This window comes from Oscarella lobularis, chromosome 1 (genome assembly GCF_947507565.1).
Source record: "Oscarella lobularis chromosome 1, ooOscLobu1.1, whole genome shotgun sequence".
NCBI lineage: Eukaryota > Metazoa > Porifera > Homoscleromorpha > Homosclerophorida > Oscarellidae > Oscarella > Oscarella lobularis.
The window spans coordinates 5014291-5275849 of record NC_089175.1 but is presented as its reverse complement, the minus strand read 5'-3'; the positions used below and the strand labels follow the sequence as shown (position 1 = coordinate 5275849).

Here is a 261559-nt window from a genome sequence, read left to right as displayed (position 1 = left end):
TCTCTGAATTGTGTGCCTTTAAAGGAGGGGCCAGTAGACACACGCTGCGCCTTATTTTGCACCGCAATAACGTGCAAGTATCGCGCAATAACGTTTGAGCCATTCGCCAAAACCCTAGAGCGTATGACGTAATCTAAATGTGAGGTTTTTGAAAATGCAAGCTATGTAGGCTAAATAAGAGAGATCAAGGCCTCATCTTTGACTCTTAGGGTCTCTGATCACAGGGTATCTGTGAACACAGGGGTAGATGTACAGGATCACAGGGGCATCTGTGATCTTTGGGGTACCTGCGTTATCACAGGGTAACCACGGATTGTAGAATCTAACTGTGATAACTGTGATCACCGGGTAACTGAAATCACAGGGCATCTCTGATCATAGGGTATCTGTGATCACTGTGATCACAGGCGTATAACAGGATCACAGGGTTTCTGTGATCACATGTTAACTGTGATTACAGGGGTATCTGTGACCACAGGGTAACTGTAATCACAGGGGCATCTGTGAACACAGGGTAACTGTGATCACAGGGGTATCTGTGATTACAGATCACAGGGTAACTCACAAGGGTGTATCTGTGATCACAGATCACAGGGTAACTGTGATCACAGGATAACTTTAAATATCTGTGATCACAGAAAATCTGTCATCACAAAATAATCTGTGATCACAAGGGCGTCTGTGATCAAAAGGGTATCTGTGATGACAGGGAAAATGTGATCACAGGGAAATTGTGATCACAAGGAAAATGTGATCACAGAAAAATTGTGATCACACGGAAAATGTGATCACAGGAAAATCGTGATCACACGGAAATTGTGATCACACGGAGATTGTGTAACTTCGATCGCAGGGTAACTATAATACCAGGGTATCTGTGATCACAGGGTAACTGTGATTACAAGGTAACTGGAATAACGAGGTATCTGTGATCACAGGGTAGCTGTGATCAGAGTGTAACTGTAATCACCGGTTATGTGTGATGACAGGGTATCTTTGATCACAGGGTAACTGTGATCACCGGTTATGTTGCAAGGGTAGGTATCTGTTATAGATAATATGGGACTATCAATACGTGTACGACACTGCGGTGGCTATTCCCCGTGCGAAGCACGGGCACCTTATGCGGACTTATGGGGTGCACAATCCCTGGTGCTTTTGTCTTCATTATGACGTCATACGGCACCACGCACTCTGAATTGTGTGCCCTAAAAGGGAGGTTGGTTGACATACACTACGCCTTATTTTTCACCGCAAGAGCGTGGAAATATCGCGTATCAACGATTGAGCCATTCGCTATAAAACTTCACGGCGTATGACGTAATCTATACGTGAGCCCAAAAACCTGAACTGGAGGGCAGGCGCGCTATGTACCCTCAATTGCCTTACACTGGCTTGCTCGCAAGCTATATACCGTACTCGCGCGATTAGAGCCACTGGGACTCTATTGTTTCAACTCGAGCTTGGGGCTATAATTGAGACTGGGGCTCTAATCGAAATGGGGCTTTATGATTTCATTCAGTATACGCTGACAAGCTACATTACCTACGACAAGCTTGCAATTTCAATTGGAAAGCACACTATTCATTGTCTGTATCGCTGCTGTCTGTCTCCGACGTATCTTCTGTAACCTCAAATACAGCCCCGGGGCTGTATTCGAGATGGGGCTTTAATTTTTCAACTCATCGAGAAAGGGGGGCACTATACGAGAGGGGCTCCAATCGAGAGTGGGGCTCTAATCGCGCGAGTACGGTATACGCAACTTGCTTTCTTGCTTTACAACGAGCATTCTGCTCGCGATCAGCTTACGTCTGCTTATCTTTACTCACATGTACACATGTGAGCAAGCCCGGAAAAGTGTACTAAGCACGTCACCATAGAGCTTATCGCGGGCGCCCCCACCATAGATAATGTACACATATACGGTAGGACGATCAACACTCGGCATGTAGCTAGAGTACATGTATCTATTTCCCCGTGCATGTGCATGTGCATTTAGAGTACATGTAACTATTTCCCCGGCACCGACCCTGGTGCGTTTTTCTTCATTATGTCACCACGCGCTCTGAATTGTGTGCCTTAATTAAAAGGGAGGCCAGTTGACACACGCTACGGCCTCCTTTGTACCACAATAACGTGCAAAAGATCGGGCGACAAATGAGCCATTCTCCAGAAACCTCACGGCGTATGACGTACTCTATAAGTGGGCCCAAAAACCTCGCATATGGAGTCGAGCATTCCGTTTACACAGTACCATTCATGCTTTATACGTCAGTCACTTCTCTAATCTCTTGAACGGTGGAACTTTTGGTCATGCGGAACGTATCTCAATAGACCCTATCCTGTTGCGTTGACCCAGCCATGGCGGGTCTATAGAATATGGTCTATTGGGAAATAGAGTAGGACCTCGGCTTTCGGACATTCTGCGATTTCGGACGCTCGCACAGCAAATCTAGGGAACCGATTCTGGCTTCCTATGGCGCATTTGAAAGCCCAATCCCTGCCAGGAAGATGTGCCAGAGCGCGAAGCAATAGACCAAACCCTCATGATTTTATGAGAAGATTAGCGCGCGCAGGTCAAATCCTCCGCTTTCGGACAGCAGTATCGCTTTCGGACACGTATGCGTAGCTCATTCAAATTTTAATGTTTCGCCTAGAATTTTTTTCACAAAATCCTCTATTATAGAGCTTTCGAACGCAGTAAAGCTTTAGCCAAATGGTCTAGTCTATCGCAGTGGCGTAGCCAGGGGGGGTGCTTTGGGTGCTCGAGCACCCCCCTCAAGTTTGCTGAAAATAATTAAACTAGATAATGATGGCCCGTTGTTAGCCATCATGTGATCCCCGAACACCCTAAGCACGGTGTCCGATCTCTGTTAGTGCCTACAGCATGTGCATTATGGGAATCACATTGCCTAACCACACCTTAATCTGCCCGGAAATATGTCCTTTCTGTAAAAATGGGAATAGGGCACCTGGTGGCTATGCCTTTACACCACAGATTTTAGGTGTTCTGATTACATGTATATATCAAAAGAGCGATTCACCTGTCGAGTAAAGGTGGCACAGAGTTACCCTTCCCTGCATGGCCCCCTCGGGTGCATGATCAAGTGACACGTTTTCAGCTCGCAGTTGGGTTTGCGTGCTGCGAGCGAAGACAAACCCAACGTGCTCATTTACTGCGTTCCTTCGATGAGCGTTAATAATTAAGCTCAAATGTTATGTGCCAGTTATGCTATGTAATATGCCTACATATGTACTCGTTCCAGAAAGCTTTGTACACAATCCGAAGTTACTATCTCTGTTGTGTTACTTTGGGCCTACGCACTGTTTTTCGTTAGAGGCCTTAAATAGCCAAATAGAAAAGGGGCGTGGTCCAAAAATTTTCGCGCGCGAAGCGCGCGAACTTCAGCACCTACCTCCGCTTAATCCTGGCTACGCCACTGTATCGCATGCTAAAAATCGACGAATACACCGACATCGCACCTCGGTGTTCGGACACCAGTTATTCCGTTTGCAAAGCCCAAATCCGTTTCTAAAAGGACATTCTAAATTTTCTGTAAGGTATTTGATACGATTTTCAAAAGCAGCTTGAAAAAGAGTAACTTTGCTAAGCAATTGGGCTGTTTAGTGCATGAAAATGCATTTCTTGAGTTTGCTTTAGTAGCCATAAAACTAAATATAGCAATGAAAATACCCAAACTGGCACAGAAGCAAGCGGTGCGAAGAAAAAGTCACCCTAAAACTTCGTATTAATGAAAAATTCTGCCGCATACAGTACTTTACGCCAAATGCATTTTTCGTGCTGATTTTTATCGCGACGTCAGAAACATTACATAAAAGTACGCCTTTTTACAGTATCTGTCTCTGGAGTGCTCTTCCATAAGTAGAGCAAGTACATTTTTAGCAGCATCGAGTTTCATGAAGATATCACAGCCAGAGTGTGATACCAAGAATCTGAAATTCGATCTTTATATAAGAGCACTCAAACTGAAATTCTTAGAACGCAATAGATAAATTAATAAACGCAGATGGTCAGCTTGACGTAGCCTGAGCTCTTGGCAATATAGCATAAACAGTACAAACACTATGATAAAGTTTGAACAAACTGCATTTTGCGTAACGTCCTGTACTGGTATGTGACAGAATTTTTCAATAATATGAAGTTTTAGGGTGACTTTTTCTTCGCACCGCTTGCTTCTATGCCAGTTTGGGTATTTTCGTTGCTATATTTAGTTTTATGGCTACTAAAGCAAACTCAAGAAATGCATTTTCATGCACTAAACAGCCCAATTGCTTAGCAAAGTTACTCTTTTTCAAGCTGCTTTTGAAAATCGTATCAAATACCTTACAGAAAATTTAGAATGTCCTTTTAGAAACGGATTTGGGCTTTGCAAACGGAATAACTGGTGTCCGAACACCGAGGTGCGATGTCGGTGTATTCGTCGATTTTTAGCATGCGATAGACTAGACCATTTGGCTAAAGCTTTACTGCGTTCGAAAGCTCTATGATAGAGGATTTTGTGAAAAAAAATTCTAGGCGAAACACTAAAATTTGAATGAGCTACGCATACGTGTCCGAAAGCGATACTGCTGTCCGAAAGCGGAGGATTTGACCTGCGCGCGCTAATCTTCTCATAAAATCATGAGGGTTTGGTCTATTGCTTCGCGCTCTGGCACATCTTCCTGGCAGGGATTGGGCTTTCAAATGCGCCATAGGAAGCCAGAATCGGTTCCCTAGATTTGCTGTGCGAGCGTCCGAAATCGCAGAATGTCCGAAAGCCGAGGTCCTACTCTACTTCCGCTGTTGGTGCTCTCTTATGCGATGTGTTTCCGCTTATTAATTAAATCTATTGTGACGTGCTTGCTTTCATTTCGTACACTGGCTTGCTCGAAAGCTAAATACGCATTTTGCTAAACATTAGAAATTGATATTAGGACCTTAAGAATCAATCTCTAATATTTAGGATCCTAAGAATGAAAGATGGGGTTTCGATCTTTGATTCTTATGGTCCAAAATACGATCTGCTTGCGTCTGCCTATCTTTACTCAAATACACATGCCAATAAGCCCGGGAAAGTGAACTAAACACACAATAGAGCTCATCGCGAGCACCGCCACCAGAGATATTATGAGGCCACCAACACTCACACTACATATAGCAGTATCTCTTTGCCCGTGCTTCGCCACCAACACACACACTATGCTGTGGTATCTATTTTCCCGTGCGAAGCACGGGCACCAAAACTAGTGTACAGTATATGGGTGGGTATGTACGCGTGTACGGGTAACAGGAAATATGACCCGTACACTTCCCGTACACATGCATAGGTCCTCCTCAAATACAGAGCACATTATCAAATACAGTACAGTGCGTGCCAGCATAAATGGCCAAACGGGACTTTTAGTAGCGCGCGAGGAATTCAGAGCGTAGTTTACATTGGGCGTAGTTTTGACGTTTGATCGTCACATCAAGGATTTCCAATGAAGTCTAGCATTTCTATTTACGTCTATTTTGTAAGAAAACGGTTTTTATTTCACCGCAGACAACGTTTCTATACGTTTTGCTAAGACACAGAAAAGTTCGTTTTTTTTCCAGTTTCAAACAACATATGACGGCTTTCATAAACTCATCTGTCACTTTATACCATTTTCTAAAACTTCATTATCTTTGATTTTCAATACAGTAATTCGGTGGAAAGAAACGGATGTCACGTGACGTAAATAGAAATGCATTTTTTCCGTTAGGGATCAAGTTAGAAAGAAACTCACTCTATAAATGGCTTCTCACGTGCATTGTTTAGAAATTTATTATCGGCGAATTTGAAAATGTTCTTTCCTTTACAAAATTTGCCATTTCAGAAACTTTTTATTAGCACGCGCTAAACTTGCAAAAAATTTAAATCTTTGGGAGTGTACGTCCCACAAAATCAAACTGACATCCCTGTTTAAAATAGGCATTAGAGTGATTTTCGTTGACACACAGTGACACTCTATGTCTTGCAGCGAGTGATCTACAGTGATCTTAGCGCGCATTTTGTGGCCATTTATGCTGGCGCGCACTGTACTGTACGTCAGAAAAGCGCCTAATTAGGAAAACACAGCAATCATGCAAGTACTGTATTTACAGTATGTAGGTAGGACTGAGCTGTACTATTAGTAGCTAACGGCTGTAATGACAACGTGAATATGTGACAGCATAAAAACTATGACGTCACACTATGTTATGCACTCGCGTACGGTAAGCGGTGGGAGGCTCTGCATGATGGCAACACGGCGAACACCGGGCCATCATTCTCTAGTTATATACATAGGAAACAATCCAACGCCGTCTTTCCACCGATGTCATTATTTACAGTATGTAGGTAGGACTGAGCTGTAGTAGCTAACGGCTGTAATAACCACGTCAATATGCGACAACATTAAAAATTATGACGTCACACTATGTAATGCACTCGCGTACGGTAAGCGGTGGGAGGCTCTGCATGATGGCGAACACCGGGCCATCATTCTCTAGTCTACTATGATAGTTCGTACAGGAGCTATCATTCTAGAACATCCATCTCTTTAGAACAACAAAATGCACAGTTGTGATGCACCGTTCATTTACATGACAGAAAAATATATTGGAGCCGACCACCGCAGTTGTACGGGTGGAGCCCGTATAACGGCGGAGGGAGGCTCTCTCAAACGTGATCTTAGGGCCGGAAGTGTATGTATGTCCGTCTGTCTGTCTGTCTGTCTGTCTGTCTGTATGTATGTCTGTTCGTCACGCCCAGTATTGTGACGTAAATGAAAAACCCGTTTTTTCGTACAGCGCATGCGCAACATAGGGCCCAAAATGGTGCCCCAAAAAAAGGCTATTTACGGCGCGAATAAAGCGTTTTCTCTTTAATAAACGGAAAAAATGCTTAGAAACCCCTGTTTCAAATTGATCTGTGCTATTTTCCGTGTTATAAATGCGCTGAGAAACCGAAACAAGAGTTTTGATTGTCACGCTCTGACGTCACAATCAAAAGTATCCACTCATGAGCAGAGAAGACAAACACTGCGCATGCTCGCCCGCTAGTGAGGTAACAATAGGGGTTAGCCAATCAGTACTCAATTAAAGACGCGTTCTTCAAAATATATTTGGCTGGGCCAAGGTCTAGAATCCCTAGGAACATGTGAACAGCGAAGGACCTCACGTGTACAGTCAGACATCACGGGCGTGAAGCATCATAATTGTGTTTCTTTTTCCTGTGCCCCAAATCAGACCGCGTGAGCCCTTCCTTTGTTCGTCCACGGCAGCGTACAGTCAATGCCGAACATGCTGTGTGAGTCTCGCCGCCAAGAGAGGCGAACTGTTGGCGTCAGCTGCGGAGAACGGGAACCCGCGAAAATGGGATTTCGAGCATATTTCGCTAAATTTTCTCGCAAATCAGATGAGAGGCTGATAGTAAACATTCTCCTAAGCGTACGTGAAATTTCAGCTATTATTCGCAAAATTGGAGGCCCAAGTTCTCTAGCTACAGGCGGGTTTTAGTCTTTCTGGCCGATTATCTGCTAATCCGCAGCGTAAATGAAAAACTCGTCGAGGCTCAAATAAAAGTTTTTTCGTGCCCCGTGCGATAATGTGACATTCACATGTTCCTAGGGATTCTAGACTTTGGCCCAGCCAAATATATTTTGAAGAACGCGTCTTTGAGTACTGATTGGCTAACCCCTATTTTTACCTCACTAGCGGGCGAGCATGCGCAGTGTTTGTCCGCTCTGCTCCACTCATGTACAGTTTGTACGTGGGTATGTATGTACGCGTGTACGGGTAACAGGAAATATGACCCGTACACATGCATACATACTGTATGTCTTCAAATACAGAGAAAACTAGATAATGATGGCTTTTGTGAGCCATCATGTGATCCCCGAACACCCTCAGCACGCTATCTAATTCTATTTACTCTAATTTTAGAAAAGCCTATGTGCATCACACTGCCTAACCACGTTAGTTGGCATGCCTTATTTTCCGCAAAAACCTACAATTAATTTGACCTCTTATGTGACCCAGAGCTACTCCTCCCCACCGCAACCTCTGCCCCTTCGTTCACGAGGCCCATTATCAGCTCGCAGTTGGGTTTGCGTACTGCGAGCTTCGCTCGCAGCACGACAAACCCAACGTGCTCCTTTACTGCATCTCCTTGATAAAGCTATCTGTTACGTGCCCGTTAAGTTTATTTATCTTGGTGGCAATCATAGATTTAACATCTATTGAACATAATCCGGGGTTACTATCTACTGTGACGTCACCTTTTTGCTAGCAATTGTGTTCAAAATACGGGAGAGTATGACATCACAATGACTGTGATGTCATAAAGGTACCTGTGTGTGTATTGGCCTAAATGCGATTGTGACGTGAGCGTGACCGACAGAACCACACTTTGAGATTTTGCCCGATCACGTTTGAGAGCCCCTCCCACCAGGGCGCGCGCCCTGGTGGGTGGGGAATTATGAAATACAATACGTCCGAAAAGCGCCTAATTAGAAAACATTTGCAATTATGTAGGTCCGCCCACAACAACCGCAATTTGTAAGAGCCACTGTTCCGATTTCAGACTGCGTGCAGCAACCGCAGAATAGCCGGTGTAATCGGCAAGCGTTGAGGACGGCGAGCAGCCACCGCAGGGCCCGAGCGCCGATATCCATGTAGCACCAGGCTCAGACGCGGCATCTCCTTCTGAAAAGGGTTCGCAAACCCCGAGGTAATATGCAACTGGCGAACCGCAGACGGGTAAACTTTTATAGTCGCGAAGGAGACTCCCGACGCGGCCAGCCATGCAACAAACAGACATAAAATACTCTCGCGAGACGGCAGCGGAGCCAACCGAGCTCGCGAGCAAAATGAAAAATACGACTTCTGACCGGAAGCATACGTGCGACAAGTCGACGACGCTAATTCGGTTCTCCAGGAAGGCAGCAAAGCTCTCCAATTATATGAGGTCCACTGGGGCTCTTCTAGCCAGCGAAGAAGGCCGGGCTTCCAAAGAGCGGGCGCCGGGTCGAGCTGCAGCGAATGCAAAAATTCAGCGGAAAGCACCAAGCGAGATAAGGCGTCGGCCGTCGAATTAGTAGAGCCCGCAATATGAGACGCAACAATGAAGAAACCATGACGAGCAGCCAGAAACTGCAGAACCCGCGCGAGGTGCATAACCAACGGATCCCGGCATGATCCCGACGAGATAGCGCACACGACAGTGGCGTTATCGGACTCCACACGAACACACTGGTTGTGCCACAAATCACCCCAGACCGCCGCCGCCAGAACCACCGCCAAAGCCTCCTTAGGAGCGATAGACCGAGCAGCCCATGTTTCGTCCCATTGCCACTGTAGCCAGCGCCGACCAGCAAACGCGCCGCAACCCCAAGACCCCGACGCGTCGGATCGTAAAACCACCGACGGCGCACGGAGCCCTAAGGAATCAAACCACGAACAGCCTTTCCAGTCGGCGGCCACAGCGTGCCACCACAAAATATCATCCCGAGCGCTTCTATTCAAACGCAGAGGCCGATCGAGAAGCCGCACCGAGGCCGACAAAGCAATCAGCCGCCGAACGAACGACCAACCAGGGCGAATGACCGCCCTCGCGTGATGAAGAAGACCAATCAGCGATAACAGCCGCCGCTTAGTTGTCACCTTGCAAGCCAGCCAATCCGAGCAAACCGACCTCAGACGGAGCAACTTCTCAGCGGAAAGACGCAGCTCGCGCTTTAGTGTGTCGATTTCAATGCCCAAAAATGTTAGTTAAAATGACGCGCCGACGGTCTTTTGATGGGCCACCGGAAAGCCTAACGACTCGCACGTCGAGAGCGCACACGCGAGATTGCGCCCGCACTGATCCGGATCCTCCGAGCCAAAGAAAAGAAAATCATCCAGGTAGTGCATCGCCGCCGAAACGCCGTTCTGCAGCATTATCCACAGGAGAGCGTCAGCCAAGGCCAAGAAAATCTTAGGCGCTGAGCGCAAACCAAAAGGCAGAACCGAATCCAGAAATATCTCGCCCCTCCAGCACGTTGCAAGGAGCGGCACTTCGTCCGAATGGACCGGGATAATGCGATAAGCATCCCTAAGGTCGATCTTTGCCAAGCGAACGGGACAGCTAAAGCGCAAAAGGAAGCGCACAGCATCATCGATTCGAGCATACCGAACCGAGGCGAGCGCGGCCGAAATTCTATCATTAACACTGGCATCATGGGGGGACCACAAATCCACGATCAGTCGCCAACGACCCGGAGGGCCCGACTTTGGGATCACGCCAAACGGGCTGACGTAGATCCCCAGCGCAGAAGGCCGACCACGGATCGGCCCGCACAACCGACGATGGTGTAACGAACGACTCGAGAGCGATTTAGGAGTCCACCACGGCTGCGTGCTCGCGCGCCAAAGAGAGATTGCGCCGCGCCTGCGATAATCTCGCCGACGAGTAGTCAAAACCGACGCGAAAACCAACGCGAAAACCAGACAAGATGTAGTCGGCGAAAGACCGATCTGGAAATCGCTGGAAGGCCCGAGCAAACTCGACAACGCGCACCGGAGAAGACCGTGGCACTACGAAAGAAGTCGGCGTCGCGGTTAGAGGACGGCAGGCGTCGAGCGCGAGGAGATCCGCCGTGTAAGCATGCCCCGCGGCCGAAAGATTGCACGCCACGGCCAAATCAAACGAGGGCGCTACAGCCAAAAAAAAAGAAAAATAAACCAAGCAGCAGATCTATTAACATCGGCAGCATCAAATGCGCGCCCCGCTAAACCATGCCACGACACAAGCTAAATGCAAGAACCACGACCCCCATGCAACACAGACATAACAGCAGTCCCGCAGCAAACGACGAACGCTGCCACTCAAGAGGGGCGCGGCGACTGAGGCGGCCCCTCCTGAGGCTTGCGACTGGGGCAATCAAGCGCTTTATGCTGCCTCTGACAAGCTGAACACACGTGCCGAAAACGGCAGTTCTGCACCCGACACCCCGGGTGCGGAAAGGTGTTGAATGAGCGACAAATAGGAAAATCCTTCTCACGAGACGACGGCTTCGGTCTCGCCTCGACAGTTTGCAGCGCAAGCTGCGTCTTGACGTCGCGCGACTGCGCCAGAGCACAGTCGCTAGTGCGGTGATAGGTGCCGAGACACAGGTGACAGTGCGACTGATCGGCGACGGTGATGTTGAATAGGTCGGCATTAAGCGAGTCCCAACGCAATGAAAGATCAACCGCCGCTTGCTGGCGAAAAAACGAATCATAGGTGAGTCAGCCCATCCCGCCGTGACGAGACGCCTCGCGCAGAAGAAGGCGCATGTATGCTAGCATGCCCGACACCCTTTCGGGCGCCGACTGCGAAACAATTGCGACGTATGTCGCGAAACACTGCACCCAAGACGATAGATATCGATGAAATCTGACGCAGCTTAACTTTCGAATCTTTCGATGGAAACGGGTTGATCGATTCGCGACGCAGGAGCTCCAAATTGTCGGGCAATAGCTCCGCCATGTCAACGAATGCGCCGTCTACGATGCGCTGGACAAGACGCCCCGGAACGGGCGAAATGCCGACGCCGTGAAAAAAGTGATCGGTCTCACGCTTCTTCGCAGGCGGCTGCAGCGCTCCAGCGTCGTCGGGCCCAGCAGAAGCGAGCGAATTGGATGCGAGCAACTCGGCGAGCGTCCCCAGATTCGCGAGCAACGGCATCGCGCCGAGTGGATCCGCGCCACCGCTAGACGCTGCGAAAACAAAGCGAAATGCAGCGCACGATAAGCACACAAAGCAGCAAGCCACCAAACGCTAGACACAAAAGCGCGCAGCGAACGCGTTCCTGACAGAAAAAATTCCAGCGGCCACACGAACGACAAAGTACCCGCTCAACTCGCGCGGGGCGCTTGGAAAATGACCTAGGGGACAGCTAACATACTTACGAGGAGCCGTCAACGACGAAAAACGAGTCAACAATTCAGTCACGATATTTTGGACGGCCGAAACGTCTTCACGAAGCGTCTCGACAGAGTTTTGCAATGAAGCCGAATGATCCGACGCCGAATCCATTGAGAAACCACGGAGGAAAAACGAAAAAGAAAAAACAACGCAGCGACAACCAGAGACCGACGCAAGCAGCGAGCGTGAAAGAGACGACGTCACAAAGGCCGCGGGCCAATTAGATACAAAAGGTCTCAGCCAATCATATCATAGCGGGCACGCGTTCCTCCCATGAGTGTTGGCGAACGTAGCGCGCGCAGATCCCACACCAGCGCAGTTAACGCTGGTTAAACTAGTCTAACCAATCATAAAAAATGGACTATTTCATGTGTCATGTGAAGGTGACACAGAGCTGCCCAACACCTCAGCCCCTTCGAGTAATTGTGTCAGGGAAAATTTATCAGCTGCATGATCTGCTGGTTATCCCTTCGGGTTATTGTGTCATGAGGCACATTATCAGCTCTCAGCACGACAAACCCAACATTCTCCTATACTGTTAGTGCCCCGTTATATGTACTCTTTAGTTTTAATATTTATCCGCGGTGATGTGGGTAATGAATGCATAAAGTGCCTGTTCTTTCTTGAAATCGAGATCCGGGTTCCCATCTACTGTGACGTCACCTTTTATGTACATTTTGTTCAAAATACGGGAGAGTATGACATCACAATGACTGTGATGTCATAAAGGCACCTGTGTGTTTGATTGGCCTAAGTGCGATTGTGACGTCTGGGTATGGCGAAGCCCGCGCGCGCCCTGGTGTTCGGGGAAAAATTTATGACGTCACACTATGTATGCACTCGCGTACAGTAAGCGGTGGGAGACTCTGCATGATGGCAACACGGTGAACACCGGGCCATCATTCTCTAGTTATATTTTATTTATTTAAGGGCACAATTACATGAATTTTTCAATAAAGTCATTATCAAACATCTTTCATTTCTCTTACATTCTCAACGTAACAAACTCAATAATCAAAATGCAGAATGTTTCTCTTAATTCGCTATGATAAAGAAAACTTGAATGAAGTAACACAACGGAACGCAACGCATACAACACATCGATTGAACCAGTTTCTTTCCTTCTTACCTAAAAGCAAAATTTAGTTTGTCTTTTTCTATATTTGCAATAAGCATAAGCACAACGGCTACGTAGTAACTAATTCTGGGTTTTCTTTCGAGAGTTTCTTCCATGTGTAATTCTCCAGTAATCACCTGATCTTTCATCAAGGAGCTGATCCAGTTCGCGTTTGAGCTTTTTCATTTCGTCTTTGACATGCTCTATGTCAACGTAGATGCACCAGCCGAGGCGTAGGGTTTCTTGCAAAGACCAAAGCAAGACGATGTCGATAAGGTGAAGTACCTACAGGACGGCTGCTCTATTCCATCGTATTCGATCCACTTGTTCTCGTCAACGTGAAAGATAGCCCAAAAATGACCGCTTTCTGTGATCTGGGCCGACACCATCAAAAGAACGTAGCTTTTTTGCAAAGTAAAATTAATGGCGGGTTAGACTTGTTTAACTTCGCCGGAATATGGGGCGCGCTAGGAAACCACACACGCACTCTCTTTGGCTAACAGGGGGTGTTTCCAATTGGACCGCGGCCTTTGTGACGTCGCCTTTCTCTCATGCTTGCTGCGATCGGTGGTTTGTTCTTTTCTCATCCTTCTCGTGTTTTTTCGTTGTCGTTTGACATGGAATCGTCCGAACAAGCGTCGAACGACGCACCGTCTCTTGAGCATTCAGTTCAAACTCTTCGTGAGGACGTTGTCGGCGTTGCAAAGCATTGTGACGGACATATCGACGCGGTTCTCCGTCCTCCGACTGGAGAGCGTTGCCGCTTCTCTCCTGGAGAACGGTTTAGCTTCATCGACTTGCCGCGCTTACTCCTCTGGTCAGACTTAGTATTTATCCTTTTGCTCGCTGGCGCGGATGGCTCCGCTGCCGTCCAGCGAGAATATTCTGTCTTTTTGCTGCATGGCTTGCTTCAGCGGGCTTGTCTCACGCGACCATAAAAGTGTATCTCGCAGCGGTGCGCCAGTTACATATTTCGGCGGGACGGGCTAATCCATTTCTCAGCAACATGCCCAGGCTGAATCTTGTGCTGCGAGGAGACCGGCGCTCAGAGTCTGCTCGCGTCGCCCTTCGTCCGCAGCGTTTGCCGGTTACGCCGGCTATTCTCCGGGCATTGCACAGAGTTTGGAGCAAGGAGAGTCAGTCGTACGACTCGGTTCTGTGGTGGGCGGCGTGTCTGACTGATTTTTTCGGTTTCCTTTGTTCTGGCGAATTTACGGTTGCTTCGGGGGCAGGTTCATCTGGCATTGGGTGATCTGTCCTTTGATAAAGGCCTTACCCAATCCGTCGATGGCGTTACTGCGGATCAAGCAGTCGAAGACTGATCCTTTCCGGCGGGGACATAAGGTGGTTCTGGGAAGGTCGCATTCAGATGCCGGTTGCGTCGTTGCTGAGTTATCTAGTGATCCGGAGAATGAGGCCGGGGCCGTTATTTTGAAAGGCAGACGGCTCGCGCCAAACGCGTTCGGACTTAGTGGGCGCAGTTCAGACGGCTCTTGCTGAGGCAGGGGTCGCGATGAAGAATTATGCTGGTCATATCTTTTGCATCGGTGCGGCGACTACGGCGGCGGCGGTGGGATTGGAAGACTCGGTCATTCGCTTGTTGGGGCGCTGGCGCAGCTCGTATTATAATCGCTACGTCCAGCTGCCGGCAGCCGAACTTGCCGTTTTTAGCCGACTGTTGTCACACTCATCCCGGTAGAGGTGTTAGTGGTTCGTGTGTATTTATCTAAGTGTGTACTATCAGCAATGGTTGGGAGGTCAAGCTCGTGTACAAGCGTGTATTTGGACAGGTTGCCCGGATACTCCGGTTACCATGACAACCATTGCGGTCATGGCTGGCTGGCAACATCCGGGACCTGTACCAGCGTTGGCCACCAGGCTTTAGGAAGCCTGGTGTGTTCCCTGTGTTAGGTCCTTTCGGCGAGCGGTGTTAAGGGAGTGGCCCATGGATGGCCTCCTGACGGACAAGGGCCTGGCTGCCCCTTCCCCTTCATGGAGGTAAGAAGTTAATTAGAATTACACAATTTTAAACGCAATTACCGAATGCCTTTGGGATGATCAGGCGAACAATCAAAACCTTATCCACATCTTGAAAACTTATAGTCAAGCCAGCACTACAGAAAATGTATAAAAGTAACTGCAGAGGAGACCGCAAACAAAGCTACCAACCCAAGTACGTCGACAACAAGCAAAGGGCCCCATGATTCCATTGTCCTTGCGACGATTCTTTTATATCCGCAATTAGCAAAAAGCGAATTCGCAGCATGTATAAGCGCAGGAACAATGATTTCTGCGACATTTTGAAGCGCTGATGAGTGTTCTAAAATGATAGCGATGGCTGTGGGTGGGCCGCGGATGATCGCACGTGACGACCCGTGCGTTAGAAGTTGACGTCACTGTTCTCTTTTGATAGCGTTAATGACGAGTCGCTCGCTCTGCCGAATTGCGGTGCGAGGGCGTGACCGCATCACGTGACGTGTTCGGTTGTGTCACGAAGCGCCCCTTGCCTGGCGTTGCAGACAGCGCCGAGGCAGGGAGGTGTCCAAGTGCAGGCCACGCAGAACAAGATCCATCAATAGTTGAAACGTTGCGGGTCGTTGGTAAGGCTACCGTTTGTAGAAAAAGCGGTTTTAGCACGGTCTTCAAGGGCCACTACCACCTGCCAATAGCCAGACGCAAGGTCCAACGTACTGAAACACTTTGTGCCGTAGAGGCCATCGAGAGTCTCGTCGATACGTGGTATAGGGTAGGCATCTTTCACTGTCAGCTCATTGACACTGACGAAAATCCACACAGAAGCAAAATTATCCATTTTTTTGGGAACCAACAGAACTGGCGAAGACCATGGACTGGAGCTAGGTGTGATAACACCCATTTCGAGCATCTCTGCGACTTGACGATCAATCTCAGGGCGTAGATAAAAGGGCTCGCGGTAGGGCGGCGAATGAACGGGGACGTCTTCTGTAGTGACAATGCGGTGCTGGGTCACGTTGGTGCGCACGAGGTCAGCGTAGGTTCTACTGAAGATATCGCGGAACTCGCCGAGAAGCCGGTTTAGCGCGGCGCGCTCGGAAGGTGACAATTCCGGCGTAGGGCCAAGAGGCGGGGTTCAGCTATCATCGGTGGGAACAGCGTCGAGAACTGAGGTGGTTAGCTGCTCTTGATCAATCACATCAGCCGTTCCAAGACGTTTGCCTTTGAAAAAGTTTGCGTTTTCCTGCCGTGTTGTAAAGTCGTACCGGGATTATGCCGGTAGCGTTGATCGCAAGCGACGCTTGAGCTAGGAGATCCGATTTGCTGTCCAAATTCTCCAGATAACAACGGACCAGATGAAGAACGACACGGATCTTTCGTAAGAGCGTCAATGACCAACCCAGCGACGATCATCTCACGTTGATCCGCAGCGAAAACAACCGACTCGAAAAGAACAATTGAATACACCGGCTGCGTCGCTGAAGAAGGCGACGTCGCGGACGGTGGTGTAGGAGGCGACGGCGCGGGGGTGAGAAGCGGCCACTTGGCACCGAAAGGAAGCTGCAGTTGGCGAGCGCGGACAGCAATGTCAAGGCCATGACCAACAATAAAATCGGCACCAAGAATGGGATTCGTCGCGATATCCGCAACACAAAAACAATGTAGTCCAAGAAGTTCGATCATACCAGCAACAGGCACAGTGTGACCGCTCGCCATCGCAAGGCGCTCAGTGCAAGGCAACACAGGGAATAACGCGAAAGACGACGGAACGATGGAAATCGCCGCGCCAGTGTCAATGAGACAACAGGACGACACGCCGTTCAGTGTCGCAGCGACTTGAAAATGGAGTCGGAGGATAAGGGGGACGCCTGGAGGGCGGCGACGTAATGAACGACGAGCGTACGTTCGCGCGAATGCTCAGAGACACACTGTGCGGAGTTTTCATGTTTCCCCCAAAACTTCGGACAATTAACACGAATACGGCCAAACTGGACGAAATGCCAACAGCGACGCTGAGAAACAGGAACAGGCGCTTGAACAGTGCTGGGAAATCCCGAGGGTTCCAACACAGAGGTGAGAAGAGCGGTCTGCGTTTCGACGGCTTTCATCAAGGACGAGACAGGCGTGGCCGTCGCGACGAGTGAAGGTGACGACGTTGTAGAATCGCCGGTAATGGATGATTCTTGAGACACGACGGCGGCTGTCTGCCGTTTCGGCGGCGTGAGCTTCGAGCGCAAGGCAAACCGCGTCCTTCAAACTGGTCGGGGCGCCGTATCGAACGCGAAGACAAAGATTTGGGTCGAGTAGCCCAACCAGAAACTGGTCGCGCGCCAGCAGATCGCGCTGAGTCAAGTCCATTGCTGGAAATGCTTTCGCGGATAGGCCACCAGTGGACCGCGTTTCCGAAATCCAATAGAGACTCGGCGGGGCCTTGACGGCGAAGGCGGAACGTCGATCGCTTAACCTCCAAGCGATGCGCAGGTAGAAAACGGGTGCGCAGCGCGGCGACGAGGGAGGAAAACTTCGACTTTGTGTCGGATGAAAGAGCACGAAGGGCGTCGCGAGCAGGACCCTACAGACGCATAGCCAAAATGTGGCAGCGAGTGGCGTCGTCCCAGGCGTTGAGAGTGGCGCAAGCTCTAAAATCCTCCTCCCAGTCGTCCCACGATTGATCGCTGCTGTCACGGAACGGAGGGGGAGGCAGGGCGCTGTAACGGAGGTTGACGGCAGCACCAACAGGGTCAGTTGGAGGTTTGACGTCGACGGGAGCCGGGGGCTGACCGCCGTGGTTGGTGGAATCCGACGAACACATGGTACTCCTGTCACCAGTGTAATAACGCGATCCTCGCCTACTCGAGTAAGAACCAAGACTGATCTATATTCTTTTTACACGCCCATACCAGAGATAGAGAAGGAGAGGGATAGGTAACTCGCGCTATCACGTGACATTTCTCTGACGCCAGGTTTGAAGCCAAATAATCCCGTATGTAGTGGCCGTAAGCGACCGACACTTCATATTTTACGATCTTTTCGTGGTGTGAGGGAGAAAACTTTCCTTAAGGTATTCACTATTGTCAAACCGTTACAGAATTGTAGAGTTCGGAAGCCCGTTTCGATCGCCACGTGACACGCGGACTTTTGCTCCCTCCCACGCGTACGTCGATGACTCTAGAAGCCTTTCGATGGGTGAATAAGAAGCACAATTCATTGGTTTAGCGCTTTGGTTTATTCTTACGGCCAAGGCAGCTGCTGTTCCGAAGCTACGGGGGAATACGTCACATTATGGGCGTGTTCAGCACCTAATGTTATGCTCCCTCTGACGGTTTTTTGCTGGGGCTACTGCAATAACAGCGACGCTTGTATGATAGTACATAGACGTAGTGCGTGAGGCTATTCTGAAGAGACTAGCTTGCCCTAGAGAGAGAATAGAGCTAGTTTCCGTCACGACCTCACGTGACTAATCCTTGTTTCCTTGATAGAGGGCTATGCCGCCGAAAGCGCGCTTAACACATCGAAAGGGTGAAAGAAGGGTTGGGGATTCCTCCAATAAATTTGAATCAGTCGATATCTCGGAAAGAGCTGAACTGTTAGTGCCTTTTGTTACTTCCGAGTTAGTGTTTTAATTTCATTTATTCACTGCTAGATCACTCGAAAATTGGCACCAGACAGTAGTTGGCAACAAGTTATGCTTATCCAAGATTGTATACTTCGACTCGGAGTCAGGCAATGCGCCTTCGACACATCAAACGCATAGCCTAGAGATCAACGAAAGCGGGCTCGTTAATCTATTTGTTGCCGGCAGAAAAGTGTTCCTCGACAACATATCGAGTCGCCTCGTAAAAGATTTCGACATATCGCTTTCTGACGTGAACTATACCAATTTTCCACGCCTGCTTGAAGCTCTCGAACATTTCAAAATCTGCATTGGCAACCCAGACGAAGCGTCTACCACTATAAACGACAGAACTTGTTATCGACTCAAGGACAGATCGGGAAACAACGCAGTTCTTCGTCATGCCTTTCCTGTTCGGCACAACAACTGCGTGCACGAGTCAACAATTCGATCGACCAAATGTCATCTTCTTCTAAGCCAAGGAACAGCGAGATGCCACGAGTGCATCCGGAGCAGAAAAGCCTGTTTTCAATATTTGAGGCGATCACAACAATCTCTTGGCAATAAGTTCACAAAGAATTCTCTACTGACGACACCCCAGCGGCTAAGCAAATTTTCATCACTGGCACGTAAAGCAAAGATACAGAAGCGAGCCATTGACAGACTGAAGAGACAAATTCAGCAAAGAGCTGAGAAAGAGAGCATCACCGTGCAGGAAGAGCTCTGCGATGAGGTAGGGAGAATTTTGGAAGAACACTCTGACGAGGTCTATAGCACTTTCAAGCCAGGCAGTTTTCAAAGGCTCTTCTGGGAGCAACAGAGAACCATGGCCAAATGCAAAGGTCCAACTGGGAGACGGTGGCACCCTCTCCTTATCCGGTGGGCAATGAGTCTCAAATTGCAGTCTTCAGCTGCATACCGAGCTCTGAGAAATTCCGGATTTATTCTAATGCCGTCAGAAAGAACACTCCAAGATTACATTCATTTTCACGACTCTCGTGCTGGATTTCATAGCGACTTGAACGACGGACTTTTATCTCAGGCTATGCCGAAAATGTTACGAGAAGCCGACAAATACGTTGCCCTTTCCTTCGACGAAATGCGAGTTAAAGAGAACCTTGTCTACGACAAGAATTCCTGTTCAGTTGTCGGATTCGTCAGTCTAGGTGAGGTCAGTGAGTGATCAGCTGCTGGAATTTGAGGAGGACGCAAAGAAACATCGTCAGAAAGTCACACTTGCTAGCAACTCACATGCTGGTATTTATGGTCCGCGGTGTGGTCAACAATCTAAGCTATCCCTATGCTCATTTTCCAACAAAAGAAGTGACTGCAGAACTGTTGTTTGGCATTGTCTGGGAAGAGGTTCGACAAATTGAAATTCTTGGGCTTAGAGTGCTTACTATCACGTGCGACGGTGCAGCTGTTAACCGCAAATTTTTTCGTATGGATCACATAGGAAGCGACACCGACAGCAAAGTCCCTTTGTACAAGACAAGGAATCCGTACAGCGATGATGAGCGTGAGATTTATTTCATTTGCGATGTGCCGCACTTACTGAAAACAACGCGCAACTGTTGGAGCCATTCCTATCATGGAAGTACTCGACGGTGTATGGCCGTAAGAATTAAACTGCGCATCATATGCCTAACTTCTTCTCATAGTTCATTTTTTGCAGATTCATGACAAGTTCATTACTTGGGATCACATACGAGCTCTGTACAGTAAACATCAATGCGTAACAGCTCCTGCTGGCCTCTTTCTGCTCATCTGGACTCTTTCTCGCGCATGAGAGTCGACTTGGCCGCTCAGGTATTTATATAATGAGATTGCCCACTCATTTTTACTTGAAGATAATATTGAGGTTTTGAGTCAAACGGCTGCTAAAGGAATGCAGTACTTTAAAATTGAGGGAGCCGAAGAAACCATCCTCTTTATTAAAATGTTTGATCGAGCATTCGACTGTCTGAATGTCAGAAGTCTGGAATCTTCCAAGCCAGATTGTCGAGGATACAAAAGTCCTGACGATGAGCGTATAAAAGTAAGCTCACGAATTTCAAAATTTTTCCAATCCTAAACTATTTCTGCAACTGCCCTCATAGTGGTTGGAAGAAGACTTCCTTGGTTATCTGAATGAATGGGAGGAATGGATCGATGGCCACAAAGAATTGTCAAAAGGAGACAAAGCAAAAATGTTTCTCAGTCGCGAAACTGTAACCGGATGGAGGATAACAGGTGGGGCAATCCTTTTATACCTACAGTTTTTCAATAATACCGCTTTGTAGTACGATCCTTCATTGAACTGACGAGGCACCTGTTTGAGCTTCCAGATACCGAAAATTTGTTCATCGTAAGTGAGAGATTCTCCCAAGACAGCCTAGAGAACTACTTTGGCACGATAAGAACAAAGGGAGGCCGAAATACGAATCCGTCAGTGAAAGAGATGCTCGACAGGTCTGCCTCGGTTAGAGTACAAGGATCCCTTGTCAATCATCCAGTTCGTGGCAACAGTAGCAGGCGAAGGCGATTGTTTGCTGAAGATTCTGTCGACGACACACCTGTACCTAAAAGAGCCCGTACACACAGTCGAAATGCGTAATTTATAAAATACATTCTTGAACAACGAAATCAACCTGATGTCTGTACGCGTTCTAATCGTGTCCAACGACAGATTTCCTTAAACTTTTGGCTTTCTTTGTTGTCTTCTGCTTCGTCTGCTTGTACATCTCCAGCCAAGCGGAGCATATCGCAAATCCTCGCATAGTTACCCAGAGACAAATAATCTCACTTAATCACTAGTGACGTGGACAACTCTTCTATGTCAATGTCTGCTGACAGGCAGTCCCACTGCTTCTTGACGTCGTTGTCATTCATTACAGCACTGACAATTTCATCTTTTGTAGATGACTGAGACTTCAGATGGGAAGGTAAAACGCTCTGAACTTTAATTTCAATGTAGTAAAAAAACTTAAATGACATGTCTGACAGCTTAAACAATGCCCCACGGTCTATCATCTCTAACCATGAAGCGGTGTAGTCAGAGAACGAATAATGATGGTCAGATCGAATGTGACCGACTACTTGCAGTAGCTCCTCTTCGTCGGGAACTTCCATCGCTCGAAGGCAACTGCAAAACGCCAGCGCCTTTTCAGATGAATCTTGTTGATACCGTTTAAGCAACTTAAACGGTATATATCCAGCAGCATATCGAACGGCATTCTGCTCGTCAATGCTCATAGTGTCAGAAACTGATTCAATTGCTCTACTAGGCTGGAGTTCCGAACGAACTTTATTGATTTTCTTTAGTAGGACGTCATCAAAGAGTTTTTGCATCAGCGACAGACTAAAGAGAGAATCAGATACTGTGACGCCCGTTGTTTGAAGAAAACGAAAACACAGAGGCGGCAGGACTGTGATCCTCCTGAAGTGAAAAGTTGATTGCGCTTTGTCCACAGAATTTGAAGCGGACCGTCTAAAATCCGCAGGAAAACAGTCTTCAATAGCGGACACAAAAGCTGTAGCCGCGCTGACGTCGAATTTGGCCGAACAGGCCAGCAGAACCTTCTCAGCGGCGATTCTCATGTTGCGATGTCGTAACGACGGAGTGGAGCTGCATTTCTCGTTGAGCAGTTTTTCTAGGGCTGCGCAAACTTGTTCCATGGACCGGCTTCAAACCTGGCGTCAGAGAAATGTCACGTGATAGCGCGAGTTACCTATCCCTCTCCTTCTCTATCTCTGCCCATACTACCCTCCCTTCTAGAGAGTCCCGTATCTCGCTTTACCACATACGGGACGGGTATGAAACCCGGATAGCCGCGAGAGAAAAAGTCTCTCGCTGTTTCACAAGATAGGAAACGTCGGGAAAAAATACAGCCATTGTTGTTCCTGACTGTAGCGATTGAGTGCGTCGGTGTTCCTCTTTACGTCACTCTCATGAAGCCGATAAAAGCTCCTGTTGCTCGCCGCGCTGTCGCATGTTACTGACAATACCACAAACCCGCAGGCTTTTAACTGACGAACGGCTTCCCAAAATATGTGGAACAGAAAACTGGCCGAGACTCCGGTTGTGGGGAAATTTGCGTACGGGAAGCGGAGACTGGTGACAAGCCCGCGCACATAGAGTACAAGCATGTGTGTAGCAACATGAAGCGGAGCTGACGCTTTTCTGGATTTTCTGAGAGATACCTCAATGTCGGACAAGCGGTTATTGACGTCGTCAACATTTACGACGCCCACCAAGTGTCCAGAAGTTTATCATAGACGAGGTCCTCTTGGATCTTCATCTCGTCTAATGATAAAACGATTTTCTTTGGAACTTGGTAAGCGTTTCAATCTTTGCCTCGGTCATCAGCTGCCTGTTGGTGGCAGAGTTGAATCCAGAGACTGACGAGAAGACGTGAAGTAGTCGCCCAAAGTACGTTCGCTTGGCATCGTCATAAAGCCGGCAGAGCGAACGGCGTGGTACGCTGCAGACGACAGCATGCGAGCCTACTTTATCATCATCGAATGCCATCGCATCTCTGTCGTGCCTTTCGCTACGGCTTCTTTTTGTTGCTGCTTCCAAAGCAAACGTCTAATATGAGAACAATTGTGTATGGCTATTGAAGTGGCCTTTGTCAGTACTACACTACCTGACTCGATGTCTTGCGTTTTCTCTTCGACAACCTTGAAAAGTTTGGTGTGTAACTCGGCACCGACAGAGATTCCTTCGAGAGATGCAGATTCCGAGCTTGATGCGAGTGGTCAGACGTGAAATGCGAGCGGAAGTGACTTTTTCGACGTCGCAAGGAGACGAAGCTTTAATTTTCGCTGAGGCGTAGTCAAGCTATGATGAGGAGCGTACTTCGACCGGAACTTAGCAACTACAGCCGCCTGTCGCCGATTGCATTGCCGACGGAGACACTCCCTGTGGCGGTGGGCAGGCCACGCATTTCCCGGATGACTGCAACAGCAAGGCGCAGGAAGTACTCAGGATAGTTTGCCCGCAATGTTGTAAGGGAATGGAGTCGTCTACAATTGCGGCCGTGCTTGCTGGATCCATCCTTGCCAAGAAACTTTCCTGATTTTGACAGGGCGACAAATCGTTCGTCGTGGTTTCTTTTCAAGAAGACGGTAGTTTGGGTCATTTAATTACTGCAGAATTAATAACCGGGGGCAAACGTAGATCTAGCTTTTCCATTGCGTCAATGATAGCATCTGTGTTATGCACCGGCACGGAAGAGAGCATTACACATGGCGCCGTCAACTTTGTGACGCCTATCGTAGACAGTAATTGCTGCTTGCTAATTCTCTTTTTTGATACCGTAAAGCAGCCTTGTGGGAGGACACAACGTCGAAGATCGTAGAAAGACTATATTAGAGAGCTGAACCTCTTCTGCTTGTTTTTTAAGGATGCAACCGCCTATATTAGAGAGCTGGGCCCCTCCTTTTTGTTTCTTAGGGATGCAACCGTCTATATTAGAGAGCTGGGCCCCTCCTTTTTGTTTCTTAGGGATGCAACCGTCTATATTAGAGAGCTGGGCCCCTTCTCTTTGTTTCTTAGGGATGCAACAGCCTATATTAGAGAGTTGGGCCCCTTCTCTTTGTTTCTTAGTCTTGCAACCGCCTATATTAGAAGGCTGGGCCCCTTCTCTTTGTTTCTTAAGAATGCAACCGCCAGTATTAGAGATCTGGGCCTCTTCTGCTTGTTTTTTAAGGATGCAACCGCCTATATTAGAGAGCTGGGTTCCCTCCTTTTTGTTTCTTAGGAATGCAACCGTCTATATTAGAGACTGGCGCGTCGTTTTTCAACGTTTCGTAGAGTCGCTGCTGAATGGGCGACGATTTCAGAAACAGAACGTACTCTTTCTTGGGAGAAAGAGCACTCTTATGAATTTTATGCCTTCGCCTAGGCAAACGACCACCCGCTTTTTTCTATAGATATTCTGCGGTTCGCGTTTACCTTTGATGCAGTAAGCCATTATGTTTGTCTACTGGTGTAGCCTCGCATTTAAGCACTTCTTGCTCGCCAATACGCTGTCCCTATCCTAGTTCATATGTCTAGTTATCGTCAATATTAGTGCCCCGCGTGTCTTTTGAAGTCAAGGTTAAATAGCTCACCGTACTGTAGACGTGCACACCCCGAAGTCAATAAATCAGAGTATAGGTCTGTATTTTGAAATATATGTTAGATACAGGTAGCTTATGCAAATATCGTTCGCATGAGCGCACGGTAGAACTCGAATAGACAGAGGAGCAAATCCTGAATTTGACTTTGCTTCGTCGACTGAGATTGTAGCGTTGACTTGATGGGGGTTAGTCGGTCGGTCTGCCACGGTAGAATCGGTAGCATCGGTGGCATCAGTAGCATCAATAGCAAAGCTTTGATCTTTTACGTTAATTTCATCTGACGACGGTAGGATAGCAGTGACAGCGAGGGCAATGTCAGTAGGTTGAACCTCGGGGTACGTAGTTACTTGAGGCGGAAAGGCTGAGTTGCCTTCAATGCCTTGAATCACGATGTAGTGGGTCCTGCCGCCGATTGGGTTGACGTACAGATCAGGCACGAGTGTCGTTGAGGTTTGAGGGTCGCTCATGCTGTCGAAAACCTGAAAATATGTATAAACAATGGCACCACTGTGTGTGCGCTCATATAGCTTGCTTGCCTTTAAAACATAGGACCGATTTGCGATGACGGTAGTTTCTCTCATGCTATCGAATTGTAAACTTTGTGTAATGTACGTAGGCGCACCAAGGATATTTTCAAAATGGCTGTGCCTGTCTAAAGGAATAGTCACAACGTCTACAACAACGGTTGTTTTAAATAGACTTTCTCAATGCAAGCTTAGTATTTGCAAACCGATTCTAGACGCGTGATCGTAGAAAAAATTGTAGATTCGTAGCCGAGCGGTGTCATTGCCGATTGAACTATTCGACTGGTCGCAATAGAGATGAGGTTGATCGACGGCACTTCGATCATGAGCTTCGGGCCTTAGGATAGCAACGCACTCGCTTGCTATAATTATATGCAACGCTTTCTTTCACTTGAAAATCGTAGCTGTCTGTGCAAATTCGAAGTATAGTTTTTCGCGGTTCGGTAAAGGGTCGCTTTTTTTAGCGCGTACCTTCTCCTAGCGTAACGGAAACGACGGATCCACGTGCTATATAGAATGATCCCATTTGAGTTTGTCCAAAATGGAGTTCCGGGTAGTCGAATTCTTCAAACATAACCTGCCCAAACGAATAAACCCGTCGGTATACGAATTAATTCTCTAAGCACCGTGGCACTATTGACACTTGGAATCGCATTGACGACGTAAACGTTAGTAACCGGCATGTCTGGTCGGTTAATTTGCTTCAGCGGCGGCACGCTGACGACTTTCGGCGCGTAATCATCCGGATCATAAGTCAGGCCAATGACAGTCACGAGGGCGCTTTCTACGGAACCTACGACGTCGATCCTAAAAGCGAAACATACAGTAAGAAAAAAAGAGGTTCATTTTTTCATTTAACATTATCTTATTATTGCAGATTTGTTGTATTTCGAGATTCACTGGTTCAAGCGTCCAGGAGAGAATTCGTGGTCGTTGCAGAGCACTCTTATAACTAGCAAAGTTCATCCCTACCTAATGCTATACAACCGAGCAGACAGCGTTCGCCTCAGCAACGGCGGCTATCCGTGGGATGGGCGCGGCCTTCTCGTTCGTCCGGCGCGTTCGCCGAGTTTTCGAATACAGGTCAATTTGACCGTGATGAATTGCACGTCAACGGGAGCTCAATTTTACATGCCCGAGATGGGCGGATGTTGGAAGAATGATGCGAAAGATTGCGACGGCGATTTGGCGACCGACGTCACGCGTTACATTTGCTTTATTATCAATCCAGGCGTTGTTGAGCGGAAGGGATGTCGGGTCAATAGTCAAAGCCGATGCCCTCCGTTTCATACGTTTGCCAATGGGACAAAAGCGTATCGAAACGAGACGACTCGTTTTCCCTATGAATGCTATCACCTCTGGTGCGCTCCACCTAATGATGCGACAGCGCCGCCTGGTGAGACGTGCGATCCGTACAGCTCACAGGAACTGATGCAATTGTTGCCGTGTAAAGAATGGGGTTTGTACGATTTTCCAAGCCAGCCGGGCGAGGCGTGGATTGGTCACGGTCAAGTGTGGAATTTAAAAGCCGGTGCATATGCCGAGAAGGTCTACTTCAGCGGCAAAGATCCTCCCAACGGTCGCTACTGGCTTAGTACGGAAATAGGGCCAGAAGTATTTGAGAGCGAGTCGTTTACGAAGGGCTTTTCTTTTAGTTTTGACCGCTACGTCCGTGCTATTGAGTTCGTTTGAGTATAAACACAGCCGAGAAGAGACCGGGAGGGCAAAAAGGCGTTTTGCGAGAACATGAGTGTCGGATCACGAGTTCATTCGGCACTACGTTGTTTGTAAGTAATTTGCCTCCCCAGAGGAGCCAAGTGCATTGTTTTCTGTGTAAAGGCATTGTTGTCGTGTCGACGAACCACTCGAATCCCATCGACGAATTCATTCGAATGCTTCAGAAGCAGATGACCAAAATGAAGGAGGAAAAGTATTCAAAATACATTCCGCCAAATCACGTCTTCTTCTATCTTCTTCTTCACGACGTTCTGGACGGAAACAAGACGAGGTACGGACACCCAAAGAGACGAGAGCGTTCAAAAGACAATTGTTCTACATATTGCAGACGCTCCAAAACGATTTGCTGACAAAATACGGGTCCGGTCACTCGCACACTCTCAAAATCAATTCTTGCAGTGCAATCGACGAATATCCGGCTCACGTTGATCCGTGGAGCCAGTACATGATCGCAGACCACGAAAACGTAGGCACACAAACGAAAAGATATATATATATATATATTATACCCCAATGACGTCGCTGTCTTTCAGGATCTAATGATGGAATTGATCGACGAAGGAAACGAAGACAACAGCGGCGAATTGCCCGGCGAACCGAACGGGCTTCCAGACCTAATAAAGAGCATCACTCCTCCATTGGAAGCCCAACTGGACAAGCTCATCAAAAAGAAAGATCCCCTCGAAAACAAATCGATCAAAGATCCTCTCACGGGAGATCCTCTCACCGAGGCGAGCGATCCTCTCACGAAAGGCCTGCGCGAGTCGTTGCTGACGACGACGGGGACGAACGCGGGCGTCGGCGAGACGACGAATCGCGTTAGATGGAATCACATCCGGTTCGCTTATTCCTAAGCCGTTTTCATTCGTTTTTTACTGCAAACGGTTAGTTTGACTCTCAATCGACTGCAATTGTCTTATTACACCATAGCACGGCAAAAACATAGGAAAATTTGCAACCGCGTTGATTGCGGTTTACCTTTGTTTCAACCGTGCCATTGTGTAATAGAACAGTTGCAGTCGATTCAGTCAATTGAGAGTCAAACAAACCCACCGCGTCTTGCCCAAGTGGGGTGGTAGTTTATCACTCATACCACTGGAGTAGGGAATTGAATCCTCTGCGTTTGAGCCACGTTTAACCTCTCTGGCTCAAGAGTTGGGACCAGTTTTATTTAGTCACCTCGGGGCCCAGAGGTGAATGACGATATCGGAACGAAGACTTCAAGAGCTACACAGGGTTAGAAACGACCAGAATAAACGTTACGTTATATGAGTGTCCTTTCTCAGAGAACATATTGAACACCTCACCTTTTCAATGAGGACTGAATATATTTAGGCCATCTGACTTCCTCTACTAAATTATTCAAATTAATAATTAAATACGATTACCACAGGTCATCTATATCTGTCGTTGCTTGGCCATGAATCCTTTTTTCCATTTAGATAGCTGTTCGGTTGTCTTCTCAGACTACTCTAACATGTTCAACTTCCTTTCATCGAGGACAGATCTTTTCAAATAATTTGCTCTCCTCTCAAAACTAAATAACGCGTTGAGAAGACTACAAGGACAGCGTCCGTTTCGCTGTTTTACCTGCTAGATGATCACTGCTTACATTGACAACGTGACTAATTCTAAATCCATAAAAACGATTTCGCTTTGAGCATGCTCACAATTGCCCTGGTATAGTTTTCTAAGCGCATTTGTTGAATAGAGAAGAAGATGATCTAGATGATTTTTACGCACTGACCCTAGTGATTGACAAAGAATAGGATTCGATTTTTTCCCCGTCTTCGTCAGACCAATGTATCTCAAAACTAGCTGAAAAAATTGAATTTCGTTTCAAATAAGTCACATCTCTTGCCTAGAAGAAACGAAACTCTTTCGAGTCCCAAGCCTTCCAGCTGCTTTAGCTTCTAAAAAATTCGTCCTGTACCAGCATAATCTTTGAAAAAAAAGGAGATAGATCGAGACTGGCCAGATTTCTTCCTATAGGTACCAGCGCTATTCCAACAGCTAGCCCACGCAGTATCTTCTCGTGCTGCGTTTCCTTGCTGTGCTCCACCATTTTGTCGATAGCGCGCGGATCACTGGAGCCCACCATCACTAAACCCATGACCAATCCGGCCGCCTCCCCTTTAAAAAATGCGTCGCCAATCAAAGGAAAAATATGCATCCGTCTAGATACCAGTCACAGCATCGTCCATATATAAATTCATTCTCAGCTGGTCATAAATTTCTGATGGTAAGGCAATTATTCCACAAAACAAATTGCTTCTAAAGATATACTACTAACCTGGTTCAGCCGTTTCCTTTGCTGTAAGTCCTAATCCCACAGCTTCCATAACGAACAGCCTACGCGCACACATGAAAAACGTCGACTTGAAGGAAGGACGTAGTACTACCGTTTTGCTTGATTGGCACTAACAGACAACATTCTGCTCAACCACTTGTAAGTGACCTAGATGCAAGCGCGTCTGCAATTCGATTCCTCGCAGGGGGCCTCGCTCCTACCACTTTGTCTTCATTATTCACATAGTCATCTATGTTCTCAGAATACAGGCGAGTCGTCGTCTGTTCAGCCATGGACACTGCGACGCTCCCAGAGCACCTGTTTCCTCGCGCGCAAGATAGAGTCCCGTATCAATAGTCGGACAACATCAAATCCCGGACAGCTTCACGCGTTCCCTGCTTGACAGGGCCAACCGCGCGTCAGTTATTTTGGAAGCTTAGGTGATTAGCATCTCTTGTACACAGCAGCTGCGGAGCGATCAAGTCGCACATAAGAGCAAGAGAGGTTTGTTTGTTTTTTTTCGGGTAATCTAATCTCGGACGGACATCATCATATCCGGACAACGCGATTTTCTCGTCAACCGTACACTTTGAGAACAAAATCCGCATATCGATCGAAATCTCTATCGTTCCTCTATCTAATCCCGTTTAGAGTACGCCGATCCAACCTTTGGTTGCTAAGAAAATCGAGTTTGAAAAGAGGCACTTCTGTATCAAAAGTCGGACACCCTTTTTTCTTCTAAACCGGATTCTCTTCGACAAGCGCATGTCTGCCAAACACGTTGAGAAAACCAACGTCTAAAGTAAGAAGAAACACGCAAAAGTATCCGCATTAGAGTAGTTTTTGTGCAAAAATTGAACAAAAGTACTCTCGTTCGACTAACCAACTTAGTTTTTCCATCGCGAGACACCAATCCGAGCTCTGCGGGTGTTCTTAACAATATTTTCTGTTTGCTTGCGCCACTTTTAGCGTTTTTATTATTTTTCAATTCCAATTTCTGAAAATGAGAAAACCCGCTAAAATGTGTCTAAGCGACCAGAAATCCTTGTTAAAAACTGCGAAGAGCCTTTACAATATTTTCTGCTTGCTTGTGCCATTTTTAGCGGGTTTTTTCAATTTTCAATTTTGGAAAATGAAAGCCCGCTAAAATGTGTCTAAGCGACAAGAAATCCTTGTTAAAAACTGCGAAGAGCCTTAATCGGTGCTATGCGATCTACGAAAGTGAGTTAGAATCTCAGTAACGACGGTTGCAAGTACGATTTCCGTGAAAAAGTCTATATTTTAGCACCTTTTGCTTGTTTTATTTTAATACGGCCGTTAGTATCTTTATATAATTCCACTTACATGCGCTTGTCGAAGAGAATACGGTTTAGAAGAAAAAAGAGTGTCCGAATTTTGATCCAGAAGTGTCTCTTTTCAAACTCGATTTTCTTAGCAACCGCAGGTCGGATCGGCGTACTCTAAACGGGATTAGATAGAGGAACGATAGAGCTTTCGATCGATATGCGGCTTTTGTTTCCAAAGTGTACGCGGTTGACGAAAAGTTCGCGTTGTCCGGATATGATGATGTCCGTCCGAGATTAGATTACCCGAAAAAAAACAAACAACCCTCTCTTGCTCTTATTTGCGCTCCGCAACTGCTGTGTGCAAGAGATGCTAATCACCTAAGCTTCCAAAATAACTGACGCGCGGTTGGCCCTGTCAAGCAGGAAACGCGTGAAGCTGTCCGGGATTTGATGTTGTCCGACTATTGATACGGGACTCTACGACCATACCTTTTGAAAGCAACATGTTAGCGAAGCAAGTTTACAGCATCCGTAGTCTACGTTTCTTCCTCTCTCAACTGCGACAGCGACCGTAAATAATTCAGAACGACGACATCGATATACGGGCTCTTTTGTTCATTGTTCATTAGCCAGTCTTCCACGCGACATAGAGGGCGTATACACACTGACGTGTCTATTGTCCATTCTTCCCGAAGTCATGTCGTTGTGCTGCATCTGCCTCTCAGATGTTCCGATGAACGGCGCCAACAGGGTTCGCGTTTGCACTCAGTGCGGAATCTATATGCATCGCGCGTGCATGCTGGGCGCAGTTCAGAGAGAAGACAGGTGCGCTCTCGTGCCCAAATTGTCGAGAACGAATCGGTATGAACAAAATGTGATGTGATTCTCGGGCACGCCTTTTTGAGCAGATCCTAACACCGTCCAAGTGCCGCCGTTGGAGATTCTGGCGGCGTACACCACGTATGGCGCGCCCGGAAGCGACAATACAATGGACGTGATCGTCAACAGCGCGAATCAAGACGACATCGTCTTCGGACATACGCGTCTGCTATACCAGCTGCGCCTGTCGGTAGCGCGTCTGCGCGAAGAGATTGGTCGCATAGAGGAGGACGCTGGCCACAGTCAATTTCGCGTGGACCAATTAGAAGAGTTGTTGGGTTTTTTTCGTTAATAGCCTGGTTCGCTTGGTACGTCTTTAGTTGGCTGTTGTGTTGCGTTTAAAAAATAAAAGTCGTGTATTGAAGAAGGGGTAGGCGTGGGCGGCGCGTTCGTCCTACATCGATTGGCGTCGTGAGCCGGCCGACAATTAGGTATCGATGCAGCTGATTTTTCTAGCGTCAGAAACGGGACAGAATACATGTTCGTAGTAGTCCAGACGTTTGCCGTTCGACACATACGCTGGCGTGGGAAGCTCTATACATAGGAGTCTATGCGTGGGCGGGGGATCTATGTACCCTACTGGGATATTTGGCGGCGTGATGTGGACAAATGTGTCTTCACGATCGCCGGCAGAAGAGAGGCAGGTCGATAGTGGAAATGGATTTGCTCGTGTCAGGCTGTTGGCGTGGATACCTTCCCACGCTCGCCTACATATGGGCGGGTACAGACGCCGACAAATTGAGTGTCTTTGTTTCGAGCACTCATTCAATCACTGGACGCTCATACGAAATGGTGGAGGAAAAGGCAGATTTCGCACGGCTCTCAATTTCCGAAATAAGAGCAAGAGCAGAAGCGGCATTTTCACGCCGCTTTACGATTGATATGCTATCGGACGTGCGTCCGGTACAGGTTTCTGTAACGGCCCCGGACGCCGCTTCTCGAAAGGACGTGGACCCAAGCGCGACGATCCCGTGCGACACAGACGCGAAGATCGGTTAGAGGCTCTACCTGACAATTTTACTCGAAAAGGAGCGCGAGTATCAAGAGCTCGTCCAACGACGCCTCGAGGCAGCGCGAAAACAACTGAAACAGCAGGAAGAGGCGTTGCGGGATGCGCGACGCATGACCGCTTTCGAACAGGCGAAATTGCTGGTTTCCGAAGGCGCCGAAGTGCGTTCAAACGGCATATAGTGTAGCGCGTGCCTTTGTTCCAAGTCGTTTTTGCTTTTGGTGTAGTTTTGCCGTGATTATTTGCGTTAATAAAATTAAACACGTCAAGATCGATCATGTTTGAAGCGCTGTAGACCACCATCGCGATGATCGAGTGGCGGCGTCCGAACAACTCAAGATGGCGGCTCACGGAAAGGGAGCCCCGATGCATATATGACGCACGTTTTGTTGTGGGTACAAGCGCTCGTCGAACTCAATCCTCACCGTCGCGCCTACGTCGACGTTGGCGGACGAGACGGCGACGCCGATTGATGCCAACGACCCCTCCGCAGGTGGGTAAAATGCCAATTAGATCTGAATAGCAGAAAAGGAGAAAATGAAGCGCGCGTCCAGAGCCATTCATCGCGATATCTCCGAAACAAAGCGTAGGGCGGGCTCGTCGAAGATATCGGTGAAGTGCATGCCAATGGTCCTCATTTCAATCGAGGAACTATAAGCGTAGCAGGTGTAGTTCGCGAGTAATCGGCCATTTGCTGTAGCGTGTACGGGAGTCATCGGTTCGACTGTGACGTCGACGGTGACGTCGACGGTGACGTCACGTGCAAGTGGTCTATTGCAGTTGGTATCATCACGGATACTAGAGGAGAGGGATAGGAAACGCAATACATTGTGACGCAATATGCGTGTCACGGCCACGCCTTCCCTTCTAGTTGGGACTTTGCTCAATTAACGTCCGATTTCTCCAAAACCGAAAGCTCTTCAGCCTTTGCGGCAGCTTGAGAAGGTTAGGAAATGCCTTCGTAATGCTACCGATAGTCGTTTCAAGCAAGCGATGCTTTCCTAAAGATGATTTCAGCCCATTTCTTTTCAGCACGTGATCAACGTAACTTTGTGCAATTTTTTACGACCGTTTTACAGGCTTTTAGAATCCCAACGTACATTTAAATGGTAGACTATAAACGTCGAAGTGCAACTGTCTTACTCAAGATCATCTGCGATTTCCAATAGCCAAAAAGGAGACGATTTTGACCTGCTAAGAGTGGAGCATGCTGCAAAATCGTCTCGCTTTTGATAATGACGCGAGAGCCGACTGTGAGCTGAAGTTTTTCAGTCAAACCGGCGGTGTCGTTTACTTTGTAAGGTTTAAGATGAGAAATTTCGTCTGGCGTCAGTCTGTCTGGTGCCTGAACCACTACGTCCTTCGCAATAATTTTATATAACTTTGAGTAGCGCATCTGTGATTGTAAACACATCAAATTGTGCTTTTCGACGTCAGCTTTTCGTGGAAAGATGCGGAGAGCATTGCAGAAGGGTGGTTTTGTGAGATCGACCTTCTGCCGCTGAAGCAACTCAGCACAGTCACTCTCTGAATGCCAACCGAGGCGAATACGGTTTAATAGACTAGCCCAATTTCTGTCTTCGGCCTGCCGATGATTGTACGTCAATATGCTCACATCGAAGTTGCGCCACATATAACTTTCTGGTCGGCTTGAATCGAAAATGGCCCATTACTGGCCGGAGTTGAAATAAATCGCCGAAAACCAAAATGTTCAAACCGCCAAACAAAGTTGTAGCGTCTGCTAAGGTGCCTTTGATCTCAGACAATCTCTTATGTATAATGCAAAATGTTTGACATGAAACTATTGAAATTTCGTCAATAATGACGTAATTTAGTGTAGCAAAACGTTGTCGCAACGCAGCTAATTTATCAGGCCGCAAGGGCAAATATTCACAGTTGCGACCATGTTCAATGGGCAGAGAAAACGCCGTATGCAGCGTGAGTCCACCAATATTGTACTGTCAATATCACGTTTAGATGTAAACGCAAAAGCATTTCCCGAATTAACTGTATCAGAAAACTTTTGCCCGTTCCTGCTCCACCTTTAACAAAGAGACGAAGCGGTCTATAACTTTCAGAGCTTTTGATTTGAGCTTGAGCAGAAGCAAAAATCATTTCAATAGTGTTACGTTGATCAGGAGATAGTCTCTCCAACGCAAGAACGTATTCGTTGTCTGTCATAGTTGCTGCAAGAAGATCGTCCGTTTTCTATGTTGATGACTGATCGTCGGTGTTGCGCTCTGGCTTTTTATTTTCATCACTTGGAACCAGATCATTTATCAATCCAGCGTTTTTTGGAGCCACTCAAAGTCCAAAGGCAACTGACCGTCATCGCCCGAAGTTATATTAGGTGCAACCTTCGCTGCTATGTCTATGGAACTTTCAGCTTCCCACAGAACGACACGAGTAAACGCTTTATCAACTTCTTCTGCAAACCTTAGTCGTTCTATACTTTGCGGACAAAATTGACTTCGAAGCCTACGGTAAGCATCTCGCGGATGCTCGTCTGGAAGAAGCAGTTCGGTCTCGTTTCGATATGGAACGAATAATATAAGAAATCTGTAGTAATATTCGTTCGTGTCGATGCCTGCAAACTTCGACAAACGCAGACAAGCTGGTTTTCGACGAGCATGAATGTACTTGTCAAATTCAGATATGAAAGCAGCTGACCTATTTTTGATGTTGTCCAGACGGTAATTGGTAGCAAATGTTGCTAATGACATTTTTTCCCAAAACGGATTTGATGGCCTTGCTTGGTAGTATTGATGCAATCCTAGGACATAAATATCAGTTTAGCCTTTTTCAAGATTTCGTAGGTGCGCTTTGGGCTTTAGCAGACGTAGGCGATTTTCTGGAAAACGACAGTTTACCGTCACCGTTCCTCGACTTGATCGAATAAAAGGAAAACCGCCAGGTCGGTAAACAGTCTCGAAGACTAATTTGACGGTGAGTTAGAACTGTTCCTCCAATCATAGATAAGCGTTTTCGTAGACTTGCTTTATGTGGAATCTTTTCTGTAACTTTGTGCAGCGCTTCTTTTAATCGTTCCGGTTCTGCCTTGGAGACGTACATACACACGTACATAGCGGCACCAAGGTGACTTCCAACCACCTGTATATCCATATTACCTTTCCATAGTTTCAAAATTTGGGGATTGTAGGCATTTATCCATTGATCGTTGGGACCACGCTTTGTAAAATAAAAACGACTTGGAGAACCTCCGTCGGCGTCAGTCTTTAGTCTCGTCTCACGGCATGGTATATAAGGAAAATCGAAGCGACATTTCTGCCTCGTCTTCTTATAGCACGTACTAGTGTGCTTATGACATTGCAATTGCTCCACTAACTGTCTTAAATATTCGTCATTCTCAGGTAGTTGAGTTGAAATGTACTTATCAATGAACGCAGGCAATGACCGTTTCCCTTCAACAGTAGCTGCACTTGGAGCATCTTTGATCCACCAAAAAGAATGTACATGAGGGCTTCCTCTTGATTGGAATTCTATTCGTATCCAATAATCATCTACTTCACCTATTGGCTTGTCTTTACTTCTTGTCACTTTCGCCAAAAAATATCCAATCTTCGCTCAAAGAACATGACAGCTTGCACAGGATGTGTCTTAAGCAGATATTGTTTTTGAGAAGACGATAGAGCCTTTATGTCTTCGATAGACATTTGAGGAAGTATGCACTGATAAAATTTGTACCAGTTGCGATCGTTTGCTGTCAATGTCATAAAGAAAGTGGGTGGTCCAAGAGTGTTCATTTTTGCAACAAGATTACTCAACTCGTTTTTCCAATAAGCCGCCGTACCTCTGATATTTTTTACAAACATATAGGAGTTGTTCACAAAGTCATCAGAACAGTCCGCAACTTCTTTTGCTGTTATACACTTCTGCATTCGAGACACTATTGATATTTCACTTTGCAGTTTCCGCAATTCATACACATTCAAAGCCATACCGGATTTTGTCTCCAGCGATCATCAGCATGGAACAAACGATGCTTGAAATATTGTAAATCGGTAAGTCCATGATTCTCGCTCCAACCTCCTTTGCCACGAGGATAGAGCACAGGAAAGCACACTTCCTCGAGCCGTCTGTTACCAAATATTGTTAATGGAGTATCACGCATTGTAGGAAATGGCAGAGCTTCATCAAATGTGACAGACAGCTTAGACAGCAGCTGTTGATGCGTGATATTTGGTAAGCTGTAATTAGCTGGTATAGCACCAAACTCGGGAAACTTTGCACACACGTCGGAATCATCGCTGTCACCATTCTCCTGTTCTGAGTCAGATACCGTCAAATCCTCTTCACTGTCAGTGTGAATGTTCTTGTACAAAACGTTCTTTTTTTGAAGCCATCTTAGCGCTTTAAGAATGCGTGTTTTATCAACTTTCATCAAAATCTTCTCCAGTTTTTTAATATCAGATACATCTTCACATGAGACATTGGTGGGTCGCCTAAACACTCACCACCGTACCAGTCAAAATAAGCAAACCGCCTCTCTACCGAACTGTAGTCAAAAGAACTCATTCGCCATTCAGAGTCAGCTACTCACGCATGCTGTACTGCTTATCATAGCCCCTGCTGCAGAAATGAACGCGCTGAAATGCACCAAACCACGGGGGTCTCTTTCTCGTGACAATTGAATACTTCACTTTCCCCGTAAGAGCGACTGAAAATGAACCTCTCAGCTTCAATTGGCGCCTAATCTAAGCAGGCTTTCATACGACCAAACTAAGCGTTCACGATTCCGAGAAAGAAGGCTGAAACGTATGCACCACCCACATCAAGAAGCCCGGTAACTAAATGCAAACGAGCATTCCAAACTTCTCTGACAAAGCGGAAACGTATCCACCCCCCACAACAAGAAGCCTGCTAATTAGATGCAAACTAGATGCAAACGAGCATTCCAAACTTCTGAGACGTCACATCCTGTTTCACAAAAGGACCGAAATTTCGCCAAAACGAAAAGACAAGGACCCTAACAAATACCCAGGTGCACAACTACAATGTATCGGACACCTGACGGACGCAGTCGCGACAATGTACCACCAACCACTTTTCCGGTACGCTACGAAAAAAATTTTTACACCCCGAAAACTATGTCTCGGTACTCAGGTACCGAGACAAAAAGTAATTAGGTTTGTATCAGTAACTGTCTAGGAGAAAGTCGGCGCTTCATGGACCTATGGGATGTCCAGTAGACCAAATTACTGACAAGTTCGGGATGAGAATATCCCTGTCTACCTTCTAAACGATTCGTTGGATTTAATTGAAACTTTATTTAAGTTTGTGGCGCAACTCCCACTGATTATAAAGAAGTAAAGAAGTTGATATCAATTACGATCTATAAGAAAATCGGATTTACAGTAGACCAAAATACCGACAAGTTGCAGTTGAGAATTTTCTTGTCTACTATAGCTACGTTTTTGATTGAAACTTAATGTTAAGTTTCGGACGCCTCTCACCCTCATTTTGAAAATGTAATTGAGGTTTGTATCAGTAACTGTCTAGGAGAAAATCGGCGCTTAATGGACCCATGTGATTTACAAGAGAGAGAATTCCTGGTAAGTTCGAGTTGAGAATATCCCTGTCTACCTCCTAAACAACTCGTTGGAATTAATTGATACTTTATGTTTAGTAGATTAAAGCGCCTCTTCCCCTCATTTTCAAAACGTAGTTTGTATCAGTAACTGTCTAGGAGAAAATCTGCGCTTCTTGGACCTATGTGATGTCCAGCAGACCAAATTCAAGACAAGATCGAGTTGAGAATATCCCTGTCTACTTCCTAAACGATGAGTTGGATTTAATTGAAACTTTATGTTCAGATTGGGGAGCCCATTCCTCGTCATTTTGTAAACGTAATTAAGATTGAATCTGTAACTGTCTAGGAGAAAATCGACGCTTCATGGACCCATGCGATTTAAAGGAGACCAATTTCCTGACAAGTTCGAGTTGAGAATATCCCTGGCTACCTCCTTAAGGATTCGTTGAAATTAGTTGAAACTTTATGTTAAGATTGGGGGGCCCTTCCCCCTCATTGTGAAAACGTAATTGAGTTTGTATCAGTAGCTGTCTAGGAGAAAATCGGCCCTACATGGACCTATGTGATGTTCTAGGATTAGACCAATTTCCCCAAGTTCGAGTTGAGAATTTCCCTGTCTACCTCCTAAACAACTATTTGGATTTAATTGAAACTTTATATTGAGTTTGGGGCGCAACTCCCCTCATTATAAAGAAGTAAAGAAGTTGATATCAATTACAATCTAGGAGAAAATCGGCGATTCATGGACCCATGCGATTTACAGGAGACAAATTTCCTGACAAGTTCGAGTTGAGAATATCCCTGCCAACCTCCTAAACGATTCGTTGGAATTAATTGAAACTATATGTTAAGTTTGGGGTGCCTGATTTTAAAATAGCAATTATTATTGTATCAGTAACTGTATAGGAGAAACTCGGCGCTTCATGGACCCATGTGATTTACAGTAGACCAAAATCCTGACAAGTTGGAGTTGAGAATTTTCCTGTCTACCTCCCAAACGACTCTTTGGATTTAATTGAAACTTAATGTTAAGTTCGGGGCGCCTCTCCCCCTCATTTTGAAAACGTAATTGAGTTTGTATCAGTAACTGTCTAGGAGAAAATCGGCGCTTAAAGGACCCATGTCATTTACAAGAGGGAGAATTCCAGACAAGTTGGAGTTGAGAATATTCCGTCTACCTCCTAAACGACTCGTTGGAATTAATTGAAACTTTATCTTTAGATTAAAGCGCCTCTTCCCCTCATTTTCAAAACGTAATTACGTTTTTATCAGTACCTGTCTAGGAGAAAATCGGCGCTTCATGGACCTATGTGATGTCCAGCAGATCAAATTCCTGACAGGTTCGAGTTTAGAATAACCCTGTCTACCTCCTCAACGATTCGTTCGATTTAATCGAAAGTAAACTTTATGTTAAGTTTGGGGCTCTCCTCCTCCTCATTTATATAACGGAATTAAGTTTGTATCAGTATCTGTGTAGGAGAAAATGTGAGCTTCATGGACCTATGGGAGGTACAGTAGACAAATTCCTGACAAGTTCGGGTTGAGAATATCCCTGTGTACCTTCTAAACGGTTTTTGGATTTAATTGATACTTTATTTTAGGTTTGGGGTGCCCCTCCGCCTCATTGTGAAAAAGTAATTAGGTTTGTATCAGTAGCTGTAGCAGTACCTATGTGATGTCCTTGGATTAGACCAATTTCCCCACATGTTCGAGTTGAGAATTTCCTTGCCTACCTCCTAAACGACTCTTTGGAATTAATTGAAACTTTATATTGAGTTTAGGGCGAAACTCCCCCTCATTAGAAAGAAATAAAGAAGTTGATATCAATTACAATCTAGGAGAAAATCGGCGATTCATGGACCCATGCGATTTACAGGAGACCCATTTCCTGACAAGTTCGAGTTGAGAATATCCCTGTCTACCTCCTAAACGACTCGTCGGATTTAATTGAAACTCTATGTTTAGATTAAAACGCCCCTTCCCCTCATTTTGAATATGTAATTAAGTTTGTATCAGTAGTTTAACTGTCTACGAGAAAATCGGCGCTTCATGGACCCATGCTATTTAGAGGAGACCAATTTCCTGACAAGTTCGAGTTGAGTATATCCCTGTCTACCTCTTAATTAACGACTCGTTGGATTTAATCAAAACTTTATGTTGAGTTTGGGGCTCCACTCATCCTCGTTTTTAAAAAGTAGTAAAGTTTGTATCAGTAACTGTCTAGGAGAAAATCGGCGACTCATGGACCAATGTGATTTACAGGAGACCAATTTCCTGACAAGTTCGAGTTAAGAATGTCCATGTCTACCTCCTTAACGATTCTTTGGATTTCGTTGAAACGTTATGTTAAGTTTGGAGGGCCCTTCCCCCTCATTTTAGAATAGCAATTATTATTGTATAAGTAACTGTATGGGAGAAAATCGGCGCTTCATGGACACATGTGATTTACAGTAGACCAAAATCCTGACAAGTTGGAGTTAAGAATTTTCTTTCATACCTCCCAAACGACTCTTTGGATTTAATTGAAACTTAATGTTAAGTTTGGTACGCCTCTCCCTTTCATTTTGAAAATGTAATTGAGTTTGTATCAATAACTGGCTAAGAGAAAATCGGCGCTAACCATACCTGTGATTTACAAGAGAGAAAATTCCTGACAAGTTCGAGTTGAGAATATCCCTGTCTACCTCCTAAACGACATGTTGGAAGTAATTGAAACTTTATGTTTAGATTAAAGCGCCTCTTCCCCTCATTTTGAAAACGTAATTAAGTTTGTATTAGTAACTAGTTGTCTAGGAGAAAATGGGCGCTTCCTGGACCTATGGGATGTACAGTAGACAAATTCCTGACAAGTTTGGGTTGAGAATATTCCTGTGTACCTTCTAAACGATTCGTTGGATTTAATTGAAACTTTATGTTAGGTTTGGGGTGCCCCTCCGCCTCATTGTGAAAAAGTAATTAGGTTTGTATCAGTAGCTGCCTAGGAGAAAATCGGAACAACACGGACCCATGTGTTGTCCTTGCATGAGACCAATTTCCTCGCAAGTTCAAGTTGAGAATTTGCCTCTCTAAATCCTAAACGATGAGTAGGATTCAATTGAAACTTTTTTAGATTGGGGAGCCCCTTCCTCGTCATTTTGAAAACGTAATTAAGTTTGAATCTGTAACTGTCTAGGAGAAAATCGCTCTTTAGAGAAGCAAGGCAAGTAGTACTAATAATCTATATCCAAACTAGTGATTTAGTAAGAAAAAAGGAGTGATGCCATTGTAGTCTTAGTTTTGCTCATAAAAAATATTTTATTGAGTAAAAAACAAACGGAAGAAAATGGTGTTGATGTTGAACCAGATACCCACAAAGAGCTCCATCAGATTATGAAAACAAGAACATCGGAAGTGAGGAATTAAACCGAAGAAGGAACATTTCGACGTAGTTTTGGGAACAACAACTCCAAGCACTTCAAGTAAAAAATCCGAGCCAAATTCGATGGCACGAGGCAGACTTGGTGAAATTCCCTCCACAGCTTCTCTCTGCTAATCTCTCTAGCTCCATGCGATCTCACAGAAGCAACACAGCATATTCTAAAAACTTGAAAGATCCTTGTCAAAATTTCTCTTGAGCTGAATGAATTCCGGCGTCGATAGCTTTTCCAGGACAGCGTCGGCTTGTTTACGACAATTGCAGCTACGCTCTGACGACGAAGCAAACGACGAGTTATTTAGAACGTCTCCTATCATGTCTGAGGCAGCGCGGATGTCTACGCCAACACTGGCCAATGCACTGGCGGGAATTACTGGCACGTGACCGTGTCGCGCATCTAACCCACTAGCGCACTGGCGTTTCTAATCCCTCTATTTTATTATCCGTGTCTTCTTTGCCATGCAACAAATTTTGTGAGGAAGAAGCAAGCTTGTAGTCTCTATATGTGTAGACGGAATCGCCGCGCACTTTTTTTTCAGCGAGTTATGGCCTCTTCTTTGACGTCAGTTTGTGGCTTTTAAAAAAGCCGGGGTTTTGGTCCTCCACCCGCTCCCACCACCGATTTACCCACCACCCACCCTCCACCGATATACCCACCACCCACCCTCCACCACAGATATACTGACCACCCACCATCCACCGCAGAAATATATCTTTGCCTGCACACAATTAGCCGCCGCCTCTCCGCCACATCTCCGCCACCACGACTTGCTGTCTAACGAAACTTAGAAGTTTAGTGACTTTTGAACGACGTCGGGCGAATGATGGACGTAGTAGTACCTGACTACCAGTTTGAGTTTTTCCAAAGGATAGAGCTCTATTTGACAGAATTTAGTGGTGGTATAGAGCACTTGCGTTTGACGTCACGATTTGCGTTTCCGTAATCTTCCGTGTGGCAAGGCTCCTGGGATGGTTCGCACCTGCTACGCCATCGGCTGCACAGCGCGAGACCTCCCAGCTACAAGAGCACTAGGGCTTAAGTTCTATCGCTTTCCGCAAAACAAAGAACGTCGGGCAAAGTCGACTTTGGCCCTGCGTCGGAAAGATTTCGCGCCGAATGACCACAGCACTATTTGCAGCCAGCACTTCGTCGGCGGTAGGCTAAATAATCAATTCACCAAGGTTCTAATAGTGTTTTCAGGAGCGAAAAGCGGGGATCGCTTGTCTCCAGCGTACGTGCCGTCGATTTTTTCTTTCACGTCGTCGCCTCGGAAGCGGTCGATCTGTGCCAGCGTTGCGCGGTTCGATCGAGCTAAATCCGGCCAAAAGCGGCATTCCATCGCGCCGAGACGACGACAGGAATACGACGATGACTGGGACAGTACAGCTGGTGTCGCAGAGCAAGGCTCGAAAACAACGACGTCCGCCCAAACTGACGTCTCCTTTATGGAAGTAGTCGAGCGTGACATATCACCGCTTGAAATAGTGTCGGAAATGGGACGTGGGCATCCAGCAGAGGAGCAAATGCGTGAAGACGACAGCGTCGTTCGCCATTTCACCAGCTTACCATCGTTAGCTTTGTTTCAGATCATTCTGAATCTTGCCCTGCCCGTACTGCGCAAGGCCCCGCATAAAAAGATGAGCTCCTTTAATGCGCTGTTGGCTTGCATGATGAAACTTCATTTGGCATGCTCGAATTACGACCTAGGATTTCGATTTGTGGTGCACGAGAGTACCATTGGGCGCCTTTTTCGGAAATGGATAGATATTTTGAGAGTGCGCTTGTCGTTTCTCGTTTTGTGGCCCGATCGCGAGCTTCTCCAGAAAACAATGCCGCTCAGTGTGCAAAGACACTACGGAAAGAAGGTAGTGGCGATTATTGATTGCTTTGAATTGTTCATAGAGACTCCAAGAAACAGCCTAAAGAAGAGCTGCACTTGGTCGCAATACAAGCATCATAATAAGGCAAAATACCTCATTAGCATCGCTCTCCAAGGTGTAGTAACATTTATATCAAAGGGGTGGGGAGGTCGCGTCTCCGATAAGCATATAGTCGAAAATTCTGGTTTTTTGAAAAATCTCTTACCTGGAGATGTCCTCGCCGACAGAGGGTTTACCGTTGCGGATAGTGTGGCTTCATATGGTGCCGTTTTAAATATACTGCCCTTTACTCGAGGACGCGAGCAACTGTCACCTAAGAGGTGAAAAATACAAGAAAATTAGCAAACGTCAGAATTCACGTAGAGCGTGTTATTGGAGCTATGCGACAACGCTTCGCAATCCTCTCCGCGACAGGAGAACTTCAAAAGGACCTAATGTCTAAAACAAACTCTGGTGAGGTGACTTTAGACTGCATTGTGTCAGTATGTTGTGCTCTTCATAACATGTGTGAAGGAATTGTTCCATTCTAATAAACAAGTACTCGCATGTTTGCGCACGTTCAACATAGTCCTCTATCTTCTTCTCTTCTTACTAGCTGACTTACTCTTATTTGCTTTGCAGCTAGAGCAGAGCCACGTCTTTCTCTCACCCTCAGTCATATGCCTCTAAAACGTCGGTTTTAGGGCCGGCCACCATTGCGTCATCTAAATAACTGACGACGAATCCGTGTTTGCATTTTTTTGCTGCCGCTTTAAGACAAGGGTGGAGAGCGAGGGAAAAGAGAAACGGGCCTAACGGGTCGCCTTGTTGAACTCCTTCTGCTGATGGAATGCAATCCACGCCATTCGGTGACAAGAGACAGAGAGAAGGCGGACGAAGATTGCTAGCAGCTCTCGACGAAAGGGTAAATTGACGGAAAAGATTCCGCCATACCTTCGAGGAAAGCTTGGCGTGAGATGGAATTAAATGCATTTCTGGCGTCCGTCTTCAAAACGATCCAGTCGGGGTGTTGGGCCAGCGTAAGTTGTAGCAGACGCGTGAGATGCTCAGTTCCACATGGCGTTGCGACACCAAATTGAAAAGGAGCAAAAAAGCAGACATCTCCGACTTCAGGACGTGACATGCTGTTTTAGCGACGAGTCGACGGAAAACACTTCCGATGGCGATCGGGCGGACATCAGATTGAGTGCTATAAGCCGTGCTCCAGCAAACGCCAACGCCGCTCCCGCTGGGATCTCTCCGGATAAGAAAAGATTACAGCAGCGCGTTAGTAACTCCACGACCTCATCATCCTGAAGAAGGACCCGAAAATGCTCAAGTTGGGGTTACGTTATGACTCAGCCGGTCGAGTTACGCTACATCCGACGAGAAGAAGAGCGAACGCAAATAATGCGTTCCTGCCACGTGCACCCTACGTCTGCCCACAAGGGTGTGAAGAAAACGTTTGCACGAGTAGCCGAGAGATTTTATTGGAAAGGAATGTACGATGACGTTGCCATTATGGTAAATGTCATTTAGCCATTATCTTTAGCTACGTCATTTTTTGTGAAGGTTTACCATTTTGAAACTTGTCAACGGAATAACAGGGCACAACAGCTGACAGCTCCCGAGATGCAACCTGTCAAAGTGACGTCGCCGTGGGATCACATAGGGATTGTTTTTGTCTCCATCAGTCCCACGTCCCAGAATGGGAATCGATAGAGTGCCAATCAGCATAAACTTCCAAAACAACCCCCGTGCGCTAAAACTCGCGAAATTTCAAATTTCAAAATATTTTTTACTTCTTACTTCAATTTTCGAATAAAATACACATTGACCTTCTTAAGCCAAAAAACGCGACGAAATTCTTTCATGAACGTTCAGAAATCCACTTTACGCTACGATTTCACTTGTTAGACGTCTTATCGTTTTTCTCTTTCATTCGGCGATCGCTTGACGAGCTACTTGCTTCATCGAATACCTTATAAAAATATCTAAAAATTGATAATAGCGATTTTCGATTAGATCTACCGTTTTCGCTTAAGATCGAAATTCGTGAAAGGTGGTCCGGATTTCTTCGATTTTCTCGCTTCACCGATCGATCCCAACCGCAGTTATTTCGACAAACCTAGAGAAAAAGAGTTTGTCTAACTTTTCATAATAGCGATTTGCTGAATTCGACTTCGTTTTCGAGAACGAAGTGGTGAAATTTTACGATTTTTTTATCTAACATGCGCATCACTTCCGGAATGGAATCTTTCTTGTTTTCGGCGATAGTGAAAGGTGTTCGCTTCTACGATGTCTACGACAGCATCGCAGAGGGTCGAAGAGTCGTCTGTCAATGGGACAGTGGAAATCGCCACGACGCGAACGCCGTCAGCGTCTATTCGTTGCTCCAAGGGCGAAAGGTCATGGCAGGACACCTCGAACGCGACGTCGCTGCTTTCGTTGGGCCTCTCCTTAGGCAAAATCGCGTGATAGTGAAACCAAAAAAACCAGTTAGACACGCCGCCCACCACAGAACCGAGTCGTACGAATGACTCTCCTTGCTCCAAACTCTGTGCAATGCCCGGAGAATAGCCGGCGTAACCGGCAAACGTTCCGGACGAAGGGCGACGCGAGCAGACTCTGAGCGCCGGTACCCTCGCAGCACAAGATTCAGCCTGGGCATGTCGCAGAGAAAAGGATTAGCCCGTCCCGCCGAAATATGTAACTGGCGCACCGCTGCGAGATACACTTTTATGGTCGCGTGAGACAAGCCCGCTGAAGCAAGCCATGCAGCAAAAAGACAGAATATTCTCGCTGGTTGGCAGTGGAGCCATCCGCCCCAGCGAGCAAAAGGATAAATACGAAGTCTGACCAGAGGAATGAGTGCGGCGAGTCGATGAAGCTAAACCGTTCTCCAGGAGAGAAGCGGCAACGCTCTCCAGTTGGAGGACGTCCACTGGGGGTCGTCTAGCCAACGAAGGAGGCCCGGCTTCCAACGGGTAGGAGACTCGTTGAGCTGAACAGAACATAGAAATTCTCTCGAAGGCACCCCGCGAGACAGAGCATCGGCCGTGGAATTGTCCGTGCCGCGAATATGTGCAGCAGAGACAAAGAAGCCGTGACGGGCCGCGAGGAATTGCAGCACTCGGATCAAATGCATGACAGCAACGTCTCTGCAGGAGCCCGTCGCGAGGCGCACACCATGGTCGCGTTATCCGACTCCACCCGAACAGCTTCATTGCGCTACAAATCGCTCCACAGAGCTGCTGCAATGACCACAGCCAGCGCTTCCTTAGGTGCAATTGAACGTGCCGTCCAGACGTCGTCCCAACGCCACTGAAACCAATAACGCTCAAAAAAGGCGCCTCAGCCCCAAGCCCCGGACGCATCATAACGAAGAACTAGCGATGGAGCGCGCAAACCCAACGAGTCAAACCAGGAACACCCGTTCCAGTCGGCGGCCACAGCATGCCACCACAAAATGTCATCTCGCGCACACCGATTCAGACGCAAGGGGCGGTCGAGAGCCCGCACGGATGTCGACAAATCAATCAGGCGCCGCACGAATGACCTACCCGGGCGAATCATCGTACTCGCATGGTGCAACAAACCCACTAGTGAAAGCAGCTCCCGTTTCGTTGTCACTCTCCGTGCTAGCCACTGGGCACACAACGCTCGTAAGCGCAGCAACTTATCGGTGGGCAAGCGAAGCACACGCTCACGCGAATCAATTTCAATGCCAAGAAACGTCAGAGAAAATGAAGCCGGTACTGTCTTATGGTGAGCCACCGGAACTCCACGAGCTTCACACGTCGCGAGAGCAATTTCCAAATTCTGCTCACACTGGCCGGCGGTCTCCGAGCCAAAAGAGAGAAAATCGTCCTGATAATGCATGGCCGCTGACACCCCCTTCTGCAACATTATCCAAAAGAGCGCGTCTGCCACCGCCGAGAAGATCTTTGGCGCCGAGCGCAAGCCAAAAGGCAAAACCAAATCAAAAAATACCTCGCCGCGCCAGCGCATCCCTAACAAGGGGACGTCATCCGGATGAACCGGGAGGATGCGATATGCATTCCTTGAGGTCGATCTTCGCCAACGGAAGGGGAGAACTGAACCGCAACAAGAAGCGCACGGCGTCATCAATTCGTGCATAACGCACCGACGTCAGGATTCCGAGATACGTTTATTGACGCTTGCATTCGACGGCGATGATAGGCCCACGATCATCCGCCAACGACAAGGGGAACCCGACTTAGGGATAATCCCAAACGGGCTTACGTGCAGCCCGGCCCGCGCAGAGAGACCGCGAACTGGCCCAACCAACCGGCGCTGCACAACACATTCCTATCGAATGTAGCCGTCGACCACGTCGGCGTGCTCGCGAGGAGACGAAAGATTACGCCGCGCCGATGACAGTGAGGCTGAAGCGTAATCGAAGCCAATGCGAAAACCGTTAGAGATGCCCGCCACAATATAGCTCGCAAAAAGCTTATCGGGAAACTCACGCAACTCCCAGTCCCAACTAAAGAGGCGACGACGACCGAGGCACGGGCCAGGGCAAAGGCGCCGCTGACAGAGAGCGGCAGGCGTCCAAGGCGAGAAGATCAGCGGTATACGCGTGACCCGACGCTGACAAATTGCATGCAACGGACAGATCAAATGCAGGTGCTAGCGAACAAGAAAGAACAGGAAAAACAATGAGCCAGAGTCACGCACCAAGCCCATCACAGTACGCCCTAAGAATAGGCAAGCGAACCAAAAACATCCAGACAACCATGCACCAAGCTAAGAACAAAACACACAAGACGAGACTAGTCCAGTCGCAGCGCCGTTGCAACCGAAAGGTTACACCACGCGTGCCGCTTGCGCCGCTTGCGCCGCTTGCACAACATCTGGCGGCTTCCAGTTCACGCACTCAGCGCCTTGGTTGTTTTAAGCACACCGTGCACACGTGGCGGAATCGATTATGATCCGCATTTATAACCGCCACACAATTTGGCGAATGCTTTAGACAATTTAGATTAAATTCTGCCACATCTTCACGGCGTGAAAATAGCCGAACAGCGTCAGCAAACTGCTTTGCGACGCTGTTCGTTTGCTGGCCTTTTGCGTAACTGCGGGACATGTACAAATCATGCCAGTCTTCGTAAGACTGCTGTCCTTTACGAAGTCGAAGCAACGCTTCGCGAAACTTTACTTGCGAAGCGCTGTTTCCGGACTGGCGCATGATCTGTCGAAGTTGTATGACGATGTCAAATGTCAAATACAACTGTCGGCCTCGATTGGTATCGATCCCTTTACAAGCCGTGCCGCTGTTCAGAAGTGATTCGCCAATCGGAGGTAATTGACCCATGTCCCCAAATAGCATTACGGAGATTCCACCGAACGACATGTGAGCTCGGGCGGGAAACGCCTGACATAGTCGTCGGTGAATAAGTGAAAGTTGTTGCCGTCCAACCATTGACATTTCGTCAATGATGAGATAGCGAACCATATTGAATTTCTCTTGCAATTGCTGCAGAGACGGTCCGCTAAGATCGGCAAATTTGCTCTTTTGCAATGGCAATCGCAAAAGTGAGTGAAGCGTTTGCCCACCCAATGTTAAAAGCTGCTACTCCGGTCGGAGCAGAAAGCAAACACTGAGAGCCAAGTAGATCACACAGACACTTAATAAGGAATGACTTTCCGGTTCCTGCTGAACCGCAAACTATCATTCTAAGTGGTCTGCATGAGTCGTCCGCTTTTCGAGGAGAAAAGCGGTGGTGAGTACGAACGATGTCGTACGCTAACTTTTGCTCACCTTTTAGCCGTTGAAAGTCGTCTCTCCCCGGCGCCGGCTCTTGTTGCGGCGGCAGGCCCTTTTCAGCAGCCTGCGTATTTTCAGCCAGTGAGTCTTCTTTTCGGCTGTCAGAGACGAACTTTGGTGCTTCTGAAAGTGGCGGGAACAGAGAAGAACTTGCAGACCAATTGTAGTCCGCATAGTCTTTTCCATTAGCGTTCAACTTTTCCATGGTTAGATCTTCGTTGAGGGCAGAATTTTTTTCTTTCTTCTTTTTGCCCTCGTCGTCACTTTCCTCCGACGCTTCATCAAAAGGCGTTGTAAGTACTGCGTCGATGTCGTTCGTTATTTCAATTTTGTTCCGCAAACTTTTACCGACAGTAATCAGAAATCGCTTATAAGAGTCGGTAGCAGACAGAACCTCTCCGTCGGTTGCCGTTGTCAAATCGCTTAGCTGACAAAATGGCTTGTATACACTTCGTCAGCTGGTAGTAGCAGTATTGTTCGCATTTTTCGGCATTCTTCGGATCGCGAGGTATTCGTGGAACAACGCGAACAACTAACGATTTGCCTCTTTTCCTCAGCTGTCCTTTTGAATTGTAAGTGAACCTAATCCATGAGGCACAAATTTTGTGCCTCTGCGCTTCGCTTCATGTATTCTTCGACAGCTGTTGGAACGGTCGCACTTGCTTTCGACGAACGCGCACCCAGGTCAATTTCTCGCTTGTTTTCAAAGTGCAACATCTTAAATTCGCGGGAAGCAGTGACCAGTTTGTCACCCATAATAAGATGACACGTTTCGTGAGCCAAATAATCCCGTTCACCAATTGATTTCATTAGCAACTTAGACACAGCTTTTCGAGAAGGATCGCGCTTGTCAAGACAATAACCTCTGATCGTTAACCACAAATTAATGATGTCTTCCAAGAGTAGCCGAGAATTTTCAAAGTCGACTTTATCTGTCAGAGAGGCCCAACAGCCTCTGACAAACGCATCTTCGCAGGCTGTGTGAACTATGGCGTTCATCTTGCTTCCCTTACCATCCGCAGATGACAGCAAAGCAGAAGTCAACAAATCTCGCGTTGACATCTCCTTTACCTGGAAAAGACCGCCTCTATTAGTTCTCTGAACCCAGTCCTTTGTATAATCAAGAAAGGACGACTCAGGTCCTTCAACACTCATGGCGTCAAGCAACTCTATGCAATTGGCTGCAAATGTTGCCTGTGACTTTTGGTATTTCTTCTTCAGGGAAAATGGAACATATCCCAATGCATAGCGAATGACTTCCTCTTCCTCACTGAGAGAATCCACTTGACATTCCAGAGTAGAAGAAGATGACCATATTCTCGAGCATTTTTTCAATAACGTCCTGCTGAACAATACGGTCAAGTGAGAGGCAAATCTTACTGAAAAATTCATCCCAAACTCTGGCAAGTCGATCCGTCCGTATAGAATGTCATCGCTGAAAAATAGACGCTCTCTTTCTAGGCGTCAGAATAGCTGCTCCCTGCGCTCCTCCTGTTGCCAGCTTCACGCTCCGGACAATTTCGTTTGCAAGGGTATCGAATTCATTCACATGCATTCATGAATCGTAGGCCGCCAGCAATGATCCGTTTTTACGCCGCGAACTGATCAAGAGCAATCTCAAATCGTAATCCAAAGGGCATTCGGGTGAAACCCGATGTCTAACGAAGGTCAGGATAACGCGTTCGAGCCGCGAAAACGCTCCATGGAGAAGAAAAAGGTACATTAGTGTCAGCGGTCCTTCGTCGCGTATTATTGGCAATTACACGCATAAGGAGACTACCTCTGTACCGCGATTCTCTTACAGTAGATTTAAGGCGAATGAAGAGAGGGTTTGCGGTCACCGGCAAACTGTTTTATGGTGAAAAAAGGCGAAAACAGCCGAAGTATACGAGAAAGAGCCCGAGTCAACCCTTGCTTCAACAAAAGCGATCACGTGACCGGGAGTTTCCAATCCCTCTTTCTTACATCTATGGTTATATTTACCCTCACAGCCTACAGAGACGTTAAGAAGCTGCGTCTCGAGAGTGGCATAACAGGTTGGGCAGCATTGACTGGATCGCGAACGAGCGGATCGCGTCAGATTGCCGTGCTCGTTCCCGCCACGAAGACAGAAGTTTCTACCGTTGAGGTAAACAACATCGCGCAAGAGTGCGAGGGAGTCCCCCACGTCAATGACACCTTTTGCCCACATCAAAAACGTTCCGCAGACCGACAAAATCGTCATCTTTAAAGAAATCAACGGGGCGCGGATTTCTCACAACTCTCTGCAAAGCGCAGAGCAGGCCGTGGAGTGTACTGGCCGCATAATCCTCTCCCGTTGTCGATCGAACTTCGACAAGGAATTTGGAGATCCATTCATTTAGTTGCTCCCTGTTACGAGAACGTTCATCCAGCTGTCCAGTTTCGCGGGCGCCTTGGCAACCGCCGCCTCAGCAAGAACAGCAACCGCCGCCCCAGCAACAACAGCAACCGCCGCCTCAGCAACAACAGCAACCGTTGCACCAGCTGCCTCAACAGCAGCCGCAGCCACAGCTAGGGAACCTGCCGCGGTCTGTCCTTCTTCAAGTGGAGCATGAGGTTCCGCCGGCAAATCCTGCTGTGCTGCTCGAGCCGCTTACCCGGCGAGGTTTTAGGCGCTAATGCCGCTTGCAAAAAAACACGCATTGTTGCGCCGCGGTTCTAGAGAAACTCCTTCGGGGTGGTCCCAGGGGGAGTCGTCGCAAAAATCTCGGCGCGTGAGTTCGTCGATCTTTCCGAATTGCTTCCCGACGACGCAGAAATGCTGCGGCGCGAGGGAGAGAGAGTCCCTCGCCCGCGTCGGGTCCTCCGAGTGTGCGTGCCGCATCACTTCCATTGCGCAATGGGTTCAAGCCTTCGCGGCTTTCGCAGCGGTGAAAGTGTCAGGGCGCCCAAGTCGGGCGTTAGGCTACATCAGACTGGTTGTGCGCAAGGGGGGGAGGGGAGGGGGGGAAAGAAATGCCGCCCGCGAGAGTCTCTGGGGTTTCTCAGCTACGACACGTTCTTCAAAAGGCGGCAGCGGAGCAACACTTGTTGAGATATTACGACAAATTTATAATGAAATCGCAGCAATTTTTAAAGGGGCACTCCGGCGTTTTTTAAACTTATACTACTATTAAAGTTCTTACGTTTGCTAATCGTTTCGCGCCGGTTTCGCTGGCATTGTTTGATTCGGCTACAAGAACGAGGCGTTTTAACTCTGTAATCACGTGCGTTCTGTGACGTACCTGGTGCCACACAGTTGCCCGGATACAAAAAATGAATCGGCGTTTATGTCAAAGGCGTCACCTGCCGAGAAAGTTTGAGAGAAATTTAGATCGTAAGGACTGAAACCGTTCAGTACTGACATGCATTCGCTAACTACAAGCGGAAACGAGATATAGCCTGAAACGCGCTTTCGCGCGTCATGTATTCGATGCTGTCTTCCGTGCTTTTCCGTACGTATGTCTGTAAACCTGTAATTGCACGACGTGGGACCTTTGCACATGATAAATTAGGTGAGAAAATAAGCGGAAAGGCAGTACAGAATGGTTTCAGTCCTTACGATCTAAACCATTTTTTCTCAAACTTTCTCGGCAGGTGACGCCTTCGACATAAACGCCGATTCATTTTTTGCATCCGGGTAGCTGTGTGGCACTAGTTACGTCACAGAACGCACGTGATTACAGAGTTAAAACGCTTCGTTCTCGTAGCCGAAGCAAACAACGCCAGCGAAACCGGTGCGAAACGTAATATTAGAAAACGTAAGAACGTTAATAGTGTTGTGACTCTTATAATTCGAATAAGTCTGCGCCCTCGCCATCAAGTCACTTGGTTGTTCACAAAAAACCTCAAAGCAATCTTTGATGCAAACGCATTTTCTAAAATGGGGTAGAAAAACTGCGGGCATGGTCTTCCTCAGCTGCTCCCTGGATGGCCACTTAATCAGCGGCTTCAAGCGTGAGTACATCATTCCTTAAAATAAAGTCGCTCCCAACGCCAAGAAAGATATCTCTCACAGCTTTGAAATTCATGATACGGGTCTGTCTCTCACATGACCATGGCAGGGATAAAACAGGGTAGCGTGCTTCGTTTCCAATCCATTCCTTGCTGCCAGTGACGATGTTTTGGACCCTGACGCCTCCTCGCGTGAAAGCGACGACTGGATTTCGCAGTGGTTCGACGACACCGAAAGTAGCCTATCATCAGCCAATTCCGGGGAAGCGGAGGACGCAGACGTTGTTAGGCCTTACCGCTTCGAACCTGAAGTCACTCCTCCTCCTGAGGACGCTTCTTCGGACTCGAGCAAAGGGGACTGAAGCTCAGAGGTCAAGAGGCTGGGGTCACTTCAATGGTGATATTTTATTTATACTAGACACTAAAAAATCAATAAGACTATATAATAATAATAGGCGTACTTGTGGAAATTGCCAAATTATGCAAACGGAGAACGTATGCACCTGCTGCCAAGAAATGGGACTCTTTTGGAACAAAATGGACGAAGTCGACCCAGCAATGCAGTGCATCATCAAGCATCCAACAAGCAATAGGGAAGCGCAAGATAGGCCCGGGATGAGTGGGGACTGGTTAGTTGTTAAACGGGTCTGGCCAGCTCGTTGCACCGGGGCTGCGGGTCGACTATGTCGGCGACAGCCTGGAAGCCGGAAGTTGTGCCCGAGTGTTGATTACTCGGTGAATGAACCAGCACCACGTCGCCGCGAGTGGCAGCGAGAGGTCGTCGGCTCGAGAGGCGGAGGTAGATATACGCGTAGCGAGTGGTATACGAGGAACCGTTTCCGATCGGGAGAACGGCTGAGGTCGTCGATTGTTTCGGTGGGCGTAACAGGTGGGCGTATCGGTGGGGACTTAGTGTAGCCTATGTCGGGGCCCTAATCGCGGATGTGGATTGCATGGTTGTTGAGGCGTCGTCCTCGACGTGTCCTATCACTTGTTTTGTTTGGGTTTGGACGTGATCTGACCCTGGGAATGGGGTGGATCGGAATGAGAAGACGGCGGTGAGAAGGCGCGAGGAGATCGCGACTAGACGAGACGCCCAAAGAATGTCTATCCCTTGCGACTTGAGGTTCGAAATTGATCGCGGTGTTTGAATGTTTCCGTGGAGAGCTTTGTTCTCTCCTGGGAACGATTGCATATTCCCGCGAAGCCGAGAAAGCGTTCACGGGAATGCTTCGTGTTGGCGCGAGGCGTCCCCGCGAAAAGTTACGTGTTTCGGGGTTCGCGAGCGAAGGCGTTATGGGGCGTTCTCGCGACGAGCGGCGTGATCGATGGTCGCGAAGTCAGATATAAAAGCGCTACCCGATTCTAGGTGAATCAGTTACGATCGAGAGTCGGGACGAAAAGCAGAAGAAGAAGAAGAGAGAAAGAGAAACTGGAAGCAGTTATCGCAGCGATGAGGCGCCGGAATCGCCGCAATCCGCCGCAACAAGCGAACGCCGCAGCTGCACCTAAACCGGCAGAAGCTGCTGCTCCTGCTAATCACGCACGAGCACAAGGCGACGAACGAGACTCACTAACAGTTGAGAAGTACTGGGGTGACGGCTGGCTCTTCCATGTGCAAACGGTCTCGGAGGTGAAAGTTTGGGACGAAAAGTGCAAGCTACAACGAGCTGTCGTTGCTCTGTCGCGTCGAGCTCGAACAGAGTTCCAATCCTCAATATGAATCACCCCAATAACCCGATTACTTGGGCTCAGTTTGAAGAGTTCATGCGTCGTGAGTTCGGACCCAGTGATTCCATTGACTATTACACCAGGAAACTAAACACTATAAAGCAGGGATCTCAGGAAACTATATCCGAATATTTGGTCTATTGTAAATGTAAAAACACATGGGTCCATGTAGGCCCGATTTTCTCCTAGACAGCAACTGATACAATCTTAATTGCTACCTTTTAAAATGACGGGGAGGTACTCCCCAATCTAAAAAATTAAATCCAAATAATCGTTTAGGAGGTAGGGAGGGAAATTCTCAACTCAAACTTGTAGGAATTTCGTCTACTGAACATTAAGTTTCAATTAAATCCAGAGTCGTTTGAATGACAGAAAATATAATCTCAACGTCAACTTGTCGGTAATTTGGTCTACTGAAAATCAGAATGGCCGATTTTCTCATATATCGTGATTGATATCAACTTCTTTACTTCTTTATATTGAGGGGCAGTTGCGCCCCAAACTTAAAATAAAGTTTCAATTAAATCCAAAGAGTCGTTTAGGAGGCAGGCAGGGTAACTTTCAACTCGAACTTGTGAGGAAATTGGTCTAATCCTAGGACATCACATAGTTCCTTGTAAGGCCGATATTCTCCTAGACAGCTACTCATAAAAGCCTAATTATTTTTCAAAATGAGGCGGAGGGGCACCCCCAACCTAACATATACAGTACCGGTCAAAAGTATTAGGCCACCCTCTATAAAATTGATATTTAGTAGTTTTCTTCCAAACGCTCTATGCTTATAGGGCTAAAACTACTAATAATAACAACCTACGAGTTAGTTCTATTTTTTAGAGTTTATTAATATCGCGTGTGACAGCCTTTGGCTTTAACAACGGCAGCAACTCTTTCGGGCATGTTGCCAACAAGCCGTTTTGTGACGTCTACCGATATCTGTCCCAAACCTGATAAACCGCTTCTTCTAACTCTCGAACGTTTTTTGGTGAAAAGCTACTTAGTTTAGCTTTTAATATCTGCCACAAATGTTCGATGGGGTTGAGGTCGGGCTACTGGGCTGGCCATGGCATGAGATCAACAGCTGATCTGTGGATCATGGCGACGGTTGATCGAGCTGTGTGGCAGGGAGCTAGCCTCGCGTTCGCGAGGTCCTTCTCCCTGCTCTCCCGTATGAACACGGGAGGGGAGAAGGGCCTGGTATCTGGAAAATCACGTGGTGCCCCCCTTTTGGGGGTGCGGTCGGTAGGATGTGACGCCTCTCTAATAAGTGCTAATAAAGTCGACCTTTTCAAACGATCCCGCGCGTCTCTAACATGGCTGAAAGCGTATCGCGTAAAGCATTACGGAAGTCTTCGGTCTCCAGTCGTTTCGCGAAGGACAGCTAGACCGAAGACTTCCCTAAGAAGCCGTAATGCTTTACGCGATACGTGTTAGAGACGCGCGGGATCGTTTGAAAAGGTCAACTTTATTAGCACTTATCAGAGAGGCGTCACATCTTACCGACCGCACCCCCAAAAGGGGGCACCACGTGATTTTCCAGATACCAGGCCCTTCTCCCTCCCGTGTTCATACGGGAGAGCAGGGAGAAGGGCCTGGCGAACGCGAGGCTAGCAGGGAGCGCCGTCCTGCTAAAATGTAAATCTTTGGCCGATGAGTTTTCTGCCATCTGGCTCTAGATATTCGCGCAGGAAGGCTTGGTACCGTTCGGCGTTGAGTCTATCAGTGATGACTTTGATAGACCCAACGCCAGAGGCGGCCATTGTTCCCCAAATCATGATCTTCCCACCCCCAAATTTGACGGTCGGAACGCAGTCCGACAAAAATCGCTCCCCTGGTCGCCTTCTGACAAATGTTCGTCTGCCACAACTCGATCGAAAATTCGTCAGACCAGAGGGCGTTTGACCTGTCACCAGAAAAGTGGTCCCCCGAAAAGTGGTCCCCCGGACCACTTTTCTTACTTGAGAAAAGTGGTCCGGCCTACCGAAAAGTGGTCCGGCCTACCGAAAGCTTACAATAATAATACATTTACCCACCGACGTCTTTCTTGCGATGTCGATCGTCACTAATAGATCGACGAATGTACCAATGCACTGCTCATGCGCATCCGCTCCAACAACAAGAAAACAACGCGTACGTGTCCGACACAACATCTTCGATGCAAGGTTTCCTTCCCACGCTTATTTATGCAAATGAGCACGAGTCGATCCGATGGAAATGAGCCATGAAGCAACGTAATTGGCCCCTTTTTGTCGTATTTAGACATTTCCTCTTCCGAGTCCTCTTCCGATGAGTCCCAGCACGACAAAATCGACTTTGTTTGCTCTGCCTATAACTATTTGCACCGGAAAGAATATCCTGCTGGCTGCTCTTACGGCGTCAAACGGTCGATTCGACGAAAAGCGTCGAAATTCATTGTAAGGGACGGGGTGTTGTACGTCAATAAGAAAAAGAAGTCTGGAGTAAGAGGAGATACTGAAATGTATTTATTGAAGATTAGTCACGTTGTTTAATTCATTAAGTACGTCGAATTGCGCTATATATTCGAAAAAGACGAGCGGAAGAAAATTTTGGAGGCGTGTCACAGCCATCCTATGGCTGGCCACTTTGGGATTGAAAAAACGCTGTGCAAAATTACTGAGAGCTTCTCTTGGGAAGGCGTTGTTGCTGACGTCAAAAGTTATGTAGGTTTTTGACATTACATTTTTTATACCTTGTTATATACCACCCTGTCTTAGGTCCGCTCGTGTGACAAGTGCCAAAGGGTCAACCGGAAGCAAGAGATCGAAAAACCTGCTCTACATCCAGTTTCCGTAAAGTTCCCGTGGCATAAAGTTGGTATCGACTTCGTCACAGTTCCTGAAACATCTAAAATGGGAAATAAGTACATCCTAACAGTCGTCGATTACTTCACGAAATTTGCTCAAGCGCGACCCGTGAAAGACAAAAAAGCGGACACGGTCGCGAAGTGTCTTTACAAGGTAAGCGCTATATAAATATATTATATGGATATAGATACATAGATACATACGTACACATCCTATGACTGCATGTAGATATTCTTGATCTTCGGCATACCACACGTTCTCGTGTCGGACAACGGCACAGAGTTTCGGAATTCTCTCATGAAGGAGTTGACAGAAGCACTCCAGATCGAACGAATTTTTACCAGTCCGTATCATCCTCAGGTTAGTACCTGAAATGCGGGATTGCAATGTCAATAATGCGCGTTGTGCAAACAGGGAAATGGGTTGGTGGAACGATACAACCAGACACTGCAGAACACTATTTTGAAAATGCTCGACGGCGAAAAGGATATGTGGGACAACTGCGTACCAATGGCGGTGTATGCTTACAACACGGCAAAACATGCCTCGACCCTCACCACACCGTTCGAATTGATGTACGGCCGCCCTGCAAAAACACCTGCTGACCTTCAGATGGAGTTTGAATCCCTGTTGGACATTTCTCAAGTAATGTGTTTCAAAAATACGCGCGATCTTCGTTTATTAAGTTATTGTTAAATGTAGGCATTTGACGATCGCGACGACGAAGAGTGCACGTCTGTCATCGCGGAAAAGCGTCGCGTTGACAGGGAGCAGGCCAAAGCAAACATTGAGACGGCGCAGCAGAAACAGAAAGAAGCATTCGATCGTCGCTTTGTCAATCCTACGGGTTTTGCGGTCGGTGATGAGGTGCTCGTAAAGGACGTGCTGAGGAGAAAGCGACGAGGCGGAAAACTTCAAAACAAATTTCTGGGGCCGTACGTCGTGCAGAGGTGCGTAGGCAAAAATACCTACGTAGTAGAAGGTGACAGCGGACGGGAAAGAAAGGTGAAAGGAGCATTCATGAAATACTACGTGAGAAGGACACAAGAGGTATGCACTATATGCAGTTCATATTTCATTTTGCAAGAGTTGTTTTATTCAAGAACGTTCCTTCCGCTGACGACAGCGACAGCAAAGACAGCGACAGCGAAGACAGCGACAGCGAAGACAGCGACAGCGAAGACAGCGACAGCGAAAAAAATCACGGCGTTGCAAAAAGACGGGTATACAGAAGCATCCTATTGCTGACTTCTTGCGCGTAACATTAGCTCCTTTTAGAAGGTAAAGTCGCGCATTATATTATCGTCTTCAGAAAGTGACGACAAATCTGACGGTAGTGTACCACCAATTAGTGTTACATTTACGTTTCTGACCTTTTTGTTTTCAAGATGTGTCGAGCTCACCCAGACAGGAAAAGGGGAAACCTGGAGACTCCGTAGCCAATCCAATCGTCCTGCCCACTGACGGATCTCCGCCATCACCGGATGAGAACGCCACCGAGCGAGCTATTCTTGGACTGAAGCTAAATGACGACGAGAAAAGACCCACAGGAAGACAGTGGCTCAACGACAAGACGATGACGGCGTTTCAGAACTTGCTTCAACAGACCTTTCCTCACATGGAAGGTCTGCAGGACGTCCTTCGACAGCGAGTGAGAAGCGGATATCACTGCGTGCCGTCTTCGTCTGCATTTGTTCAAGTCTTGCACGTTGGAGAATGCCACTGGGTCACGGTTTCGAATGTGGATTGCTCGGAAGGAGTCGTACGCTGGTACGACGGCCTTCATGGAAACCCTAGCAACGCCGACGTCAACCACATCGCCGCAATGCTAAATTGCAGTGGCAATAAGTTGCAGGTGGAAATAATGAATGTCCAGAGGCAAAGAGGAGCGAATGACTGCGGTCTTTCTCATTGGCCTTTGCGACGTCTATCTGCCACGGAGACGACCCGACGTCCTGCACGTACGATCAATTATCGTTGAGAAGTCATATAGCATCGTGCTTTACAAATTTATGTCCCATGCCGTTTCCTGTGGTCAAAGACACGCAAAGAAGGAAGAAGTGTCTGCGCGTGACAACGTACGAACTGTACTGCACCTGCCACCGAACCGACACGGGCAAGCCAATGACTCTGTGCCAAACGTGCCAACAGTGGTACCACATGGATTGCGTGGGAGTAAGCCTAAAAAGGTCGAAGCGCTTGCCGTGGTTTTGCGAAAATTGCGCTAAATAACTAGTTTTGTGTTGAACGAGACGGAATCTCGCGATTGATAATGATGCTAATGGGACGTTTAGTTGGCTTTACGTAATGGTATCAGTTACATTTAATCTAGATGTGCCATGATTAAAAAAGAAATGGAAAGGCGTCCAAGACTACTTTGTCTAGCATAAAAATTGGCGCTGGGGACTACTTTTTATAGCATAAAAATTGGCCGGGGGACTACTTTTTATAGCATAAAAATGGGTCCGGAGGACTACTTTTTCTACACTGTACCATAAAAAGTGGTCCGGGACCTAATTATTGCGTGCATGGTGTCTTAGATGCTTTCAAGAATGACATTGGTGCTGAAGAACTCGTCGCAATGAGGTATAATGACTATGGCTCAAGAAGCTGGTCGTAATTGAGGTAGGACCTCTTTTTCGGCCCCCGGACCACTTTTTATGTTAGAAAAAGTGGCCCCGGACCACTTTTCTGCCATAAAAAGTGGTCCGGGGCCACTTTTCATGCTATAAAGTGGCCCCGGACCACTTTTTCGGGGGGACCACTTTTTTCATGACAGACCATTGGGCCTCGGTCCAATGGCGCCTTTCTACTGCCCAAGAGAGCCTGGCTTTCCTTTCGGTTAGCAAAGGACATCTTCAATCCTCAATAGTCCTGCGTCTGCTCTTACTAATCCTTCGTCATCGAGGAATAGCATAAGCGTAGTCGCACTTTCTTTCCTGGTGCCAGCGTAAGCACCACACTGCCATGTTTGTAGTCAAGCACGACTTTGAAATGGCGTAAGAAATCGTCACCCAGCAGCACCGTCGGTTGGAAGTCCTTGACGACTTCAAAGGTGTATTGAAAAGTCAAAGTCCCCGAGTGCTAGCTTCAACGAAAGGCTTCCCAATACAGGAAGATTGCCTCCGTTAGCTGCAGTCAGATTTCTTTGGTTTGCGAGAGAGTTTTCCCGCTCGTCCAGCGAAGAGATCAGATATGATAGATGCAACCGATCCCTCAAGGATACAAGTGAGGGCTTCAATTCCCTCGATCGTCAATTCGCAGAAATGCAACCCGTTTTCTCTTTCTGCCGTGCCACACGGACCTCGGACCACGTTTATAGTCCTTCCGGTCGAAGGTCCGTGCTCTTGTGGCTTTGATCGTGTAAATTCTTGCGGTTGCCCACTTGTGGAATTCCGTCTCATGTCCGCTTTTCTCTTGAAACATGCGGACATGCGATGTCCTTGCTTCTTGCAATAGTAACAGCTTCCTCCAAAAAGTTAGTCTTTCCTTTGCCAAAGCCGGTTTGAGCCATCGGTTTCTCGGCCGCTTGGGTCTGATTTTTCTGTTGTTCCAAGACTAGTTCTATTGTCTTCTGGTTATTGCGATCATCTCTGCGTTTCGGCCAACTAGATCTTTCAGTTCTTTTACCAAGGGGTCATCGTCCCTAGCTGGCTTCTTTGCGGGTGGTTCACCGGTGTCTTCAGTGGGCTTTTCAGAGGTGACAGCATAGACACCTGCCGAAAGTCTGGGAAACATCTGTCTCCTCCAAACCCTTTTTGCTTTTTCGGCACTTCGATAGGTTGCCGTCCGTGTAATCGGCGCATCGCGTTCTACTTCCGTTTGAAATTCAGTGCGGAGTCCGTCGACGAAGTAGAGGACCAAAGCTCGTCGCGGATAGGGATCCGGTTGAACGTTTTGTAGCTTTGACAGCAAGTCACGGAATTTCGAGTTGTATCCTGACAAGTTGGAGTTGAGAATTTTCCTGTCTTCCTCCCAAACGACTCTTTGGATTTAATTGGAACTTAATGTTAAGTTTGGGGCGCCACTCCCTCTCATTTTGAAAAGGTAGTTGAGTTTGTATCAGGAAATGCCTAGAAGAAAATCGGCACTTAAAGGACCCATGTGATTTACAAGAAAGAGAATTCCTGACAAGTTGAAGTTGAGAATATCCCTTTCAACCTCCTGAACGACTAGTTGGATTTAATTAAAACATTGTTTGGGGTGCCCCTCCGCCTCATTTTGAAAAAGTAATTAGGTTTGTATCAGTAGCTGTCAAGGAGAAAATCGGCGCTACATGGACCTATGTTATGTCAAGTAAACCAAATTCCTGACAACTTCTAGTTGAGAATATCCCAGTCTACCTCCTAAACTATGAGTTGGATTTAATTGAAACTTTATGTTTAAATTGGGGAGCCCCTTCCTCGTCATTTTGAAAACGTAACTAGATAATGATTGCCTGGATAGCCATCGTGAGGAGCCTCCCACCGCTGTTACCGTTTTAAATAAATAAATAAAACACGTGCTTACACTTTTCATTATTACGTCACACATAGATATCTATTTTCAGAAAGCGCGAAACAATGTCGGCAGCTGAAAAAGGAACGGACGGCGCCGGTCGTGCCCGCGGTAGCGGCAAAGACAACGTCGACCGCGGTTGCGGCCCTGGCCGTGGCCAAGGTCGACGTGGTCGCAATCGCCGCGGAAGCGGTCGCGGTCGGCGTCGTCGCCCCGAGAAGTAAGACTTCGCGATCACTCGCGAAAGAATTAATTTAATACTTTATTTCTTCTTTAGTGACTTCGTTATGCGATCCAGCGGCCTTGGTGGATCACTCGAAGTAGTGATCGCACCATGGCGGTTCCTCCGCCCGAGCGGCGGAGGTGAAGAAATGCTGGCCGCCGCCCTCAACGTCATTCGGGGCGGTGGCCGGCGCAAGCAAATGGAGCCACCGAAGAAGGAAAATAAGGAGGAGGAGGAGGAAAAAAAGAAGGAGGAGGAATAGAAGAAGGAAGAGGAAAAGAAAGCTGATTCATTAACATCGTTCATGCTACCTTCGCGGCGTCGTTTTCGATCGAGGCGAGCGTTGGCTTCAAAATCACTTGGTTTCCTTTCCTTGAGAATTGACTGTATTTGCGTACGCCCTCACTTGAATACCTCCGCGATCTTCCGGGAGCCAGTTTCTGGGTTCCTTTGGGCGTACTCGATGACTTCTACTCGTTGCTTGAGGGTAAGCTCTTGTCGCTTTCCTTTCGACATTTCGGATCGAGCGTTAGCGCGCTTACCTGTAATGAAGGAACAGCCACGTGTCTTTCAGTTGCGTTCGTTTGTTCGAGGTCATCATGCTTATTTAGCTGAATGGACACCGGATTTAGGAGAAATTCTGCAGGTACACATAGAGCCAGGCAATGTGTACGATTGAGATGCAGTGGCAGTGAAGAAAGATGGGATCGTGGTTGAACACCTTCCTCGACAAATTAGGCAAACTGCCTATTACGTTCTACAGTACGAAAGGAACTCAATTGAGTGTAAAATCGTCAGTCAAAGGGTAAACCGTGGACGTGGACTTGGACTCGAAGTGCCATGCCTCTACAAATTCATCGGAAGAAAGGATTTTGTAGAGAAATTTCCTAGTTTGATTGGTAGAGATGACTAGATGGCCGTAATAAAGAGGACTTCAGGCAAGGGTTTGGTTCAAATTTGGTGGCCGCTATATGTAATGAACAGGTGGCCGTATTATCCAGAAAAAAATGGCTGTACTCAATGTTGCGTTTAGCCGGGACCAAGCAAAAATGGCCGGATAAAGTAGGTGACCATTTAAGTCAGGTAACCCAATAGTAGGTTTCACTGTATGCATAGCTGCAAGCAAGGCACAGTGTTTCTAAACAGCTACAGTGAGGCGGCGATCGAGTGAGCTGATGTTCGATTGATCCCACTCTTTGCTCGCTCTTTTCAAAGAGCGATCGTGATCGAGGATAGCGATCGGTCCATTGATGTTCCGTGTGCTTTTTGTCTCGCAGTTACTCGTCACAGTTATATACGCGGAGGTACGCTTATAATTGTGACGTCAGAGCGTGACAATCAAAAACTGGACTTCTAGGCGTGAATATAAAAAAATGGCACCGAGAAGTTTGAAATAAGGTTTCCTATTCATGTTTTCTGTCTTTGAAAGAAAAAATGTCTTGCTTGCGCCGTAAATCGCCTTTTTCGGATCACCGTTTCAGACACCATGTTGCTCATGCGCTTTAAAAAGTAAGTGTTTTCCTAAGTGACGTCACAATACCGAGCGTGACGAACAGACGTACATACATACAGACAGACAGACAGACACTTTCGGACCTAAGACTAGAAAATGATGGCCCGGTGTTCACCGTGCCCACCCACATGAGTGGATACTTTTGATTGTGACGTCAGAGCGTGACAACCATCCACAAGGCGATGGCCTGGTCGAAAGGTTTAACCGCTCCCTCCTCGACATCCTCAGGAAGTACTGCGGGGATCGCCCTCTTGACTGGGATCTGTGGCTACCGTCAGCGCTCCACGCTTACCGCGTTTCAAGGCAAACCTCGACAGGAGCATCCTCCTTTGAGCTTCTATACGGCAGGAAACCTCGACTATCAACCGACGCCGCGTGCAGTCGCGCGCCCCGCCGCCAACGGATACGTCAGAGTATCTTCGACGGTTGTCCACGGAGATCGTTAGAGCGCGAGAGTTAGTGGATGCCAATTTGTCGGCGGCCCAGGAGCGTCAACGTCAGGGCGTGACACCCCACGTACGTTTGTACTCGCCCGGCGACCTCGTCTATCTGCATGATCCAGGCCGACTTCGGGGAAAAGCCTACAAGTTACTTTCGGTGTGGGACGGCCCATTTAAAATCCTGCGAAAGCAGGGAGAGAATGACGTTTACCAAATTCAACATTCACGCAAAGGAGGGCGACGCAGATGGGTACATCACGACCGCTTACGCCCGTGCTATCAACCCAACGATGCGACGGACGATGACACATCCAGCACGACAGCGACGGACGCCGCAAACAACGGACAAACACTCGCATCCCCCTCGACAGCTAATCAATCACAACCACAGCCAGGAACCGGAGCGAACGAAAGAGCAACGAAACCTCACACCGTACGGACTTCGGAGATGCCACAACGGACGTCATATCCTGGGTCCCGAGCGTCCCTGTAATCGACACACCTCCACCAATCGAGGGTCCAGTAGCACCGACACCAATTCCACCTGTTAACGTGCAACCGCAACCGATCGCAAGTCCTGTAGCCCAGCCTCGTGGCAACGCTCAACTCCAGCAACCACCCCTACTTACGCCAGAAATGCTCGAAAGGGAGGACGAACCGCTCGAACGACCACGCCGGATCCCGCGACTTCCGGTGCGTTTTGAAGACTACGTTATGGATGATACGTCAGACAGCGATGAACACAGCTCGTAGGCGCCGTAGTAGTGTAGTAAGGCCTAATCCGGGATAGCGGGAGGCGAGGATAGGTAATTGGTAGTTGGAGAGATAATAAATCAGTCTAGTCTGGAGTCTCGTGGGAGTCACTACATATAGAAAAGGGGCGGGGAAGATGACGTAGCTACTGTCAGGGATGATACTGTACATAAGGAATGACGTAACAATAAGACGTACATTCATTCATTTGGATTTGCAATTGCAAAGACAATGAGCGTCTTCTCCTCAAGCGATTCCCAAGTAAGTTCTTTTTTTAGTGAAAAAGAGCTGATGCGCCCGTTTGTCAGCGACGGGACAATATCGCCTTGCGCCCGATTCACCTTGAGTCGGTTGATGCATCTAAGCTTTCAGATGTAGGCAGCAGCAATGTAAAAAGTACCTGGGCCCCTTAAGAGGTAAATAGATCCTACCGTGGTGGAATCGCCGTCGTCAAGAAAAAGGCGACTACATCGCGAAAAGATGCACCGATATCGTTCTAAACGCTCTAAAAAAGAAACCGAAAATGCTAAGAAGCACGATCGGCAGAGGCATAAGGAAAAGAGAGCTATGGAAAGCGCGTCGGAGCGAAGCAAGAGGCGCAGATGTGATACTTTGCGTCATTCCGAAGCGATACAACGCGAAACTGCAGACGAAAGAGAGCGTCGCAATGGCAATAACGCGGCGTGTATGAAAAATTCTCGCGAAAAGAAACGCGCCTCTGAAGTTGAAGCAAAAGGAAACGCAACGAAAAAGAAAAATTTGGCTAGCGAAAGCCAAAATTAGAAAACCACGTGCCTTTTTGGAAGCAAAAGCTCCGTCTGAGTTTGAAGAGTTTGGACAAAATTGCCTCGACTAAAGTAATGTCAAAATTAGAATTTAAAACATGCACATCTTGCGATGAATCTTGGCCTACATTGCGAATGAAGGCTAACACCAAGATGTGCTGGCAGTGCTCTACTGATCACGGAAGTGATCAAGCGGGCCTTCTTACCTCAGAAAATAATATGAATCCTGGCAGCGTTCCACCGCTGCTTAGGGATTTATCTACTGTAGCTCATAGCGCAAATAGCTCCTATGATGAACGTATTCAGGTTGCCGTCTGGAAGGCAGTATGGCTACAGCGGTCACGTTCTAAATTTGCCACAAGACGTGCAATCCGTTGTTAACAGCCTGCCTCGAACTGCGAGCAACTTGGGTACAGTAGTTGTACGTCGAAAGCGAAATTCCGGGAATGTCATGGAATTTCGCGTTCGACGAGATCGAGTTTATGCAGCACTTGTGTTTCTAAAGCGAAACAACAAGTACTACAGTAACATTAAAATAGATTCGGTAGAGCTAGAGGCTCTTCCTGAAGACGGAGAACTTAAAGAACTTCAAACCATTGAAATTGACGACGATTGGATAGAGGATGTAGCTAAAGACATTTCTCCGGTTGGTGCCAATGTACCTGAAGCGGACGCGTGCAAAACAACTGAAGAAAACCATGACAATATCGAATTTTCCCACTCTGTTTTGCCGTCGACGTCATTGGGACTGACAGAAACGGAGAAAATACGCAAAGTCAGTAGCAAAATAGGTGAAAAACCTTGGTATAAGCTACAATCGTCTAAAAAATCGTCACCTTCGGACGAGTAGATGAAAGCTCAGCTTTCATGAAATGGCCTACATGTGGTAGTACTACTATAAGTGAGTTTACCACCGAAGGCTACTGGACGCAGGCATTTCAACGCTTTTTCCAACTGGAGCAGGTGACTTCAGGAGTCCACGAGTTCGATCGGTGACTCTTGCAGATTATCTAAAGCATTTGATGCGCTACAAAGACGAGCGATTTGCTCAGCATCCCTCGCTTTAGATACTTGCACTGAACACTTTGATGCGTTGGCGAGCGTTGGAAACTTCGCGTGTGTTTATCAAACAGAATCCGGAAGAAGCAAAATTAACTGTCGAAGAGTTGCAAGAGATGTCGAAGACTTCTGCAACTCCCGATTTTGCATCCAAAGTATTTCACTTTGGAAAAAGTTTACACGGCTCAAAGCAATATTGGTTAATGCAAAGACGCAATTTGTTTGCTATGCAGGAAAAACTCCGTCAGCCCAGCTGCTTCTTTACTCTTAGTGCAGCTGATTTGCACTGGCCCGAGCTCTTTGATCTTGCACAGCACTACAGTAAAGATAGCACGTCCGAGGAGTTGTATCGTAGCTATCGAAGACGAAACGAAACGTTGAATGCAAATGCAATGTTAGCAGATTGGTTTTTCACGCGACGAGCGTTTGAATTTTTGAAAACATTTTTGGTACCAGTCCTTGGTTTTGAGGACTTGAGTATCAACACCGAGGAAGTGCTCACTTGCACGGTCTTGGTTGGATACGAGATGCTCCCGACTTCCAAACGATAATGAAACGTATAAAAGAGTATCCTGAAATGAATTTGAAGTCTAACGATAAAGCGAACTGGAAAGCGGTTGAACGCATTTGTGCGACAGAAGGAGAAGACAGTCAAATTTACACATTGTCTAATGTCAACAGTTAATCCTTCTTTCGACGATGCAGGTGATGGTCAAATGCCCAAGGTGCATCCGAGTGATCATCCATGCCATCAGAGGTGGCACGATGTGGATGATCACGAAACGGATTACGAGAGGCTCATTGCCACTGTTCAAAGGCATACAGAGTGCAAAGCTTGCTTGAAAGATCTGGGCGATGGCACGAAAGTATGCCGCTTTTTTTCCAAAAGCTTTGCAGAAGGAGACAAAGTTCAAAGTATGTCCGTATAACCTAATAGAGCCTACGGTCGATACAAAAACAAAACGACCTACGAATCAACACTCACAATCCTTTACAACTTCAGGGTTGGAGAGCTAACGTTGATATGCAAGTTTGCGTAAGTGCTTTTGGACTTGCCGAGTACGTCGTAAAGTACGCAACCAAGAGTGAGCCACAATCTAAAACGCTTGCACAAACATTCCAGTGATTGTGGACGGTATGTACGTGCGCGATGCTTCTCGAAAAGCGGTGTCCAAGTTGCTCATGAAATCAATTGGTGAACGGGATTATTCGGCTCAGGAAACGTGTCATCTTATTATGGGTGACAAACTGGTCACTGCTTCCCGCGAATTTAAGACGTTGCACTTGGAAAACAAGCAAGACATTGACCTGAGTGCGCGTTCGTCAAAAGCAAGTGCGACCGTTCTGATACGTTGGCGTACATGCGATTGCTTGTTCGCGAGGCTGCTCGCCATGGCGGCACCGGTTGGCTAGCTTATAATTCGTTTTTGCGTCAGCAAGCCTCTGCGGACCCGTCAATTATGGGATTCACTCAACGCCGACTTATTTAACGTCACGGTGTCGGACGCCGCCCCTTGCCGCCTTTGCTTGGGCACTGATCATAGGACGTCGGATTGTGCGCTCGCGCAGTCGCGTGACCAAAAAACCCTTCTCGCTCTTCAGCTCGTCGATGACCCCAAACCGAAATTTCGAAGCTCTTGTCCAGGTTGGATAAGAAAATGCCTATTTGCCTTTCCTACAACTCCTTCTCGCAGCCCGGCTGCCGCGTGCAGAATTGCCGCCACGAAGATTCAACGGCAAACGAAGAAATTGCTGGCGGTCTACATTCGCGCCTTCATCTTTGCGAAGGCGCGCGTGTAATGCTGACGTCAAACCTGTGGACCGAAAAAGGTTTAGTCAATGGTGCAATGGGAACGATAGTGGCCATTCTGTATAAGACTGGTTGCAAGCCGCCCTCACTGCCAGAGGCCGTCGTTATTCGAATGGACAAATACGACGGCCCAACTTGGAGACGAGAGCGATGCGTTCCTATGAGTCCCATTGAACGAACATGGCCAAGCTCAAACCTAAAGAGTAACGCAACAACTTGCAAACGGCGGCAGCTTCCGCTTCACTTGGCGTGGGCTATAACCGTTCACAAGTCACAAGGGCTTACTCTTGACAAGGCCGTAATCGATATAAGGCAGCGAGATTTTGCACCGGGAATTACGTACGTTGCGTTATCTCGAGTGCGTAAATTTAGACGACTGCCTAATTCAAAGCTTTGACTTTGAGCGTATTGCTCATTTAAACAAGTCAAAAAGTTATAAACTACGTTCAAGAGAAGATCGACGCTTGGCGAAACTAGCCAAGCGTACGGAGTCAATCTTTTCAGCAAACGACACAATGGTTTACGATTTTTTCACCAAGTCAGAAGAAGAGCAGCAGGAGCTGCCAAAGCTGTTGGATAGTAATGATAACTCCGACGCTTCTGACTTGGAGGAAAACATTAGCCCTATTACATTCAAAGGGAATAAACGTAGTTGTAAACAAAGCAATACTGCGAACGGTAGTTTGAAGCCGCCAACTACAGCAGAGCGTGCTGCGTCTCCTCCTCGGCCTCCTCTTCGAAAACCTCGTCGAAAAGTGCAGAGAAAAGTTGGAAACGCAGTACAGGAACCCACGTCTCCGATTTCTCTTCTTCGCAAACTTGGTCGAAAAAGGGAGAAAATAATCGGAGACGGAAACTGTTATTTTCGCTGTCTATCTCAAGCAGCAGTTGGCAAACCAGATTTGCATCAGAAGTTTCGGACTAAAATTGCAGACATCATGTCGGAGTTCAAATATGCGTTTGAGATCTTTTCTCCAGATGGTAGAACGTACGAAGATCACGTAAGCGCGATTAGAAATCCAGGTGCTTGGGCAACGCAGGCAGAAATATATGCTACCGCAACTCGGTATCAAATTGATATCTGCGTTTATACATGGTTTGGTAGAAATTGGAATTGTGCTATATACAAGCCACGATTTCAACTAAATGTTTTAGAAAAAGAAAAACTGCCTTTTCAAAGGATTGAAATACTTTCGAGCTGATCGTGCCACTCGATCCAGGTGTAAAATTAACTGCACCAGGTGTCTCGCAAGCAAGGACGGCTGAAGAGTCAGTACGTTACTTTTCCGACTGGAAGTAGACTACGAGACGTCATGGAGGAGTTCTTGGAACAATTCGGGGTCCCTCAGTGTGCGGGCACAATCGACGGGAGTCACATTCCTGTGACACCCCGGCACTGAATCACACGGACTACTACAATTGGAAGGGGTGGTACTCAATGATTCTACAGGCGGTGGTTGATCACAATTATCTTTTCCGGGATATTTGTACTGGTTGCCAGGAAGTGTTCACGACGCAAGAGTTTTTGGAAATTCAAGTCTTTACCGATTGGCTGAAGCGGGAGTCATTCTGGGTAAAGAAGACCCACGTGATATTGAATGCTGCAGAATCTCTCCATACCGTATTTAATTGGTGACTCCGCCTATCCACTGCTTTCGTGGTTAATGAAACCATTTGTGCACGGATCTGAAATGTCAGACTCTCAGAAAATGTTTAGCAATGGGCTGTCAAGCGCATGAATCGTCGTTGAAAATGCCTTTGGGAGGCTGAAAGCACGCTGGCGTCGACTTAGAAAACTGTGAACGTCACTACCTGCAACGCACCGTCAATCATCGCTGCCTGCTGCGTACTACACAATATCTGTGAGATTCACGGCGAAGGACTGGACGAGGCATGGCAGAACGAGCTGTACGAGTCGACGGCGCTTGTGCAGCCAGCAGGACAGCTCAACGGAGAGATAGGGCTGGAAGGTGCTGCTTCAATTCGCGCTGCCTTAGCAAGGTATTTTGTAAATAATCATCAGGTTTTTATTATAAATTATATGTATTTACTTACATATATACACATACGTATATGTGTATATAACTAACATATATAATTGTATAATATTACCAACGGTATATTATATAAACCTAACATCTCCCTAAACTTGCACGTCTTTCTCCCTCTTCCTGTTTCGCCATTCTTATCCTTCACCTTTCGATAGTCCCCTTTAGCTTCTTCATCTTTATCCTGCACTGGTCTGCCGTCTTCTCATACCCCCTTTCCCTCATCCTTCTCGCAATCCCTTCATACACTTGCCGATTTCGCTTAAAACCTTCTAACTGCCTCTGGACCTCTGCTTCTCCCCACACTCAAATTAAAAACTTGACTTCTTTGTCTACGAAAGACATTTCAGTGACCATTAATGCTAGCTTACCGGAGAAATGAGTGAGTTCCATCTTCATTGTGACGTAAGCTGTTCCTTGATAATGACAATGAACCAACCGTCGTAAAAACGTCGAGTTTCGAAGGACAGAAACGGTAGAAAACTCTATTTTTTATAACAGTACCATCAACCGAACCGTATCTGGTACGGCAGCTCAAGGTGGTACGGTTTGGGTACGGTTCCGTTGAGTACAGTTCTCGTTCAGAAACAAAAATAACCGTACCGTATCGAAACGGTTCGGTACGGTACGGTTGTTTTGCCTCAGTGTGAACGCACTATAGCAGTGCAGACGTTTACGGTACGGTTGTTTTGCCTCAGTGTGAACGCACTATAGCAGTGCAGACGTTTACCCGTTTTGGAAGTGGAAGCTATTCATTTGGAAGAGATGTTCATGCATCTAACCAAAATTTCCTTCGATTTTCACTGGCTTTTATGACGCAATAGATTATTGCTGTAACATGGGAGCATGCTTTGCCAAGTCTATGCAGCAACCGTAATTGTTGAACATTTAAAACAGAGGCAAAAATACCCACCTTTGCATGTGCAATAAGCACACTAAACTCGTCGCTCTCTTTACAAATGAACCAGGGCTTCAGTGGAGGATCGAACATCCTTTGCGACTGCCATACCTATATATTCACCACGTAGCTTCTTCCTTTCTGGTGCAACTGCAGCTGATGCACCCAGCCCGAGCAAAAAAAGTTCTCCCCATCGATCATGCCTTTCTTAGCCTTAATTACAAGAGCAAGAGTGAATACGTACGTCGTATATAAAACAGACAAGATATGCCATTAATTCCTTTTGCGTAACGGGCCTGAGCGTCAGGACCATGTATGCGACGAAGCTAAACGTTGACACATACGGAAGCTATTCAGGACAAGTTTTACAGGGTCAATTAGGTACGGGTCGCATTGCTAACCCGCCTTAACGATCTTCTCTTTAACGCCCTCTTTCTTTAGCTGAGAGCTCATTTGCATAAGGTGACAAAGAAAAAGCCGATGACATTGTGACAGCCTTAGCGCGCAGTAACATCATCCGTCATTGTCGGGCCTCTCGAGCAAAACTTAGCCACATTTGAGATCACTCGAAACCGGCGCATGGTAGACAAGGAATGTATATACGTATCATGGTGCAAATGCCAAGAACATTGGAAGAGCGGTTCATGTAGGAGAGCGTCGCAAGTTATGCTAATTAGTATAAGCTGCGTATGGAAATGACGCTGGTTCAAAGCGAAAACGTTATCTATTATTATCTTCCTTAGGGAATTGGCCAAAATACGTCGCGACACGATGCAAGAAAATTTGCATTAAAAAGTATCTTCGTTTCGAAGAAAATGCGCTTTTTCTCGTAGTTAACGCGCGCCTTGCCCACTGAGTTCTTTTGTGGATGCTACTGATGTAATGTGCATGAGCCCTATTCAAATACAAACATCGAGCGCAGCAGAACTTCACGTCTATCCTGTGTGCATCGCTCTATTCAGATACAAAACGTTTATCAAGCAACGCACGCAGCAGCACCGTTCCTTAGAATGACTATTAGCGACGATTGAATAATTGAATATTTTACTTTTGCGGTAAGTACGACTGAAAATGGACCTAATTCCTATCATCTGTACTACTAATTGCGAATTTGGAGAACTGGAGGCGAAGCCTCCAGAATAACGGGGGTTCAGAAAGCTCCGCCCCTGACATTTAACAGTATATCTCTTTTTAAAATTTTATAATTAGTATTACTAATTGCAAAATCGGAAAACTAAAGCGAAGCCTCTAGATTAAAGGGGGTTCAGAGAGCAGACTCCCCTGATATTTAACAGTGTGACCCTTTTTAAAATTCTTTTAATTTCCCCTCCCACCAGGGCGCGAGGGTCTCTCAAACGTGATCGCCCAAAAAACCAAAGTGTCTGTCTGTCTGTCTGTCGGTAACGCTCACGTCACAATCGCTCTTAGGCCAATCACACCCACAGGTGCCTTTATGACATCACAATCATTGTGATGTCATAATCTTCCGTATTTCGAAGAAATGCACCGAAAAAGGTGACGTCACAGTAAATAGGAACCCCGGATTGTGTTCAAAACATTTCAGGAACAAGCAGGCATATTATACAGACTACATTATCGAGGATAAATACTATTAAAAATAACGGGCACATAGAAATAGCTTTGTCAGTAACGTTCATAAAGGGAACGCAGTAAAGGAGCACGTTGGGTTTGTCGAGCTGCGAGTGCAGCTCGCAGCACGCAAACCCAACTGCGAGCTAATAATGGGCCTCGTGACACGATCATCCAAAGGGGCAGAGGTTAGGGTGAGGAGAGCTATAGCTCTGTGTCAAGGTTACATAAGAGGCCAAATTGTAGGCTTTTGTGGAAAATAAAGCATGCCAACTCACGTGGTTAGGCAGTGCGATGCAAATTATGCAAAAGGGTTTACAAAAATTAGAGTAATAAGAATGTGCTGGGGGTGTTCGGATCCCATGATGGCTCACGAAAGGCCATCATTATCTAGTCAGTATTAAAAATCGGAGAACTGGAGGCAAAGCCTCCAGATTAAAGGGGGTTCCGAGAGCAAAGCCCCCTGTGATTTAAATATAAAATTCTGTTTAATATGTTGAGAAAGCAAAGCCTCCAGAATGACGGGGGTTTGCCCCCAGCTGTTTGTTTGTAAGCAGAAGCGGTTGGGCCTCATGATGACAACTGACGTCATTCTCTAGTGCAACAAAAAAGCGCTCAAGTCTTTTGAGACACAGGTTTTCCGCTCGTATGAAGCGTAAATGAGTGGAACTGGCTTGAGTCCCTCTTCCAAACACTGTTGTAAAAATGCGAAAACCACTTAGCTTCAAGATACTCCTCCTCAAGAGTCTGTTGCCATGGAAGCAATGAACAATGGACGACGATGTAAAAATTCGTTTCACTTTGTGCCTAACTACCTGATAGTTATCAAATACAGTTGTCAGACTGCAGCAGACGAGTTCACAGATGGAGTCTGTCGTTAGGGTTTAGCTATCTGTTGCACGGTTTCTTTTCCACTAGGTCAATCCTGAACACGTCGAGATCTCGTGAAAGTTTTCTTTAGGTTAGCATTAAAACTATTAGCTCTTAAGAACAGTATATACGTGTTCGCCCATAAGTTTACTTAAGAGTGATCCAAAAAAGGCGATTAACGGTGCGAATAAAGCGTTTATTCTTTTATAAACGGAAAAAAGCTTAGAAAACCCTCTTTCAAATTGATCTGCAGCATTTTCCGTTTTATAAATGCGCCGAGAAGTCAAAACGACAGTGTTGATTGTCACGCTCTGACGTCACAATCAAACGTATTGCCGCGTGTGTAGGCAAATGTACGTGCAGTACAACAGACGCCCGTAAAAAGCAAGCGTCCGCCCAAAGCCAGGGTCCAAAGCAGTACAAGTACAGTAACGGATCGATCGGCGATTGCACAAAGAGCGATCAAAGATCGCTTAGAGAGCAATTGAAGATCGATCGAGGATCGATCAAAGATCAAATTTGGAAGTAGCTTTAGGTTACTACAAACATCAGATTTCTCAAATACTGTTGTCAAAGTGGAAGTAGCTACGCGTTACAATACTTTTGCGGTCTTCAGAAAGAAGTGACACAGTAGTTTTAGAGACAAGAGTCGATCTGTTCGTTTTCGGGGATTACGAGTTTTTGTCCAAACTTTACGGAATTTCGGGGCTTGTGGTACGACTACAGTTGCAAACGAATCTGTTGTTTAATTAAGGCTTGCGACCATGTCTTTGGTGCCTTTGTACAAAGCAAAAAGCACAAGATCCCCTGGAAAAAAAGAGGCAGAAGCGAAGCTCGTTCCCCAGAGTCAATGAAACGCGACTACAACTCATTCTTGGAAAGTGGAGCAAACCTAAAGAGGGCAAAGCTTTACACAACGTAATCACCCTACCACTGTTTGATATTGAAGTCGAGGTCCACGTAAAAAATGTCTTCATTGAGTGACTAAATTTCATGAGTTCTTTAACAGGTAGCTATTCCTATTCTACATGTGAGTTTAGGAATTTTTTTGCCGGCTTTTCAATTTATTCGAAAGTGCTTGCCGCGCTCTCGACAGCAAAATCGAAGCCCGAGCTGAAGAAAACTACGCTGAGCAGCGTGAAGCAGTGGAAAAGGCGGAAGAATTAGAAGAAAGAGCGGCACTCTTTCTTCAGCATCTTGCGTGGTCGTGCCTTTCGGATCCCGAGGAGTGCCGGGAATCCGTCAGAGAGATGCAAAAAGAAGCAGCGCTACTTCAGCTAAAAGCTAATAAAATTGTAGGGATCAATTACACCCGAAATACCCCCCCCCCCCCCCCCCCCCCCCCCTGCCCTTCATCGTATTAACGCATTTAAAAGCAAAATGTTGGATCAATCTCGCCACCAGAAAAAGGGGCTGAAGTTTGCATCAGAGCTCTTGACGCTGCACTGTCTAAATGCAAGATTGACAGACAAGTTTATTTTGGCGTAACGTTTATAGGAAATCATGCCCAGAAGGCTCTAACGGTATCGTTTCTGTTTTCCGCGTCAGTATAACATTACTAGTACCTGTTTTAACAGGAAAGAAACATCGACATCATATGCAATTCCGTCAGTCAGCTCTGCTTTGAGGACAGGGAAGTCGCATCTGAAGCGGAAGCTCTGACGTCGAGGTTCAAGTCCGCGTTCACCCTTTTTCGTCGTTTCCATGCTATTTACAGCCTTTGCCGAAAGGTTTACTGATGACGAAATTGGTAAGAACAGCGTTTCTGAAAGCAAAGAAATTTGGCAGTGAGGTTTATAGATTTATCCGTTAAAGCCTTTATGGAATTTTATTGCCAAACGTTTTCCTCGTCTTTTATCCCGAAAATGCACTTTCTGGAGGATCACGTTGTGCCCTGGATGAAAAAGTGGAAAGTCGGACTATCCTTTCACGGGAAACAGGGCGCAGAATCAATCCACGCTGCTTTTAAATCTTCGACCGAAGTTTGCTTCAATAAAGTAAGTCCTGAATGGGTAAATGAGTTAACTATAGAGCTCTTGCGTTTAAGCTCCGATTCCCAGTTCCCGTATAATCCGCGTGGCAGAAACATGGCGGGTCTACAGTACGGATCGCATTACTACTCTCTCACCGAAGATATGAAAAGGCGCTATGTGGGAAAGCTTTCACTGATTGACGGGATAGACCCCTACGCACGAAAAAGGGGCGAATACTCAAGGGATCGATCGCTATTGCCTCGAATTACGTATACCGGAAGTAGTGCTTAGCAACCCGCTTTTGACTTTTTTTACTGTTTCTAGCTATGCAGATGTTGTTACCTACCTTCTCTACACGGTGAGGTTCGTCACTCTGGACGAAGCAAAAAATTACAAGTCCCTCTCAAAGCTACGAGTTGTTTACCAGCGGTTGGGTCCTGGAAACAGAATGAAAAATTTTTGGCAATTTTGTTGCTATTGGCGGCAAGGTGCGGCACAGCTACTCTACAGGGAAGCCCCCTTTAGACGTGTGGTTTATTGTTCGATCAAGTGGGTCAGTGGAAGTTGGTCATTGCACATGCATGGCCGGGTTAGCGGAGACGTGTTCGCACGTCGGAGCTCTTCTCTTCTGGATTGAAGCCGCCGCTCGCAGCTTTAGCGATACATCGTCCACATCTGGCGCCAACGAGTGGATCGTTCCCAATCCCGTGCGAGAAACGCCGTATCTCACCCTAGGAGACATTCTCGCTGCCAATTCGTCTAAAGTGAAAGCAGCTGCGCCGCACTAGTTTGTGGTCCCACTGACGATGAGAAAAAGCACACTTTTGAACAGTTGTTGAAGACTACCAATAAACCTATTATACTGTCTCTGGTTCCAGGCTTCACACACAGCTTCGAAACGAGTGAAGAAACTCTCCCTCCTGATTTATCTGCACTGTATAAGCCAGAAAACTGCAGCTTGGATGTTCCCGCCTTGTTCAAGCAAGCAAATGAATTTGAAGTGAAACAGCTTCAAACGAGTCAAGTCGAACAGTCGCAGTTACGCGACTGGTATTCGAGCAGGCAGAATCACTGCCTCGAAACTTCATGCAGTGGTGCACACTCGAATCGAAAGTCCGTCTGTGTCGCTACTAAATGATGTATGCTATCCAGAGAGAAGTCGCCAAATTCATTGCAAGGCCATTAAGTGGGGAAGAGATCACGAGCGCGATGCCGTGAAGGCCTACAATGAAAAGAGAAGGCCACACCGGCTTTACAAGTGAAAGGCACAGGTTTTCATGTCAAACAATGCTTGCCGTTTCTGGGCGCGTCGCATTAGCCGAGTGCAGCTGCTGTGGTCTAGGCGTAGTTGAAGCGAAGTGTCCACTATCAGCAGAAGATTCGTCGCTAGATGAAGCAATACAGAAGTCGTCGTTCTGTCTGGAGAAGAGCGGTGATTCATTCTTGCTGAAGAAAAATCACCCATATTACTATTAATGCCACTTGCAAATGTACGTTCTAGTACCATACCTCGACATTATTGTCTGGACGACGACAGAGATTCATGTTGAGAGAATTTTGGAGGATGGCGATCTAAAAGATCTTTTACCTGTTCTTCAGTAATTTTTCCGAAAATGCATTCTACCAGAACTGATGGGAAAATATTTTACAAGGCCTTCCGTTTAGAGTGCAGAGTCCGCTGACGTAGAGGAGCCCGACGGTGGTAATTGGTGCGCATGTGGTGAGGACGAAGGAGGAAGAATGATTCGCTGCGACGGCCGCTCCTGTGGGAAATGGTTCCACGTGGAATGCGCTGGTGTTTCTGTTTGCAATGCGATATGAGAGAAATTGGTCTACACATTCGTCTGGATAAATGCGAAGCTCTAAGTGCTGTTCCTGCACCAGACTGGCCACTACCCGTTCCTTTCACTTCTGAGGGAATGCAAGTCCTTGGCTGTCCTATTGTATTTACTCGAAAGCGTTTACCATTTCTACAGAAGCTCTGCTGTATGAAAAATTTACAATCGGCTATGCTTCTGTTACGATACTGCGGGGTTCCGACTATCACGCATCTTCTAAGGTCGGTTACACCCCAGAACGTAGCAGATGCTGCCAAACAGCACGATGGGGACATTCAAAACACCTTTCAAGCTATCGTCGGTCTCAGTGCGTCAGTGCAACAGAAAAACCAAGTCAGCCTTCCCATCTCGCTCGGAGGATTCGGTTTAGCTTCGGCCTCATTGGTTTCCCCTTGCGCCTTTTTGGGTTCTTGGGCGTCGACACTGGCTTTTTTGCCAGAGCGCTTGCTGCAGTTTCCGTCTGCTCTTCTGGATGTTGCGGTGTCTCCTACGGATTGCGTCCGGCAGTGTCTAGAATCGCTACAGAAGTCTTGCGGTAAAGTTTCAGAAATCTTACCATCGGTTGAAGCTCTGCCGGACGAAGCCAAGAAATTACAATCACGCCTAACACGCTGCTATGCCGACCAGGAATTCGACCGTCTCATCTCAGTCAGCGACCAACGATCCAAAGCCCGTCTCCGGAGCGCTGCGTGTTCAGAGACTGGAGCATGGCTAGATGCCCTTCCCTCGTCTAGAGAGCTATCTTTCACATCTGCAGAATTTCAAACGGCAGCCCTTCTTCGGCTCGAGGGGGTTATTCCGATGCTCCGGCGAATTCGTCGCTGCAACTGTGGAGCAGAAGTCGACGAGCTGGGTTATCACATCATCACCTGCACAGTAGGCTCCGGAGCAACGCGCCGTCACAATGCCATTCAATTCAACTGGCTAAAGATGCTCCAATCTGTCAATTACGTTTGTGACCTAGAAAAGGAACATCAGTTCGAGGGTAGCAACAAGCGGCCGGACATCGGAGTTTTCAACTTCGACGAAGGAAAAAAGCTGCTTCTGGACGTCAGCATTGCGCACCCCCAGGCGTCGACGGTCTTACCTCAGGGCGCGAAGACTGCCGGGCATGCTGCGTCGGAAAGAGACGAGTTTAAGATCAGGAAGTTCAGAGAAGAAGCGAACTATCTCTTTGAACCGCTTGTCATAGAAGTCTTTGGCCGTTGGAGCCCGATTGCGTTGTGCATTCTTCGACATGTGGCGGAACGCCCGTCCATCGACTTCTTCAACGACAAGAATGCTTTCCACGAATATTGGCGTCGTTGCATGTCTGTCTGTCTCCAGCGCGAAAATGCGCGCATTATTCTTCGTAAAGTTAAATGTCTCATTCCCCATTCCCCTGTCTGTGTATCTGCCAGTTCTGCTGACACTACTGTCCGTAGCCTAGATGCTGTTCAAAAAAAAAAGAAGCACCCCAAATTCTTACCATGCACTACTGCATAGGGGACAGACACAATCGCCTTCGACGTTTCCTAGACAATAATGCATACTGTCGATCGACCAACTCCAAAAAGGTGAGCTATTGTCCGGTATTCGGCCGTCGTCGCTAAAAACCACAGCGTCACTCCAACTCTTTTTCGACGCTAAGGGCCTGTCGCATGCGAGTATTTTGCCGGCCAATTGATCCCCTCAGCTAATTCAATTTTTGCATACAACGCAGTTTAGTATAAATAGAATTACACAATTTTAAACGCAATTACCGAATGCCTTTGGGATGATCAGGCGGAGCAATCAAAACCTTATCCACATCTTGAAAACTGATAGTCAAGCCAGCACTACAGAAAATGTATAAAAGTAACTGCAGAGGAGACCGCAAACAAAGCTACCAACCCAAGTACGTCGACAACAAGCAAAGGACCCCATGATTCCATTGTCCTTGCGACGATTCTTTTATCTCCGCAATTAGCCCATGTTTCTGAAGAAAAGCGAAAAAACTGCCGCAGTCGACCGTCAATTAAATTAACTGCCTCAGAGCCACTACAAAAAAGATCGATTAATATGACGTCGTTAAATGCATATAATAACATTACAACAAAGAAACTGTTTTGCGTTTCTTGACAATTGTTCTCTTGACACAGGTTTGGTTGGCCACAGGTTGATACAACGCTACCTGCTACTTCTGCCAAAGCTGACCGCTGTAAATGCTCAAAAAACCGTACTCCTTCGGAGCCCAAACAATTCACTCGTTGTCGGTTTCTTTGCTGTGGACGCATCTACTTGGCGCGTTTCAACTAGCCATTTCAACTTGCATTCGCCCCATTTTTCTTTACTGCACAGGGAAACAACTAGCATCAGTAGCGTCACAATTTCATCAAAGTTTCCCAGTACATGTAATAGCCGACCAATGCTTTTAACAATCTTTACAAGCATCGTGAAGAAAGTAAGAGGACCATCCAAGGGACATGAGTTTGATAATATCGGTCCATGTTTGCAGCTTTTCCCCACGTTGCTGTCTGTTGCAGCTGTGATTGACGTGCCGCTTCTGGCTGCTGTGGATTCTCGCATAATTCGTTTATTTCCTCGTCAAAATCGGTTACGGAAACAAAATGGTGTTGCCCCCACGTGGCAGAGAAATACCTGTGGAGTGTTCTCATCCGGAGAGTCAGGTTATACAAGGGTGACGTCGCTGTGACTGCCGGACTCAACAACAACAAACTCTACATTGAGTGCATTAGCCAAAGCATGGACATCGACATGATCAGCTCATACACCCTGCTGAGAAATTTGTTGCACATACTCTTCCACAGTTTGGTACGGTATGAAATGGGAGTACCTTCTCCCCGTTAGGGTAGTAAGAAATTTTAAAAAATCAAAATGCTTGGCATTTTCTAATAAGGTGATGAAGATCTTGCTGATTGCGGGTTTACTTTTAAAGATTACACAAGAATTGTCATGGCAAAATAAAACGCCAGCTTCTACTAAAGGAAAAGGCCAGCTGGAAAAAGTCGACGTCGACATAAGCAGGGAGCTTTCTACAGGTAATTGGATCACTGAAGAATAAGTTCACAATTTTAAGTGGAGTAATTCCCATAAGTATGGTGGAATGCGCTGAAGATGAAGATGCCGTTGTTGACCAGCTCGTCAGAGTTTGCTGTGCCCTGGTTAACTTATGCCCATTTTTGATTCGCTTAGAATAACATATAATTATATATGTTAGTTTTAACTTTATCAAGTTAGACTTCGATAGAGGCCCTTTTCTTTCCTTTTTCCTGCTGTTTTTCGACGACAAGAGGGCAGTACCATTTTCATTTCACCGCAGATACAACGCCAACGCAGGGGAAATGAATCGCACAGGCCTTGTCGTCGTAATGAATCACGTCGCCGAATTTCTCTTCTTGCAATAGCACAATACACCATCACTTTGATCTTCGCCAGACATCGAGACGTCTGAGACGGCGGCAACATCACCCGAGTGACGGCTGCGGACCCGTCCCTTATCATCAGCTACTGACGCTCAAGAATACTACCTTCCAACAATTTAATGCAGTTGACAAAAATATGCTGCATGTTTTTGATTAATAATATTTGTGTTTTATGTCTAGAGACCAACTTCTGTTGTTTTCAATCATACAAGACCTCTTTATTATCGTCAAGAACGTCGTCTTTTCGGCAAAATGGACATTTGTCTTAACGGCGCCGGAGCCGCAACAAGAACTCCTAACTAAGCCGTCTGGAGTCACTCCGAGAAAAGGATGCTCCGTACTTCAGCATAGGCCGACGCTTTTGATCACGAGGTTGCTGTGTTTTGCTTTTATATAAGACTCGTATTTATCTCTCTGACTCGTACGAGCTCATGCCACAAACAAAAGGCGGTGTTTACTTCGGAATGCTTATATTGAGATGTGCTGTCAACTTTGTTGTAGCTGTGGTAAATTTGAACGCTTTCGGATGACAAATGCGCTGGGTTAGGCTTTGAGACTGCATGTTCAAATTTCTCAAGTAAACGGCTTTACAATTTGACGCAGTTATTTCTCCAGCTTGGTAAAAACCAGCATTTGTCGGCTGACTGCCTTCGACTGCTTTCATCGAAGGCTTTTGCCGTAATCTTTATATATGAAACAAACACTTCATATAGTCTTCATAATATTAACCTCAAGTGTGTCAAAACGACTTTCGTACTTTTTTAACAGCTTTTTATGATTGAACTTCAGCGTTTTGGGATCGAAAAGGTCGGTCAGTGGAGACGGCAATACATAGGACAGCGACTTTGGAACAAAATCTTTTGCGTACTCAGGCACAACTTTAAGGAGAGCAGCCGGTTCCTTGCTCTACAACCAGAAAGTTAAATGCCGGTATAGCTTTCTTTCACTTGGTACTAACCAGTGACAGCTTGCGATTAAACTTTGCCTATTCCTCATTTGTGGCAACAGGCGTCCTTGCTTTTGATTTCGCCGGTGTGTGTGCCGATGGTGAAGCGTTCGCTCTTAGCTGTTTTCTTCTTTGAATCCCAATCTCACTAACAAACTTTTCTGCTTTTTCCTTACAAAGAAAATCAACAATTCGCACTCTAAGATAGCAGTGCAGACGTTCGCTAACTGTACCGTACCGTACCGTACTCGGTACGGCACGGTACTGTACGGTTACTGCGCTCTCCGTTCACACACGTTGCTTTTACCGATTGGCCAATTTATTTTCTTTATCGTTTTCTGTCTTTTTTACAAAAATGGGCCTCTTTTTTGCAGCACATTGTTACCCTGTAATAACACATGAAAGAAATTGAAGTTAGCATTAGTTCATTCATTCGCGACTATCGTCTTTTTCTTCATGGATTTGCAAACGTTCTTTGCCTTCTTCTGTTCGGAGCGCTTTCCAACGAACAATCAGCCGGTGTGATGCGAATAGAAGGCGCCTTCGAGCTTTTGTTCTATTCGCTTCATCACTAGCGAACATTCTTTCCCTCTTCTCGTCGCAGTTACGAAGGAGACGGGCATGGACGTTGCCGAGGTGCGTGTTTTTTTGGTCTAGCTCTCTTTCTGGCTAAATTTCAACCGCCCAGACCTCCTTCTTTCTGGAACTACGTGTGCTGGGAGACGTTCGACAACGACGCGTGAAAACGGAATTTTAGGATGAGTCGGGAGACTTTTCTTTACGTCTGCAATCAGGTAAAATAAATTCTAATTAACTTCTTACCTCCATGAAGGAGAAGGGGCAGCCAGGCCCTTGCCCGTCAGGAGGCCATCCATGGGCCACTCCCTTAACACCGCTCGCCGAAAGGACCTAACACAGGGAACACACCAGGCTTCCTAAAGCCTGGTGGCCAACGCTGGTACAGGTCCCGGATGTTGCCAGCCAGCCATGACCGCAATGGTTGTCATGGTAACCGGAGTATCCGGGCAACCTGTCCAAATACACGCTTGTACACGAGCTTGACCTCCCAACCATTGCTGATAGTACACACTTAGATAAATACACACGAACCACTAACACCTCTACCGGGATGAGTGTGACAACAGTCGCCTAAAAACGGCAAGTTCGGCTGCCGGCAGCTGGACGTAGCGATTATCACACGAGCTGCGCCAGCGCCCCAACGAGCGAATGACCGAGTCTTCCAATCCCACCGCCGCCGCCGTAGTCGCCGCACCGATGCGAAAGCTATGACCAGCATAATTCTTCGTCGCGACCCCTGCCTGAGCAAGAGCCGTCTGAACTGCGCCCACTAAGTCCGAACGCGTTCGGGGCGAGCCGTCTGCCTTTCAAAATAACGGCCCCGGCCTCCGGATCACTAGATAACTCAGCAACGACGCCATCGGGCATAAATCCGAATGCGACCTCCCAGAACCACCTTATGTCCCCGCCGGAAAGGATCAGTCTTCGACTGCTTGATCCGCAGTAACGCCATCGACGGATTGGGTAAGGTATCAAAGGACAGATCACCCAATGCCAGATGAGCCTCGGGGTCCAACCGAGCCCCCGACGCAACCGTAAATTCGCAAGAACGAAGGAATGGGTGAGTGAAATTAATTCGAGATAGACATGTAATTATCATAATTCTATTAGCATTTTTACCTCCTCTCCCTACCCGAACGGATCAAACTCATATCGATGCCGTGATACCGACGTCCGCCTGACAGTGAGGGGCGACAAAAGAGCGATATCACAAGTGGAGGATAACTGTAAAGACATGTAGATTTTTCTTGTTTTTAATTTACCAGCGCCAATATAAATAAAACTATGCAACCCTAACACCAAAACTACTCTTAAAAATTTTGTAGCTCTATTGAAAATGATTTTCTAGCACAGATATATGATATAGGTTAAAAACTATCTGTTGCTCTAATTCTTCTGTGGGACTTGTACTGCTTCACTTGATCTTCCAACTCTCTCCCTCCTAAATAAAAATGATTTATTAAGTATTATGTGTTCCAATATCATTCGTAATAATTTACCTATTTTTCCAGACATGTATGCTTGGTGATATTCTCTTGTTTTCCTGAAGAATTTCTTGATGGTATCTAAAGAAACAAGACCAAGTGCTTCTGGGAGGAGATTTCTCAAAGACTTGAGGCTATAGTTGCACTTAGCTCTTGCGTGCCTCTTCGCTTCAGCCCAAACACGTTCGATGGGACTAAGAAAAAATCTATATTCTTGATGTATCTTTTTTGTATTCTTACTTCAATTCACAACGGAATTTAGGAAGAAATAGCGCGTGATGTCCTCTTCCTTCAATAAGCTGTTGATAAGCAACTATTTTGACATTGCTTGTTTACCTTGGGCTTCAAAGCAGTTTGATCTGGCTGAGCCCACATGAGCGACTGGTCATCATTAGATGAGACGGTGCTCTCGTCGTGATAAATGGTCACCAGGACCTTGCCTTCGTCAAACCCTGCAACAGTTACTGCAGAAGTTCTAACATGCATGCCGAAAATATGTACCAATTGTGCTGCCGACATCCTCTTTGTTGTCCAATGGCAGTGGAGGGCACTTGTGCGTTGACTGAAGGGCGAACATCGTATCCAGAAATTGTTTTCTGTACGCGACCACGTCAGGTCTGCAAAAGGATAAACGTTAGCATTTTTGTCAGCAACAAGTGTAACATTTTAGCAAACCTCTCATGACCGTCAAGGTAAACCGACTTCCGGTTCGCGCTGACTTTTGAGAAACCTAAAGAATGCAAAAAGCGGCCAGCAGTAGGCACAGAAACGGACGTAGGGAAATGAGGGGGAAGAACAAGAGAGGGCAGGAGATCGTCGTTTAGGTAACGCGCGAAGTCCACCACGGTCATATTTGGCTTGCCACGCACACACGAGTTCAGGCGCACCCACTTCGCGGCTTTTACGTGACAATCCTCGTGGTCAATTATGGAATCGCGAGCATATCTACCGCGCATAGAATCAGGGAACTCGCCTGCGTTGGTGATGAACTTCGAACGCCAGTCGCGGATTGTTCTTCCCGATTTTCCCCACAATTGATCCCACCTTCTCCGAAATGGCGACCTTCCCGACTTGCGTTTCCTGCCTATAAATCTCGAAAATCAGCAGAGAAAGCATACGTGAGACGTCAGCTGAGCACGACTCTGCCCACTCGCAGACGCTCGTCCAAATGTCGTTCTCTGCGTAGGGTGGTCCTGCAGGTTCGTCGCTGATATCGCAGTCGGAAGGCGCAGCAGGAAGGCCCGAGGGCGGATCTAACGTAATCGATCACGCGTCAATTAGCATTTGGACGCGTCATCAACTACAATTAGCTAACCAGGTAAAGAAGAGCGCTTAGCCAGCATATGCTGCGCTCGAGCATGAAAAATACGCTTGATAGAACGTTTAGAAGCCATCGCAATCGAAAGAACACCGAGATGTGATAACGCGCGTTCACTGTTGCCATGAAACGGAAAACACGTACGGGAAACTATACCTTTTGTGACGACACTTCATGTGATCAAACATCCGATCGTCATTGGCCGACTCCCTAACTACAGAACGCCGCGTTCTAGAACTCCGGGACCTCAATGGAAAAAAAAGTCAGTCTTTCCCGGATCGAACGATGTCTTCGGGGACCCCGTACGATCTACGTGCTCTGCGCAATCGCGCTAAAGATTTTGGAAGTTTATGCTGATTGGCACTGTACGTGTTAACAATATGTGATTACATGACAAAGTTTGTGCAAGCTGTAGCTTTGCCAACAAAAGAAGCTCCTGCCGTCGCAGCGGCTCTTTACAAGGTGACGGAATCGAATGTCGCGTTGGCGATATTTCAAAGTATTCTTTTGTATGCCAGATCTTTATGACGATTGGTCTTCCTCGAGTCATAACGTGAGACAATGGAAAAGAGTTTCGCAACGCCCTTGACACAGAGCTATCCACTAGGCTGAGCATTAAGCGCATTTTCACAGCACCATATCATCCACAGGTTACTGTGCCCCTCGCGATGAGATTTTACTATCAATTGTTTTATTTAACTTTTCAGGCGAACGGGCTTGTGGAGAGATTCAATCAGACACTCCAAAATATACTGTCCAAGGTTAGCAACGCTGAGAAACATCTTTGGGACGAATTTCTCGACAGCTCCGTCTATGCGTACAACACCACGAGTCAACCCAGTATTCTCCCTTTCAATTGATGTTTGGTCGACAAGGACTACTTCCTATTGATCTCGATGGCGGAGAACCGACACTTTCGGACATGGAGGAGACACGTACCACCGATGTCGATAATCTGCAGTGCCTAGCTGTTATCGCCGAGCAAAGGCAACAGAACCTGGTAGCAGCAAAGCAAAATATTTTGCAAGCGCAGCAAAAACAAAAATCCGTTTATGACCGCCGTCATGGTACAGGAAATAAAATTCAAGTTGATGATCTTGTTTTCGGAAGGACTTTAAAAGAAAGAAAAGAGCAGGAGGGAAACTTGATCCAAGATTCCTGGGGCCATTTCTGGTCGTTGGCAAATATGGGATGTCAACTCTGCTGCTCGAAGAAAATGGCGGGAATGTTAGGAAAGTGAACTCCAGACATGTCAAGAAATTTGTTACTGAAGACGCAGGCAATGAAAAGGTTGGCGCATTATGAATAACCAGGACAAATGTTAATGTGTCATTTTGTAATGTCATAGAACGACGATGATTCAGCTGATGGCAGTGATGCGCTTGAAAGCGATTCGAATGCAAGCGATCCGGATACAGTTTCTTTTCAGATTGACACTTTCGAAAATGCGACAAAAACCAAGGCATGTAAAATACCTACATTTGCGCTATTTTCTACAGCTCTTTTCTCCTTTACAGCCATTACGTGCCACAACATCATCGGCAGAGTCTAGTGCCACGGTATGCTACTGCCGCAATTTATGTGCAAGAAAGATTTGTATTTGCCGAAAAAACGGACTCAAGTGCACCGAACGCTGTCATCCCGGAAAGCCTCAATGCGTCAACAAAGATGTCGACCCCGACGATATCATTGTCCTAAACAGCGATTCCGCTTCCGACGACAGTCATGCCACTATCTGGAGCTCCACCTGTGAAACTGTTGTCACCAGTTAACAGACAGATGATACTATCTGGAGGCTGGCTAAATGACACGATAGTGACCAACGGGGAAATGCTTTTGACGCAAGAATTCCCTGACATGGGGGGGCTGCAGGACCATCAAGTCAAATAGCGTGTTTGGATTTGACGTCGAACGCGGTACTTACGTGCAAGTTTTGCACGTACCTGGCCACTGGATTACCGTGTCCAACCTAGGGTGCACAGCAAGGAATGTCGTCAATATTTATGATAGCTTACACGGCTATCCATCTTCGTCTCTGCAAGAAATGATTGCAGACATTATTCAAGTTCAAGAAAAGTCAATCGTTTTTCAAGTTATGAATGTTCAGAGACAACGCGGAGGAAGTGACTGCGACCTTTTTGCGCTGGCCCATGCGACGTCCCTGTGCAACGGTTCAGACCCTACAGAAATTTCTTACGATCAAAGCAAAATGAGAAAGCATTTAGTTGCAGCTTTCGACGAATGCCGACTCAGAGAATTTCCGCGTTCAAGAGATAGGGTCGTAAGGACCGCCATCATTTGCAAGATATCAACAAAAGTTTACTGCCCCTGCCGAAAGCCGAAGAGAGGGCTGATGGTTGCTTGCGACGGCAAAAAATGCCCGAAAAAGGACGAGTGGTATCACCCTGACTGCGTTGGATTGGGCAAAATACCTCATACGTGGCTGTGCCCTGAATGCCGCTAAATGAAAGCGTTGTGTTGGCACTCAAAGTGTCATGTGAACGTTGTTTTGATGAAAGAGTATATTGCAATATTCAGTTGTGTTAATTACTAGATGACGAAATTTTGGTTTTTTATCATCACGTGGTTTGATGAAAGAGTGTTGATTCAGTTGTGTTGACGATAAATAAATAAATGGACGAAATGATGGTTTTTAATCGTCACGTGACTAACCAACCAAACCGTGTCGTAGCTTAGCGTGACGATTTCGACTGCAGAACGTCGCCAAAGTCGTTAGCTTCGTTGACAAAGAAGGCTGTTTAGTGTTTACAGAATGGGCTGACGGATCTAACCATCAGCGCGTGAAAAACCAGGCTTGTACTACCTAAGCGGCAGTTTCGACCGCAGAACGGAAGCGAAGAACGCCAAGTAGTCTGCTTCGTCGACAAAGAAGGCTATAGAGAGTTTTGAGAGGGTTAGAGAAGGAGCTGACGGGTCTAAGAACCCGGTCCTTATGCAGCGATATCGGTCCAACTACCGCTGCTGCTTGTGAACCTCCCGGATCTTCTACGCAGCCGTACATGCACCCCCGGTCCACTCGTCGCCCGGTCCATTTGCGTCGTGACAGGCCTTCCCCCTCATTTTGAAATTGCAATTAAGTTTGTATCAGTAACTGTCTAGGAGAAAATCGACGCTTCATGGAACTATGTGACATCCAGTAGACCAAATTTCGACAATTTTGAGTTAAGATTAACCCTTTCTACCTCCTCAACGATTCGTTGGATTTAATCAAAACTTTATGTTGAGTTTTGGGCTCGCTTCTCCTTATTTTTACATAGTAATTAAGTTTGTATCAGTAACTGTCTAGGAGAAAATCGGCGCTTCATAAAAATATGGGATGTACAGTACAGCAAATACCTGACAAGTTCAAAGTTGAGAATATCCCTGTCTCCCTCCTAAACGACTCGTTGGATTTAATTGAAAGTTTATGTTTAGATCGGGGCACTCCTCCCCTCATTTTGAAAGCGTAAGTTTGTATCAGTAACTGTCTAGGAGAAAATCGGCAATTCATGGCCATACCCATGCGACCAATTTCCTGACAAGTTCGAGTTGAGAATATAGCTGTCTACCTCCTTAACGATTCGTTTGATTTAGTTGAGACCTTATGTTAAGTTTGGGGGGCCCTTCCCCCTCATTGTGAAAAAGTAATTAGGTTTGTATCAGTAACTGTCTAGGAGAAAATCGACGCTTCATGAACCAATTTGTTATCCAGTAAAATTACGACCAGTTCGAGTTGAGATTAACCTTTTCTACCTCCTCAACGATTCTTTGGATTTAATCGAAATTTTATGCTTAGATTGGGGCACCCCTCTCCACCACGGCCGCGCCGCCCGTTCCTTGCTCAGCTGTCGACTACATTCCGCGCTGTGTATGTGTGACATAACGATGAAAAGTGTGAGCACGTGTTTTATTTATTTCTTTAAAACGGTAACAGCTGTGGGGAGGCTCCTCATGATGGCTATCCAAGCCATCATTATCTAGTTACACCAGCCCTGAATTGTTTGAATCTTTGTACTACTGCGATATTTACGCCACTGGAACCGCTCGCCCTTCTTGCAAAGGATATCCGGATCAGCTGAAGAAATCACTCCGTATAAATCCAACACCGCGAAGAGTTGAACGAGGATATTACCGTCACCTGTCAAAAGGCCCGATGACGGCGGGTCTTTGGTACGACCGCAGCTACGTTAATTTTTTGTCAACTGCCTCTCCTCCTCCTGCTGAGCCGGGAGAACCGCAACCAACCATATCTCGCAGAGAGGGAGCGGAAAGAATTCCGGTGCCGTGCCTTCCTTACCTTCCAGGGTATATTGAGTACCGCTATATGCGGGGAGTGGACCGAGGAGACCAGATAATACAACAGCGGAAGGAAGTCAAAAAAGCATGGAAAAGAATATTTTTCTACCTTCTTGAATGCACCAGGAAGTCAAAAAAGCATGGAAAAGAATTTTTTCTACCTTTTTGAATGCTCTATTTCGAACGCTTTCATTATAGAGTCTTCAACGAATACTAGGCACACAATGCTGGGTCGACAAAAGCGGAACGTAAAAGAATTTCCAACTGAACTTGCGACGTAATTGATTTACGAATAGAATCTACAGAAGAGGGCTATCTTGTGATAGCCGCGAAGACGAGCATTCAAACGTAAGATTGAACAGCACTTTGCCGCATTTGCCCCTCCCAGTAGATGGAAAGTACCAAAGGTGCAAAGCATGCTACATGCGCAACAAAAAGCGCAGCGTGACAAACTACATTTGTAGTGTTTGCAATGTGTATCTTTGTACCTCAGCAGAACAAAGACGTTGTTTCTATATGAAAGAAAAGTTGTAAACACTTGAAAACATAATGCTTAAAAAATAATTTTTTTGTTTTAATTTCAGATGCGACTGGGCATGAGGAGCTTCTCTTTAGCCTCGGCGTGGCTTGAGAAATACAAAATTGCGAAGAATTTATGTACAAAAAAGAAAAAGGGATTGCGAAATTCCATTGCTCCAGCCAAGGACTCGTAGCTCAAGTGAACGTTTCTATTTTGTTTCGCTGATTGAATGTGTTTTATTTGCCTGATTTACGTCGCCAAACAGGTAGGGGAGTATCGTCTATAATTTCAGTGAGGAAGAGCAAACGCTTTCTACTGCATGTGAATGTCACATTATCGCACGGGGGCACGAAAAAAACTTTTATTTGAGCCTCGACGGGTTTTTCATTTACGCTGCGGATTAGCAGATAATCGGCCAGAAAGACAAACACCCGCCTGTAGCTAGCTAGAGAACTTGCGTTCGGATCGTCGAATCCTCCAGACCGCGCGCTGTTGCTGTCGACGCCGCGCCAATCAGAAAGCTGTGACCCCAGAAGGATCTCGCCCACCCTCCTTGCGATGTCAGCGCCTGGCGAATGCGTAGAACCAACGTCGTCCTCGATAGTGGACGCTCATCGCGATGGCGAAATAGCGGGCCCGACTTTCAGCCGTGACGCACCAGTTACAAAAGAATCGCTACCACACTGCATAGGTCCCAGTCCATGCGTCCTCCACCCCTCGCCGGAATGGATCCGTTTGGAGGCTGGCACCGGCGTCACTCCCAGATGCCGGCAGAAACGGGCAAACTGGTTTTCCCCGGCGCGATATTCCTAGCGCAGCTTAGCCAGAAACCGCGCTCTCCAGCCGTGTGACAACCAGTTAACCCGGCTGGGCTCGAGCAAGCAAGTCCCAGATCTCCGCCGGCACCGACGACAGCTTGGACGCCATCTGCGGGGAATACATACGGATATCAGCTAGCGGTCAGTTTCTTGACAAGCCGTCCGCCACAACGTTCAGCGCGCTAGGTATGTGTCGCGCCCGCAGCGAAAAGGCACACGTTGCCTTCACAAATTGCAACGACCGCAGCAACGGCATCAGCTACGCGTCCCGGCTTGAACCCGAGTTGACTGCCGCCACCACGGTCGAATTATCCTACTCTGAGCACCAACGAGCCCTTCCAGTCGCGGCTCCTCACCGCCGCGGCCACCACCACCGGCGCCAATTCTTTCGCCGCGATCTTTTCCAAGGGCCAATCGGGCGACTATTGCTGGTTGAACCAGACGCTTCCCGCGATTGCTCCGCCGCCCCATAAATCCTCGGGTCCTCTAGTTTCTGCACTGCTACGGGAACCCCTAGTTCCGCGCAGGTCTCCAACGCGACCCTTCGATTGCGCTAGCCTGCCGCCGTTGCCGGGGAGCCCAGAAATAAGTAATCGTCGAGATAATGGACTTCGTCCTGGATGCCCCGGTCCAACATTATCCACAGCAATGCGTCGGCCACCGCCGAAAAGATCACCGGGGCAGAGCGAATGCCAAACGGCAGCGCCGTGTCCACAAGCACGTAAGTGCCGATTGGCCGGATGGACCGGCACAATACGTTACGCGCTTTTGATGTCTAATTTGACCAGCGACGTCCTTTTGCCAAGCCCCGCGCATCAGCAAACTGCCTCGTTCAGACGCACGTATTGGATCCACCAAGCAGGCTGCTGGGGAAATGCCGTTGTTAACACTCCCGCCTGTCGGCGACGACGACAGATTCACAATTAGCCGCCACCTGCCCGGTGGGCGCAATTTGGGGATGACGCCAAACGGGATCACATGTACCGCCTCGGGATGCTGCATTGGACCGCCTATGGCGCCTGATGCCCGCTCCTCGTCTAGGTAACGCTGCACCACGTGCTCCCCGGCTCATGATGCTAGTTGGTCCCATCCTGCGCACGTGCGAGCTCTCGTGCCCGATCCGAAAACCTTCCGCCAGGCCCGCTACGATGAACTGCGCGAACGCCCTAATTGGGGTGCTTTGCCAGCGCTGTCCGCCATGCCCCCAGGCGCACCGGCGAGGACGACGCGCCGGCCCACTCCCGCGGGGAGGGCCGGGAACCCTGATGCTTCCGCCGTTTCAAGAGATTGCAACCGGGGCAGTAAAACTTGGTGCCCGTTGACCAAGCCACACGCATCTAAGCGAGAGACAGGCCCATCACGCGCATACACACTGGTTGTTATTTACTAACGTGTCCTAACCGCAGCAAAGCACAACAGACGGCTTAACGGACCCTGCCCCATGCCATTCCCCGAAAACAAAGCAAACGCTCAAACGCAGTGGGCGCAACACAGCGCCATTATCCAATGTCCGTAACCCAACGCAGAAAATGCCCTCTCCTGGCCAGCTGGCTATTTCCCATGCGCCACTGCGGGCAGCTTGCAGGTTGCCGGTTTGTGCCCCTCGGCTCCGCACATTGCGCACACGTGTGCAACCACACAGTCAGCCCCGTAGTTGCACCCCTCTTTGCAGAAATTGAACTGTCGGCAAAACTTCGCGGCTGATGACACGACACTTTGGATTTAATAGAAACTTTATTTTAAGTTTGGGGGCCCTAACCCCTCATTTTGAAATAGCAATTAAGATTGTATCAGTAACTGTCTAGGAGAAAATCGGCGCTTCATGGATTTACAGTAGACCAAAATCCTGATAGTTGGAGTTGAGAATTTTCCTGTCTACCTCCCAAACGACTCTTTGGATTTAATTGAAACTTAATGTTAAGTTTGGGGCGCCCCTTCCCCTCATTTTCAAAACGTAATTAAGTTTGTATCAGTAACTAGATATCTGGAAAAGGGTATGCCTATAGACTACTCAGAGACACAGATTTCAGGTGTTCCATTCAGATATCAAATGAGCGAAATCGTATACAGCTCCGGCCATTAATGTTACCTGTCATGTAAATGTGACACTGCTAAGAGCTACCCTTCCCTGACCCTAAACCTCTGCTCCCTCCGGTGGCTCCCTCGGGTGCATGATCGTGTCAAGAGGCACGTTATCAGCTCGCAGTTGGGCGTGCGTGCTGCGAGCTTTTCTCGCAGCACGACAAACCCAACAGGCTCCTTTACTGTGTTCCTTCGATGCCTCCTGGAGTCCATGAAAGTTACTAATAAAGCTCACAATGTTATGTGCTCGTTACGTTTAATGAACACAATCCGGGTTAGTATACTGTGACGTCACCTTTTCGCTAGCAATTGCGTTCAAAATACGGGAGAGTATGAAATCACAATGAATGTGATGTCATAAAGGCACTTGTGTGCGTGATTGGTTTAGGAGCGATTGTGACGTCAGGGTTACCGACAGACAGTCAAACACTTTGAGTTTTTGCCCCATCACGTTCGAGGGGCGCGCGCGGGCTTCGCCCGCGCCCGCCCTGGTATTCAGGGAATAAGTCGAAGTAGCTCTTATTTAATGCAGAAATTGCTGCCTTTGCCTTTGAATAAACGAAATTTTTATGGCCCGGTTCCTAATGGGGCCCCATTTTTTTCTATAAAACTAATCACTCGTTTTTTGCATTGAATCAGTCGAAGTAGCTCTAATTTGATGCAGAAAAACGCTTTCATTGCTGCCTTTGCCCTTAAATAAACGAAATTTTCGTGACCCGGTTCCTAATGGGTCCTCATTTTTATCCAAAAATTAATCGTATATTTTGCGCTAAATCAGTCGAAGTAGCTCAATTGCTGCCTTTGACTTTGAATAAACGAAATTTTCATGGCCCGGTAGGATCCTAATGAGCCTCTTTTTTATCAAAAAATTATTCGCATGTTTTACGCTATAAATCAGTCGAAGTAGCTTTTATTTAATGCATAAATTGCTGCCTTTGCCTTTTAGCTCTAATTTGATGCAGAAATTGCCGCATTTACCTCTAAATAAAAGAATTTTGCGGCCCGGTTCCTATTGGGGCGCCATTTTTATCTATAAAACTAATCGCTCGTCAGTCGAAGTACAGAGCACGCCACCATAAATTTCCAATTTTTCAAAGTCCCCTACCCCTTTACAAAAAGGCCCTGCAAACGTAACTAAAACGCCATTAAATAGTTTAGGAAGTAATATAAATGTGATTGTGAAACTCTTCCGCCTAAACGAAGAATTTGTGCTATCAGCCAATCACGGACCAGTGTTCGTTCACATGATCTTCGCGCAATTTTTGTAAAATGGGTCAAGTGATTGTTACGTCACAGTCATACTATCGTGGTAAAAGAAAATATTTCTATGTTGCTAACCGTACGCGCGTTAGGGGTAGTATCGCGCTAATCAAAGCCAAATTCGAGACGAAATACTTTCGCAAAAAAGCATTTCTTCGTCAATGTCTATCAATGAGATTTTAAAATTGCCTTTGAGTGACCCCCTAAAATGTTGAAAAGAAAAATTCATAGTGCCGTTACCGAGAAAAACGCACGTAAAGGAGCGTAGGTACGTAACTTAGAAACGGCCGTTTTTAAGAAAACAAAAAAATTTCGGAAAAATTTTATTCAATGAAAAGTTTTGAAATTTTCTCCAGTACATCAGCAGTCTGAAGCGATTTTTACCGGACACGCGAATAGTCATCAAAACGCGGGTTTGGGCGTGGCATCGCGAAAGTAATTTTTTCTCTAAACCGGCGGCTTCAGTAGACCCGAATGAACAAACGCTGTTAGGAGAAACATGTTATCTCCTAAACTCATAGTAGCGCGAAAAGTGCCGCCGATGGCGAGACCTTCATTTCGCGAGGAAAAACGTGCGCTAGTTGCTAAGTGGAAATTCATGGTGGCGTGCGGCAGGACGGAGTTTCAAACACGCATGCGTCGTAGTTAGGGTTACTCCCCGCTTTCAAATGTTCTCCGAAAGCGCTGAATTTACCCTATCTAGCCTCTGACAAGTGCATTTTCTCTGACGAAAATGCACAAATATGACAATGCTTCACTGAAACAAACACGCATCGAGCGGGGGACCTCGTACGAATAGTATCGTCTACAAGTTCTCATTTTTGTCGCCGAGCTTCCCTAAAACGGCAGTAGTATAAATAATTAAAGCAGCATTCTTTGGCTTTGACTCTAAAAGGAAGCTGTTTTTACTTAACATATTTTAGCAAAATTCGAAACACCGTGGGTCGTTAGGCGCGATTGAGGCGCGACTCCGCTATTTTTCAAGCGAATTTACAAATTTAATCCCTACACTCTCGTAAATTTTAGAAGCTATTTATAGTAAAAACGTGCGGTTCCTAGTGCGTTCGGCGGTCCTAAAACAGCAAAAGCAGCGGAGGCAGACGACGTAAAGTGGATTCCTCGACCTGCAGCTTGGGAAGAGCGTGCGTCACTATCGGAGACATCGACGAAGCCCGAGGGTTTTCGGCTCATCGACTTGGAGCACCTCTTCGACGTCATTCAGTCAGCTTTCGTGTGCAAGCATTGTCTGAAGGGGCCGATTACGTTTGGAGAGAAGGCGGAAGCGCGAAAAGGATGGTGCAGTTCTCTGCGCTTCTACTGCAAAAGCTGCCGAACGACGACGGAATTTTACACATCGAGAAGAACTGAGGAGCAAGGTCAGGGCCAGAGTTATGAAGTCAATCGAAGAGCATGTGTCGCGGCGTCTCTGGCTGGCTCAAGGTAAGAATAAAAGCAAGATTAGAAATTGGAAATGTTTTTCATATATTTGCACTTATTTATCAGTCGACAAGATCTTGTGAAATTTTCTTTGGCGTTCAACATGCCCCCGCCTTCTCTCCGCGACAGCTGGGATCTCCACATCGCACGACTAAATTCCGCGATGACCGGAGTGCGTGTCCTTCATTACTGAAATGAAGCGTATCACTTTTTCTTTAGGTATTCAATGAGTCTGCCTTAGCTGCTGTTTCTCACTATAGAAACAAGCACGATTTAGCAGCAGAAGAAATTGCGGACGTGAGGGTTTCATTTGATGGAACTTGGGCAAAGAGAGGCCATTCATCCCACTACGGCTTGCAAGCCGTTATTTTGCATGACGTGGGTGGCGTTATTGATTTTAACACATTCTCAACGTTGTGCAAGTCGTGCGAGCGCCTTGAGAAAGAGTATCCGGACAAAACCTCGATAGAGTACACAACTGCATCAGAGACGCACGAGCCAAACTGTCAAAAAAATTTTGACGAGTCATCCAATGCGATGGAATCAAGAGGCGCTCTTGTCTTGTGGCAAAGATCACTGCCCAAGCATAATCTGCGGTAACAATAATTTTTTATCTCAAAAATTTTAATTTTATTTTGTTCCTGTAGATACACGAAATTCATAGGCGACGGTGACTCCAAATCGTTTGCCATTGTCTCGAATCCCCAAGTACAAAAATAATAATGAAGTACATATAATAAGATGGTAAATGACTTTTAGACCTATGGAGAAGAGCATCCGGTGGAAAAGGAGGATTGCATAGGGCACGTGCAGAAAAGAATTGGCAGTGCTTTGCGCAAGTGGAAGAAGGAAAATAGTCGGTTCGTGTGTGAAGACGGGAAAAAGGTAGGAGGGCACAATCGCTTGACAGATGAGACAATCGACAGGTAAAGCGCACATTGATTCTGATAGCAGAAAACTGTATACCTGTTTTCAGGATTCAAAACTTTTATGGCCGCGCTATCAGAAGAAACGTTGGCGACGTAGAGGCCATGTCGAAGGCAACGAGAGCAATCCTCTGGCACATGTTCCCACCGTGCACCAGAGAAGAAGTCGCTTCTTGGGCGGAGAAAGCAGAAGGTCTTCTTGGCGAGGGAAGAGACGTTCTCCATTATCAGCATAGCGATTGCCCTAAGAGCGAAAAAGAGAGGCATCAATTCTGTCCGCTTGGAGCGCAATCTTGGTGCAAATGGAGGCAAGACGAGGCCAGACAGAACGATCCTGATTACGAACCGGTCTACGACGCCAAAGCAAGCTCCAGACTACCCCACGTCTTTTTCCATGCACTTGGAGAAATTTTCAATAAAATGGCGGATGAGACATTGCTGAGCCGATGTGAGAACGGATTTACGCAAAACGCGGTAAAGCACAAGCAAATAATGAATTTCGTATTAACCTATTTTCCTATTCTAGAACGAGGCTTTTCATGGCGTGCTGTGGACCTTTTCACCAAAGGTGAAAAACAGAGGACATGTTTTGCTGCTATTGGCAGCAAAACTAGCAGCAGCCTATTTTAACCATGGTGCTGCGGCATTCGAAAGGCTTTTGAGCGTGAGCGGCGTTTCGGTCGGCCGGCACACTCATAAAATTGCACGTTCCTTAGATGAGGTATGGTCATCTGTTCAACGATTTCACAGGAATAGAAAGAATAATTTAGGAAAGAGAAGACTTCGCGTCACGAAAATCGAAAAAGGAATTGAAGATTCGGCGAGTGGTACGAAGGCACAAAAGAACGCTAGTAAAGAGAGGGCGCGAACGAAAGGAAGGTGTGATGTACGAGCCAGGAGCGTTCGGTATCAGTGAAGAGACAGTGGTCGGAACGTCGAACGAAATTGAAGCAGAACTGCAGGACGAAGGTGAAGGCGATATGGTGGTTACACGTGCGAGCGATAGCGAAGACGATGGAGGAGACGACGGAGACGATGTAGGAGATCGTATCATGCCGACTAGGCCAGCCAGAGTATCAGCGTCGAGGGCGAGAGAATGGTTCACTCAAATGGAGGAAGATGAGTACGTCGTCTACCAAGAATCCTACGACGAAGAGAGCAGCTATTACTTATAATAATCCAATTACCCCCGGCTTTTCTAAAAGCCAAACCCCGGCTTTTCTAAAAGCCAAAACCCCCGGCTTTTTTAAAAGCCACAGAGTGATCAAAAATATCTTCCCTTAGGGTTTACAACAGGGTCCCCAATACACTTTCTTTAGTACATACCACTAAATGCAGAGCTATAAATAAATATTTATTTATAGCTCTGGCTAAATGTACCCATTTTGGTAGCTCTGCAGCACGACATCTACACTAAGCCCACAATAACAAAACGTTCAGGGACAAAACGTGAAAAAAAAATATTTACCGTGATTGCGAAATTTGAATTTACCAAAATAATGGGGTATCAAATTTCAAGCGAATTTATATCAGTTTCGATATGGAGCCTAGCAGATAGACAAAACAGCTCACATCGAAGATTTTACGCTAGCGATGTATCCCTAACGAGTCCTTTCTTTGAAGAATTACGAATTTCTTGTAGTTTCACGAAGCCGTTTTTGAGATCTCGCGAAAGTCGTGAAGATATTGAGCAAAAAACGCCGTGAACCGAGACAAACAGAAGAAAAGTACCCGAAACTCCGTAAAAACTTCATTCGAGCAAAAACGGCTTCGTGAAACTACGGGAAAACGGTTTCCGATCGTGAACTTCCGCGCGATCGAAACTATCGCATAGTCGACCGATACGATAAATTTAGAAATCCCTTTCGCGCACCCACGTTACCTCGAAATGACGAATATCGCTCAGTTTTATGATAAGACGGGCCTGTTTTGAGCGAAGAGTTAGTTTGTTTTGATATGAACGCGTGACGCTTTCGATACTCGTCATCGAACACGCCCTATACGTCACAGCGACGTTTTCTTTCATCCACTGCGCATGCCAATGACGTACCCCCGCTGCGACCTTAAACCGCTTTTTCTCGATTGACGTCCCCCTCAACTAAAAATACATCAGGGCTAAAATCAAAGCTTATTCATTGAAGCTTCGATTTGCGAAGTCTCAAGCTTAGACAATTCGAACTCGTCTTAGACGAGCCGTTTTTCTTTCACGGGGTCTCCATAGAACGATAAATGTTTACTTCGTTGGCTGATTTAAGGCGCGTGCGCGACAACGGCTACGTCATTGGCTCTCCGCCCATTGTTACGCACTACTACTCGTACATGCGCGTTTGAAACTCCGTCCTGCAGGCCGTGGCGTGCACTGTAGCTCTAATTTGATGCAGAAAAACTTTTTCATTGCTGTGTTTGCGTTTAAATAAACGATATTTTTGCGGCCCGGTTCCTATTGTGGCCTCATTTAATTAATCGCTCGTTTTTTGCTATAAATCAGTCAAAGTAGCTCAATTTGATGCAGAAAAACGGTTTCTTTGCTGTCTTTGCCTTTAATAAACGAAATTTTTGCGGCCCGGTTTCTATTGGGGCCTCATTTTTTCCCAAAAAATTAATGGCAGGTTAAAGCTACGGTTTAACCGTCGTTAACGTCTGATCGAAAGGGCACGCGCGCGCTTGGAGCTCGCCGGGCCTCATTGGTCGTTGGTGAATGTTTCCAATTAGCTCGTGATTGGTCAGTGGCTCTCAGGTTTTCATTCATCGCCTTTATTGCTTGCTTTCGGCATCGCTCTCGCTTGTGTCTCTTCGCTTTCTTGTTCTCATGGCTTCCGACGAAATTCGCGACGGCGACTCGGTTCACACAGCTGTATCGGATCTACGAAGCGACGTGACGGCCATTCAAGATATGTTAACGGACATCCTCGCGCGGACGTCGGCTCCGTCGGCGTCGATTCCATCCGCCCCGATCGTTTCGAGTAAGTTTCCCGTGTGCTTGTTGTTTGTTGGGCGCGCGGGCGCGCCGCGCAGGTTTCTTTCATGCCACTGTTTTGGCGTTGGGGCGCGTTCGCGGAGCGAAGCGTCTCTTGGGTGTTATGAGCCGTTGGGTTTTCGCGGCTTCCGCGGCCCTATTGCGCCTTTTTTGCGCTCGGTTGCCACCGATTGCTGGTCGGGTCGCGGTCAGCGCTCCCGTACCCCTCCCATGCGTTGGCACGCGTCGCTATTGTTTTTCTCGTTTTTCCTTTTTGCTCGCGCCGCCTCTGTTCTTGTTGCAGCGCTCATTCGCGCGGCTCTTCAGCTGGCGTTTACTTGTTTGTGCTTTCGTTGCGCTGGGGCGATGTAGCCTTTTGCTTAGCCGGCTTCTCTCTCTTCAGACGCCGTCGTTCCTCCACTGGGCTCGATGCCCGAAGTGATTTCGATTGCGCAGCCAGTGCCTGCTGACGAAGAGTCGGTTTCGCCTCCGCCGAAGAAGCGCGCCGTTCCTGTTTTTGTCCACGGCCTTGGGATTCCGCCAGTGCCGGGGCGCCTGGTGGAGAAAATCCTAGACGGGCAGTTCGTCGATATGGCCGAACTGTTGCCGGACAATATCGAACTGCTTCGTCGAGAGGCCGCGGTGCCGCGCTTATCGTCCGATTCTAAAGCTCGTCTTCGTCAAATCTCATCGATCACCACCTGGGCTCAGTGCTTCGCGACGTTCGTCGCGATTCGCGCGCAAGCTGCACCAGCCACGGTGCCGGCATTGCTTGCTTATAAGCGCCTTTTGATTCGAGAGGCGGCGCGTCACCCGGGCCTCGGTTGGCTGTCGTAGGACTCCTTCTTTCGCCAACAAGCAGCCGCCGATCCTTCCCTTCGCTGGGATTCGCTGCACTCGGATTTGTTCGCCATTACCGTCGCCGATGCCGCTGTCTCGTCCGGCCGCGCCCGTCCGCTATGCCGTTTGTGCCTTGAACCGGACCATGCCGCCTTGGATTGTGCTCTCGCGCAGGGTCTCGACTAGCGTTCGCTGCTAGCAATACAGTTGGCTCGTGCACGACAGGAAACCGAAGGCGTTCGGCTCAGGAAAGGAGGCTCCAGTGTGCCGCTCGTTCAATTCGACGCCGCTGCCGGGCTTCAGGGTGAACGGTTGTTGCTTCCGACACGTGCGCTTTACCTGCGGCGCGCCGCACAAGCAACCTGACTGCCCGTCTCGCAAGGCGCAAGCGGCGGCCAAGAGCGAGGCCCAGTTGGCGAGCGGCACGTAGAGCTCCGGTTGTTGTGGTTGCGCGCGGTTGCCAGGACTGAACTTCTTTGTGTTGTGCGTTCCTTTCTGTTGTCTCCTTTAGTGGTTCTGTTGTTGTAGCATTAAAGAGTCTTGCATGGTTTTTTTTTGGTCTCTCTAGCAGTTCCTTGTTTTGACGCGAGCGCAGCGTGCAACCTTTTGCCGTCGGGGTATTGTTACACTGCGGACATGCTGGCCTTAGACGCGTGCAAGCCTCTTGGTCCTCCGCTCGCGCCGTTGGCGGCACCCGTGTCGCCTTTTCGCGTGGACCAATGGGAAGAGGAGTTGGCTGCTTTTCCGGATCGCGCCTTTGCCGGCTATATCGGGACCGGTCTGCGAGAAGGCTTCCGAATCGGCTTCGACTACGGCGCGGCTCGGCTCCTTTCGGCTAAGCGCAAGCTTTCGTCCGCCTCGTCTCATGCCGCCGTGATTGACAAATATCTAGCCAAGGAGAGCGCGTGTGGTCGCCTTGTGGGCCCTATTCGTCCGGAAGCGCGCTCTCGGGTGCACCTCAGCCCGTTCGGGGTCATTCCGAAGAGCAATCAACCGGGTCGGTGGCGCTTGATTGTGGATTTGTCGTCCCCTCGCAGTCAAAGCGTGAACGATGGCATCTCGCCGGCGCTGGCCTCACTGCGTTATAGCAGAATTGACGATGCCGTGAAGTTTTTTGTCCGCCTTCAGGGGTCCTGTCAACCTTGCGAAGATCGACCTGGAGAGTGCGTATAGGATGATTCCCGTTCACCCCGTCGATTTGGCGCTACTAGGGGTGCGTTGGCATGAGGACGTGTTTGTCGATGCTGCGCTCCCGTTTGGCTTGCGTTCGGCTCCGAAAATCTCCTCGGCAGTGGCGGACGCGTCGTTGTGGGTGATGCTTCGCAGCGGAGTCTCGGCGGCAATTCACTATCTGGATGATTTCCTGTTTATGGGCTCGGAGAACCCTCGGCAGTGCGCCGAGAATTTGCAGCAGGCTTTAGCCGTGTGCGAGCGGCTTAGCGTTCCGGTCGCCAATGCAAAGACCGCTGGTCCTTCGCCTGTGATCGTCTTTCTCGGAATCGAGATTGACACTGTCTCGCGCTCGCTTCGCCTGCCACCGGAGAAGCTGTCGCGTCTCCACTCTTTGTGCGAGGGGTGGCTTTCTCGGAAAGTTTGCTCGAAACGGGAGCTGCTCTTGCTTATCGGTGTGCTTCATCACGCCAGCACGGTTATTCGCCCGGGCCGCTCCTTCGTGCGTCGGTTGATTGATCTCTCGACGTCGGTGCGTCTCTTGGATCGCCCGCTGCGTCTGAACTGCAGCGCTCGCGAAGACATTGCATGGTGGCATGCTATGGCGGCGGATTGGAATGGTGTTGGTTGGTTCGATGCTCTCTGTCTCCGCTCGCCGTCTGTTTTCCTGCAGTCCGACGCGTCTGGCTCTTGGGGGTGCGGCGTGCGCTGGGGCGATCGCTGGTTTTAGTGGCAGTGGTGCAAGCGGTGGGAGCCTCGTCCGATTGCCCCCAAGGAAGCGCTTCCGGTTGTTCTGGCGGCTGCAGTCTGGGGCCCTCAGTGGCGAGGGCTGGCGGTCCTGGTGGAGAGCGATAATTCAACGGTGGTTGCGGCGGTGAAGTCGGGTAGCTCGAAGGACTCCCAAGTCATGCGATTGACACGCGTGCTGCAGTTTTTGGCCGCGAAAAATGGCTTTGTGATCTCGGCTCGTCACGTTCCGGGGAAGGCCAACTCCGTGGCCGACACTCTCTCACGTGAGAAACCGTCTGACGAATTTCTTTCTTCCGTGCAGTTGCGTCTCGAACCGGATCGCTTGCCTCCGGAGCTCGTCGCTTGGATCGACGCTCCGCAGTGGACGTCGGTCGCCTGGAGAAAGTTGCAGCAAAGCTATTGGACAACGGTTTAGCGTCGTCAACGCGTCGCTCGTACTCCTCAGGCCAGAGGGCCTTTCTATCGTTCTGTGCGCAGGCTCGGCGCTCGCCCCTTCCGGCGGGCGAGAATGATTTGTGTTTATTCGTGGCATGGTTAGTGGATAACGGTCTGGTGTACTCTACGATTAAGTGTTACCTGGCGGCCGTGCGTCAGCTGCACATCGCCGCGGGGCTCGCCAATCCTTTCCTCACTGATATGCCTAGGCTCGCGTTGACGCTTCGGGGTCATCGGCGCTCGGGCCGTACTCCTGGGTCTTCGCGGCCACAACGGTTACCGATTACCCCAAACGTGCTGCGGGCTCTCTACAATGTCTGGAACCGCGCACCGGGAGCTTATTTGTCGAAGCTCCTTTGGGCGGCTTGCTGCACTGGTTTCTTTGGTTTCCTGCGAGCGGGTGAGTTCACCGTCGACTCTGCGGCAGCCTTTGACCCGGAGGCGCACCTCACGCCTGGCGACGTCACTTTCGACTCTCTGCAGGCCCCATCGCTCGTGGCTATTCGCATCAAGCAGTCTAAGATGGACCCTTCCGTGAGGGAGCTTCGGTGGTGCTCGGGCGTACGGGTTGTTGGCTATGCCCGGTAGCTGCGCTGGCGGCCTACTTGGCGGTGAGAAGTTGGTCGGTGGGCCCTCTCTTCCGTTTCGAGAGCGGCGCCCCTCTCTCTCGCTCTGCCTTGGTAATATTCGTGCGTGCGGCTCTCCGGCAGGCCGGCCTTCCAGCGGCCTCCTACTCCGGCCACAGTTTCCGCATCGGGGCGCAACCACGGCGGCTTCGTTGGGTGTGGAGGACTCCGCGGTTCGGGCGCTCGGTCGCTGGCGCAGTTCGGCGTTTTATCGGTATATTCGTCATCCTCCGCCGGCAGTCGCGGATTTTTCTCGCCGTTTGGCGTCGTCGGCGAAGGACCTTGTGTAACCGCTGTTTGGTGTCTTGTGTTTTTGGGTTGGGCTAGTTGAGCTTGTGTGTTTATTATGTGGAGACGTTGTTTTCTGTGTGTAGGTTGGTGTCTTTCTCGTTTTTGGTTGGAGGAGTTACCGCTCGCTTGCGAGCGGTAATTCTTCAGGGGGGGGTATCTCACCCAAGTGCGCTAAGCACACGCCAACAACAACAAAATCGCCTCTTTTTGGAAAGTTATCGTCCCTAGCTGCATGCATTAGGTATAATCACGTAGGTTCTATTAAAAACTTTCTATAGTGTTCCTAAAATTCATGTAAACTGGGTAAAGAAGAGCATTTAGAGTAGGCCGCGCCCAACCCGGTGCCATTCTTATGAACGGCTCGTGAGTACATACGGTTCGATATTATCGTGAGGCTCTACAAACAACGTTTGTAGGCCACACTTGTGTCACTCGATAGAACTAACCCTTTGCCAAAGAAATGGCCTCAAATACTTACCGTTCAAATGCGGCTTCCGATGCCACTTCTGCGCGCCCCAAACATCAGCGCTAACTCCTTAGTTCTAGCGGACTGACTCCTCAGGGCAAAAATTGCAATCGCAGCCGTTATTGTCTCCCGCCTCGGCAGAAGCTCTCCAGCCCCGGGAGTTATTCTCTGAGAATGAAAGAATGACTGTTCGAACCGGGAAGCCTGGAACGACGTACTTAGTGCCATTTTACACAATTTGCATCAAAATGGCCTTTGCTGTGAGCACACGTTCTTGAAGATCGGACATGTTTTCCGAAAATCAACTATATCGCCGACAAGACACGGTGTATAGACCGACACAAGTCAAATATCAGTTTAGCACCACATACGCTTAAGTATCAGTAACAGCAGTTGGAGAGGAAACTTTTGGAGAGGCGGACTTAGGGTTGCAAAGGCGGGGCAAGTGAATTGGACCAAAGAAGACGTTTATTATAAAAGTAAAAATATGAGTGGAAACTTTAGGTGTTTATCTTCCGCTAGACGGCAGTTAACGCACATAACAGTTTACTGTCGGCGAAAAAACGCTGATTCTAAAATGGGCGAGTGCTTAGCGCACTTGGGTGAGATACCCCCCCTGGTAATTCTTTGGTTTGGGTAGGTGCCCGGATACTCCGGTTACCATGGTGACCAAAAGCGAGCTACGTCACCGCGCGGGGACTCGGATATCCGGGCCGCAGCAGACCCCTCGTCCCCCCTCCATATTTTTAGGTTAATATGGTTCTTCTGGTAGTGGACGGCTGGAAACGGTCTAGGTAGGCGGGGTCGGGCTCGGGGTTAGGGTCGGCCCTATCCTGGAGAGTTCAAGAGGGTAATCGCATATTTTACGCTACTTTGACTGATTTATAGCAAAAAACAAGCGATTAGTTTTATTGAAAAATGGGGCCCCAATAGGAACCGGGCCGCAAAACTTTTATTTAAAGGTAAAGGCTGCAATTTCGGAATCAAATTAGAGCTACTTCGACTCATTTATAGCGTAAATTATGCGATTAATTTTTTGGATAAAGGTGAGGCCCCATTGGGAACAGGAACACAAAAATTTTGTTTATTTAAAGGAATAGGCAGCAATGAAACCGTTTTTCTGCATCAAATTGAGCTACTTTGACTGTTTTATAGCAGAAAACGAGCGATTAATAATATAGATAAAATTAGGCCCCAATAGGAACCGGACCACGAAAATTTCGTTTACTAATCACTCGTTTTTTGCTTTAAATCAGTCGAAGTAGCTCTAAATTGACGCAGAAAAACGTTTTTTGCTGTCTTTGCCTTTAATAAACCAAATGTTTGCGGCCCGTCTCATATTGGAGCCTCATTTTTATCTCTATAATTAATCGCTCGTTTTTTCTATAAATCAGTTTGCTGCCTTTCCTTTAAATAAACGACATTTTCGTCGTCCGGTTCCTAATGGGGCCTCTCCTTTATCCAAAAAATTAATCTCATATTTTACGCTATAAATCAGTCGAAGTAGCTCTTATTTAATGCAGAAATTGCTGCCTTTTGTCTTTCAATAAACGAAATTTTTCGGACCGGTTCCTATTGGGGCCCCATTTTATCTATAAAACTAGTTGCTCGTGTTTCGCTATAATTCAGTCGAAGTAGCTCTAACTTGATGGAGAAAAACGTTTTTTTGCTGCTTTTGCCTTTAATAAACAAAATTTTTGCGGCCCGGTTCCTATTGGGGCACCATCTTATCTATAAATCTAATCGTTCGTTTTTTTCTTTAAATCAGTCGACGTAGCTCTAATTTGATGCAGAAAAACTTTTTTGCTGCCTTTGCCTTTAATAAATGAAATTTTTTCGGCTCGGTTTCTATTGGGGCCTCATTTTTATCTACATAATTAATCGCTTGTTTTTGCTATAAATTAGTCAAAGTAGCACAACCAGCCTTAACTATTAAAGCAATAGGGCATCAATGGTACTGATCTTACGAATACTCAGACTATCCAACAGACACTTTAGAGTTTGACTCATATATGGTTCCTACATCAGGTTTAGAAAGTGGGGATTTAAGATTATTAGAGGTGGATAATAGACTAGTCGTAATTTGATGCAGAAAAACGGTTTCATTGCTGTTTTTGCCTTTTAATAAACGAAATTTTCGTGGTCCGGTTCCTATTGTGGCTTCATTTTTATCTATATATAATTAATCATTTGTTTTTTGCTATAAATCAGTGAAACTACGTAGCGTAAAATATGCGATTAATTTTTGCTTAAAAATGAGGCCCCATTAGGAACCGGCCCACGAAAATTTCGTTTATTTAAAGGCAAAGGCTGCAATGAAATCGTTTTTCTCCATCAAATAATTGCTACTTCGACTGATTTATAGCAAAAAACGAGCGATTCATTTTAAAATAAAAATGAGGCCCCAATAGGAACCGGGCCGCAAAAATTTCGTTTATTTAATGGCAAAGACAGCAATTTCTGCATTAAATAAGAGCTAGTTCGACTGATTTATAGCGTAAAATATGCGATTAATTTTTTGGATAAAAGTGAGGCCCCATTAGGAACCGGACAACAAAAATTTCCTTTACTAATCGCTCGTTTTTTGCTTTAAATCAGTCGAAGTAGCTCGCATGCAGAAAAACGTTTTTTGCTGCCCTTCTTCGACATCTTGTTGTGATCACGTGATTGTAAGAACGCGGGGCTAAAAAGCTTAGATTATTTCAAAGTGCTGTCTTCGCGAAGAAAACACAAAACATACCTTGTGTTTAGGACGAAGTTTCCTCTCCACATATATATACAGTACCTTGTTGTTTTTGGAGATATGGCTTTTATCCGCATACCCAAACAGTAAATATGAACGCACATGTGATAAAACAAAAGTGAACAAAAAGAGTAGGACAGTATAAATTAGGTTGAAAGGTTACTGCACAAACTCACGACTTCTTCTTGTATGCGGCTTCAATTTTGTCTCTGTGAACACCGCAATCTTTACAAGCTTGAATAAGAGCATTTTCCGTCGCCTCTTGACCGCGTTCTTCAGCCCAATCCTCTATGATCATCATTGCCCGAACGAGATTCTCATCAGACTTTTCTTTGTACTGCGATATGGCACTGGTTTTTCGTTCCAGAAAAACCGCGAGCTTCTGCCACTTTGCTTCTACTAGGGTCGCGACAACCCGAATGAGGGAACTGTTGACTCCCTTAGGAAGCGTATCTGCAGAATGAAACAGACATGATAATGCCAAAAAGCAATTCTGTTTCTTACCTTGAGGTGAAACATTGATGAGTTGGTGCCCAAACCAACAGTTAATTCTAAGAAACTCTTCTGGCTTGACAGTCAGAGGTTCATCAAATGGATTATAGAGCCTGGGATTTTCTGGTGAATAACCCCCCTCCGCATTGAGTATCACACAAAGACTTCCGGGATCAACGCCAAACTCCTTGTCCACACAAACGGCTTTATTTGTTTGACAGCATATGTTATACTTGAAGCCTCTCATTCCTTGCCGACAAACATTCTCCATATGTTGACACAACTCCTTCTTGATTGAAGCCAAGAACTCTTCGCTTATCTTTCTTGGGTCCTCTTCATTGACGAAACGAATAGTCAGAGAGACCCATTTACCCCTACTGTGATACAGCAATTCAACTTCAACTGTAACAGAATAATACAAGGTACATGTATAGTAGTCGCTTTGAGATAATATAATAGACGTTGTGCGTACCTTCTACTGTCGAGAATTCATCTTGAGCCAGAAAGATGCACTGATGACGTGAAAGTCGCGGTTTACTTGGATAGGCTTTGAGAAAGCGAGTAATAAGACGGAAGAAAAGGCATTCCGGAATGAATTTTAATTTTGTCGGAAGGACAATGAGCGGAGCTGGGAGACCACAATAAGTAGAAGGCTCCGAGCTGGATAGATTTTCCCAATGAGTAGGAGAATACAGAAAAGACGTCGTCAGCATCGACGGAACATAGAATTCAATTTGGGGCAATCCTTCAACCGGCGTGATGACGTCAAGAAGTTCCAGAAGTCGTACAATTAGTCTATTTTCGTCTTCAATTTGCTCCTGATCGGTGACTTTCAAATCGCTAGAGAGGGCATTTCGCATTTGTTTGAGACGATACTTCATCAAGTCATTAGACATTACTCCTTTCCTTTTTAGAATTATCCACTTCGGCTCCATTAATGGGCCCGGATTTGCAGCTGTAACAAACGCTGACAGTGCTTTGATCACCCATTCAGGGCTTGTGAATACAACGTCTTTCAAATCGTCCACTTCCGGATAATAGAGAATTGCTCCAACGTTTGCTAGATATTTCAGCGCCACTTTGACTTCGTCACGACTTGAAATGTTGCAGATAGTTGGATGCTGAGCGAGCTCGGCTACTTCATCAACTTTAGCTACAACCGTTTTCATGACTTTGCTCCAACGGAAAAGAAGAATTTCAAGGTAAACCCAGAATAGAGGCTGTTTTTTCCTGCCTTTCCAATACGTTGTCGTCATGCGATCCACTCGGTCTCGAATTTCATTCACACCTTTACAAGGAGACCCCGATCCGGACACGGAATTGTCTACAAGAAAAATTCTCTTGACGAAATGATCCATTTCGCGGAAGTCTTTATCAGCTTCCCTGACTCCGCGTTTCTTTGGTAAAACAATGTGTTTCATGAAGTCGCTGTCGCTAAGAAGTTGCTCAAAGAGTCTTCCTTGTTCACTCAGCCATTTTTCTGTAGACGCCGAATCAGGAAACCTTTCTTTGTCAATGTCCAAGACGTCTCGGTGAGAACCAATTGCAAAGACAGGAGGAGGAGCCACCTCCTCGTCCCTGCCGAGCCAGTGGTAACCGTTATCTATAGTCGTCTCTTCGTGGGCCACTGTGATTGAGCCAAACCAGTACAAAGGGAAGTCTCCATTTGCGCAAATCCAGCCCAATTCGTTTGTCTGGTCTATTACTTCGCCATCCAAAAATGACTGTGCTCTATCGGACAGGGATTTTGAGATATCCATTACAATCATGTACATAGACAACCCAAACATTTTGCTGTCGGGCATGAGAGCCGAATGAGTGGCGAGGTAAACTTCTTGTCCGCCTAAATCCCATATATCGCGAAGGCCCAAGCTTTGTTTGCTAAGATCTTCTTCACTTGGCTTATTCTTGAGAAAACTGTTCACCAGTTGTTGCTGATTAGCTGTAAGCGTTTTTGCCTCTGTGCCAACCGCTTTCAAATCATCTTCTAATACTTTGACCACACGTGATGATTCCACTTCTACTGTAGAAGTGTGATGCTCGGCTTCTTCTGCTACTTCTAATTTAGAGTCAAAGTCTTCTGATTGCCGTTTGACAAAATGAGATGGCTCAGACGAATTTTCTTGCGATGTCAACTGCTGCTTCATGCGATAAACACCCTGTGCAATGAGCGGATCTAGGTGGTCCTTGCTGTCTGTAGCTACCCAGCCGCTAGCGGCTGTGTGCGTCATTGCCACGGCCGCTCCTTCCGTGCTCGCTTTCTCTCTCTCTCGAATGGTCTGTTCAAAAGAGAATCAACAAGACACGACTTGCCAGCTCTGTCTTGACCAACAACGGTTATATGAGTTCGATTCACTGTTACGGAGCCGCGTTTGAGAGCCTCGTTATAAATTTCTTGAAAATGGTCTTCTTTCTCTTGATGCGAGGAGACGTCTTTGTCGGAAGTGAGATCAACCTTATTGGTGGTGGTGAGTTTTCCTTCGTTAGAAGTTTCGTTGCTGTCATTGACCTACAATAAACAAACAATTAACAAAGCCTGCTACTGGATCAGTATTACGGTTTTGTCATTTGCTGCCCAATGAATTTTGGCTTAGGGGACACACCTCTTGTTGGTTACCCCCGTTTGCGCCTCTTTCAAATGTAATTTGACTGCCAAGAATCCGCACAAGAGCTGCGACGACATTGAATTGCTCAAAGAGATTAGCTTCAAGAAGAGGTGTTCTATCAAACTATTAGCCACGTCAAAAATTGGAACTATGCTGAAAAACAAATCACTACTCTGTTTTTTGCTTCCATATCGGCTCCAGCTGAAATCAGATATTCAGCTGTTTCTTCATGTCCTTCGCGACACGCCCAATGAAGTGAAGTTAAGCCATCCTGAACATTTACAAATGACGAGTCTTCAAATCTGTCACGTTCTAATACCTGATCAGGATCATTGACACTGAGTCCCATTCTAACAAGTTGTTTTGCAATATCCAAATGACCTTTTCGACTCGCAAGTGCCAGAGCTCCTTCGCCATTCTACTTTAAATCATTGATTATTAACAAAACGATAGCTACTGCTACTCACAATGCTTTTAGCAGAAATGATGCAGCCACGTGCAATAAGAACATCGATGACTCTTAACTGTCCATCAAGAACGGCGCAAAGAAAAGGCGTGAGTCCCGTCTGATGTCAAACCGTGAGAGAAAATACTGCTAATTAATCAATACCTTATGCAAAGCTTCAACATTAGCTCCAGCTGAAATCAAATAGTCAGCGGTGTCAGCTTGTGTTGTCTGACACGCCCAATGAAGTGAAGTAGAGCCATCCTGAATATTCATAATGACGAGTTTTCAAATCTGTAAACGTCCTAAAACCTGATCAGCTTCATTGACGCTGAGTCCCATTGCAACGAGTTGCTTCACAATAGCCAGATAACCCCCTCCACTGGCGAGTGCCAGAGCTCCATCTCCATCCTATATTCCATTATTGATTACTAAGAAACTGCTAACTGTTATGACATACGCTGGTTTTTGCAGAAATGTTGCAGCCACGTCCAATAAGAACATTTATTACTTTCGAATTTCCACTGAGAACAGCAAGAAGAAAAGGCGTGAATCCCCACTGACGCCAACCCGTGAGAAAATAACACCCAATGTTAATTAATCAAGACCTTATCCAAAGATTCCAAATTAGCACCAGCTGAAATCAGATATTCTGCGGTTTCAGCATGTCCTTTCACACACGCCCAATGAAGTGAAGTATAGCCATACTAAACATTCATAAATTACGAGTCTTCAAATCTGTCACCTCCTAATACCTGATTAGGTTCACTGGCACTGAGTCCCATTTCAACGAGTTGTTTCGCAATATTCAAATGACCGTGCTTACTCGCAAGTGCCAGACCTCCATTACCATCCTACCTTGTATTATTGATTATTATACAAATAACTGTTATTACTTACGTTGGTTTTTGCAAAAATGTTGCAGCAACGTTCAATAAGAACACCCACGACTCCTGATTTTCCATTGACAACGGCAAGAAGAAAAGGCGTACATCCTGACTGGTGTTAAACCGTGAAAAATAATATACCAAATTTCTTATTAGTCAAGACCTGATCCAAAGATTCCACATTAGCTCCAGCTGAAATCAGATAGTCGGTGATTTCAACATGACCTTTCTGACACGCCCAATGAAGTGAAGTATAGCCACCCTGAACATTCATAAATGACGGGTCTTCAAATCTGTCACGTTCTAACCTGATGAGGTTCATTCACACAGAGCCCCATTCTCACCAGTTGTTTCACAATATCCACATAACCATTCATACTCGCAAGCGCTAGAGCCCCATTTCCATTCTGCATTCTATTACTGATTATAGAAAAAGTGCTAACTGTTATTAGTTACTTTGATTTTTGCAGAAATGTTGCAGCCATGTCCAATAAGAACATCCACGACTACTAATTTTCCATTGCAAGTGGCTTGAAGAAAAGGCGTGAATCCCCACTGATGCCAAACCGTGAGAAAAGAATACGCAATTGCTAATTAATGAGTAATTAAGACCTTATCCAAAGCTTCCATATTAGCTCCAGCCGAAATCAGGCATTCGGCTATTTCAGCATCCGGAGCGAGATGAAGTGAAGTTTGTCCGTCCTACATCAGAAAGAAGCATTGAATAGTTTGAAATGTAAAAGCATTCGTTGTACAATGGTCGTCGTTTCCTTCCACTTTTCCGGGTAGCTACGGATGAACTGTGATACGAAATTCGTGTTTCCCTTGGCAATAGCGGCGAAGAACTCTACAAAAACGAACGATTATTGACAAATTAACAATAGCGGCGGATCTTCCCAAATGCGCAGGGCAGCCATTTTTCGGAGAGGCAGTCACAAAACAAAACGCGGTGTTTCGCGAGCGAATGAACGGTCGAGATTAGGTCTAGAGCTACTCGACGCAAGAATTCGAAAACAAAAACAAACCGTCTTCTTCCATGAAAAGCTCTTCGAGAGACGTCTATAGGGGAGTGTCGGATAAATCCGGGAAAAAAAAGGGAGTCGGGACAAGTTTCGGGCTGTTTCTTGGCTGGCGAAACCCTTTTCGCCGACACGTTCAGTAGGGAGCTGCGAGCGTGCGTCACCCGCAGGCGATCGTGTGATCGGAAATGGGCGCGGGCGATCAATGTCGGTCAAATCCGCTGGTTCTAACTTCGTCATTTTCAAGGAAGTACAGTAAGGCGAGATGGCTCGTAGATAATTTAGTCTCGATATTGAGAACTAAAGTGCAAATTCTGGCCTAAAGGCTGCATGCACTGACTATATACTACAGTAGTATACCATGTACTGAAAAAAAGTACGGTCCTTGTCGCGAAACGTCTTGGAGCCGCAGTCATCGAAGAGGATGACGGGATCGAGTTTGACGTAACGGCTGGTGGTCTGCTTAAAATACGACGTTTTTTGCCCAAAGAAACTTCGAAGACACACGTACTTTCGGAGAGAAGAAAAGCTCGAAACCGCAAGCTGAGGCTTTGTTGAGAGGGTGAATACCGGTATGCTTCAAGTTGACAGCGGATGAACTGCTCCAAAGAGCAAAAGACATGATGCGGAACGAAAAAACGCTCGAAACCACAAAAAGTCAAAGCAGAATTGCCGGTAAATCAATTAAAGAGGGAGACTTGATCGAGTGTGACGTATGCAACGGCTGGTGCACTAAGTAACGCAGACAAAAACTCTCCCTTTACCCTTCTGCTTTCTTTCAGTTTGCTTTGGGCTTGCTTGGTGCATGCCGTGTTTGCCGGATGAAATCAGTGGTCATTCTGCCACAGAATTATTGACGAGGAGAAGTCGTCTAGAAGGCGATTTTTCGACGCTTCATCACGCAGGTCCACTTTTCGGAGGTGCTTGGGGAAGCATGCAGAACGCTTTTGCGAGGTGCGCGAGCGCTTACCGAGCTCGATCCGTGGCGCGTGAAAATGCAACGCCAAGCACTTACCAGCAATTTGATTCAAAATGGCAAATGAGAGACTCAGAAGGCCCAAAGTCAACGGCTTTTGAGTAGGGAGGAGACTGATTGATCACGTGATAGTAAGCGCAGCTAAAAACTTATTTTCAAAAGGACAGCACCGCTGCCTTCGTTAAACAAACATAAAAAAGAAAAGTTACCGTGTTGCTACTCGACTTTTTGAACTACTCTCTGCGGAGAACAACAAAACAAGTAAGTACACGAATGAATACATAAGCTAGATCAATATTTACCCTTTCATTGATTTTCTGAGCCATTTTTATCCACTCTGGCGCTGACACTTCCTTGCTGTTGCTACCGGATTTCTCGTGAATGACCATAGCTTTTGGTTTGGGTTTAGCCTGTGACTCGGCGCGTTCGTTGAATGATACAAGACTCTCCTTGCTTGTCCTTTTCTTTGCAGCCATCGCTACTAAAGCTGCTGTAGAACCAATGATGGGCTGACTGGTTTTCTTCTTATAAGGAAGAGTAGCACTGCTGCCTATGCCCTCAGACTTGATAGATTGTCTCTTCTGCAGCTCCTGCAGCCTAAAAAACAAACGTCAATCAGAACAGCAGTCAATTAGATAACTTGTAGAATTCCTATCACTACAAGAACAGAGATTGAACCACCGTGAAACCTCTGAATAATGGTCCCACTGAAAGAGATTACTACTGGTAATAGAAATCCCGTCTAACTGCCTGCAACTGCCCCTCACTTCAAAATTAGAAATACCATCTGCTTTCTTACCAACTGGATTGCTGTGGTAGCTCCTTTTCTTTAGGACTCTCTCTAGGTGCTTCTTGCTTCGTGAGACTCACTGGTATGGACTGGTCCTAAAGAACAGAGTAAAGACAATTAAATGAGAAAACAATTACGGTCTCTTGTTCCTCAGCAACCGCTCTTTCTGGACTAGCAAACAGCGGGTTTCCACTTTCATGCGACGGCGGAGAGGAAAGTCGGATCGATGGGGGTCGTCTCTTGTGCTTTCGCGATACGTTTCGTTTCATATGGCCAGCGGAGAGTCCAAGACTAGGCTGCAGCTGAGGAATAGCCGTCAAATCTAAACAGACAAGCTGACATTCGGAAGATACGTCTCATTCAATCATTTGCTTTATCACCTGCTGTATATTCTGAATAAATTTTCGTTTTGCTCTTCTCCTTGATCGGTGCCGGCGACACTTCTGCGGTTTCCTCAGCTGACGGCAACACCGAAAATCGCGGCGTGTCGCTCTTTCTTCTGCCAACTACGACGCCTGATTTGCGAACTTTGACGTCCGACAAAATTTCATCCATTTCGGTTTGGTCGACTTCTTTGTCGTCCAATCGCTCGCGCGTCTCCAAAGACGCCGGATCGCTGAATAGCGAGACGTGCTTCGATTGTATCTCGTCCCAAAGACCCTCTTCTCCTTCCTAGTAAAAAAGAGCATTAATTCAACTGTCCAAAGGCGAAGAGATAACCGCACAAGAAAACCCGGTGAGGCAATGGTGTGTCGTTTCTTCATTCTTGATTGTCTAGACTCTCGTAGTTTCTAAAAAGCAAATTCTAAACGAACCGTTCAAACGCTCGTGGACCTACCAGAGATTGCTGCCGAACGAGTTCATTGAACTTGCTCGGAGTCTTCTCTTCATCCTCCTCTTTCTTTGACGCGATTTCGTCGCGCTTCTCGACTCTATCTTGAACTTCAACTTCGGCGGCGAAGAATTCGTGCTCTTCGATGTTTTGAACGTCTTGTTCGTCGACCTTTTGTTCGACGCCGTCGTCACCAACGTCGTCATCTTCATCATCGTCGTCATCGTCATCGTCGTTACCCTCCTTTGCGCAGTCTGTAAAGAATTCGTGCTCTTCTAATTTCTCTTCCTCCTCCTCCTCTTTTCCTTTGATTTTTTCTTTGTTGAGCTTGTCTTCTGCCTCCTTTACATAGCTTTGTCTCTTCGCCAAAGTCTCAGCTGCCAACTTCTGCTTCATTTTCTCCTCTTCTTCTTTTCTAGCCAAAGCAGCCCGGACTTGTGCCGCGCTTGATACGACGGCAACGGGAGACAATGTCTCTTCGGACTTGGCTATCGTCAGAACTTCTGTTAGTTCCACGGAAGGAGATCTCGATTCCCTTTGCTTCATAGTGGAAATTTCTTTCTCAACCAATGCACTGTCGTCCACTTTAGAAAACATTCTCTCCTGAGCTGCCTTAACCTTTTGCCATTCTTCGTCTGTAACATCGAATTTCTACAAGAAAAGCGAGAAACGTGAGGCAACAGTCAAGATAATCTAAGTACACTGCAACGGTCGTCCTCCGCCCAAGTAAATTAATATATACTGAGACCGCCGTTCTCCACCGTACTATATAATTCAAGCGGGCACTTTCATTAGCAAGGGTACCGCTCTCTATCTTTATGTCGCACGGCCCTCTTTGAAATCAAACGAAAGAGTGCCGCTCTCTATCTTTACGTCGTACGACCCTTTGGAATCAAGGCAAAGGGTGCCGCTCTCTATCTTTACGTCGTATGGCACTTAGGAATCAAACGAAAGGGTGCCGCTCTCTCTCTTTACGTCTTACGACCCTTTGGAATCAAGGGAAAGGATGCCGCTCTCTATCTTTACGTCTTACGACTCTTTGGAACCATTGCAAAGGGTGCCAATCTTTCTGCCCGAGGGTATAAATAGCCCAAAGAGCGAACCTCCGCTTTTGTACGAGTTTCTTCCTCATAGCTGTGCCTGTGAACAGGAGGAGTCTAAAGGAAGAACGCGGAGTGCTACACGTGATGCGCCGTAATAATTATTCTTACTCTTGATGAAATCGCAGCGCCAGCATCAACCTTCAGAAAGCTCCCATCGCTAAACAAGGCCTCCTGTTTGGCCTTCACCTGAGCCCACACATCATCCTAAAGCAAAACCACAATGCAGACGAACGAGTCGAAAGACTGCAGCGGCATTACAGCAACGTGCACGGTCACAGGTCGCTTCCGAAACGTCGGCATCAAAGAAGGGGAAGATCTATACGGAGTCATTCTAGCAACAGCTACAGGGGAAAAAAAGTAGACGCAATAAAAAATAAGAGTGCGAGTATTGGAACATTACGATCGTCCACAGGAGAGTCGTCCGTCTCAGGCAAAGTTCCCAAAGCGGGCGTCGGCGACATCTCCCGATCGGTCGAGCTGTTGTCACTGGTCACCAATTTCACTGCCGTCGGCTCCGAACGCGATCGCCTCATCGCTTCCCTTTCCTTTTGCTTCTGACTCTTTCCGGGGAAAAGTCTCTTGAACCAGCTCTTCTTCCGTTCGCCTCTCGTCGCCTCGGCAACCGGCGGCGACGAGGTCGCGTGAGCGCCCTTGTCCGGTTCGGGAGACGGCGACTTGCTCGTCGCGTCATCCCCCGGCATTTCGTCTATGTGCATAGATGCAATAGATACGATTGCATCTACATGTATAATGAGACATATGGTCTCAAGGCTTCGCCGTGCCACTTAGACGCAGAGACTCGACTTATGCATGCGCTAACTAAGTTTTCTGTTCGTCGAAGGAACTGTTTTTATTTGGAAGGGAGGGCTAATTGACCGTTTACAGATAATTGACCGTTTACAGAACCTGTCACGTTGACTCCGCCTCCTGCGCGGATGGAGCTGGTAGAACTCGGTACTGGAGCGTGCATTGCGTTTTCCTTTTGGGCGAACGGATTTTGCTAATCAAAGGATTCTTACCTTGAGCGGTTTTGTGCTTCGACGATCGCTTCTTGACCATCGCTACTCTTTCGCGCCTCCAAGCGAGATCTCGACTTCGAGAACTGTATTCGACGAGGTTGGAATCGATTTTTCGTGTAGCTAGGCGGTTCTTCAGCGGAGAAAAAGACCGTCCGTCGACGGCCCGAACGGGAATTGCTTTAGCGTGCGGTAAAATCAACGAATCAAACATGGCGTCTGGGTAAGATGGCAAGAGAGTCTCTTTCGTCTCAACTAGAGCTTTTCCCTTATTCACAGATCCAAGGTATCCTTCAAGATCACCTTGACGTCCGATCCGAAGCTTCCATACAAAGTGTAAGCCTTCGAATAGGCGCGATCTCACTTCCACTGTACGTACCTCCGGTCTTCCCAGCCTCAGCGTGCCTGAAAACACGCCGTTTACAGCCGTATTAAAATTTGCTGCAGAAGAGGTAAGCGTACGCACCACGAAGCCACCGCAAGAACCAGTTTTAGTAACGGTGTGTGCTATTTTGCAGTTCAAAGTGCCATCCGCCACGAGTGCCATTATTACGAACGATGGAATCGGTATAAATCCCTCCCAATCGGCAGGTAGGCCATACAAAGTCGCCTTTCACTCGAGAGAACGATTTCTCTCTTTTTCTCCCCAATGACTAGGAAACGTATTTTTGAAACACGGATCCGAGCTACGCCTCATTCCGCGAGATAGGGTCGGACAAACGACGTAGATCATATGCGCGGGTAGAGTTTTTGTTTTGCGCGGTTGTGAGGCTACGCGACTGGGAAAATAAATAAATAAATCGGAAATAGAAACGAACCTCATGACGTAACCGCGGTGCACCCAACTGACGCACATCGAAGAGGCGTGGACGCGGGCGTAGCGACATTCTTTCCGCACGTGTACACACCCAAAAGCCGAGGGCAACGTTGCCCTCTGTTCATTCTCATCGCTTAGCTCCTCCCGAAGCCATGACAACGATCGCGTCCACAAATCGCTTCTCCTCGTCGTCCGATCCGTGCACGGACGAATCGGACGACGGCGATCTCGTCGCCGACTTGCCGGCGTTCATGACGTCCTCCTCGTCGTCGTCGAAACGCGAAATACGAAGCAAACGCGGCACGGTGCGCGGTTTTGAGAACAAGGTCTCGACGTCGCTGGCGGCGCTCCAAAAACGCGCGACGGACGAAACGCAGAGCAGTCGCGTCCTTCGACTGATGGAGGTCGGTTAGAGGCAGAAACTCGACGAGGGCCTTCATTGCGTATTGTTGTCTTAGGAGGAAAGAGCCGACGCCGACGGGCGCGGCGGAAAGATCGTTGTTTACATGACGAGCCTTTCGGCTGTACGGGAGACCTACCAGCAGTGCCGGGTGGTCCTGTTGACGTTTCGCACGCATCGTGTGCGCGTTCAGCAGAAGGACATCATGCTCCACGACGAGTATCACGACGAGTTGAAGGAGCGTCTGGGACGCGACGACGTCGTCGTGCCGCAGGTGTTCGTCAACGGCCATCACGTCGGGGTGGGCGAGATGTTTAATTGAATTAGTTAATGATCTAATGATTTGCTTTTTGCCCGCAGGGTCAGACGGAGGTACTGGCGTTGAATGAGGCGGGTGCGCTCGCTGAACTTTTGTCTTCGTTCGATGTGAGTGAGCCGCTTTCGATGCCGTAGCAACCGATTTTTGAATATATTTATATTGGCTTGTAGAAAATACTTGAGACGGATTGTCGTGCGTGCGGCGCCAAGGGCTTTGTTCCGTGCATGTGGTGCAACGGGAGTAAGAAGAGTATAAGGAATCGATACGGAAGTCTTCGATGCACCGTCTGCAACGAGAACGGTCTCCAGTTGTGTCCAGAATGCGGCTGAAACTAATAATTAATCATAAAGTACATTAATCGATATTTTTAGTTTCGAATACTTCTTCTATTTAGTTGCCCCCCTTCGTCGTCTCTCCATTCTGTTTTTTTTTCATACATGTATTATTCACGAGTGATATGACAAAACGATACAGCGCAGTTTATTTCTTTCTTTCGAGTGTTCGCTTCACATCTTCCCAACGGGTTTGATGCCGAGCAGATAAAAACCCTGGGCCATGACCATGGCCGTCGCTTCGCACAGCAAAAGTCGACTCGTATCGATTTTCACTATTTTACCCGTTTCCCTGTCCTTTTGAATGCAATAGCAGGCGTCGTAGAACTCCGTGAACGTCGTCGCCAAGTCGTAGAGATAGTCGCAGACGTAGTGGGGATAGAGTTCGTTCGCCGCTCGAGCGACGACTTCCGGGAATTGGACTATGCATTTGCCCAGCTTCAGCTCCTTGGCATGATCCAAACAGATAGGAATACGAGCGGCTTCCTTTCGCAGCGCCTCCCTATCGATCTTTCCCAGACGATAGATGGCACTAGAAAGCAAGACGTCGAATCAACAGATAGAAATAGCAAATCCCACACCTAAGCCCACATCCCGGTTAGGCGGAAGCCTATCTCTCCTCTAATGCATTACTCAACCGCGAGAAACGACGTTGCAGTTTTGAAGGGTTTCGCAATTACCCGCAAAAGGGACCGCGCGTAGAATAAGAGGGGGAAAAAACGCAATAGACTCACTTGGCTCTGGTGTAGGCGTAGAGCAAATAGACGGCCGTATTTCCTCTATCATCCAACATCTGGAGAAAAGCGCATAAGGCCTTATATAGAAGAGCGACGCGGCGGTGCGCGGGCTCACCTTGTCGAACGAGAAGACGTAGTCGTTGATTCGACAGTGCAACAAGTCGGCGTATTTGATGCATCCGTAGGCCACCGCTTGCTGAGCCGCTTCCATCTCCTCCGCAGTCAATTCCTACATAATCAAAAATTTCCTTCACTACGACTAGAGAACCAGAGACCTAATAATTCACCTTATCTCTGCCCTTGTCCAACAATTTCTGCCTGGCTCGTCTCAAACCCTCGTCGAGCAAATCGACGAGACGTACGGTGTCGCCAGATCGAGTCTTGAATTTTTTTCTATCGGAAATCACGTGGTCAGAAAACATAATTATTCATTGACTACTGCACTGCTACTGCACTCACTTGTCTTCGCCGAGCACGACGCCAAATCCAACGTGATCGATCCGAGTGAGTTCCGGGTTGTAATAGCCGGCAACTCGTGCGGCGGAGAATATCAGGCGAAAATGATGCCCCTGTATAGACTAGAGTATAGAAAAAAATCTTTCTCTAAACCCTCTCTCTTTCGAACCTGGCCAGAATCGACGACGTAGATGAGCCAGTCGCCCTTTTCTTCGTGAACGCGCTGTCTCAACGCCGCCATATCCGACGTGTCGTACGTGAATCCGCCGTCTGATTTTGCAATCGTCAACGGAACGGTGTCTTCGGGAACAAACAGCACCGTTCTTCCATCTTCGACAACGGCAATACCTAGAACGCCCAAATGGTATACATATAATAATCGTTGGACTTTTTGAACCTTTATCTTTGAGTTCTTTCACTATTCCGGGCATCATTGGCTGATAGAACGATTCGCCGCGCTCCTTGATCTTCACGTCTAGCCTTTCGTATATGAGAGCAAACTCTGCATATGAGAAAGAATCGTTGAACGAAATGTCTTCGTTTAGTAATATGAACCTTTTCGCGATACGTCACAGATCAAATTCCACGCTTTCTTCACGTCCGCGTCGCCCTTCTGCAGCAAGACTACGTCTGCATAAGCTCTCTTCTTGAATTCCTCGTCATCGTCAAAGCGTTTTTTTGACTCCTATACGGAAACATTGTGATCCTCAAATTTATCAGGAGGCTTCCGTCAGAAATGCCTTGTAGAATTTTTGTAGATCTCCAATTGGCGGCGAAACCGTCGCGTAGTTGGGAAACTGGTCTTTCAGGTGAGCAATCAGCATTCCAAATTGAGTCCCCCAATCGCCAACATGATTCAACCTGAAACAATCAATCAATCAATCAATGTATTTTGCTATGGCAACGCATAATGACAAAAACCTCAGCACGTCGTGACCGAGATACTCAAGCATTCGACAGATGGATTCGCCAATGATCGTCGATCGCAGATGCCCGACGTGCATCTCCTTGGCAATGTTCGGCGACGAGAAGTCGACGACGGCGCGGAGTTTTCTCTCAACGGGCGGCGGTTCGACGCCGTTCTGAATAAGCTGCGAGACTCGGCCGGAAACGAACGACTTGCAAACGTGAAGATTGATGAAACCGGGACCGCGAATCGACGTCTTAGAGAAAAACATATACCGTAGGGTAGGACGATGTATACTTGACATCGGTTCTCTTACGCTTTCAATCACGTCGTTTGAAGGAAGACAGTCGACTATTTGATTAGCAATGTCTTTGGGAGAGAGATCTCTTCCAAAGCCTCGAAGCATCTAAAGGGAGAAAGAGTAAGACTAATCCTTTCCCCCTTCCCTTACTTTGCTCATTCCCATTGCGCTGTTGCACTGATAGTCGGCGTCCTTTTTCGCAATGACGACCGACACGGGCGCCTTTGCCAGCGTCGGATAGGCCGTTCGAATTGCCGTGCGAAAGAGCGACGTCACGCACGAGAGGACCGTTTCCGTGCGACCCATGCCGCGAGCTTTCTCTTCAGCTATGCTCTAAGGAAGAGAAAGCTAAGACACCCCATAATAAAAGGACTACTACTACTATAGCAACGATCTCTGCTTCGTATGTTTGAAATTCAGATTAGATGCATGCTATTGGAAGTACACCATCTGTTGACTTCTGATTCACTGTTCAGAGACTCACTGTGACAATTAGACGAATTCCTTTTCCTTAATTCGTTTTACAACAGATAGAAAGGATGTGAGTGTGTGCGTGTGTATGTGTGGGCGTTGGGGGGACCCGGCTTGCTCTATTTTCTTTTACCCCCTACTACTGTTGTTGTAGTTCAGCAAAATAGCTCCTCCCCTTCTCCCATTTTTCGTACCCTTTTCAGATGCTGCCTTTGGTATTTGAGCTTGGCGTTGCGTGTGCGAAGTTCGTCGATCGTTTGGGACGACGGCGTTTGACCGTCGAGCGCCCTTTCGATCTCTTCGATTTGCGAGCGAAGTTGGCGAACGATTCTCTTCTAAAACCCAAGACCGTTTGTCGGTAGGAGAACGTTAGAAGGGTCTCACGGCTTCTTCGGCGCGTTCGATGAAGGGAGCGAGATCGGTAGCCATACGAACGGAAGAAAGAACGAAGAACACGAGGCGAGTCTCACCCGGATTGAGAGACAACACCCGTACGTGGTGGTATATATGTGCTTATATATATATAAGAACTTCCTTTTAGAATACTGTACGCTTGAATGAATAGCCGAAATGTTGCACCACTGCTTTTGGCTGTTAGATAGATAATCAGTTTACAAAGCACGTCGCTAAAAAATAAAACTAGTATGTCAAATAGTTATTGAAAAATCGTCTGCGTGCATATTCTCCTTCTTCTTCCCCTTTTGGCTTATAATGCGTCACTGAATAACGTAAATTTTAGCACATACAATCAATTTCACATTCATACCTTCTTTCTGAAAAAACTGACGTATCACCACCACCAGATAAAGCATAAAGGGCGCGTGGATCGATGCCACTCGAACGATTCCCATCCGCTGTAACAGCTGAATCCAATGCAACGTTGCTTCCAATCTGATGTTCGGAGCCAAGATTTTCTGAAAAAGACCAAACTCCATCAGCTACGGTTTGAATAACCCTCTTTTCGTTTTCTAGCAAGTTCCGGAACTACGGCTCAAATAATCAGAAAATCATTTAGGTTTCGATACTGTGCGTGTGCGTGCCCACAAAACACACCCGGCACGGTTGATGAGCTAGGAGGAATGACGGCTCCCGTTTGAGAATCGTCTGAACATTGAACAGGAGCCGAACGTTTCTCATCGGCAATTACACCCAACTCCTTCAATCCTACACAAACACATTCGAAATTTCCATCAACAGTATCGACCTATTTCAAACACTACTGTTCTTGACGGCACGACACGCTCTCTTGATTTCCGTTTGGATCCCGCGGGAGCTCAGAACTAAAGGTGGCACCGTACTCTCCACGACGAATGTGTCATTGAAATCGTCCTTATTGACGCCGTACAGTAAGGGAAAGACGCGTTGGCTGCCCTTATTGGCAAACTGCGTGAAGAGAACGTCGAGAACGGTGGCGGAGTGATCGACGCCGGTGTCGGTGCCGTCGGTCGTTTGTGCTAAAGTAAGGAAGCTCGGCGTGACCAGCCAAACGCAGCAGTCCGCCGATTTCATCAGCGTATTCCTTTGCGCTAATCCCCAACCCGGTTTGGAGTAAGAGGTCACTTCAGCGAAGAGTTCAAGCTGCTCGAGTAGATAGGATGCCGCCTCTGCCTGATCGTCCTTGGCGTCCTTGCCGCTGTGCAGTAGGAAAACTTTTGTTAATCCTGTTTAAAGTCGGTTTCGAGTGGGCAACACCGTCGTTCGGCAGTTGCTTTACCTGACATTGTGGAAACACTGGAAAGAAGTTGTTATACCTTCCCGTATGTAGGATGCACACAGCAGCCATCATCTTTAGCAAGCTAGTTGATAGAAATAACGTTCATTTCACAAAACGTAATAATGTCTGTTGTTTTGCCACTCGCTGCTATGCAGTGAGACAGCGGAAAGTCGACATCCATGCAGGTGTCCAGATAATTGCAAATCCACAGAAAATTTTTGTCGCATCTAAGAGGATAGTTTCCACGAGACAAATACCTGCACACGAACGATTATTCAGAAAATTGCGCACAGAAAACGACTGACACTGTCACTCTTTTCCCCGACGTCTTGGCATTTTCACAAGCTACGCTTATTCCAGAGAAAATGTCAATGGCTTGTAATTGACAAAAGTTAAGATTGCTAGAAATGAGATTTGAGTTAATTAACAGTCAAATATGTTGCAAGCAAAACTGCAGATGCTCACATGAAAATAAGATCTCCACTGTTGACTTCAAGACTAAATTGCTCCAAGGATCTAAGTTCTTCATTCTCCGACAAGTCCCTAGAAAATTGGTACCACAATGCATGGAGAGAAAGAACCAATACTGTACAGGTATCGAAGGCGTCGCATTATTGAAAACCTTTTGATTCCCAAACCACTGGAGCTAATTGAATTGTTCCTAAATTCTCTATCGTAAACAAAGCAAAACAATCAGTCGCAGTGAGCCTTGAAGTAGAACTAACACGCTTGTTAATTCTACACAACTAGAAATTCCAGAAGGAATCTCTTTCAGTCCATTGCTTTGCATTGACCTAAAAAGTTTAGTAATAATTTTATAAAGAAACTTAAAAAAATATTGTGAGCATAAATATTTTAAACGTCTCACAGAACAGAAAGTAAAGGAATTTTGCAGACATCCGAAAAGTAAGAGATACTCGATATCTCGTTATTCTCGATGATTCTACAGAACATTGTTTCAAGTCAGCATATGCTAGACAAGTACCCATAACGGCGTACAAGTTAGTCAATGCTCTGAGGTAAGAAAGTGAGGTCACCGAAAAATCGATATCTCCCAAGTAGCTGTCGCGAATGACTCTACAACAACATAGTTAAATTGCAAATTGATCTTGAAATTGAGAGCTTACAGAATCCGAAACCTTTCGATTAGGCTATTGTTCACAAAAGATCGAAAATCGGGAACCTTCGTAAGCTGACTGCAGAAGATTTGGCTGTAATCTTCGTCCATAGAGCATCCTCCCAATAATCGTGCAATATAGCACGAGAAAACGACTACAAAAAGAACGATCTTTGTCATGAAGGAATCACATGCGCACTTTTTCTAGCACGTGAGCGTGGTAGACTACATTTAGTGCACAGGAACAGTATGAACAGTCGAAGTCACATAAAAACAAAAACACAGAATAAAAATGTAGGTACAGTACTAAAAATTGATTTCATAATTAATTAAATTATTTACTGGCATTGTCCGATCTACTGCCGTAATCGCTAATAATTTTTTTATGATCCACAATTGAACTCGTTTCTGAAGCTCGCCTTGTTTTCCATATCCAAAAAAGGAATGGTATTAACGCCAGAACACCCAGCGAAATACCTATACCTAACCCTAACTGTAATCCAAGGTCTACGTAAAAGATAAGATGTAACATCATGATACTGTGTATAAACTACTTACTTTTACTGCAGTTGTCATTTTTGCAATAATCTGAGACTGCCTTGCTATCACTTGAGCACACGAAGCCGTTTGATTGCACACATGAACCAATGTAATCACAAATCCAAAACAAACTGCAGTCGCAGAAAATATTATTCCCGACCGACAGACAACTGCCAAAAGAGAGAAATGTTACTATAATTGAGCATATTTATACGTGTATTACAATGATGGCGGCGAGGAAATATCTGCGTGACATGCGTCACTGATGCCCGAATCAGAGTCAATTCGCCGAATTCCATTGTTTTCCAAATTCCTATATGCATGTAAAAGGATAAATAATTTGGAAAATTGGTTTAACGTACACAGCCTTAAGAACCCCACTACCAAACTTCAGAGATTCCGCAGGAATAATTGACAAATTTCGATTTTCCGACAAGTCTCTGTTGGACTACCGGTTTATAATAATTAAGCTCATTAGATTCTGTCTTACAAGTACGCAAGGCGTCCCATGTGAGCAAACTTGTTCGATCCCAAACCGGGTGAAGAAATGTTGTTGCAACCAAGACAGCTGTAACGTAGAGTCTGCTTCACTGCATTTCATTTACGCGACGTTGGCTTTACATTTCAGAGAGGAAAGTGCAATGTTCCAAGCCACTTGGTACAGAAGTCAGTCTGTTTCTTTGCAGGTCTCTACAGCCACGCGTCAAAGGCAAACCGAACGGCGCTTATAACTGTAATTACGTACAGACGATCCAGACTTCGTCGACCGCTTTTACACAAGTCATAGAACACGTCAGGAGCGATGTTCGTCAAGCCACTGCTTCTGATCTCTCTAAATATGGAGATATACGTAGGCGTTGGCCATTTCCTATCTATCTGAACGCACAAAGTTCCCAACTGCGTTAGTGGTAAAAAGGAAGCCGGCGATGTGATACGATTTATCTGACTGTTCGTGATTCTCCTAGATACAGAGACAAGGAGAATGAGACCTATAAATAGATACGATGTACTTTTCCTCACAGGGTTTTGTACGAGGATTGGCCAGTTCCTCGAAATTCGGCACATAGGTCAAGTTCGTGCAATAAATCGAGGCCAATTTTACGCTGCAATTGCAGTTCGCCAGCTGAGGACAGTCGTCGACTTCTTCCATCGTCCAATAAACAGCGCTGGCCGAACACACTTCGACTCCCGATGACCAGCAAGAATTGAGACATTGAGCGGTCTGCGTGAGAAATGCAAAAACAAGAAAGAACAGCGCCATCGTCTAGTGTTATGCGCGCACACGTAGGCTCAGCAGCACCTGATGGGCCCACCTGATGTCGCCTGATGCCGGCCTTCGCCCACACAACGGCTAGTAAGAGCCCGACTATAATAAACTGATGACATCATACACACAATTCAAGTGGAATTAAAATAATTAAAAAGCCTTACCACATAAATATGTAAAATCCTTTCATCAATTATATTTGGGAAGGTTTTGGCACAAAGACGGAGAAACTAGAAGAGAGCTCAGCTAAAAGAACTGTAATTCTGGGTGCTCCTCAGACAAAAAAAAGATAACAATTTCAATGGACCTACCAAACTTATTTGAGCCTCTTTCTCGCCATGTCAGAACCCAGTCTCAACGCCTTCAAAAGATTCTCGCAATTCGCTATTCCTCGACCAGCTATGTCTGTGGACAACCACGAAATGTTAGCGTGCATATGAGTCAAGCCAGCTTACCAAAAGCGGTTCCGTGATCAACCGACGTTCTTATGATGGGAAGACCCAACGTCACATTGACCGTGTCTTCAAAACCGATCAGCTTAGCCGGAATGTGACCCTGATCGTGATACATAGCCACCTGCGAGAAACGTCAATAATTAAAACGTTAATTCTGTCCCTAGTCTTCTCTTACCACAACATCGTAGTCCCCTCGGACGACTTTACCAAATAGGGTATCAGCCGGAAATGGCCCGGTAACATTCCATCCCTTGGCACGACACTCGGCGACAGCTGGCTCAATCACTCTTGGCTCTTCGTCACCGAAAAGACCACCGTCTCCCGCATGCGGATTGAGACCGGCGACGGCTATCTTAGGATCAGCCACGTCACTGGCAACGAAGAAGTCACGAGACAGCTCGATCGTCTCAATAATTCGCTCTTTGGTGAGCTTCTTGGGCACGTCTTTGTAGCTGCAATGACCCGTTGCATGAACCACCTAAGAAAAAACCCTTAACATAGCAGCACCAAGACTGATCGCGCTTCGCACATCGTACCTTAAAGTTACCGGAAGCAAGCATTAGTCGCGACGTCTTAGCACCCGAGTACTTTGCCTATGTAGGTTCAGGCTACTACATAAGTGACTGCATATAACTAAGGCTTACCAGTAGTTCCGTGTGACCAGCAAACTTGTATCCCCCTAGATTCATTGCCTCCTTATTCAAGGGTGCGGTCACTATAGCGTCGACGACGCCGGCCATGGCCAGTTGTACGGCAAATATGACACATTCTGCAGCAAAGCGACCGGCTTCCGGCATAACCTTTAGACAGAGAACGTTAGAATTTAAATTGGGACTTTTCTCTCTTTACTTCTCCTAGCGTGAACGTCGTCTCGCCTTCAACCTGAAGCGGATTCCACACGAGAACTGACGACTTGTTCTCTGGCCAATTCAGTCGCGGCCACTTCTTTCCGTCTTTTTCGTACGTCTCTGCGACGACGATCGTAATCTCGGATAGTCCACTGCAGAACGTCGCGGCCTTTTTCAGCGAGTCCGGATCGCCCAGAACGAGAATGCGACACCAGTTCGAGACGCGAGGCAACGCTAAGGCCTTGACTATGATCTCTGGTCCGATTCCGCACGGATCGCCCATCGTCAGTGCAACGACAGGCTTTGACGAAAGCTGACGGTCTCTCAGCACAGACATTGACGTAGACAAGACCGATTCCGAGCACAGTCCCCCAGGTTTAATGACAATGGGAAAAGAATCCAATTCACCTCTTCAGGGGAAAGGTTATTGGCTTACAATTTGTGCTAGCAACTCAGCCTCTCACTTACCCTGTCACTCGACAAAGAGCTGCGTATGGTTCAATGTACTCTTCGAATCGAAGCAAGTCGACCGAGAGAGATCGAAGCAGAGACGCTGCAGTCGATCCGCCAGTTACAATCAACCCTATGAAAATACATTATTGATAACTGGTCGTCTCTGTACAGTTTCTCTGCATGCCTGAAGGTTGAAAAGCCTCAAAGACTGTTCTCGCTGCCTGAACTAGAGTGTCCAAAACCTGCATGGCACATAATAGAGTGCTTGACGTTTCTCTAACATGCTCCCTAAGTGCACGTACTTCTTCTCTTGTTTCGACTTTCAACGACAGCAAAATAACCGCTGGTTTTTGAGTACTGTCTGGAACGTTTAGTAATCCCTATTAAATATTAATTATGTACGTAACTGTATTTGGGATTTGATTGACCTTCACTGGATCCAATTTCACACTTAGAACGCTTCTTTCAGTTTTGAGCAGATGATCAATTTGACGTTCAGTAACAGAATGCCGACTTCCCTGTACAATTAATATACTGTTGCTCGACGCCAAACGAGCAGACGCGTTCTGCGATGATGGTTGTTGCTGCAGAGTAGATGAACGGAGAGAAAACGCTCTAGGAACTTCTCTAGCAAGTCCCTACCAAAAATATATAGATAAAAGCTAAAAAACGTAACGGCACTCACAGCAGAACCACAAAGGAGGACACTCGTCGAGTTTTCTTGCATCTTGGCTGCAGTCTGCGCAATTGTATACAGCTGCTTCTGCGACGTAGCATCACACGCGTAGACCGTCTTCCTCTTTTCGTCAAGTGACTTTGTGACGTGATCGAGGATGGACTAAAGCAAAGTGTGAGCAGACGACAAAGAAAGACAACACTTGATGGAAACCTCCATTCCCTGCATCACTTTCTCTAGTGGAATGTGCTCGATCTTCCATCCAGATTGGCATCCAAGTAGCTCAAGAACAGAAGTCGACTTCACATCAATATTGCAAAGAGATACAGGGACCTAATAGAACATATTCAAGGAAAGTCAATGACATAGAGCCCCTCTAAGAGTCTCACTCCGTTTAGAAGGTGATAGCCACCAACGGTAATTCTTCCAGCCTATACAATCGTTTGATTGAATATTTAGAAAATTTATTAGTTAATTAATTAAAAGTTATACTTCCGGTAGGGCTGGAGCAAAGAAGCATACGTCAAAATTACGGCCGTTCATCAGACACTCCAATTCCTAAAAGTATTTCGACGACAAGAACAAGACAACGGCATCGTATTTGAACGTACTAGAGCGACGTTGCCTCGCAACGTGGAATCGATCTTCTTGTAGCAGACGTTCGCATCGACGTTCGACGTGAGTTCGATCGCCTTTCGAAGACGCGCGATCGCTTCCTGTTTGTCGGCCGTTCGAGAGTCGGTGTCGAGAACTAGAGCGTTATTGCACGTCGAATCGAGCTCCTGGCGTTCGTTCGACTGGAGAACGATCTCGGTGCAGAGACCTCGACGAAAGAACTCGGCGCCGGAGTCGGATGCGCCGCTCAGGTCGTCTGCAAACATCAAAATCGCGCATTGTTTCATTTCGGATGTCCGGGGAAGCTCGCACACAACAGGAGCCCGTAAACTGCTTGTAAACACTAAAATTTCTCTCTTTCTCTCTCTCTAAAGACAAAAGAAGCGACATGCAAAATCTGAACTGGTGCTGAAGTGATGAAACCGGGTGTGCAATGACATAAAAAGGCGATCAACATCGGGCAAAACAAATCGTAGTACAAAATGTACACAGTAGACAGCATCTTCCTCTACGCGCATTTCGTGTACCTACCACCGCCACCCTTGACAGGCTCGAGATAATCATCCTGAGAGGCCGCCGGCCCTCCATTGGCTCCACTCGGCGCAGCATCGTAGGTAGGATTGGCCAGAGAGACAGCACCCCCATTTTCCGTCGCCGCGGCAGGGGGAGCGGCACCCGCGCCCGTGTCCGTCTCGGCGCCCGCGTGCTCCCCGCCACTCGCGTTATTCGTGTACGGAATCGTCGACCCGTAACCCGGGTTGGGCGCACGATATCGCCACGCCGTGCCGGACATGTCCTCATACGCATGCGACGACGACGACGACGGCGGCGGCAGAGGCATGGCGGATCGCGAACCGTCGCCGATGACGTCATAAAAAGGTTCGTCGTCGATGTTTTTCATTTTGGCGGCGACGTGTTCTTCGTCGACCGCCACTTGGCACGCCGACATCGACATCGACATCGCCATCGACGACGAATTGTTATTTTGAGTTGCCGGCGGCGGTACTATGATGATCGATCCCTGTTTCGATCGACGACGCAGGAAGACGAGTAGGACTATTATGATGATGATGAGGAGAACGAATCCGGCGGCGACCCCGATGTACAGACTGAGATTTGAACTATTCTTTTCGTCTGTGCTGCTCGCAGAATCTAAATGGAAAATGTATAGATTGCTGTGGTTGGGCTCTCCTGCCTCTACCTCCAACGCAGTCGCCTAAACATCCCTCCGTCGCCTTTGGCTCGGACGTTTGCGTCGGTTCCGCCGTCTCACAACTGTGCGATCCCACCGTATTATGGCATACTTCACCCGAACCGCACGGCGATTCTTCCTGCTCACATTCGTCGATATCTTAACGAGGGCCGGAGAAGAAACGTATTTATTGCGTCTTTGCTTTCGTTATTGAACTCACCGCTGCACACGTTTTTTTCTACCTCTTTGTCCCATACCCCGTTTTCAAGACAACTTAGGATTATAGGACTTGTCGGCTGCATACTATATCCGTCTTGACAGGTGATCTGCGCCGTCGTGCCAACCCATCGGCCATCATTCGAAAAAGACACTTTCGTCGAACTGGGCAAATAGTCAAGGTGACTGCACTGAATCAGACTGCATGGGTGACCGTCGCCGGCGTTTGTATAGCCGGGTTTACACGAACACAAGTAACCGCCTGAGGTATTATTGCACACCGTATTGACACCGCAGTCGTTTAGATCTGCACACTCGTCGATGTCTAAAAAATTATATATACACATACATACATACATATACATGTAATAAATTGGTCAACATGACTTGCCTGTATCGCAGAGATCGCCCGTGTATCCGGATTGACACGTGCAGGAGAAGGAATTTACGAAATCAGAGCAATGCCCATTATTAAGACAAGGATCACTTGAACACTCGTCGATATCTTTATAGACAAAAACAAATTTAACTTATACACTCATTGTATTATACGCAATTTCTCGCCTGTAGAGCAAAACTGTCCGGCGTAGCCAGACGGACAATTGCACGTAAATCCGTTAGCATGATTGTCACATGTGGCACCGTTCAAACAAGGATTGCTTCGACACTGATTCATATCTACGAAATCAATATTCATTTATTGAGTGAGAGAAATCTGAAGCAATAGTCTCTCTCATACCAACGTTGCAAGTCGATCCGATGAAGTCCGACGGACATGCGCAGCGGAAGCTGTTCGGTTTTACAGAACACGTCCCCCCATTCTGACAAGGATGATCGTTGCATCCCAACCCACCTGAGCAAAAGGATTTATAATTATAGCAATGGACTAATAGCATCACTAATTCACTTTGGTCGCACAGAGGTCCCAACCAATGCGACTGGCAAATGCAGTCGTTCCCGTTAGAGCAATCACCGTGTTCTATAAGAAGAAACGAACAACCATGTCAACAGAGAGTGCAAAGAGTAATAATGAACGCGCTCACTGCATCCGCTCTTCTTCACGCAATCCGAACACGTATTCCCTTTCCAACCAGGATCACAACTAGCAAAGGCATCATTACTCACAAGATAACTTCACCAATAGACAGACGTCTTACGTGCATTGCCCAGGCTTCGTACAAGAGCCGTGTAGCTTACTACAACCGGTCTTGCAAATAGCTATAAGAATAGAAAAAAAAGTAGTTTTTTCTCATAAGACGGAAGAAGGATATCAATACGAGTTTTGCATTGAGGAGCTCCCGTCCATCCGCTCATGCATTTCCGCTGGCCCGTCGTACGATCGCACGTATAGTGCCCAGTCGCGTCGGAGTCTTGCGGCACGCAGAGCACCGAACAGTCGCCGTAGTAATTCGCGTCGCACTGAACGCGCCATTTCAGCGAGAGCGTCTTGCTATACTTTCCCTTTATCGTCAACGAGCTCCAGGCGCTCGAGACGCCCGCGTGGGCAATGCCCGGTCGCAAGACGTCGACAAGATCGTCCTTGTTAATCGAATCGTCGTCCCATATAGTTAATTTTAAACTAAACGAATTCTAAAAATTCATAAATAAATTCATTAATTATTGAAATTTTTCTCGCGTGTTTACCTTCCAGGCTCCGCTAAAACCGAACGAAAATGGATTATCGAGATTATTTTTGAGTGCGTTTTTTCCAGTTGAGAAGGTAACGCTGTCGTCGAACTTGCCCGTCGTGCGCGTCCCAATGCACGTATTGTCATTGCTCGGATTATAGTCGCGATAGCAGACGATGACAAAGTTATCGCAGTCGTTGCTACAGCCCCACGAGAGGAACGAATCGCAACATAGCCCTTTGAAGTCTTTGCTCGCCGAATGTCTGTATTGGTTGAATTGAATTTCTAGCGTGCCGTCGCCCTGAAAAAGATATAATAAAGTCGCGTGACCGCTTTCTTGGAGCCGCGCCAATTTGCGCTCGTGGAAAATCACATCCGGTTCTGTATCATGCGTTGTGTGGCTGAGAGTGGGAGACGCGGAGATAAAGGGGCTTCTGTTTTCAACTTTTGAGAGCTACTACTACAATGTATGTGGCTTTACGCGATCCACGGGCGATCGATCGCGAGGATGGGACTTAGGACGGACTTGCGTGTCCGATTCCGTTCTTTCTTTTGTCTCACCCGCGCGGTGTGGAAGAACGACGACAACAGGAGGATGACCGCGACGACAAGCATTGTCTTTTCCTCGAGCAGCGAAGAAATTCCGAAGAGCAAGCGCCAAGATCACGCTCCGTAACCAAGCGTCGGATGACCCCTAATGAACTTACGTCGCTACAAGGAATCATAGATATGAAGGAATGAACGTAAAGTAGCTACGCCCATGCGGAAGGCGCGCGTTACTACTGGTTCTACCCTGGCAATTCTGGCCAATTCTACCACGGATACTAGAGGAAACCAATTTTACCGTGGACGCTAGAAGAGAATCTCCTCTAGGATCGATGATTTGACGTGCAGTGAGCGAAAGCAGATGAAGGTAAGAGCAAGTCGTGACTGCACTCTCAGCAGAACCACAAAAATGGGCGCTGCTCCTGTGAAAGAAAGACAACACGAAGTGAAAACCTCATCATCACTCGACCTTCCATCCAGATCTAAAGAACAAGCATTGGAGAACAATTTCGATGCAGAGACTCAGACAAAAAAACGACGTGCAAATTCTGAACTGAAAACTGCGTGGGCTGACGTGATCAACATTGCGCAAACAGTAAAATGTACTACACCGGTAGACCATCTTCCTCTAATCGCATTTCGTGTACCTTCATAAACGAGCGTACGACCAACGTACGTTAGACGAGCTGGACATCAACGCCGCCGCCACCCTTGACGTCAGGCTCGAGATAGTGATTCTGAGAGGCCGGCCGATCCTTTTCCGCAGCGGCGACGCCCGTTTCAGGCAGCGAATGCTCCGCTCCGTTCGCGTTATTGGCGGACAGAACAGACCAATAAGCCAAATTGCGAGCGTTGAAGGCCACGGCCGACATATCCTCGTACTTGGGGGGTCGCGAACCGTCACCGATGACGTCATAAAAGGGTTCATTTTTCATTTTGGCGGCGTCGTGTTCTTTGTCGACCGCCGCTTGGCACGCCGACATCGACATCGCCATCGACGACGACGACTTGTCATATTGAGTTGGCGGGCGCGGTACTATGGTGATCGATTCCCGTTTCGATCGGCGACGTAGGACGAGGAGGATGACTATTATGATGACGATGAGGAGGAGGACTCCGACGGCGACTCCGATGTACAGACCGATATTATTCTTTTTTTTTTCGTCGATGATGCGTTCAGGAGTCCCTAAATAAAAGAACTTAGGGTTAGGGTTAGATGGCTAGGTCGGGTTGTCTTGCCTATAGCATCCGTGTTTTCTTCATCGCATTCCGAACATGGAGAAATCGTCGTCGGCGCTTTCGTCTCGGGCGTTTGCGTCCGTTCCGTCGTCGGCGCTTTCGTCTCGGGCGTTTGGGTTGGTTCCGTCGTCGGCGCTTTCGTCTCGGGCGTTTGGGTTGGTTTCGTCGTCGGCGCTTTCGTCTCGGGAGTTTGCGTCTGTTCCCCCGTCTCGCATATGTACGATCCCACCGTATTATGGCACACTTCACCCGAACGGCACGGCGATTGTGCTACCTGACATTCGTCAATATCTTACCGAGGAGAAAAAGAGTATTTGCTACGTCTTTGTTTTTTGTTATTAATTAAACTCACCGCTGCATATGTTTGCTTTGACCTCTCCGTCCCATTCCCCGTCGTCAAGACAACGTAGGCTAGAAAGGCTTCCGGGCTGCATTTTATATCCGCCTAGACAGGCGATCTGCGCCGTCGTGCCAACCCATCGGTTATCGTTCGAAAAAGTCACTCTTGCCGCGGAAGCACCGAGCGAACTGTCGAGGTTCTTGCACTGAATCCGGGTGCACGAGCGACCGTCGCCTGCGTCTGCATAGCCGGGTTTGCATGGACACAAGTATCCACCTACTGTATTATTGCACAACGTATTGGCACCGCAGTTGTTTAGACCAGATGCACACTCGTCAAAGTCTGAAAATTGGCACATGTACATAAAATAAATCGGTCTATATGACTTGCCTGCATCGCAGCGACGGCCCGTAAATCCGGAATGGCACTGGCAGGAAAAGGCATTTACGAGATCAGAGCAACTTCCAAAAACGCAAGGATTACTCAGACACTCGTTGATCTCTTTATGAACAAAAAAACAAATTTAACTTATACACTCGTTGTGTGTTTTTTTGTCTTGCCTGCAGAGCAAAACTGTCCGGTGTAGCCCGGCCGACAATTGCACGCAAATCTGTTGGGCAGATTTTGACATGTGGCACCGTGCATACAAGGATTGCTTCGACACAGATTCATATCTATTTATTTACTATACTTCAGATTGAGATACTAAATTGTTTCTCGCTCATACCAACATCACAAGTCGTTCCGGTGAAGTCCGACGGACATGCGCAGTTGAAGCCGTTTGGAATGACGGAGCACGTTCCTCCATTCTGACAAGGATGACTGTTGCATGCCGACCCATCTGAACAGGGATATTCATCCTACATGTAGCAAGAAAAGCACCACTAATTCTCACCTTGGTCGCACAGGGGTCCTAACCAGGGTGACTGGCATATGCAGTCGTTCCCGCTTTGACAAACGCCGTGTTCTATAAGAAAAACTCTATCAAAGGAGAATGCAAACGTAATAATGACGCTCACTGCATCCGCTCTTCGGCACGCAAATTGAACATGTACTCCCTGTCCAACCAGGGTCACAACTGGCAAAAGCAGCATCATTACACGAGAGAGAAACTTCAGTAATAGACGTCTTACTTGCATTCTCCAGGCCTTGTACAAGAGCCGTGTAGCTTACTACACCCCGTCTTGCAAATAGCTATAAGGAGGAGCAGAATATCGTTTTTCACTTGTAAGACGGAAGAGGGATATCAATAACATATCATACCAACATCACAAGTCGTTCCGGTGAAGTCCGACAGACATGCGCAGTTGAAGCCGTTTGGAATGACGGAGCACGTTCCTCCATTCTGACAAGGATGATTGTTGCATCCCGACCCATCTAAATAGAAATATTCATCGTAGCAAGAGAAGCACGACTAATTCTCACCTTGGTCGCACAGGGGTCCGAACCAGGGTGGCTGGCAAATGCAATCACTCCCGTCAAGGCAAACGCCGTGTTCTGTAAGAAAACTCTGTCAACAGAGAATACAAAAAGTGATAATGACGCTCACTGCATCCGCTCTTTGGCACGCAAATTGAACATGTACTCCCTGTCCAACCAGGGTCACAACTGGCAAAGGTAGCATCATTACACAAGAGAGAAACTTCAGTAATAGACGTCTTACATGCATTCTCCAGGCCTTGTACAAGAGCCGTGTAGCTTACTACAGTTTGTCTTGCAAACAGCTATAAGGAGAGCAGAAAAAAACCCGTTTTCTTTTGTAATACGGAAGAGGAATTATCAATACGAGTTCTGCACTGAGGAGCTCCCGTCCATCCGACCAAGCACAAATGCTGTCCTGTCTGAAGATCGCAGGTGTAGTGGTCCCGAGGAAGTGGATTGCAGTACTTCGAACAGTTGCCGTAGTAAAACGGGTTGCACCGAACGCGCCATTGAAGCGAGAGAGTCTTGCCGTATTTTCCATTTAGCAACTTGCTCCCGTTGCTCGGGACGCTCGCGTGAGGAATTCCCCATCGCAACATGTCGACAAGTTCGTCCTTAAAGGGCCAATCGTAGTCCCAGATGGTAATTTTCAAACTAAAGGAATTCTACAAATTCGCAAATTAATTATTGAAAATATGGAGAAGTTTTTCTCGTTTACTTTCCAGGCATCAAAACCGAACGAAAAAGGATTGTTGAGATGTGACTTTGGGAAGATATAATGTCGTCGTTGTCATTGAACTTGTCCGTCTCGCGCGTCCCATTCGTGCACGCATTGTCATCACTCGGATTATAGTCGCGATAGCAGACGACAAAATAGTTATCGCATTTGGGATATAGTGACGGAAAACCATCGCAAATGGACCCTTGGTAGTTTTTGCTCTCCGGATTTATGTATTGGATGAATTTGATTTCCAGCGTACCACCCTGTAAAAAATAAAGTCAAGTGCATGACCTTTTTTTTCGAGCAGCGCCAATCCGATTTTGCATGGAACGCACTATCATGCGGTGTCCGTGTGTGTATAGGGCGGATGAGACTGGGAGACGTATAGAGACAAAGAGTCTATCTAGTTCGGGCGAGGTTGGGTGTCTGATTCCCTTGTTCTTTTTTGTCTCACCTTCGGGAAGAGCAACGACAGCGCCGCGTGGAAGAGCGACGACAACAGGAGGATGACAGCGACGACGAGCATTGTCTTTTCCCCGAGCAGTGAAGAAATTCTGAAGAGCAAGCGCCAGATAACGTTCCGACTTCCGTACTAGTCCGTCGCCAAGCGTCGGACGACCTATTATATCCCTGACTTAATTAATTAATGAACTTACATAACTACGCCCATGCATTACCAAATTTGCCACCAGGAAAAATGTTTTAGAGAATGTGGCTTCTAAAACACGGTTTTCCGGAAGCGTGCGTGGCTTCCAATTAACGGCTTTCCTTGATTTGTTATCAGCAACGTGGCGTGATAGTGAGCAAGTACGTAAGCAAAGCTCTAGCAGAGCGACTCGCTCAAAAGCAAAGTGGTCTGGTTTGAACGTAGCAGCATGGCACTGAGCTAAACAAAGCAGCGGCGACAGCATAGAAGCATTCTATTTTGACATGTCTTCGGTTCTAATACGTTTTCATTATTTCGAACAATCCTATCGCGATCGACGACATCTACACTGGCAGACGTTAATCTGCTGACGCGACCCGGGGTCTCCGCCAGCGCGGCGACGTTCTTGGCCGACATTTACATCTATAGTCATAAGAAACGATCAAGCAATAATAATTCGCCTGCTAACGTTACGACCTCTCCAACTTGGCCAACTTGTGGATTGCTAACTACAGGAATGTGCACGACAGACTGGCGTGGCTGCCAGAGGAACTGCTACGTCAATCTAACTTGACAAACAGGTACTCCTTGGAAATTCGTCGTGTTACCTGATGGAAATGGCTCTTTGTGAGATCGCACGTTCCCCACTTTGATCCAGAAGCTCGTCCATCGCGTCTTACGTCCCCTTTTCTGTTCTTTTCGAGCGGTTCTGGGCCTCCAACGGGAAAGGACGTCGGGGAAGAGAGACTCGTCCAGAACGACGCCTGGATTGACGCCGAGCGCAGAGAGAATCGAAATGGCAACCACTACTAGGCGTAAAGATTCCGTCCGCTTTAGCTGAATCACAGGGCAGGACGGAGTTTCAAACGCGCATGCGTCGTAGTTAGGGTTACTGGTTACTCCCTTCGAATGTTTTCCGAAAGCGCTGATTTTACCTTATCTAGCCTCTGACAAGCGCATTTTCTTTGGCGAAAATGCGCAAATGTGGCATTGCTTCACTGAAACAAACGCGCATCGGGCGGGGACCCTCGTACAAATTATCGTCTACAACTTCCCATTTTTGTCGCCGAGCTTTCCAAAAACGCCAGTAGTATAAATAAAAGGCAGTATTCTTTATCTTTGAAGCTAAAAAGACGCTGTTTTTACCTAACATATTTCGGCAAAATTCGAAACATCGTGGGTCGTTAGGCGCGATTGAGGCACGATTCAGCGCATTTTCGAGCGCATTTACAAATCCCTACGATTTTTTAAATTTTTGAAGCTATTTATAGAGAAAACGTGCGGTTCCTAGTGCGTTCAGCGATCCTAAAACTTTCAAACCGCTTTTTCTCGATTGACGTACCCCTCAACTAAAAATACGTCAGGGCTAAAATCAAAGCTTATTCATTGAAGCTTCGATCTGCCAATTCTCAAGCTTAGACAATTCGAACTCATCTTAGACGAGCCATTTTTCTTTCACGGGGTCTCGATAGAACGATAAATGTTTACTTCATTGGCTGATTTAAGGCGACAAGGCTACGTCATTGGCTCTCCGCCCATTGTTACGCCAGAGATATAAAGAGTTACTCTTTTATATCTCTGGTTACGCACTAGTATTCGTACATGCGCGTTTGAAACTCCGTCCTGCCGAATCACAGTCGCAGCACGTTAGGCCTGATGGTTGGCGGGAAAGGAAAAGGGCCTATCGTTTCTACGAGCAGTGCAAGGCGATCTGAACTTTCTACAATAGCGGCTCGTGCGTTTGAGTCGATTATGAACGATTCTCGCTCGTCTTTCAGTTGCGAATGTCTAGTCTAGTCGAGGGCTTCGCTAACAGGCAGAGAAATCGTCTGCAAACGTTCGCTTAGCTAACAAAAATCCATTCGAGGGCCGGCAGCGATCTTGCTTGAATTTTGCTGACCAAGCATACCGACTTGCGTCACTAAAAAGCTACAGACGCATACGTCTACTGGCATACGTTCGTTTTTTAGCGTGAAATATGAGACGAAACGATCTAGAATAGCAAAGAATTCACTCTGTGACCTATTCCGTGCCTTTTCTTGTCGTAAAACGAGGCATTTCGCAGCGCTTTGCGTGTCCTTACATGATGTCTACGACCCGGAGAAAAGATGGAGAGAGGCGTTGTTAGACTCCTGCATTTATTCAAAAAACGCAACAAAATAAATACACAAGTTTTATTTAAACATCTTCACGACGAAGCGGCCTCTTTCGAAGTGCGCGGGTGGCATCTATCTCAATTTCTTTTCGATCTAGCACACAGTCTTCTTCGCAACCGAAAACAGCGCCAGGAACAATAGTCGGCCCTTCCGATTTGCGCCATTTACGATCACGCAATTTCGAATGAAATGAAAAAGATGCTGACTCGGTACTTTCGAAATTGAAAATAGCAACAAACTGAGAGCCCAGCTTGAGAAACTCATCACACCTCTCTTTCGCTTTCTCGAACAACTCGGAGACAGATACTTCAATCGCAATGCACGGGAATTTCTCTTCCTCCTCTTCAAAATGAGCGCACACGTCTGGTCGGTAAACTGCCTCACAGGACAACTCGACATCTTTATTGAGTGCAACGATGATGGGCAACTTCTTATCTTTTATCCAGTTTCCTAGCTGACGAATAATTTCCGCTAAAGCTGCTGGACGAACACGTCCTGGGATGCTTGTGACAACAAGACACTGATTGACGTATTCCACTTTAAGACCTCGCAATTCATCGCTGGCAACTTCATGGAAATCAAGAGGAGCTGGTATTGTGGTGACTTTGGGCTGGCTACCGCTGGAATACAATTCCTCTCGATTGTCAAGTATCGCAAAATAATCCTCAGCCTCTGAAAAGACAACCCAATTATGAATGCAACAGAGGTCATGGTCACGTGCATCTTCTACTATTTAATTAAAATTAATCTCTACTGGAGCTATATAGACACGTGGCCGGCAAAATCACGAGATCAAGTGACCAGAGCCGTATATAAAGATTTCTTCTTTATATACGGCTCTGCAAGTGACGATTGCGTGACGTCACGGTCAGCGGCCGCCACGCGAAACTGTACAGTACAACGAACGGTAATTGTAGCGCTTCGACCGAATGTGCAAATCGCAAAATGAAGTTCTACGTCGACGCAGTTAGAGCGAAACGCCCGAAGCGAATTGCCGAAGAGCGAATAGCAAAGGCGCGAATACAGCCACTCACCAGGAGACGACGGAAAAGTTTCGGTGCTCTCTGAGCGATGCAGCGGAACGCACTCAACGCAATGGACTTCGACAGCCGACATGGCGATTCTTTGAGCGCGCGCGATTCTTTGAGCGTGCGCACTGAGCAGAGACACTGTACATGACGTAGGCATGACGTAAAGCATCTATGCGTAACTTCCAATGATGTCACCAGATGTCAGCAGAGATAAATAGGACATTCGAAACCCAGATCTGAAACGGTTTCCTGAGTTTGGCAAGGTTGCGCGGATGGAGTATACAATTCACGCGGGCGACGTTCTCTTCATGCCAGCGTTTTGGTGGCACGAAGTCCAATCGACGCCCGATCAGAAGGAGCATAGAAACATGGCAGTGAACTACTGGTGATTTCACTTGCCGTTTTGTTGGCTACTGATATTCTGTCTTTTTCTCTTAGGTATGAACCCTTAGAATTCCCTTGTCAGGAATGTGAGCTGGATATCAATAGTGAATACGTTCATTTGCTGGACAATTTTCCTACATAAAATAATGCTTTAGAGTAGAGAGAGATATGATACAGGCATGCACTAGACTTAGTAAGCTCGCTCACTCAAAAGAATTGATTTACCTGAATAAAAAACATATGCGGATATCCGAATCGAACGCGCGTTTGATCTATGGAGAAGGGAGGACCGTTGTTCGAAAATCCGGTCGCCTATTGCGACCGATACTACTCTTTCAAAGAGGACTCAGATGTGAGCTCTCATCAGGTCCTCCAGCAACGTCTCGTGATTTTTGACGAGTTGTACAAGCGAGCGAATCTCGCAAATGCGCGCATTATCGAATTCGGCGGTGGTCCAACCATTTGGTCGCTTATCAGTGCCGTCAGGTACGCGGAAACGATCACGTTCACCGACTTCGGCCAGCAAAACGTCGACTTCTTGAAAACCTGGAAAGCCGGCGGCTCCGAATCGTACGACTTCTCGTCGCTGATTCGCTACGCCGTCGCCGACGTGGAAGGCGATCGTTCGGAGTCGGCGGCAAGCGAGAGACAGGATGCGCTTCGGTCTAAGATGGCGGCGATACTAAAAGCTGACGTCACGGCGGCAGATCCCGTCGACGCGTCGTTGGTCGGTCATTTCGACGTTGTGTCGCTGCATTATTGCCTATTGCACGCCGTCAAGACGCACGACGATTACGCGCCCTGTTTAGCGAATTTGGGAAGCCGAATGGTCTGCTGATGCTGAGTGATAGGCTTGGGTGCTTTCACGCGCAACGCCAGTTTGAGAAAGAGAAGAAAGAGGATGATGAAAAGAAGGAGGAGGAACATCACGGTCATGATCACCATGGGGACCAGCATGATGGTCACCATCATCATCATCATCATCATCACGGCCACGATCATGTGGAAAGAAGCAAACAGTTCATATTCGACAGTGTGAAGGCTGCCGGGTTTGATGTGATCGAGCACAGGCTGATTGCCAGAGAAGCGCCTGTTATGGATGTCCCAGGCGCCAGAGATGCCAGTTCGTGGACAACTGTTGCCATTATGGCAAGAAAAATATGAGCAGAACATTTGAACAGAATGATTTCAGTGGATTGAGTTGTTCTTGATGTCAATGTAGTATTTGCATATACAGCATTGTATATACATCACACTCATGTGTTTCAGTGAACAGTGATAAAATGTCTGCATTAGACTCCACCAGGGTTTTCTCTCTTTCGTCAACGCTATGCCAGTCTTTGGCCATTCTCACTCCCGTTATTTCCGGAATCCAGTTTCGGTCGTTACTATGCGCGTAGGAACGGGTTCAGACCATTCAGCAGTCTCAGAAACGAACACGCTTCTCTAAGGAACGAAGTCAGAAAAGTACAAGAGCGAAAAACTACTTAGAGCACTTGAACGTAGTGAACAGGTGTCTTCCCTAAATCCTTCACCTACGGTAGTCCACTCGATACGAACAAACAAGACGTTGCAAATTTCCTAACTAAGCTTAGTTTTGCATTTGCCCATCACGTTATCTTCGTTGCTGATTCGCTTGCTGCTATTAAGCCAGGAGTCTTCAGGTTAATTGTGAGCTGCTCAATTGTACTGAACTTTTCCCTTGACCTTTCTTGAGGTCAAAATGCTACTCTTACGTGGCGGGTAAGTCCCTTGGCTTTGTGCCCACAGCTACGATTCACAAATAGAATGGCATGCACAACATTCAAACGTTTTTTAATTGCGGCACTCCTCATCAGTGTACCGCACGCGTCTTGACCACGCCCCATCGTAAAGGTTTACCTAATTTCGTAAACCTTTGACGCAGATTTCGCGCAGTCGCGGGCAACTTTACCCTTTGGAGCGAAATCACAACAATAGATCTAAACTTAGTATACGTAACACTCACGAGGTTGCAGCATGCCGGCGGGGTCTAATATTAGATACGCGAGCCGTATTGTATACTATGAACCTGAAAGTCTAAACACGACGATGAGGATTTTCGTCGCATTTGCCTACCTCTGCTGCGCTGTTCGTAGTCTTGACAACGGCTTGGGTTTGACGCCGGCAAAAGAATTTTACATATACGTAAATGTAGGCACAGCCGGTTTTATTGCATGACTCGAGAGTTGCTAATTAGAGAAATTAATTTTTTGTAGTTGGACGACTGTTGGAAAAAGGGTCTCCATGCAATGATTCATACTAACGTTGGCCCCTCCCGTGTTCGCCTATTTCGCGTATAGAAACCGAATTGCGACGAAATTTTGCTCAAAATGATTTCAGAATTGAATTTGCAGTCGATTCGCGTTGGTTGACAATTCGAATCGACGCGTGTTCTCGTACTGTAAAGCTGCGATGGAAACGAGGCCCCGCCCCTGAGGGTATAAATACCCAGCTCGTACATCAACAATCAGAGCTCTCAGAGTTAGGACAGAAGGGAGGTAACTCTCCCAAAGAGTTTTATTGATCAGAGTCAGAATTAATTAAAAACGATTCAAGATTGAGGCTACTGGCATTGAAGAAGAGTTAGGTGTAAAAAAGAGAGTTTCCGTGACGACGTTACTGTAATAAAAACTTTGGCGTATGACCCTGCATGGTCAATTTGGAGCCATTCAGTAAATAGATACCTAAGTGTGCCTAGATCCTATATTGGATGGAGACTTCTTAGCTGCTTTACGAACATGCATACCGTAGCCGATGGATTAATTCTCAAAGGCAGATTTTGAAAACCATATCTATGCACAAACGAACGCACGGTACAATGAGAAAATGAGAATCTTTTGAATCAGTGATTAGGGCCGCCTGGTGAGCTCTTTTCCTTTAGGAGGCGGCGTCGGCGGCACATTATACTTCGACATGTCTTCATACTGCGGCTCTGGTACTATTTCATTATTTTGAGCATTCTTGTCTACAATTTCATTCTTTTGAACAATCTTGTCAGGATCGCTGACATCCGCTGGTACGGCAATAGGAAAGCTTAAAACGTACTGACGTCGTCGATAAAAGACAATCACGACAACAATGATGATAATAACGAGAAGGACGGAACCAACTGCATTCCCAACGTAGATACCAATCTGCTGACCCGACTCGGAGTCTCCACCAGCGGTGACGATCGTGGCATTAGGATCTATATTCGTGAGAAAGGACCAAGCAATAACAAATATATTATACATTATGACTTAGTAGTACTTTCGCTGGCGCAATTATTTGCTTCTCCATCAGAACACGGAGACGGTTGGCTTGTTGGCTGAGGCTCACTTGGGCGGCAATTGAACGATCCTTCCGTGTTCTGGCACACTTCGTTGGCTTTGCAAGGCTTCGGCGACACGCTGCACTCATCGATATCTACAATTTCAACCTACACTTTGTGTAATTGAATGTCGTGTTAACTGAAACTTACCCTTGCACGAGACCGGGTTACCGTCCCATGACCCATCATCGAGACAACGCAGACTGATAGAATTCGTTTCAGTGCTCATACTGTATCCCTGCTTGCAGACGATCACTGCACTCGAGTTGACTCTTCGGTCACTCTTTGAAAAGTGCACGCTCTTCGTTGCGTTGGACAAATAATCAATGTCACTGCATTGAGTGAGTACACACGAGAGACCATCAGGAGCGTTCTGATAGCCCAACTGGCATTTGCACGTGTGTCCGCCAATCGTATTCTCGCATAGCATATTTGCACCGCAGTCGTTTACACCAGATGCACACTCGTCAATATCTAAAGACCAACGCTAGATTTTATTAATTTTAATTTTATTTACCACGTAGTGCTTACCTGTAGCACAAAGGCGTCCAGTGAATCCAGGATGACAGGTGCAAGAAAAGGAATTTTTAAAATTTGAGCAATTTCCGTACAAACAAGGATCACTTGAGCATGCATCGATTTCTGCGTAAGATGACAAGCTCTATGTCGGTTTTTGAACAAGAGATCTCGATTTCTTGCCTGTTGAGCAAAGCTCTCCAGTGTAGCCAGGCTGACAGTCACAAGCAAAATTGTTTGGAAAATTACTACACGTGCCTTTGTTTAAACAGGGGCTGCTTCGGCAACGATTCATATCTAAAAATGTGCAGAAGAGTCTCGTTTGCATGCATGTATTTTGTCTCTGTCCTACCAATTGCACAATTGGGGCCAGAGTAATCCGGAAGACATGTACAGGTGTAATTATCCGAAATCACCGTGCAGGTCGCTCCGTTCAAACACGGAGCACCCTTGCATCCATTTCCACCTGGGCAGAAATACTGCCTAATTAATTAGCAAGACAATCTTGACGCACGTACTTATATTGCACAGCGATCCCAACCAATGAGAGTTGCAAATACAGTCGTTAGCGTGAATGCAATAGCCATTGACTAAGAACAACGTTGGCGTTCCTGCTTCTTTCAAGATAGAACATTTCTCACCACAGCCACTTCTAGGAATGCACGTCAGACAAGTACTCCCAGTCCATCCAGAACGACATCTAGATGCATATGACTAAAGTTCAGAGTAGCAAAACGTTTTTCTCCTACATGCATTCATTGGGCTGTAGACAATAACCGTGCTGCATACTACATCCCGTTTTGCATATGGCTAATAAAATTAATATACACGCATTTCCTACTTTTCTGACTTACACAACGTACGAGTCTGACATTGAGGAGCTCCTTTCCATCCGCTCCTGCATATTTTCGCGCCCGTCGTGGAATTACAGGTGTAGTGGCCGTCGACGTCGGAGTCTTTTGGCTCGCAGTACACCGTGCAGTCGCCGTAATAGTTTGCTATGCATTGAACGCGCCATTTTAGTGCGAGTGTCTTCCCGTGTGCTCCTGGAATCGTCAAACTGGTCCACGCACTCGAAATGCCGGCGTTCGCCACGCCACGTCGTAGGATGTCGACTTGATCATTACCGGTGAGGATATCACTGTCCCATATGGTAATTTTCAAACTGAAAGAGTTCTAAGACCAAATCAGGTCGTACTTGAGAACGCGTGAATATATCAATTTCGATTTATACTGGGCCGTACTTTCCATGCTCCATTGAAACTGAGTGAAAAGGGATTATTCAGACCATTTCGAAGAGCGCTACTTCCCGTTGCAAAGGCAACGTCATCGCCAAACTCGCCGGTTGTGCGCCTCTGGGGGCATTTGTTGTCATTCGTCGGGTTATATTCACGAAGACAGACGATGAAATAGTTATCGCATTCGTCTATGCAAACAGACGCAGAATACGAGTCGCAGCAGTAGCCGCTGTAGGCGCCGTAGTTGACTTTATGCGCCCAGTTCTTGTATCGGACGAATTGGATTTCTACGGTGCCACCGTCAGTCTGGCAAAGCAAAGCAATCAGAATAGTGCATGGCGTGTGCAAGAGAACCACCTGTGCAAAGTCGACCAGAGAAAGGAGAAGGATAACAGGCAGCATTTTTACGCCTACTAGTGCAGTAGGTCGGCAGGTAACTGAACCAATGGCGTTATCACAGCGAATTAATTTAACCTCATATCTCTGAGATCCTGTTGAGAGCGTTTTTTGCACGAACGACGAAAGCGACTATTAATACCCACCTCCATCGCATTGTCTGGACATGGGGGCCTTCTTGGATCTCGTAACTTCTTCTTTCTCAGTTGACATCGCAGTGAGTCGCCAGTAAACCAAGAAGTGTACATGTCCAAGATGCCTTGTAAGTGACGTTTTCCTTCTCTGATTGATAGACGTGTTCCTGGTTGGGCTGTACGCTTGAACACGAGCGATGATCGAGATGTAGGCTACGTAGTCTAGCACTACGTGGCCATCCCCAATAGACGCAGAGAACAGTTGAGCTGCCGTAAAAACTCGAGGGAGACTTGCTGTCATCTCTTTTTATTGTCAAAGAGCTCCGGAGGCGAGAGGAGAGGAGCGAGGGAGGGAGGGTGTCAAGATTCCGTTCTTTTGTCTCGGACTCCCATGCTCTTCCGAATTTCTCGGAGAAAGGCTACGGCTTGTAGTCGCTGTCACTTTTGTCGTCGTTCTTCCAGCATAGAGCTCCGTGGCAGTGGACGTGAACGCGAACAGGCGTGGCGTCGACGACGTGAAGCGCGTTACAGTCTGTGTCCAAAACAACATGTACAGTACCTATAGAACGCACAATATAGAATCACCACTTGGGCCCGCCCGGCACGGTCTTTTCTGACAAACCGTAGACAGGATTTCCTAGATCCACGGCGCCGCCGTCACAGGCAGCCTGAGCCTGAGGCGGCGGTGGCGCAGAGACATCACATTTCGACATGTCTTCATACACCGGTTCTGGCACTTTCTCGTATTCTCGACAAATCTTGTCGTAAACGTGCTCCGAGTCGGCAGGAGGAACGTCAACGTGAACGCTCTTAGTCTTAAGCTCACTGGCAGGCTGAAGCTCACAGGCAGCCGACCGACGACGCCGTCGGCATACGACAACAACAATGATTATGACGACAATAATAAGAAGAAGAGAACCAGCTCCAATTCCAATGTAGACATAAAGTTGACTGCCTGACTCCGAGCCTCCTATGTTTTTGGCATTTTGGTCTATAGAAATAAGCAAGCAAGCAGTGAACACGCAAATAGACATCTGCTGTAGATTTCTTACTTTTGCCGCCGCCACAATTATTTGCTTCCCCCTCAGAACACTGAGACGGTTGGCTGCTCGTTGGCTTGCTGCTCGTTGGCTGGGAGTCTTTTAGGTGGCATTCATACGATCCTTCCGTATTGTGGCACGCCTCGTCAGAATCGCAAGACTCTGGCGACACGCTGCACTCGTCAATATCTATAATTGATTCCCTTTCATATGTTCCAGTATTTTTCTCGCCTTAGCTAGGATTACCTGTGCAAGGGACTGGGTCGTCGTCCCACGATCCATCTTCGAGACAACGCAGACTTAGAGATTTTGTCTCTGCGTTCATACTGTATCCTCCCTCGCAGACAATCACTGCGATCGAGTCGACTCTTCGATCTTCTGACGAGAAATGCACGATTGTCGTTGAGTTGAGCAAATAATCGAGGTCGCCGCATTGAGTCAGTACGCACGAGAGACCGTCGGGAGCGTCCTGATAGCCTGATTGGCATTTGCACGTGTGACCGCCCACGGTGTTCTCGCACAGCATGTTCGCACCGCAGTCGTGTGCACCAGATGCACACTCATCAATGTCTGAAAAGGAAGACTACAATTCCATTGTTATTGACCAAGTGGTGCTTGCCTGTAGCACACAGATGTCCTGTGAATCCGGGATGACATGTGCACGAGAAGGAATTTTTGAAATCCGAACAATTTCCGTACAAGCAGGGATCACTTGAACACTCATCGATTTCTGCGTGACACAATAAACAATAGGTATTCAAAAACCTTCTAATTGCCTGTTGAGCAAAGCTGTCCAGTGTAGCCTGGCTGACAGTCACATGCGAAACTGTCAGGAAGATTACGGCACGTGCCGTTGTTACGACAGGGATTGCTTCGGCAACGATCCATATCTGGAAAATGAACAGCAGGGTTTTGTTTGTACTGTCTATGCACGCAACTTCTCTCTATCCTACCAATTGCACAATTTGGGCTGGAGAAATCTGGAGGACATGTACAGGTGTAGCTATCTGGAATTGCCGTGCACGTTGCCCCATTCAAACACGGCGAATCCTTGCATCCATTTCCATCTGAGTAGAAAAACCACTAATTAACTCAAATTGAAGGTCAATTTTGGCATGCGTACGTTTATCACAGAGCGATCCCAACCAATGAGAATTGCAGATACACTGGTTAGCGTCAATACAATGGCCATTGACTAAGAACCAAATCCGGCGTTCCTGTCTAATTTGTGAGATAGATAAGTACTCACCACAGCCACTTTTAGGAATGCACGTCAGACAATTACTCCCAGTCCATCCAGAATTGCATCTGGATATGACAACAGTTTGGCTCAAATTCAATGAGCTTTTTTGTTTTCCAAAGTGGCTTACTTGCATTCATTAGGCTTCTGACAATAACCATGCTGGGTGCTACAGCCCGTCTTGCATATGGCTAATAAAATACACGCTCACATTAGCTACTCCTATAATAACATCTTCGTCAAACTGTACGGGTCTTGCATAGAGGTGCTCCCTTCCAGCCGCTCCGGCATATTTTCGCGCCCGTCATGGGATTACACGTGTAGTGACCGTCGACGTCGGAGTCTTTCGGTACGCAGTACACCGTACAGTCGCCGTAATAGTTTGCATTGCATTGGACGCGCCATTTTAGTGAGAGAGTCTTGCTATGTTTTCCTCCAATCGTCAAACTGGTCCACGAACTCGAAATGCCGGCGTTTGCTATGCCCGGTCGTAAGGTGTCGACGAGATCATCACCGCTGAGGCTATCACTGTCCCATATGGTAATTTTCAAACTGAAAGAGTTCTAAGACAAATTCACCAATCAAGCGGAAACGCGAGGTATCGAATTCAATAATAGTACTTTCCATGCTCCATTGAAATCGAATGAAATGGGATTATCTACACCGTTTTTAAGAGCGTTTTTCCGGTTGTGAAGGCAACGTCGTCGTTGAACTCGCCCGTTGTTCGCGTATGGGTGCACTTAGTGTCATCTTTCGGGTTATACTCACGAAGGCAGACTACGAAATAGTTGTCGCAGTTGTTGCTGCAGCCAAACGTGAGAAACGACTCGCAGCAATAGCCTTTGCTGTCTTTGTGTGCCGAGTTCTTGTACTGGACGAACTCGATTTCCACGGTGCCACCGTCACTCTGGCGAAAGGAGACAAGTCTCAGCAATCGGAGATGCGAATAAATAAGAGAAACCTGTGCAAGGTCGATCAGAGATAGAAGAAAGATGACAGGTAGCATTTCAACCACAGCCCACCTTTGAGATCTTACCGCGCGCATCCACTACCGGGCTTCTGCCGGGCTTCTGTTTGTTACTTTGGCGAGCGTTACTATCGAGTGGTTCTACGCGATCCAGGCGCGATCGATCGCGAGGACGAGTGAGCTAGGGTTGGATTCCGCGTGACGAAAGGTTCTCGCCGCTGTCGCCCCTCCTTTTGTCGTCGTTCTTCCGTGCCACGCAGGTGAGTCAAAGAACAAACAGTCCTGAGCGTCGCCAAACCAGCAGAATGATCGACCCGTGCGCAAATAATCTATATAGGCGCGCGTTTACACATAAAAGAAAAGAAACCGGACGCCACAGAAAATGTCCAAAAACGAATAAAATTATTCTTGATTAGACTCGCCTGGCTGATTCATTCCTGAGAAACCGTAGAGAGGATTCCCTACTTCCACGCCCTTTTCGCTGCAAAGACGCGTCCGACTCGACTGTGAGGCGATAGATCTTGGTACATCTTCATACAGCCGTTCGTTTTCGCCAGGTCGAACAATCCGGTCATAAACATGATCGGCGTCGGCCGCTGCCAGTACCATAGCAGGAGCAGGAGTGCTCGGGACGTTCAACGCTCGACGATGTCGTCGGCATGCAACAACCACAATAATTACGACGACAATGAGAAGGAGGAGACAACCGATTGCAATTCCAATGTAGACATAAGTCTGCTCGGAACCACCAGCGGCAATGTTCTTGGCATTTGGATCTACACAGACGAGGAATGAATACGATATCGTCGCATATAGCCTCGTGTACCGTCACTGACGCAATCATTCGTTTCCCCATCAGAACACGGAGATGACTGGCTCGTAGGCTCATTCGGTTGACTTGTAGGCTGGGGCTCCTTTGGTTGACTCGTAAGCTGGGGCTCATTTGGTTGACTCGTAGGCTGGGGTTCATTTGTTTGGCTCGTAGGCTGGGGTTCATTTGTTTGGCTCGTAGGCGAGGGTTCATTTGTTTGGCTCGTAGGCGAGGGTTCATTTCGTTGGCATTCATACGATCCTTCCGTGTTGTGGCATACCTCGTCCGAATCGCAAGAGTCGAGCGACTTGCTGCACTCGTCAATATCTATAATTCCAGCCTAATAGTTCGACTCATCATTATTATGTGCTAGCTGAACTTACCCTTGCACGAGACTGGGTTGCCATCCCACGATCCATCATCGAGACAACGCAGACTAATAGAATTCGTTCCATTGTTCATACTGTATCCCTGCTCACAGACAATCGATGCAGTTGAGTTAACTCTTCGATCGCTCTCGGAGAAATGCACGCTCGTCGTTGCGTTGGACAAGTAATCAAAGTCGCCGCATTGAGTCAGTAGACACGAAAGACCGTTGAGAGCGACCTGATAGCCTGACTGGCATTTGCACGTGTGTCCGCCAATCGTATTCTCGCATAGCATATTTGCACCGCAGTCAAATACACCAGATGCACACTCGTCAATATCTATAAACAAAACGGTTCACAATGCTGCTGTTTTTTACTGTGTGGTTGCTTTTTTGCTTGCCTGTAGCACATAGGCGTCCGGTGAATCCAGGATGACAGGTGCAAGAGAAGGACTTTTCAAAATCTGAGCAATTTCCGTACAAACAAGGATCACTTGAACACTCATCGATTTCTGCAAAAGACAATGAACGATAGATATTCAAGAACTTTCCAATTGCCTGTTGAGCAAAGCTGTCCTGTGTAGCCAGGCTGACAGTCACAAGCAAAATTGTTAGGAAGATTGCTGCACGCACCGTTGTTACGACAGGGGCTGCTTCGGCAACGATTCATATCTGAAAAGGTGCAGACGAGTTTCATTTGTAGGCAGGTAATTTCTCTTTCTCGGTCCTACCTATTGCACAATTTGGGCCGGAGAAATCCTGTGGACAAGTACAGGTGTAGCTATCTGGAATCACCGTGCACGTTCCTCCGTTCAAACACGGAGAATCCTTGCATCCATTTCCACCTGAGCAGAACACCGCTACTGCTACTTAAATTTCAGGTCAACTGTGAGACACGTACTTTTATCGCAGAGCGATCCCAACCAATGAGAATTGCAGATACACTCGTTAGGGTTAATGCAATATCCATTGACTAAGAAACAATCAGTTCATATACATGCCATCGGATGAACGCTACGTACCACAGCCACTCTTTGCAACGCACGTCAGACAATTACTCCCAGTCCATCCAGAATGACATCTAGATGTGACAGATCAACTCATACCAAAACGTTTCTTCCAATGTGACTTACATGCATTCATTGGGATTTTTACAATAACCATGCTGGGTGCTACAGCCCGTCTTGCATATGGCTAATAAAAGTACACATATTCGCATTGGCTACATCTCTATTTTTGTCAAACTGTACGAGTCTTGCATTGAGGGGCTCCCTTCCAGCCGCTCCGGCATATTTTTGCGCCCGTTGTGGGATTACACGTGTAGTGACCGTCGACGTCTGTGTCTTTTGGCACGCAGTACACCGTACAGTCGCCGTAATAGTTTGCATTGCATTGGACGCGCCATTTTAGTGAGAGAGTCTTGCTGTGCTTTCCTCGAATCGTCAAGCTGGTCCACGAACTCGAAATGCCGGCATTTGCTATTCCAGGTCGAAGGATATCGACGAGATCATCACCGGTGAAGCTATCCTTGTCCTTTATGGTAATTTTCAAACTGAAAGAGTTCTAAGACCAACACGTACTAGTCGAGCGGAAACGCGTGGCATCAATTTCTACAACTGTACTTTCCATGCTCCATTGAAATCGAGTGAAAAGGGATTATCCACATTGTTTTTAAGAGCGTTTATTCCGGTTTTGAAGGTAACGTCGTCGTTGAACTCGCCTGTTGTTCGCGTATGGATGCACGTAGCGTCATTTGCCGGGTTGTATGCGCGAAAACAGACTGCGAAATAGTTGTCGCAGTTGTCGGTGCAGCCAGACGTAGCATACGACTCGCAGCAATAGCCGTCGTTGCTTTTGTGCGCCGCGTTCTTGTACCGGACGAATTGGATTTCTACGGTGCCACCGTCACTCTGGCAAAGGAAAGCAATTAAGTCAGAGCAATCGAAGAGGCAAATAAGCGAGAGAAACCTGTGCGAAGTCGACCAGAGATAGAAGAAGAAGGATAACAGGCAGCAGCATCTTACTGTACACCCCCAATAAATCCCACGCTTTATGACCTACCGCACGCTGATGATGTCTCTCGTGGACTCGTGCATCCCTTCGCTCCGGGTCTCGTTACATATAATTTGATTTTTGCTTAATTGATAAGACATATTATAGATTATTCGACGTTCCCAATTCATAGTATTGTACTTGACTCCAGGAACGATATCGCGTAGGATCAAATAGTGCCTAATCTATTCTATTTTTAGCACTTGAGCAAATCATTAGCATGCCTGTTGCTAGAGAGGGCGAATTTTGCTGACCAAGCATTCTGACGTTTCTACGTCACTACACAAGGCATACGTTCGGTTTTTTTTGGACTGGAGTCGTTCTTCGTCTCAAGTGAGCGGCACGGAAGAACGACGACGAAAGGAGAGTAGAGTGACACTCCCACGGACCCACTCCCACACTGTCCACAGCGACAGCAAGCTTTCTCCATGCAGCGAAGAATTCCGAAGAGCGAGCTATAACCAAACCCAGCCAAAAATTAGAGAACGGTTCACGTGCATTATCAGCAAATTTTCATTGGCTCTACTTTTCCCAATCAGCAAAAAGCGGCCTGGGCACGACCACCTCATTATAACGAACGCAAGAAGACGCTGCCTTTTTATCATTTACTCTCGCCTTTTTTCAGTATTTCGCTCTATTTTTATTCAAATAAATTTATTTTGCTTTTTGCCTGGACTCGGGAGAACTTGTACTGCCAGTAGAAGATTATTACTTTTCGTCTGATGCCCGTATGTCCGGGTAGGGTAAACGGCTTTTGAAGAAAAAACCAGGAAAAACCGTTTACCCTACCCGGACAGGTGGGAGGGTCTTTCAAACGTGATCGCCCAAAAACCAAAGTGTGGTTCTGTCGGTATACCCTGACGTCACAATCGCACTTAGGCCAATCACACACACAGGTGCCTTTATGACATCACAGTCATTGTGATGTCATACTCTCCCGTATAATGAACAAAATGCTACCGAAAAATGACGTCACAGTAGATAGTAACCCCGGATTATGTTCAATAGTTTGCAGCATAGATATAACCACGGATTCTAGAAAGAGAGGGATTAGAAACACCAGTACATTGAGTGGATCCATGCTCGCCTCGGCCACGCCCCCTTATCGGTTGTGACCCCCGCTCAAGAAACGCCCGATTTCTCCGAATCCGAAGGTTCTCTAGCCTTCTAGGCAACTCGAAAAGGTTACTAAGGGTGTAAATAATGCTTCTAAATGTAGCTTTTTACAAGCGACGGTTCCCTAAAGCCCGTTTTTTCAACATGCGACTTTGTGTAGCTTTCCTGATCGTTCTGCAGGCTTTCGGAACCGCAAAGTACATTCTAACTCTAGGCTAACGACGTCAAAGTGCAACTGACATCTTCAAAAGCATCTGCGTTTCACGATTGTCGAGATCAAGACAAATTTGTACCCTCGTAAGAAGGGTGCATGCTCGAAAATCGTCTTCGTCTCGACAATCGTGAAACGCAGATGCTTTTGAAGATGTCAGTTGCACTTTGACGTCGTTAGCCTAGAGTTAGAATGTACTTTGCGGTTCCGAAAGCCTGCAGAACGATCAGGAAAGCTACACAAAGTCGCATGTTGAAAAAACGGGCTTTAGGGAACCGTCGCTTGTAAAAAGCTACATTTAGAAGCATTATTTACACCCTTAGTAACCTTTTCGAGTTGCCTAGAAGGCTAGAGAACCTTCGGATTCGGAGAAATCGGGCGTTTCTTGAGCGGGGTCACAACCGATAAGGGGGCGTGGCCGAGGCGAGCATGGATCCACTCAATGTACTGGTGTTTCTAATCCCTCTCTTTCTAGAATCCGTGATATAACAGTACTGTTATATCTAAATAAACATATCAGGCACGTAACAAATAGCTTTATCAAGGGAATGCAGTAAAGGAGCACGTTGAGTTTGTCGTGCTGCGAGCAAAGCTTGCAGCACGCAAACCCAACTGCGAGCTGATAATGGGCCGAAGGCGCAAAGGTTGCGGTAGGGAGGTGTAGCTCTGGGTCACATAAGAGGTCAAATTAATCGTAGGTTTTTTGCGGAAAATAAGGCATGCCAACTAACGTGGTTAGGCAGTGTGATGCACATAGGCTTTTCTAAAATTAGAGTAAAAAGAATTAGATAGCGTGCTGAGGGTGTTCGGGGATCACATGATGGCTCACAAAAGGCCATCATTATCTAGTCATACAGCCGTTCGTTTTCGCCAGGTCGAACAACCCGGTCATAAACATGATCGGCGTCGGCCGCTGCCAGTACCATAGCAGGAGTGCTCGAGACGTTCAACGCTCGACGATGTCGTCGGCATGCAACAACCACAATAATTACGACGACAATGAGAAGGAGGAGACAACCGATTGCAATTCCAATGTAGACATATGTCTGCTCGGAACCACCAGCGGCAATGTTCTTGGCATTTGGATCTACACAGGCGAGGATTGAATACGATATCGTCGCATATAGCCTCGTGTACCGTCACTGACGCAATCATTCGTTTCCCCATCAGAACACGGAGACGACTGGCTCGTAGGCTGGGACTCATTCGGTTGACTTGTAGGCTGGGGCTCCTTCGGTTGACTCGTAGGCTGGGGTTCATTTGTTTGGCTCGTAGGCTGGGGTTCATTTGTGTGGCTCGTAGGCGAGGGTTCATTTGTTTGGCTCGTAGGCGAGGGTTCATTTCGTTGGCATTCATACGATCCTTCCGTGTTGTGGCATACCTCGTCCGAATCGCAAGAGTCGAGCGACTTGCTGCACTCGTCAATATCTATAATTCCAGCCTAATAGTTCGACGCATCATTATTTTATGTGCTAGCTGAACTTACCCTTGCACGAGACTGGGTTGCCATCCCACGATCCATCATCGAGACAACGCAGACTAATAGAATTCGTTCCATTGTTCATACTGTATCCCTGCTCACAGACAATCGATGCAGTTGAGTTAACTCTTCGATCGCTCTCGGAGAAATGCACGCTCGTCGTTGCGTTGGACAAGTAATCAAAGTCGCCGCATTGAGTCAGTAGACACGAAAGACCGTCGAGAGCGACCTGATAGCCTGACTGGCATTTGCACGTGTGTCCGCCAATCGTATTCTCGCATAGCATATTTGCACCGCAGTCGTTTACACCAGATGCACACTCGTCAATATCTATAAACAAAACGGTTCACAATGCTGCTGTTTTTTACTGTGTAGTTGCTTTCTTGCTTGCCTGTAGCACATAGGCGTCCAGTGAATCCAGGGTGACAGGTGCAAGAGAAGGAATTTTCAAAATCTGAGCAATTTCCGTACAAACAAGGATCCCTTGAACACTCATCGATTTCTGCATAAGACAATAAACGATAGATATTCAAGAACTTTCCAATTGCCTGTTGAGCAAAGCTGTCCTGTGTAGCCAGGCTGACAGTCACAAGCAAAATTGTTAGGAAGATTGCTGCACGCACCGTTGTTACGACAGGGGCTGCTTCGGCAACGATTCATGTCTGAAAAGGTGCAGACGAGTTTCATTTGTAGGCAGGTAATTTCTCTTTCTTCGTCCTACCTATTGCACAATTTGGGCCGGAGAAATCCTGTGGACAAGTACAGGTGTAGCTATCTGGAATCACCGTGCACGTTCCTCCGTTCAAACACGGAGAATCCTTGCATCCATTTCCACCTGAGCAGAACACCGCTACTGCTACTTAAATTTCAGGTCAACTGTGAGACACGTACTTTTATCGCAGAGCGATCCCAACCAATGAGAATTGCAGATACACTCGTTAGGGTTAATGCAATATCCATTGACTAAGAAACAATCAGTTCATATATATGTCATCGGATGAACGCTACGTACCACAGCCACTCTTTGCAACGCACGTTAGGCAACTACTCCCAGTCCATCCAGAATGACATCTAGATGTGACAGATCAACTCATACCGAAACGTTTCTTCCAATGTGACTTACATGCATTCATTGGGATTTTTACAATAACCATGCTGGGTGCTACAGCCCGTCTTGCATATGGCTAATAAAAGTACACACATTCGTATTGGCTACATTTATATTTTTGTCAAACTGTACGAGTCTTGCATTGAGGGGCTCCCTTCCAGCCGCTCCGGCATATTTTTGCGCCCGTTGTGGGATTACACGTGTAGTGACCGTCGACGTCTGTGTCTTTTGGCACGCAGTACACCGTACAGTCGCCGTAATAGTTTGCATTGCATTGGACGCGCCATTTTAGTGAGAGAGTCTTGCTGTGCTTTCCTCGAATCGTCAAGCTGGTCCACGAACTCGAAATGCCGGCATTTGCTATTCCAGGTCGAAGGATATCGACGAGATCATCACCGATATAATCCTTGTCCTTTATGGTAATTTTCAAACTGAAAGAGTTCTAAGACCAACACGTACTAGTCGAGCGGAATCGCGTGGTATCAATTTCTACAACTGTACTTTCCATGCTCTATTGAAATCGAGTGAAAAGGGATTATCCACATTGTTTTTAAGAGCGTTTTTTCCGGTTTTGAAGGTAACGTCGTCGTTGAACTCGCCTGTTGTTCGCGTATGGATGCACGTAGAGTCATTTGTCTGGTTGTATGCGCGAAAACAGACTGCGAAATAGTTGTCGCAGTTGTCGGTGCAGCCAAACGTAGCATACGACTCGCAGCAATAGCCTTTGTTTTCTTTGTGCGCCGCGTTCTTGTACCGGACGAATTGGATTTCTACGGTGCCACCGTCACTCTGGCAAAGGAAAGCAATTAAGTCAGAGCAATCGAAGAGGCAAATAAGCGAGAGAAACCTGTGCGAAGTCGACCAGAGATAGAAGAAGAAGGATAACAGGCAGCAGCATCTTACTGTACACCCCCAATAAATCCCACGCTTTATGACCTACCGCACGCTGATGATGTCTCTCGTGGACTCGTGCATCCCTTCGCTCCGGGTCTCGTTACATATAATTTGAATTTTGCTCAATTGATACAACAATATAGATTATTCGACGTTCCCAATTCAAAGTATTGTACTTGACTCCAGGAACGATATCGCGTAGGATCAAATGATGCCTAATCTATTCTATTTTTAGCACCAACGATGGTGAATTTGAGCAAATCATTAGCATGCCTGTTGCTAGAGAGGGCGAATTTTGCTGACCAAGCATTCTGACGTTTCTACGTCACTACACAAGGCATATACGTTCGTTTTTTGAGGACTGGAGTCGTTCTTCGTCTCAAGTGAGCAGCACGGAAGAACGACGACGAAAGGAGAGTGACACTCCCACACTGCATGTCCACAGCGACAGCAAGCTTTCTCCATGCAGCGAAGAATTCCGAAGAGCGAGCTATAACCAAACCCAGCCAAAAATTACAGAATTGTTCACGTGCATTATCAGCAGATTTCATTGGCTCTACTTTTCCTAATCAGCAAAAAGCGGTCTGGGCAGGACCACCTCATTATAACGAACGCAAGAAGACGCTGCCTTTTTATCATTTACTCTTGCCTTTTTTCTATATTTTTATTTATTTTGCTTTTTGCCTGGACTCGGGAGAACTTGTACTGCCAGTATAGAAGATTATTGCTTTTGTCTGATGCCCGTATGTCCGGGTATGGTACGGCTTTTCAAGAAAACCAGGAAAAACCGTTTACCCTACCCGAACATACGGGCCACCGCTGCATTGATTGTTCAGTACATGTACTCGTGATACACGCAAAGGCACAGGATTTCGTTCAAAACTTTTATTAATAAATTACCAACGTTACGCAACAGAATTTTTACAAATAACGCAAGCAAACGATAAAAGACGCGAGTTCGGCCGATTTAAAAGAGGAGTCGCTTAGATTCGGCTTGAGAGACGTTTTGTTCTGATGTATTCGCCCACTTGAGGCTTTTGTTAATTATTGTGCTGATCCTTTGCTGAAAAACCGTAGATAGGATTCCCTAAATTCACAGTGTGATTTTTTGACGTGACGTCATCGTCGTTCGCAGGTTCCCTATCATTATTGAGTCGAAAATTCCTGCCATGATCAGCATCTGTCGCTGCCAAAGTGGCAGCACTGACGACGTATGACCCACGATCCCGCCGTCGGCGTATGAAAACCATAACAATTATTATGACAACAATAACAAGAAGAAGAGAACCGATTGCAATCCCAATGTAGACGCCGCTGCCTGACTTGGAGTCTCCAGCGGCAATGCTCTTGGCATTTGGATCTATAAAAAAAGATTGAATTAATCAATCAATTAAAATTTATTGTATAGGCCTCTTACTTTTGACGCAGTTACGATTTGCTTCTCCGTCTAAACAATATTTTGTGCGGCATTTGTATGATCCTTCCGTGTTGTAGCACACCTCGTCGGAATCGCAAGACTTCGACGACACGCTGCACTCATCAATATCTAGATAAAAATCGAGACTATATCTGTCGTTATTTCTAGCGTTAGATAAACTTGCCCTTGCACGGCACTGGGTCGCCGTCCCACGATCCATCATCGAGACAATGAAGACTTAGAGAATTTGTTTCAGTGTTCATACTGTACCCCTGCTTGCAGACAATCACTGCAATCGAGTCAACTATTCGATCTTTGGACGAGAAATGCACGATCGTCGTTGAGTTGAGCAAATAATCGAGGTCGCCACATTGAGTTGGCATACACGAGAGACCGTCGAGAGCATCGTGATAGCCTGGCCGGCATTTGCACGTGTGTCCGCCAATCGTGTTCTCGCATAGCATATTTGCACCGCAGTCATTCACACCATATGCACACTCGTTAATGTCTGAAAAAGAATTTCTAGAATTTCCGTCTTTTTTTATTTACCGCATAGTTGCTTGCCTGTAGCACATAGGCGTCCTGTGAATCCAGGATGACAAGTGCAAGAGAATGAATTGAAAAAATCAGAACAATTTCCGTACAGACACGGATCGCTCGAGCACTCATTGAATTCTGTGTAAAACAATGAGCCATTGACAGACAGGTCTTCAAGAACCGATCTCGACTTCTTGCCTGTTGAGCAAAGCTGTCCAGTGTAGCCAGGCTGACAGTCACATGTAAAACTGTTAGGGCGATTAATGCACCTGCCATTGTTAAGACAAGGACTACTTCGGCAACGATTCATATCTAAACACGTGCAGAGTTTCGTTGATAGATATGCAGTTTCTCTCTGTGTCTTACCGATTGCACAATTTGGGCCAGAGAAATCTGGAGGGCACGTGCAGGTGTAATTGTCTGGAATCGCCGTGCACGTTCCTCCATTCAAACACGGAGCATCCTTGCATCCATTTCCACCTGAGCAGAAAACCGGATTCAATAACTAAACTGCAGGTTCGTCACATGCAACTCGCGCGTACTTTTGTCACAGAGCAATCCCATCCAGTGAGAATTGCAGTTACACTCGCCAGCGCCAATGCAATATCCATTGACTACGACACAACTCAGACGTCGCTGTTGATACATAAAACGTATACTCACCACAGCCACTTCTAGGAATGCACGTTCCGCAATTACTCCCAGTCCATCCGGAACGACACCTAGAGACGAGAATTCAAGTCAGATAACAAACGGCTTTTTCCGACTTACGTGCATTCATTGGGCTTTAGACAATACCCATTCCGGATACTACAGCCAGTCTTGCATACAGCTAATAAATAACATACTTGTACTGGCTTTTCTATTCTACTTATGAAGATACAAAACGTACGGGTGTCGCATTCAGCTCTCTTCCACCCGCTCTTGCACACTTTCGCGCCCGTGGTGGGATCACAGGTATAGCGGCCCTTGTCGTCGGAGTCTTGCGGCACGCAGTACACCGTACAGTCGCCGAAATAGTTTGCACGGCATTTGATACGCCATTTTAGCGAGAGAGTCTTGCCGTGTTTTCCTCGAATCGTCAAACTCGTCCACGAACTCGAAACGCCGGCATTTGCTATGCCCTGTCGGAGGACGTCGACGAGATCGTCTTTGCCGTTATCACTGTCCCATATAGTGATTTTCAAGCTGAAGGAGTTCTATAAGACCAATACACTTGAGAAGCGTGTAGGTATTTATCAATTTCTACAGCAGTACTTTCCACGCTCCATCGAAATCGAGTAAAAGGGGATTGTCCTGACCATTTTTAAGAGCATTCGTTCCAATTCCAAAAGCGACGTCGTCGTCAAACTCGCCCGTCGTTTGCGTATGGGTGCACGCGGCGTCATTTGTCGGGCCATAATCGCGAAGACAGACGACGAAATAGTTGTCGCAGTTGTTGAAGCAGAAAAACTTGAGATACGTCTCGCAGCAATAGCCGCTGTTGTCCTTGTGCGCCGAGTTCTTGTAGCGAACGAATTGAATTTCTACGGTGCCACCGCCTGCACTCTGCCGAAAAGAAAACCAAGTCAGAACAAGGAGACATAGGTGCAAAAAAGCGAACCTGTGCAAAGTCGACCAGAGACAGGAGAAGGACAATAGGCAGCATTTTTCTGCTCGAGTAACCACCGCCCAGTTGACGAAGCTATATATAGAGACTGGAGTTGTAAACATCCCTGGTGCTCGTACCGCGCGCATCTGTTGAGTGTTTCCATGGATGCCGAATGTGTCTCGTCTCTAATATGCACCTCCGTCGCTTTGGCTTCCCCGACGCTGGATCTTAGCGCGAAGAATCTGACTGAGTTGCCGGACGAACTCTACACGGCAAGACATATTGAGGTGAGAACCGCCCCTCGAGCTCGTTCGAAATCCGAGTTGTTTCTCAGTGTCTTTACCTGGAGAACAACAGCCTTAAGTCAATACCACACGAACTATTCGAAAGCCTTTCCAATTTGCGATGGCTCGACCTGAGAAATAACAGAATAACCGATTTGCCTTCATCAATTGGCTCCCTGAAGTACGTACACCCGGTAGTTAGAGATACCGCTGTGAAATCCTGCTCTAACGAAAGGGTGCCGGTGGTTTGTTAGGCATTTGAGAGCGTTGCTCGTCGAAGGAAACAACCTTGAGAATCTTCCCCCCGAATTGGGCAAACTAACGACGCTCACCGGTCTAAACCTGACGGGAAATCCTCTCAAAAGTCCACCAGAGACTGTAATAAAAAAGGGAACGCCGGTTAGGAGTCAGTAAAAGAGAAGTCTTGATCGGTATTGTCAATTATATTTTTCCCAAGGCTGTTCTGCAGTACCTTCGAGGTCTTCTGCCGTCTGACAGTCACACGCAGGCTGATTTTTCTCCGGAGACTCCGCCATTTCTTCCGCCAGCGCAATCGTCTCTAAGTCGACGAACTTCGGTACAATTCAGGCCGTCCAATACCGTCGCCGCTAAATCCTCAGTTCCTGAGAAAACTTCATCACCTTTCGATGATGATGAAACGGCGCCTTTTTTACCTGCTCCGGCGCCCCAGAGACTGCAGCTTCAACCGGTTGAGCCAAAGCGGCCGTTCAAAGCAGCAATTTTTCGACCTAGACTCCGCAGAGCTCGCCAACCTGTTGTAGGGAATATGGTTGGGCCAAAGCAGGTGGCTAGGGCTGAGGAAAGTCGTGCGCTGCAGAAAGTGGCGAAAGTAAAGGCCGGAATAGCAAAAGAAGAGCAGAAAAATAAGTGAGGAATACAGCTAGACAAAAAATCGATATACATGTATACAGATAATAAATAATGGGTGTACTGTACATCTAACGTTTTATAGAGACAAGAAGATTCTGAGTGAATGGAGAGACGAACGAAAGAGAGAACAGACTCGCAGAACAAAGTCAGGTAGGAACTATTTGAACAATAAAGCAGTCACTAACAATACATGTAAGTATTAATAATATATTAGTGACTGCCTTCGTTATATGGTACCTCTAAATATTTTCAACTGACCACAACGATTTAGTTAAGACGCAGTTGCCTCGTCCGTCCGTCAAAGTTCCCTATGCAACGGAGGAGGAGAAGTTGCCATCAGTAACACCTGCAAATAACCAAGAGGTTCATTGTATATATGCAGTTGTACTGTTTATTATTTCTCTCTTTCTTTTAGGTTCTTTCTTCTCAGGCGTCGTCGTCATCGTTTGTTGCTAGCCAAGCGGCCAGAGAGGCACGTGAACGAGAACTAGCTGAAAAAATCCGCCGACACACGACACGAATTCGACAAGCGCTTCACGCATCGGGCACATCGCCTCATCAAAGACTGGCAGCAGACATAGTCGACGACATACGAACTGTATCATATATGACGCTACCTCTTAAAAATAAAGTAATAATATAATTCTTTCAGGCTGAAGAATACCTGGACGAAGTCCAGGAGAAAAGACGGGAATACCGGCTAACGGCGTTCACGGGCGACGACGTTTCATACGTCCTAGATAAACACAGAGTCTAAGCAAATCACGATGACGAAGAATCCTCACCCCACAAAGCGACGGGCCTTCGAAACGCGAGGCGAAAGTTTCTAACAACATGATATTACAGTAGAGTACTCGTAAATAAAACTAAGAGTAAGACTGAATTGAAACTGTCTCTGTTTCGATCCTATCTACAATGTCGTGGTGATACTGTCTTCAGCTGGCAACGAGCCGAACGAATGCGACGAGGGCATCGTCTCCTTCGGAGGCAGACTCTCCACTTCGTCGTCATCGTCGGTATAATCGTCGTCACATGAATAATCACTTCTGATGCTCGACGTAATGTTGCCGTCTGCAGCCGAAGGGGGCCGTCGGTCTTCTTCGTTCTCGTGCACGGGAGATACGCGACTAGCGAGCGCGAGCTTCGGCGTTTCGTCGGGAAATTTGAGAAACGACGCGAGGTAAGGATTGTCTTGATGATCGACAGATATCGTCGACGGATTGCGTTCGTACATCGACGAAAGTCGCGCGTGGTTAGAATCGGTTACGGGCTGCGACGACGACGACGAAGTTCTGCGTTTCCGCAGACTGACGCCGATCAGGATAACCCCCACAAGAACCACAACGAAAGCGGGAATAGCGACGGCTAAAATAAGGGTTGGTGTCGGCAAACTCGACGTGTCGTCGTCGGCTTGCAAATCGAGCTCATTTTCCGTAGAAGTGACTGCACTCTCGAGCCGAATTGAACGCAGCGACGAAGCGGTCAAACTCGCCGACGATCGACGTCGACGACGCGATCGATCGTCGTCAGCTTCGATGCTAAAAACCGCCTGGAGATACCACGCGTAGCCGGCGCCGGCATGATGCAGCGCCAAGGCCGTCATCGTGAATCCGTCGTCGTCCTTCTGCGACGTCAGTTTGTCGTACGAGGGATTGGCGCTCGCGAACTGAGCGTCAAACGGTATCCCGAGAAAATCGTCGTCGGCGCTGGACGGATTGGATCGATCGAGAATTTTAAACTGCCGTTCTAAGTCTGGAGACGATCGCAGGCATCCGTATTGGTTTTTATCGGGATCGTAGGCGGGAATGTGACCGTCGCGACCCGCGCACAGGTATACGCGTTCAACGCGCAATAGGAAACCGTCGCCTAGATCTTGAGTCGGCTCGACCATGACTCGTCCGTAGATAATTGAATCTGAATAAAGAGAAGATCGCACCTTGCCAAATGAAAAAAAATGCTTGGTTTGGCTTGCCTTCGCCGAATGGGTACGACGATTCGGGGAGAAAAGCCGTGTTGCCGGTCTCTGAAGGATCTCGAAGAAACGTCTCGAGCGTGTGCAGGAGTTCGAATCGCGTTCGCAGTTCATATGATACCGGATTGGGATTCAACGTCTGCGCGATGTTGACGGGAAGAGAAAATCGCATCGGTTCTTCAGGATTGCAAACTCGCATCGACCTTAGAAAGAGAGAAACTAATTAATCCTTATATACCATACGTGAACTTTTCTTACCACTGTACGTTCTTCGGAACCGTGCACGGAACGAGAACGATCGTATATTCGCCCACGTAGTCCGGTAGGCTCAACGCCGAAACGATTCTCCATTCCTGTTTCGGCTTGTGAGCGTTCGTCGAATCGTCGCCGTTCTCTAAGAGATCGAGGTCGAAGCGAACAGACGATTGCAGCGAGTCAACGTGCGAGCGAACGTCTGAGTCGGGATGCGCCAAGACGAATCGTCCGCGAAACTCGGCGGACGAGTGAAGGATCAGTACGAGCCGCCCGTCCGCTTTGCGTATATAGATCTTCGTCCACGAAACGTGAGCGCGCATCGCGTAGCCTCCCTCGACGGCGGGAGTCGGTTGGGAGTACGACGAAAATGACAACGCTAATTCCGTTTCGTAGCTGACGAAGAGCCACGCGGTCGACGCCGAGAAGCGTACGTAGTAGACGAAGAGTGGCACGGTCATCGCGCGATGAGTCGTCGACGTTCCGCCGCAGCTGTTCTGCAATTCCGAAGCGCTGTAGCACGAATCGAACGTCCACACGCAATCTTCGATGTCGAGGTGACGGTAGAGATCCATAGAGCGTCTCGCACGATTGTCCTCCTCGTCCGCGGCGACGGCAGCGTTGCCATCGCTCGCCGCAGCGCACGAGTACGGATCAAGGAACGTGTGCCGAGTCGTTTTATCCCGTCCAGCGACGATATTCGAACAGGGATAAAGATTCCCGTTCTGATCGAAGACGAGAAGCGACGGCACCAAAGCGACGATCCGTTTCGTCGAGACGACCGGCACGTAGCCGTCAACGTGAGGCAGTCGGACTCGCACGTGTATAACGTCGTCCGATTTGAATCGAATGCTCGCCTTTATGAGTTTCTCGTTGAGTCGCGACGATGAACAGACGCCGACGGCATCCGTGGTCGCGACGTCGCTCGCCATCTCGACGCCTCGCACCCCATTCGCGTCAACCGGCGTCGCGTGGCAACGAAGTCGACTTCTCGGTCGAATGTAGACGCTTTCCAACGTCGACCCGTTGGCGACGGTGAATACGGTCGAGAAAGTAATCGCACGAAGATCGTCTATTGTGCCGTTGACGTCGTCACTAATCTCCCACCGATACAGCGTTCGTCGATGATCGATTCTATTCGTTTTGCAGTGAAGCAACGCGCTCGGATCGCCGTACGTCTCGTCGCACGACGTAACGCATATAACCGGATATCCAAGACGAATGGAACTCATTCCCGTTCCATAGTCGATCGACGATACGAGGCGCGGTGCTGCGAGAAAACGCACGCCCACGGGTGCACTATCGGCAATCGTGATCGACGTGCGTTCGATTTCTCCCAACGCCGGCTCGTCGAAACCGTCGTCGGTGGAGAGCCAGAGGAAAAACGTCTCGCCGAACTCTTTCTCCGCATCGAAGAGTATCCGGACGACGACAGTCGCTTCGCGATCGCCCGCTTTGAATTCGATCAACTCGGAAAGAGCGGCGTAGTCGTCGCCCGCGCTAGCCGACGCGTCTTGGGTATTACATCGTACGCGACTGACGCGACTCGTATCGCCCGTTCGTATCAGGGCCACCGACACGTCCTCGGTTTGATCGGCGACTCGCGGCTCCGACACGGCGTACGAACGCGATTCGAAGCCGACTCGAGGAACGTCTTCGGGATCGCGTATAGTGATCGTCACTCGAGAGCGTCCGAGTACGGCGTTACTCGCGCCGTCCAAGTGAACGGTGAACGTTTCGTCGCCTTCGAGCACGTCGTCGTCTTGAATGATCACGTAGCACTCTTGCGTCGCGATTCCCGGTAGAAATTCGACGAGCGACGAATGGGATTTTTTTATGGCGACGAAATCGGACGACGCGACGGCGCTTCCCGACTCCGTGTAGCAACGCGCGGTCGAGACGACGTTCCTTGAGCCGGATCGAGTGATTTGAAGGATGAGTAAGTTTCCCTCGTTGATCGAAACTCGAGACGTGGCAAAGTCTAAGACGGGAATATCGGATCGATCGTCGATGGTAACAACGGCCGTCCTGGGCGTTCCGAGAAGCGAAGAGTGAGGATGATAGAGGCGAATTTTAAACGTTTCTGGACCTTCCCGAAGCGGATACTCGTCGTCGTCGAAAATTTCGATTCGAGCCGATTGAGAACGAGAGTTCGCTTTGAAGGCAACTGTCGTTAATACGTGATTGTAGTCTTTGCCAGCTTGTGCCGAAACAGGATCGCTCTCGAACGTTGCAAGCGAAACGTTGAGTGGCGAAGAGATGTCGGGACCGGAGCGAGTCACTTCGATAGAAACAAAGCCGTCGCTCTCGTTCACGTGATAATTTGACGACGAAAGCTGGACTGTAGATTCTAGGAGACAATTAGTAATGTATTAACGTCTTCTTTATTGGCGATTTTTCCTACCGTCGTTAGGGCCGATGATCGTCACGTCGACTCTCGCTTCTTGGGGATCGATTCGAACGTCGTTTCCTCTCGTCGCGAGATGCACGCTGAACGTCTCCGCCCTTTCCGCTGTCGTGTCGTCGACTATTTCAATGACGCACGTCTTCGTTGCTACGTTCGATCTGAAGCCGATTTTTGACTGGCGAGAGTTGGGTCTCGAGATAAAATCGTCTCCTGAGAAACAGCATTAAATCTCCTATCTGCTCATATATGTACGGTGTGGCTTGCCTGTTGACAGGCGGCCGTCTTTGCTGCCGGTAGCCGTTCCAGATTCCGTATAGCAGATGACGGCGAGATGACGGCTAAGATCGCCTCTTCTGTGAACAACCAAACGCAGCTCCTTAGTCGTTTCATTGATCCGAGCTTTGTCCACTTCGAAACCAAACACGGGATCTAGCAATAGTAATTAGGAAAAGGTTGGGCATTTTGTCATATCCCCATATACCGTCTTCGGGATCAATGATCGTAACGACTGTCGTTGACGGACTAAACAAAAGCACTTGCACTGGATTTCCTAATGTGACGTCGAACGTCTCTTCTCCTTCGCGATTCGCATCGTCAAAAAGAGGAATGAGGCACTGAGTTCGTGTCTCTCCCTCTTCAAAGGAGAGAAAGAACGATCCAGAACGAAAGTCTTCACCGTTCGCCGACCCGAACGCCGTCCGACAAGTAAAGGAAACCCGCCGCGACGTGTCGCCATGACGACTAAAATAAATCCTACAGGAAAAGCTCACGAATCATCTATTATTCCTCACCTTATCGTAACATTTGCATGTTCGCCCGATTCGAGGACTTCCAAGCGACTGCTCTCCATCGCGATATACGCCCAGTCAAGTCGAAAGACCTGCGCTTCTAGAACGTTGCCTGCGCGATCAGTCACGTCGAATACAAAACTATCGTTGGTCGCCGCGATGTCTCGTCGCTCGAGTACGTAAGAAACGCGTCTCTCGGCAATATCTCTCTGCGTGAACGACGACAGCTGCTCTTGGTTGGACGCAATCAGCCGCCCGAATGCGGGCGAGGAAACGACGACGTATTCCAGTTCGTCGCTTTTCGTGACGTCGTCGACAGATGTGAGATGGTTCAAGGAAAGAACGTAGCCGGTCGAATTGTTTCTAAGAGGGCCCAGATAAGGGGCGCCGGTGTTGACGATGACGCGCGGAGGCTTTGAGTCGGCTGTCACGATGCGTATGTCAAAGACGAGGTAATCGGTGAGCTGTCGCGGAGTCGCATCGTCCGACGACGTGTAGTAGGAATGACTGGGATCGATGATGTGATACTGAAAGCTGTCCTTTTCAATGCGTTCGTTCGATGAGCGGAAAACGTAGCCGAGTCTTTCCGCTTGAATATCAGACTGGGTGAAGCGAGACGACGCCGTTAGAATCAGTTTCTTCGATCCCATTCTTTTCAGAGTCAAGTGACCGTACTGGGGAGGAATCGTCAGAACGAAGACGACTTTCCCTGGCGGAGTTTTCGTATTCGTCAACGCCAAATCGGACGAACGAATGATCTTCTCTCGATCGCTGAAAACCGACGCGCCCTCGTTCACCAATCGCGGCAGAAACGCGGCGTTCAAGACGACCTCGATTCGAAACGCGAAGACGATCGAGTTCGTCCCGTCCGAAACGGTAAAATTCAGCACGTCGCTAAGCGACCGCGATTCGAGTAGCGAATGAACGAAGGCAATCGAACCGGCGTTCACGTCCGCCTGCGTGAAGCGCGTAATCGACTCGTTTACCCGAGACACTCGAGCAAAGTACCCCAGCGACGACGACGATCCATCGAAGGCATACGCAATAGCGTCCGCCTTCGCTACGTCGTCGCCGAACTCCAACAGAGACGACGTAAGCGTCTGAGCCTTCCCCATTTGCACTCTCAGCGCGGAGTTGGCGATTGCGACGGGCGGCGTAACGTCGACAACGTCGACGCGTATATCGAATCGTCCCTCGACGGCGTAGCGACCGTCGGATAAGGAAAAAACGACGGCGAACCGGCCCGTCCCGTTGACGGGGGGCTCATAATGCAAACGACCCGCATCGACGTCGGATTGGCGAAACGAAGATAGGACGGTAATGTCGGTGACGATGTCGACTCCAGACGACGTGTCTTTGAGAAATAGCCGGCCAAGTCGAGGTCCCCTCGTAACCGTGTACACCAATTCGTCAGCGGGAGAATCCTCGTCTACGGCGGCTAAATTCAATGGCTGTATAGCGACTGCTTCTCCAGCAAGGTTCACTGACACCCCGGTGTTATTAACAATCGTCGGTGAATACTGATTCGAATGGAAGATTTGAATTGTGAGATTCCCGTTCGCGTGGTGCGTACCGTCGCTGACGGAGAACGCGAACCGATCCTCGTCCGTTCGCGAACCGTCGTGAGAATAAATTAAAACCGAGTCGTGCAGTTCCTTGGCGGTTATCGTGTCCGCGACGTCGAGCAGTTTGAGTCGTCCGCGGAGTATCAACCGGCCATTCGTCGGTGTCTCCGTCAAGGTGACGATGAGGTCTTCCTCGTTGGAGTCCACGTCCGAATCGGTGATTCTGAGGAGAGACGGCGTGATCGTTACGTTCGCACCGCGCCGAACGACGGGGCCTGGAGATCCTATAACGATGACGGGAATTTCGTCGTTGGTCGGGGTGATGGCGATGGCGAACGCTCGGTTTCTCACCGTCGAAATGCCATCTGTGACGTCAAAAGTAAAGGTATCTTTCACCGGTTCGATACCTCTATGTAGGCTCTGATTGTACCGAACCCGGCGGTTCTGAACGTCAGCGAGAGTAAATGTTGTCATCGAGACGTTGCCATAGAGAGGTGGAATAGCAATTTTGAAGAGAACTTCCGTTGGTGCGGCTCTCGTTCCCTGAACGTTCAGATGCCTCAGTTGGATTTCGTTCGAGCCGGCTTCGGGCACTTCAAACGGAGCGGGCGTCAATGCGGACAATCCGCGACCGGGAGGAACGCGAATCCAGACGCGAAACGTGAACTCCAGCGGTCCAACTCGAAAGACGAGACGATCAGTCACATTGCCCAAGATGCGATCCGGGTATAGGACTTCATAGGACACCCGTCGATCAACGATATCCGATTGAGTGAAAGTCGTCGTAGTGACGAGAGCCCCGTTCAACTGTTTCACTAGAATTCGTCCGTAGTTTGGAACAGATAAGAGCTCGTACACTAATTCATCATCTGGTGTATCGGGATCGTTCACCAGCATATCATCAGGGGTGATAAGAACGCTCAAATCATCCGCAGCAATACTGACATTGTATTTAACCCCGTCTATTGACATAGGCTTATCGTTGTGGATCAAGTCGACGTGCACGGTGACGTTTGTTGACACGGAGTGAACGCCGTCTGATACTCGAACCCCAAAGGAGTCCGTTGCTACGTCGAATCCACCGTGGTGATACACGAGTCGATTGAGAAGTAGGTCCTCGGCTAGAAACTCGTCCGTCGACGTCAAGTTTTTTCTCTCGGCCCACGTGACGACGCCGTGTTCGGGAACTCGAGTCAACGTGAAACGAAGATCAGACTGTCTCGTGTCGTCATCTTCGGCTCTGAGCACCGATGCTGATATGACCGCTGTGCCGCCTTCGCGAACGGAGAGAACGCCGTCTTGGATCAGCTTAGGCGGGTTATCGTTGACTGGCTCCACCCATATTGAATAAATCTGTCTAAACAAGATTGCGTCCGCGTCCGTAGCTTTGAACTCAAACGTTATCTTTTGAGGATTCCAGCCTATGTCTTCGTTAGATGCTCTATAGGCAATCTTGCCTTCGTTGACGTCTGTCTGCGTGAATACGTACGCCGTCTCGTTGCGATTCTTCGTCAATTGGCCGGTACGCGGCGCTTTTGTCACCACGTAGGAAATATCCGCGTGATCGCTTATATACTGCAACGACTCGGCGTCGATCGACGCAGTGGATTTTTCCTCCACAGTCATGAATAGAGAAGCGCCTGGATTCGGACGAAGACCCTTGCTGGCCGGCGGGAGAATCGTCACAGTGAGATAAGAGGAAACGACGAGGGAACGATTCGACGGCGCGGTAACGTCAAAATGAATAGCCTCCTTTCCAACGATCGCCGGTGGAAGATACCAGAGCCGCCCGTTGTCGATATCCCGCTGCGTAAAGTGCCCAGCCGCTTTTAGTCCCGTGAAGAGCTGCGGATCCGCTTCCGTTCCTCGATAAACGCTACTCGCATTGCCACGCAGATAGAGTCGCTTCGCTTTCGATTGGTACCACAGCTCGTCCTTGCTCGCTCTTCCGTCCCAGGCGTTCAGCACGTCGTTCGATATCATGACGGCTTCGTCTTGACGAACTTTGAAATCGTCTGCAACTTTGCTGCGCAGATGATTATCGTCGATGATCGTTATGACGAAAAATATAGGAAATTTGACGTCATTATCGACGAGTTCAAATATGACGCGATCACTGTCGCCTCTGCCGCCGTCGTGCTCGTATCTCACTCTTCCATCAGCCAAATCGCTGACCTCGATAATTATGACGTCACGAAGCCACAGCCCACCGACGTTGATAAAGAGTTTTCCAGCGAGCGGCGGATTCGTCACGTGCAGACGAGCGTCTTTGGAATTTCCGTCGATTCTCAACACGTCCGAACGAATTATTGCGAGTCCATTTCGAACGACGATCAGTTCGTCGTTGCGCGCGACGCGCGACGTCGCCCGCGCGATCGGACTCAAATTGACGACGAGACGACCGTCGATCGTCTCGTCGCGACGACGACGCGCGCTAAAGCGAAACTCGAACGTTTCGAAGACGTCCGGCGAAATGACCGAAAGGGGCGGCGGCCTATAGGCCACTTGGCCTCGACGAATTTCGCCCTGCGTCACTTCGAGTGACGCCGCAAACGGCCAATCAGCCGTAAAAATGGCGCCTCGCTTCGTTGAATCGTCGACGGGCGCGAATCGGAACACGATCGCGTCGTCGTCGACGCTCGTTGACAATTCAGTCAAAAGAATCGGCGTAGTCGATCGCTGATTCACGTTTAGAGTCAACGATGCCGTCGAATTGAGTTCGAGTGTCGATTCGCCTCGCGAAGGCGGCGTAACGACGCGTAGAAAGTCGTAGAGTAGGCGAGACGCGAGCCAGATCCTTAGGGGAACGATAGCGGGACCACCGTGATCGTAGACGAGTCCGACGCTCGTTGAGAGATCGCAGGCGTAGCGTCGATAGCGTAGAAGGCGTCGAACGGTACCGCCCCCTTCGTCGTCGAAGTCGAAGAAGCACGTCTCGTTCTTCGCGACGTTGATGCGAATATTGAACGGAATCGACGGCGGGGGCGACGGCGGTTCGAGCGCGACGAGTCGTCGATTTGTTTTCTCGACGCGCACGAGCACGCGTTCGATAGCGATCGTCTTACCGGCGTCCGATTCGACGACAAAGGCGAGACGATCGAATTCGCGCGACGCGCAGCCTCGATGCGTGTAGATCGACGGCGTCGTCGCGTTGCACGCAACGCGAGGCGGTTCGACGACGCCACACGTCGATTGGAGCGCGAGAAATCGGAGAGCGCTGCAATTGTTTAGGCGACGCGGCGAGACGATTGCGGCGGGGCTCAAAGGAATCGCTGATCCGCTGTTTACGGTGAGTTGGGGCGACGAAGCGGGGACGGATGAGGGAACGAGAGAGGCGAGAAAGAAAGCAGCAGCGGCGAACGTCGAAGACAGCATCATGTCATCGCAAGGAAGTGGGAGGAAATAATCGGACATCTCGCGTGTCACGTGTTATGTGTGTCTAGGGATAAATACTGATAAATACAACGCTTTGCCTACAAGCATGCTTTGACAGATCAAGTCATAATTTCGAGGAGGCGTATGCGCACGTCTTTTTCTCATCACAGTCTACGTTCGGCCTAGTGGCTGTCTCATTTTCTAAAACAGTAGCGTATATTGGATCGACTGCAAAAACGCTAGAATTTTCGGCCGCTTCGTACACTGGATCGACTAGAACAACGCTAGAATAAGCTGGATTTTCGGCCGTTTTGTGCACTGGATCGACTGAAACAACGCTAGAATAAGCTGGATTTTCGGCCGTTTTGTGCACTGGATCGACTGGAACAACGCTAGAATAAGCTGGATTTTCGGCCGTTTTGTGCACTGGATCGACTGGAACAACGCTAGAATAAGCTGGATTTTTGGCCGTTTTGCTAGACAGCGCTCCGAGTCTCATCTGCGTGGTTGAGTAATGTATTGTTTCATACATGTCAGCCTCTTGTTTAGGGGAATAGTACTTTGGATCATCGCCCTTTCCTTTTGCAATATTTACCGTTTGCCGTCTTCTTCGCAAGCAAATGACAGTTATCGCAAAAATCAGCAATAGAGCAATAGCTGGAAGTCCAATAGCCAGAACAAAAGTCAACCAATTCATGCCACCACCTTCTAGGCACAAGGAAAATAAATAAATAAATAAATAAATAAATAAACAAACAAATAAATTCCATGAACGAAGATTACCTTTTGTTTCATTAGTAGGCTCTACGGTTGTTGAAACAGCAGTCATTTGTTCAGATGTCGCTATTGGCTCTGTAGTAGGCTCAGCTGTCGTTGGCGATTTAGTATTTGCAGTCTTTGTAGGCACAGTAGTCACAGGCTTTGCCGTAGTCGGTAACAGAGACGTTTTTGGTGAGGCAGTGATTGCAGGCTTTGTAGAAAGCTCAGCTTTTGTAGTGGATGGCGTTAATTTTCCAGTCGTCGTTGAAAGAGCAGCTGTTGTCACAGTCGTCAGAGCGGCTGCAGATACTGACGGAGTTGTAGCTGGCAAAGCAGTCATCGTAGGCTCTGTCGTCGTCGGCACTGAGGTGGTCGTTGGTAAAGCTGTCGTCACTGCCTCAGTTGTAGGAGCAGTAGTTAACGCAGTCGTCGGCGCGACTGTGCAGTTGTGAGGAAAGTATCCTTCGCTGCAAGAGCACTCGTCGTTACTGTTGCACACCCCGTTTCCCGAGCAGATTTGGCGATTTTCTCCGACCGGGCAAGGCGTTACTATCTTACTCAGCTTCATGCACTGTTGATTGAGACAAATCTGAAATTAAATAAGTTTCAGTTAACAGGCATACGGACGCACGATACGCACAAACACAGAACAGGCTCGCACCTCTTCCTGACCGCAGGTGATTCCATTACTAACCATTCCTTCCACAGGTGTGTCTTCGGTTCCATCAAACGTGTAGGCTGCCCTATAATTTCAATTTATTTATGCTCAGAACTATAGATAATCCCTTTCCTACCGACAACCGGCGCCTGCGGTAAAAAACGCTATGCTAGTGATTTCCCGACCCATGGGATTGGTTGAGCCTCCTGAGCAAAAGAGGAGTCCGCATTGCTGATCTCTGTAGAGATTAATAGACGATGCTCTCATGCATTGTACATGTGTCCATTGTTACAAAGTTCGTACTTGGCTTCACACGCAAAAAAGGTACCATTAGTTCGTGCGCAAAATCCGAGTTGGTCTCCTCGGACGTTAAGAGCATAACAGCTGTCGTCTGCGACAATTGCGTCTGTTTAAAAAAATTCCGTCAGCCAGTGCAAATGTGACGTTACAATTCACCAAATCCCCAAATAGACTGGCACTGTTTTAGGCGGCTGTTGCACTCTCCGTCGTAGCATTTTGACTAAAAAGACAATGAAAAAAGCAAAACCTTGGTCTATTGCTGCTAACTTCAACGAGATCAAAGCACGCCGTCCCGTCCTGCAGATGAAGGTTTGCCGGGCACTGAAAGCACTCCTGGAGTCCAGAGTTGATAGAAAGCCAAACGAAGTCTATACCTCTCCGTTATCGCCCGAGCAATATTCCGTCAAGTCGCACACTGTCACGTTTTCCCGACATGGAACTCCTGCATGTAAAAACTAGCAAAAAAACAGTGAGCAAGATTGTGCAATCGGTGACAGTCTGTGGACTCACTGAGCACTCGCTAGTATTGCAGCAAAGTCCGTTCGCACACTGGGATCCAGGCTGCAGCAAGCAAGTAGAGCTGTTGCAGCATTTGCTTAGAGCACCGCATTCCTGAGAATTTACGAAAAACGAACTATAATGTAGACGAAACAACGCCAGGAAGTACATACCGCTGGAGTTCCACAATCGCACTCCTCTCCTTCCTCCACAAAATGATTTCCACATTCAGGAGGACTGAATGCCTATGAAAAGAGAGAGGGAGAGATTACACGCTTCAATGTCACAGTAGTCTTCACCGAGCTGGCAGCTCACGTTAGTAGGAACGTTGAAGAGACAACTCCCGTGTCCGTTTTCTAAATAGTCACAATAGTCTAGCTCGCTGCATTTCGCGAATTCAGTAGGCGGTCGGCTTGCACTAAAGTTGAAAAAATCTTCTAATGCACTAATACCTTTGAGAAATAGTGCTCACTTAAAAGAAGCCGCCATAATGCACCCATTTGTAGAATCAGAGCAAATGTCACAAGGACCTTGAAGTAGCCGAGAGTATGGCACACAAAATACGCAGGTTTTTTGTACTATTTCACTTACGGCCATCATCGTGATTCATTCCCAAGTTGTGTCCCAACTCGTGGGTCAGGGTCGAAGCCAATGTTTCGGCCGACGCAAGGAACTGAACCCAAAACGTCGCCCCTTTGGCACGCAACGACCGAAGTCCACTCACCTGAACGGCACCAACAGCGCCAAACACGGTGCACGCTCCGCCTAGGTAAGCTACGCCGATGGTGCTTCCGTCAAAGTCGATTTGCCTGAGAATCCGAGAATGGCAACACAAACGAGATTTTAAACGACAGTTCGCGCACTCACGTTAGAAGATAAGCAACGTCGTTGGGAACGGTTTGCGACAAGACAGTTCGACGATATTCGGCGAATCGTGCAAGAGTAGTACCGGCGACAGAGCTGACTTCAATTTGATCTCCGTTGTTCCACGTTATTACTCCGACTAAAACGACTCTCGTATTCAGCTGCCGTCTATAATTCTATAGACACAAAGATTTTGATCGAGACAATAGGATTGCTTAGACGTACGTCATCAGCAATATTAGCAATCCGGACTGTTTGAAACTCTACAGCAGCCACGCTTCCCGAAGTATTGAACTAAAAATTACGTGTCGTATGAAGAGAGACGAAGTGTGGCACGCATTCCTTACTCGACTGTTGTCGTTCACTAGTAACAATTCGACGTACTTTGTCTCTCCCGTGACGTCTCTGGGAATCTGAGCGAACAGAAGTCTCTCACAGGCAGATTTCTATGACAGACGTACCCTCATTTGACTTCTTTTGGCAATTTCGTGTTCAGCAAAGGGCGAGCGAATTGGATTTGAAAAACGATGCGTACGATTGGATTCGTTCCCTTCGAAATGAGACAATTTATCATGACGTCAGATACCGGTACACTAAATATTGCGCACTCACCACAAGTATTCGTAATAGGAAACGCCTCCAAGTCGCTTGCCCTTTCGATGGAGTGCAAGAAACTGCCATCTAGTTCGTCCTTGAGCGGATTGATGTAGAAATACGTATCCAAGTCAGAACCATAGAAAAACACTCCTCTGTATAAAAGAAAACGGTAATAAACCAAATGTCAATCTCCTCTGCAAACTAACTCTAATCCGTTGCAGCTGCTAATGACTGCACTGGAGTGAGCAAATCCGGAAACTCGACCGTGATAATAGCAGTTGTCAATGCCTTTCTATGAACGGCTTTGAACTTGCAGACTCCTGCAAACTTTATTATAAACAACCTTCGTTATTATCTTTCCTTCTTGCGTGAATGATAGCGACACATAGTTTTCTGAAAGTAAATTCCTAAAGTCGATTTTAGACTCACGCACACATTTTCTGCTGAATAATAATAATCTTACGTGTTCAACTCCAGTCCTAGAACCAATTCCTTTCCGAATACTTGCAATCGCACTGTAGTTTCATCTACATGCCCGCCACCCTTCTGTATAACGAATTCATCTCGCTCCTGCACGAACAAAGCAACTTGATCAGTACCTTCGCCGTAAAACGCCTGCCTAACGGTTGTCCAAATTTGTCTCGAGGTAAGACGATTTCTATATACAAAACCCCTTAGAAGAACATAAAATTAGAGCGGATGACTCCGTATATTAAGCATCCTGTCAACGGAAATCGTGGAAGACGTACGTACAGCGACTTATTTTAAGCGAGCATGTCTCTCTATACAACTTGACGCCACTACCCCGATTTCCTTCTCCCCTCCCCGCTCTGGGTAAGTCTGAGTGGTCTACCTTTTTCTCCTCGCGATGTCTCAAATAGAATCGAAGCCAGAAGCAGGATCGCAAATGAAACGAAGTGGCTGCTACGTGGCGAACTCATAAAGAGGCACTCGTGCGCCTTTAGGGCGCGGCGACTGACGTTCTTTAGAGAAGCGCGAGACGAGCCAGACGTCCGCTAGCTTAAATCGCATGCGCAGGGACAAAAGAAGCATATTTTACGGGCGACCATGACGTCCGCAAAGTATACTTTCATGCCGCACCCCGCACCTGAACCCCACGGAGAATTGCTAGCAACTACCTGATAAATAACAGAGAAATTGCAAGCAAATAACTGCTAAATAACAGTGGGAATGCAGCTACCTTTCAACAGAGAAATTGCAAGCAAATAAATAACAGTGGGAAAGCTATTCATTGCAGCGTCGTGGATCCGCAAGCCATTTTACTCCAAGAGCGTTTCCCTTGCGGCAGGCCACATGCAAAGGAGCATCCTTACGCTGCCGTTTAGGTAGACAAAGTTTTCATTTCAGTCACAGAAAGCAATAAATGCATACTCATTCAATCATCTCCTTTTTCAGATGATACTGAAAAATGACGCGGGCTTCTTCAAGTGACTAGAATTGATTCTCAGCCGCCCAGTGCTAATAGGAAACAAGATTAAATTACACTGTACGCGAGTTATAGACTGTGGGTAGCACCATAGCTGTTGCTGTTGCTGAACACTTTAAATCACAGCCGTACTCCTCCATAATCATCAGTTTTCGAATTCTATCGACGGAACTCGCACATGCATACAAATACGGCGTGTATCCACCCTAAAAATTTACATATATTTTAACGTCACAAGGAGACCTGCAAGACATGCCCGAGTTTCCAAATTGAACTTGCACGCGAAGTGAATGCCATCAATGGGACGCCAGGAGCCGACCTGTTACTATTCTCGTGTTCGACGTCGCTGTCGTGTGTACCACAGACATCGCGTCGACGTCTTGATGTCGTTTCCTTCCTCCGCCGTCTCGAACTGCTTTCCTGCGACGTAGTGAACGGCATTCAGTGCCAATAGAACGTTCGACTGACGAGAAAAGGCCGGAAAATGACCAGAAAATGAACAAAGCGGTTAGAATAGAACCTGCTCGGGTCGAAATCCCTTTTCGGTGGTGAGAAAGCTTCTCAATCGATTGTCGGGTGGCATTCTTCGTCGATAATCGTTATCAATCGATTCACAGCGTCATCAGCCGTCGTCATTTTGCTGCTCAGCACGACGAAGCTTCTAAAACAGAAACTATCGTAAATCGAACGACCACTCCCCCCAGTGATGACGTCAACATCATCTGTCCAAAGCAGCTCTTTCTTGCATTCTACCTTGACCTACGCTGTCAGAAAATTTGTGTTAGAAGCGTTCTATGCAGAGCAAGACACGCTATGCGATGCAAGAGTCACTCTGTTACGGCCTAGCTTTGCTTCATCACCCACCATTAGGTATACCTGTAAGAACCGATGTATAAGAAAGCTAGTCAAACATCACTAAGTAAGCAAGGTCCGGAGGTAGCAGGTTATCTGCGTCAACAGTAACCCACAGCCTTGCTACCAGACCTGACCTCGCTTTTGCTCAAACTTAAAAACTCGGCGTAAATTTTTAAATAAAAATCGAACTATTCCATCTAGCACATAAAAAGAAGACCAAAAAGAAGACCTCTTACAGACGCCGCCTTGCGTGCGATTCCTAGTGAGGACGTCCATACTGACAGTGTTGTTGAAATTTCTCTTCGATAGATCTTCGGTTGATACCAAACTCATTGAACCAGCGTAGAAGCTGACCTACTGTCGATACTGCTTGCTTCCTCCACACCTCCAGAACCTTGAGCATACGAGAGAAGCTACCGCGAGTGAGGTTGCGGACGTCATTGCTAATGCCAAGCGCATGCAATAGCAATATCTTCCCGTCGACAGCCGCACATGCCCTCATCAAGTCGTCTGCATGACGCCGTCTCTTCATGGGTGGGAAAATAAACTTGAAAACTCGGCGTAAATTTTTAGAACAAAAGACAATTCCACCTTAGCAAAAAAAGCAGTTTTCCGAATCATGGAAACAATTCTAAGCTAGTAATGCAGACAAGTAGCAAATTTGTTTTTGCGTACCACCGTGATCTCAAAGCTAGCAAAGGAGACAGTCTCCCGTGCGATCTCAGTGTCACTTTCGGTTGGTTGCAGGTTCATTGCCATCAATTAATTAGCCGATCTTCGCCGCAGCTAAAAGTTCTTCAAGTTCCAATAAAAATTCCAAGGCACAGACAGCAAACTTGCTGCAAACTTCTGCTAACTCTTTCCAAAATTTAGCAGAGTATTGATCCGCTTCGTGAGTCAGTCTGAGCGGTATCGTCGGCATCGCCGAATGCGTAAGAGGCATCAATGCCCGAGCTGACTTTTGACCCAATACTATAGTATGGTACATGACGCTTGATCGAGGAAACCGCCTTCAAGTCTACTAACTAACTTGCGCTAAACGAAGCTCATTATAGATACTATAAACACTGAGTGATCCCTTTTAGCGGAAGCCAGAATAAGGAGGCGACGAACCGACACACAAGCCCCGGGCTTCCGTCTAATGAGGTCAGTTCAAGTCTAGGCCCACACATTTTACAGAGGCCTAAATCAATGCTAATGTTATAAATCGAACCAGGCGTTTGCTTTCTAAAAGAAGTAGCCGGAAGACCCAGTGTTCACTCGATAAAGTCGTTCTCAGAAACAACGATGCTTTCAATCGCCCGCCTTCTGCTTTGCTTCGCTTCGTTTTGCATGAGCGTTCATGCTCAGGCATGCAGCCAAAATGAAACAGTAAGCCCACTTTTTACTATTATGTCAGTAAATCCGATGCAAATGTGCCAGAACTGGAAGCAATGCACTTGGAAGGAGTATCGAATTCAGAAAGAGGGAACTGTTAAGGTATTCGAGCATTTGATTCTGGAACAAGACATTTTTCAAGATACTTGTCGTATAATAGACGTGCAGTATAGCAAAAAAATCGTGCGACTCGGCGCTCAAAGTGACGTACGCTGCCACTATGAGTGTATATTGCTCGGGGACATCGTGCTGCGGAAAATGGTACTTCACTTTCAATGGAAACAAATGCTCTTTCCCCGACACTGTAGAAGGAATCGTGCACGTCAACGACAAAAATAACAATCAACTGAGTACACGTCGTCATCGTCAAATTGTAGGCATTTGCGAGAACATGCCAGCTGGGCCAGTTGAAGTCGCTGTTCGCGTCGGAGACTGTACCTACTACAATACTACAAGCAAACATTCTGGCTGGGGAACTGTGTCTCGTATAATCATTGAAGAATATCCGAACGCGTGATCCAGTGATGCGAGTTGTATTCATTTTAGTATATGTGATTGTGTCATGAATCGGCGCGTCAGTGCATAGCAAGCGCGTCTGCAAAATCACTGGTCTCAAAAATGACCCGAGCTTCTATAACGACGCGCGCCGAAAAGTTAATTGCACGTGTGCGCGAGGACGGCGATATCGTAACCCCATTTCAACGCAATCCATAAGCCCATCGTCGAACGAAAGAGGCATCAATGTCTGCGGTGGCCTTTGACCGAATGCGGCGTGGTGCTTGATCGAGGAAACCGCCTTCAAGTTGTCTGTGAGCTTATTTACTGTTTTGGCTTCCGCTAAAAGGGTCACCGGCCACGGATTTCATTCGTATCTAAACGAGCTGCGTTTAGCACACAAAACCCGGGCTTCCTTTTAGCTAATCGGTTCAAGTTCGCTAGGCCCGCGAGATTTTACAGAACTTAATTAAAACGACTGATGTTATAAATCGAACCAGACGTTTGCTTTCTAAAAGCAGTAGCCGGAAGATCCGGCGTTCATTGCCAGATCAAGTCATTCTCAGAAACAGCGATGCTTTCAACCGTCTGCCTTCTGCTTTGCTTCGCCTCGTTTTACCTGAGCGTCCATGTTCATGCTTGCGACTAAGTTGAAACAGTAATTTTACTACTGTACTGTATGTCACTAAATCTGAATGATGCATCATGTGCTAGAACTGGAAGCAATGCACTTGGGAGGAGTACCGAAGTCAGAAAGTAGGGACTGTTAAGGTATTCGAGCATTTGATTCTGGAACAAAACATTTTTAAAGATTCTTTTCCCCCCGTCGCATACTAGACGTGCAATATAACAAAGAAATCGTGCAACTCGGCGCTCAAAGTGACGTACGCTGCCACTATGAGTGTATATTGCTCGGGGACATTGTGCTGCGGGAAATGGTACTTCACTTTCAATGGAAGCGAATGCACTTCACCCAACACTATCGATGGAGTCGTGCACGTCATCGATAGACAAGACAATCAGCTGAGTACAAATCGTCATCGTGAAATCGTAGGCATTTGCGAGAACCTGCCAGCTGGGCCAGTTAATGTCGATGTTCGCGTCGGAGACTGCCGCTTCGGAGATCCAGACTGCTCCCACTGTACCTACGGTACTATAACTAAACATTCTGGCTGGGGAACCGTGTCTCGAATAATCATTGAAGAATATCCGGCAGTGAACCCGTGATGCGAGCCCGAACTTGAGTTGTACGTTTTAGTCTATGTGATTGGCGTGCTGCTGTCATGATCGGCGCGTCAGTGCATGATGAGCGCATTGCAAAAATGACCCAAGCTTCTAGTGACGCGCGCCCAAAAGCTAATTTGCACGTGTGCGCGAATCAGCCACACTCAATTGCGTAAGGTACATGTGTACTACAGTGTATGGATACTACAGTAGTAGTTCTTCCCCACGTATATAGGCCGTTCGGTTGACTCGATCCACCTGAAGTTCCAGCGGCTGAAGGAATTATAATGCTTGCGGCGGAGTAAAGCCGCGACGACATCAGCAGGAGGAAATGCTCACAGCCATAGAGAAAATAAATACATCTACAGTGCTACCCCCGGAATCGGAGCACGGCTAGATGCCTGCACCCTTTACTTGACTGTACGACAACGCCTTAACGTCTCCACTGAATGATTCACCGTCTGAGAGCAAGTGTCCGAGGCGCAAAACTCTTTCTGCTGCCAAACGTTCTCCGCTTAACGTGATAATACCGAACGAAAAGAGAACGAAAAGAGGCATCAATGGCGCATGATGGCTCTGGCCTCGACTCAATATGGTCTGGCGCTTGATCGAGGAAGCCGCTTTCGAAACTAGGCGGCGACGAACCTCCCGACTCGGAGCTTATCTAGTATTTGGCTTTCGACTGCGGTCGTTTTAGCGGAAGCCGGGGTTTTGTGTGCTAAACGAAGCTTATTTAGGCTTGCGAATCAACGCTGATGTTATCTAACCAGGCTCTTGCTTTCTAAAGCAGTAGCCGAAAGACCCAGTGTTCATTGCCAACGATCAAGTCATTCCAACGATGCTTTCAACCGTCGGCCTTCTGCTTTGGTTCGCTTCGTTTTACCTGAGCGTCGTTGTTCAGGCTTGCAGTCCAACCGTAAGCCAAGTTGAAACAGTAGGCCATGCTACTAATGCTAATAATGTGCTATAGAACTGGAACCAATGCGCTTGGAAGAAATACACAGCCCGGTCATTTGGAGCTATTGGGGTATTAAAGAATTCGATTCTAGAAAAAGAGAATATTTTAGAAATTTCTGTGAAACAATAGTCGTGTTCTATAACAAAGAAATCCAGTAACTCGGCGCTCAAAGTGACGTACGCTGCCACTATGGATGGAGATTGCTATTCGTCAGTGTGCTGCGCGAAATGGTACATCACTTTCAATGGAAACGAATGCACTTCCCCCGACACTATCGAAGGAATCGTGCACGGCGATGAGACGAAAATCAATTCGCTGAGTACAGGTCGTCATCGTGAAATCGTAGGCATTTGCGACAACCTGCCAGCTGGGCCAGTGGATGTCGCTGTTCGCGTCGGAGCATGCCACAACTACCCCAGGGCAAGCGTACATAACGGCTGGTCAACCGTGTCTCGCATTATCATTGAAGAATATCCAGCCGTGATTACGTGATGCGCGCCCCGAACTCGAGTTGTACGTTTTAGTCTCTATTGTCATGATAAGCGCGTCACTCGTCTCAAAAATGACTCAAGAGCCTTCTAGCGAATAGAAACGATATAGCAGCTAGGACCACCGTTGCTTGCAGATCGCGACGATCGACGCCGTCAATCTACGCGCGGCTGCTCTCCTCGCAAATTTCGTCATGTCGTCCTCCAACGAAGTCGAAGAAGCACCGTGACGTCTCGATCTTTGCGCTCTGAATAACATACAGTACCAACAACGCTTGCTAAAAATATTCACCTAAGCATAGACACTCAATGCCTGGCGGCTGTCTCGACGTCTGGCCATTCCGCTCGTGTACGAATGCCTGAAAAGTTTAGTCGAATTTCTCTTCGCTCATCGTCAGAGCTGTCTGTCCGGAGAGGTTGACACCTGTGAATCATAGGCGCTGTCAAAGGAGCTAAACGATTAAAATAAATACATGTACAGGTTGACACGTAATAAATTCTTTCAAAACCTGCTTCGCACGTTGAGACATTCGTCAGGCCAATTCCACTTGCTCCCACGTCGGAATAAGCGCGTACTCGTATGGTGTAGATACGGTACGGTACAAGACCACCGAACTCAAATACACCCGTGACGTTGCTTGTGTTTTTGACGACTTCCTTTCCGGACGAAATGCTTGCTTCGACGCTGGTCAAAACACCATTAGGAATTACAGACCATTTTACTCTTATCCATGTGGAATTTTTGGCATCGACAACGATATCTGGCTCGTTGGGAACAGTCGCTGGCTCTTTCTTCGTAGGCTCTACGGTTGCTGGCATGGCAGTCGTTTGCACAGCTGTCGTTACCAAACCGGGTTTTGCTGAACGAGCTGAAGCCGTCGCAGTCGTCGGCGCGGCTGTAGTTACTGACGGCGTTGTACCTGGCGAAGCAGTCGACGAGGTATAAATTGAGCGCAATAGGCAGTAAGGGTTGCACTGACCGAAGCATTCGCTGATGTCAGAGAAGCGTTTCCCAGATAGTGTGCAGATGTCGCAATTTCGTCCTTCGACGCCTTTTCTGCATGGACACTGCCCCGTTACATCGCTACAAGTTTGATTGACAGAACCCGCAGAGAAACACCCACACACTACTTTTATAGAAAGGGAACAAAGCTTTTCTACGTTTTAGCCACCAAATTTTATATGGTTTTACCTCTGGAAGTCATAGCCTGAACAACTGAGGTAAAAGGACCGCCTCCTCGACCAGTGAAAGCCTGCACCCACACTGAGTACTGCGTAAATGACTCAAGGTATGATAGAGTAACACTCTGAATAAGAGTGCACTATTATCGCGTATCTAAGCTTTTGCAAGAATTTGCACACACCGTAGACTCGGGAGATACGTCTAATGACTTCACAGTGCTGTTGTTTGCGGTGAAGTAAACGACATACCTGTTTAGTTTACCGTTGGTTTCAAAGCACCGCAGTTCTCTCCACTTCACAAAAAGCTCTTTTCGTCCTGGTACTGCCGAAACGGTTACATTTTGAGGAGCTCCGCTCGGCTCTAAAATTAAAAAAAGAAGGCATCGTTTACACTGATCACAGGTTACACTGAGCAAAGGCTATACACGTTTGTAGATAACAACTCCTCATCTAAACGAGTCCGACCATAATAAAAACGGCAGAAATTCTAAATTTTAGATGGGCATTCGCTGTCACACGAACTCACTGAAGATATGCTGTGGTACGCTTAGCTAAAATGTAAGGTATGTAAATAAGAACCTTACTGTTTTCGGAAGTTAAAATCGTTCCGTCGTCCCTGTCGCCGTAGACAGTTTTTCCATAAACGACTTCCGGCGTTGAAGGCACAGGCAAGTCTTTAGTCAGCAGACGAACAAAAAAAGAGTAATGCCAATAGCTATGAAAAAGTATATGTCTATCTGCATAAAACCTTTTCAAGATGCATATAGTAGCTGCCGTGTCCGTTTCATTTCGTACCGTTGCAAAAGTAACTCCGTCGTCGCCAAAACAGGTAATGTACGATGGATTTACGGCGCGCCAAAGAATTTGAGTCGCGTAGTACAGTCCATTAACATCCTGTTGAGCTGGATTGGACCAAGTGACTCTAACGCAGCTCGTTTGACAGGACGTCACATTTACGTTTTCGATAGAGACAACGGTGGGTTTACGGCTGGGAGCTAATTAATTAAATTGTGCCTTATAACTGAACAGTAAATAGAACAAATTTAACCTGCGTAAGTTCTTGCAGACCGATATGGAGAGAAAGGGCTCGGACCACCTTGAGAATAGGCACGAATTCGGACGTCATAAACGACAAATTCTTCCAAGTGTACAAGAGCAGTAAAGTTGACGTTTCCGCTCGCGTTAGCAGAACGCAAATCGGTATCAAACTCTTCTCCGCTGTAGTTTATCTCATATGCAGTTATGCCATCAGATTTTGGAAGGGCTTCCCACTGCACACGAAGCTGAGCTGGAGAGCAGCTGTCACACAGCGCTGTGACGATCAAGCCACTTGGAGGCTGAGGTGCTGGCGCTGCTGAGGATCCGACGATCTTCAAAAAGGCAGTCCAGAAGATGAAACTCAAAATCTTGCGTTCTAAATCAAAGTTGTTCATATAGTGCGTCGTTTATTAGAGGACGGCGTTTATTAGAGTAAATACACGGTACACTTCCTGCTAAGGCCTACGTATAGCCGGTATCGAGCCCAATCGTGCACGCTTCTTACCTTGAGAAACAAAACTGAAGTAGCGTTTGGTAACGTTATATAATTTCATTGAGAATCCACTTGATTTTTGTTCTTCGGTTTCTGCTGCAAATGAACGCAAATCGGAAGCTTGGCGTGAGCAATTCTTTTCGGATTATGCACCTACAGAATGAAAGAAATGTTTGCTGAGGAGACACCAGACTATGACGAGTGAAGTGTCGCGGTGCTGAGTGTTGAGTGCTGTATATACCGCATTTCGTTAAATAGCCGCCGCCCCCCGCTTCTGCTCCCTCCCTTTTTGTGGACGCCCTTTCTAAAGCAAATCGCATAATGGGCTTTTAAAAGACGTTCCAGACTCGGAGGCGCCTCGTCGCGGCGACAAATTATCTAAAGAGCGGGATTCATTAATCAATTAATTAATAATTAATCGCTTGCGCAGGACAAATCACCGCAAGTGCTGAGCAACTTCACATCCAGTTGTCACTTGCCCATAGATCGATCGTCCGGAGATCGCTCATTGTTTCTCACCTTTGAAGTTAGAGCGGATGACTCCGTATACTAAGCATCCTCCCCGCTTGGGGTAAGTCTGAGTGGTCTACCTTTTTCTCCTCGAGATGTCTCAAATAGAATCGAAGCCAGAAGCAGGATCGCAAACGAAACGAAGTACGTGGCGAACTCATAAAGAGGCCACTAGTGCGTCTTTAGGGCGACCGTTCTTTAGAGAAGCGCGAGACCATCCAGCCAGACGTCAATTAAATTATTGACTGTGGGGTAGCACCATAGCTGTTGCTGCTGCTGAACTCTCTTCAAATCACAGCCAAAATCTATTGACGGAACTGGCGCATCATGACATGCATACAAATACGGCGTGTATCTACCCTAAAAAATTTACAAATAATTTTTAGCGTAACAATGAGACTGCGAGACGTGCCCGAGTTTCAAAATTGACCTCCGCACCATGACGTAGTAGCCACTGCAAGCCAAACGCATTTCCCCACTTGCACGCGAAGTGAATAGGACGCCAGGAGCCGACCTGAACCTGTTAGCTATCAATTTTTCTCGTATCCGACGTGTGTACAGACATCGTTGATGTTGTAGTCGAGCCACTCGTGCGCTTCCTCCGCCGTCTTGAACAGCTTTCTTGCTACGTAGTGAAGGGCGTTTAGTCCCAATAGAATGTTCGCCTGGACGAGAAAATACCAGGAAAATAACAAAGCGGTTAGAATAGAACCTGCTAGATCGGTGGAGAGAAAGTTTCTCAATCGATCGTCGGGGTGGAATTCTTCGTTATCAATCGATTCACAGCGTCAACGGGCGTCGTCATTTTGCTGATCAGCAGCGAGTGAGCTTGGGCAAAAAGAGCCCCATCGGCTGCCTATACTTACAATCAATCACTCAATGCTAAGTTCTTGGAGCTTTTGCTCGCCGGTATAGTAGCGGCAAGCCCTCACATCCCGATTTTCAGGTGGGAAGTAGGATGGGGCCCCCAAAGTGCCCAAACCGTACCTGGGTCATGGCCGTAGTTTTCGAAAATCGGAAAAGGCAACTCGTTTCGGATGTCTTTCAGGCGCCGAAAGCCTCAGAAACTTGTGGAACAGCGAGTCCTTCCTTTTCTTGGAACGACGAATCGACCAACGGGAGAGAATCTTCCTACAGTGAAAGCACGATGCTGTCCCCATACCAGAAATAATTAGGGGTGCTTTGACCCAAGTCATGAACCAATCAGCCGTAAAAAGGCGCCTCGCTTCGTCGGAACACGATCGCATCGTCGTCGACGCTCGTCGACAATTCGGTCAAAAGAATCGGCGTAGTCGATCGTTGATTCACGTTTAGAGTCAACGATGCCGTCGAATTGAGTTCCAGTGTCGTTTCGCCTCTCGACGGCGGCGTAACGACGCGTAGAAAGTCGTAGAGTAGGCGAGACGAGAGCCAGATCCTTAGGGCATAGATGTAAGAGGAGATGCTTAGGGGAAGATAGCGGGATCCGTGATCGTAGACGAGTCCGACGCTCGTTGAGAGATCGCAGGCAGGGATCGCAGGCGTAGCGTCGATAGCGTAGAAGGCGTCGAACCGGTACCGCCCTCTTCGTCGTCGAAGTCTTGATGCGAATATTGAACGGGATCGACGGCTTCGGCGACGGCGGTTCGAGCGCGACAAGTCGTCGATTTGTTTTCTCGACGCGCACGAGCACGCGTTCGATAGCGATCGTCTTACCGGCGTCCGATTCGACGACAAAGGCGAGACGATCGAATTCGCGTCGGTGCGTGTAGATCGACGGCGTCATCGCGTTGCACGCGACGCGAGGCGGTTCGACGACGCCGCACGTCGACTGGAGCGCGAGAAAGCGGAGAGCGCTGCAGTTGTTTAGTGCTCAAAGAAATCGTTGATCCACTGTTTACGGCGACGAGACGGGGACGAAAGAGAGAGGCGAGAAAGAAAGCAGCGGCGAACGTCGAAGACAGAATATCAGACCTGATATCCGGACATCTTACGTATCACGTGTTATGTGTGTCTGGGGATAAATACAACACAAAGTACAGTATGACCATAGATAGAAGAAGAGACTAATAAGCATGGGCCCCTAAGCATGCACCTTTGTCATAATTTCGATCAAGGAGGCCCGCATGCTGGATTTTCATTTTCACTGTACGGCGACTTTTCCCCATCACAGTCTACGTTCAGCCTAGCGGCTCTCATTTTCTAAAACAGTAGCGTATATTGGATCGACTGCAACAACGCTAGAATAAGCTGGATTTTCAGCCGCTTCGTGCACTGGATCGACTGCAACAACGCTGGAATAAGCTGTGGCCGTTTTGTGCACTGGATCAACGCTAGAATAAGCTGGATTTTCGGCCGTTTTGCTAGACAGCGTTTCGAGTCTCATTTGCGTGGTTATTGTTTCATCCATGTCAGCCATTTGCCACTTTTGTTTAGGGGAATAGTACTTTGGATCATCGCCCTTTCCTTTTGCAATATTTACCGTTTGTCGTCTTCTTCGCAAGCAAATGACAGTTATCACAAAAATCAGCAATAGAGCAATAGCCGGAAGTCCAATAGCCAGAGCAAAAGTCATGCCACCACCTTCTAGGCACAAAGAAAATAAATAAATAAATAAATAAATAAATAAATAAATAAATAAATAAATAAATAAATAAATAAGCATACAAACAAATAAATTTCATGAACGAAGATTACCTTTTGTTTCATTGGTAGGCTCTACGGTTGTTGACACAGCAGTCGTTTGTTCAGATGTCGTTACTGGCTCTGTAGTAGCTGTCGTTGGCGATTTAGTAGTTGCAGTCTTTGTGGTAGGCGCAGTGGTCGCAGGCTTTTCCATAGTCGGTAGCAGAGTAGTTTTTGGTGAAGCAGTGGTTGCAGGCTTTGCAGAAAGCACAGCTTTTGTAGTGGATGTCGTTAATTTTCCAGTCGTCGTTGAAAGAGCAGCTGTCGTCACAGTCGTCAGAGCGGCTGCAGATACTGACGGAGTCGTAGCCGGCAAAGCAGTAATCGTAGGCTCTGTCGTCGTCGGCACTGAGGCGGTCGTTGGTAAAGCTGTCGTCACTGCCTCAGTTGTAGGAGCAGCAGTTAACGCAGTCGTCGGCGCGACTGTGCAGTTGGGAGGAAAGTATCCTTCGCTGCACGAGCACTCGTTGTTACTGTTGCACACCCCGTTTCCCGAGCAAATTTGGCGATTTTCTCCGACCGGGCAAGGCTTTACTATTGTACTCAGATGCATGCACTGTTGATTGAGACAAATCTGAAATTAATAATGCTGGCGTCAGTTATCAAATTTGTGACAGCACATCTAGACAAACTGTACAATACACACGCAAAGGATTGCACCTCTTCTGGGCCGCAAGTAATTCCGTTGTTAACCATTCCTACTACAGGCGTCTCTTCGTCTCCATCAGCCGTGTAGGCTCCCCTAATTTCAATTTATCTATGCTCAGAACTAGAAAATCCCTTTCCTACCGACAACCAGTGCTTGAGGAAATAGACACTGTGTTAGCTTCTTGCCGAAGTATTGGATCGGTGGATCCTCTTGAGCAAAAGAGGAGCCCGCATTGCTGATCTCTGTAGAGATTAATTAACAGAAGATGCTCTCATACATGTATTACAAAGTTTGTACTTGGCTTCGCACGCAAAAAAGGTACCATTAGTTCGTGCGCAAAATCCGAATTGGTCTCCTCCGACGTTAAGAGCATAACAGACAATTGCGTCTGTTTAATTAAAAAGATCCCGTCAGTCACTCAGTGAAAAGGTGACGTTACAATTCACCAGATCCCCAAATAGACCGGCACTGTTTTAGGCGGCTGTTGCACCCTCCGTCGTAGCATTTTGACTAAAAGACAATGAGAAAAGCAAAACCTTGGTCTATTGCTGCTAACTTCAACGCGATCAAAGCACGCCGTCCCGTTAGACTGGCACTGTTATAGGCGAAAGAGAGTGAGAAAAGCAAAACCTTGGTCTATTGCTGCTAACTTCAACGTAATCAAAGCACGCCGTCCCGTCCTGCAGGTGAAGGTTTGCCGGGCACTGAAAGCACTCCAGAGTTGATAGTAAGCCATGCAAACGAAGTCTATACCTCTCCGTTATCGCCCGAGCAATATTCCGTCAAGTCGCACAGTGTCGCCCCTTCCCGACATGGAACTCCTTCAGGTAAAAACTAACAAAAAACAGTAAGCAAGATTGTGCGATCGGTGACAGTCTCTGGACTCACCGAGCACTCGCTAGTATTGCAGCAAAGTCCGTTCGCACACTGGGATCCGGGCTGCAGCAAGCAAGTAGAGCTGTTGCAGCATTTGCTTAAAGCACCGCATTCCTAAGCATTTATAAACAAGTTTTTGTTTGGAAAAATGTCTCGGTTTGTCTTGCATAAAATTGCAGGTGTAACAGTAAAATACAAAGCAGAGTGCAACGTGAAGGAAAAAAGAGAAGGGTACTTGATGGCGATGATGATGAATATTATCATCGATGATCAAGTATTCTTCTCTTCCTCAATCATACAGATTGATCACGCCTTTGCATTTCATTTTACTGTTACAAACGCAAGACCGTATGTTGTGGGTTTTTAGAGCAGGAGTTTTACAGGGCTCTGCCGAGAATATTTTTAGTGTGGGAAGAAGGTATGGAAGGATAGATAAAATACGCAATTTTAAAAAAGTCCGGGACAATTTTAAAAATCGTCAAAGATAATTTCAAAATGGTCCTAGGCAATTTTAAAATCTTGCCTTGGACGATGCTTAAAATTGCTTTGAAGAATTTTAAAAATTGTCTTGACGATTTTCGAAACGGTCTTGGACGATATTTAAAATTGCCTTGAATATTTTAAAAATGTCTAAAAACGATTTTTAAAATTGTCTTGGACCATTTTTAAAACTTTTTTGACGAATTTTTCCAGCATTTTTATCACCGGCGACGTCGATTTGCTCGTTTCGGCAGCAGTTCAGAGTAAACGTCAAGGAGAAGATTAGTGTACAGCATTCTGAGCTGTGAATGAGGAGTGTCTCTTGACTGCGGTAGGGAGGCGTGTTCTCAGTCTCACACGAGAAATGAGGCGGCGCGTGCCGTCTGCTTCCCGTAGTCCTCGCAGACGGCGATTACGATTACACCAGATCGGACGACCACTACCGCCGCCTAAACACTCACCACCATACCAGTCTAATTAACAGCGCCTCCCCTGCCGCCCCTGCCGCCAACCTTTTTACAACCCCGCCCTCCGGAAACAAACGGGTATCCCTTTGAGGGGCCCACTAAAACCAGGGTTCTGCCCACATGGGTCGGCATGGCCTATCGCTGACCCATACTACTATAACGTTATGACAGCCCGTAGCTTGCAATAATTACTGCCGGATACATCGTCCAAAACAAATTTGAAAAAGGTTCAAGACAATTTCAAAAACCGTCCAAGACAATTTTTAAAATGGTCAAAGACAATTTTAAAAACCGTCCAAGACTTTAAAAATTGTCTAAGACAATTTCAAAAATCGTCCAAGACAATTTTTAAAATGGTCCAAGACAATTTTGAAAATGGTCCAAGAGCGGCAGCAGGGGGCGGCAGGGGAGGCGCTGTTAATTAGACTGGTATGGTGGTGAGTGTTTAGGCGGCGGTAGTGGTCGTCCTATCTGGTGTAATCGTAATCGCCGTCTCATTCTCGTGTGAGACTGAGAACACTCCCCTCACCATGGTACCCGTCTATCACGCCTCCCTACCGCAGTCAAAAGACACTCGTCATTCACAGCTCAGCAAGAATGCTGTACACTACTCTTCTCCTTAGCGTTTAGCTTGAACTGCTGCCGAAACGAACAAATCGACGTCGCCGGTGATAAAAACCGAAATGCTGGAAAATTCGGGTCCAGGAGTGGTCGCCTGCCCTCCAACCTTCACACCTAGGCTATGCGTTCCCCTTGATCGACTTCCTTCAGGGACCTGGGACCCCACTAAACTCCGTTTGTCAACCTGTCGCTAGCACTGCCCTAGCTCTTTCGCGTTTGGTCAGCTAGCTTTTGCGCTCGGGTGAGCGACAGCTAGGGGAAGCCGTGCCTGTTGTGTCCTCGGTGATCGTTAGGGCAGGGCTCGCTCTTTCGAAAATGTCACAGAAGTTTGGAAGTATACCTTTCAGTTCTTTTCTGTGCCGATATATGCGCTTATCGTTTGCGGCATTGGGTTAATTCTTCCTAGGGCATGGGCGAAGTGGCAGCAACGGAAAGAATGTATATGGCAGAGATATTTGTGTCTGTCGAGGGCTTGGCCAGGTACTTCAAAAATTCTATCATGGGCGGCGATGCCGGCGCGTTCATTTCTGCAGCAGCAGAGGCTATGATGAGCAGTACAGCAAGCGTGACTAGCTGACTCTGAATGAGCGGCAAATGAGGTGCGTGGTATTTTGACTACGGTAGAGAGGCGTTTCGCTTATTTTGACTGGTACCATGGTGAGCATTTAGGCGACTCACCACGCTCCCACGAGAAATGGAAAATTGATACCGTCACGCCTCCCTACCACGTCTAGACAAAATACCGCACGCACCTCATTCACATCGCTCATTTCAGCGAGTCACAATGCTGAGCTCCTTAGCGTCGCTTCAACTGCTGCAGCGACGGGCACAACGCCATCTCCCAGGCCCCTCGCGCATAGAATTAAATAATGAAGAGCGATCAGTACCTAACCAAGCCCCACAGACACGGGCACATATCCCTTACCGGTACATATTTCTTACGTCAGTTTTCATCACTTTGCCCAAGCTCCGGAACAACAAACCGAACGCCGCAAACGCACATCGGCACGACCTTGAAAAAACCGAAAGGTAAGCGCATTTTTACAACGGGTGTACCGAAAACATGACACCATCCGTTCTGACCGCAGCATTCCAAACTTCTCTGAGAAGGCGGAAACGTATCCACCCCCCACATCAAGAAGCCTGGTAATTAGATGCAAACGAGCATTCCAACTTCTGTGACCTCACATCCTGTTTCACGAAAGGACCCAAATTTCTCCGAAACTAAAAGACAAGGACCCTAACAAATACCCAGGTGCACAACTACAATGTATCGGACACCTGACGGACGCAGTCGCGACAATTTACCACCAACCACTTTTCCGGTACGCAACGACAAAAATTTTTTGACCCCGAAAACTATGTCTCGGTACTCAGGTACCGAGACAAAAAAGCAACCTATAATGTAGACGAAAAAACGCCAGGAAGTCCAGTAGATACCGCTGTAATTCCACAATCGCACTCCTCTCCTTCTTCCACCAAATGATTTCCACATTCAGGAGGACTGAATGCCTATGAAAGAGAGTATTCGCAGTAATGCTCACTGAGCCTGCAACTCACGTTGGAAGGAACGTCGAAGAGGCAACTGCCGTGACCGATTGCTAAATAGTTCAAATAGTCCAACTCGCTGCATAACGAAAATTCAGTGGGCGGTCGATTCGGACTGCAGTAGAAAAAAATCCTATCATGCACTAGCACCTTTGAGAAATTGGTGCTCACTTAAACGAAGCCGCCATAATGCACCCAATTGTATCATTAAAACAAATATCACAAGGACCTTGAAGTAGCCTAGTGTGAAATACGCGGTTCCTCACGATTCCACTTACGGAAGTCGCCGTGTAACATTCCCAAGTTGTGCCCCAACGCGTGGGTCAAGGTCAAACCCGTCGCTCCAACAGACACGAGGAACTACACCCAAAACGTCGCCGTTAGGCACACTGACGACCGAAGTCACTCACCTGAACGACACCAGCAGCGCCAAACGCGGTGCAAGTTCCGCCTTGGTAAGCTACGCCGACGCTTCCGGCCAAGTCGACTTGCCTAAGAATCAAGAATGCATGCCGATTAAGAGTTAATAACGAGAGTTCGCACACTCACGTTAGCAGATGAGCGACGTCGTTGGGAACGGTTTGAGACAAGACAGTTCGACGATATTCGGCGAATCGCGCAAGTGTAGTACCGGCGAGAGAGCTGACTTCAATTTGATCTCCGTTGTTCCACGTTATTACTCCGACTAAAACGACTCTCGTATTCAGCTGCCGTCTATAATTCTATAGACACGAAGATTTTGATCGAGGCAATATAGGATTGCTTAGACGTACTTCATCAGCAATATTAGCAATCTGGACTGTTTGAGACTCTACAGCAGCCACGCTCCCCAAAGCAGTGAACTAAAAATTACGTGTCGTATGAAGAGAGACGAAGTGGTAGGCATTCCTTACTCGACGGTTGTCGTTCACTAGTAACAGTTCGACGTACTTTGTCTCTCCGAAGACGTCTCTGGGAATCTGAGCGCACAGAAGTCTCTCACAGGCAGATTTCTATGACAGACGTACCCTCATTTGACTTCTTTTGGCAATTTCGTGTTCAGCAAAGGGCGAGCGAATTGGGTTTGAAAAACGATGCGTACGATTGGATTCGTTCCCTTCGAAATGAGACAATTTATCATGACGTCAGATACCGGTACTAAATATTGCGCACTCACCACAAGTATTCGTAATAGGAAACGCCTCCAAGTCGCTTGCCCTTTCGATGGAGTGCAAGAAACTGCCATCTAGTTCGTCCTTGAGCGGATTGATGTAGAAATACGTATCCAAGTCAGAACCATAGAAAAACACTCCTCTGTATAAAAGAAAACGGTAATAAACCAAATGTCAATCTCCTCTGCAAACTAACTCTAATCCGCTGCAGCTGCTAATGACTGCATTGGAGTTAGCGAATCCGGAAACTCGACCGTGATAATAGCAGTTGTCAATGCCTTTCTACAAACGACTCTGAACTTGCAGGCTCCTGCACGACTTCATTATAAACAACCTTCGTTATCATCTTTCCTTCTTCCGTGAATGATATCGATACATAGTTTTCTGAGAGTAAATTTCTAAAGTCGATTTTAGACTCGCGTATACATTTTCTGCGCTAAATAATAATCCTACGTGTTCAACTCAAGCTCTAGAACCAATTCCTTTCCGAATACTTGCAATCGCACTGTAGTTTCATCTACATGCCAGCCACCCTTCTGCATAACAAATTCATCTTGCTCCCGCAAAGCGCAACTTGATCATTACCTTCGCCGTAAAACGCCTGCCTAATGGTTGTCCAAATTTGTCTCAAGGTAAGACGATTTCTATACAAAACCCTTAGAAAAACAACCCAGGAGAAGACTCGTAATAATATTAGAGCGGATGACTCCGTGAGCATCCTGTCAACGGAGATAGTGGAAGACGTACGAACAGCGACTAGTTTTAATTATGCGAGCGTGTCTCTACATGCATGTACCCGAATTTCCTTCTCTTGTCCCCCTCCCCGCTTGGGGTAAGTGTCTACCTTTTTCTCCTCGAGATGTCTCAAGTAGAATCGAAGCCAGAAGCAGGATGGCAAACGAAACGAAGTGACTGCTACGTGGCGAACTCATGGAGGAGGCCACTCGTGCGTCGCTAAGGCCGATGTAACGTAACAGTAACGCGACTTCCAAGTATGGTCAAGGAGATTGATGTTTTAAGCAATTTAGGTAAGGTACGGTACCCGGAAGATCTAAGTAACCTATTAACGCCCAGCGTGTATCCAGTAGCGTTGGGAAAACACCAACGCCGCGTCTTGGCCATTCACAGCCTTGTGAATGGCCGTAACCTCATTGCATCTAATTACCAACTAAAAATAAATAATTTCTACGTAGCAGTAATAGGTTCCTTAGTCGACGGCTTCTCACTTTAGTCTCGTAGCCAAAAAATGTTCGAAAAGAAATAAAACGACTCGGCTGTGATGAACATGCGTCCGTGATATTCTGAATGACGCAGGTGTAGTCTGTCAACAAAAGCCGTTTGCTCACAGGTTTTAAATATGGGCGTGGTCACCGTCAATCAGAATTTCGCTCTCGGGTACGAGAAAACCGTGATCCTTCTTCTTGCGGCTCGGCTGCAATTTTAGCGCGAAAATTCGACTCGCGTTTTTTTGCTCCATGTAACGACGCGCAGAAAGTCGCAGAGTAGGCGAGACGAAAGCCAGATCCTTAGGGGAACGATAGCGGGACCACCGTGATCGTAGACGAGTCCGACGCTCGTTGAGAGATCGCAGGCGTAGCGGACCGGCCGGCCGGCGTAGCGTCGATAGCGTAGAAGGCGTCGAACGGTACCGCCCCCTTCGTCGTCGAAGTCGAAGAAGCACGTCTCGTTCTTCGCGACGTTGATGCGAATATTGAACGGGATCGACGGCTTCGGCGACGGCGGTTCGAGCATAGATATCTATGGTTCGAGCGCGACGAGTCGTCGATTTGTTTTCTAGGCGCGCGAGCACGCGTTCGATTGCGATCGCCTTACAGGCGTCCGACGACAAAGGCGAGACGATCGAATTCGCGCGATGCGCAGCCTCGATGCGTGTAGATCGACGGCGTCGTCGCGTTGCACGCAACGCGAGGCGGTTCGACGACGCCGCACGTCGAATGGAGCGCGAGAAAGCGGAGAGCGCTGCAGTTGTTTAGGCGACGCGGCAAGACGATTGCGGGGGGCTCAAAGAATCGCTGATCCGCTGTTTACGGTGAGTTGGGCGACGAAGCGGGGACGGATGAGGGAACGAGAGAGGCGAGAAAGAACGCGGCAGCGGCAAACGTCGAAGACAGCATCATCGCGAGGAAGTGTACTGTAACTGTGCCACGTGGATAAATACAACGCTTTGCTAAATAGTGTGTGACTTGATAAAAAACTTCAAACAGTAATATACGTGCAGTGTTGTCGCGAGTTATTTCGCATGTAGTAACAAAGTCAACTGAAGTAGCCAAGCTTATGAGGTTGCTATGTGATTCAAAACCACCAAGTCCTCTATGGAAGAACGGCTCTCTCTTTCCGGTCGAGTAGAAAATATGAAGTGTTTGAAATTCCTCTCTTTCACTTTGTTGTTCACTTCCTCGGACGAATAAATAGCGGGATCTTGGTGTAATCGTTTGAGATGAGAACTGTCTAAGTAGAACCAGTTGAGACGAACTCCAGGGCTCTTTCTGACACACGCTTCAGTGATCTTCGATTTCAGGTCATCTAAGAATTCCTTCGCCTCGACTTCGCATTCGGCTTTGCTTGACCAGCGAAGAATAACGTCGATGCAGTGATGTCCCTTCTTTACACCCATTTTGATAAGACACTCGAGCGTTTTGTCGTCGACGAGCTTCAGTAATTTGATGCCGTCCTTCCACATCATGTAACTGACGTCTGCCATGTAAAAGCAGCAACATTGGAGAATGACGAGAGACGAAGGCGAGATGATATCGGCGGATTATTGCACTGGTATCGTTGTCCACGATACACGTCCAGCGTTGAATCTTCACTCCAGGCGTCGGCAGGAATTAAATCGTGAAGAATCTGATACCGTGCACAGTTCCAGAGCGTATGTAAATTATTTTCACCAAGGAATACATTACCTCGTCTTCACACTTGACGTGAACACCTTCCTCGATAAATAGATCAATAATTGACATCGCTGTGTTATCATTCTTTGCAGCCAGATGCAAAGCATCTTGTCCTTTCTAAAAGACTCTACTAGAGGACGAGAAAACAACAAAAGTTCTGACTAGCCTTATTTTTGGCAAAAACGTTAGCTTTTAATTTAAGTAGTTGGTGAATAGCAACAAAAGAAGGAGGATTTTGACAACATGAATGCAATAGAGGTGTTTGTCCCTCCTAAATAGTAAAAATCACTAAAAAAGTATAATAAAATATCATACAAGTACCTCATCAACAGATTCGATAGCAATGTGTTTGTCACTGACAAGATATTGAAGAACGTCTTTTACATCATCTTCACACTCTGAGGGGTGGGTGGCATAAAACAAAGCCGTCCGCCCAGACTGTATTGAAAAGAGACGGCGATTTGCATTTGTAAAAAGTCAACGCTCACGTTGTCTTTTGCTAAGCACTCTGCTCCTTTTGCATCTAAGTAGCGAACTTTCAATGATCGATCTATTTCGCTTTGACACGCTCTCATGAAAGGCGTTCTGCCAAACTAAGGAAGAAATAGAATAAATTAATTAAAGTAACACAAGTGAAATCTCCTGACTTTGTCAGCACTATTCAGATCAGCATTGTGCTCTTGAAGCCATTTCACTCCAAAACCAGCAGGAAGAATGCAGAAGAGTGTCACCATTCTATCATTGAGTAAGAAATTTTTTGCACACCAAAACAACATCAAGTACCTCGTCAGTAGCGTTTACGCTCATTCCTTTCTCAATAACAAAATAATGAAAAAATTCGTGAGCTTCCGTAGAAGACGAAAACGAACGTTCAGCTGCAAAAACCTATTAATTAAAGGTAATTAAACTATTGCACAAGAGTGTTGATGCCAAATATCTGTTACAAGATCGGCAGGCGACAAAACGTAGCCATATTCTTCTAAAAGGACAATTTTCTTCAATGCGTCGCAGGAACCTTTACAGGCATAATGATACGGCGCACGTTCAGACTAAAACAAGAGTTTGGTGCACCTATTTGAACTTAAGTCAAAGTCATACTTTGTCTTTCGCGTTAACACTTGCACCGTTCTCGACAAGCCATCTAACGCCAAAAATATTTCCCCACTCGCACGCAGAGTGAAGTGGACAAAGTCCGTGCTGCATACACGCATCAGTTCGTTTACCAATTCAAAATGCATTGATACCCGTGATGACTCGTCGAGGTTTTTATTTTTCTGCGAAACCAAATAGCCGAGCCACTCGTCCGCTTCCTCGGCCGACTCAAACTCTCTTCCAGCCACAAACCGAAGGACTGACGAGGACGGAAAGAACTATAAAACGGAATCGTGTGCACCAATTAAAAACGTCTTCTCGAACTTCATACCTGTTCAGATCGAAAACCTTTTTCCGTGGAGAGAAACCTTTTCAGTTCATTCACGGACTGTGGATCGTGTCTTCCCTCGATTATTGCGATCAATTTTTCAATCACAAAACGAGAGGACAAGGAACTCCGTCTCTGCCAACGACAAAATAAGGAGAGCGGAAAACCACGATATCGTGCCTCGGTTTGCAAGAATATAGTCACGCCTTACAAGCGGCTTCTCGAATTTCGCTTTTTTCGCCGAAGGGAAGGAGGACGCCATACATGTAGCAACAACGTCTAAAGTAAATTAGGTACTACAGCAAACCGCTCAAACTTTGATAGAGTGAAGCACTTACCTGTACGTTCAACCTCGCTAAGTTGCTAAACCAATACAGTATATAAGTGAAGACACGTCTACTATATACAATTAATAGTGGTTGTACCCTCTTAGAGAAAGAAGCTTGACGTTCACCGCTTTCAACGTTGCTCCTTTTGCGCGACAGAGGCGCAACGTTTGCTCGATCGCCCCCATCACCCCCAGCAGCGGGCTATAAATATCTTGTTAGAATGCCGTACATAAATTTACGTAATCTTTACCTTAGTAGCAGCATCCCGTGCTAGAGCGCCTATATAAAAAAAAGATGAGAAACAGAGGGTAGTTGAAAGGTTACACTCTTACTGAAGGAAGTAACTTGAGTTTGAACTTGAAGCTCCTTTAGAATGGCGTCTCTTGACACTCCCCCGTCTTCTATGCGTCGAAGCGTTTCGCAGAAAGTGTCAAACGTCGGAGACGGCTTTTTCTTCAGCAGGCTGATCAACTCTCTTGCTCCTTCAAGGTCGCTTTGTTTCCTCTTTGCGCGCACGTTCTCGTAGTCTGCGTCGCTAAGAAGGCTCGCCGCCACAAGCGCATCAAGAAGCACACCGTTGAGTAGTCCCCCGATAAGAGGAACGACTTTGTCTTGAATAGGACGAAGCTTAGCAATCCATAGAGGATCCGCCATAGGAACTGTCAAACGTCAAAACTAAAGCACATGACTTAAATCACGAGGTGATCATATCAGAGATAACATAGATAATTATCTCGGATTATATCAAGCATGCGTGTCGCTCGGCCACCATTCGATAGTTCGTCGCCTTTGCCTGTAAATGTCGTGAGATTGATAATCCTGCCATGGAAGCGCCTAGTGCCGTCACGATTTGCTATCATTTGCTGCTACTATACAGTCAATTTCACCGGTAATCTCAGAAGCAATGGCAAATTAGGAACTCCTGAAACTGGCCCGGGCAGCAACAACGACGCAGTTTCCCTGTTGACGTCATTTTCTCCGACTCGACGCCTGTACAGGAGTACAAATTTCTCCGGACAAAACAGTACCGTAGGTATTATAAGAAATTGCCCATCTATTTGTCACATGAAATCAGCAAAACAAACGGGTCAACAACGAATGTACGCACTAAGAAGCAGATATGTATCCTTACCTTTACTCGTAGGCACACACACCCAAACAACCGCCATTGGCCCAAACCTTTCCCACGGAAGCGCTGGTCTTCACCAAACAGCAACCGCTTCCACAACTCGGCATACCCGGCAGGCAGTGAACAGTCTGGTAGCCGTATGCAAAGATCTGGGGTTTGGGCGCCCGACTGCCTGGAGCACCAGTGCACTTTGCAGGCTGAATGCGCTTCCCTTCGCACGTGCGCCACCCATCACAGAGCGTTGTCTCGGCACAGTCACCAGACTGCGATTGGCCCAGAGCGCCGCCGACGCCGCCCCATACGCTTGCGAATGTATTATAGGTCCACATCTGATCGGCGCTTCCGTCGCACTTTGCCAGCACCAAGCTACGATTTTGAAAACTCGGCACTCGATTTTGTTGCTTCCCGGCGAAAGCTGGAGCTCGAGTACCGGCAGTCATGTTTGCGCCGCACGACGTGAGGGTCGCTGTCACGTTATGCAGCGTGCAAGTCTCGTTAGCGGCGTCGTGGGTCCAGCCCGTGCACGTCGAAGCGTAGCCTCCTGCCTCGACTTGCTTTTCCAGCTGCTTGGCACTTTGAGCGCCGGAATTCTGACACGCGTAACAACATGCCGTTGGGTAGGCCGTCTGGAACTTGAAGAAGGCGCCGGAAATGCCATTACCGTAGCATTGACCCGGCTCCTGCTTGCACGTCGACGGGATCGTTCCACCGAGAGCACGCGTTGCAAGGCACATAGTCTTATCGCACTTCAGTGTCACCGGAGAGCTTGCGTTGGTGTTATTAGCTGGGAAATTCCACTGCGGAGCAAAGTCGCAGTTTTGAAGGCCAATTTCGTACACTTGACCCTGATCTAGGGGTTTCGTCGGCACCATGCACGGCCCTGGCGGATACTGCGCAATGGGCGGAGGTGGAGCGGGCTTGGGCGGCGCCTCTCCAGCCTTGGGCCAATACGCGGACGGATCTCCGTACATTTGCAACCGAGCGGTGGTGCAGCACGACGCGCAATGCGCTCCCCGGGCGAGCTTCACAAAGCCACCGTCGCCGAAGTTCGAGCCCCAGCTATTGCGTATGATCCAGTACGGACCCTTGAGAGGATGTGTGCCAAAGCCCACGATGTTCGTAGCGTGATTCGTGTGACCGTGAACGCAGTTGTCCGCCGTGACGAAGCTCTGCTCGTCGGCAGTAGTGCCGAGCAACGAGTTGACTGCCGTCTGGACGGGACCGTTTTGCAGTACCCAAGCAGCGACCATGTCTTCGCCCGCAGAGGAAAGACTGCCTCTGGGAATCTGATTAGCAGTGTAATTGGACCAGCCTTTGATCGCTTTCGACGGGACGAAGTATTTCCAGCAGCCTGCCGGATTTCCACTGGAGTCCGGCGTGGTATCATAGGTGCAGTTCGTCTCTATCGGTTTATTTGCTGGATTACCGCCGTTTTCTCCGCAATTCTTCCCACTGCATTCGTGAAAGAACTGGTCGATGCACGGAAAAACGTTGGCGGGGTCGATACCGCGGCTGCCGCCGTAACTCGGGTCGTAGTTCGGAGCCGTTGTGTTGTAGTGGCAAGATAGCACCTAGCTGACGGTCTGACAGAGTCACTAGTTGTCCTGTCTTGAGAAAGTGTTGCGATTCGGCCGCCTCCAGGTGAGCATACGTTCCGCAACTTCCCCGCACTGTTTTTTGATGGACGTGGTTGCGTTTCGACCGCCAGGCCAGGTTCGCCAGTCGACAGAAGCTTTCTTTGCTCCCTCGACCCATGCGTCCGGTAGCGGAGTCCACGGGTCTTCAGAAAGGCCAAATAGCTCCTCTTCGCTACGCGGCTGCGATCCGGCTGCGGCAATGAATTTTTCCATCTCGCGTTCAGCGTCAAGTGGATCCACCCAGTCCGCTGGAGCTGGACCAGCAACTTGCTGATCAAAAGCCTGCAAGAAGGAGACCTCCAATAAAAGAATAAAGAGGAGAGCCTTTGCCATTGGTAAAGGTTACTCAAAAGTAGAGTACCTGCGCAATACTCTAATTACACTTATTAAATTATGATAATGTCGCTTACGATCCTGTTTCTGCAATAGATGGAGTCAAATTTGAGGTACTGTAATGTGTATGGTGACGTCATTTATCTTTCTCGTGTCGCACTTCGTTTCAATGAATGGTCCCGAACAATTAAGAAGACCTCTTACTGCATGACGCCGCCTTGGGTGCGATTCCTAGTCCATACTGACAGTGTTGTTGAAATTTCTCTTCGATAGATCTTCGGTTGATACCAAACTCATTGAACCAGCGTAGAAGCTGACCTACTGTCGATACTGCTTGCTTCCTCCACACCTCCAGAACCTTGAGCATACGAGAGAAGTTACCGCGTCATTGCTAATGGCCAAGCGCATGCAATAGCAATATCTTCCATTTTGATCTGTTGACAGCCGCACATGCCCTCATCAAGTCGTCTGCATGACACCGTCTCTTCATGGGTGGGAAAATAAACTTGAAAACTCAGGCATGACCTCACTTTTTGCTCAAACTTAATTAAAACTCAAACTGAACTATTATATTTAGCACATAAAAGAAGACAAAATGAAACCTCGTGCGGTAGTTTAGTGAGGACGTCAATATTGACAGTGCTGTTGCAATTTCTCTTCGATAGATCGTCGATTGATACCAAACTCATTGAACCAATATAGTAGCTGACCTACTGTCGGCGATACCGTTTGCTTCTTCCAAAACTCCAGCACCATGAACATACGAGAAAAGTCAGTACAAGTGAGGTCACGAACGTATTTTCGTTCGTCCAAGCTAATGCCAAGCGCAATAGCAATGTCTTCCCATTTTGATCCGCCGACAGCAGCACATGCCTTCATTAAGTCGTTTGACACAGTCTCTTCATGGGCTGAAAAAAACACCAAATGACAATCATTAAATGCAAAATTTTGACAGAGCTCATACCTGAAGAGAAACTAGTCTCTGATACCAAAACCACCAAGTCTTCTACAGGAGAATGAGTCTCTCTTTCCGGTCTAGTCGAAAAAATCAAGTGTTTGAAATTTCTCTCTTTCACCTTTTTGTTCACTTCCTCAGACGAATAAATAGCCGGATCTTGCTCTAATTGTTGGAGATGAGAACTGTCTAAGTAGAACCAGTTGAGACAAACTCCAGGGCTCTTTTTGATACACGCTTTAGTGATCATCGATTTCAGCTCATCTAAGAATCCCTTCGCCTCGGCTTTGCATGCGGCTTTGCTTGACCAGCGAAGAATAACGTCGATACAGTGATGTCCCTTCTTTACGCCCATTTTGATGAGACACTCGAGCTTTTTGTCGTCGACGAGCTTCAGTAATTTCTTCCACATCTTGTAACTGATGTTTGCCATGTAAAAGCAGTAGCATTGGAGAATGACGAGAGACGAAGGCGAGATGATATCTGCGGGATTATTGCACTGGTATCGTTGACCACGATACACGTCCAGCATTGAATCGTCACTCCAGGCGTCGACAGGAATTGAATCGTGACAAAGAGGAATCTGATACCGAGCACAATTCCAGAGCGTCCGTAACGTATGAATTAAAATACATTACTTTTTCGATTAATAGATCAATAATTGGCATTGTTGTGTTATCATTCTTTTCCGCCAGATGCAAAGCAGTTTCTTTAGACTACAGAGACTCCACTAGAGAACGAGTAAGCAACAAAAATTCTGACTAGCCTTATTTTTGGCAAAAACGTCAGCTCCTGATTCAATTAGCTGCTGAATAGCAACATGAGAAGGAGGATTTAAACAATAAGAATGCAATAGAGGCGTTTGTTCTTCCTAAAGAGTAAAAATCACTGAACGATTATAATTACCGTATATATCATGCAAATACCTGATCAACAGATTCGATACCAATGCCTCTGCGAATAAGATATTTAATAACCTCTTTTACATCTTCTTCACACTGTGAGGTGTAGGTGGCATAATGCAAAGCCGTCCGCCCAAACTAAATTAAAAAGAGACGTCGGTTTGTTCATTGTAGAAAAAAGATGACGTCAAATCTCACGTTGTCTTTTGCTAGATAGTCTGCTCCTTTTTCATCTAAGTAGCGAACTTTTGATAAGCGATCCGTTCTGCTTTGACACGCTCTCATAAAAGGCGTTATGCCCGACTGAGAATAAACCCGAAATGAATTAGGGTAACACAAGTAAAATCTTCTAACATCGTCGCCTTTATTAAGAGCAGCTTTGTTCTCTGCAAGCCATTTCACTCCAAATATGCTTCCAAACCAGCAGGCGGAATGCAGAGGACTGTCGCCAACCTATCATTGAGTGAGATATTTTCGCACACGGCAGCAAGCATCAAGTACCTTGTCAGTAGCGTTAACGTTCATTCCCTTTTCAACAACAAAATGACAAAAAAACTCGTCAGCTTCCTTAGATGACGAGAACGAGCGTTCGGCTGCAAAAACCTATTAATGTAACTACTGTATCGCGCAAGAGTGTTGATCCCAAATATCTGTTACAATGTCAGTAGGCAACGAAGCGTAGCCATGTTCTTCCATAAAGAGAATTTTCTTTAACGCGTCAGTGGAACTTGTACAGGCATAATAATACGGCGTACGTTCAGACTAAAACAAGAAATCGGTGCATATCCGAAATCAATTCTAAGTCATACTTTGTCTTTCACGTTGACAGTTGCACCGTTATTAACAAGCCATTGAACGCCAAAAATATTTCCCCACTCGCACGCAGAGTGAATTGGGGGTGCTCCATGCTGCAATTACGCATCAGTTCGTTTACCAATTCAAAATGCATGGATACCCGTGATGACACGTTGACGTCTTTGTTTTTTTCCCAAACCAAATAACTGAGCCACTCAGCCGCTTCCTTGGCTGACTTGAACTCTCTTCCGGCCACAAACCGAAGGACTGACGAGGACGGGAAGAACTATAAGAAAACGGAATCGTGTGCACCAATAAAAAGGCCTTCTCGGACTCCATACCTGCTCAGATCGAAAACCTTTTTCCGTGGAGAGAAAACTCTTTAGTTCATTCACCGACTGTGGATCGTGTCTCCCTTCAATTATTGTGATTAATTTTTCAATCACCAAACGAGAGGACAACGATATCCCCGAACTCCGTCCCTACCAACGACAAAATAAAGAGAGCGGAAACCACGATCTCGCGCCTCGGTCTGCAAAAATATAGTCTCGCCTTACAAGCGGTTTATCGTCCAGTTTCGCTTTTTTCGCCGAAGAGAAGGAGGATGCCGTACATGTAGTGACAACGTCTAAAGTTAGTAACTACAGTAAACCCCTCAAACTTTGATAGAGTGAAGCACTTACCTGTACGTTCAACCTTATTAAGTTGCTAAACCAATATTATAAGTGAAGACACTTGCTACTACAGTAAGTGGCTGTACTCTGGTAGGAAAAGAAGGTTGATGTTCACCGTCTCTTTCAACAGAGCTACTTTTGCACGACCAAGACGCTTCACCAACGTTTGCTCTATCGCCCCCATCACCTCCAGCAGCGGGCTAAATATCTTGTTAGAATGCCCTTACAAACATTTAGACAATCTTTACATTGGTAGCAGCATCCCGTGCTAGAGCGCCTATAGAAATAAGATCAGAGGGTCGTTGAAAGGTTACGCTCTTACTGCAGGAAGTAACTTGAAGCTCCTTGAGAATGGCGTTTCTTGACACTCCCCCGTCTTCTATGCCTCGAAGCGTTTTGCAGAAAGTGTCAAACGTCGGAGACGGCTTTTTCTTCAGCAGGCTGATCAACTCTCTTGCTGCTTCAGTGTTGCTTTGTTTTCTCATTGCGCGAACGCTTTCGTAGTCTTCGTCGCTGAGAAGGTTCTTCGCCACAAGCGCATCGAGAAGTGAACAATTGAGAAGGCCACTGATAAGAAGAACGACTTTGTCCTGAACAGGGCGAAGCTTAGCATTCCACAGAGGATCCGCCATGGGAACTGTCAAACGTCGAAACTAAAAGCACATGACTTAAATCACGAGGTGATTATATCAGAGATAACATACATGCGTGTCGCTCGGCCACCATTCGATAGTTCGTCGCCTTCGCCTGTAAATGCCGTGGAATTGGTAATCCTGTCATGGAAGCGCCTAGCGCCGTCACGATCTGCTATCATTTGCTGCTACTCAAATAGACCGGTGATCTCAGAAGTATTGGAAAATTAGGAACCCCTGATACTGGCCCGGGGAGCAACAACGACGCTGTTTTCCCGTGGGCGTCATTGTCTCCGACTCGATGCCTCTACAGGAGTACAAATTTCTCCGGGAAAAAACGGTATTACAAGAAATGGCCCATCTCTTTGTCACACAACATCAGCAAAACAAACGGGTCAACAACGAATGTACGCACTAAGAAGCAGATAAGTACCCTTACCTTTACTCGTAGGCACACACACCCAAACAACCGCCATTGGCCCAAACCTTTCCCACGGAAGCGCTGGTCTTCACCAAACAGCAACCGCTTCCACAACTCGGCATACCCGGCAGGCAGTGAACAGTCTGGTAGCCGTATGCAAAGATCTGGGGTTTGGGCGCCCGACTGCCTGGAGCACCGGTGCACTTTGCAGGCTGAATGCGCTTCCCTTCACACGTGCGCCACCCATCACAGAGCGTTGTCTCGGCACAGTCACCAGACTGCGGTTGGCTCAGAGCGCCGCCGACGCCGCCCCATACGCTTGCGAATGTATTATAGGTCCACATCTGATCGGCGCTTCCGTCGCACTTTGCCAGCACCAAGCTACGATTTTGAAAACTCGGCACTCGATTCTGTTGCTTCCCGGCGAGAGCTGGAGCTCGAGTACCGGCAGTCATGTTCGCGCCGCACGACGTCAAGGTCGCCGTAACGTTGTGCAGCGTGCAAGTCTCGTTAGCGGCGTCGTGGGTCCAGCCCGTGCACGTCGAAGCGTAACCGCCGGCCTCTACTTGCTTTTCCAGCTGCTTGGCACTTTGAGCGCCGGAATTCTGACACGCGTAGCAACATGCCGTCGGGTAGGCCGTCTGGAACTTGAAGAAGGCGCCGGAAATGCCATTACCGTAGCATTGACCCGGCTCCTGCTTGCACGTCGACGGGATCGTTCCACCGAGGGCACGCGTTGCGAGGCACATAGTCTTATCGGACTTCAGTGTCACCGGAGAGCTTGCGTTGGTGTTATTAGCTGGGAAATTCCACTGCGGAGCAAAGTCGCAGTTTTGAAGGCCAATTTCGTACACTTGACCCTGATCTAGGGGTTTCGTCGGCACCATGCACGGCCCTGGCGGATACTGCGCAATGGGCGGAGGTGGAGCGGGCTTGGGCGGCGCCTCTCCAGCCTTGGGCCAATACGCGGACGGATCTCCGTACATTTGCAACCGAGCGGTGGTGCAGCACGACGCGCAATGCGCTCCCCGGGCGAGCTTCACAAAGCCACCGTCGCCGAAGTTCGAGCCCCAGCTATTGCGTATGATCCAGTACGGACCCTTGAGAGGATGCGTGCCAAAGCCCACGATATTCGTAGCGTGATTCGTGTGACCGTGAACGCAGTTGTCCGCCGTGACGAAGCTCTGCTCGTCGGCAGTAGTGCCGAGCAACGAGTTGACTGCCGTCTGGACGGGACCGTTTCGCAGTACCCAAGCAGCGACCATGTCTTCGCCCGCAGAGGAAAGACTGCCTCTGGGAATCTGATTAGCAGTGTAATTGGACCAGCCTTTGATCGCTTTCGACGGGACGAAGTATTTCCAGCAGCCTGCCGGATTGCCACTGGAGTCCGGCGTGGTGTCATAGGTGCAGTTCGTCTCTATCGGTTTATTTGCTGGATTACCGCCGTTTTCTCCGCAATTCTTCCCACTGCATTCGTGAAAGAACTGGTCGATGCACGGGAAAACATTGGCGGGGTCGATACCGCGGCTGCCGCCGTAACTCGGGTTGTAGTCCGGAGCCGATGAATTGTAATGGCAAGACAGTACCTGACGGTCTGACAGAGTCACCAGTTGCCCTGTCTTGAGAAAGTGCTGCGATTCGGCCGCCTCCAGGCGAGCATACGTTCCGCAGCTTCCCCCGCACTGTTTTTTGATGGGCGTGGTTGCGTTTCGACCGCCAGGCCAGGTTCGCCAGTCGACAGAAGCCTTCTTTGCTGCCTCGACCCATGCGTCCGGCAGCGGGGTCCACGGGTCTTCAGAAAGGCCAAATAGCTCCTCTTCGCTACGGGGCTGCGATCCGGCTGCGGCAATGAACTTTTCCATCTCGCGCTCAGCGTCGAGCGGATCCACCCAGTCCGCCGGAGCTGGGCCAGCAACTTGCTGATCAAAAGCCTGCAAGGAGGAGACTTCCAATAAAAGAATAAAGAGGAGAGCCTTTGCCATTACTCAAAAGTAGAGTACCTGCGCAATACTCTAATTACACTTATTAAATTATGATAATGTCACTTACGATCCTGTTTCTGCAATAGATGGAGTCAAATTTGAGGTACTGTAATGTGTGGTGACGTCATGTATCTTTCTCGTGTCGCACTTCGTTTCAATGAATGGTCCCTTTTGGTGATACGAATAATATGTATGCTTACCCTACCTTCACGCACCTGCCTGAGAAAACGATGAATTTTGAACAAACGAGAGAATTTTGAATTTCTTGGAAAGCGATAGAGTCTTCACTTTGCCACTTTGCTTGGCTTCAGATTACGACTCTTATGAATACTAGGCTGTTTCAAGAATCACGAAAATTCGCTTTCCTTCGCTGTTTATGTGCTTTTACTGTGCCACGCTCGTTTTTCGATTTCACTGCAGCCACTATCCAAGTGGATCCGTCCAGCGCTGCCCGACAGCCACGTCAGCGTTGTACGTTGCCGCCGCAGTCGCGGCAGAAAGGGTAAACGCTTGCGCAAAGGAGAGTAGAGTCGTCACCTGCATACGGGAAGTTCTCCTTTGTTGTTCCTTTGTTCTCTGAGATGGAATTCGAAGACGGTTAGTACTATCGGAGCCGTTTATATCTGGGGCTCTGAGTCCTGGACCCGAGTTCCATGCTGTTTCTAGAGTTCCATGCTACTTTTGACGCTTATCTTGCATTCGATCGCTTATACCGTAGCCTTTCTTGGGCCGCGCAGACGCTAGTACGAGCTATCCGCGGAGGAAACATACAAACTGCGATTTTGCTTCATATGATTGATGCGACAGCATTGGAAGAGGTGAATGATTTGCAGCTACAGTTATTGGCGTGCCGCGCCCGCTAATCCCTACCACTCAGATTCGGCATTTTGCGCTTCATCTTGCCAGAGACCCTCACATGACAGCATTTTTGATTGACCATGGAGCAAATGTTGAAGGCTTGAACGAGGTATTGATTTACGGTTTTCTTTCTGTATGAATTAATCACAGTTTTTCCCCTTGGGTGGGAGGGACTCCCTTTCTTTTTGCCATTTATTTGGGAGAAGAAGAAATAATGAACGTTCTGATAAAAAAGGGATGCAATATTCATGCCAAAGACAAGGTAAGTAAAATGCCAAAGGAGAGTTTTTTTAGTTGAGATTCAATTATAAGGACGGTGACGGTGCGTTGACTACCGCAAGTTGGCAGGGGCATTTGAATATTGGAAAAAGACTTGTTGAACTAGGACTGCGTGTGAATGAAACTAACAACGTGAGTCAGACTAACTGACGAACTAACCTAAAGTGAAAGACGCGCCTTGGTGTTTCTAGAATAAGTCCAATTCACTTCATCGAGCTGCTGCTGAAGGGCACTACGAAATGGTTAAATACCTGATTAGTGTAGGAGCTGATATGGAAGCACGAAACAAGGCATTTAGTTTTGGCAATCAATCTATATGAGGAAGCTCAGCCTTTTATTAGTGGGGGAGAACTCCTTTTCTTGATGCTGTTATTCGTGAAAGAGAAAGAGAAATGGATGTTTTGATTCACAATGGGTGCAATATTCATGCAAAAGACAACGTGAGTAAATGTAATACAAGAAATGTGTTTGGTGAGTTTAAGATTGCAGGAAGGTGACAACGCTGTGGCTGTTGCAGCTGAGACTGGTGATTTGGAAATCGTGAAGAAACTTGTTCGCTTAGGACTCAGCGTCAATGATCGAAATTTGGTATCTTGGAGTGGTGTGACCAAACGCTCTGCTGTATTTGCTATTTTAGAAAGGCTATACTCCACTTTTTTGGGCGCAGCTGAGAGAAGACACAGTCGAGCTGGCGGAATATCTGATTAGCGTTGGAGCTGATATTGAAGCTAGGAACAAGGTGTTAATCTCTATTTTGCAATTAATTGATTTTGTGATATCTTACGTATCAGTTGGGGCAAACGCCTTTCCTTCAAGCAGTTGCGATGGGAAGAGGAGAATTAGTAGATGTATTGGTGTCAAAAGGTTGCAATGTTGATGTGAAGGACCGCGTAAGAACAGCAGATTAGTAGTACTTTGTTAGGTAATTAACGAGCGGTACTGGTAGCGTGAACGGGGAGCTATGGAAACAGCTCAAGTTGTAAAGAATGACAACATGAAAAGAAAATTAGAAGACATTTACTCTGCACGGAAGGAAAGCGCTCGGGACTGTACATATATTAAAACGTAATCATAACGTTTTTAGGCTGCCGCTGTCAAGGACACTCCAGCTGCTCCTTTGAAGGCGGAGGTTAGTATAATGGCTGTAGTGTGTATCTCTCCTTGTTTGGTCGTTGTTTCTTTTTTTGATCCTCTCTTCTCTTTGTCGTGGGTTCTGTCTGCTTTCTCTGTTTTCTCTCTATCTGTCGTTCTCTGTAGTTTTATTTTATGTACTGCTGACTGTCTTCTTTGAAAATTTGCATCTCTTTCCATTCAGGACGGAGAAGCGGACAAAGTGGAGCCAGCGGACCTCACGAGTGAAGGTGAACCAGATTCTTCTTCGGAAGAGAACCGCCACATTCAGAGAATATATGACGAGGCGCTAAAGCGCGGCTCCGTTACCGTGAATCGTTCTGGCATCATCATTGTCGGGCAGAATGGCGCTGGCAAGTCGTGCCTCGTCGATTCTCTTTTGAACAGACCGTTCGAGGTCAACAAGCTGAGCACGGAGGGAGCGGCAGTTACAATGACGCACACAGTAGCTCGGGAATGGGTAGCTACGGAGAGCATAGACCATTTGGATTCGCTCGTTGCGGAGAGCTGCTATCGCGTAACTCGAGAACTTACGATTCCCACATCGAGACGCGAACCAGAGAGCTCCGAGTCCGCAATGGAATTGAAGAGCCCTGACTATGGAATAACGGCTGAGCCAGAGCCTCTACGACAGGAAATGACGCAGCAATCGTCAGAACCACTAAAGAAAGATTTGAAAGAAATCGGAGAATTGGTGAAAACCCTTACACCCAATCAGCAACGCTTAGTAGACAACTTCCTGAGAAACAGACCGAGTGAAGAGGATCTCCTTCGGCAAGGTGTAGGCATTCGCGATATATGGGACTTGGGAGGGCAGGAGGTCTACCTTGCCACTCATTCCGCTTTACTACCGGACAACAAGGAGTTCTCATTATCTATCTACATGGTCGTGACCGATATTTCAAAATCGCTGTCGGACAGAGCGGAGTCCTTGTGTCGACTGCCAAACGGCGAGGTGATCGATCAGACGAGCGAACTCGGTTGGATTCGCCGAAACGAAGACTATCCTCTATACTGGTTCGGTTCGATCGCGACCGCGCACGACGACGCGCAGAAGAGCGACGATTCGATGGGCGAAGAGGAAGAAGTTCGTCCTCCTCCCGTATTCGCCATTGGTACTCATAGAGACATTCTCGAAAAAGACAAGAGCAGGTTTCCTGATGCTTCTGCCGTTGAACAGTGGCTCAAGCAGCAAGGAAATTGCTTTGAGAAGCTACTTCGAAACAGCGATTTCGTTACACATGTCGTTTTGCCCAAAACTCTCGGTGACAATGCAACATTTCAAGAAATGACTCATTACGTCAAGAGAATATTTTTGGTGGACAACACTCTGTCCGGTTCAAGTTCTTCCTGCCACACTATTTCTAAGTTGCGACAGAGGGTGGACCGTATGACGGAGAGGTACTGGAAACGAAGGAGGCAGCCTCTGTTTTGGGTATACCTCGAAATACTCCTTTTCTCTTGGAGAAAGCACATGAAAACGGTCGTCGCCAAAGTCGACGACATTTCTAAGCTGGCGAACGCGGTGTGCAACATTTCAACGCAGGAAGAAGTCTTAATTGCGCTGAAGTATTTAGCTAACGTTGGAGCCGTTCTGTTCTATCCAGACGTCGAGGATCTAAGCGATTTCGTATTCACGTCTCCTTCGTGGGTGATCAAAGCCCTCTCGGCTTTCGTCACAGCCTCTCCCCCCGGACCGTATATGGAGCCGAAGTGGGGATATCTGAAGGAGAAGGGAATACTGACCGACGATCTGTTAGACTATCGTCTGAAACAGATGAGAAAAGAATGCACCGACGACGTGCTGGTCGTCTCCGATTTTAGTTCAGAGCAAGTTGAGGAGAACAAGCTCATCATACGACTTCTCCATCTTCTCGACATTATAACACCCGTTCCTGCTGAATTGTCTCCCAATTCGTTCTACGTTCCTTCGATGCTAAGAACGCCATCTGTTCCCCGTTGCGCCATTCTTTGGAAGAATCACACCTACGAGTCGCCCTTCCCAACACCACTTATCGTCCTTCCCACGAAATTGAAGTTCGTCCCAGAATGCCTCTATTTTCGTCTAATAACTCGCTTCCTACGCTTGTATCCCAAACGACCGCGGCTCTCGCGTCACCAGTGCATTTTCCTGGCCGAGGACGAGGAATCGTCTGTAGAAGGTGTGCCTTTTTACTATAGAGGCAATGTATCATGCTTTCTATCTTTCTAGTTGAAGTCGAACTGCTGTATCACAGCAGAGGCCGTTGGGTTGCTCTGACAGTTCATTTTCTCAGAAGAGCTGACCTCGACATGATGAGCTCGTCTTTCTTAGCCTCAATTCGAGAGAGGCTTTCTGAGGAATGGAAAAGTGCTTGCCGACAGGGCATGAGAGGCTTTAAATATAGCGTTTGCTGCCAGCTGAAGGAAGCGACTCGTAAAGGCGAGGATTTTGAGATTGACATTTGGGCCCTTCCTGTGATTATTGACAGGGACAAAAAGTATCAATATTCCCCCAGGGAGGCTAAGCTATACAACGGATTCGATACACCGCTGCCTTTGGAAAAGGAGGAACGTTCCAGCATTGACATTTGGTTTAGGCATGAGGTCAGCTCTGCACATTCCAAAGGTAAGCTATAGCAGACTAACATCAAGTTATCTCTAAATTTCTTGTGCAGACGGACTTCCTCGAGATGTCACCCATGATCTCATGTATGCAGTTGCGGAACTGGTGAAGGCAAATTGGGAGAGACTCGCTCTTTCCCTGGGATTTCATGCAAGGGACTTGCCCCAATACAAACAATATGACGATTACGTTGTCCGGTCTTTCTCTGTGATTGAAAATTGGGAATCCAAGCTTGGTTTGAAGGCAACGGTAAGTGACCTTCTTGCCGCCTGTGAAAAATGCGGCATTGGTAAGGATGCCATTCAAACTGCTTTCACGGATCGTAGGAATCAAAAATCCAATTAAGGTAAACCGTGCAAAGGTTTTTTGGCGCACCTTTTCGAACCTTTTGTATTTATTTCATTACCTTTTTACTTGACGCTACGGTGTCAAAGGGGCAACTGAACACATTTTCTATTTATTAGTTATTGCATTTGCGTTATGTCCGTTATGTCATCAGATTTTGCAGAATCTTTTCTTTATTGGCGCCAGCGACAGGAAGTCCGGGCAAGTCAATAGCGTGCGTGTCGCTTAGAAAAAACCTTGAAGAAATGAGTCGAAAAAGCGCCGAAAAGCGATGGGACTGGGCAAAGAACACGGCCGTGGAAGACATAAAGCAAAGGCACGTGGACATAGCGTACGGAACGACGATTCCTGCCTGCAAACCGAATTCGTGCAAGTGAGAATCTTCTTCGGCGACGCAACGCCTTCACTTTCTTTACTTCCACGCAGTCGAAAGGGCACGAACTGCAAAGGAAATCCCAACTGCCTTCAAAGCATCGGCGAAAAATTTTGGCTGGGTAATATAAAAGGTGGGTTGCCATGGGGAGCGAGGAAAATCCTTCCTCGTCATTCTCGATTTTTTTTCGACTGTTAGAAACTCACTGGCTCTCCATTCCGGATACAACCGTCGAAGAGCGAGAAAAGGTTCAATAGAGATATTTGAGTGACAATACAGTAGAATCTGATTATTTCAAAAGGACTCCTTCGTTGGTCTCAAAAATCTCGGCGCCACTTGCTACATGAACACGCTCTTGCAGGCACGAGAACGCCAAAAAAATGCCCATTTCTTCTTACTCCTATAAAAATTATTTTAATTAATTTACAGCTTTGGTTTCATACGCCTGCATTTCGAGCGGCAATTTATTCGTGGTCATTCAATCCGGAGAGAGTGGCGGAACGAAGCGACGACGTAGCCGTCGAAAAGAAAGTTGAAGAAGACGTCACGACGAGTGCATCGTCGACAGTGGAGCAGGCACAAGACGATGATAGACTGCCTGAAGAGCCACCGCTGTCCATCGCGGAATTTCCTGGAAGCAGCGAAGTGTGCGGGCAGCTTCAGCTTATTTTCAGCCTTTTAGAATACTCGAGTCGAAGGTACGTCAATGAGGAAGACAGAATTATTTTATTTTAATTATTAGATACATTGATCCCTCGTCTATTGTTTCGACTCTTGGATTGGATAGGAATGTTCAACAGGTTCTTTTTTCGAATCTGCGTTTTGTTCTTTTACAATTCCGTTCTAGGATGCTCAAGAGTTTTCAAAATTGTTCATGTCTTTGCTCGAAACGAAATTGAGTCAAGTGTGAATCTTCTTAAATGCTATTCGAATCTTTTGATTAATTAATTAATGTTTTCAAGGAATGTCCGAGTGGAAACGTTTTTCGAGAGCAATTTGGGGGAAAATATTCGTATGTGACAACGTAAGAGTATAAGAGATCAATAACACATTTTTATTATACATGTGGTGACGTGAAATCTAGGTGTTCGGTCTGTCGTAACGAATCGTCGCGAAGCTCTCAATTCTACGAACTCGATTTGAGCATTCAAAACAATCACGTCCTTCAAGAATGCATTCAAGATTTCCTTCAGGTCGACAGTCGATATATGACGGCGGTGTGACGATGAACGTCATCGTATCGTTTTCTCACAGGAGGAGAAATTGGAAGGGGACGATCAATACTACTGCAGTTGGTGCTGTCAGAAGCAGAACGCATCGCGACGAATCGTCGTCGAATCGCTTCCTCCCATTCTAAATATTCAACTGCTCAGATTCGTCTTTGATAGGTAGGTGTCTAGCATGTAGCGCTGCCTGAATACGTACTCACATGTAGCGCTCCTTGAATACGTTGGACGCTATAGCGACGTCTTTTGAACTCGTACATATATAGGGCAACGTTCAAGAAGAAGAAACTATCGTCATATCTCCAATTTCCACAAGAATTAGACATGAGTCCTTACACAGACGTCACGGATCGTGCGTGGGGGAGATCGAATAAAGATAGGCCGCGTTTTAATTTACTATTTCTCTTGCCTAGCATCTACATCGTTTGTGTATAACTTGACGGCTGTGCTGACACATCAGGGACCATCGGCCTATAGCGGACACTACATTGCGTACCTTTACAAGAAAGAAGTATACATTGACGTTATTGGTAAAAGATAGCTGACTAACCCGTTATATGTAACTAAGATGGACAGTTGGTGGAGTTTCAATGACGAAACTGTGGTGAAACTGGCTGGAAAGAAGCTCAACCTTGCGACGCACGAAAGCGAATATGGTGGAAGAGACTGAGATGATTCGCGAATTATTTGACTTCTTTCGTCAGGTGCCGTTCGATCTCGTAATCCTCCTCGGCTCCTGAACGGTCATCAGATGTCCAGTGGCGCTTACATGTTGGTTTACACGAGGAAGCCGAAATGGGAGCAGAATGAAGGTAAATGCAGACGCATAGTTCTATGCGGAGAGATTATTCACTCACCCCAGTTGAGAACCAACATACGAGCGCGTCCCCAGTTGGTCTCAGTCTTCGCACTCCACCGACGCTGTTTTTCTGCATCTACGGGACTTTATAGAAAATAGATCGCGGTCCCAACTGCCAAAGAAATTACACGAAAGGCGAAGCATGGCAAGGGGGGCCCCCACGCTTTTGAACACTGCTTTATATGAAATTGCAGTCACCCGTTTTTTTTACAGTAGTTGACTTGACGAGTCTGTCATCGCCGCCGGCTCATCTTTCCGAGCTTGTTGCGCTGGACAATAGTCGCTTCGAACAATGGGCAACGGAATTGCGACAGAAGGCGGTCAGTTCTCAGCATCGATTCTTGCATCACATTTCGAGAGCGACTTTATCGTCCCAGACCGAACGTGTGGCCAGAGGGCAGGCTATGCAGAAGCAAAAATGCGATCTGTACCAGAAACTCACCTGCTTGGGTATGCATGCAGTGTAGATAAATGAGACTTTTCTGTTATTTGACGTCACAGAAAGAACGAACGAATGGGAGTGGATAAACTTGGCTTGGCTTAAAGCCTGGCTGTCGAAGGATCTAGCAAAAGGTCCGGGTGAAATTTCTCATGGAGATGTCTTGTGTCCACACGGACGGTATTTGTTCGCCAATAAGAGCACAACTAAACACGTGTATCTATTTTATGTTCTAGTGTGGATCCACTTAAGTGCGTTCAGCTGAAGAGAATAAGAGCAGAAGCTGTGAAGCAGATAAGACAAATACATCAGGTATAAATTCTTTCTGTCTTCTAGGCTGCCGAACTGTATGGCATCTACGGTGGCTCACCGCGTCTTTGCGGGTGATTACCTTGCATGAGACGGGATTTTATACGTGTATAAAATCCCAAGATAGTTTTGCGATGATAATTAGTTTTGTATCAGAGATATTCGGTATTGCGTGACGTGCGTTCGACGACAGTGCCGAAAAATTCAACTGAAAGATCAATTGCAGGTCGATCACAGGCTGATCACGTCACTAGCAAAAGCTCCTTGCACGAGGTCCTTTTTTATTACGCGTTGTGTGTAGGCATAAGGGGGAAGTCAATTTGCGTTTTAGTGCTTCCGGATTTTGGATTGGAAAGTATTCACTTCGCTCTTGGAACAAGATTTGGGAAGAGAAACAGAGGATCGAAGAGGAGAAGGATTTGGACGAAGAAGTCGCCGCCACGAAGCAAAGTGAAGAGCCCGCAGAGATTCAAGAGAACGCCCAGTGCTCGGAGTCAGAATTCGAATTCAATCACGATCTCCTCTGCAAAGAACACGGTAGCCAAAAAGTCGATTTTTTAAAAATGTTTTGAATGTAGGCTGGCTTATTTAGGTCAGTTTACTGCTAAGGAGTCGGCAAGACGACTCGTTTCAGCCGAATTATGGCGGAAATTAAAAGAATATTTTCCCGAGGCGCCGGAATTTTCCGCTTTGCATCCTCCTTGTGTCGACTGTTTGGTGAATAGGCTAACCGACCGAAGCGATCTTTTCATTTCCTTCCTCTTGCTTTGGTTTAGAGGGGATCGCAGGCTGATGAGGAAGAGAAGGAGCGCATGAAGGAAACAGCCGCCGAAGCAAAAGCCCAGCTTTTGGATCTATACCATGGCAGAAATAGACCCGAAATTGCGAGCGTAAGAGTTCAATCTTCTTCTCTCACTACGACCGCTCATTGCGTATCTTTCCATTCAGGGCGACGATAGGTGTTTTGTTGTTTCCGCTGTAGCCATTAACGCGTGGAGACGATTCGTTCGGTACGCTTATGACCTAGGTATGCATATATCGTGCTTTATTTTCTGTTAAGCTATCCAACTCATTGGCCTTCTGCGCTTGATAATTCTCCGCTGATTTGCGACCACGGACGTCTGATGTTTGACGTCGAAAGTAAAGCCGGAATTCGACAGGATCGGTTAGGAATTGCATTCTAGAAAGACGTCAAGAAAAATCGAAAGATAAAGATTATTCTACTGTCTTAGGTACAGTGTTGTTACTGTTAAAGAATGGACCGACTTTAGAGGTCTTCACACATCGTGCGAGTGTGTTATCGAAGTTTGGAGAGATGAATCGAGTGGCAGTTTGAAATCTCTACCAGGTAAAGCCAGTATCTTCCGACTTCTAAACAAGAAACGACGAATTGTCTTCATAGAACCGTGTGAGCCTTGCATTGCCGTTGAGTGCGATTCTCAAATGGAACAAGAGCTACAGTATGACAACGTGACTGTCTCCGTTTTGAAAGTCAACGATCTGGACGCGATTGAATTTCCACCGTCGTCGAACGTTTATGATTTCGACGATGACTGGCGTTCGGAAGTTTATAGCCTCGACGAAGGAAATGATCCCGATGCAGTATTAATTAATTAATGCATATCAGCTCGGCGTTTTTATCTAATTAATATGGGTCTGTAGAAGCCACCTAATAAGAAGTTGAAATTAGGCGAGAATTTTGCGCCTCGAAGGAGCGGAAGGTTCTCTACTTTTACTCAGTGGCAGCAGCGTTCACTTGTTTTATTTTCTTAGGAGACACTGTAGAAGTGGGGAGGTGAAAATCCTTGTCAGTTCGCGAATGACGCTGAAAGATCTCAAGCTCAAGGTGCAGCAAAGAGTAATAACAAATTATCTTGCACAATTCAATATGCTTTATAAAGGTCATGAACAAGTTCTTAGTGTTACCTAGCGACCAAACGTTGTCTCTGAATGGTAAAGAATTGATTGAGAATGACGTAACGCTAGAGAAGCTGGGCATTCGACCGAACGTCACAATTTTGCTCAAGGTACTATAATCAGTTTAGATGGTGTTCAGTACACAAATAAGTGCGCAGGTTGATAAAATCAACGATGAAGTAGAGATTTTAGGTATGCAAGGATTATCATAATAATAATAATTGTCGTATTTCTATTTTTCTCTGTTAGCCGACAATACAGTTGAGACTGGATTCAAAGGTAAGTCTTATTGCTTAATTAATAAATGCATCCTCGATTATCCGGTCACCTTAGCAGTACATTTGTGACTTGCTCCCCAAAATGGCAATGTTTCTATGATATAACCTGGCCCGGATGCCCTCTATCCAAACCTCACCCCACCCCTTTTAGTCATTAGGATTCTGTATGTAATTTCGCGTTTTTTTCGTGTACTCAGGTACAGGTCTTCTAGGCCAGTAATGAACAACGCAGCGGGAAAGTACTTGTTGCCATGTGTTTCTTTTGGTTTCTGGCATATCTCCCCATAGGTTGCTTACGGTACTAAATTAGCTTAATTAAGTTCTGGCATACGCATTTCCGGTACCAAGTTAATAACTAAAGTTGATTGATTCAGGTTCGAAAAAGCTGCGGGATCGTAGGGGCCGAGGACCCGGCCTGCTTTGCTTGATGGCAGGATGAATTTAGAAGATGGCGGCGGCTTATGGGCTTCCATTAGTATGAACGTGTCCGATTCGCGTGGAGCTCTGCGTGAGAGAGGTAGGGCGTGCTCTGGGGCGTGTATGCGGTGGTGTTACGTAGCGTGCGTCGAGAGAAATTCTACTCGTTCGACTACAACTTCACCGCCGTTGAAGCTTTGACTACGTCACGTTATTACTGTAAGTGTTTGTATGGTAGTTTACAGACTAGGATCCGTACTTTGGAGCTAGCGTTTCCGGCGAATCTCCTGCTTCTCGCCGACCTCGGAAAGGGTTACCGTCTCCGGGCATCTCGTAGAGAAGAAGGCACCATTACGGGAGTCCCTTTTCGCAAATTACCCCGTAGATAAAACGGTATAGTAAGGACCAGTAAGCACTATAAGTCGATCTGATCGGTCCATTGTAGACGTAGTCAATGTATAATTTTAATTAAACAAGCTTCTTTCTATGTAGACTACTCAGGCTGTGGTCACGTCGGAAAGAAATGAAGAGACACAGTCTTTTGCTTGTACTTCTGGTTCTAGTTGAGTCGTTAGGTGGTGGTTCAGGCTGCAGCCCGTCGAGCGAAGCTCAATGCTATCTGAAAAACTGGTAAACTGCAAACGCTTTCTGTTGATTGTTCCTTCCTCTATCCGTGACAAAGCGTCTGTCGATAGTGTAATCATAAATTGGACAATGTTTTTTGTGTTAGAATTGCGCTAATTATTTGCCCAAAGCTGCTCGCGCGTGACGTCATTCTCCTTCAGCTCTGAGATATGCTCTTTGTGTAGGTGCTTCATCAGTAGTAGCTGCAACTGCGTTCGTCCCACCCAAACAAAGTCGCCTTCTGGCGACGATTCTTGTCTGGTTAGATGAGAGGCGAAACGCGGAGGGGAGTATTTAATTTGAGCTTTTAGGTCTGCGATGGCAATAGTTTCACCACGAAGTCTGAAGGAGAATCCTGTAACGACGGCGACTTGTGCACGAGAAGTGATCAGTGCACTTCCGGAAATTGCAGAGGAACTTCGCTCAACTGCCAATCTTGTCAAACGTGCAACGGTACAAGTTGTACCCTCAATTCAAGCCATTGTCTTATCAACTCCACGTGTCATTCGAACTCGGACCAAAGAGGGGTTTCAGGAAATAACGCCTGTCAGGCAAGTGAAAAATCCAGTTCACGATCGAGGCTCTTGTATAACAACTGTCGTAGGAATGCAATGTGCTAAAGGATGCCTATGCTTGGTCAAACGTTTCCGGCGGCGCCTGCGACGACAACGATCTCTGCACGAAAGACGATCGGTGCGAAGACGGCGAATGCGTCGGTACGGCGTTCACTTGCAAGTCGTGCGAATTGTGCAACGGAAATGGCTGCACCATCAATAGCGGTCACTGCGTCATCGACGACACGTGCTATACCAACAACCAGATCAATCCTTCCGCGCAATGCCAGGTAACTTGGACGATTTACATTTATTTTTAAAAAGTGTGTGCGCGCGTTCTTCGTAGGCGTGCAAGTCGTCGAGCACTAAGGTTCAGTGGTCAACGCTGACGAATCAAGCTTGCGACGACGGAGACGCCTGCACCTACGACGAAAAGTGCACAAGCGCTGCTATATGCCAAGGCACGCTGCTGAACTGCAGTCTTGCCTGTCAGACGTGCCAGGGCACTTCTACATGTAAAGTCGACGGTTGCATCACGTCGGGCGGAACGTGCGGATGCTCCATACCCAAGAACGGCGTCGACGTCTGCTACGACAATAACGCCGTCAATCCCGACAATCAGTGTCAGCATTGCAACATAGCAACGCCGACGGCATGGACGAAAAATCGGACGCAATTCTGTTCTTGTGTAAAAGGCACGTATTGCAACGGTTCGAACTGTCGCCCGATCTACAACGATTCCAGTGATCAATGCTACTACAGCCAAGACAACTGCGACTATCCTGACCTGTTTTGCAGCGGCGACAAAGCGACTTGTCGCTACTGCGACGGCACTGGCGTGTGTACCGATGTTCTGAACATAAAACCGACGACTGGAGTCAACATGACGAACGCTCTCGTGTCGGTTTTCTCGTCCACGACGCCGTCTCAGCTCCTCGCGCCCGTTCAAGGCACAGACGGAAATCCGTACCTGATGTTGACGGATAGGCAAAAAATCAAAGTGAGGTTTCAAGGTTTCAAAGTGCCGTGCGACAATGTCACAATCGATTGGCAACTCGTCGACACGGCAAACGGCGACGCCGTCGTCTATTCGTCGACCGGCCAGATCGGTATTGCCAGTGACGTCGTTCACGACGTCACCGTCACCGGTCACTTTACTTTGACAAACGGCGGCACGTACATGATCAAAGCGACGGCGAGAAATGTGAGAGGAACCGAGAGCTTTAAGAATTCAGACGAAATTCTCGTTGACGATACCTGTGACGGCAAGCATTCACAAGCGCTCGAGGCAGACGACTGTGCATCTGCCCTCGCATCTGACGGTACATCGTACAGTGTAAGACTGATAATTCTCTAATTATTTTCAATTTTGTCTCAAGGATTGGGTATTGGCGTCATCGTTTCCGTTGTGCTTGTTTGCGTCGCGATAGCTTTTATTTCTATTGCCGTTGCAATTATTTGGTTTCTGAAATCAAGGAAAGGCAGAAGCGAAGGTAGAGTTAATTTTGCGCATTGTGCGAATCTTTCAAACGCTTTCTTAGATTTGCCAAGCACTTCAGAAAGCCATCCTAAACGTGAAACCACTTCAAGTTTAGAAATGACCAGGATGACTGTGTCGCCGATATATCATTCAAACGCGGGAAAAAAGAAGGCAACCTCGACTCCAATGTATGAAGAAGTGGCTCCCGTCAGCCAAAGCACTGCAGCACCGCCAGTCAGAGTGACAATGACAGATAATACTTCCTATCAGGTAGCTGGCATTCACTGAGGATTTTCGTTTCTTTTCAGTGAGAGAACATATGTGCAGTCAATATAAAAAAACGAAAAAGATCGATAAGATTCACATCACGAGCACAATGATCAACTGGCACTTCCAGGTAAGCAGGATTTATATGGGGCCGCGGGATCGTTCGTAGGGGCCGAATCCGTCAGGTCATCTCCTTCGCGTGGGAGCCCTCGGTGGGAGGTGCATTTGCATCCTCCTGCTTGACCAGAGAGATATTGTATCTACGTGGTGCTTCCGGCTTCCGTGTAGAGGACACACGGAAGCCGGACCGCCTCCAATCCGGTCGTCGTCAGATTACATCCTTCACTTGGGAGAACTCCCACTTCTACAGCTTGTACAACGGAGTGTGGGTCGTGCGAAGTACACGGTTTACGTAGCGTGCGTTGCGCCGACGCGTTCGACTACTCACTCGTTCGACTCGTGCGATACAACGTCTGGCACTCTGCACTCAGTTCAAGCTGTACTCTCACTACGTCGCATAGAGTAGTCGAGTCGTCTTCACTACGGTCAGTGCTTGCATGTCATTGACTGGTAGCGTTGCCGCCGCCGCGGCGGATTTCTACTTTCACCGACTCGCTCCGAGTAGCTTCGCGTCTGATCTCGGGAAGCGGGAAAAGGGTCGGGTTACCTTCTTCTTGGATAGTAGACAAGAAGACGCCATCACAGGAGGTGATAACCGCCTTAGATCCTTTGTTATAATCCCGCCCTCAGGCACCCACTTTTTGTATGTAACTCAGACTGTGACCACGTCGGAAAGAAATGAAGAGACGACACCGTCTTTTTATTAACGTGCTTCTCATTCTGCGACTGGTCTCGGAAATCTCGTCAGACTGTTCAATACCGAGCGATCCGCTTGTGGCAGGGGCTTTCATAGCTACTAGGGCCGCGGCTCGGGCAGTTTGCTTTGCAACTAATGGGTAAACGCTTTCCTGTTCGTTTTTCACCTGTCGATGAAAAAAGTGTTCGAAATATCGCTTTCCTAAATTAAGCTTGTTGCGCGTGACGTCATTCTCCTAACGTGTAGCTCTTTGTAGTTGCTTCATTGACTGCATCCTCTGCGTACCTTTTCGCCAAACAAAGTCGCCTACTGGCGACGATTCTTGTCTGGTTAGACGGACAGGCAAAACGCTGAGGGATAACTAATAACGGCTGAGCTTTAGATCTGCGACGGGATGTCAGACTCTTACACAGTACAGAACGGACAATCCTGCAACGACGGCAACTTGTGCACGAGACGTGATTTGTGCTTGTTCGGAAATTGCGCAGGAGTTCCGTTTAGCTGCAAATCTTGTCAAACGTGCAACGGTGCAGGTTGTACCCTCAACTCAGGCCATTGTATTATCAGCTCCACGTGTTATGCTAACTCGGACCGAAAGGGGGTTTCGGGAAATGACGGCTGCCAGGCAATTGCAATCAATAGGCAAAATCCGGTTCACATGACTCCTGTATTGTTTTAGGAATGCAATGACTTAAAGGATACCTCTGCTTGGTCAGACGTTTCTGGCGGCGCCTGCGACGACAACGATCTCTGCACGAAAGACGATCAGTGCAAAGACGGCAACTGCGTCGGTACGGCGTTCACTTGCAAGTCGTGCGAATCGTGCAACGGAAATGGCTGCACCATCAATAGCGGTCACTGCGTCATCGACGACACGTGCTATACCAACGATCAGGTCAATCCTTCCGAGCAATGCCAGGTAAATTGAATTGTTTGGTTTTCTTTTGCGAGCACGTTTTCTCATAGGCGTGCAAGTCGTCGAGCACTAGTATCCAGTGGACAGCGCTGACAAATGAAGGTTGCAACGACAGAGACAACTGCACCTACAACGACAAGTGCATGAGCACTGGTATATGCCAAGGCACGCTTCTGAACTGCAACCTTGATTGTCAGAAGTGCCAGGGCACTTCTACATGTAAAATCACCGGTTGCATCACTTCGGGTGGAACGTGCGGATGCTCTATATCCAGGAACAGCGTCGACGTCTGCTACGAAAATACGGCCGTCAATCCCGACAATCAGTGTCAGTATTGCAACATAGAAACGCCGACCGCGTGGACGAACTATCCGACGCAACCCTGTAACGATGGAATTGCGTGCACGCGAGACGACACGTGCAATCAAGGAACATGCAGCGGAACCGATTTTAGCAGCGAGTGCGCCGTTCATACAGTGTCTACGAATCCCTGCGTGCAAAGCACGGATTGCGACGGTACGAACTGTCTTCCGGTCTACCACGATTCGAGTGAACAATGCTACTCTAACCAAGACGACTGCGACTATCCGGACTTGTTTTGCAGCGGCGACAAGGCGACGTGTCGCTACTGCGACGGCAGTGGCTCGTGCACCGATGTTCTAAACACGAAGAAGCCGACGACGGGAGTCGACATTACGAACGCTCTCGTGTCGGTTTTCTCCGCCCTGACGCCGTCTCAACTCCTCGCGCCCGTTCAAGGCACAGACGGAAATCCGTACCTGATGTTGACGGATAGGCAAGAGATCAAAGTGAGGTTTCAAGGTTTCAAAGTGCCGTGCGACAAAGTTACAATCGATTGGCAACTAGTCGACACGGCAAACGGCGACGCCGTCGTCTATTCGTCGACCGGCCAGATAAGTATTGCCAGTGACGTCGTTCACGACGTCACCGTCACCAGTCAGTTCACCCTGACGAACGGCGGCACGTACATGATCGAAGCGACGGCGAGAAATGTGAGAGGAACCGAGAGCTTCAAGAATTCAGACGAAATTCTCGTTGACGATACCAAACCGACGATCGGTGTCGTCTATGACGGCAAGCAACCACAAGCAAACCAGTATCTCGACATTGACTATCAGTCCGGTACTGGCAGCATAGCCATTCACTGGGATCCGAGCACAATTCAGGATTCGGAAAGTGGGATCAATACTGATTCGTTTCGCATAGCTGTAGGCTTGACGGCCGGTGGCACCGACATCAAGAACTACGTCGAATCGGCCAGTAAAGAAATCACAGGCCTAAGCCTGACCCACAACACCAAATATTTTGCAACGCTTCGGGTGTACAATCGAGCGGGTCTCTTTCAAACTCAATCGTCGGATGGTGTTACCGTGGATACGACCGCTCCTCTGACGGGAACGCTTACCATTGTCAAGAGTGTGTCTGAAACGTCGCAAATTGACTATTACACGTCGCCGAGTCGTCGCATTGTCGCCACCCTTCTGGGCTGCAGCGATGCGGAAAGTGGAATTCTGAAAATTACGTGGACGGCATGCGCCACCAACGTCAATGACCCGAATGACTCGGCGTGCAACACGGACGGCTATCAAACGTACACTTGCTCTGACCCGGCAGATTGTCTCATAGACGTCACATTCCAGACGTCGGATCGAATTCTCCACAACGGAAACTTTCAATCGGGCTACCTCTATACGCTTAGTCTAATTATTCAAAACAGAGCTCTTCTAACGAGCTCTGTTGACTCAAATTCGGTCCTAGCGGACTATGACGACCCACTTGGCGGGACCGTCTTTGACGGCTTGGTCTCTGATGCAGACTACCAGTTCGTTAATACTTCCATCGATGCCAGGTGGTTTGGATTTAGCGATGATCAGAGCGGCTTGGATTTCTGTCAATTGGCCGTCTACGGGGAATATCTCGAACCGACGAAACGGCTTCTGTCTGATTTCCGCAACGTGCCTCTTTCTGGTAATACGACCGTATCCAATCTAGTCTTGAAGGCTGAAACGACGGTCTATGCGGTGGTTAGGTGTTTCGACAAAGCCGGCTTCTACACGGACGTTGCTTCCGATGGGGTCTTCATCGATCCGTATCACCCTACGGCAACGGAGATCTTGGACATACGATACGAAGACAGCGTCAACGATGAGAACGTGGACAGAGACTATCAAGTGGAACAGGGCGGAGTGAAATCCAAGTGGCAAGTGTTTCCGTCAGCAAGCGGACTGGCTTCCTGTAAATGGTCGCTCAGCTCCGCCAGTGACGACGATACAAAACTAGGCGACGTCGTGCCCTGGCAACCTATTTCTCCCACGAGCACTACGAACACATATAATATTCAATTGACCGTCTTTGTGACAAACTACGCGGCTGTAAGCTGTACAAGTCGAGCCGGTTTATCTACCACTATCTTCTCAGATGGAATAGCTGTGGATAATACCGATCCTATTGTCGGTGTTGTCTATGACTTGTGCCTCGATATGTGCGGACTTTCAACAGACATTGCGTACTCTTCAAATGTTAGCGCTTTGCGATTTCGATGGGAGGTTTTCTACGACGCCGAAAGCGGGATCGAGTACTACGAATGGAATTACGATCGCGACTGCAGCAAATCCTTTATATTGAGCAGCTTCGTCGACGTCGGCCTAGTCGATGAAGTCGTATCGGATCAGTCGCTCGATCACAACGTCCTCTACTGCGTCACCGTCGCCGCCGTCAACGGAGCCGGTTTGAAATCGTCCAACTCGACGAACGGCGTGCTCATCGACGCGACGCCGCCCGCGAAGGTGATCGTTCGCGACGGCGTGAATCCTTCGACGGACATCGACTATCAGTCGTCCAATACGACGTTCTCCTTTGCTTGGCCTCTTGTTACAGACTCTGAATCTTATATCAGTCGCGTGGAAGTCGCTTTGGGCGCAGTTGCTAATGCAGAAGATGTCGTGCCGTTGACGGACATTAGCACGACGTCGACGTCGCATTCTTTTGAGAGTCTCTCCCTCGGACAGAATCGAGTGTACTACGCAAAGGTTTGCGCGACCAACGGCGCACGAGTGACGACTTGCATGCATTCTGACGGCGTTCTTATCGATGTGACCCCGCCGGCAAACGGCGTCGTGATTCACGGCACGGTTCAGCCGGGAGTGACGTATCAGGCGAACGACGAGCAGATCGCCGCTCACTGGTATGGATTCAAAGATTTGGAGAGTAGCGTCAAGTCTTTTGAATGGGCTATCGGTACCAGTCCAAACCTCACTGATATTCTAAATTTTACATCCGTCGGCAGCAATGTTTCTTTCGAGGCTCAGTTACGCCTTGTAAATGGAGGAAAGTACTTTGTTTCAGTCATCGGCTACAATAACGCCGGTCTGCAAGTCGCTAGCGTGTCTAGCGGAGTTGTGGTCGACGTTACGGCCCCATCACCGGCCTCCGTTTCCATCAGACTTACATGGCCCTCAGTTCCTACGGGAATAGTTGCGTCGTGGGAAGACTTCACTGACGTTGAAAGCGACATATGGTATTATAAATGGGCTATCGGTACCGAGCAATGCGGCACTCAAACGCAGGCGTACGTCAACGTCGGCGGCAATACGTCGGCGTCGACTTACGACGTCGAGTTCGCTTCGGGACTGAGCTACTACGCATCGGTCGTTGCACGAAATCGGGCAGGCCTCTCTTCAAAAAGTTGTTCAGACGGCGTTTTGTACGACAATAGTCCGCCCGTTACAGGCACAGTTCGTGACGGAGATGGCATCGTTGACATTGACTATCAGTCTTTTGGAGATTCGTTTTCCATCAATTGGGATCCGTTTGTAGAGATTCACAGCGAGTTAGACCGATGTTCTGTTGGTATTGGAAGCACAGACGGCGGCAATGCAGACATTCACAATTTCACTCTCGTTCTGCTGGAGGAAACTAGTCACCAATTTTCGTCACTTTCCCTGCAGCACGGGTTCAAGTACTACGGTCTCGTTCGCTGCAATAATACCAAAGGACTATCAGCTACTGCTTCGTCCGACGGAATGACTATTGATTTGACGTTTCCCATACCAGGCGAAGTTCGTACTCGTGCGTTCCAGGTTTCCCTTGACACCATCAACGCCACCTGGACCAGTTTTACTGACAATGAAAGTTCTATTGAAGGGTATTCTTGGTCGATAAGCAGCGGGCGAGCTTTGCAGCAAGACGTCTTGAATTTCACCGACGTAAAGCTTAACACCTTAGCGTCAGCCGTGGGACTTACGTTGAAAGATAAGGAAACGTACTTTGTATCAGTTAGAGCGGTCAACTTTGCTGGATTGTCGTCTGTAAGCAGTTCGACTGGCTTGCTTATTGACACGTCGCCTCCTTTGGCTGGTAGAATCTATGACGGAATGGACGGCGATGATGTTGACTTCTGGTACAGTGACGTCGGATTCTGGTCGCACTGGTCAGAATTCGTCGACGAAGAAAGCGGCGTTGTCTCGTACAGGTGGCTGATTGGGACAAACCCTGAAGGATGCCAAGTTCTCGTTGCAACTGCCGTTGCGGAGAACAGAACCGCTTTCTGTCCGTCGTGCCATTTCATTCCCGGAGTGCAATATTTTGTGACCGTTGAAGGCACGAACGGAGCTGGGTTGAAGAGCACCGCGTCTTCAGACGGTTTTGTTGTCGATTTGACAGCACCTGACTCGGGCACAGTAACCAGTTTGACATGGGCGTCCAATGAAGTTTTGACGATCGACACGTCCGGAGCGTCGGATCCAGATACTGGCATTTCGTCTTGCCTCGCAATTGCTCATAATTCGGCCGGCTGGTCGAAGCGCGTCCCGCTTACCAACTTTGACAAACAAACTCTGCAATTGAACGCCTCGTTATGCTGCCAGAATGACAGTCTATTGACTGTTTATGTCACCTGCACGAGCAATTCGAATTTGACGTCGACGTCGCCATCAGCTGTCACTGATGCTACACCACCTCACGCCGGACAAGTGTCCTTAGCGGGCTACGACGACTCGTCTATGACTCTAACTTGGAGCGGATTTTACGATCCCGAATCCCCGATTAACCGCCTCTATGTAACGCTCAGGGTCGGCAACTCGGCTTCACGTTCAGTCATTCTACAGCCGACAAGATCAATATATACGTTTTACTCGGACATGTCTTTGTACGGAACTACAGTGGCTGTTAGTGCGAAAGCAGTGACCATCATTGGCCTGGAATCAGACACTGTGGCCGACACCTTTTCCCTTGACCCACCTTCTGCTGAATTGAGTCCCGCTGATTGCTGCGACGTAAGCATCCAGTACAGCAAGTCTGCAATCAAGGTCTCCTGGGCGTGGCGAAACGATATGAACAATAGGTCTATCGATCTTGGCTATGAGTACCGTTACAGCATAGGGACGATAGCTGGAGGAGCTCAGATTCTTCCGTACACCAGCGTCGGTAGTCAGTTCGACGCCGTCTGTTCGGATTGCGCTTTGCTGCAAGGAGTTGCCTACTACGTTAATTTGCAAGTTTCATTCGACGACTTTTCGACGTTCTTCGATGTTCAATCACCTGCTGTTATTATTGATTTCACTCCGCCAACTATTGGCAAAGTTCTCGACGGGTTGAATGACGACGTAGACTTCTTTGCGATCAACGACACTTTGGAGGCGACGTGGAGCGGATTTACGGATCCAGAAAGCGCTGTAAAGACATGCAACATCTCTTTATTCGACAGCGTATCTTCCCTTGTTGTCTGGACAGCCGAAACCGAGTCAAATGGAACTGGCACTGTAAGCAATTCATTTGGCAGCGTAACGATAGCGTGGTTTCATAAAGCCGCGTATTTTACGTCTGTAAAGTGCATATCGAACAGTGGACTCTTCTCTGTAGCGGAGTCAAACGGGTTCGTCGTGGACGCAACTCCTCCGTCAGGCGGACGCGTTTCGTTCAGTCTCACTCGGTTGGAGAACGGTATGACATACGCCGAATCCGACTGGGATAATTTTAGAGACGACGAAAGCGGTGTCACATCCTACTGGTGGTATCTCTCCAGTCGAAACGAAGAGAATCTTCACGAGAAAGACGTTGGAACGGCGTCGTCCTATTCCGCGACGTTCAATTTGACAAGTCAGATGGAATACCGAGTCACAGTCCAAGCGACTAATCGCGTCAATTTGCGCTCTCGCAAGCATTCCAATTGGTTCTTCTACGACGTGACTCCTCCTGTCAGTTCCGGGGTGATTGACGGTCCTGGTGCAACGGACGTCGATTATCAGCTTTCCCTCGTCGGCTATTCCGCTTTGTGGGGCAAATTCGTAGACAACGAAACTTCTATTGTCGATTGCTTTTGGTTCGTCGGAACCGAGCCTGGCGGCAGTCAGGTTTTGTCTCCTCAATCGGTTGGAAGTCAGAAAACTAGCGCTACTTGCGGACATTGCGTTCTCACTCCTGGACTGACGTATTACTCGACTGTTCTATGCTACAATTCGGCCGGGTATCAGACCAGCGAGTCCTCGGATGGCGTTCTCGTCGACACGACGTTACCGGTTTCCGGTCAAGTCTACGATGGAAAGGGTAAAGTCGATCTGACCTACCAGAAAGATGCATCGTTTCTCGACTGCAGCTGGGCGGATTCTAGCGACGCTGAAAGCGGGATCGCAAAGTATCAAGTGTGCGTCGGGTCGTCGCAAGGAGTCTGCGATGTGCGCAGCAAAACGGAAGCCGCCGATTCAACCGAATGGCACTTTTCAGCTCTCGTACTCAAACACGGCAGTACCTATTTCTGCACGGTCTATGGAGTCAACGGCGCTGGGTTGGTTTCTTCGTCTTCGTCGGACGGCGTTCTCGTAGACGTGACTCGTCCTGTCAAAGGAACGGTCATTGACGGCGAACAGTTCGACTCTGACTGTCAGTACACTGACGAGCCAATAACGGCAACGTGGCGCGATTTCTACGACGTTGAGTCGGGTATTGTGGAGTATGAGTGGGCTATCGGCACGAGCCAAGGTGCAGAGGACGTCCTGCCCTTCATTTCGGCTGGACTTAGCGAGACGGCGAGTTATTCGAGCAACTCCACTGCATCCGATCAACGTTTGTTCGTTACTGTTCGCGCACGTAATGGGGCGAATAGAACGACTGACGCTATTTCAGACGGCCTTGTCATGTACAAGCGCGAGGACGGGCTTCCTCAGGTCTGTGTGGCTTTCAACGATAGCTAAGGCATGTTGCGTTTCGAAAGATCGCACAAAAATAGCACGAACGGCATTTCTTTCTTTATCACAAAGTCTCTAGAGAATGACACTTGCTGGCACAGTGTTTAGAACAAAAAAGTCCTTCTTCACAATTCGTTGTTATTAGATGTCTCGGATGGAATACATAGAAGCACGAGATAGACACCAATCTACACATGTACAGTCATGTACATATACATGTTACAGTAGGACAAAGAAGTTTCAGTTTTGGCTTTCAGCTCTTGCTTTCGTTTCGGCGTCGACCGCCGCCGTTACTAGCGATTCTTCCGCGACGCCGTCTCAGCTCCTCGTACCCGTTCAAGGCACAGACGGAAACCCGTACCTGATGTTGACGGATAGGCAAGTGAGGTTTCAAGGTTTCGAAGTTCCGTGCGACAATGTCACAATCGATTAGCAACTCGTCGACACGGCAAACGGCGACGCCGTCGTCTATTCGTCGACCGGCCAGATCGGTATTGCCAGTGACGTCGCTCACGCCGTCACCGTCACCGGTCACTTTACTTTGACAAACGGCGGCACGTACCTGTGACGGCAAGCGTTCACTAGCGCATGTGCCCTCACATCTGACGGTACGTCGTACAGTGTAAGACTGACAATTCTCTAATTATTTTCAATTTTGTCTCAAGGATTGGGTGTTGGTGTCATCGTTTCTATTGTGCTTGTTTGCGTCGCGATAGCTTTTATTTCTATTGCCGTTACAATTATTTGTATTCTGAAAAATCAAGAAAATGCAGAAGCGAAGGTAGAGTTTTGTGCATTGTGCAAACCTTTCAAACGCTTTCTTAGATTTGCCAATCACTTCAGAAAGCCATCCTAAACGTGAAACCACTTCAAGTTTAGAAATGACCAGGATGACTGTGTCGCCGATATATCATTCAAACGCGGGAAAAAAAGAAGGCAACGTCGACTCCAGTCAGTGCAGTGTATGAAGAAGTGGCTCCCGTCAGCCAAAGCACTGCAGCACCGCCAGTGACAATGACAGATAATCCTTCCTATCAGCTAAGCTTTCTATGTGACTTCGTTGACGTAGGATTTTTGTTTCTTTTTGAGCGAGAGATGTGCAGTCAATATAAGAAACGAAAAAGATCGATAAGATTCACATCACGAGTACAATGATTTAACTGGCACTTCCAAGTAAGCAGGATTCTTATGATTGGCGATTCATGCAGACTGCATGGGTCCGTGGGATCGTTCGTAGGGGCCGGATCCGTCAGTTGAAGTCATCCGCCTTTGCGTGGGAGCCCTCGATGGGAGGTGTGGGGCTTGCATCCTCCTGCTTGACCAGAGAGATACAAGGCAAGAGATGCTTGTGTTAGCTGCTTGTATCTACGTGGTGCTTTTGGTTTCCGTGTAGAGGACGCCGGTCCGATCCGGTCGTCGTCAGATAACATCCTTCACTTGGGAGAACTCCCACATCTACAGCTTGTAGGTACAACGGAGTGTGTATGGGTCGTGCGAAGTAGCGTGCGTTGCGCACGTTCGACGACTCGTGCGAAGTGTGCGAAGTGTGCGTGCGATACAACGTCTGGAATTCTGCACTCAGTTCAAGCTGTACTCTCACTACGTTGCGTCGTAGTCGAGTCATCACAACGGTCAGTTGACTGGTAGCGTTGCCGCCGCGCGGCGGATTTCTACTTTCACCGACGGACTCGCTCCGCTCCGACCTTACGAGTAGCTTCGGGTAGACGGCCCCTTGTCTCTGATCTCAGAAAGTGGGAAAAGGGTCTGGTCACCTTCCTCTTGGATAGTAGACAAGAAGACGCCATCACAGGAGGTGACAACTTAGATCCTTTGTTATATGATCCCGCCCTCAGGAACCCACTTTTTGTATGTAACTCAGACTGTGACCACGTCGGAAAGAAATGAAGAGACGACACCGTCTTTTTCTTGTCGTGCTTCTCATTCTGCGACTGGTTTCGGAAATCTCGTCAAATTGTTCGTTGATCCATCTAATTGATCGGGTCACGGCTCAGAGAGAATGCTATGCAATTAATGGGTAAACACTTCCTGTTCGTTTTTCAACTGTGAATGAAAATAGTGTTCGAAACATCGCTTTCCTAAATTAAGCTTGTTGCGCGTGACGTCATTCTCCTAACGTGTTGCTCGTTGTAGTTGCTACATTGACTGCATCATCTGCATACCTTTAGGCCAATCAAAGAGGGGTATTGGCGACGATTCTTGTCAGGTTAGGCGGACAGGCAAAACGCTGAGGAATAACTAATAACGGCTGAGCTTTAGGTCTGCAACGGAAATTCAAGATTTTACAGCTTAAAGTCTGACGGACAATCCTGCGACGACAACGATCTCTGCACGAAAGACGATCAGTGCAAAGTCGGCAACTGCGTCGGCACGGCGTTCACTTGCAAGTCATGCGAATCGTGCAACGGAAATGGCTGCACCATCAATAGCGGTCACTGCGTCATCGACGACACGTGCTATGCCAACGACGACGTCAATCCTTCCGAGCAATGCCAGGTAAATCGAATGATTTGCGTTTGTTTGATTTTCTTTTGCGAGCACGTTTCTCATAGGCGTGCAAGTCGTCGAGCACTAGTATCCAGTGGACAGCGCTGACAAATGACGCTTGCAACGACGGAGACACCTGCACCTACGACGACAAGTGCACGAGCACTGGTATATGCCAAGGCACGCTTCTGAACTGCAACCTTGATTGTCAGACGTGCCAGGGCACTTCTACATGTAAAATCACCGGTTGCATAACTTCGGGTGGAACGTGCGGATGCTCTATACTCAGGAACGGCGTCAACGTCTGCTACGACTATAACGCCGTCAATCCCGACAATCAGTGTCAGTATTGCAACATAGCAGCAACGCCGACGGCGTGGACGAACTCTCTGACGCAACCCTGCAACGATGGAATTGCGTGCACGCGAGACGACACGTGCAATCAAGGAACGTGCAGTGGAACCGATTTTAGCAGCGAGTGCGCCGTTCATACAGTGTCTACGAATCCCTGCGTGCAAAGCACGTATTGCGACGGTTCGAACTGTCTTCCGGTCTACCACGATTCGAGTGAACAATGCTACTCTAACCAAGATGACTGCGACTATCCGGACTTGTTTTGCAGCGGCGACAAGGCGACGTGTCGCTTCTGTGACGGCAGTGGTTCGTGCACCGATGTTCTAAACACGAAGAAGCCGACGACGGGAGTCGACATTACGAACGCTCTCGTGTCGGTTTTCTCCGCCCTGACGCCGTCTCAACTCCTCGCGCCCGTTCAAGGCACAGACGGAAATCCGTACCTGATGTTGACCGATAGGCAAGAGATCAAAGTGAGGTTTCAAGGTTTTCAAGTTCCGTGCGACAAAGTCACAATCGATTGGCAACTCGTCGACACGGCAAACGGCGACGCCGTCGTCTATTCGTCGACCGGCCAGATCAGTATTGCCAGTGACGTCGTTCACGACGTCACCGTCACCGGTCAGTTTACGTTGACGAACGGCGGCACGTACATGATCATAGCGACGGCGAGAAATGTGAGAGGAACCGAGAGCTTCAAGAATTCAGACGAAATTCTCGTTGACGATACCAAACCGACGATGGGTGTCGTCTATGACGGCAAGCAACCACAAGCAAACCAGTATCTCGACATTGACTATCAGTCCGGTACTGGCAGCATAGCCATTCACTGGGATCCGAGCACAATTCAGGATTCGGAAAGTGGGATCAATACTGATTCGTTTCGCATAGCTGTAGGCTTGACGGCCGGTGGCACCGACATCAAGGACTACGTCGAATCGGCCAGTAAAGAAATCACAGGCCTAAGCCTGACGCACAACACCAAATATTTTGCAACGCTTCGGGTGTACAATCAAGCGGGTCTCTTTCAAACTCAATCGTCGGATGGTGTCACCGTGGATACGACCGCTCCTGTGACAGGAATGCTTACCATTGTCAAGAGCGCGTCGGAAACGTCTCAAATTGACTATTACACGTCGCCGAGTCGTCGCATTGTCGCCACCCTTCTGGGCTGCAGCGATGCGGAAAGTGGAATTCTGAAAATTACGTGGACGGCGTGCACCACCAACGTCAATGACCCAAATGACTCGGCGTGCAACACGGACGGCTATCAAACGTACACTTGCTCTGATCCAGCAGATTGTCTCATAGACGTCACTTTCCAGACGTCAGATCGAATTCTCCACAACGGAAACTTTCAATCGGGGTACCTCTATACGCTTAGTCTAATTATTCAAAACAGAGCTCTTCTAACGAGCACTGTTGACTCAAATTCGGTCCTAGCGGACTATGACGACCCACTTGGCGGTACCGTCTTCGACGGCTTGGTCTCCGACGCAGACTACCAGTTCGTTAATACTTCCATCGATGCCAGGTGGTTTGGATTTAGCGATGATCAGAGCGGCTTGGATTTCTGTCAATTGGCCGTGTACGAGGAATATCTCGAACCGACGAAACGGCTTCTGTCTGATTTCCGCAATGTGCCTCTTTCTGGAAATACGACCGTATCCAATCTAGTCTTGAAGGCTGAAACGACGGTCTATGCGGTGGTTAGGTGTTTCGACAAAGCCGGCTTCTACACGGACGTTGCTTCCGATGGGGTCTTCATCGATCCATATCACCCTGCGGCAACGGAGATCTTGGACATACGATACGAAAACAGCGTCAACGATGAGAACGTGGACAGAGACTATCAAGTGGAGCAGAGCGGCGTGAAATCCAAGTGGCAAGTGTTTCCGTCAGCAAGCGGAATGGCTTCTTGTAAATGGTCGCTCAGCTCCGCCAGTGACGACGATACACAACTAGGCGACGTCGTGCCCTGGCAACCTATTTCTCCCACGAGCACTACGAACACATATAATATTCAATTGACCGTCTTTGTGACGAACTATGCGGCTTTAAGCTGTACAAGTCGAGCCGGTTTATCTACCACTGTCTTCTCAGATGGAATCGCTGTGGATAATACCTATCCCATTGTCGGTGTTGTCTATGACTTGTGCCTCGATATGTGCGGACTTTCAACAGACATTGCGTACTCTTCAAATGTCAGCGCTTTGCGATTTCGATGGGAGGGTTTCTACGACGCCGAAAGCGGGATCGAGTACTACGAATGGAATTACGATCGCGACTGCAGCAAATCCTTTATATTGAGCAGCTTCGTCGACGTCGGCCTAGTCGATGAAGTCGTATCGGATCAGTCGCTCGATCACAACGTCCTCTACTGCGTCACCGTCGCCGCCGTCAACGGAGCCGGTTTGAAAGCGTCCAACTCAACGAACGGTGTGCTCATCGACGCGACGCCGCCCGCGAAGGTGATCGTTCGCGACGGCGCCAATCCTTCGACGGACATCGACTATCAGTCGTCTAATACGACGTTCTCCTTTACTTGGCCTCTCGTGACGGACTCTGAATCTTATATAAGTCGCGTGGAAGTCGCTTTGGGCGCAGTTCCTAATGGAGAGGATGTCGGGCCGTTGACGGACATTAGCACGACGTCGACGTCACATTCTTTCGAGAACCTCTCTCTCGGACAGAATCGAGTGTATTACGCAAAGGTTTGCGCGACCAACGGTGCACGAGTGACGACTTGCATGCATTCTGACGGCGTTCTCATCGATGTGACTCCGCCGGCAAACGGCGTCGTGATTCACGGCACGGTTCAGCCGGGAGTGACGTATCAGGCGAACGACGAGCAGATCGCTGCTCACTGGTATGGATTCAAAGACTTGGAGAGTAGCGTCAAGTCTTTTGAATGGGCTATTGGAACCAGTCCAAGCCTCACTGATATTCTAAATTTCACATCGGTCGGCAGCAATGTTTCTTTCGAGGCTCAGTTACGCCTTGTAAATGGAGGAAAGTACTTTGTTTCAGTCATCGGCTACAATAACGCCGGTCTGCAAGTCGTTAGCGTGTCTAGCGGAGTTGTGGTCGACGTTACGGCCCCATCACCGGCCTCCGTTTCTATCAGACTTACATGGCCCTCGATTCCTACGGGAATAGTTGCGTCGTGGGAAGACTTTATTGACGTTGAAAGCGACATATGGTATTATAAATGGGCCATCGGTACCGAGCAATGCGGCACTCAAACGCAGGCGTACGTCAACGTCGGCGGCAATTCGTCGGCGTCGACTTACGACGTCGAGTTTGCTTCGGGTCTGAGCTACTACGCATCGGTCGCTGCAAGAAATCGAGCTGGCCTCTCTTCGAAGAGTTGCTCAGTCGGCGTTTTGTACGACAATAGTCCGCCCGTTACAGGCACAGTTCGTGACGGAGATGGCATCGTTGACATCGACTATCAGTCTTTTGGAGATTCGTTTTCCATCAATTGGGATCCGTTTGTAGAGATTCACAGCGAGTTAGACCAATGTTCTGTTGGTATTGGAAGCACAGACGGCGGCAATGCAGACATTCACAATTTCACTCCCGTTCTGCTGGAGGAAACTAGTCACCAATTTTCGTCACTTTCCCTGCAGCACGGTTTCAAGTACTACGGTCTCGTTCGCTGCAATAATACCAAAGGACTATCAGCTACTGCTTCGTCCGACGGAATGACTATTGATTTGACGCCTCCCATACCAGGCGAAGTTCGCACTCGTGCTTTCCAGATTTCCGTTGACACCATCAACGCCACCTGGACCAGTTTTACTGACGATGAAAGTTTTATTGAAGGATATTCTTGGTCAATAAGCAGCGGGCGAGCTTTGCAGCAAGACGTCTTGAATTTCACCGACGTAAAGCTTAACACCTTAGCGTCAGCCGTGGGACTTACGTTGAAAGATAAGCAAACATACTTTGTATCAGTTAGAGCGGTCAACTTTGCAGGATTGTCGTCTGTAAGCAGTTCGACTGGATTGCTTATTGACACGTCGCCTCCTTTGGCTGGTAGAATCTATGACGGAATGAACGGCGATGATGTTGACTTCTGGTACAGTGACGTAGTGAGGCTGAGACTGTGAGCTTCAATGAACTCTCTACAGCAACAACACGACTGTAGATTCCCCAAACGAGACCCCGCCGAGAGAAAGTTCTCTACCTGACTCCTTTACTACCAGGCGACGTCTGACATAAGTGAATTTCTCACTTCTTTCAAGTTTGTCTCCAGGCGCGTCCATAGCAAGAATGCGCCGTGTTTAGCTGCCGTGTTTGTTTCTTTCTCTCTTCGAGCGTCTCTAGAGAGGACTTTTTCTCAACAATCGCCTCGTTCTAGTCTTTCCGTATCTTGCCGACACGAGAAAACGAAGGGAGCCCCAATCATCGAAACGCACCTAATCGCTGGTATTGAAGCCATACGTTGCGCTTTGGGTCATTGGATTATCGCTCTGGATCCATCCAGATTCTCTTTTGGAGGTGCTCCGAAGCTAATTCGGTTTCTAAGGACGCCGAGTTCTTTTTTCTTGTACCAATCACCACGAGCGAGAATTGAATCTGCAGACGTTAAAAAGGAGAGCCTCCAGAGACTGCTGCTATTCTTCGTTCTCTGTCAGCTCCGAAATGAACCGTCTCTTTGATCTAATTTGCTGTCTGAGTCTCTTCTGCTGCTTCGCCTTAGCTAGAGACCAATCGAACACCATCGTTCTTGAAGGATTTGAAGCTCAGAATAAAAGCAAGTTTAGAGTAGTCTAATACACGTCTCGGATTCTCTAACGTGTGCATCAAGGTTATGACAAGCCCTACGCTTATCAAGAAGTAGCAACAATATGTACCTGTAAGGGAAACCTCTAATAGAGGATTTGAACGTCAGCGTTTTCCTTTATAGGCAGACTGGAAAGCAGTATTCTGGGTACTGCAAAGACGGTATCTCCTGTTGGCCCAAGACGTTCAGCATCAGCTTCGACGGTTGCTTTCCCTCGGCACCCGATGTCATCGCTGCCTTGACTGTAATCGACAGCGGGTCCACCACGGATGTTTGCGTCAGCGCCAAGGCTGCGAGTGTCACCAACTGCGGTTTTGACTTGAAGATAAATCCGTGGGGCGACTCGGATCCATCAGGTCATCTCCTTCGCGTGGGAGCCCTCGGTGGGAGGTGCACTTGTGGGGCTTGCTTTTTCCTGCTTGACCAGAGAGATACAAGGCAACTAAAAGGCAAGAGATGCTTCTTGTGTGAGCTGCTTGTATCACGTGGTGCCGGCTTTCGTGTAGAGGACGCCTCCGATCCTGTTCGATCCGGTCGTTGTCAGATTACAACCTTTACTTGGGAGAACTCCCACTTCTACAGTGTACAGCTTGTACAACGGAGTGGGGGAGGGGGGGGGGGGGGGGGGGGGGGAGTACACGCTTTACGTAGCGTGCATTGCGTCAACGCGTTTGACTACTCCTTCGACTCGTGCGACACAACGCCTGGCAGTTCAAGCTGTACTCTGACTCCGTTGAGTAGTAGTCCAGTCGTCTTCACTACGGTTAGTGCTTGCATGTCGTTGACAGCGTTTCCGCCGCGGCGACACCGACTCGCTTCGACTACGCGTAGACGCCCCCTTTTCTCTGATTTCGGAAAAGGGCCTGGTGACATTCCCACTTGGATAGTCGACAAGAAGACGCCATCACTGGAGGTGATAACCGCCTTAGATCCTTTGTTATCAGGCACGCACTTTTTGTATGTAGACCAGACTGTGACCACGTCGGAAAGAAATGAAGAGACGACGCCGTCTTTTTCTTGACGTTCTTCTCATTCTGGGACTGGTTTCGGAAATCTCGTCAGACTGTTCAACACCGAGCGATCCGATTTCGGCAGCTTTTGTGGAATTTGCTAGGGCCGTGGCTGAGACGAATTGCTATGCAACTAATGGGTAAACGCTTCCTGAAACTGTCCATGAAAAATAGTGTTAGAAATATCGCGTTCCTAAATTTCGCGCTCTCCTAGCTCTGAGTTGCTCTTTGTAGTTGCTTCATTAACTGCGACAGCTGCGTAACTTTAGGCCAAACAAAGTCGTCTTCTGGCCACGAATCTTGTCAGGTTAGGCGGAAAGGCAAAACGCTGACGAATAACTAATAACGGCTGAGCTTTAGGTCTGCAACGGAAATTCAAGAGTTTACAGCGTAAAGTCTAACGGACAATCCTGCGACGACGAAAACCCGTGCACGAGAAGTGATGCGTGCTTTTCCGGAAATTGCATAGGATTTCCGCTCCTCTGCAAATCTTGTCAAACGTGCAACGGTGCAAGTTGTACCCTCGATTCTGGCCACTGTCTTATCAGCTCCACGTGTTATGCTAACTCGGACAGAAAGGGGGTTTCGGGAAATGACGGCTGCCAGGCAAGTGCAATCAATAGGCAAAATCCGGTTCACATGACTCTTGTATTGTCCTAGGAATGCAATGAGTTAAAGGATACCTCTGCTTGGTCAGACGTTTCTGGCGGCGCCTGCGACGACAACGATCTCTGCACGAAAGACGATCAGTGCAAAGACGGCAAATGCGTCGGTACGGCGTTCACTTGCAAGCCGTCGTGCGAATCGTGCAACGGAAATGGCTGCATCATCAATAGCGGTCACTGCGTCATCGACGACACGTGCTATACCAACAACCAAGTCAATCCTTCCGAGCAATGCCAGGTAAATTGATTTGCGTTTGTTTGATTTTCCTTTGCGAGCACGTTTCTCATAGGCGTGCAAGTCGTCAAGCACTAGTATCCAGTGGACAGCGCTGACAAATCAAGCTTGCGACGACGGAGACACCTGCACCTACAACGACAAGTGCACGAGCACTAGTATATGCCAAGGCACGCTTCTGAACTGCGACCTTGTCTGTCAGACGTGCCAGGGCACTTCTGCATGTAAAGTCGCCGGTTGCATCACGTCCGGCAGAACGTGCGGCTGCTCCATACCCAAGAACGGCGTCGACGTCTGCTACGATAATAACGACGTCAATCCCGACAATCAGTGTCAGTATTGCAACATAGCAACGCCGACGGCGTGGACGAACTATCCGACGCAACCCTGTGACGATCAAATTGCGTGCACGCGAGACGACACGTGCAATCAAGGAACGTGCAGTGGAACCGATTTTAGCAGCGAGTGCGCCGTTCATACAGTGTCTACGAATCCCTGCGTGCAAAGCACGTATTGCGACGGTTCGAACTGTCTTCTGGTTTACCACGATTCGAGTGAACAATGCTACTCTAACCAAGACGAGTGCGACTATCCGGACTTGTTTTGCAGCGGCGACAAGGCTACGTGTCGCTACTGTGACGGCAGTGGTTCGTGCACCGATGTTCTAAACACGAAGAAGCCGACGACGGGAGTCGACATTACGAACGCTCTCGTGTCGGTTTTCTCCGCCCTGACGCCGTCTCAACTCCTCGCGCCCGTTCAAGGCACAGACGGAAATCCGTACCTGATGTTGACGGATAGGCAAGAGATCAAAGTGAGGTTTCAAGGTTTCAAAGTGCCGTGCGACAAAGTTACAATCGATTGGCAACTAGTCGATACGGCAAACGGCGACGCCGTCGTCTATTCGTCGACCGGCCAGATAAGTATTGCCAGTGACGTCGTTCACGACGTCACCGTCACCGGTCAGTTTACGTTGACGAACGGCGGCACGTACATGATCAAAGCGACGGCGAGAAATGTGAGAGGAACCGAGAGCTTCAAGAATTCAGACGAAATTCTCGTTGACGATACCAAACCGACGATGGGTGTCGTCTATGACGGCAAGCAACCACAAGCAAACCAGTATCTCGACATTGACTATCAGTCCGGTACTGGCAGCATAGCCATTCACTGGGATCCGAGCACAATTCAGGATTCGGAAAGTGGGATCAATACTGATTCGTTTCGCATAGCTGTAGGCTTGACGGCCGGTGGCACCGACATCAAGGACTACGTCGAATCGGCCAGTAAAGAAATCACAGGCCTAAGCCTGACGCACAACACCAAATATTTTGCAACGCTTCGGGTGTACAATCAAGCGGGTCTCTTTCAAACTCAATCGTCGGATGGTGTCACCGTGGATACGACCGCTCCTGTGACAGGAATGCTTACCATTGTCAAGAGCGCGTCGGAAATGTCTCAAATTGACTATTACACGTCGCCGAGTCGTCGCATTGTCGCCTCCCTTCTGGGCTGCAGCGATGCGGAAAGTGGAATTCTGAAAATTACGTGGACGGCATGCGCCACCAACGTCAATGACCCGAATGACTCGGCGTGCAACACGGACGGCTATCAAACGTACACTTGCTCTGACCCGGCAGATTGTCTCATAGACGTCACTTTCCAGACGTCAGATCGAATTCTCCACAACGGAAACTTTCAATCGGGGTACCTCTATACGCTTAGTCTAATTATTCAAAACAGAGCTCTTCTAACGAGCTCTGTTGACTCAAATTCGGTCCTAGCAGACTACGACGAGCCACTTGGCGGTACCGTCTTCGACGGCTTGGTCTCCGACGCAGACTACCAGTTCGTTAATACTTCCGTCGATGCCAGGTGGTTTGGCTTTAGCGATGTTCAGAGCGGCTTGGATTTCTGTCAATTGGCCGTCTACGAGGAATATCTCGAACCGACGAAACGGCTTCTGTCTGATTTCCGCAATGTGCCTCTTTCTGGAAATACGACCGTATCCAATCTAGTCTTGAAGGCTGAAACGACGGTCTATGCGGTGGTTCGGTGTTTCGACAAAGCCGGCTTCTACACGGACGTTGCTTCCGATGGGGTCTTCATCGATCCGTATCACCCTACGGCAACGGAGATCTTGGACATACGATACGAAGACAGCTTCAACGATGAGAACGTGGACAGAGACTATCAAGTGGAACAGGGCGGAGTGAAATCAAAGTGGCAAGTGTTTCCGTCAGCAAGCGGACTGGCTTCTTGTAAATGGTCGCTCAGCTCCGCCAGTGACGACGATACACAACTAGGCGACGTCGTGCCCTGGCAACCTATTTCTCCCACGAGCACTACGAACACATATAATATTCAATTGACCGTCTTTGTGACAAACTACGCGGCTGTAAGCTGTACAAGTCGAGCCGGTTTATCTACCACTATCTTCTCAGATGGAATAGCTGTGGATAATACCGATCCTATTGTCGGTGTTGTCTATGACTTGTGCCTCGATATGTGCGGACTTTCAACAGACATTGCGTACTCTTCAAATGTTAGCGCTTTGCGATTTCGATGGGAGGTTTTCTACGACGCCGAAAGCGGGATCGAGTACTACGAATGGAATTACGATCGCGACTGCAGCAAATCCTTTATATTGAGCAGCTTCGTCGACGTCGGCCTAGTCGATGAAGTCGTATCAAACCAGTCGCTCGATCACAACGTCCTCTACTGCGTCACCGTCGCCGCCGTCAACGGAGCCGGTTTGAAAGCGTCCAACTCGACGAACGGCGTGCTCATCGACGCGACGCCTCCCGCGAAGGTGATCGTTCGCGACGGCGTGAATCCTTCGACGGACATCGACTATCAGTCGTCCAATACGACGTTCTCCTTTACTTGGCCTCTTGTTACAGATTCTGAATCTTATATCAGTCGCCTGGAAATCGCTTTAGGCGCAGTTCCTAATGGAGAGGATGTCGTGCCGTTGACGGACATTAGCACGACGTCGATGTCTTACTCTTTTGAGAATCTCTCTCTCGGACAGAATCGAGTGTACTACGCAAAGGTTTGCGCGACCAACGGTGCACGAGTGACGACTTGCATGCATTCTGACGGCGTTCTCATCGATGTGACTCCGCCGGCAAACGGTGTCGTGATTCACGGCACGGTTCAGCCGGGAATGACGTATCAAGCGAACGACGAGCAGATTGCCGCTCACTGGTATGGATTCAAAGACTTGGAGAGTAGCGTCAAGTCTTTTGAATGGGCTATCGGTACCAGTCCAAGCCTCACTGATATTCTAAATTTTACATCCGTCGGCAGCAATGTTTCTTTCGAGGCTCAGTTACGCCTTGTAAATGGAGGAAAGTACTTTGTTTCAGTCATCGGCTACAATAACGCCGGTCTGCAAGTCGTTAGCGTGTCTAGCGGAGTTGTGGTCGACGTTACGGCCCCTTCACCGGCCTCCGTTTCTATCAGACTTACATGGCCCTCGATTCCTACGGGAATAGTTGCGTCGTGGGAAGACTTTATTGACGTTGAAAGCGACATATGGTATTATAAATGGGCTATCGGTACCGAGCATTGCGGCACTCAAACGCAGGCGTACGTCAACGTCGGCGGCAATTCGTCGGCCTCGACTTACGACGTCGAGTTTGCTTCGGGACTGAGCTACTACGCATCGGTCGTTGCACGAAATCGGGCAGGCCTCTCTTCAAAAAGTTGTTCAGACGGCGTTTTGTACGACAATAGTCCGCCCGTTACAGGCACAGTTCGTGACGGAGATGGCATCGTTGACATTGACTATCAGTCTTTTGGAGATTCGTTTTCCATCAATTGGGATCCGTTTGTAGAGATTCACAGCGAGTTAGACCAATGTTCTGTTGGTATTGGAAGCACAGACGGCGGCAGTGCAGACATTCACAATTTCACTCCCGTTCTGCTGGAGGAAACTAGTCACCAATTTTCGTCACTTTCCCTGCAGCACGGTTTTAAGTACTACGGTCTCGTTCGCTGCAATAATACCAAAGGACTATCAGCTGCTGCTTCGTCCGACGGAATGACTATTGATTTGACGCCTCCCATACCAGGCGAAGTTCGTACTCGTGCGTTCCAGATTTCCGTTGACACCATCAACGCCACCTGGACCACTTTTACTGACAATGAAAATTCTATTGAAGGGTATTCTTGGTCGATAAGCAGCGGGCGAGCTTTGCAGCAAGACGTCTTGAATTTCACCGACGTAAAGCTAAACACCTTAGCGTCAGCCGTGGGACTTAGGTTGAAAGATAATGAAACGTACTTCGTATCAGTTAGAGCGGTAAACTTTGCAGGATTGTCGTCTGTAAGCAGTTCGATCGGATTGCTTATTGACACGTCGCCTCCTTTGGCTGGTAGAGTTTATGACGGAATGAACGGCGATGATGTTGACTTCTGGTACAGCGACGTCGGCTTCTGGTCGCATTGGTCAGAATTCGTCGACGAAGAAAGCGGCGTTGTCTCGTACAGGTGGCTGATTGGAACGAACCCTGAAGGATGCCAACTTCTCGTTGCGACTGCGGTTGCGGAGAACAGAACCGCTTTCTGTTCGTCGTGCCATTTCATTCCCGGGGTGCAATATTTTGTGACCGTTGAAGGCACAAACGGAGCTGGGTTAAAGAGCACCGCGTCTTCAGACGGTTTCGTTGTCGATTTGACAGCACCTGACTCGGGCACAGTAACCAGTTTGACATGGGCGTCCAATGAAGTTTTGACGATCGACTGGTCCGGAACGTCGGATCCAGATACTGGCATTTCGTCTTGCCTCGCAATTGCTCATAATTCGGCCGGCTGGTCGAAGCGTGTCCCGCTTACCAACTATGACAAACAAACTCTGCAATTGAACACCTCGTTGTGCTGCCAGAATGACAGTTTATTGACTGTTTATGTCACCTGCACGAGCAATTCGAATTTGACGTCGACGTCGCCATCAGCTGTCACTGATGCTACTCCACCTCACGCCGGACAAGTGTCCTTAGCGGGCTACGACGACTCGTCTATGACTCTTACTTGGAACGGATTTTACGATCCCGAATCTCCGATTAATCGCCTCGATGTAACCCTCAGGGTTGGCAACTCGGCTTCTCGGTCCGTCATCCTACAGCCAGCCAGATCAATATATACGTTTTACTCGGACCTGTCTCTGTACGGAACTACAGTGGCTGTTACTGCGAAAGCAGTGACCATCATTGGCCTGGAATCGGACACTGTGGCCGACACCTTTTCCCTTGACCCACCTTCTGCTGAATTGAGTCCCGCTGATTGCTGCGACGTAAGTATCCAGTACAGCAAGTCTGCAATCAAAGTCTCCTGGGCGTGGCGAAACGATATGAACAATAGGTCTATCGATCTTGGCTATGAATACCGTTACAGCATAGGGACGATAGCTGGAGGAGCTCAGATTCTTCCGTACACCAGTGTCGGTAGTCAGTTCGACGCCGTCTGTTCGGATTGCGCTTTGCTGCAAGGAGTTGCCTACTACGTTAATTTGCAAGTTTCATTCGACGACTTTTCGACGTTCTTCGATGTTCAATCACCTTCTGTTATTATTGATTTCACTCCGCCAACTATTGGCAAAGTTCTCGACGGGTTGAATGACGACGTCGACTTCTTTGCGATCAACGACACTTTGGAGGCGACGTGGAGCGGATTTACGGATCCAGAAAGCGCTGTAAAGACATGCAACATCTCTTTATTCGACAGCGTATCTTCCCTTGTTGTCTGGACAGCCGAAACCGAGTCAAATGGAACTGGCACTGTAAGTAATTCATTTGGCAGCGTAACGATAGCGTGGTTTCATAAAGCCGCGTATTTTACGTCTGTAAAGTGCATATCGAACAGTGGACTCTTCTCTGTAGCGGGGTCGAACGGGTTCGTCGTGGACGCAACTCCTCCGTCAGGCGGACGCGTTTCCTTTAGTCTCACTCGGTTGGAGAACGGTATGACTTACGCCGAATCCGACTGGGATAATTTTAGAGACGACGAAAGCGGTGTCACATCCTACTGGTGGTATCTCTCCAGCCGAAACGAAGAGAATCTTCACGAGAAAGACGTTGGAACGGCTTCGTCCTATTCCGCAACGTTCAATTTGACAAGTCAGATGGAATACCGAGTCACAGTTCAAGCGACTAATCGCGTGAATTTGCGCTCTCGCAAGCATTCCAATTGGTTCTTCTACGACGTGACTCCTCCTGTCAGTTCCGGGGTGATTGACGGTCCTGGTGCAACGGACGTCGATTATCAACTTTCCCTCGTCGGCTATTCCGCTTCGTGGGGCAAATTCGTAGATAACGAAACTTCTGTCGTCGATTGCTTTTGGTTCGTCGGAACTGAGCCTGGCGGCAGTCAGGTTTTGTCTCCTCAATCGGTGGGAAGTCAGAAAACAAGCGCTACATGCGGACATTGCGTTCTCACTCCTGGACTGACGTATTACTCGACTGTTCTATGCTACAATTCGGCCGGATATCAGAGCAGCGAGTCCTCGGATGGCGTTCTCGTCGACACGACGTTACCGGTTTCCGGTCAAATCTACGACGGAAAGGGAAAAGTCGATCTGACCTACCAGAAAGATGCATCGTTTCTCGACTGCAGCTGGGCGGATTTCAGCGACGCTGAAAGCGGGATCGCGAAGTATCAAGTGTGCGTCGGATCGTCGCAAGGGGTCTGCGATGTGCGCAGCAAAACGGAAGCCGCCGATTCAGCAGAGTGGCACTTTTCAGCTCTCGTACTCAAACACGGCAGTACCTATTTCTGCACGGTCTATGGAGTCAACGGCGCTGGGTTGGTTTCTTCGTCTTCGTCGGACGGCGTTCTCGTAGACGTGACTCGTCCTGTCAAAGGAACGGTCATTGACGGCGAACAGTTCGACTCTGACTGTCAGTACACTGACGAGCCAATAACGGCAACGTGGCGCGATTTCTACGACGTCGAGTCGGGTATTGCGGAGTATGAGTGGGCTATCGGTACGAGCCAAGGTGCAGAGGACGTCCTGCCATTCACTTCTGTTGGACTTAGCGAGACGGCGAGTTATTCGAGCAACTCTACTGCATCCAATCAACGTTTGTTCGTTACTGTTCGCGCACGTAATGGGGCAAATGGAACGACTGACGCTATTTCAGACGGCCTTGTCATGTACAAGCGTGAGGACGGGCTTCCTCAGGGCTGTGTGGCTTTCAACGATAATTAAGGCATGCTGCGTTTTGAAAGATCGCACAAAAATAGCACAAACGGCATATCTTTATCACACAGTCTCTAGAGAATGACACTTGCTGGCACAGTGTTTAGAACAAAAACAGTCCTTTTTCACAATTCGTTGTTATTAGATGTCTCGAATAGAATACATGCAGCTTGCTATATAGAAACACGAGACAGACACCAATCTACACATGTACATGTATGTACATTCACATGTATGTGTACAAAGAAGTTTCAATTTTGGCAACCCCTATACAATAATCTTTTGATCTTTGTTGAGACTCTAACAAGGCTCAGGCTCTTGCTCTGTATTTCGAAAGGCTGCAAGGGCAATATCTCGGCTGCATTTTCTAGTGAAGCCTTTAATGTCCTGATTCCGCTGTAGCTAATATTTATGCTCTTGAAATTCTAACAATATTTTAAATAGCATTGATAAATCACTGGTTGTCAGCTGTTTTATCCTTGCTGCTACAACTTTGGACAAACGTGGCAGATAATGAATGGGATTGGTGTAGCTGGTGGTACTGTAAAATTTGATCAGAGTCTTTTTAATAGAACCGTGCAAAACACAATGACCTGGCATACATCCGGGGCTAATCATTGTATGGACGCAAATATCTCTGACACTGTCTTATCAGCTCCACGTGTTATTCGAACTCGGACCGAAAAGGGGTTTCGGGAAATGACGCCTGTCAGGCAAGTGCAAAATCCAGTTCACGAGGCTCTTGTATAACAACTGTCGTAGAAATGCAATGTGCAAAGGATGCCTATGCTTAGTCAAACGTCTCCTGCAAGTCGTGCAAATCGTGCAACGGAGATACAGAGATACACTGTACAAGGCAAGAGAATTGTGTGAGCTGCTTGTATCTACGTGGTGCTTCCGGCTTCAGTGTAGAGGATTACATCCTTCACTTGGGAGAACTCCCACATCTACAGCTTGTACAACGGAGTGTGTGGGTCACGCGAAGTACACGGTTAATTAACGTAGCGTGCACTGCGTTGCGCCGACGTGTTCGACTACTCACTCAATTCGACTCGCGCGATACAACGTCCGGCACTCTGCACTCAGTTCAAGCTGTACTCTCACTACGTCCGTAGTAGTCGAGTCGTCTTCACTGCGGTCAGTGCTTGCATGTCATTGACTGGTAGCGTACGTTGCCGGATTTCTACTTTCACCGACTCGCTCCGCTCCGGCCTTACGAGTAGCTTCGCGTAGACGGCCCCTTGTCTCTGATCTCGGAAAGTGGGAAAAGGGTCTGGTTACCTTCCTCTTGGATAGTAGACAAGAAGACGCCATCACAGGAGGTGACACAACGTAGATCCTTTGTTATATGATCCCGCCCTCAGGCACCCACTTTTTGTATGTAACTCAGACTGTGACCACGTCGGAAAGAAATGAAGAGACGACACCGTCTTTTTCTTGACGTGCTTCTCATTCTGCGACTGGTTTCGGAAGTCTCGTCAGATTGTTCGACGATCCATCTAATTGATAGGATCACGGCTCAGAGAGAATGCTATGATATTTATAATGGGTAAACGCTTTCTGTTCGTTTTTCAACTGTCGATGAAAATAGTGTTCGAAATATCGCTTTCCTAAATTAAGCTTGTTGCGCGTGACGTCATTCTCCTAACGTGCTGCTCTTTTGTAGTTGCTACATTGACTGCAGGATCTGCATACCTAAAGGCCAATGGAAGAGGGGTTCTGGCGACGATTCTTGTCAGGTTAGGCGGACAGGCAAAACGCTGAGGAATAACTAATAACGGCTGAGCTTTAGGTCTGCAACGGAAATTCAAATTTTTTCAGCGATAGGCCTGACGGAGAATCCTGCAACGACAACGATCTCTGCACAAAAGACGATCAGTGCAAAGTCGGCAACTGCGTCGGTACGGCGTTCACTTGCAAGTCGTGCGAATCGTGCGCCGGAAATGGCTGCACCATCAATAGCGGTCACTGCGTCATCGACGACATGTGCTATACCAACGATGAGGTCAATCCTGACGAGCAATGCCAGGTAAATTGAATGATTTGCGTTTGTTTGGTTCTTTTTTGCGAGCACGTTTTCTCATAGGCGTGCAAGTCGTCAAGCACTAGTATCCAGTGGACAGCGCTCACAAATGACGATTGCAACGATGAAGACGACTGCACCTACAACGACAAGTGCACGAGCACTGGTATATGCCAAGGCACGCTTCTGAACTGCAACCTTGATTGTCAGACGTGCCAGGGCACTTCTACATGTAAAGTCACCGGTTGCATCACTTCGGGTGGAACGTGCGGATGCTCTATATCCAGGAACGGCGTCGACGTCTGCTACGACAATAACGCCGTCAATCCCGACAATCAGTGTCAGTATTGCAACATACGAGCAACGCCGACGGCGTGGACGAACTATGCGACGCAACCCTGTAATGATGGAATTGCGTGCACGCGAGACGACACGTGCAATCAAGGAACGTGCAGTGGAACCGATTTTAGCAGCGAGTGCGCCGTTCATACAGTGTCTACGAATCCCTGCGTGCAAAGCACGAAATGCGACCGTTCGAACTGTCTTCCGGTCTACCACGATTCGAGTGAACAATGCTACTCTAACCAAGATGATTGCGACTATCCGGACTTGTTTTGCAGCGGCGACAAGGCGACGTGTCGCTACTGCGACGGCAGTGGTTCGTGCACCGATGTTCTAAACACGAAGAAGCCGACGACGGGAGTCGACATTACGAACGCTCTCGTGTCGGTTTTCTCCACCCTGACGCCGTCTCAACTCCTCGCGCCCGTTCAAGGCACAGACGGAAATCCGTACCTGATGTTGACGGATAGGCAAGAGATCAAAGTGAGGTTTCAAGGTTTCAAAGTGCCATGCGACAAAGTTACAATCGATTGGCAACTAGTCGACACGGCAAACGGCGACGCCGTCGTCTATTCATCGACCGGCCAGATCAGCATTGCCAGTGACGTCGTTCACGACGTTACCGTCACCAGTCAGTTCACCCTGACGAACGGCGGCACGTACATGATCAAAGCGACGACGAGAAATGTGAGAGGAACCGAGAGCTTCAAGAATTCAGACGAAATTCTCGTTGACGATACCAAACCGACGATTGGTGCCGTCTATGACGGCAAGCAACCACAAGCAAACCAGTATCTCGACATTGACTATCAGTCCGGTACTGGCAGCATAGCCATTCACTGGGATCCGAACACAATTCTGGATTCGGAAAGTGGGATCAATACGGATTCGTTTCGCATAGCTGTAGGCTTAACGGCCGGTGGCACCGACATCAAGGACTACGTCGAATCGGCCAGTAAAGAAATCACAGGCCTAAGCCTGACCCACAACACCAAGTATTTTGCAACGCTTCGAGTGTACAATCGAGCGGGTCTCTTTCAAACTCAATCGTCGGATGGTGTCACCGTGGATACGACCGCTCCTCTGACGGGAACGCTTACCATTGTCAAGAGCGCGTCGGAAACGTCGCAAATTGACTATTACACGTCGCCGAGTCGTCGCATTGTCGCCACCCTTCTGGACTGCAGCGATGCGGAAAGTGGAATTCTGAAAATTACGTGGACGGTGTGCGCCACCAACGTCAATGACCCGAATGACTCGGCGTGCAACACGGACGGCTATCAAACGTACACTTGCTCTGATCCGGCAGATTGTCTCATAGACGTCACTTTCCAGACGTCAGATCGAATTCTCCACAACGGAAACTTTCAATCGGGCTACCTCTATACGCTTAGTCTACGCATTCAAAACAGAGCTCTTCTTACGAGCTCTGTTGACTCAAATTCGGTCCTAGCAGACTACGACGAGCCACTTGGCGGTACCGTCTTCGACGGCTTGGTCTCCGACGCAGACTACCAGTTCGTTAATACTTCCATCGATGCCAGGTGGTTTGGCTTTAGCGATGATCAGAGCGGCTTGGATTTCTGTCAATTGGCCGTCTACGAGGAATATCTCGAATCGACGAAACGGCTTCTGTCTGATTTCCGCAATGTGCCTCTTTCTGGAAATACGACCGTATCCAATCTAGTCTTGAAGGCTGAAACGACGGTCTATGCGGTGGTGCGATGTTTCGACAAAGCCGGCTTCTACACGGACGTTGCTTCCGATGGGGTCTTCATCGATCCGTATCACCCTACGGCAACGGAGATCTTGGACATACGATACGAAGACAGCGTCAACGATGAGAACGTGGACAGAGACTATCAAGTGGAACAGGGCGGAGTGAAATCAAAGTGGCAAGTGTTTCCGTCAGCAAGCGGACTGGCTTCTTGTAAATGGTCGCTCAGCTCCGCCAGTGACGTCGATTCAAAACTAGGCGACGTCGTGCCCTGGCAACCTATTTCTCCCACGAGCACTACGAACACATATAATATTCAATTGACCGTCTTTGTGACGAACTACGCGGCTGTAAGCTGTACAAGTCGAGCCGGTTTATCTACCACTGTCTTCTCAGATGGAATCGCTGTGGATAATACCTATCCCATTGTCGGTGTTGTCTATGACTTGTGCCTCGATATGTGCGGACTGTCAACAGACATTGCGTACTCTTCAAATGTCAGCGCTTTGCGATTTCGATGGGAGGGTTTCTACGACGCCGAAAGCGGGATCGAGTACTACGAATGGAATTACGATCGCGACTGCAGCAAATCCTTTATATTGAGCAGCTTCGTCGACGTCGGCCTAGTCGATGAAGTCGTATCGGATCAGTCGCTCGATCACAACGTTCTCTACTGCGTCACCGTCGCCGCCGTCAACGGAGCCGGTTTGAAGGCATCCAACTCGACGAACGGCGTGCTCATCGACGCGACGCCTCCCGCGAAGGTGATCGTTCGCGACGGCGTGAATCCTTCGACGGACATCGACTATCAGTCGTCCAATACGACGTTCTCCTTTACTTGGCCTCTCGTGACGGACTCTGAATCTGATATAAGTCGTGTGGAAGTCGCTTTGGGCGCAGTTCCTAATGGAGAGGATGTCGTGCCGTTGACGGACATTAGCACGACGTCGACGTCGCATTCTTTTGAGAATCTCTCCCTCGGACAGAATCGAGTGTACTACGCAAAGGTTTGCGTGACCAACGGCGCACGAGTGACGACTTGCATGCATTCTGACGGCGTTCTTATCGATGTGACCCCGCCGGCAAACGGCGTCGTGATTCACGGCACGGTTCAGCCGGGAATGACGTATCAGGCGAACGACGAGCAGATCGCCGCTCACTGGTATGGATTCAAAGACTTGGAGAGTAGCGTCAAGTCTTTTGAATGGGCTATCGGTACCAGTCCAAACCTCACTGATATTCTAAATTTTACATCCGTCGGCAGCAATGTTTCTTTCGAAGCTCAGTTACACCTTGTAAATGGAGGAAAGTACTTTGTTTCAGTCATCGGCTACAATAACGGCGGTCTGCAAGTCGCTAGCGTGTCTAGCGGAGTTGTGGTCGACGTTACGGCTCCATCACCCGCCTCCGTTTCCATCAGACTTACGTGGCCCTCAGTTCCTACGGGAATAGTTGCGTCGTGGGAAGACTTCATTGACGTTGAAAGCGACATATGGTATTATAAATGGGCCATCGGTACCGAGCAATGCGGCACTCAAACGCAGGCGTACGTCAACGTCGGCGGCAATACGTCGGCGTCGACTTACGACGTCGAGTTCGCTTCGGGACTGAGCTACTACGCATCGGTCGTTGCAAGAAATCGGGCAGGCCTCTCTTCACAAAGTTGTTCAGACGGCGTTTTGTACGACAATAGTCCGCCCGTTACAGGCGCAGTTCGTGACGGAGATGGAATCGTTGACATTGACTATCAGTCTTTTGGAGATTCGTTTTCCATCAATTGGGATCCGTTTGTAGAGATTCACAGCGAGTTAGACCAATGTTCTGTTGGTATTGGAAGCACAGACGGCGGCAGTGCAGACATTCACAATTTCACTCCCGTTCTGCTGGAGGAAACTAGTCACCAATTTTCGTCACTTTCCCTGCAGCACGGTTTTAAGTACTACGGTCTCGTTCGCTGCAATAACACCAAAGGACTATCAGCCACTGCTTCGTCCGACGGAATGACTATTGATTTGACGCCTCCCATACCAGGCGAAGTTCGTACTCGTGCGTTTCAGGTTTCCCTTGACACCATCAACGTCACCTGGACCAGTTTTACTGACAATGAAAGTTCTATTGAAGGGTATTCTTGGTCGATAAGCAGCGGGCGAGCTTTGCAGCAAGACGTCTTGAATTTCACCGACGTAAAGCTAAACACCTTAGCGTCAGCCGTGGGACTTACGTTGAAAGATAAGGAAACGTACTTCGTATCAGTTAGAGCGGTCAACTTTGCAGGATTGTCGTCTGTAAGCAGTTCGACTGGATTGCTTATTGACACGTCGCCTCCTTTGGCTGGTAGAGTTTATGACGGAATGGACGGCGATGATGTTGACTTCTGGTACAGTGACGTCGGCTTCTGGTCGCACTGGTCAGAATTCGTCGACGAAGAAAGCGGCGTTGTCTCGTACAGGTGGCTGATTGGGACGAACCCTGAAGGATGTCAAGTTCTCATTGCGACTGCGGTTGCGGAGAACAGAACCGTTTTCTGTCCGTCGTGCCATTTCATTCCCGGAGTGCAATATTTTGTGACCGTTGAAGGCACGAACGGAGCTGGGTTGAAGAGCACCGCGTCTTCAGACGGTCTCGTTGTCGATTTGACAGCACCTGACTCGGGCACAGTAACCAGTTTGACATGGGCGTCCAATGACGTTTTGACGATCGACTGGTCCGGAGCGTCGGATCCAGATACTGGCATTTCGTCTTGCCTCGCAATTGCTCATAATTCGGCCGGCTGGTCGAAGCGTGTCCCGCTTACCAACTTTGACAAACAAACTCTGCAATTGAACGCCTCGTTGTGCTGCCAGAATGACAGTCTATTGACTGTTTATGTCACCTGCACGAGCAATTCGAATTTGACGTCGACGTCTCCATCAGCTGTCACTGATGCTACACCACCTCACGCCGGACAAGTGTCCTTAGCGGGCTACGACGACTCGTCTATGACTCTAACTTGGAACGGATTTTACGATCCCGAATCTCCGATTAACCGCCTCGATGTAACGCTCAGGGTCGGCAACTCGGCTTCACGGTCAGTCACCCTACAGCCAGCCAGATCAATATATACGTTTTACTCGGACATGTCTTTGTACGGAACTACAGCGGCTGTTACTGCGAAAGCAGTGACTATCATTGGTCTGGAATCGGACACTGTGGCCGACACCTTTTCCCTTGACCCACCTTCTGCTGAATTGAGTCCCGCTGATTGCTGCGACGTAAGTATCCAGTACAGCATGTCTGCAATCAAGGTCTCCTGGGCGTGGCGAAACGATATGAACAATAGGTCTATTGATCTTGGCTATGAGTACCGTTACAGCATAGGGACGATAGCTGGAGGAGCTCAGATTCTTCCGTACACCAGCGTCGGTAGTCAGTTCGACGCCGTCTGTTCGGATTGCGCTTTGCTGCAAGGAGTTGCCTACTACGTTAATTTGCAAGTTTCATTCGACGAGTTTTCGACGTTCTTCGATGTTCAATCACCTGCTGTTATTATTGATTTCACTCCGCCAACTATTGGCAAAGTTCTAGACGGGTTGAATGACGACGTAGACTTCTTTGCGATCAACGACACTTTGGAGGCGACGTGGAGCGGATTTACGGATCCAGAAAGCGCTGTAAAGATATGCAACATCTCGTTATTGGACAGCGTTTCTTCCCTTGTTGTCTGGACAGCCGAAACCGAGTCAAATGGAACTGGCACTGTAAGCAATTCATTTGGCAGCGTAACGATAGCGTGGTTTCATAAAGTCGCGTATTTTACGTCTGTAAAGTGCATGTCAAACAGTGGACTCTTCTCTGTCGCGGAGTCAAACGGGTTCGTCGTGGACGCAACTCCTCCGTCAGGCGGACGCGTTTCGTTCAGTCTCACTCGGTTGGAGAACGGTATGACATACGCCGAATCCGACTGGGATAATTTTAGAGACGACGAAAGCGGTGTCACATCCTACTGGTGGTATCTCTCCAGCCGAAACGAAGATCATCTTCACGAGAAAGACGTCGGAACGGCATCGTCCTATTCCGCGACGTTCAATTTGACAAGTCAGATGGAATACCGAGTCACAGTCCAAGCGACTAATCGCGTCAATTTGCGCTCTCGCAAGCATTCCAATTGGTTCTTCTACGACGTGACTCCTCCTGTCAGTTCCGAGGTGATTGACGGTCCTGGTGCAACTGACGTCGATTATCAGCTTTCCCTCGTTGGCTATTCCGCTTCGTGGGGCAAATTCGTAGACAACGAAACTTCTGTCGTCGATTGCTTATGGTTCGTCGGAACTGAGCCTGGCGGCAGTCAGGTTTTGTCTCCTCAATCGGTGGGAAGTCAGAAAACAAGCGCTACTTGCGAACATTGCGTTCTCACTCCTCGACTGACGTATTACTCGACCGTTCTTTGCTACAATTCGGCCTGGTATCAGACCAGCGAGTCCTCGGATGGCGTTCTCGTCGACACGACGTTACCAGTTTCCGGTCAAGTCTACGATGGAAAGGGTAAAGTCGATCTGACCTACCAGAAATTTGCATCGTTTCTCGACTGCAGCTGGGCGGATTTCAGCGACGCTGAAAGCGGGATCGCAAAGTATCAAGTGTGCGTCGGATCGTCGCAAGGGATCTGCGATGTGCGCAGCAAAACGGAAGCCGCCGATTCAACCGAGTGGCACTTTTCAGCTCTCGTACTCAAACACGGCAGTACCTATTTCTGCACGGTCTATGGAGTCAACGGCGCTGGGTTGTCTTCTTCGTCTTCGTCGGACGGCGTTCTCGTAGACGTGACTCGTCCTGTCAAAGGAACGGTCATTGACGGCGAACAGTTCGACTCTGACTGTCAGTACACTGACGAGCCAATAAAAGCAACGTGGCGCGATTTCTACGACGTTGAGTCGGGTATTGTGGAGTATGAGTGGGCTATCGGTACGAGCCAAGGTGCAGAGGACGTCCTGCCATTCACTTCGGTTGGACTTAGCGAGACGGCGAGTTATTCGATCAACTCCACTGCATCCGATCAACGTTTGCTCGTTACTGTTCGCGCACGTAATGGGGCAAATGGAATGACTGACGCTATTTCAGACGGCCTTGTCATGTACAAGCGTGAGGACGGGCTTCCTCAGGGCTGTGTGGCTTTCAACGATAGCTAAGGCATGCTGCGTTTCGAAAGATCGCACAAAATAACACAAATGGCATTTTTTTATCACAAAGTCTCTAGAGAATGACACTTGCTGGCACAGTGTTTAGAACAAAAAAGTCCTTCTTCACAATTCGTTATTAGATGTCTAGGATAGAATACATGCAGCTTGCTATAGAAGCGCGAGACAGACACCGAATCTACACGTGTACATGTCCATTCACATGTATGTCTACAAAAAAGTTTCAATTTTGGCTTTCAGCTCGTGCTTTCGTTTCGGCGTCGACCGCCGCCGTTACTAGCGACTCGAACTTCTGAATTACCCCTTCCTTATTTAGATTGGACACGTCTTCGTTGCTTTCTCGACCGAATGCTTGAGAAAATCGACCGTTTTTACGAAGTAAGTATGAGGCTGGTCTTTTTTACCGTATCGGGCGTAGATTCGCGGTTGAATTCCGCTGCATTCTCTTATGAGAATCGGTAGATTTGGGTTGGTCTTCTTCAAGTCGACGTAGTGAGCTTCAATGAACTCTCTAGTAACAACACGTCTGTAGATTCCCCAAACAAGGCCCCGCCGAGGAAAAGTTCTCTACCTGACTCCTCGACTACCAGGCGACGTCTGACACAAGTGAATTCTCACTTCTTTCAAGTTTCTCGATAGCAATTGTCTCCAAGCCATCGCCCATCGGTCTCTAACGCGCGTTTCAAGACATGCCCAGAGCAGCTGCCCAGAGCTAGAGAATGCACGCCGTTTGTGTACCTCTCTCTCTTCGAGCGTCTCTAGAGACGACAACAATCCCTCGTTCTAGTCTATCCGTATCTCGCCGACACGAGAAAAACGAAGGGAGCCCCAATCACCTCTTATCATCGAAAACGCACCTAATCGCTGGAATTGAAGCCATTTCAACGAGACTTTGCACTTTGAGTCATTGGATTATCGCTCTGGATCCACCCAGATTCTCTTTTGGAGGTGCTCCGAAGCTAATTCGGTTTCTAAGGACGCCGAGTCCATTTTTCTTGTACCATCACCGCGAGTGAGAATTGAATCTGCAGACGTTAAAAAGGAGAGCCTCCAGAGACTGCTGCTATTCTTCGTTCTCTGCCAGCTCCGAAATGAACCGTCTCTTTGATCTAGTTTTTCTGAGCCTCTTCTGCTGCTCCGCCTTAGCTAGAGACCAATCAAACACCATCGTTCTTGAAGGATTTGAAGCTCTGAATAAAAGCAAGCTTAGAGTAAAGTATACACGTCTCAGTTTCTCTAACGTGTGCGTCAAGGTTATGACAAGCCCTACGCTTATCAAGAAGTAGCAACAATATGTACCTGTAAGGGAAACCTCAAAATAAAGGATTTTGAACGTCATCGTTTGCTTTATAGGCAAACTTGGAAAGCAGTATTCTGGATACTGCAAAGACGGCACTTCCTGCTGGCCTAAGACGTTCAGCATCAGCTTCGACGGTTGCTTTCCCTCGGCACCCGATGTCATCGCTGCCTTGACTGTAATCGACAGCGGCTCCACCACGGATGTTCGCGTCAGCGCCAAGGCTGCGAACGTCACCAACTGCGGTTTTGACTTGAAGATAAATCCGTGGGGCGACTCGATTCTGCACAGCGCGACGGCGTCCTGGGTCGCCTGTCCAGCTTAGCGCGCTGACGCTTTCTGCACTGCATGTGACTACTGCATCCATGTCCATGTCTCTTTTCGTCTCGCATTCTGCCCCCCATCTGTGATGTAATAAAAAGGATATGGTTTATAATTTGGCACCAAGACACCATTGAATCTACGCCTTTGATAAGTTGTGAATTGAAAGTGCATTTTTCCTAACAGGGCAGATTTCACAAGAGGCCTAAGCGTTTTTAATAAGCGCAATGCTAGAATCACCCTTGCACGATTTCCTAAGTTGAGCTACGCCAAGCCTGAATTGGTACTGCTGCTGTACTGTTCCATCGTGCGCACTTGACCCTCAAGCGAGGGTCTTTCTGTACGGTACCGCCTACTTCCTGCCGCCTCACCCAAGCAGAAATGGGCATCGGTCGATGGTCGCTGTCGAGAAAAACCCATTCACTCAAGCGTAAATCTACCGAAAATCTCTAATTACGCTACGGCACGGATACAATTCGAGGTTACGGCGGTTACGGCCCCGTTGTCAGGGCCCGTTGTCTGTTGTCTGCCGTTGTCTGCCGTTGTCAGGGCTTGTGTTAGCTACTGCGCAAGCATTGGGCGTTGGCCGCGAAGTGACTTCACGTCTTCTGCTCGGTAAGACTTGCTTGGACGCTAGGTCAAGTCTGAAGGACGTGACTGCATGGGACACTCCGGCGGAAGAACGTTCTCCTATTTTAACGGCGGAACATTGTCTTTATAGGTGCGGTTTATATTGTGCTGCACTTCAAGCAGTGCGCAATTGAAATGGCTTACGAAGGTGAAAATGTGTCTGGTGAGGCAATCCCATTCTCTCTAGCACGTTTTGCTCCTCACAGACCCGCGTCTCGAGATTTCGCTCTCTGTGTCGGAAGATATTACTACGTTTTGCTGCAAATATTTCGGTCGGCCAATGACGCAGCGCTGGCAGTGGTATTGCAGTGGAACACCGATTGACAGCAAACACTACGATATCAGAGTGAATAAATTTACAGAGGAAAGCACTCTGAAAATACGTCGTCAAGATAGAAGAATTTCTGATAAGTATCACTGCGAGGTGACACTTGATGAATATATATATACACATGTATTGCAATCTGAAAGTAAAAGCGTTAGAGAAGGTTCGTCTCTTTCAAATCTTTCAAAGATGTGCTTTTGTCATTTTGCTGTTCTTTCTAGGGAAAAAAAATCCACACATGAGATCAGACAGAAAAAACGAACAAACGCCGACTAAGGTAGATATCTACAATGGTACAACTCGCGTCAGTGAATTTTTGTGATGCAGTATACTGCTTCAGCGATTTCGAAAAATCAAGTTTTATCTAATGAGTTCCTCAAGGAGCACGTGGTGTATTCTCC

The 261559-nt window shown here is 47.6% G+C and overlaps 32 protein-coding genes and 5 long non-coding RNA genes across 74 annotated transcripts in view; 13 read left to right on the top strand and 24 right to left on the bottom strand.

Moving 5' to 3' along the window:
* The first annotated feature begins 26046 nt into the window (after window positions 1-26046).
* On the top strand, window positions 26047-27875 carry LOC136193568 (uncharacterized). Its single transcript, XM_065982517.1, has 5 exons — window positions 26047-26109; window positions 26179-26956; window positions 27124-27292; window positions 27328-27487; window positions 27555-27875. The coding sequence occupies exons 1-5, from the start codon at window positions 26047-26049 to the stop codon at window positions 27873-27875; spliced, it is 1491 nt and encodes a 496-aa protein (XP_065838589.1).
* A 25353-nt stretch (window positions 27876-53228) lies between these two features.
* LOC136199561 (uncharacterized) lies at window positions 53229-55136 on the top strand. The gene is made up of 3 exons (XR_010673091.1): window positions 53229-53456; window positions 53515-54185; window positions 54429-55136. It is a non-coding gene; the product is annotated as an uncharacterized lncRNA (long non-coding RNA).
* A 28973-nt stretch (window positions 55137-84109) lies between these two features.
* LOC136187209 (uncharacterized) lies at window positions 84110-85560 on the bottom strand. Its single transcript, XR_010669891.1, has 6 exons — window positions 84998-85560; window positions 84824-84939; window positions 84659-84774; window positions 84563-84611; window positions 84338-84516; window positions 84110-84279 (listed from the first exon to the last, which is right to left on the bottom strand). It is a non-coding gene; the product is annotated as an uncharacterized lncRNA (long non-coding RNA).
* Window positions 85561-107083: 21523 nt separating this feature from the next.
* LOC136188468 (uncharacterized) lies at window positions 107084-109979 on the bottom strand. 2 transcript variants are annotated; one of them, XM_065976210.1, is made up of 4 exons: window positions 108221-109979; window positions 107761-108150; window positions 107254-107709; window positions 107084-107204 (listed from the first exon to the last, which is right to left on the bottom strand). In XM_065976210.1, the coding sequence occupies exons 1-3, from the start codon at window positions 109977-109979 to the stop codon at window positions 107429-107431; spliced, it is 2430 nt and encodes an 809-aa protein (XP_065832282.1). In that variant the 3' UTR covers window positions 107084-107204; window positions 107254-107428. The 2 variants fall into 2 exon arrangements, with proteins under 2 accessions (XP_065832282.1, XP_065832274.1); XM_065976202.1 differs by having other exon boundaries at window positions 107084-107196.
* Window positions 109976-112853, bottom strand: LOC136188482 (ankyrin homolog). Of its 2 annotated transcripts, none has more exons than XM_065976223.1 (17): window positions 112712-112853; window positions 112442-112533; window positions 112299-112388; window positions 112143-112241; window positions 111995-112093; window positions 111850-111948; window positions 111700-111798; window positions 111555-111653; window positions 111408-111506; window positions 111260-111358; window positions 111112-111210; window positions 110965-111063; window positions 110822-110920; window positions 110674-110772; window positions 110527-110625; window positions 110352-110477; window positions 109976-110257 (listed from the first exon to the last, which is right to left on the bottom strand). In XM_065976223.1, the coding sequence occupies exons 1-17, from the start codon at window positions 112722-112724 to the stop codon at window positions 109976-109978; spliced, it is 1791 nt and encodes a 596-aa protein (XP_065832295.1). In that variant the 5' UTR covers window positions 112725-112853. The 2 variants fall into 2 exon arrangements, with proteins under 2 accessions (XP_065832295.1, XP_065832301.1); XM_065976229.1 differs by having other exon boundaries at window positions 110116-110257; window positions 110306-110477.
* A 960-nt stretch (window positions 112854-113813) lies between these two features.
* Window positions 113814-118198, bottom strand: LOC136199797 (uncharacterized protein DDB_G0286299-like). 5 transcript variants are annotated; one of them, XM_065990100.1, is made up of 14 exons: window positions 117889-118180; window positions 117802-117827; window positions 117426-117744; window positions 116807-117112; window positions 116665-116747; window positions 116515-116610; window positions 116407-116460; window positions 115310-115954; window positions 115197-115262; window positions 114852-115143; window positions 114609-114793; window positions 114481-114566; window positions 113984-114278; window positions 113814-113921 (listed from the first exon to the last, which is right to left on the bottom strand). In XM_065990100.1, exons 3-14 carry the CDS (start codon window positions 117634-117636, stop codon window positions 113898-113900), a joined length of 2343 nt encoding a protein of 780 aa, XP_065846172.1. In that variant the 5' UTR covers window positions 117637-117744; window positions 117802-117827; window positions 117889-118180; the 3' UTR covers window positions 113814-113897. The 5 variants fall into 5 exon arrangements, with proteins under 5 accessions (XP_065846172.1, XP_065846169.1, XP_065846171.1 ...); XM_065990097.1 differs by having other exon boundaries at window positions 117802-118198; XM_065990099.1 differs by having other exon boundaries at window positions 117426-117827.
* Window positions 118199-118368: 170 nt separating this feature from the next.
* LOC136199800 (glutaredoxin domain-containing cysteine-rich protein 1-like) lies at window positions 118369-119441 on the top strand. Its single transcript, XM_065990102.1, has 4 exons — window positions 118369-118643; window positions 118698-118940; window positions 119000-119065; window positions 119129-119441. The coding sequence occupies exons 1-4, from the start codon at window positions 118392-118394 to the stop codon at window positions 119285-119287; spliced, it is 720 nt and encodes a 239-aa protein (XP_065846174.1). The 5' UTR covers window positions 118369-118391; the 3' UTR covers window positions 119288-119441.
* LOC136199799 (arginine--tRNA ligase, cytoplasmic-like) lies at window positions 119352-122646 on the bottom strand. Its single transcript, XM_065990101.1, has 14 exons — window positions 122547-122646; window positions 122357-122497; window positions 121842-122024; window positions 121707-121796; window positions 121405-121646; window positions 121224-121344; window positions 121039-121168; window positions 120881-120985; window positions 120653-120831; window positions 120487-120596; window positions 120315-120420; window positions 120143-120256; window positions 120025-120083; window positions 119352-119822 (listed from the first exon to the last, which is right to left on the bottom strand). The coding sequence occupies exons 1-14, from the start codon at window positions 122589-122591 to the stop codon at window positions 119465-119467; spliced, it is 1983 nt and encodes a 660-aa protein (XP_065846173.1). The 5' UTR covers window positions 122592-122646; the 3' UTR covers window positions 119352-119464.
* An 87-nt stretch (window positions 122647-122733) lies between these two features.
* LOC136185426 (uncharacterized) lies at window positions 122734-123914 on the bottom strand. Its single transcript, XM_065972562.1, has 5 exons — window positions 123877-123914; window positions 123383-123823; window positions 123216-123326; window positions 122929-123076; window positions 122734-122881 (listed from the first exon to the last, which is right to left on the bottom strand). The coding sequence occupies exons 1-5, from the start codon at window positions 123881-123883 to the stop codon at window positions 122869-122871; spliced, it is 720 nt and encodes a 239-aa protein (XP_065828634.1). The 5' UTR covers window positions 123884-123914; the 3' UTR covers window positions 122734-122868.
* A 44-nt stretch (window positions 123915-123958) lies between these two features.
* On the bottom strand, window positions 123959-127189 carry LOC136193474 (leucine-rich repeat-containing protein 40-like). Its single transcript, XM_065982415.1, has 20 exons — window positions 127112-127189; window positions 126965-127030; window positions 126847-126899; window positions 126554-126755; window positions 126420-126494; window positions 126279-126365; window positions 126155-126223; window positions 126024-126101; window positions 125896-125973; window positions 125757-125846; window positions 125552-125703; window positions 125336-125500; window positions 125004-125148; window positions 124876-124953; window positions 124745-124819; window positions 124602-124670; window positions 124469-124546; window positions 124342-124419; window positions 124182-124277; window positions 123959-124133 (listed from the first exon to the last, which is right to left on the bottom strand). The coding sequence occupies exons 2-20, from the start codon at window positions 126988-126990 to the stop codon at window positions 123959-123961; spliced, it is 1869 nt and encodes a 622-aa protein (XP_065838487.1). The 5' UTR covers window positions 126991-127030; window positions 127112-127189.
* Window positions 127042-130148, bottom strand: LOC136199486 (uncharacterized). The gene is made up of 15 exons (XM_065989684.1): window positions 129844-130148; window positions 129725-129790; window positions 129622-129663; window positions 129446-129565; window positions 129242-129394; window positions 128985-129194; window positions 128859-128936; window positions 128741-128798; window positions 128572-128686; window positions 128105-128513; window positions 127900-128055; window positions 127792-127848; window positions 127431-127733; window positions 127256-127376; window positions 127042-127205 (listed from the first exon to the last, which is right to left on the bottom strand). Exons 1-15 carry the CDS (start codon window positions 130132-130134, stop codon window positions 127117-127119), a joined length of 2268 nt encoding a protein of 755 aa, XP_065845756.1. The 5' UTR covers window positions 130135-130148; the 3' UTR covers window positions 127042-127116.
* A 30-nt stretch (window positions 130149-130178) lies between these two features.
* LOC136199485 (delta-like protein D) lies at window positions 130179-133599 on the bottom strand. The gene is made up of 12 exons (XM_065989682.1): window positions 133445-133599; window positions 132900-133184; window positions 132533-132845; window positions 132413-132473; window positions 132299-132357; window positions 132163-132234; window positions 131995-132108; window positions 131820-131933; window positions 131647-131760; window positions 131260-131580; window positions 131049-131198; window positions 130179-130999 (listed from the first exon to the last, which is right to left on the bottom strand). Exons 1-12 carry the CDS (start codon window positions 133496-133498, stop codon window positions 130356-130358), a joined length of 2301 nt encoding a protein of 766 aa, XP_065845754.1. The 5' UTR covers window positions 133499-133599; the 3' UTR covers window positions 130179-130355.
* Window positions 133600-133871: 272 nt separating this feature from the next.
* Window positions 133872-138651, bottom strand: LOC136199481 (protein jagged-1-like). Of its 3 annotated transcripts, none has more exons than XM_065989677.1 (20): window positions 138406-138651; window positions 138275-138352; window positions 138101-138220; window positions 137829-138037; window positions 137606-137770; window positions 137149-137414; window positions 136795-137095; window positions 136672-136732; window positions 136558-136616; window positions 136434-136505; window positions 136272-136385; window positions 136142-136202; window positions 136028-136086; window positions 135904-135975; window positions 135736-135849; window positions 135569-135682; window positions 135399-135509; window positions 135021-135350; window positions 134669-134959; window positions 133872-134615 (listed from the first exon to the last, which is right to left on the bottom strand). In XM_065989677.1, exons 7-20 carry the CDS (start codon window positions 137027-137029, stop codon window positions 134107-134109), a joined length of 2202 nt encoding a protein of 733 aa, XP_065845749.1. In that variant the 5' UTR covers window positions 137030-137095; window positions 137149-137414; window positions 137606-137770; window positions 137829-138037; window positions 138101-138220; window positions 138275-138352; window positions 138406-138651; the 3' UTR covers window positions 133872-134106. The 3 variants fall into 3 exon arrangements, with proteins under 3 accessions (XP_065845749.1, XP_065845750.1, XP_065845751.1); XM_065989678.1 differs by having other exon boundaries at window positions 138275-138349; XM_065989679.1 differs by lacking the exons at window positions 136028-136086; window positions 136142-136202; window positions 136272-136385; window positions 136434-136505 and having other exon boundaries at window positions 138275-138651.
* Window positions 138652-144148: 5497 nt separating this feature from the next.
* Window positions 144149-146759, bottom strand: LOC136193383 (protein jagged-1-like; the record flags this gene model as incomplete). The annotated part of the gene is made up of 11 exons (XM_065982310.1): window positions 144149-144576; window positions 144639-144794; window positions 144850-145173; window positions 145231-145341; window positions 145399-145512; window positions 145568-145681; window positions 145734-145805; window positions 145857-145915; window positions 145965-146025; window positions 146079-146391; window positions 146460-146759. Coding segments are annotated over 11 exons (1962 nt in total), but the record flags the coding sequence as incomplete, so codon positions are not given.
* A 795-nt stretch (window positions 146760-147554) lies between these two features.
* LOC136199482 (protein jagged-1-like) lies at window positions 147555-150305 on the bottom strand. The gene is made up of 12 exons (XM_065989680.1): window positions 150225-150305; window positions 149884-150170; window positions 149514-149826; window positions 149394-149454; window positions 149273-149331; window positions 149147-149218; window positions 148977-149090; window positions 148800-148913; window positions 148643-148753; window positions 148270-148593; window positions 148036-148212; window positions 147555-147974 (listed from the first exon to the last, which is right to left on the bottom strand). The coding sequence occupies exons 3-12, from the start codon at window positions 149569-149571 to the stop codon at window positions 147565-147567; spliced, it is 1500 nt and encodes a 499-aa protein (XP_065845752.1). The 5' UTR covers window positions 149572-149826; window positions 149884-150170; window positions 150225-150305; the 3' UTR covers window positions 147555-147564.
* Window positions 150306-150345: 40 nt separating this feature from the next.
* LOC136199484 (uncharacterized) lies at window positions 150346-151407 on the top strand. Its single transcript, XR_010673073.1, has 3 exons — window positions 150346-150490; window positions 150647-150736; window positions 150788-151407. It is a non-coding gene; the product is annotated as an uncharacterized lncRNA (long non-coding RNA).
* LOC136199483 (uncharacterized) lies at window positions 150516-151740 on the bottom strand. The gene is made up of 3 exons (XM_065989681.1): window positions 151425-151740; window positions 151057-151368; window positions 150516-151006 (listed from the first exon to the last, which is right to left on the bottom strand). The coding sequence occupies exons 1-3, from the start codon at window positions 151702-151704 to the stop codon at window positions 150633-150635; spliced, it is 966 nt and encodes a 321-aa protein (XP_065845753.1). The 5' UTR covers window positions 151705-151740; the 3' UTR covers window positions 150516-150632.
* Window position 151741: 1 nt separating this feature from the next.
* On the bottom strand, window positions 151742-153463 carry LOC136193297 (protein jagged-1-like). Its single transcript, XM_065982197.1, has 10 exons — window positions 153377-153463; window positions 153031-153318; window positions 152659-152971; window positions 152542-152602; window positions 152431-152489; window positions 152310-152381; window positions 152140-152253; window positions 151967-152080; window positions 151806-151920; window positions 151742-151748 (listed from the first exon to the last, which is right to left on the bottom strand). The coding sequence occupies exons 1-10, from the start codon at window positions 153425-153427 to the stop codon at window positions 151742-151744; spliced, it is 1194 nt and encodes a 397-aa protein (XP_065838269.1). The 5' UTR covers window positions 153428-153463.
* Window positions 153464-155532: 2069 nt separating this feature from the next.
* Window positions 155533-157920, bottom strand: LOC136193203 (protein jagged-1-like). Its single transcript, XM_065982084.1, has 11 exons — window positions 157877-157920; window positions 157508-157806; window positions 157391-157451; window positions 157280-157338; window positions 157159-157230; window positions 156989-157102; window positions 156816-156929; window positions 156659-156769; window positions 156274-156597; window positions 155925-156215; window positions 155533-155874 (listed from the first exon to the last, which is right to left on the bottom strand). Exons 1-11 carry the CDS (start codon window positions 157918-157920, stop codon window positions 155633-155635), a joined length of 1731 nt encoding a protein of 576 aa, XP_065838156.1. The 3' UTR covers window positions 155533-155632.
* A 1219-nt stretch (window positions 157921-159139) lies between these two features.
* LOC136199419 (protein jagged-2-like) lies at window positions 159140-163910 on the bottom strand. Of its 3 annotated transcripts, XM_065989601.1 has the most exons (21): window positions 163775-163910; window positions 163654-163725; window positions 163227-163608; window positions 163056-163169; window positions 162773-162999; window positions 162571-162721; window positions 162288-162474; window positions 162158-162229; window positions 161952-162079; window positions 161827-161875; window positions 161481-161771; window positions 161116-161422; window positions 160995-161055; window positions 160887-160945; window positions 160766-160837; window positions 160590-160703; window positions 160422-160535; window positions 160251-160361; window positions 159871-160194; window positions 159687-159815; window positions 159140-159629 (listed from the first exon to the last, which is right to left on the bottom strand). In XM_065989601.1, the coding sequence occupies exons 9-21, from the start codon at window positions 161975-161977 to the stop codon at window positions 159310-159312; spliced, it is 1977 nt and encodes a 658-aa protein (XP_065845673.1). In that variant the 5' UTR covers window positions 161978-162079; window positions 162158-162229; window positions 162288-162474; window positions 162571-162721; window positions 162773-162999; window positions 163056-163169; window positions 163227-163608; window positions 163654-163725; window positions 163775-163910; the 3' UTR covers window positions 159140-159309. The 3 variants fall into 3 exon arrangements, with proteins under 3 accessions (XP_065845673.1, XP_065845674.1, XP_065845675.1); XM_065989602.1 differs by lacking the exon at window positions 163775-163910 and having other exon boundaries at window positions 163654-163736; XM_065989603.1 differs by lacking the exons at window positions 162773-162999; window positions 163056-163169; window positions 163227-163608; window positions 163654-163725; window positions 163775-163910 and having other exon boundaries at window positions 162571-162729.
* Window positions 161964-164939, top strand: LOC136199420 (leucine-rich repeat-containing protein 27-like). The gene is made up of 10 exons (XM_065989604.1): window positions 161964-162101; window positions 162149-162279; window positions 162353-162497; window positions 162556-162986; window positions 163072-163139; window positions 163261-163352; window positions 163405-163587; window positions 163642-164005; window positions 164067-164365; window positions 164427-164939. The coding sequence occupies exons 1-8, from the start codon at window positions 161976-161978 to the stop codon at window positions 163744-163746; spliced, it is 1281 nt and encodes a 426-aa protein (XP_065845676.1). The 5' UTR covers window positions 161964-161975; the 3' UTR covers window positions 163747-164005; window positions 164067-164365; window positions 164427-164939.
* Window positions 163808-173361, bottom strand: LOC136199417 (extracellular matrix protein 3-like). The gene is made up of 7 exons (XM_065989596.1): window positions 168412-173361; window positions 168102-168361; window positions 167885-168049; window positions 167618-167830; window positions 165220-167563; window positions 164962-165164; window positions 163808-164903 (listed from the first exon to the last, which is right to left on the bottom strand). Exons 1-7 carry the CDS (start codon window positions 173349-173351, stop codon window positions 163900-163902), a joined length of 9129 nt encoding a protein of 3042 aa, XP_065845668.1. The 5' UTR covers window positions 173352-173361; the 3' UTR covers window positions 163808-163899.
* A 39-nt stretch (window positions 173362-173400) lies between these two features.
* Window positions 173401-179141, bottom strand: LOC136199418 (zinc metalloproteinase-disintegrin-like jararhagin). Of its 3 annotated transcripts, none has more exons than XM_065989598.1 (29): window positions 178992-179141; window positions 178728-178934; window positions 178561-178677; window positions 178226-178503; window positions 178113-178163; window positions 177878-178044; window positions 177624-177682; window positions 177488-177570; window positions 177368-177431; window positions 177231-177316; window positions 177040-177176; window positions 176889-176977; window positions 176775-176840; window positions 176653-176721; window positions 176431-176603; window positions 176288-176372; window positions 176155-176236; window positions 176036-176093; window positions 175879-175981; window positions 175737-175808; window positions 175576-175677; window positions 175440-175520; window positions 175333-175386; window positions 175222-175285; window positions 175069-175171; window positions 174902-175003; window positions 174769-174850; window positions 174132-174696; window positions 173401-174056 (listed from the first exon to the last, which is right to left on the bottom strand). In XM_065989598.1, the coding sequence occupies exons 6-29, from the start codon at window positions 177963-177965 to the stop codon at window positions 173473-173475; spliced, it is 3051 nt and encodes a 1016-aa protein (XP_065845670.1). In that variant the 5' UTR covers window positions 177966-178044; window positions 178113-178163; window positions 178226-178503; window positions 178561-178677; window positions 178728-178934; window positions 178992-179141; the 3' UTR covers window positions 173401-173472. The 3 variants fall into 3 exon arrangements, with proteins under 3 accessions (XP_065845670.1, XP_065845669.1, XP_065845671.1); XM_065989597.1 differs by having other exon boundaries at window positions 177878-178163; window positions 178226-178359; window positions 178417-178503; XM_065989599.1 differs by having other exon boundaries at window positions 173401-174053; window positions 177878-178163.
* A 4745-nt stretch (window positions 179142-183886) lies between these two features.
* LOC136188912 (protein sidekick-2-like) lies at window positions 183887-189058 on the bottom strand. 11 transcript variants are annotated; one of them, XM_065976761.1, is made up of 16 exons: window positions 187804-189058; window positions 187655-187756; window positions 187504-187605; window positions 187172-187451; window positions 187022-187100; window positions 186739-186959; window positions 186594-186677; window positions 186099-186464; window positions 185799-186045; window positions 185635-185765; window positions 185233-185411; window positions 185061-185175; window positions 184849-184998; window positions 184378-184788; window positions 184161-184320; window positions 183887-184116 (listed from the first exon to the last, which is right to left on the bottom strand). In XM_065976761.1, the coding sequence occupies exons 6-15, from the start codon at window positions 186899-186901 to the stop codon at window positions 184175-184177; spliced, it is 1992 nt and encodes a 663-aa protein (XP_065832833.1). In that variant the 5' UTR covers window positions 186902-186959; window positions 187022-187100; window positions 187172-187451; window positions 187504-187605; window positions 187655-187756; window positions 187804-189058; the 3' UTR covers window positions 183887-184116; window positions 184161-184174. The 11 variants fall into 11 exon arrangements, with proteins under 11 accessions (XP_065832833.1, XP_065832802.1, XP_065832826.1 ...); XM_065976730.1 differs by having other exon boundaries at window positions 187504-187756; XM_065976754.1 differs by having other exon boundaries at window positions 187172-187605.
* Window positions 189059-189153: 95 nt separating this feature from the next.
* Window positions 189154-196478, bottom strand: LOC136190401 (zinc metalloproteinase-disintegrin-like 8). The gene is made up of 25 exons (XM_065978545.1): window positions 196392-196478; window positions 196133-196191; window positions 196001-196083; window positions 195882-195945; window positions 195744-195829; window positions 195553-195689; window positions 195404-195492; window positions 195290-195355; window positions 195170-195238; window positions 194946-195118; window positions 194807-194888; window positions 194675-194756; window positions 194568-194625; window positions 194409-194511; window positions 194289-194360; window positions 191293-191394; window positions 191158-191238; window positions 191055-191108; window positions 190961-190999; window positions 190851-190914; window positions 190702-190792; window positions 190545-190646; window positions 190416-190497; window positions 189768-190329; window positions 189154-189656 (listed from the first exon to the last, which is right to left on the bottom strand). The coding sequence occupies exons 4-25, from the start codon at window positions 195891-195893 to the stop codon at window positions 189256-189258; spliced, it is 2607 nt and encodes an 868-aa protein (XP_065834617.1). The 5' UTR covers window positions 195894-195945; window positions 196001-196083; window positions 196133-196191; window positions 196392-196478; the 3' UTR covers window positions 189154-189255.
* LOC136190412 (uncharacterized) lies at window positions 192813-194177 on the top strand. Its single transcript, XR_010670547.1, has 4 exons — window positions 192813-193731; window positions 193796-193877; window positions 193937-193994; window positions 194054-194177. It is a non-coding gene; the product is annotated as an uncharacterized lncRNA (long non-coding RNA).
* A 1227-nt stretch (window positions 196479-197705) lies between the features above and the next one.
* LOC136190511 (ankyrin repeat domain-containing protein 1-like) lies at window positions 197706-203286 on the bottom strand. Of its 3 annotated transcripts, XM_065978708.1 has the most exons (17): window positions 201096-203286; window positions 200541-201042; window positions 200459-200487; window positions 200305-200409; window positions 200218-200242; window positions 200091-200158; window positions 199883-200014; window positions 199704-199829; window positions 199558-199656; window positions 199404-199508; window positions 199243-199344; window positions 199107-199194; window positions 198948-199052; window positions 198781-198897; window positions 198626-198730; window positions 198472-198576; window positions 197706-198412 (listed from the first exon to the last, which is right to left on the bottom strand). In XM_065978708.1, the coding sequence occupies exons 2-12, from the start codon at window positions 200860-200862 to the stop codon at window positions 199126-199128; spliced, it is 1182 nt and encodes a 393-aa protein (XP_065834780.1). In that variant the 5' UTR covers window positions 200863-201042; window positions 201096-203286; the 3' UTR covers window positions 197706-198412; window positions 198472-198576; window positions 198626-198730; window positions 198781-198897; window positions 198948-199052; window positions 199107-199125. The 3 variants fall into 3 exon arrangements, with proteins under 3 accessions (XP_065834780.1, XP_065834789.1, XP_065834769.1); XM_065978717.1 differs by lacking the exon at window positions 201096-203286 and having other exon boundaries at window positions 200541-201080; XM_065978697.1 differs by lacking the exons at window positions 197706-198412; window positions 198472-198576; window positions 198626-198730; ... (10 more) ...; window positions 200305-200409; window positions 200459-200487 and having other exon boundaries at window positions 200870-201042; window positions 201096-201262; window positions 201341-203283.
* A 616-nt stretch (window positions 203287-203902) lies between these two features.
* LOC136194693 (receptor-interacting serine/threonine-protein kinase 4-like) lies at window positions 203903-207550 on the bottom strand. Of its 2 annotated transcripts, XM_065983908.1 has the most exons (18): window positions 207338-207550; window positions 206956-207286; window positions 206882-206910; window positions 206720-206833; window positions 206643-206667; window positions 206517-206587; window positions 206301-206441; window positions 206120-206245; window positions 205974-206072; window positions 205822-205926; window positions 205666-205767; window positions 205519-205617; window positions 205363-205467; window positions 205189-205302; window positions 205029-205133; window positions 204901-204978; window positions 204272-204845; window positions 203903-204215 (listed from the first exon to the last, which is right to left on the bottom strand). In XM_065983908.1, exons 2-18 carry the CDS (start codon window positions 207263-207265, stop codon window positions 203935-203937), a joined length of 2478 nt encoding a protein of 825 aa, XP_065839980.1. In that variant the 5' UTR covers window positions 207266-207286; window positions 207338-207550; the 3' UTR covers window positions 203903-203934. The 2 variants fall into 2 exon arrangements, with proteins under 2 accessions (XP_065839980.1, XP_065839972.1); XM_065983900.1 differs by having other exon boundaries at window positions 206882-207286.
* Window positions 207551-207577: 27 nt separating this feature from the next.
* LOC136194710 (uncharacterized) lies at window positions 207578-210213 on the bottom strand. Of its 3 annotated transcripts, XM_065983929.1 has the most exons (5): window positions 210057-210213; window positions 209884-210003; window positions 209736-209836; window positions 209672-209686; window positions 207578-209617 (listed from the first exon to the last, which is right to left on the bottom strand). In XM_065983929.1, exon 5 carries the CDS (start codon window positions 209546-209548, stop codon window positions 207707-207709), a length of 1842 nt encoding a protein of 613 aa, XP_065840001.1. In that variant the 5' UTR covers window positions 209549-209617; window positions 209672-209686; window positions 209736-209836; window positions 209884-210003; window positions 210057-210213; the 3' UTR covers window positions 207578-207706. The 3 variants fall into 3 exon arrangements, with proteins under 3 accessions (XP_065840001.1, XP_065839990.1, XP_065840009.1); XM_065983918.1 differs by having other exon boundaries at window positions 207578-209686; XM_065983937.1 differs by lacking the exon at window positions 209672-209686 and having other exon boundaries at window positions 209736-210003.
* A 9-nt stretch (window positions 210214-210222) lies between these two features.
* LOC136194655 (uncharacterized) lies at window positions 210223-215057 on the top strand. The gene is made up of 15 exons (XM_065983856.1): window positions 210223-210265; window positions 210335-210486; window positions 210546-210637; window positions 210692-210788; window positions 210839-210937; window positions 210997-211095; window positions 211147-211245; window positions 211295-211393; window positions 211443-211544; window positions 211597-211695; window positions 211752-211839; window positions 211891-211934; window positions 212121-214098; window positions 214149-214544; window positions 214594-215057. Exons 1-15 carry the CDS (start codon window positions 210250-210252, stop codon window positions 214884-214886), a joined length of 3753 nt encoding a protein of 1250 aa, XP_065839928.1. The 5' UTR covers window positions 210223-210249; the 3' UTR covers window positions 214887-215057.
* A 48-nt stretch (window positions 215058-215105) lies between these two features.
* LOC136194665 (ubiquitin carboxyl-terminal hydrolase 48-like) lies at window positions 215106-221093 on the top strand. Of its 4 annotated transcripts, none has more exons than XM_065983882.1 (35): window positions 215106-215259; window positions 215313-215392; window positions 215458-215507; window positions 215561-215620; window positions 215689-215957; window positions 216002-216059; window positions 216107-216163; window positions 216222-216283; window positions 216344-216452; window positions 216514-216647; window positions 216752-216837; window positions 216899-216996; window positions 217054-217141; window positions 217190-217297; window positions 217558-217664; window positions 217722-217794; window positions 217846-217963; window positions 218020-218068; window positions 218120-218166; window positions 218249-218365; window positions 218424-218629; window positions 218685-218809; window positions 218869-218982; window positions 219041-219102; window positions 219153-219257; window positions 219325-219440; window positions 219495-219694; window positions 219755-219813; window positions 219866-219938; window positions 219994-220119; window positions 220168-220201; window positions 220259-220288; window positions 220485-220526; window positions 220576-220923; window positions 220975-221093. In XM_065983882.1, the coding sequence occupies exons 1-33, from the start codon at window positions 215132-215134 to the stop codon at window positions 220505-220507; spliced, it is 3171 nt and encodes a 1056-aa protein (XP_065839954.1). In that variant the 5' UTR covers window positions 215106-215131; the 3' UTR covers window positions 220508-220526; window positions 220576-220923; window positions 220975-221093. The 4 variants fall into 4 exon arrangements, with proteins under 4 accessions (XP_065839954.1, XP_065839946.1, XP_065839962.1 ...); XM_065983874.1 differs by having other exon boundaries at window positions 220485-220585; window positions 220662-220923; XM_065983890.1 differs by having other exon boundaries at window positions 218881-218982; window positions 220485-220923.
* A 2592-nt stretch (window positions 221094-223685) lies between these two features.
* On the top strand, window positions 223686-232755 carry LOC136194596 (uncharacterized). The gene is made up of 8 exons (XM_065983783.1): window positions 223686-223759; window positions 223815-224174; window positions 224255-224337; window positions 224406-224585; window positions 224703-224775; window positions 224829-225071; window positions 225126-225365; window positions 225413-232755. Exons 4-8 carry the CDS (start codon window positions 224428-224430, stop codon window positions 232568-232570), a joined length of 7872 nt encoding a protein of 2623 aa, XP_065839855.1. The 5' UTR covers window positions 223686-223759; window positions 223815-224174; window positions 224255-224337; window positions 224406-224427; the 3' UTR covers window positions 232571-232755.
* LOC136194734 (uncharacterized) lies at window positions 232611-234015 on the bottom strand. Of its 2 annotated transcripts, none has more exons than XR_010671702.1 (3): window positions 233934-234015; window positions 233371-233879; window positions 232611-233315 (listed from the first exon to the last, which is right to left on the bottom strand). It is a non-coding gene; the product is annotated as an uncharacterized lncRNA (long non-coding RNA). The 2 variants fall into 2 exon arrangements; XR_010671701.1 differs by having other exon boundaries at window positions 233371-233876.
* LOC136194633 (uncharacterized) lies at window positions 233972-260077 on the top strand. Of its 3 annotated transcripts, XM_065983838.1 has the most exons (8): window positions 233972-234377; window positions 234444-234599; window positions 234716-234788; window positions 234842-235078; window positions 235135-240185; window positions 240240-240287; window positions 240339-240664; window positions 240722-240812. In XM_065983838.1, exons 2-5 carry the CDS (start codon window positions 234466-234468, stop codon window positions 239536-239538), a joined length of 4848 nt encoding a protein of 1615 aa, XP_065839910.1. In that variant the 5' UTR covers window positions 233972-234377; window positions 234444-234465; the 3' UTR covers window positions 239539-240185; window positions 240240-240287; window positions 240339-240664; window positions 240722-240812. The 3 variants fall into 3 exon arrangements, with proteins under 3 accessions (XP_065839910.1, XP_065839902.1, XP_065839918.1); XM_065983830.1 differs by lacking the exons at window positions 240240-240287; window positions 240339-240664; window positions 240722-240812 and adding exons at window positions 259839-259886; window positions 259939-260077; XM_065983846.1 differs by lacking the exons at window positions 233972-234377; window positions 240240-240287; window positions 240339-240664; window positions 240722-240812 and adding exons at window positions 259839-259886; window positions 259939-260077 and having other exon boundaries at window positions 234530-234599; window positions 234751-234788.
* On the top strand, window positions 240897-249460 carry LOC136185765 (uncharacterized). Of its 2 annotated transcripts, XM_065972978.1 has the most exons (7): window positions 240901-240978; window positions 241047-241128; window positions 241181-241365; window positions 241460-241532; window positions 241586-241831; window positions 241886-242128; window positions 242181-249460. In XM_065972978.1, exons 3-7 carry the CDS (start codon window positions 241208-241210, stop codon window positions 249336-249338), a joined length of 7878 nt encoding a protein of 2625 aa, XP_065829050.1. In that variant the 5' UTR covers window positions 240901-240978; window positions 241047-241128; window positions 241181-241207; the 3' UTR covers window positions 249339-249460. The 2 variants fall into 2 exon arrangements, with proteins under 2 accessions (XP_065829130.1, XP_065829050.1); XM_065973058.1 differs by having other exon boundaries at window positions 240897-241128; window positions 241186-241365.
* Window positions 250324-258775, top strand: LOC136194607 (uncharacterized). Of its 4 annotated transcripts, XM_065983802.1 has the most exons (6): window positions 250324-250466; window positions 250563-250651; window positions 250720-250878; window positions 250996-251068; window positions 251122-251358; window positions 251416-258775. In XM_065983802.1, the coding sequence occupies exons 3-6, from the start codon at window positions 250742-250744 to the stop codon at window positions 258574-258576; spliced, it is 7608 nt and encodes a 2535-aa protein (XP_065839874.1). In that variant the 5' UTR covers window positions 250324-250466; window positions 250563-250651; window positions 250720-250741; the 3' UTR covers window positions 258577-258775. The 4 variants fall into 4 exon arrangements, with proteins under 4 accessions (XP_065839874.1, XP_065839891.1, XP_065839867.1 ...); XM_065983819.1 differs by having other exon boundaries at window positions 250563-250878; XM_065983795.1 differs by having other exon boundaries at window positions 250324-250651.
* Window positions 260078-260447: 370 nt separating the features above from the next.
* The window catches only part of LOC136194726 (uncharacterized), a 2682-nt gene continuing 1570 nt past the window's right edge, over window positions 260448-261559 (top strand). The window contains exons 1-5 of the mRNA XM_065983949.1: window positions 260448-260818; window positions 260925-260981; window positions 261040-261321; window positions 261380-261435; window positions 261486-261559. The exon at window positions 261486-261559 is cut by the window's right edge and continues 705 nt beyond it. Of these exons, the coding sequence (XP_065840021.1) occupies window positions 260969-260981; window positions 261040-261321; window positions 261380-261435; window positions 261486-261559 (425 nt within the window). The 5' untranslated portion in view covers window positions 260448-260818; window positions 260925-260968. The remainder of the gene's footprint in view (window positions 260819-260924; window positions 260982-261039; window positions 261322-261379; window positions 261436-261485) is intronic.

What these genes read in the sequence shown, in the direction of transcription:
- LOC136194693 (XM_065983900.1), bottom strand. Translation starts at nt 207,265, where the DNA reads ATGGCGGATCCTCTGTGGAATGCTAAGCTTCGCCCTGTTCAGGACAAA. An exon ending in ACGTCAACGTGTCATCACGG is followed by an intron (nt 206,073 to 206,119) that starts GTATCCATGCAT and finishes GCGTAATTGCAG; the next exon opens with CATGGAGCACCCCCAATTCA. An exon ending in TTGATCTATTAATCGAAAAA is followed by an intron (nt 204,846 to 204,900) that starts GTAATGTATTTT and finishes GCTCGGTATCAG; the next exon opens with ATTCCTCTTTGTCACGATTC.
- LOC136199420 (XM_065989604.1), top strand. Translation starts at nt 161,976, where the DNA reads ATGGATGCCGAATGTGTCTCGTCTCTAATATGCACCTCCGTCGCTTTG. An exon ending in TCATCAATTGGCTCCCTGAA is followed by an intron (nt 162,280 to 162,352) that starts GTACGTACACCC and finishes GTGGTTTGTTAG; the next exon opens with GCATTTGAGAGCGTTGCTCG. An exon ending in AAAGAAGAGCAGAAAAATAA is followed by an intron (nt 162,987 to 163,071) that starts GTGAGGAATACA and finishes AACGTTTTATAG; the next exon opens with AGACAAGAAGATTCTGAGTG.
- LOC136199417 (XM_065989596.1), bottom strand. Translation starts at nt 173,351, where the DNA reads ATGATGCTGTCTTCGACGTTCGCCGCTGCTGCTTTCTTTCTCGCCTCT. An exon ending in CATGCAAATGTTACGATAAG is followed by an intron (nt 168,362 to 168,411) that starts GTGAGGAATAAT and finishes GATTTATTTTAG; the next exon opens with TCGTCATGGCGACACGTCGC. An exon ending in GATCATTGATCCCGAAGACG is followed by an intron (nt 168,050 to 168,101) that starts GTATATGGGGAT and finishes TACTATTGCTAG; the next exon opens with ATCCCGTGTTTGGTTTCGAA.
- LOC136193297 (XM_065982197.1), bottom strand. Translation starts at nt 153,427, where the DNA reads ATGCTGCTGCCTGTTATCCTTCTTCTTCTATCTCTGGTCGACTTCGCA. An exon ending in AGCCCCTCAATGCAAGACTC is followed by an intron (nt 152,603 to 152,658) that starts GTACAGTTTGAC and finishes TACTTTTATTAG; the next exon opens with CCATATGCAAGACGGGCTGT. An exon ending in AAAAATCCCAATGAATGCAT is followed by an intron (nt 152,490 to 152,541) that starts GTAAGTCACATT and finishes TGTCACATCTAG; the next exon opens with ATGTCATTCTGGATGGACTG.
- LOC136194710 (XM_065983918.1), bottom strand. Translation starts at nt 209,668, where the DNA reads ATGGCAAAGGCTCTCCTCTTTATTCTTTTATTGGAAGTCTCCTCCTTG.
- LOC136188468 (XM_065976210.1), bottom strand. Translation starts at nt 109,979, where the DNA reads ATGACGCACACAGCCGCTAGCGGCTGGGTAGCTACAGACAGCAAGGAC. An exon ending in TGAATTCTCGACAGTAGAAG is followed by an intron (nt 108,151 to 108,220) that starts GTACGCACAACG and finishes ATTCTGTTACAG; the next exon opens with TTGAAGTTGAATTGCTGTAT. An exon ending in CATCAATGTTTCACCTCAAG is followed by an intron (nt 107,710 to 107,760) that starts GTAAGAAACAGA and finishes TTCATTCTGCAG; the next exon opens with ATACGCTTCCTAAGGGAGTC.
- LOC136194665 (XM_065983882.1), top strand. Translation starts at nt 215,132, where the DNA reads ATGAGTCGAAAAAGCGCCGAAAAGCGATGGGACTGGGCAAAGAACACG. An exon ending in TTGGCTGGGTAATATAAAAG is followed by an intron (nt 215,393 to 215,457) that starts GTGGGTTGCCAT and finishes TTCGACTGTTAG; the next exon opens with AAACTCACTGGCTCTCCATT. An exon ending in GCATTCAAGATTTCCTTCAG is followed by an intron (nt 216,453 to 216,513) that starts GTCGACAGTCGA and finishes GTTTTCTCACAG; the next exon opens with GAGGAGAAATTGGAAGGGGA.
- LOC136199418 (XM_065989598.1), bottom strand. Translation starts at nt 177,965, where the DNA reads ATGAGTTCGCCACGTAGCAGCCACTTCGTTTCATTTGCGATCCTGCTT. An exon ending in GACGTTGCTTATCTTCTAAC is followed by an intron (nt 176,373 to 176,430) that starts GTGAGTGCGCGA and finishes TCGGATTCTCAG; the next exon opens with GCAAATCGACTTTGACGGAA. An exon ending in AATGAATCACGATGATGGCC is followed by an intron (nt 176,094 to 176,154) that starts GTAAGTGAAATA and finishes GGCTACTTCAAG; the next exon opens with GTCCTTGTGACATTTGCTCT.
- LOC136193568 (XM_065982517.1), top strand. Translation starts at nt 26,047, where the DNA reads ATGACAGTCACGAGGGCGCTTTCTACGGAACCTACGACGTCGATCCTA. An exon ending in TCCTAAAAGCGAAACATACA is followed by an intron (nt 26,110 to 26,178) that starts GTAAGAAAAAAA and finishes TTGTATTTCGAG; the next exon opens with ATTCACTGGTTCAAGCGTCC. An exon ending in TAGTTTTGACCGCTACGTCC is followed by an intron (nt 26,957 to 27,123) that starts GTGCTATTGAGT and finishes TTCTGTGTAAAG; the next exon opens with GCATTGTTGTCGTGTCGACG.
- LOC136185765 (XM_065973058.1), top strand. Translation starts at nt 241,208, where the DNA reads ATGAAGAGACGACGCCGTCTTTTTCTTGACGTTCTTCTCATTCTGGGA. An exon ending in AATTGCTATGCAACTAATGG is followed by an intron (nt 241,366 to 241,459) that starts GTAAACGCTTCC and finishes TGCTCTTTGTAG; the next exon opens with TTGCTTCATTAACTGCGACA. An exon ending in ATCCTTCCGAGCAATGCCAG is followed by an intron (nt 242,129 to 242,180) that starts GTAAATTGATTT and finishes CGTTTCTCATAG; the next exon opens with GCGTGCAAGTCGTCAAGCAC.
- LOC136199482 (XM_065989680.1), bottom strand. Translation starts at nt 149,571, where the DNA reads ATGACGGGCGCGAAAATATGCCGGAGCGGCTGGAAGGGAGCACCTCTA. An exon ending in CATTCCTAAAAGTGGCTGTG is followed by an intron (nt 149,219 to 149,272) that starts GTGAGTACTTAT and finishes TTTGGTTCTTAG; the next exon opens with TCAATGGCCATTGTATTGAC. An exon ending in CGACCCAGTCCCTTGCACAG is followed by an intron (nt 148,213 to 148,269) that starts GTAATCCTAGCT and finishes AATCAATTATAG; the next exon opens with ATATTGACGAGTGCAGCGTG.
- LOC136190401 (XM_065978545.1), bottom strand. An exon ending in AATGTTACACGGCGACTTCC is followed by an intron (nt 194,626 to 194,674) that starts GTAAGTGGAATC and finishes GGCTACTTCAAG; the next exon opens with GTCCTTGTGATATTTGTTTT. An exon ending in TTACTTGCGGCCCAGAAGAG is followed by an intron (nt 190,330 to 190,415) that starts GTGCAATCCTTT and finishes TATTAATTTCAG; the next exon opens with ATTTGTCTCAATCAACAGTG.
- LOC136199799 (XM_065990101.1), bottom strand. Translation starts at nt 122,591, where the DNA reads ATGGCTACCGATCTCGCTCCCTTCATCGAACGCGCCGAAGAAGCC. An exon ending in CAAACGACGTGATTGAAAGC is followed by an intron (nt 121,647 to 121,706) that starts GTAAGAGAACCG and finishes TTTTTCTCTAAG; the next exon opens with ACGTCGATTCGCGGTCCCGG. An exon ending in ACGTCTTCTCGTTCGACAAG is followed by an intron (nt 120,084 to 120,142) that starts GTGAGCCCGCGC and finishes GCTTTTCTCCAG; the next exon opens with ATGTTGGATGATAGAGGAAA.
- LOC136199486 (XM_065989684.1), bottom strand. Translation starts at nt 130,134, where the DNA reads ATGAAACAATGCGCGATTTTGATGTTTGCAGACGACCTGAGCGGCGCA. An exon ending in CGACGTTCACGCTAGGAGAA is followed by an intron (nt 128,056 to 128,104) that starts GTAAAGAGAGAA and finishes CTCTGTCTAAAG; the next exon opens with GTTATGCCGGAAGCCGGTCG. An exon ending in CTGGTCACACGGAACTACTG is followed by an intron (nt 127,849 to 127,899) that starts GTAAGCCTTAGT and finishes GAACCTACATAG; the next exon opens with GCAAAGTACTCGGGTGCTAA.
- LOC136185426 (XM_065972562.1), bottom strand. An exon ending in GTGTCGTGCCGTCAAGAACA is followed by an intron (nt 123,327 to 123,382) that starts GTAGTGTTTGAA and finishes GTGTTTGTGTAG; the next exon opens with GATTGAAGGAGTTGGGTGTA. An exon ending in TAGCTCATCAACCGTGCCGG is followed by an intron (nt 123,077 to 123,215) that starts GTGTGTTTTGTG and finishes GGTCTTTTTCAG; the next exon opens with AAAATCTTGGCTCCGAACAT.
- LOC136199481 (XM_065989677.1), bottom strand. Translation starts at nt 137,029, where the DNA reads ATGTTGCGATGGGGAATTCCTCACGCGAGCGTCCCGAGCAACGGGAGC. An exon ending in CGGACCCCTGTGCGACCAAG is followed by an intron (nt 136,386 to 136,433) that starts GTGAGAATTAGT and finishes ATTTCTATTTAG; the next exon opens with ATGGGTCGGGATGCAACAAT. An exon ending in CGGAACGACTTGTGATGTTG is followed by an intron (nt 135,683 to 135,735) that starts GTATGAGCGAGA and finishes GTAAATAAATAG; the next exon opens with ATATGAATCTGTGTCGAAGC.
- LOC136194633 (XM_065983830.1), top strand. Translation starts at nt 234,466, where the DNA reads ATGAAGAGACGACACCGTCTTTTTCTTGTCGTGCTTCTCATTCTGCGA. An exon ending in TTGGCGACGATTCTTGTCAG is followed by an intron (nt 234,789 to 234,841) that starts GTTAGGCGGACA and finishes GCTGAGCTTTAG; the next exon opens with GTCTGCAACGGAAATTCAAG. An exon ending in ATCCTTCCGAGCAATGCCAG is followed by an intron (nt 235,079 to 235,134) that starts GTAAATCGAATG and finishes CGTTTCTCATAG; the next exon opens with GCGTGCAAGTCGTCGAGCAC.
- LOC136193474 (XM_065982415.1), bottom strand. Translation starts at nt 126,990, where the DNA reads ATGAAAGGATTTTACATATTTATGTG. An exon ending in CTCAGAGCATTGACTAACTT is followed by an intron (nt 124,820 to 124,875) that starts GTACGCCGTTAT and finishes AATGTTCTGTAG; the next exon opens with AATCATCGAGAATAACGAGA. An exon ending in ATGCGACGCCTTCGATACCT is followed by an intron (nt 124,420 to 124,468) that starts GTACAGTATTGG and finishes CCAATTTTCTAG; the next exon opens with GGACTTGTCGGAGAATGAAG.
- LOC136194655 (XM_065983856.1), top strand. An exon ending in GCGTCAATGATCGAAATTTG is followed by an intron (nt 211,394 to 211,442) that starts GTATCTTGGAGT and finishes TTGCTATTTTAG; the next exon opens with AAAGGCTATACTCCACTTTT. An exon ending in CGAGGAATCGTCTGTAGAAG is followed by an intron (nt 214,099 to 214,148) that starts GTGTGCCTTTTT and finishes CTATCTTTCTAG; the next exon opens with TTGAAGTCGAACTGCTGTAT.
- LOC136193203 (XM_065982084.1), bottom strand. Translation starts at nt 157,920, where the DNA reads ATGTGGATAATCCCTTTTCACTCGATTTCAATAGAGCATGGAAA. An exon ending in AAAAATCCCAATGAATGCAT is followed by an intron (nt 157,339 to 157,390) that starts GTAAGTCACATT and finishes TGTCACATCTAG; the next exon opens with ATGTCATTCTGGATGGACTG. An exon ending in CGGCCCAAATTGTGCAATAG is followed by an intron (nt 156,930 to 156,988) that starts GTAGGACGAAGA and finishes GCACCTTTTCAG; the next exon opens with ACATGAATCGTTGCCGAAGC.
- LOC136194596 (XM_065983783.1), top strand. Translation starts at nt 224,428, where the DNA reads ATGAAGAGACGACACCGTCTTTTTATTAACGTGCTTCTCATTCTGCGA. An exon ending in GTTTGCTTTGCAACTAATGG is followed by an intron (nt 224,586 to 224,702) that starts GTAAACGCTTTC and finishes AGCTCTTTGTAG; the next exon opens with TTGCTTCATTGACTGCATCC. An exon ending in CGGGAAATGACGGCTGCCAG is followed by an intron (nt 225,072 to 225,125) that starts GCAATTGCAATC and finishes GTATTGTTTTAG; the next exon opens with GAATGCAATGACTTAAAGGA.
- LOC136199800 (XM_065990102.1), top strand. Translation starts at nt 118,392, where the DNA reads ATGACAACGATCGCGTCCACAAATCGCTTCTCCTCGTCGTCCGATCCG. An exon ending in GCGTCCTTCGACTGATGGAG is followed by an intron (nt 118,644 to 118,697) that starts GTCGGTTAGAGG and finishes TTGTTGTCTTAG; the next exon opens with GAGGAAAGAGCCGACGCCGA. An exon ending in TCAACGGCCATCACGTCGGG is followed by an intron (nt 118,941 to 118,999) that starts GTGGGCGAGATG and finishes TTTTGCCCGCAG; the next exon opens with GGTCAGACGGAGGTACTGGC.
- LOC136199797 (XM_065990096.1), bottom strand. Translation starts at nt 117,969, where the DNA reads ATGGCACTCGTGGCGGATGGCACTTTGAACTGCAAAATAGCACACACC. An exon ending in GAAGCACAAAACCGCTCAAG is followed by an intron (nt 117,113 to 117,425) that starts GTAAGAATCCTT and finishes CTATGCACATAG; the next exon opens with ACGAAATGCCGGGGGATGAC. An exon ending in TCGTTCGGCAGCAATCTCTG is followed by an intron (nt 115,263 to 115,309) that starts GTAGGTCCACGA and finishes TTTGCTTTTTAG; the next exon opens with AAACTACGAGAGTCTAGACA.
- LOC136199483 (XM_065989681.1), bottom strand. Translation starts at nt 151,704, where the DNA reads ATGCTATGCGAGAATACGATTGGCGGACACACGTGCAAATGCCAGTCA. An exon ending in CAACCCAGTCTCGTGCAAGG is followed by an intron (nt 151,369 to 151,424) that starts GTAAGTTCAGCT and finishes CTGGAATTATAG; the next exon opens with ATATTGACGAGTGCAGCAAG. An exon ending in GAATGATTGCGTCAGTGACG is followed by an intron (nt 151,007 to 151,056) that starts GTACACGAGGCT and finishes TCGTCTGTGTAG; the next exon opens with ATCCAAATGCCAAGAACATT.
- LOC136194607 (XM_065983802.1), top strand. Translation starts at nt 250,742, where the DNA reads ATGAAGAGACGACACCGTCTTTTTCTTGACGTGCTTCTCATTCTGCGA. An exon ending in CTGGCGACGATTCTTGTCAG is followed by an intron (nt 251,069 to 251,121) that starts GTTAGGCGGACA and finishes GCTGAGCTTTAG; the next exon opens with GTCTGCAACGGAAATTCAAA. An exon ending in ATCCTGACGAGCAATGCCAG is followed by an intron (nt 251,359 to 251,415) that starts GTAAATTGAATG and finishes GTTTTCTCATAG; the next exon opens with GCGTGCAAGTCGTCAAGCAC.
- LOC136188912 (XM_065976727.1), bottom strand. Translation starts at nt 186,901, where the DNA reads ATGCGATTTGCTTTAGAAAGGGCGTCCACAAAAAGGGAGGGAGCAGAA. An exon ending in ACTATATGCATCTTGAAAAG is followed by an intron (nt 185,766 to 185,798) that starts GTTTTATGCAGA and finishes ACTTTTTCATAG; the next exon opens with CTATTGGCATTACTCTTTTT. An exon ending in TGACATCAGCGAATGCTTCG is followed by an intron (nt 184,789 to 184,848) that starts GTCAGTGCAACC and finishes CTGCTTCGCCAG; the next exon opens with GTACAACGCCGTCAGTAACT.
- LOC136190511 (XM_065978697.1), bottom strand. Translation starts at nt 202,587, where the DNA reads ATGGTCGCTGCTTGGGTACTGCAAAACGGTCCCGTCCAGACGGCAGTC.
- LOC136199485 (XM_065989682.1), bottom strand. Translation starts at nt 133,498, where the DNA reads ATGCTTGTCGTCGCGGTCATCCTCCTGTTGTCGTCGTTCTTCCACACC. An exon ending in CGGACAGTTTTGCTCTACAG is followed by an intron (nt 131,761 to 131,819) that starts GCGAGAAATTGC and finishes TTGTCTATAAAG; the next exon opens with ATATCGACGAGTGTTCAAGT. An exon ending in GGGCGATCTCTGCGATACAG is followed by an intron (nt 131,581 to 131,646) that starts GCAAGTCATGTT and finishes ATAATTTTTTAG; the next exon opens with ACATCGACGAGTGTGCAGAT.
- LOC136188482 (XM_065976223.1), bottom strand. An exon ending in ATATGGAAGCTTTGGATAAG is followed by an intron (nt 112,242 to 112,298) that starts GTCTTAATTACT and finishes GTTTGGCATCAG; the next exon opens with TGGGGATTCACGCCTTTTCT. An exon ending in ATTTGGAATCTTTGGATAAG is followed by an intron (nt 111,359 to 111,407) that starts GTCTTGATTAAT and finishes GGTTGGCGTCAG; the next exon opens with TGGGGATTCACGCCTTTTCT.
- LOC136199419 (XM_065989601.1), bottom strand. Translation starts at nt 161,977, where the DNA reads ATGGAAACACTCAACAGATGCGCGCG. An exon ending in CTCTGGTCGACTTTGCACAG is followed by an intron (nt 161,772 to 161,826) that starts GTTCGCTTTTTT and finishes TCTTTTCGGCAG; the next exon opens with AGTGCAGGCGGTGGCACCGT. An exon ending in GGGATTGCTCTGTGACAAAA is followed by an intron (nt 160,704 to 160,765) that starts GTACGCGCGAGT and finishes TTTTCTGCTCAG; the next exon opens with GTGGAAATGGATGCAAGGAT.